Here is a 210,608-nt window from a genome sequence, read left to right on the forward strand (position 1 = left end):
TGTGAATTATACGAACAACGTGGGCAGGCAAGCGGTTGTTTGATGTAATCATGATGAGTCACAAGCTCGGTTACAAGAGCGGATGAGACCAGCCCGTCGTGAGTCTTCAGGCTTGGATGGACCGATTTTTTTTTTTCTTTTGACCCCCCACCCATCATCCCGATTGTATTACCCTAGAGGGCGCTCTGCCCCCACCCAGGCCTTGAGTCTCGGTGAAGCGGGTCTCGTGTGTGACCCTCGCAGGCTGCTTGAGTGCACGCCGTCACGCTTAAGTAAAGCGACATGTTTAGCACTTAGGCTGCAGGAGGTCGCAGGCGTGTGTAGCGCTGGCATTGTGTGTAATCTTTTCACTTAGCATGTGTGTATGTGGGTGTGAAGTGAGTCAGTGTTTTGCCACTGAAGATGACCTTGCTCGCCCCCCCCCCTCCCCTCGTGGGGGAGGCCAAGGCAGGATTTTGACTGAGGTGCTCTTCATCCTTTTTCACTTGATTTGTTTATGCCTCCTCTTCCTCCACTCTTCAAGAAAGTCATGAATATAAAATCTCAAGTTGTCTGTTCACTCGGCATAGTTACCCCCCCCCCCCCTTAAAAAAAATATAAAAAAGAGCCTCTGGGGCAGTGAATATTTGTCACTTTTATTCAGCACGCTTGCACAAGCTGTCATATTTCCTAGCAGCTTTTTAAAAAAAAAAATCTTTTATGGAAGCAGCGACTGTCCTCAAGTCCCGTCACATTCGTATTCGCTTCAAACTCTACACCTGCACAAAAGTGATAAGCGCTCACATTCCCACAGACAGTGGCCTCGGCTTGAAGGGACTTTATTTTTTCTATTCTTCTAGCCTTCTTTAATATCCCAAAAAGGCATCCCCTGATTTGTCCTTGAGTAAATAAACGTCCCTGATCACTCATTACTGGAAGCCTCTCCTTTAATATACAGCTAACAGATGCCCGCTACCCTCTGCAGTTAAGTAAAGAAGCTATTTTGTCTTCTTTTACGATACAAAAATAGTGTCTGTAGGCCAGAACAGATCGGAGCCACGGGAACAGTTTAGGGCTCTAAGATGGGAAGGAATGCCAGAAGTAGTCGAGCGGGACATAGATCTCGTCTGCAGCCGGCAGACTGTCGGAGGCAGGCCTCTGCTGCCAGACCGCTAACCTTTCACCCTGTAGGGCCAAAAGGTCTTGTTTGTGTTAATACTGTAAAAAAAGCTTTCCGCTAACATACTGGAGAATGTGCATTATTCTCGAGTTCCAGACTGTGACGTATTAGCTCCCATTTATCGCAGTTTTATTTCTTCATATTAGTTATTGTGCACTAGAACGGATTCTTTCCACAGATCTCAAGGACAAGGGGGGAAGAAAATACATTTAAGAAGCAACATCAGTTACCAGGCAACGTGAACAAAAATGCCTTTGACATATAAGATTTTCATAAGGAAATTCGCTCCATACTATTTTTGATATACAAAATCACAAATGCAATAGCGGTGTGTGAATGACACGGTTGCCTTGTGCTAAATCAGCTCACTAGCTATTAATCAACATTTTGTAAATGGAGGTCTTTTATTTGGAACTTGTGCAGCAGGTGCATTTAAAACCATTTGCATCAATGCTACTTTAGTTTCTCACGCTGTCTGCTAGCTAGCTAGCTGCTAGATTTGTCACTCATAGTGCAGTAGCATTTTCCATCATGACTCAGTTCCTTGTCAACAATTTTGTCATAGTCCTGAGACTTCATTGTACCCTACACAAATTTAATAGACTCAGGTTAGACGTGTCATACCAAAATTTAAGATGCATTGAGAACACCAAAGACTGAGAAGTCGGTTGAATAGTCAGCAGGCGGCCATGAGTGGAATTGACGTCCTTTGGCACGCATAGCTGTCAGACTGTTTCCAAAGAGAACATCTAAAAAGAGAAACGCGCCAGAGCACAATAGCTGGAAAGCAGGGGAGTGCGGCGGCGCTTTCCTCTTGTCAGCGGGCCGCTCGGCCTCTTTTGTGTAAGCGCTTCCGTCCTGTGAAAGCCCCTGACGGACGCACGGACGGCCAGTGGATCCTCCACCTGCTAGAGCGTGTAGGGTCCGCGGAGTGGTGTGTCACTAAACCCCTCGACGCCCCCCTCCCCAACCCCACCTTCCCTAGTTCGACTGGCGCCAGTGCAGTCTTTGATTATTTGTCTTAACAGTTCATTTAGCGCCACCGCCAACACGTGCGCCAAAGCTGCCGTCACTTACTCACGCATCACCGACAAATGGGACTTTTATGAGTTCCTTTTCACAGGGTGCCCCCCCCCCCACCTCACACACTGTCGCCAAACTTCACTGCCTAGCTCCCCCCTGTGAGACACCATCCAGCGGTTCTCAAACTGTGGTTCCCGTACTGCCTCGAGTCTTAGTTTGGTGGTCCGATTTAAATAAAAATAAATGATGGGGCAGGACAAATGCAAAAAAGTCTTCTTAAAATTAGAGGTCCACATGGTAGTTATGTTTAGTAGCCATTTAGGTTATTTGGGGGTCCTTGTAAATATTTCTCCTTTGTAAAGGGTCCAACCTGGCATTTTCCCCCAAACCTCCTCTTGCTAATTTCTTGCTCTAATCTCTGCTAAAGCTAATGTTATGTGGGACATACTCACTGATTAGCCAATAGACACGTCTTACTGCTTTAAAGCTAACAAAAGGCAGCAAATGACACCCGCTAAAGCTAACGCTAGATGTTAAATTTAATGGCGGTTAGTTAAACATTGTTTTTGTGGGGCAGAAACATTCAAAGTACACCGAGCGCAAAGTCACGCCGGGCTTGACAAAGACGAGTCTGCGGTGTCGGGCTGCGGTCGCGGCTTCCTCCTGCTGAGCCGCCCGTTTTTTTTTAACGTGACCATTTGAAAACGTGTCCTGGCGACCGCGGGAGACGACGCGCCGGTTTATTCTGCAGACGAGCGAGAAGCCGCGTCCAAATATTTCCACGGCTCCTGCGGCCTCGCGCTGGCATAGCGGCGTGGTGAGCTCATGCGTACGTCGCCGCCGCTCTGTTTTGTGATGGCTCAGCACTCTCCCTCGTCTCTCCGCTCGCCACTGCCGCCAAGTATCAGTGTCGCAGTCCTCCTTTTGAGGTCTGAGGTTTTTAATAAAGGCCCATTATGTGTCATCCTGGCCAAGTGTTGAAAAAGCGCAGGTTGCATTTCGCAGTTTGACTTCATATCCGGAGCGTTTAATTCCCTCTCTTGGCCAGACGGCTTGACGATAGCGCCATCCATCAGCTGAGATATGCATTCTCCAAAGAGAGGCTTAAGCGTGCAAGACACTAATGGAAAAAAGTCGGCCTGTGCCGTAAACAAGACGTCTGGAAACACGTTTCCTTCCACCGACGGGTTTCATCTGTGGTACCCTTTGCAACGGTACATATTCATTGGGCTTGTGGCAAGCATAGGCGAGATACTGATAGCTGTTAGCCGCAAGATGACATTAAAATGATAATTTGTCGTCATGCAACAGCTATTTCATTCATGTTTTATCAAAAGCCATCTTAAGTAGTCCCAAATATCCGTGGAAGCCAGCAAAACATACAAATTATTAAACATAAATACGAGCGATACAAAAGCTAAGGCTATCTGGCAAAAACTTGAGAACTTGTCATCAGAAAAGTCAGTTGACTATTAAAGCTAACACTCGGTGGAAAATACTTCTCCTAAGTCACATGGCTGCTAAAGCTAGGTGGCAAATAAGCGCTAACCGGCCATTATCTACTACATAGCCCAATGCTAGCTCTAAAAAAAGCACAGTAACTAGCCATTAGACATATTCCTTTGGCTGCTAAAGCTTGCATGAGATGGAAAATACTTGCTAGTTAGCTTGCTAGTGGCCATCAGAATGTACCCGAAGGAAACCCTCGCAAGCATGGCAATGTCTAAAGTTAACCAAGGTGTGGAGATGACAAAGTCAGTGGTCAAGAGGGACGGAAGGAGATAGACTTCTCGGGGGAATGCTGTCTTCTTTGTGGATTCCCTCCTCTTCCTTCCTCACATTGTCCCACATCCTCCCCTCCTCCTCGGCTGCCACAATAGCGGGCAGCAGCCGTGGCGTCGGGCACCGAGGGGGCAATTGGGGCAGACACCGGCGCTCGAGCTGACGGGAAGTCACATACTTCTCGATGCAAATACGCAGAACAAAAGAAAAAAACAAGCTTTGGTGGCTTGACTCATCATCACAACTTGGTGGCTTTGTCACAAGTGTGATGAACAAACGTCGGCTAAAAATATACTAATATTTTACGCAAGTGCAGCACTGTGCTGACAGGCTATTGTTTCGAGAATGAGAACATTTGAATTCAAGGTTGCTGCTAAAGTTAATGCTAAGCGGGAAATACTTGATAACTAGTTAGTGGGGTGGCTATTGAACCGAATTCTAGGTGGTAAATTCTTGCTAACTATCTGTTCGGTGAGCTCCATGACTGCTAAAGCTAATGCTAGGCAGTGATTAAGTCATAACAAGACACTAGGTTTGTGGCTGCTAATGCGAGGTAGCCGATACTTAACTTGGTGTCAAGTTTATGCTAGGCAGTAACTATTCACTAATTAGCTGCTTGGTGAGCCATTTAAGGTAACACTAGGTGTCACTAAGAAAATATCGCTAACTAGCATTTATCGTAGGTTGGCCGCATTCAAATAATAATGATTCGTAATGTGAACATAATTATAAAAGACACACAAAAAAAAGGTACACATTGCAAAATCAAGACAGTTTATGGGCAAAGTAAGTCAATTTGTCATCAAGTTGAAATATCAGGGATTCAAAACCACGAAAGATTTTCGCAAAGGAGCTAATTCTCAGAATTTTTCCTCACTATTCTTGTTAAAAATAATATTAATAATAATAATAAAATACCCGATGGCACCGCTCAGTGAGTGGGATTAGGCTGCTTCATGCCATATGAGGAAATAAATGGCGGCCAGAACGAGCAATTAAGTGGATCCCAGGATGAGAGGCTCCAGCAGGACGCACCAATCGTTTTTTTTATGAGCCATTTCCTCTGCCTCACGCCAGCAGAAGGAATGCTCCCTTTTCTGACACACACACACACACACACACACACACACACACACACACACACACACACACACACACACACACACGTGCACGCGCACATGCGGCCTTTAGTTTCGTTTAGTGTTGCAACGTTTATGTGAAGTAATTAAAAACATCCACTGGTAATTTAATAGTTCTCACCAAGCAGAGACACAAAGTCTACACTATTACTACCCCCCCTCCACTCTCGTTCTCCCATTGCTATATAAATAACCTGGAATGTTGCAAGTACACAGATGATTTTGGCCAGAATGCAGCATTTTTGCAACAAGTCCTGTTCTGTGTCACTTTGACCCCTGCGTGAGCTTGCCAAGTCGCAAGCTGCACAATCGCTAATACAGTGCTCCCGCCAAGGTAACTTGAAACTAAATGTTATATTTAAGGAAAATAAAAGTAAGCCCGAAATGTCGTACAAAGGTCCTCACTCACTCAACCACAAAGAATTAATACAGTAACACTGATGCGTGGTATTTAAACTGTTTTTGTCTTTTTTTTTGTTAATAATTTGGAAATGACACTAAATGTATTGATTTTCTTCAAAGCTGTGATTTAGGCTGCATATTGGCTAGATTTTTGGAATCTTGTGTAGAAAGGGAACAGAAGCCTCACAGCGTTTTGTATAATCATTTTTATTCCCCTCCTGCCGCCGTCAGGAGGGGAAAATAAATAGAACGATTTGGACAGAGAAAAAAAAAATCATCGCAGTACATTGGTGACATCAGCACAAACTCAAGTACGCGGGCCCTTTAATGCTCTCCATTTCCCATGCAGCCCGCAAGTAGAGCGAGGTCGGCTGGCGCCACAGTCATCATGCGCGTCCATCACTCGCAGCGCTCGCTGTTTTCCTTTGCAGGATGAGCTCAGCTCCTCCTCTGGCGCTAAGCGTTTATTCTTCTACCGAGTTCCTAATGCTTTATCTTGGCCATGTTGTTTCAATAGCGGCTGACGGCGGAATGTCCCCAGAGACCCGCCTTGCCCTCCCAATAGGCCCATTCATTTGGAGGACAGCAGTTGAACATGTGCTTTGTGTTAGCACTCCCTACAAGACTCACCCAACCTTTACATTAGCAACTCGCGGCCATTTATTACGTTTTACCAAAAGAGCCCGTAGACTCCGAAAGTTCATATTGTTTAGTGGCAATTAGACGGTAATACTCAGCTGGGCCCCACGGCTGTTAGCCTATAGCGGGAAATGGCTAAGCGATGCTAACAAGCATAACGATTGAAATAAATAGCTCGCTAACGAGACTTAAAAGCTTAGGTTTATCACTTATCTGTTTGTAAGTTATAGAAAACACACAAAAAAATTACGTCAAGGTCAATGCATGTTGCTTTTACGACAGGAAAGTAGTTAAGATAAGACTATATAATGCAATATTCTTTATTAGGAAAAACCAATGTTTTCAGTTATGCTAAGCTAGGTATATGTTGACACGTTTGCTTACTACTTCACTGACGCAACTACATTTGTAGTCATAAAAATAGTGATGTTGGTCGTGGCTAAATGTTCTTTCAGTCAGATACTGAAACATACTAACTGAATTGTCTTATTTAGCTACATATCAAGCATAGTAAGTAAATGCTCCAATGGCATACCTTCCTTCCTTCTCCTTTATAAACCCAACCATTTATTAGGAATCTTTGTCTTTAACAAACTGTTTTTGACTTAATATCTGGCCGCAGCCGTCTCAGATAAGAATGGCGACCGTCTGGAATTTCCAGATCTCCAAACGCGCTGACCAGTACTGAGATATGCTTTAGCATGAATTATGATGCGAATCATGAAGCGGTGATGGCGCTGAGAATTCTGTGGCGCCAACGAAAAAAAAAAAACACTCAAATAGCCTTTTGTTTATATTTATTTCCCAATTAGCAACCATCCTGTGAATAGGTGGCAGAGGCGCTACAATTGGACACATTGTGTGGAATTAGCATTGTGGAGCCGGAGGTGCCCCCCCCCTGCCGTGTTTTTTATTTGTCACCTGGGAGCGCCGCTCCGAGGCGAGGTCACGGACCGGCTCAGCGGGGCACCAGCCCTCCGAAATGCCTGCCGCTGCCGCCGAGGCTGACCCTCAACAAGGCCGCCATTCAAAACCCCCGGCTCACCCCGTTTGTCAGGAATGTCTCCTGAACTGGCAGGGGGGCTTCAACGGAAGTCAGATGTGCTTTAAAGGGAACACACGGATGAAGCATGCACCTTTCAAAGAGCTCCTTTGAGTTTCCCTCTGTCATCTTTATCACTTCAACGCTAAACACCCTCATCGGCTGTCATCCGACATCATTGGAGGCACTACAAAGGAGTAGCACTCTTCAAACAAATCAAAAGTCAAAGTTGAAAAAAGTAGCGGCATCGTAAACAAAAGGAGAATGAAGTCGTAATTTCGAAAGCGAATGTCTGGCTGATTATCGGCGCAGTTATTTGCCATTTTGACGCATCGGCCTTTTAAAAAAAATCTGGCTGATAAGAGATCAGCCTAAAATTGGCCAAACTTCGTTTTAATTGAAATTTTCTAGTAAATTAATTGCCTTCACCTCTCTAGAATCTATCTCTTGGTAAATTGCTCATATCGCTGACTGACACACATTGGTGCAAAGTGATTTTACTTTGCTGTTGTACAACCCATAATAGCTTTTCGACTCCTGCCGGCTGCGCAAAGACTAATCATGACACATCTTTTCCGCCCGGTGGGATTATTGGACCACCACTGTTACATTACTTGAAGTGGAAGTCAAACCAAGAGGAAAAGGCGGCCATGATTAAAGGGGGGGGGGGTAGGGTCATGTCGATGGAAAGATGGCGCAAAGGCGGCCAAAAAATGTGCGGTGACGTGTGCGTCATCCAAATTGCAATGAATGTTGCTAGTCGGATTTGCGGAGGGAAATCGTGATGGCAAAATAATGCACACGTTGTTCTAATGGCTTTGGTTTATGTTGTAGATTTACATCGTATTTGTATTGCAATATTTATAACAATCATTACAAAAAGTCTATTCCAGTCTGTGTTGTATTCGTATAAAATGTTTTGCATCAAAAAAATGGTTATTATATAAATCACAGGCCAACTCGTTTAGGCAGCAGACTGAAATGATTGTGGTCTGGCGTCTATTGGAAAATCACCAGATTAAAATGTAGCCTTGTTCATTTGATGGCTAAAAGGATAAAAATTCCACATGACCGACTTGCATGTTCAATTTTCACGTGTGCCCATTTCTCTGCATGCTTTTTGTTTTCGCCATCCCGGGAGCACATTTTCACCTGTTTTTCACTTCCGAGCAGTGCAAAAGCGCATCAAATATTCCCGTCTATTATTTAGAGTGGGCTGGCGGCAGCTGTCACCACCTACAGGAAGACAAAATATTAAATGTGTTCTTTGCTTTGCTTACATAATCAACAGTCAAGTGTCACGTATGTCAAAATGTGTGGCCGCCCTGCGGTCGGGCCTACGAGCGCGTGTCGCCGGGTTGTATGAGTCCAATCAGGCTGTGGAAGGATAGACCTCCAGTGTTTGGGGATGCAGAGAAGGAAGCCAGCTTGAGTTCTTGAGAACCGCAGGGTTTGCTGCCTGGCTGGAAGTGGAAGGGTTGAAGAAGGGGGTGGGAGTGGGCCGTTCAACGTGGAGACTGTAAGTCATTGTAGCTCCACTCGACTGGCTTGGGTGGCAAAGATCATCAAGTCCTGGACATTCATCAACCTGCCGAGGAGGGCCGACTGACTGGAGCCGGGGGCTGCACCGAGCCCGGTACACCCCCACCCCCTTCTCCTATCACTGCTGGTCCCTCTCCTGCTTCACTCCGAGTAAATAGGATCCAGTTCGACTGTGCCCGGGACGCCAGACACGGGTCAGTGCAAATAATCAGGCCTCTGACGCCTTGCCTCGTTACTGGGTGAGGGTGGGGAAGCCTGGGGGATGAATGTTGGGGGATCCCAAAGGAAACTGGGGGTCATGCACCGCTTCTGTCTTTGCAGGAGGGGAAGGTCACGACGTGGCCGAGGGGGACAACAGTATGTTTACAAAGCGACATTTTCTTTCTTTAAAGTGCAAAATTCTTAAAACTAGTCAAGGAGTGCCTGACTATGACTTACACTTAATTTTAAATAGCATTTCATTTATATAATTCACAAAGTTTGTCCTGTTATTCCATAGCCAAAAAGTAAGAGCTGCAATGACTTTTCATGGTGTTTTTTAGGACATTTGAATGGACATTCATACTCACCCGCCATGTTTTTTTTTTAAATTACTTTGTGAATATGTTTCTGAACACGTTATATGCCGTTATATGCAAATAGGACTGAATGGTATCGGTGGCGAATATGTAGTGATTTCAATAAGGCACCTGGGACAACTACGGGGGGTCCTCAGTACCCGGAAGTAGTTGACAGCGGGAGTTTCGCCGGGACTGCGACTTCCGCTGTTTCAGGTGAGTAAACCTGTTGAAAAGTTTATGATCAGAATTTGTAATACCGCTGGTAGTCTGAGCTAATTATTGATTGAGAATATGATACATACGGTTACGGTTGTACAATGTATGATTTTGCGTATAACATGGCCAGTGTGTAATGTTTCTAACGTATTCTCAGTACCCAGAAGTAATTGACAGAAAGCGGGAGTTTCAAATGGCGGAGTCGCCATTGACCGAGTTAGTAATTATTTTCCTGTTTTTACATGTTAGCATATGGTGCGGTTTATTAATTTTTGACACTTTTATGACCTTTAGACAAAAAGTATGACGTTGACAAGCCTCACCATCCGATCTGCCATCAAAGGGTGAGTACTTTTACTTTGGTTTATAATGGTGTTGTTTTACAGGTTCTTGACGTTTTTACGCTTCTATGACATGACCGGGACAAAGTTGCTTTTTCAAAAGTGGAAAAAAAAAACACAAAAGCAAAAAGGTTCAGTCCATATTGGTACAGTGCACAATTTTGGAACGTTGACAGTGTCACAAAAAGTGAATGGTACTAAAAAAACAAAACACAAAACATATCCAGATCATATTTGGCTCTGTTTTTTTTTTTTTTTTTATGTTAGCACAGTGGTAGCGCTTAAGTAAAAAGCTTTTAAGGTCACCTGAATGCAACTGAAATGTCATTGCCTGGAAGTAGGGATCGATCAGGCACGCAGGAAGTCATCCATTCATGCTGCAATGTTTTACCAAGAAAGAGCACCACTCTTAAAAACTCTTAAAAACTCTTTTCAAACGTACAAGGAGCAGCATTCTTAAAAAATATTTTCAAATGTCTATTGTCAGTGGAAAAAGACGACAATAAAAAGCACTTCCTTCCTCATAATGCGTCTATCACTTGAGAATCCCAGCCATTACAAGCCACTATTGCTGAGTCATATGACCTGAGATTAAATGACAACTTTTCCACTGAAGGCAAAAAACAAGACTAAAAAAACCCAGATGTTAATGCATTTTAGGGTTCTGGTCATTTTTTTTTTCTCCACTGCTCACGCTGCCCCGTAATTGTTGATTCAGCACATCTATTTCTGTGCGCTGTCCATCAAAGCAAGAAGCTTGCCCGGAGGCTGCAGCCAGCAGTACTTCTCTTTTTTTTTTTTTTTTTCCTGTGCGTCAGAAGGAGTACGATGTTGTACAACTGAACCTTCAATGTTAGACGTCATCTCTTGCTTTGTGCTGACATAAAAGTCCAGCATGCATCATCATCTAATCAAAATGTTCTACATATTGGTGAACAAATTGATCTGGACTGCAATCCACCAATTGAGTCCACTGCTCCGTTTTTCCATTTGTAAGCGTTCTCATGTTTCTAACTCTCCAGTGTCACAGAAACACAAGTGACCTTTAATATCTAATGGGAGGAAAGGCTCCGAAGGACCGTGATAAAACATGAGCGTGCACATGAGGACTTTGCTCTGCAAGTCATCAGCGGCTCTCCTATGCAGCAGTCACGGCCCCCAGCCTGCAGCATCCCTGAGCCTGGGAAAACATAAAGAGATGGAATGTGTGTGCGTTCAGTGTGTGGTGAACTCACTGTCTGCCCTGATGACACTCCAGAGTCTGCGTCCTCCAGCTTCACTCTGACTCACACCACTTGTATTTACATTACGGGCATATTATTAATACTGAGGGCGTTTTGCGTTAGGTGCACGTCGGCCGCCAGGGTGCCGTAAAGTCTACCGTGTTGGTTCAACAACTGTCTCATTTATGTGTGTTCGAAGGAGGTGATTCCGTTTACGGCACGCTGGAGAGCTGCGCCTGCCGGACCAATTTTCTGCAAGATTCGTCCGTTATAACCTGTGCAGCATTGTTTAGTTCACCATTTGTTGGGTATAGTTTCCTTAAGATTCCAGATTGCGAGTTTTATTTGCTACTTATTGAGTCACGTTTGAATCATTCCCAGCTGCACTGTGGATTAATAGTTAGCACGTCTGCCTCACGCGTCGACTCTGGGGTGTAGCCCGCCACTAACCTAAAGTCCAAAATGGCATGATGCAAATGGTACATTCCCATCTGGCTATGGCTAACGGCTTAACCGGGAAGTCACCAGGTTACCAACAAACAAATAAAACATGCTATGTTTTTTTGTTTTGGTTACCAATTTAGGAGAGAAATGTATATTTCTATTTTTGCAGTTTGTCATTGTCACCTTCCTGCGCTGAAATGTAAATAGTCCCATTTGGCTAATGCTAATATTTTAAACAGGGAGTAGATTTTGTAATTAGCAAACTAACAGACTAAATAAGGACAATATGGTGCGCTCCTCTTTTGTTTTTACCGTATGAGTCACAATGGAACCGTACTTTGTGCCCCCAAGTAAGAAATAGTACACTCCAATTGTCTTATCCCACTAAAACAAGGAAGTGGTATGCTAGCATTAGCATATAAAAACACAAATATGGCACCTCATTTCTTTTTACTTGTTTTAATGGCATCACTGGCCTAAAATCAACAATGCTATTAATAGCGGTGTCATCCTAGATGTCAAATTTCCTCATTAGACATTTTTTTGCGCGTATTAACAACTTTGCTCCCCTCGTTGGTCATCAGTCTCACTCCCCCAAGTATCCTCCCCTTCCCTTCCCTCGGGGGCCTCATGGGATCTCTGCAGTACAAATTTCCGTTGATATTCTAATGGCTGAGGCTGACGACACCGCAGCGCTGCTACCCCACGGCTTGACGAGCCCTCCGATGGCGATTTACAGTACACGGCAGCCACTCTGGAGCCGCCGCACATCTGGTGCAGAGTACGCTGACTGAAAAACAGTGTAACGGAGCTAAGTCGATGAAAGGCGCCCCCCCCCCCCCCCCAACCCATTTTCCCCTTCCTCGTATCCTTAAAGCCCTCCCTCCTCCCTAAGCGCTTGGAAAGACTGGATAGTGTAAACAAAAACTCGAGAGAGGCATTAAGAGACATGCTGCACTTAATGATGTGATAGCGGTGGGAACTTTCTCTGTGAGCGAAAGTGTGTGTATGTGTCACAATTGATCGCCGGAACAATCTGAATGTTCAGCCCCAAGTCCAAAGCCAGTTCAAATTTGACAGATTGCTTTTGACACATTCATTTTTCTGTACATTTCCCGGGCATTCCATTTTATTGCCTCCCGGGCACAGCTGGAGTTCACGTTTAAGAATGTGAAAACAATGCTAATTAGAGCAGATTGAACACGATGGCGAATCGACGGCGCATCCAAGAGCAACACGGGCAAAGCGCTCGGCTTCTTGCCTATGAAATCCGCCTTGATTTTGTAATCGGCTTTTATTTTGCAACCGGCAGCTGACGTCGCTCGCCCTCCCCTCTCAACCCCTTCAAGCTAACCCACAGCGAAAAAAGAGGAAAAAAGTCTTGACAAGGCGACCAAGTGCAGGAAAAAGACGCTGTCAAATGTCGGACGTCAGCAGAAAAAGCAGAAGTCAACTGTAGCAACTCAGCCTGACGCTTAACAATAAAAGGCCTCCAGTGACGCTTTATTGATTAGTCATATAGAAAAAGACTCTTTAACAATAACTAGATGTTATTTAATAATGTAGGCTAGCAGTTAGCATGCTCCACTTTGTTATAACTGTTAGCATAATGAAATGCTAAAGCGCCCGTAAGATAACTATCAGCCTTCCATAAAGCATTTCCACAAGCGCGACACTAGATTTGTCCGCTTGAAACATAAACCAGACGCGAGCTCCAAGAATGCGCTCGACATCCTGCCGCACTTTCTCTCGCTCGGATCGGCTCTGCCGTCGAGCTCCAACCAGTGAGACGGCGTCAGAAGTCTCTCCTGCTGGCACCAAGTGTGTGTGTGTGTGTGCGCATGAGGGTATAAAAAAGTGTCAAGGAATTCATTGTCTGCTCTCCACCTGTTATTATTCTGGTCCCAATCAACCTGCTAGCCAGTCTGGAGCCAGTGGCCATCTGGAAACACTGCTCTGTTTATAAACTTGGCAAGGATCAGCACTGCGGGGCTCTGACCTCCCACACAAATGTGGAAACAATTAGAGCGCAAGACAGTCTGGCTGATTGCTGCAGTGAGCGCCGATCCCACCGACGTCTGCCCCCGACGCCAAACGCCTTGTTAGAGAAATCGCTAAGTCAGTAATAGCAAATAGATTTGGATCGTCGTTTTCAACGCAAACTTTAACGCTTGTTTGGGTTATTTTTTGTGTGTGCGTGTTAACGACCTTTACTTCAAACACACGCACAAGAACACAAATGTATTTATTGATCTTTGCGCATTGCGAAGCGGAGGCTGGCTCCCACGACCTCAAATGGGCTCCAAAGCCAAAATGCCAAATAGTTAAAAGCTACATGTAGAAGAAAAAAACAAAAAAGGAGATATTGAAAGGAAGACAAAAAGTCTCAAGTTAGCCGCTTTGTCATCTTTAACCTTTGGCTTCCATCGCGTTGCTTACAGATGACCTTTAGCGATTCTAGAGCAAGTCCATTTGGTCTTTTCTCATGTTTATCCAATCAGAGCAATTTCTTTGATGCTCTGTCATGGATTTAAAAACACAAATGCCACAAATTAAGACACACACACAAAAAAAGATCTAAAATAGAGTTGAATCTTCCACAGTTGCCATCTGGAATAATTGAGATCGGCATTCCGTAGCGGAAATAACAGGGACAGCAACGACATGGAACCAGAATGTGAACCAGGGCGGATTAAAGATGGACAAGCGAGATGTCCTCTATTCTTTTATTAGTTTGTTTTTGTTTGCTTCCAACACTTTGTCGTCTGGTTAGGATAGTGGATCTTTTACATACGAATTAAAAAATGAAATATATTAAGACTCAACATGTATTTGCAAGTTAGCATTTTGTCATACATCTTGCTAGCAAGTGCGCCATCTTATGTAGCAAGGGTAGTGCCGATGAAAATTTCTGGCCTCTTCATCATTTAAGTTGCCCGTTCGTGATTTGCTTTTAAACTGTCACATTCTAGCAATCAATTAAACCTGCGGGAGGTTATGTCACTGAAAACAGACCAATTGTACAGCTAACGTAGCCGCTAACATTTGTATGATAATGAACTTCTCGTGAGCATACCTTGCTTCAATAAACATATTAAATGGAGAATTGGATGTGAATTACGCCACGTTCAGCTGCAATACACAAAGTTTGAAAAGACGTGATTCACTTCTCAGACGGATTCCGCCCCGCTTGTGGCGCATTTCATCACAGCAGAATATCAAAGTCATCCATTACGTTCATGGTTCCCATTTGGCTTGTTGCTGTTTGTCCACCATCACTCATGACCGCCACTTTCCACATCGTTAAAATACGTCGCCGCCACGCCGGAGGACTCTCACATGTGGAATTGAGCATCTCGGGCGCCTTTTCATCTGCAGCTTTAGAAGCCAATAATGAGCAGCATAATGAATCAAGATGATCATAATGACGGGGGCGGGGGGCGAACAATCGGCTGGGCCTTTTTTTTTTTTTTTTTTTAGCTCTCCTCCCTCTTCTCACGTTCTCGTCTTTTACAAGGATCGCTGGTGTTCTGTGTCGCGGCGCGCGAATGAAAGCTCGGCGGTTCTGCTTTTAATAAGCGCCCATTATAGGAAATGAGCCCAAAGCTCAATAGAACATTTCCAGCTGGAAGTCCGGCCTGCGAGCTTTAACAAGGAGTCAGATTGAACGCAGATACGACATTACATGCAACTTTCCCCCCATTATGCTTTCATTACTCACGTTGGTGGCCGTGCTGCTTCCGTGCTCTCGTCTTTTTCCCACAATGGAGACGGGATCCAACGCGTACAAAATATTCCACATTGAACCAAACGTGCCAGCTAATGATGACATTACGTGCGTGCCAAGCTAGTTGATGACAATCTAGCTACTCATATTTATTGACAAGCATAATGTTCGACGATTCAAATTGCTATTGGGAGTTTGTTTTAAGTTTGAATTTATAATGTTAGCAACGACAAGCTAAGGTCAGGCTAGCAACATTGTTAGTTTCTGCGATTAAGTATCAATAAATTTGACTCGACTTTTTTGACTTGATAATTTAGGACCTTGTGAATCCCACGTAGAATTATTTTAATTTATGGTTGTTGAAATAGTTCCCGTTTCATGTTAAAATACTTAAAAATATTAAACTTTTAACTATGGTCTTGTACGTCCTTAAATTGTACCTCGGAAGTTCTTTTTTTATTTCTTTGACTTTTGCCTCACAGTGATTTCTGCTCACAGCACAGTAAGCTAAATAAGCTCGGGTTTATGGGAAGGAACATCATTGCAGACTTGTTGAAAAGGTCAGCGGCTTGAGTCCTCGTGACCCATTTTCATAATCTTAAGTGACTTACGATTATGAATCATTGCAGCAAAACCAAACCCTCCGAAGCCTTTCTTCACTATATTTTTCCTCTTCATTGTGCCTCTTTGTTATTCCCTCTTGGTGATATGAGAATCTAAAAATAGACACACACTACCTGCTTGGGGAATAATTGTCTTTGACAACCACAGCCTTCCATTTTTTTTTTTTTTTTTTTTTTTTTTGTCCTGAGAAAAAGAACATTACCCATGCAGGCTGAGCACATCCTAAGAAAATGGTGGTTGTGTCGCATCTGCGTGTTTACGTCTTCCTGTACACAATGACGCCGCAATTCACAGGCACTCGTTACGGTCCCCCGCCTCGCACGCTATCGATCTTTTCGAGAACATTGCGCCTCTTCTGACTAATCCATGTCTTTTTGTGTGACTTCCTGCTGTGTGTAGACAATATGCGTGGCAAGCCTGTCAAGCTCATTACTGACAAGATCTAAGCAGAAGTCGATGTCACTGGAGGAATGACAGCCGGACAGACAGACATCAGTCAAATTGAGTTTTCTTTCCCTGCGTTACGGCTCAGTGGGTAAAATATTGGGATTTCTGGTCAAAACGTGTCAAAAGATGAGAATGAGTCATGCGGAAAGATGTTTGCAATGCGTAAAAAAGAGGCCTTGAGGTTGCCAAAGTGAAAAGTGGACAAATGAAGCGGCAGTCGCGTGCAACCGGGCGTGACGGCGACGCTCCAAGGCGACGGGCCCGGAGCTTGTTATCCAGTCAAGTCCAAAGCAGGCGGAGCTAATCCACTCGAGCGGCACTCTCATTTACGCGGTGTCCATTGTTATCCTTCAGGTGGCGTGTTGCCTCATCATCTTCTTATTTAGCCGATTTCATTGCCTGGGAATGTGGCGGCGCACCGGCTCAATGGCTGATGAATGTTTCAATTAAAGAAAGCCAAAGGGCTAAAAGGTTAGTGAGTAACTGCTGCTCTGGCTATTATCTTTGGGAGCCTTTTCGATTTAATTAAGTTGGATAGGGGTGGAGAAAAGTTCTTAAGCATTTGGATGACCGCTGGGGGGAAAAAAAAAATACCGACATGATTTGGATGAGTAACACACACAAGAAATGGCCGCACTTATCACTCAGTAGTCCTTTGGCGGATTTATGATTTATTTTTCATTTAATGATGGCTATTTCTGGCTTTTTGCTGCAGCGAGCCAGCTGGCGACGGAGGTGCAGTGGAAGCAAGTGTTGCTGATTTGAGTGGCAGGTGCTGATCCATGCAGCCTTTGAGGAAAGCTTTTCCTTTTGGATGGAGCCTGCAACATCCACTACGCACTATCATGGAATTGTTTGGTGAGTACGTATCAAGAAAGAACCAAAGATGTATTTAAAAATGCCTTCAGGGTATAGAAGTCGATTTTTCAAAAAGAAAGGAATATTTGACATGTATCTGCCTTTGCCATTTTGCTGCTTTATAAAAGAGGGGTGGGGGTGCAGTGGATCCCCCCCGCCCCCTATTCAGGTGGAGGTCGCCCACCCCACCCCCCTCTTTTGCACGCCGCTAAATGGACGTGAATACAAATCAAACATAAGTTTGCATCATTTAGAAACAATACAGAGATATTCTGACAACCTTTTTTCTCGATGTTGGTCATGATGATGGTACTCGAGGCGCTAAGAATCTTTCGAGGTGGCGCTAAAAAGTAATAAGTGTCGTTCCACGTTGACGAGTGGACAAGCACCATCACTCCCGGCCTAATTCCCAAAGCAGGAGCTGCCGAGGTATTTAGTCAAACACCGGTGGCGTGTTTCAACCTGCAAGCCACACTGGCATTCAGGAATGTCTGTCGGGCTTTTCTGCTTTGCCGCTGCTCCCCACCCGCGTATCGGCGGTCTATCATTACGGCGAAATACATGCAAACGCACGCGCCGAAACAAGTATACAGAAACGCCGCCTCTGAATATTCCACGCTAACTTTAAAACGGCGTGGATAGATTGAAAAAAAAGCAAAGTGTCGGACGGCGTATGAATAATGGATGAGATCGGATTGCTGTGTCAACACTCGTCGGTTATATTCCAGAGCGCATCATGGAAATGATGTTTCTCGGCACAACGCCGCTCCATGACTGCGGCAGAGGCAATTGGAATGGCGATCACACCTGCAAGCCTGTAGCGGCTCCAGCGCCGCTGATCAATGAGACTCGGAGATGAAAAAGGGAGACACGCCTCGTTGCATCTCAGCAAAGCGATTGGGGATCAATGCGAGGAGAGATATGCGGCTCAAAATGAACACTGTTAAAGCTTTGCCCCGAACGACGGCTTCTCTTTTGAAAAGTTGAAGCAAAGTTTTTTTCCCTCTGTGCCCCCGAAACGTTCCAACTCTGTTGCGTGGAAAAAGAAGAATACATTTCCGAAACACTGTAAAGGTCTGCAGTTCAGTTTAATGGCAGCGGAATGTGGAATCAAACGCTACTTGCTGAATTCAAAGTCGAAAAAAGCAGAATGAAATGTTTTGATCTCAAAATTGACCGTAAAATAAAACCAAAAATTGTAGAGGTCCTTTCTGATAATGATTTAGTTCTGTAAAAATGACCATCACGTTAACCAGCATTTTTAGCAGCATTGACAAAAAAAGCTTTGTTTATGAGATCATATAAAACTTTAAAAAAAAAAACTTGAACTTTTGTGCTAACTAAAACAGCAGTAGCAACTCGAGCATGTAAACATGTATTAGCCGTGTTGTGAGGGTGTATTATTTTTCATGTATTTAAAATTTCACCATCCGTAATCAAATCAAATCGTCATGGCAACGGGCTCTCAAGTATCAGCCACTTCATTCTACGTCGTCACGAGTGAATTTTTTTCGGGCGCAGGCTTTAAGTGGCTTTGCGAGGGCAAACACTTTTGCCTTTGGGCTCTTTGCTGAGGAACTTCCTGTTGTTTTCAGAGACTCAACGGGTCTGGAAAAACCTACAGCCGTGATTATGTGGAATAACATCTCACTGAAGCTACTTGAATCGGTCTTAAAGACGTCCTTGGAGTCTTGCCCAAAGACTCGCACATGGAAGCGGAGTGTCCACCTTGATGTGTGATGCGATCCACTTGTGCAAATAGCTCCTTGTCACTCTATTTGTGCAGGCGCACCCCCACCCTCGTCGCCGCTCTGGAGATTGAGTGACATGCGGCGCTTTTAAGAGGATTTTCTTGTGTGAAGCCGGGGAGGAGATGGACCGTGGCGCTAATCTATTCCGACCCCGCCATGCCGGTGGAACCGCGAGTCGTTCAAGCAAAGCAAACAGCACCGACTTGGCAGATCATTAGGGTTTTTTTTTTTTTGCTTACTGTTACATTGTGGGGAAGCTCCATGCCCTCAGGTATGATCTAAAACACCAAAGGCCTGAAGGAAAAAAAAAAAAAGTACAGGCGTAATTGCACCCTCAGGGGATACGGACAACGCAATTTAGGAATCGCTGTTCTAGACGATTCGACTCCCACCTGAATCTGAATCACCTTACCAAGACATTTTAGACAGTTTCACATGTTCAACTCTGTGAGAACACTGCAGCAGAAAAAGACCTTATCCTCTGCTGACTCAGCACTAGGGGCAAAGTATGTATTGCCCCACCGGATCCAGCAGGGGGAGCTATTTTAGAAAAGAGACTTTCTATTGGCCTCCTGGGCACTTTTAATTAAGCCTGATTAATTCTGCTCAGCATTGAAGTTTTCCAGCCCTCACAACTAACAAAGAAACCTTGAAAAGAAAAACTTTAGCGGAGGCATTAAAGTCATTATTCTCCGGGGATGCGCCGCACTTAAAAAAAAAAAAAAAAAAAAGCTCAAATTAATTTTCCACTTGAGTTTCTCAGGAATGTTGTCGTATTTCTTCCCCCTTTTAAGCCTTCAGCGTTGTCTCGAAACGTTAAACTGAAACAGATGAGACGCTATTCCTGCGAGGCACCTGTAGCTCCAGTCAACCCACGCACACTCACAAGCGCATAGGCAGCAAGTCCAGCCATGTCAGCTGTGAGATTCTTGTCATCTCGAGGCAACAATAATCACCTGCACTGAGGAGAGTGTGTGCGCGGTGGTAAATGTTTAGCTGGAGTGTATTTTTCTCCAAGATGTTTTAGTTCGGTACCTCATGTACAGGTGCAATTGCAGTAGTGCTTAGTGAATGCCCAGGGCAAATGTCTTCTAGCCTCAAACTGGGCTTAGTGCAACCTGACAGAGCAAAGGAACGTTCTGCTTGGGGCAAAAGTAATGGAACACTTTTGCCACAATCTGCCATGTACCTGATTGTGTAATTTCACACTCGATGGGTGGCCAGGCTCTCCGGAAATGCAATAAGCAACACAAAAAGGCCATATTATCCTTAATTTGGCTGTGAGCAAATGAGTTTTGATGACAAAATGTGGGCATGCATTGAAGGTTTGAATTAAGACAATGGCTTGGATTGTAATTATGAGGCATTAACGTGCGCTGCCGGGAAGCACCATAACAGTCCCGTCATTTGATATCGAGTCTCTGGGAATTTCCAGCAGGCGTTGTCGAGTCGCCCCCTCTGACCATCCAATCAGATCTGAGTCGGGTGGCGCTCGAGCCGAGCGACCTGTTGTGACAGCTCGCTGGGTCGAGCTCCAAGGCGGAGCGGGTCGCCGCGTCACGTCCGCCACGATTGCACCTGCCACAGGCAAGTGCCTCGGCCTCTCAAAGGCAAAATTGAATGCCGCAGCAGGTCCTGGCCTGCTCCCCCGCCCCCTCCAACCAAACACCTTCTTCCATCACATCCTTTTTTCTTACTGCTTTGTTGTGCCGATTGTGAAGGAAAGACTAAAATACAAATGTTTGCTTGACCTTCTTTGGAACGTCTTCTTCCCGTCGATGCTTTCCAGCTGATAATACCTCCCGCCTTTTGTATTACCACGTTGAATTTCTATTTATATGCTGCGTTAATATTTCATTAATATTAAAGAGCTTCCTTTGGAAGGATTCCGCTTTGTGTATTCTAGTTCCAAAACATTATCAGCACCTGAAATGTCATATTTCCATAGCAACGAAAATGAAGGCTTTGGAGCGACGGTGAGTCAGCGGGCGTAAAGTCACAACACGATCCCGCTGCATGCGCGATAACCCTCTGCATGCCCAAACTGATATTATTTGGAATTCCTTCGCCTTTATCTCTATCCTCCTCCGCATCTGCTGGCGATGACATCATCGCAGTGCTTCACTTTTTGTCTTTTCTACAACCCCCAGCAACCTCACCAGCCATGCAGTCAACAGAGAAGGCATTGTGTCATTTCAAATATGTGTTTGATATCATTTTTGTGACTTGTCGTATTTAAAAAAAAAAAAAAACCTTCACACGGGTATTTGTTGCAATTTTTTTTGCATTGTAGTGATTCAATTTGATTGGTATTTTTTTGTTTAGTTGAATATCTACAATATTTTTGTCATAGCAATAATATAGGAATATATTTATCTGTAGTTATTGAAATAACAGGAAATTATTTAACGATTATGCGATGCGCGACTGATATTACTGAGGGCTGATTCTGTAACGTAGCGAATAATCTCTCTTTTGTACTTTATGCTACCAGTCAAGGCAAGGCAAGGGAGTTTTATTGATGTAGGACATTTCATAAACAAGGCAACTCAAGGTGGTCCGCGCAACCAAAAGCACAACAACTAAAAGTATTTACAAAATAACGTAAAAAGACAGGCATGGATTTCACAATATCTAAATCATTTTTCACCGTTTTTTGGTGAGTTTTATCACATTTGCCCTATCTATCGCTCTAATGTATTCAATATCCTGTCTCTGAATGATGGACATGAATTCAGGTCATCCTCAAGCTCATATGTCTTCTGTAGCTCCTCTGCTCAATAAAAGTCTTGTTACCCCCCCCCACCCCCCATCGATTTGTGTTGAGTGCAGGGTGTACACCTGCGTCTGCAGAACAAGTGTATCACAGTCTGCACGCTGTGCCCGGGCTTGTCGGGCCCTCTGGCCCTGGAATGTGCCGATGAGACAATCAGGTGCAGCAGGCGCGTGGCGGCTTGCCGCAGGCGCAGATAACCTGCTACGGAAGACGTGCCGCTCCGTCCTTCCAGCTTGACACCCCTCTAAAATCACCCCCCCCCCCCCCCCCCCTTGCTCACATAACTTGACCTTGTCCTAGAAGAAAAAACTTGTTAGTTTTAAGAGCAGAATGTTGGCTGGTTTGTAAACAGGCCCGATGTCAAAGTGCAGCCTTGACGGCGTGACTCAGTGGCAAGGGTGGAGCACGCTGTGATTTTTTTTTTTTTTTTTTCTTCCTCGATTTGTTTAGCCTCAGGCGGTGAAAAATTCATTTCTGTCAAGAGGAAGGTCACAAGCAATGTTCCAGCGTGGCAGTAAATGCATCGACGCACATAATTGGCTCATCTATCAGATTTTGGGGTCACTCTGATTGAAGGGTTACTGTTTGGCGCCCATGTTTGGTTGGCTGTGTTACAAGGGAGAAAAGCAAAATGTCAAGAAAATGGCTGTGTCTGCGTGATAGCATTTTGTTGTGTTAGCACGTAGCCACCCAGTTTACAGCTTGAACAGGTTGTTCATAGGTGACGCAATCTAAAGGTGCAGCACACGTTTCAGGTCAGGCGTTTGAATGTTCAAAAATATTTTTGTCCCGGCCCACATCATAGTTCGAGTTTTCCTCGGAGGGCCGTTATCACTTTGAACAAATATAATCCGTGTTCCCTCATATTTATCACATACGGTACCAAAAAATGAGCACAAACTAAATGTTAGTTGCGTTTTTAGTTCCATGTAATTTATTTTCTAATAAAAAACCCAAAACGTGACCAACGAGCTACTTCCTGTGTGTAAATAACAGTCCCGCGTTATTTTTATTGGCCGGTTCACAGTAAGTGATCCCAAAACTCATGAAATGATTCATATCTGCAAACAGTTGGCCCCCTAAAGTTAAACATCATAAATATTGGGTCGCGTTGTATTTATACGACTTTCTCGCATGGTAGCCCCTCGCAAGTTGTAAATTCAAACAAACGATTGGATGACAACAGATCTATTTTATTTTTGTTGCGTGATTTCCCGCCTTGAGGGGGCTATTATTTACCGCCCAAAGCCCGAGCAAAGGCAGAATGTGTGTGTTTTTGTTGTCTAGGCTTTCCTTGGTGGCGCTGAACAAAGTGTTCCAGTGTGCAGTGGGAGCAGCGAATGCAGACATGGTGTCTGTACAGGGAGTTCCTGTCCCTGGCCCAAACCCACAGACCCTCAGCAGAGAAGGACAAGGTCAAACACGGCCTCCACTTTCACTTCACAACTTGTCATCCTTAAGGTTTGACTTCTCCCCCTTTTTTTTTTTTTTTTTCAATTGCGCTGCATTCCAACCTGCATCTTGTCAAGTGCGATAACTGCTTGCTAATTATGAGCAAACAAACGCAAGCAGGAGTTGTAGAAGTTGCATAAAAGGAGCAGATTGTGCCATTGCTTTTGAAAATACACAGCGTGGGAGATCATTATTTGACTCCCTGATGATTTTGTAAGTTGGCTAAAACAGCCCCTAATGTGTTCTTTGGGTTGTACTCACTTTTTTTTTTTTCCACGCGCTAATGCCAAATAACTCAACTTGGGATTTATCTGACCGCATTATTTTCACATTTCAATGCTCACTGCAAACTACTACTGGTTTTGTAACCCATTCTTATTTAACGTGGGAGTAAATTAGTCCAACTAACCAAAATGAAGACAATGAACTTGTTTTATAATTAAGCAAACGAACAACTTGAGCTTGAACTCCTGCTAGATTAATGCTAAAACAATGAGCCGGGCTAACGAATATAATCAATGTCGCGGAACTCAAATCTAAATTAAAGCGTACCAAAGTAACACCTTACAATTTTTTGGAAAACATCAGATGCTCACTCTTGCTCAAGAATCAATTGCATAAAATCAAGCATAATTTACACCAATCCGGAAACATTCAAAGAAATCATCTCAAGGTAGTTAAAATGTCTGACAAGAGCGGCCCATTTGATAACAATGCAACTTTCCCACTCCTTTTTGTCCAGAATCCTACTAAATCTTGACGGGAATTGCCTTGTTTCAGGGTTTTGGACCATAAACGTCCTGGCAAACTTTATTACAATTACAGTTTAATGTTGCGTGGAAACGTCCATTGTGTCTCCATCCATTTAAGCGCAGTTAAGCAGTGATGTGTTACTGGCTGCATTTCCTTCATTTACAGCAGAGAAATAAAAATGGCCTTTAGCAAGCAAACAAAAACACAGCTCACGCACTTTTACAACTTCGGAAAGAGCAATTGCACTGATTTTAAAAAAAAAATGCTCAGCCTTTACCAGTTTACGAACGTTAGTCGAGTTAATCGTGCGCTCGGCTAACCGGCGATAACGAGACAATCATCAGAGAAGAGAGAGAGAGAGAGAGGAGCAGACGCTGCTGCTCGCACGATAAGACAAGCAGAGCGGTTGTCGCAGATAAAAAGCACATGAAAACAGTCTTATCAGATTGCCGTGGACTTTGTAGATCCTCCCTAATCTTTGTCTGTCCATGCGTGTGCGTTTGTCTCCAATTTTGCGTGTTCGCTTTGAGCAAGCTTTCACTTAATTCCGAACCATCACCTTGAGTCATGGGGGGAATTTGCCTTTGTTCGTTAATGAGACTCAAAAGCAAAACGCTTTCATCAGCGAAAATACGATTCAATCATGGTGAATCGCACTATTTGGCGAGAACTCAATGAAAACATCAAAACAATGTCTCAGAGGTTGGTATGAGTGATTTGGTGGAGGCGTTGACCCGCCTCCCCGCGACAAGTGCATCACGTTGACGTGGAGACGGTCGGCCGGCGTGGCCTTTGCGAAGCGTCGCTTTAGCTCCGACTGAGCGCGTCCGTCCGTGCCGCCGCATCTGCGAGGCGGGTGGCGAATCAGGCGGAATGTGATCTTTGACTCTGACATCAGCGGCATGTTTGAGGACCCCGGGAAACGAGACGGTGATCTTTGACAGAGGCGCTGTTCTGACATTTTCGACGGGACAGCCTTTAAATATGTATATTTGGCCCTCAAATAGTCAGACGGCAGCCTTTAATTTGTATTCCGAGCGAGGCGGGAGCAATGTCGCGGGCAGACGGGAGGAAAAATCTCATTATGAGACTCTCACCGATGAGCTGGCTCGTGCGTCACATGATGTTTTTGGAACCACGCTGAGAGATATTTACTCTTGAAGTCATCCCCTATTATGCCAGATGGAGGACATTTTGAAGGACACATACAAACTTGGACGTCATGGCTTTTTAAATGTTATTTTTCTTTGCCTTTGACCCGTTTGACCCCTTGGTCATGCCGTATTGTACAGCCGTACGTGTTTTTATGCCGTATCGGCGCTTTCCTTCTCTGGTGGAGAAGTGCAGTCTGATGGATGTTCTTAAGCGATATTTGCCATCTAGTGGTAAACAATGTTATTACAACTTAAAACTGCTAGGCTGTTTTCAAAATGAGGGCCACCTTTAGGCAAGCCTCATATCAATATTGGTTCCAGTTTTAGAAAGACTTGAGAAGCATATTTTACGTGGTCCAAATAGAGAAGTTCCACTGTAGATTATTTTTGTGAGCCCGTAGTTGGATTTTAGCAATTGGCATTTGCTGCCTTGCAAAGACTCAGAAGGGAACGTAAGGCTTGTCAAACACAAGCACCATTAAATAACCACAACTTCTTGTTGTTGTTTTTTTCTTTCAGTCTAATTAGGGAGCTTTGGAGTTACTGCTGGTGCTCGGGGGGATTATTCAGGTTTGGACGGAGTGAGTCTAGCAGCTTCCTCTTACTGCCAGTTCTTTTTTCTCCTTTTTTTTTTCTGCTGATCTAAGCAAAGTGGTGTCTAGATATGAGAGTGCTAGTGATCCACATTTTAAGTCGCGGCCACAGAGCGAGGAAGCGTACTTTCCCCTTCGCAAAAGTGGATAAACACGGCTCCGGGTCGCTGTGACTTCACCCGGCTCAACGAGCAAAATGCACAATAAAGACGCAGTTTGTGGGCCTCTGACTCATAAACCACCTTGGTTAAAAAAAAAAAAGAATAAACGCTTGGCTGGATTTTAGATGGCATAAACTTTGGCTTGAGCCATAAAAACTTTGCAAGTTGTTAAAATGGTGGCAGTTTAATGATAAATAATAATGCTCGGATTAGATTCCTTGAAAATGATGGACTCCGTTTCACAGTCTGCATATTTTTTGCCATTTTGGGGTAAATGTTGCGCCCACATGAGCATCCTCGTGAGTAAGAGGCTCTCCAGACACTGATGCACTCTTCTGCTACCAAGTTGTGTCAGGCAAAAAAAGTCACCTCACGCCCACTCGCTCGACAAGTAAACATAGTCCAGATTGCGGTTTACTTCAAAGCGGAGGCATGCTGATAGCAAAACAGCCCCCTCGGGGGAGTCCCCCCCCCCCGCAGGCCAGCGTGGCCGATAGCGGCGCTGTGGTGTGAGGGAGCCGAGGTGCGAAGTGGCTTTTGACAGCGTGGCACCTGTTGGGGCTTCACTTTTGGCGGCACCTCGCCATTTGCTGCCTCTCGGTCATTGTCGTGCGATGGGACGCACCTTCTGTCACCCCGGTGGAACATTCCGGCTCAGTGTGGCAACTGACGTTTCTTCTGCCGTCGGAGGAACTCGCATCATTCTTGGACTTGGTGGCATGCCTCATATGAGCGCTGACTCAAGAGGAAGGAGGGGCGAGGTGATGCGCCCCATTTCGGCACGGTTTTTCCATAGCACGCAATCTGTTTTGAAGCCGTTTGTTTTGTTATTTTTTTAAAATTGCGATTCTGCAGGACAAATAAGTGCTTCTCCCAATGGACTCGTACTGGTACTGTTAGTTTGCGCTTCATTTGTGCTGTAAAAACGTTCATTTCCGCTGCTGCGATTTTATAGACTTACTATATTTCTGATGACAGCCGGCCCATCTGAAAATATTCCACTTAAAAGATGCAAAAGCTTACCCAAATTACTCCAATAATTTAGAAAGCAAAAAAAAAGATTTGTGATTTTAAAAATGCTCAATCATAAAAAAAAAATCACTTTTAACCTGAACTTAAAAGCATTCACATTGGACTTTTGGCAGCTCATTCAATTTGCATGCAGGATCACTGCTAAATGCTGCTTCACCATGTGTTGAAGCGAGAGTGTGAATTATATTCTCCTTCCATCATCCCACCATGTTGCCGCCCCAGTATACGACCACCATTTGTTTTCCCTCATATAAAAACGTCAGTGCCTCATACCGACATTATCACCGCTCATCTCGGGCCAGACCTTTTTTTTTTTTTTACACTAAATGAGTGCTAATCTCAGCATCATTAGCGTTATCTCCCACCGCCTTTAAAGCCCCCCCCCATCATCAGTCAGCATCCCGTTATCAGCCTCCATTGCTTCTCTTGCGAGGCGCTAAGCAGCTGGATGTGCCCCAACCGCTGCCCTGTGATCATGAAAGCACGAATGCGCGCCGGCCAGAGCAACGCTCAAAGGTGAAGGCGGAGGAATGCGCCGCCCGGGATATTTATGGCAACCGAGACGACTCGCTCGGAAAAGCAAACAATCTGCTTGTCACGGTGGGAGTGGGTTCGGGCGGCAGGCGTGGGGGCGTTTATGACATGCTTAATTGCAAAATGTCAATCCATGCAAATCTGCAGCCGCCCGGCGAGGGTGGATTTCCAAAAATAGAAAGCTCATCTCAATGCAAACGTGAAGCGGAGCGATTGGACTACTTTGCATTGATATACTGTGCCATGTCATATTGTCTGTGACTGGCCAATTCCCAACCTCAAGATTTACGACCAAACATTTACTGAGGTGCAAATAATTGCAATGTAAAGTTGTCATTTGTCCAGATTAGAATCACGATCCAAAAACATCTCCTTTTTTTTTTTTTCTTTTTCTTCCCCCCCTAGAGGAGCGAAATGCCGTCGGCGGGGAAGCTTCTCCTGTTCAGGCTTGTCGGGCAAGCACAATAGCCTTGCTCTGAATAACGTGGCCGCGAGCTAGTTTATTCAAGCGCCTTTTGTTTGTGCTCCGTGCTCACCTTTTCCCTTCATTGATGATCAGATAAGCAGCAGACAAGAGGGCAGAGAAAGCCAAACTATCTGCTGAGATGGCCTTTCCGTCATTTCACGGAGATCTCGCAACGTGGGGCTTGCGCATCCTTCGAAGGCATACAAGAAAATTCCTCGGAGGTGAAAATATGGTTGGGATGGCACACTAAAGTAGTCGCCGGGCTTTTTTTTTTTCAAGCTACTCCAGTATTCAGTTTCTCTATTTACCCATTAAGCTAAGCGGGGGGTCACGCAGAGTTGCGCAACAGCTGCACTTTTGATGCCACTACCTTCCACCCAACGTGGGTGCAAAAGTCATCCTAAAATGAAAAATCGCACAAGCGTTAAATGTCGACGCGGAGGAATAAAGAGTCGTCGCCAGCGGCTCGGACTCCGTCCGCCATGCAGTTCTCCAAACAAATAAAACCTCACAGGTGCATTTAACACACCAATACTCTTAATGGATCAAGCTGCTTCTTTGCATGGCCCTATTGAGACCTATAGATAAACTCAAAATGGCCTGTTATAAAATTAAAACCAGGGCTGCTTTCAACACTTAGAAATAATAAGCAATCAAAACATAACAGCTCGGCTGCTTCAGTTTTAGTAAGTGCGGACGTGTGGCGTGAAATAAAGTCAAGATTTGCTTTTGGCGTCATTCTCAAAGCACACCGTCATTTTTTTTTCCTGTGCAAACACATTAAGATGCAGGCAGGTAAACACAAGCGAGGCGACTATTAATTCAACTAAACGACCTGGGAGAAGCTGCGCTGCAATTACTACAAAGCAAATCTCATCTCAATGATGGGGACGTTTAAAGTCCTCTACGAGTTTGCTTTGAAAATCTTCCGCTGTTAATTTGCCCCCACAGTGAGGAATCAATCAGTGAGTGAAATCAGAGTAGCTGTGCCTCATCCTCATCCCAGAGGCCTCAAGCTGGGACGGAGATCCCCGTGAACAAACAAAACCCCTCCGTGCCGTAATTTAAAATCAACGTTTGACCAGCTTATTATTCAAAGGCTTCTTAATCTCGTTGATATTCCCAACGCACCCCCCCCCCCATCGCAGCCTCTTAATGCATCGTCTCCTTAGGAAACAATAACAGTGCTGCCTAAAATTCATCATGATTAGCAACTGGCAGCCTGATGGCGCGGCGATGCTCCAGAGGGCCCCATTTACGCGCGACTCGCAGCGTCTGTCAAAACTTCAAGAGACAAGTAGGAAAAGCAGCTTTTCATATCGCGTTCCCCCTTCTCTGTCGCTGAAAATAACACGTCATGAAAGAATCATTTGTTTTTGTCACCGCGCGACTGGTGCACCTCGTTTTGTTTACAAACGCACACATAATAATAATAATAAAGCGGCAGTTTGTTCACAGGTGACAAAACCAGGCTTTATTTATTTATTTTTATTTCAAATAATTTTTTTATTTATCTGTATTATCATGAAGTATTTATTTATTTATTTTTATTTATTGACAGTATTTGATCCACATTTGACTCCTTTTCTAAATTAAAGCCATGGATTTCAAGTAGCTCACTAAAAATTCACACGTGTAGAATTGTATTTACTCATGATTGGGGATGTGCACAAATTGCTTTTTGCAGTTTCCGCAGGGGAGGGACACACAATCACAAGGTGCCACCAAAGCCAGAAGCGTAAACGTTCTGACAATTATTCATTCATGAAAAATTTGACTTGCACTGCAATTTGCCTTGCACTGTCTGAGTGTCAGAAATGTTTTTTCACTCAACTGCCAGCTTGCATTTTAATCATCTGTCTCTGTGCATCCGCCATCTCAAGAGGTCAAGACTTGGCCTGAGGCTGTGAATGATTTTATTTTTATTTCTACGGATCCACCCGATTGAAGTAAATGAAATAATCCGATATTTCTAAATGGCCTGAGGTCGAAAACAAAAAGAACTTACAACTGTGCCCTGAGGAACTCCTCACCTTGCGTTAAAATGGGTGTGTCGAGTCAGACATTTTGTAATGCGTGCTGACGCCGTTTCACTCTAAGCTGTTCACTGCTATGCGATCAATAACGCAACACTTTGATCGGTGACCTCTGCTCAGTGAGACAGCAACTGGAGCTGAGCTGTTATTGATTAGGTCAACACACTCTTCTGTCTCATCTGATCCACTCAACCTAATCATCGGTGACCAGTGCGTGCTGTTATCTTGTCTTTTCAAACGATACCTTTCACCACCTCATTTCCAAGACTCAGAGAAGTTCATATGGATTTTTCAGCAGAGCTTTCAGGCAGCGTATTGATTTGACTTGAACAAATTAATAAGGAAAACTGACATCAAATTTTTATTTTATGAAGGCGATTAGGTTTGAGCCCCCAATCAAAGGAATGAAAATAGAAATTCTTGCTGAGAGACAAAAGGCATAGTTAGAAAGAATTCAAACATGAAAAAAAAAAAAGTAACGCTTGTATGACAATGAGTGTTTAAATGCTGGCCGTCGAGTTAGCTCTTGGGGAATTGGCAGTTTAACCCCGCAACCAACTCGTTCACCTGACGTTATTTCCTATGGGGAAAAAGAGTTTGCATTTGGGCCGGCTGCAGTCAGGTGGAAGGAAACAGTGCACACAGTCAGACTGGAGGAGGCCTCAAAGGTTCTCGCGAGTCCCTGCCGATCAATATCGCTCGTACGTGTGACATTTCAACACGGTTTGATGTGTGCTGGGCCCCGGGAAACGAGTTTAGGTTTGATTTTGGGACCTGACTCACATCCCCCGTCTTCCTTTCGAAACACGCTCGGACTAAATATCCCCCCCAAAAAACATGTGAGATTGCGGCCAGTTTCTACAAATTAAAAAAAAATAAAAAATATGCCATGAGTTTTATTTCCCAAAGTGTCACGAAAGTATGAAAACAAACCTGCATTGCAGTTTTAATATACAATCATCGCAGTCACGCTTACATTCAATGGAGTATAAAAAAATATAAAAAGAGCAAAAAGACATATTGCGGAGTAAAAACTGAGGCACTTTAACAAGCAGGGACAAAAGATCCACCACGTGAGTTCTGTAATGTAATGTTTGTGCAAAAATTCACGTTCCCTAAGTCGCGATGGCTTCGGTATTTCCGTGGTGTCCTTTAGACTTGAAATGTTCGAGCAAAGCGAAGGCACAGGAGATGTTGTGGACATGCAAAAAGTGCACAGGTAGGAAGCGATGGCAAAGATGTTGAAGTGGACCCACTTGTCCGGGTTAAAAAAAATAATAAAATAATAAAAATAATCCCTGACAACTCTCCCGGGCTTGTTTGGAAATTTGGTTTCAAAACAAACAAAAGTTGTTGCTTTAAAAAAAAAAAAAAAAAAGTCTTGCGCTAGTGGGAGAGAGGATCCCGTGTGTTCAGTGTGCTACGCAGCAAGAGGATTCCTCGTGCTTGTGCAGCAGCGACATCCGTGAGAAGGTTTTGGAGCAGTTCTTGCATTGGTACTTTTTCACATCCGAGTGTGTCTGCAGGTGAGCCCTGAGGTTGGAGCGGTCGGCGAAGGCCCTCTTGCAGTGGGGACACGAGAAGGGCTTCTCGCCTGCCAGGAAGTGACGCAACAGGAAGCAAAGTTAAGACACGCGCAAACATACACACGTGCAAATGACAAGCTTTTTGAGAGCGGCTCGGTCGGTGGGCAACATGAGGCTCGTGGGCTATTTGCAGGCCATGGTAGCATTTCATGTTGTCCATCGTGTAAGATATTTATGTCAACAATGTTGGTTAGTGCAACAAGTGGTTTATAATTTGAGTTGAGGTTCAATAACAGGGACAACCGTTCTGTTAACTCAGATTTCTTTGTTGCAACATGCACAAAATCAAAACTATCACAGAAGAACAGAATCGGGTTTTTAATATTTTTTTCCTTGCATAAATTATACATCCTTAAACTGCTGGGTCTAAAAACAACAGCAGAGCAATTTGGTCAAAAATGACCCAAGTTGTGGGTCGGTCCAATTTTTCACCCAAATTGGAATGGTAGTTTGACCTGGCAGTTTTGAGAATTTATTATAAATGAAAAATTGCCTGACTGTGTAAATGTTTTGAGGGGTGTGGGGGGTTAAAAATGCAATTTTGAATGTAAACTAAATGTTTCCTTTAAAAATAAAAAAACGGAAGTTTAAAAACAGTTGGTTCAAAAATAACACAATGTGAATCAAAAAGGGATGATCCAAATTTGTGGGGTATCTAACCCAAAAGGTTTGATCAAATAAATAACCTACACTCTAAAAATTGCTATGTCAAAAAAAGCCCAATTTAAATGGCTGGCTGGATGTTTTTATTCACCCCAAAAGTTCTGTTAGTCCCCTTTTGACCCTATTTGTGCTATTTTGGTCCCAACTTGTACTGTGTCTGGCTGCAATCATGTATGCTGAGCAGAGAGCACTTTATGACTCCAGATCAGACCCCCCCCCCCCCCTCTCTCTCTCTCGCCCTCTCTCGCCCGCGGGAGGCCCGAGGCCAACTCACTCACCGGTATGTGTCCTGATGTGTCCCTGCAACAGCCAAGGCCTGGAAAAGGCTTTGCCGCAAATTTTGCACACGCACGGCAACGTGTGAGTCCTGATGTGCATCTTGAGCGCTCCCAAGCTCACATACTCCTTCTCGCAGTATTTACACGTGAAGCACTTGCGGGCCTGCAGCGCGTCGCAGTGCAGCTGCTTGTGCTTGACCAGTCCCGAGTAGGTGGAATAGGACTTGGCGCACTGGACGCACTGGAACTTGTCGGCGTCTGCCTGCGGCGGGCCGGGCTCCTCGTCGTCGCTGCGGGGACTTTCGGAGCCGCTGTGGTCTTTGGAGGAAGACGACGAGGAGAGCGAGGAAGGGTATCCGGACAGCGGAGAGAGCGGAAGGCTGCTGGTGGTCCACACCGTGATGGGGCTGTACGCGGCCGGGCTCAGGAACTCCGGCTGGGGGATGACGGGCAGCGGATGGCCCTTGTACAAGTGCGGCATGATGAGCACTGAAACACGGAACAAGTCAAGTCAGCAAAAACTTTCCACCACTTTGAAAAAGTTCCCCACCAAAACTTTTCCCCACCTGTTGGACTCTCCAGCTCGCTGTAGTTGGGCTTCTTGACGGAGTTGATGTGCTTCTTGACCAGAAAGGAGCGCGGCATTTTCAACAACTTTTTTTTTTTCTTCCTCCCACTCGTGTAAAAAAAAAAAAAAAAAAGTGGGAACCAGACGTTAGAAAGGGCGTTTTTGCTATTTGCAAAGACGGAAATCCTGATTGCTCAAGTCGTCCAGCGGAGGAGAGTCATGTTGAAGGCAAGCAGTGCAGTGCAGAGAGTTGCGCTAAAGTCCTTAGATCAGGTGCGAGGGCGGGGCCTCCAGCGCTTATTTACATACGTCGCTCGCGTCGCACCAATTAAAAGGCGAGCACGTGCAAGGGGGCTTGGCGCTCCATGTAAGGCAGTGGGCGGGGCTAACGAAGCGCAGCAGGTGCAACTTTTTCTTGGCCCGCGACCTGCCTGTCAATAAAAGTACTTGAGTGTACGAGCGAAATACAATCTGGAAATGTACAGCACGGTCAAATGTACAGTACTGTACTTTAGATTTATGTCCAGGTTTCTAAAAACTTTTACTGTCAACATATGGGAGCGTAAGTGTTTGCTGTTGACTGCACAGTGCCACATTGCATGTGTGCATCATCCACATTGTCACACGGCAACGTGGCTAATGCAGCACTTTCCCCATCCACTAATGCAATAAGGCGTTTGCTACTTGAAATGCAAATGTAAAGAAAAAAAAAAAAAAAGTGCACCCATCTCCCTCCCTTTCAAGGTCGCCCACGATAATAACATTAGTCCCCCCCCCCTCCCACCACCGCCACCGCCTCCCTTCTGCTTGCTCCAAGTGAACATTAAAGTAGAGCAAAGTTGACAAAGTTGGCAGTCGACGCCCCCTTGTGTTCATCTTCTGGGGGGGCGTTTGAAGAACGTCTCAGCCGGCGGGGGGCTGAGCTATACTGATGTGGATCAAGAAGCTCGATGCACAGCAGATATGCACCCCCCCCCCGCCACCCCTATCCAGGACCAGGTTAAGTTGATTGTGAGCTTTATCGCCTTCCGACGTAATTGCACATCACAAATAGTTTTTGCCTTGCATGGATGACTAAGGCGAGGGAAGGTTATCTGAGAGTAATGACGCCGGGCTTCCATTGAGAGTAAAAGGGAGAAATCAATATGGTCTATCCGAGCAAGCGAGCGTTTTTGCCACAGTAAAAACGTTGCCAGTGGTGATGAAGACGACCAGGCACGGAACGCTCCAAATGTGTTGACACGTCACAACAGAGGAGGCCTCGTCCGTCCGTCCTTGCCGTCCTTCACTGCATTCCCAACAGGGACTTGCGAGACTTCCCCAAACTGGAATCTTATTCTTCATCACTGTCACCATGCACACAAAAAATGATTCGAACGACTAGAAATAGGCTACTGTAATTCATAAATCTATTTCTTTGTGCCCTCTAACACACCAAAAATGATGCAAACTTTGTTCCCTTTCTCTCTTGATTGATTGTCGCTTCCCACAATTTAGCACGCTCAGCCAGCTCTCACATCAATCATGAAATGAAGAGTCCAACTCTGCAAACAAGCTAAAGTGCCCCCTATGAGTTTGATGATAAAAGTGGAATAGAATGACATTTTAGTGAACTTGCTCCATCAAACTTTGATTAGAAGTTTATTTTAGGTTCACGTTTAGTGTGAATGAAGAGAAATACATTAAACGTCATGCAAGAAATTTATATTCACCACTGTGGATTCGTTCTATTCTTTGTTTATTTTGCAGGGGCAGTTATTTGTGAGAAGAGCGATGGCATCAATTATATGATGTATGCACTGCTGCTCTTGTTGTAAACTTCATTTCGCGTTACTTCTATTATACACATTAAAACTCTGTAATTAAAATGGGATATTAATTGAAACTTTTTTTTTTATCATGGTGCCATGTTTTAGTTCAGCTCAGTTCTGGTGAGCAAATTAGTTTTTTTGACTTGGGAGAAATTAGTTGGAGCAAACATTGCTTGTTTGTTGTGCTAACTAACATTGTTGTATAATTTGTTTTTAAGTTGCCTGTTTGTCTGTCTCGCTCTGTCTCTCTCTCTGCATTGAGATTTCTTCCAATGTTGGCAGATGAGAAGATGAGAAGATGCTCATCATACAGCCTCTGCCAAAAAAAATTACTGTAGCTTTGCAGCAATCAGCAAAGCATTCTTCTCCAGACCAAATCTGGACTCATGGCCAAGTTCCTTCACGTTGAGGTACCAATGATCACGTGTTCTGACTATTTTGATGTTTCCCTATCCAGATCATTCGAAAGTGATCCAGTACTGACCAGTATGATCACATTTTGTGGGTACCAGAAGCTCTACAAGAATCAGTAGCAACATCCAAATGGCATTATCACAGAAGATTGGGTGGATTTTTCATTGTAGATAGATAGATAGATAGATAGATAGATAGAGAGATAGATAGATAGATAGAGCGCTGTGCAATTTTTTTTGCATGCGCACTCATGCACACACTCTTCCACACACACAGCGCTGCAGCGTGTGCGCGTGTGTGCGTGCGCTGAGATCCTTGCGCGCTTTCAGTGCACCTGTGATGCGGGACGAGCGCCAAACGTCTCCAAACAGTGGACCCGCGCGTGTCACGCTGTCCCGATTAAGCGTGCGGAGTGGACGGACGGTGAGGCGGCTAGAGTCCGCCTGCTGGCGGCGCGAGTGACGCGAGGGTGGCGGCAAGCGGAGATGTCGACGCGGTGCGAGCCTCCGCGGAGCACTTCTAAGCCGGCGGAGATGTACTAAAATCGGATGCGGAGCGCAGCGACTGCTCTCCCCTGCCTTCCCTTTCTCCACCTCTTCCATCCTTCCATCTGTCCTCCCGCGTTCGGAGGCTGAGGCGAGTGGAGCGGGATGTGGGCGATGCTGCCATGCACAAGGGATGCATTGTGGCTGGGTTGAGCTGCTCCGTAACACCCGTTGCATGCGTTGATTTCAAGAGGAAAAGCAGCCGAATAGGACGTCAGCACCTGTTCCATCAGGTAAGCCTTTTGTCATTATTATTACTATTATTATTATTATTATTATATCAAACATTCATCAGTTATCACACACGTGCCTTGCTTGAACGGATTAAATGCTTCCTTGTAGTAGATGGATGATAAAGCACATAGGTGTGACATGGATTCACATTTTTTTTTTTTTTTTTTTTGCTTTGGGTTGGGCATATGTGGGCTGTATGCGTTTGAAATCCCTGCAAAGCAATGTTTCAGCACTCCTGCATGAAAAGGGAGGTGGGGGGGTCAAAGCTGCTGAAATCTGTGGTCTACGTGTCACGTGATATATGGGATGAAGGCTCACTTTCCCCCTTTGCTCGAGCTTGGCCGGATTTGCGCCTTAAAACGAGAGTTGCAAATCCGCAATTCTCCTCCTTTGCGTTATCCCCCCCCCCCCTTTCCCTCTGCTTGTGCTCGCTGGTGGTCACAGGTCAGCGGTCATCACTGTGATGCCAAGACATGCCATCTTGAGCTCCTATTTGTCACCATGTCCTAAATTTAAAAACAACACTTTGGATAAGTAGAAAATTAGACAAAGTGTCAGAGTGAGAATTTGACGCTAATTGGCCCAAAGAGAACGTCACAAAAGTTTCCCCTCCGACCGCCGAGCAAGAAACCGACTCGACAAAAGACCTCCTCTGTACTTTATCTTTTCCTGCTCGCCTAATCGATAATCTCTTGTTGCCTCCGTCGCTTCCCCTGCACCCCCGCTGGCTCATTAAAATTCAGACTACGTTAATCGCCTTAAAGACACAAGTGGGATAAGTTGTCTGGTGGCATCACGAGAAGCAGCAAGGATAGGCTCCAACACATCAATTATGGATGGGAGCCTTTTCCTAGTGTTTCCCACCCGAGGTGACACCACGAGGTGGGCGCAAGGCAGGATGCGCTGGAAACTTCTCTTGAAAATCAAAAGACATATTCCCTCAAAATAGAGCAAATGGGCAAAACTGTGGCATGTTTTTTCCCCAAAAAAATGCAAAATAGTCAGTTGATCAAAATGGGACAAAAAAGTCCAAATGTTTCTAACCTGGAAACCTCCTCTGGTTGTAAACAAAAGACCTGCATGGGGTTGTTGCCCCCCTCAGGAGTTTTAACAGCTTCCTGACCATGTCACATTATTCCACTTGTTGTTTGATGGTCTGCTTCCACATCAGACCATATGTGGCGAAGCCAATTTTATGGCAAGCAACAATGGCCACATCCAATGTGGCGGCCGTGGTGCCATTTTGGTCAAAATGGGCCAAACAGACCAAAAACATGGCGTGACAAGCCAAACGAGAGTAGCTTGCTGCATAAAAGACGGACTCCTTCAGTCTGATCCAAAGCAAGATGAGAGCCCCCATGCACTGCAGAGTGAGCTCGAGAGCACTCGGGGACTGGTTGCGCCGCTGGATATCTTCAGCGCTCCCCCGGCGAGAGAAAAATTGAGCGGTGGACTTCATAGCAAGTCGTCACGTGTCCGTGTTCCACATGTCCAAGCGACGACGTATGCGCCTGTCGGCGGGCCGTGGCCGCAAAAGTCACATGATGGAGCAGCCATTAGCTCGTCTTCGCAGGGAAGCTACAGCTAATGAAACGAAAGCGACGACCCCGGCCGGTCAAGACACCGGCCTCATTGGCATGCGCCTGGTGTGCAGCCGCTGATTTGGAGCTGCGTGACAGTAATGCGGGAAGCAATTAAGAGATGGATTATACACATTTTCTAAAGTGGGGCGCACGTACCGATCTTTACGTGGGAAAATATGAGAAAAGAAAAATCATACATAAGGAATTGCCATCATAAATACGGAACAGGTTTACTACCGTAATTTTCGGACTATAAGTCGCACCGGAGTATAAGTCGCACCAGCCATAAAATGCCCAAAAAAGTGAAAAAATATATAAGTTGCTCCTGAGTATAAGTCGCCCCCCCACCCAAACTATGAAAAAAAACGCGATTTATAGTCCGAAAATTACGGTATTTTTGATTGTCAGCACCAGTGGTGTGGAAAGGGGTGGGGGCGACGGGGCGGGAGCCCCCAGCCACCAACCTGGGGGTTGCGTCCAAAGCCGATTCAGCCTAATTGTCGGCATGTGTGTTTCTGGCATCATCTTAGATCAGCCGTGCCCCGCCGCCTTTCCAATAAATCACGACTGCACCATTTCTATGAAAACAAGCATGTTAGCTGACATCTGACGAAGGCCATGAGGCGAGAGCACAGCGGATCAAGTAGCGCCGTCCGCCAGCAGCTTAATTGAAGGCAAACATTGTGCACTGTAAATTGTGCTACTCGCTCGCTCGCCATAGAACTTCGTCAATTCACTCAACCTGTGAGTAGTCAAATAGCCCTGAGCGGCAATTAACCCAGATTGCAATTGTGCTTATGATTGCACAACACAGCGTGTGTGTGTGTGTCTGTGTGTGGCCTGTTGAGTGAAAGCTTTGTTTAATGAAAGGCTCGTTTATGTTGAATACGCATACTAGAGTGGCGGGGAGGTTGGCGGTGGTGGCTCAGATATGCTTCGATGCATCATCATAATTATACGACTCAGTTTGGGAAAAACTGCCACGTGTCTCATTTGCGATCCATTCAGAATGCGTCGCTTCAAACGTCATTACAAATGTTTAAAGCGCAGTGAGTTTGACTACGTTTGGGAGTCATGAGATTGTGTCAGATCCTCGTTGGAGTGAATCGTTTTGTATTTCAATTTGAGTCAATCCTATTTACTGTAGATCTCAATCGGTGTGAATCGTATTGCATTGTAGTTGGAGTGAATTGTTTTACATGGCGTATTTTGAATGATGGTTTTGCACAGGCGTTCGTTATAACTGGTCAACTATGACACAATATCTGTGTGGAGGGAGGGGAAGGTACAAAGTCTTTATGTTTCCGCACCACTGCTCAGTGAAATGGCCTTTTATTGATTGTCTGCGCATTGATTCGGCTTATAAAGCTTCAAATTAATTGAAGAGTGAAGTACTTTCACTTAGATTGTAAAATACATTATCTGTGCTCCTTTATTCCTTTTTTTTTTCTTTCTTTCCAATTTTGTAATGTGTGTGTGTTTTTTTTATAGGCATCAACATTACTTCAATGTGGCTCCTTCTGCAACTTGGCCACAGGAGGGCAGTATATTCAGTCATGCAGACACAAAGAAGAGTTTCACAACTTCGGTGAGCAAGTAAGCTGCACTTGTGTTGTTTTTATATTGCAGAGGATAAAGAATATATGACTTTGAGTATTATTACACAATTTGTGCTATCCAAAATTTCACGCTCCTTGTTGAGGTCGCTCCTTCTTTTGGAATAAATGTTGCGACAAAGTCATCGAACTAGAACTTTAGAGACGTTTATTTCCTTATAAAAATAAATTCAGACTGAGGTCTGAAGCTTTCATTTTTAACAATTTTGCTCCACTATATCTAATTTCCAAATGAGGATAAAGTATTCATGCTGTATGTTAAAATATAGATGAATTCAAATGGCCCTGGTGGGAGTGAAAAGTTCCAGCTATTCATTGCTACACATTTTAGCGCTTTAGCTCTTTGAGCAGGTGATAGAAGTTCAACTTGCCGTTTGCTGCTTTCATCTTCAATAGAATGCACATTTTGCGTCACGTACGGTGTGACTCGGCTATCTCGTCGCACACTTTGACTTCATACATAATTGTCGGGTCCGATGAGGGATGGATGAAGGCTTGTACAAAAGTGAGTGGAGCAGATGTGTCACTCCGCTTTTTAGTAGTGTGGCCTTCTGCCTTTTCAAATTTTCTCAAGCATTTCAAACCACTTCATTGAAAAAAGCCATAATGTGTTAAAGGTCAAAATTCCCACGTCCTTAAACGCAGTAGTCTGAGAAGAACTGCACACGGAACATTATGAAATGTTTCCTGAGCTTGCTTGGTCAGTTCGTCAAATAAACTTGACATGGGTGCTTGTTTCAAAATCTGCTTTTGTAAAAGATTAGGAAATAACTATTTTGTCAAGTTACGGCTACTACTTGGTAATAGCTGCAATTTAATATAATTAAACTATCACTCTGGTTCCCACCACCAAGTCTGCAATGGTGACGCTTCCACTCGCAGTTGTACAGATGCTGACTAATCTTGAGTGGGCGGGGCTTAAAGATGAACAGAGAGGCTGGACATAAAAAGGCCACAGGAAGATGAATGAGGCCATTTCCAACCACGCAAAGCCGCTCGACTTGCGTCCCGGAATAAAACCCAGGCGAAAGAAAAGCTTGCGTCTTCTGGGAAAAGCGCTGACTCGGCGTGTCCTCACTTTGTGTGTCGAGCGTGCGACAAGTTGATATCTTCTGGCGGAGGACATGCATCACAGTCAGAAAGGCCAAGAACTCAGCCTATAAATGAGTGCACTAATTTACTGCTCTGCCCATCACTCATGGAGTACGAGCGGCCTGGAGGGCGACGCGGAGCTTCATGACACGCTCCTATTTTGACAAATGTTCTCAGAGGATTGAAAACGCCATGAGACGCTTTTCTATATATATATATATATAATATATACATATATATATATATATAATATATATATATATATATATATTATATATATATATATATATATATATATATATATATATATATATATATATATATATATATATATATATATATATATATATATATATATATATATATATATATATATATATATATATATATAATAAATATGTAAATAAGCGTGTCATCCTTCCATAATAACGGAACAAGCAACAGTAAGTGCTCTCTCCGGGAGCATGCACAGTTTGTTCTAGGAAGTAGAATACACTGGAAGTGCGGCGGCATCCATTTTCCGGTAAAACTCGATTTGCAGGAACACATGGCGCCCGCCGACAGCTGCCTCATCTCCCACGCGCGGCGACCATTCATCATTAAGTCTCGGAGATGGAGATGTCCCGTGTAGCATCTCTCTCCCTCATTCAGCCAATCTACTCTCCATTGTGTGGGAGGCGAATCTCGCTCCGGCAAAGTTGGTAGCACTGCAAATATCTGATGTAGTGCTTGAAAAAAGAAAAAAAAAAAGCACTTACGCTGACTCAACTTAAAAGGCAACACAAGGTCTATTTAACCTTTGCATTCGGAAGCATGAGAGACATTTTTCAAGCAGGACATTTATTTTGATATGAGCTTCCGTTCACATCTATCACACGAGCTGCTGCTTCTACGCAACACACTTCAAACCCTAAAAGACATCACTGGCTTTCCCCATCACCGTTGGCCCTTCTGCTCTGTATACATTATAGCACACTCCGGTATTGATCGAGCTGCCAGGTATGCCCATACCAATTCAATAATTAATACTTGGATCAATAAACCATTATAAACTTCAGCGTTATGTGAATTTAGAGCTGGTTGTTGTTGCATCGAATGCAATCCAATTATTGAGCGGAGGAGTTCATGTCACGCTAGTGCAGGTGGAAAGCTTGGTTTTGGCAGGATTAAAACAAATGACTTTTTTATCTTTAATAGGGCAACGGAAGACATGGTGACTCAGTAATGTAATTATTTCAATAATTTAAAATGCAACATTACACTGGCGCTCAATCATTGTCAACAAAAACTTCCTGTTTCGTTCTTCGTCTTTTAAATTGACGTCAAACTGTGCTGCTATCTAGTGGTCCGCAGTGGAATTACATATTAAAGAATACATATTTAAAAGCAGTGACATGATCTTGTTGCCGTATTGTTTAGTCCTAATTAAGCTTTGAGTAAAACAGCAAGTGATACTTTTACAGTAGGCGAGCAAAGATGTAACCTCCTTGCAAGAAAGCTTTCGAGTAGGACTTCAACACGCGATTAATATTTGAGAACATCCCTGGGCCATTTCATGAAGGTCATTGCTTTACATTTCAGCTTTTATTCTCCTCAGATCCTACTCCAGATGCGACTCAGACACAGTATATATTTGCAAATCCTATTAAAGCTTCTCTTGCTGTATAATATTAATCAGAGGTGGATGATTTATGCATGGAAAGTAGCTTGGAACCATGTTTGAGCTTATTTTAATTTTCTCATGCTGTAGAGCACTTACTGTATTGTATGATGGTGGTGTCTCATCAGAGAGGTGGCCTGCAGCCAGCAATGCGTCCTGACAAGTGTTGTTGCAGCAAAATGTAAGAATAAGAGCTAATTGCATTTTGACGGGGTATTACAAGCCAGTCATTCTTTTCCAAAGAGAAGCTTGTTCTAAACGTTCCTGTTTATGCGCAGAATAGAAGCCGCCGATTGCATCTGGTTCCACATCCCTTCCCCTCTCGAGTGTTTAATCAGGAACATTCAGTCTGCTTTCCTCACAGGAGAATTTAAACCTCTTCCCATTTTGCTTCTTATCGCAGCTCCGCGAGTGGCCCTGGGCTAGTGCCCTGAGGAACACCCCGCCCTCTCCCCGCCGCTCGTGATTGCCGGGTCCGTCAGGGGATGCGGACGGGCCAGATTGCAGCAGCGTCACTCTGATCCGGGATCAGCTGGGTGTTGGATGGCCTGTTCTCCACATCAAAACAGTCGGGGGCCTTTGGAGTGAAGTGAGTGTCCTTCCAGCGCGTCCCGCGGGAGCCACATTTTAGCTTGCGCGTCTGGTTGTCGAGTCAAGTGGCAGTCGCGTCTGATTAAAAATGAGCCGGCTGCTTTGTGCAAATGAGGAGCTGCTTCGATATGGCGTCGCCGGAGTACAAAAGAACCGAACCCGCTCTTCTAGATTATATGGGGAGAAATGGATTGAAACATTTATTAAGGCTCCTTATCCTCACCTTTCGCTGTCATGAATTATTCCTCGCTACTTGACACGTTCTGCTTTTCTCCAGAGGTTACCTCCTGCTCATTCTGGAGAGTAAAGTTTTAAAAGAAGGATAAACTATAGACGGAAAGGCAGACGTGCTACTTTTTTACCTTTTAAAGAGTTCATTCATAAACATGTATGTGAATGGTCATGGGAACAAATGCAGCAATATAATGTGGCTGCATGGGAAATTCAGCACGGCAGGCTTGATGAAATCATTTCTTGATGAAACAATTTGTGGCTCATTGGCCAAGCGCCGTTCTTTGGTAAACTGTAACCGATTTTCTGACCAGAGGGCGGCTTAAATTTCATGTGCTGCCATGCAAATCAGTCCGGAGGTACGGTGGCCATAAAGGAGCAAAAATCTTTGTGCCCTACTACATACTTCAGGCTTACATGATTGTTAGTGATTTGTTACTTTCTTTTCATAAAAAAAAGTCATGTCATTTCTCGAGATGGTGAATTATGCTTCGCTAAATACTGAAACACGTCACCCCGTGTGTATTAAACCTCCATGATATATTTGACTTTACACTACTAAAATGATCTTTTTCAAGGGTTAGCGTTGTTCAAATCTATCCAGATATATTGATTTCCATCCTTGGATGTAGATCACGCGCTTCATGAAAGTCTTTTTAAAATCCTTTACTTCACTGCTCCACGAATAAGACATCTCCTGAGATTTTATGTAGCATTTCAATGAAGGTCTATCTCCTTTTGTAAGCGCTGCTGCTGCTAACAAAGCCAGTTTAAATTGGCTTTTTTCTGCAGCCGCTCTATAACTCTGTTGTGTTTCTCTCCTCTGCAGCATCCCTCACTGCGCGGTAGCACATGGATTTCAAGACCTCAAATGAAGAGGTTGGTAGCATTTAATCAATCTCTCGGAATGGAGAGCCTCTATTATTCTCCTTTCTGCTTTTACAAGTGGCTAATGCAGAGAGAAGTATATATACATTTTATTCCCGCAAATCATGGTCATGGGCTTTTATTGACTCAACTGTGGCATGGGCATCTATCTGGCAGCATGTATATGCGGAACAATAAAGGGCCTAGTATGGATCCCTGCGGGACCCCGCAAGTCACGTTGTAAGATTCAGAGGTGATATTACAGATTACATTCAAACCAGGTTTGTGCTAAGCATTTTATGCCAATGTAATCTAACAGAATATTATGATTGACAGTAACAAAAGCAGGGCAAAGGTCAAGTAATCATAAGATATTCATGAGCTGTCAGAATCCAGATTTTATTACCTCCAGTAGCCCTGAATCCGCACTGAAATAGTTCCACCAGATCACGAGAAGCCACGTGATCATGAATCTTTTATGCCTCGATGTTTTCAACGATTTCAAAGACAAACAGGTGCTACTGGTCTGGAGTTGCAAAGAATCCCAGGGTCAGGCTTAGATCTTTTAAGGCTCCCGCAATGGCTGTCTTAAAAGCTGCTGGACACGAAACGTCAACAATGTTAAGAATCAAAAAACCTTGAATTTGAAAGAGCGCTTTAACAAGCTTCCCATTGAGAGGTTCGCCTCGGTATGTTGTTTGTTTTGCTGCACTAACGAGTTGTGCGTGTCCTTCAAGGGATACTTGCACATGGTGTGAGAGTATAACCCAACAATGTACCTTACTACTTGTATTAGATCCACTAAGCGAAGGGTTTGACCCGGTTTGCGGAAGGGAGCCTTAAATCACTTCCCGAATGAGTTCCATTTTGGGGAGGAGTCATAACTGCCAGGCTAGCTGTTGGGTTAGCATGGCTACTGTATCAAATTGGTGAAATAACTTGATGAAAGCTGGCAAACATATGCAGTAGCGTATATGTACGCCTGATTACGCACGATGATGTGGCTAATGATGGTACAGAGGAGAGATGAGGCCAATTAGGGACAATGCCATGGACAACGCAGGTCACCGGCGCTAATCCGCGTGCGCGATGCCCTCCCCCTTTTTCTCCCACACACACACACACCCATTCGTCGGAGATGGGCGAAGGAACGCACACTCTCTCTTTCTCTGATCCCATCCGTCACCCCGCAGCTGCAGCGGAGGCCTCGTTGCTCGCCGCTGCTCATTAGCGGTGAGAGATAACTGACCCGCCGTGGCGCTAACACATTGCGCGCACGCGGCACGGCCTTGTTAACTGATGACGGGCGACGAGCACATTGACACGAGTGGCTCCGTTTTCTCTTGGCGGTCCTGTCGGGTGAAGGTGCTTTCTTTATTTAGACCCTTTCAAGTCAAGGGCAGACAGGCATCGTAATTAGCCCGGGAAGGGGAAGCGGTGGCGGAATGCAAATGGATGCAAATGAGCATGTTTAAATGCGTGATTGGAAACACAGTCCCGCCGCTTGTGTAATGCCAGGAAGTGACAACAGCGTCTGCTCAATTTCACCGCTTCTTTATGTGTGTTAAAAAAAAAAAAAAAAAGTTTCTCTTTTAAGGATTGTGTTGATGTGCGCCAACAAGCGAAGCAAAGGCCATTTCCATTTCCAATGTTCATTTCGCCACCAGCGGCCTTTCATTTCATGGCCACTTAATTTAGCCCTGATGAACGATGTTATCTCTCCCGATGTTCGCAGACAAAGACTGGCATTTATTTGATGCAAGAAGGTAATGAGGAGCCCTTTAATATCCGACTGCACTTGGCTAAAGATATTCTGACCATTCAGGAGCAAGATGTCATCTGCGTGTCTGGAGAGCCTTTCTATTCCAGCGTAAGTAACCGCTGACCTCGCTCACACGTTGACACTCAAACAAACAACAGCTGATTTGCCGCCCGCCCCGAGTGTGTGTTGCTGAGGGGCACACGATCGTTTGCTAAAACAATGACTCCCTTGACACATTTTAAAGAGTCAGCTCACCCGTAATTGTGATGAAGACACGCTCTAAAGAAAATAGATGGATGGGATGAATGGTTGCCCCTGGCAACAGTATGATCCGATATCATTGCCACAAATAAGCCTTTTCAGTACAATACGAGAAATGCGGCCCTGTGCCAGAAAGGCGTTTGTCTCATTGTGGTATATTTTTGCATTTTGCTCCATTTAGGCAATAATATTTTGACGCTCACTCAACTCTCTGACTTTGTACGACTTTTGAAATCTCCACTCAAAATTGGAGTTGTATTCTCTCAGCGGCGTTCTTCTTTGATCAGTGCGACGCTTTGCGAAACGGGATTTGTCGATTTCAAAGGAGCTGGAGAGGGAGCCGGCTTGGAAAGTTAAGATTCAGCGTGCCCAGAGACAACAGCTCATCTAGCGCCAATAAAGTGTGCGGCTGAAAAAGAGACACAGCAGTCGAAAGATGGATTCACGGAAATCATCAACATATGACATAATATGTCATTTGTTTGCATAATCTTGGCGGATTTTATTTGTTTATTTATGCGTGGCGTTATCGCTCTGACCGAAACGGCAGATTTCTATTTTCAGCTACTTTTGAACAGTCGTAAAAAAAATTCAGGATTTAAGACTGAAGAAACGAACTGAGATGTTCAAAGAAGAGTTCTAATGAAACGTGAAACACAACTAAACGAGTATGCCTCGCCTCCTTGCCTTCCAGGAAAGGACTGTAACGATACGGCGACAGACCATCGGAGGGTTCGGCCTCAGCATCAAGGTAATTTCCATTCTCTTGTCTTTTCAAAATGCTCACCGTGACTCTGAGGCTGGATTTAAACTTCATGCTTCAAGTGACCCAATTCCAATTTCTTTTTGCTCTCAAGTGGCACTATTGGGATATGAATGGTGGAAGCCTCAGACAAAAATGCATTGAATGGTTACGTTAAGATCGGGATTGGGCCTCTCGAAAAGTGGATAAGAATCCCATACGTATCGAACATCTTCTGATTCAAGTGCTATGATATAATGTTTAATATTAACGTGTGTCTCTTGAAATGTATATGAAAACAAACGTACAATTTTAAAATTGGACAGTTTGACTTTTGTCAACTCTTGTTGCATGTATATCAGGGTGGTGCTGAGCATAAAATCCCTGTGGTGATATCCAAAATATCCAAAGAACAAAAAAGTAAGTAGATGTCTTCAAGGCAACGTTGTTGTTTTTTCACACTTTGAGCCCTTTTACTCCTAAAGTGCTGTTTTTTTGATTGGGTTTTTGTTTTCCTGTTTTCCAGCTGAACTCTCTGGGCTGCTTTTCATTGGCGATAGTATCCTCCAGGTACACATCTCATTTAACTAACTTAATGGCACGTGGTAATGTGATTGTATCCAACTAACAACAACTAAAAGTGGGTCGCGCCACATTGAAGAAGATAGCTAGGAAAGTTGCAAATCCTTTTTTTCCTCATTTTGACAAAGCACAATTCGAGTCCAGTCATGGGTGATAGAGGTAGGAGGACTGAGGACCGGGCCAAAAGGCTCGCTACCTCATTTGCTATCTTACCGCACGACAAGATAGCAACCTGACTAAAAAAAGGCTCTAAAGCAGATTGATAAGGCTTTTACATGGTGCCTTGTATTTGGGTCCTATTTCAAATTGATCGAACGCTATCATGCTAACTCTTAGTTATAGCAAGACAGCAAGGCGAGTACTAGTTCAAATGCAGTCGGCCAGTCCAGAACAATAAAAATCCCAAGAGGACTAATGCTGATGTAACATCCCATTACCATTTGTCCAAATAGAAAAGCTCTCCATACTGGCGATACATCATTTAGCCGCTATAAAAACGTCTCATATCGAAGGATGTATGTTTCCTCCTCGTAATTTGCAGTGCAGGTATTCCATGAGAGACATTTTGGCGGTTTCATTCATCATTTTCGCCATGGTAGATAGTGTATAATGCCAGCAAGAGTACAATTCCGATTGTGTTCATTTACACGCCGCTGCTACTTGCAGATAAACGGAATCAACGTGAGAAGCTATCGCCACGAGGAAGTGGTAAGCTGTCAGCTCCAACCTGCATCTACCCCTAAAAAAATACTTTAGCTTGAATTGGAAACGGCTTTGTCAGCATGACCCCAAGTACTTTGTGTGTGTTGCAGGTTCAGGTGTTGAGGAATGCTGGTGAAGAAGTGACCCTGACAGTTTCGTTCCTCAAGAAGACCCCAGCTTTCCTCAAATTGCCTCTGAGCGAGGACTGTACGTGTAAGTCATGGAATAATCAGAATTCGAGTCACGGTTGGGAATCGATAAGAAGTCACAGATTCCAGAAAACGAAAGATTTGAAGTCGACATCATTTGGTCGGGCCACTGAGTAATATAGATTTTGTCAAAAAGACACATTTGTCACCAAGCGAGTGACTCAACGATAAATGATGAGCAGTGTCATTGTGGCGCACTTGAGTTTGCTCTTGCGTCAGAAAGTCTCGGCCTGTCATCAGACATAAGAGCCTTTCATAAGCGTACATGGAGTCCAGGTTGACTGGCCGCTTGACTGCATACAAATCTAAGCAGAGGCAGATTTGCCTTTTTAAAAAAAAAAACATCTCCATTCATGGCATTGTGTATCGATTGACTTTTGTCTTTTTTAACTCGCAGGCATCCCCAGCGACCAGAGCAGCGGGACCTCATCTCCTTTGTGCGATAGCGGCCTACACTTGAACTACCATCCAAATAACACGGTACTTGTCTGTCTTCATTTGCAGGAATCAATGCGGCCCACCAGCAGGGATACTTAGGCAGGCAAAAGAAGTTGACCTACAAATAAAACCCGTTTGGTACAGAAAAGAAAAAAAATGCAACAAATACAGCTTGTCCTGTGTTTTGTTCCAGGACACGCTGTCCTGCTCATCGTGGCCCACTTCCCCTGGTCTCCGCTGGGAGAAGAGATGGGTGGACCTGCGCCTTCTACCGTTGCTGCATTCTCGCCTCTCGCAGCACATGCCGGGCTCTGACGTGTGCAGGTGGGCCGCGGGACGTTCCCTCCCGTCTGCTCGGTCCGTTTTTTTAACCAAACGCGCCTCGAAACAGTGAGCTAATGTCACATCGGTTGTGACCATCTGCTGTTGGACGGACGTATAAAACAGACCGCTTGATTTATGGAGCCATTAAGCCGTCCTTGGATACACTTCCATCAGCGCTACACTGCGGCAGGATTGTGCGTTGACTCTTAATGGAGCCCACTTGTTTGTTTTTTTATGATATATAAATATATATTAAGCACTAACATCAGCCATTCTGCAGGCACGGGTTGGATTTTAATTAACGTGAAAAACGAGACACACGGAAGTGCTGGCGACGATAGCAAGGCCTTGTTTTCGTTATCAAACTGCGCAGGCACTTTTTGTCCACGATAAAGTAAACGGCGCGCCAACATCTGACATTTTAAATAAGATTTGATTTGTTGTGCTAAAAGTTAGAGGCCCAATGATCGTCACACACAACCTTCCAGTCTCAGGGCGGACACTAGGCCACTGAGCTGGTGTGGGACTCGTGTGGGTTGCCGAGTTTCAGAGAGCAAGCAAAAGTTAGCGCCAGGGCGAATCGGGATGGAAGCATCCGCATGAATTTCTATGCCTGTCTTTTTATCCCGTGTCATCTCCCTCTTTTTTTCTTTCCCAAGGAAAAATGCGTTCCAGGTCGTGGCGGTGGACGGAGTTTGCAGTGGCGTGCTCCAGTTCCCTTCCGACGAGGACTGCTTGGATTGGCTTCAGGCTGTCGGCGGCAACATCTCGGCGCTCACAAAGCACAATGTGAGTTTCCTGGTATTTTTTTTTTTCGTGTGTGTTTATGCCAACGTCCCACGATTGCAGCACTATAGAGAGGGAACGGTCATGCTTCACATCTCAGCATGTCCTTTGCGTCTGGGTGAAGGCGAAGTCGTTAAGCTGCAGCGCTGGCAACAACAACAGACGTGTGATTATGGTGTGTCTGAGTCTGTTGGGTCCGGTGGGTAAATAATTGAGCCTTGCTTAATTGAAGTGGACGCGGCACCACCAGGGATGACTCACCAACCTTGTTTCATTCAAGAGCTAAGGGCTACATTATCATATGGCCAGGGCGTCGCCATGGCAACATGAGACTTGTCCTCATGCTGTCATTGATTTGTGTACCTGAGCCATGATGATTTCCAATCGTGTCTGACTACTTGAGTAGTTTTGTTTTCGATCAAAGGGAGGGTGGGCAGTTATTTGGATGGATATCATCTATTCGGACTACCAAGCGAGTTTTTGTTCAAGATCAAAGGAAGGACCTTATTGAATTTTAGTGACATCACTGTTTCCGACCGATATCGGACCGCGGAAGTAGATTCGATGTATACCATTTGTGTGCTATCCGACCACCCTAGTAGTTTTGTTCCCCGTCAAAAGAAGAGCACGATTCACTTTGAAACAACACCAAGGTTGTTTTCTGTTTGATCAAAGGAAAAAAATTAAATTGTTGATTTTGGAGTAATAACTGAGGGCCAAAGTACTAGTTTGGTTTTGGATGAAAGGAAGAGTCCTATTGAACTGCAGTGATGATTTGACTGTTGAGGTCGTTTTCATGCAAGGAGATTCCCTGCTGATTTTAATTGGTACTTTTATTCCTTAAACGTTTACTGATTTCGAGTGAGGGCTTTTTAAAATGTTCCATTCACAACATATAATGATCTCAGATAATACGGAGGTGGGGTGTCAAATGCACCTTTATGAAAATGAATACACCACGCAAGAAGAGACCTTTTCACGGGTGGATCGGCAACAGCATGGCGTGAATTACAGGGCAGAGATAAGAGCCCTGGAGAGCCTTGTGGGTGTTCCCGTGCCACAATGACAGGCATTTGTATGAGAGTGAGCGTTAAATAAGTGTAGGAGGAGATGATAGCGGTGGATGGAGGCCATTGAAAAAAAAAAAAAGATGTGGATAACTGCTGCTCTTATGCGAGTACTTCATTGTGAAGTCAAAGTGATGTGAATTAACACTAGGAAATTGTGTTAGCACCTTAAATGTGAGAGGTAATTAGTGTCTGCTGTTGAAAAATGTGATAAGTAGATTAAATAACATTTTTACTTCAAATTCTACCTCAATGGAAGTGTGATTTAAAAAAAAAAATAAAAATTATAGAAGTTGTGAGCATTACACGTTAGCTTACTTGATCTGAGCCGCTGCTAGCTTAATTGTTACTTTCCTTAAGAGTGCGCTGGTGAACCACTTTAATAATTTAATGTTTCTCAACAGGTGAAGAAGATCAACCGGAATTTTCCAGTCAACCAGCAGGTAAAATGTCAAAAATTCTGAATGCATTTGGTATTGAAAAGTGGAAGCAGGTCATCCAGTCAGCGAAAGGACACGTTTCATTAGCGCCAAACGATTGCAGCGCCAGCTAAATGTTTGCATCATGATCCAAGGGAGAGGGAAAAACAATTTAATTGCTTTGAGCGTCTTTGCTTTCACTAACATGGTCCTACACGACACAAATAAAACTGCCATCTATCAAAGAGACGAGAGCAGCAAACATGTTAGCTTGACGGTCACACAGAACCTCTTGATGTCATCAAATCATCCTTTTTCTAACAGCACCCCCGAGGCCCCCATTGGTGACTGCCATGGCCCTCATTAGCATTTTTTGATAGGGTGTTTTGAGAATTGCTGCAAAAAAAGATTAAAAGAGTGAGGGAGAAAAAGAGAATCTCGGCGACAAGTGTTTGTGACTGTCATAATGTTGGAGGCAATTCGTGATTGCAAAATGGTGGACCATCTTAAAATGGTGGCAGACAACGCACAACGATAAAAAAAGACTTAGAGACCGCGATTTGAGAAAGGTTGACCTGGGTTGGGTTTAGTTTTTCTGCGTTATGTGTCACATTTTCTTCCACGCGATGAACGCCGCAGATCATCTACATGGGCTGGGCCGACGAGAAGGAGCAGGACTCCGTCCAGGACCGAATGTACTCGCCAAAGTTCCTTGCTTTAAGGGGTTCCTCTCTCTTCAAGTTCTCTGCTCCTCCAGTAGGATTTTTTATTTAAATTATTTTGTTGCTGTTATTAGTGTGTGCATCCATGAAGAGGAAGCTAGTCATCATTTTATGTAAAGCGATAATGACAAGCACTGTAATGCGGGAAAGTCTGATGTAATTGGAATATGCTAATGTAAGTGGACGGCGGAATATAAGAGGAGGCCTTGAGATGAGCTACTTTATTGTTTAAGATTTTTCATGATGTAGCAACCTTTTAGAGGCAACGTCCTTCAACAGTCCTTTATGTCTCCTCTGATTTCATCTTCTATTTGCAGGTGACAACATGGGATTGGACGAGAGCAGAGAAAAGTTTTACTGTCTATGAAATTATGTGCAAGATCTTAAAGGTAGTGCAAGCCATTTTTCCAATTGAATGTATTCAACGCTTTATTCATTTTTTAAACACTTTTTTTAAAAAGAACACACACAATATGGAGGTGTTAAGGTTATGCTCGCTAACAACATGGCGCTCTTGTGATCAGGACAACGAGCTGGTGGACAAGAGGAGGCACTGCTTCAGCGTGCAGACGGAAACGGGCGAGGACATGTTCTTCAGCGTGGAGCTGGAGTCTGAGCTGCTCGTTTGGGAAAAGGCCTTTCAGATGGCCACTTACCTGGAAGTGGAGCGGATACAGGTGGGCAAGATTTACACGGCGAGAAAGAATGATCACATGAGCTGCCAAGCTCACAGTTTGTTCTTCTTCTTCAGTGTAAAACGTATGCCTGCATCACAGAGAGCCACCTGATGGGACTAACAGTGGACTTCAGCATGGGCTTTGTGTGCTTTGACGCCGCTTCCAAAGTAAGCAACTTCATAATTTGAGGTTTGAATGCTAGCATTAGCATTATACATTCATGGGCTTAACATACATTTCCTGAAATATGAGCTGACTGAGCTACTATGTTTGCTAGCATTAGCATTAATTATGTACAGTGTTTCCCAATCTTTACTGAGCCAGAGCACATTGGACGGGAATATTATTTACAGACCACACGCCGTCTAATATAAGGGCTGGGAATTCCGCATTTACCTCTAAGGATACTTCAATTTAATGGTTTTGGTTGCGCATGATCGTTCCAGTTTAATTCCCTGTAGCCCGAAGGACTCAACCTTTACACCGGAGGTGACAACCCACACAGGTGAATTCACCTAAACGCACGATTTATCACGATCGGCGGCAGCGTCTTGATAACAGCATAAAACAAAAAGCAATAAAGCAGATCATTTAATTCACGGTAATTTATGATAAATAAAAGCAAAAGACAATCCAAGTTTTTTTTTTTTCTTGGCTGAGCTGGATGCCAATAGTGTACTCTTCCTAATGGACCAAGAGCACTTAGTGTTGATGTGTTCAATAAATTAAGACATAAAAGATGTGCTTCGACGTGAATCAGCAGATGTATGGGAAGGACCAGGAAGGTGTGTCCTTTGCTAAGCAACGGAGAGTCACGCTTGCGTTAACACAAGGGTCAGGGTTTCTCACGATTGCTTCATATACAAATGATTGCCATTTGCCTTCTAGGCTGTCCTTTGGAGATACAAGTTCTCTCAGCTGAAAGGCTCATCAGACGACGGCAAAAGCAAAATCAAGTTTTTATTCCAAAATCAAGACTCCAAATCTATTGAAGCAAAGGCAAGTCAACCCGAAAAGAAATGTTATGCCATTTGGGGTTCCGTTTCAATTCAGGACACTGATTTATTCATTTTGTCTCCCGCAGGAGCTGGAGTTCTCCAACCTGTTTGCGGTCCTTCATTGCATTCACGCTTTCTTCGCCGCCAAAGTGGCATGCTTGGACCCCATGTTTGCGGAGAGCCAGGCCACGGCGACCAACGTTGGCATTCCTTCGCTGGCCAGCATCTCATGCAATTCGCACACTCCCAAGCTAAAATACAAGAACACTTGACGCAGTCTTTGCGCTTCAGTCCTGACGGGAGGGAGAAAAAGACTCCGGCTGAGGTCTTCAAGAGGACACTTGAGACACGGACCTCCTTGGGGAAAATGCCTGAAACGAGAAGCTCCACACAAGAGGACTCCATGGACACCAAGTGTGCATTTATTTCAGCATCTTTCTAAGTCGACCCACTCTATTCCTGTTCCTAGGATATCGTTATCAATATCCAAATTATAATTGACACGTAAATATACTTTTATATGGGTTTGGGTTATTGCCAACTTTTCCTGTATTCGAGCAATTAGATGGACTAAAGTCGTGGGACAAATGATACTTTTGTCCACATTCTTAGTAGCGGAATGTGATCTATAGTAGTCTATATTCAATTTTAGGGCAGAATTAAATTGATTAGAGGAGTTTTGAGTCCCCCTAAAATTTGTGATAGTGTAAATAGGCATTGACTTTGAAATGACAGATATGATTTGGGGGTTTGTTTGAGGGTAAATTATCTCATAGCGTCCTCCCCGCATTGGTAATTCACTCTTTGGACCAATTTAGATGATCCTATGATATGATGTTTTGGTTTATTTTCATAAGCTTGGAGTCGGGTTTGTAAATATGAAAAATTATATGAATGGCAGTGAATAAAACACGGTGGGAGCTGAGAAGAACAATTTATGGCAGCAAAGTCAGATGAATGTGTATTACAAAGAGGATGTTGGCAGTAATACCCTTCAGACAAAACAAGATTAATGAGAAAGGAAGAGAGAGAGAAGGTGATTTTATTTTTTGCAGATGTTTTATTAACAAATTTACCGTGTCATGAATTAAATAAAGGAGATCTTTTATAACGGTTCGCTGGCGATTGCTTTTCATTTTTGTACAAGTCAGATACAATCAATTAAGTTGTATACTGTACATTAAAACCATAATCCAAACTGTGAACCTTAACCCAAACCCATTAACCTTAACACTGTCAGAGAACAAACCCAAGACAGCATGGGGTCAAAGGTCAGGGCCAGGGTCAAAGGGGGTCACATGGTCATATAAAGAAAAACAAATCCTACTAAACATGAAAGTTTCCTTTATAAAAATAAGCCTTACTATATATGGTCATTTTCAAACATTCAAACTAGGGTTTAAAGCTAGTGTTAGGGTTTCAAAGTAGGGTTTCATACCAGAGTTAGGGTTTCAAAGTAGGGTTTAAAGCTAGGGTTAGGGTATCAAAGTAGGGTTTCATACTAGAGTTAGGGTTTCAAAGTAGGGTTTAAAGCTACGGTATCACTGTAAGAGTCCTACAGCAGTGACGTACACTCCAGTTCTTTTAAGTGAACTGAATCTTTAGAATCAGTTTGGGTTAGGGTTAAAAGAACGATTTTTTTTTTCCAGTGAACGCGAGTGAACGAATCACTTTCTTTTTTCAGTTCATGACTTCAACCAGTAGGTGTCGGTAATGCGCATTGAAGCTGGTGCCACCTCGCCGCTTTGTGTGGCGGGCTCCATCTAGTGTGGAAACTGAGAAGTGCTCAAGCCGTAGTTTGGACACCCCTATTCTACACCATTAACTTTCTCATAATTATTTTATTTTATTACTCGCACACATTTGTCCTGCTACTACTTCTATATTTTTCGAAATTGCATTTTCTAATTTCATTATAAAACTAGTACCGAATCTGTTTATAATTATTCATGTGACGTCAATGCAGGCCACTTTAACCACACCGCTCCTCGTGTTACAGCAAAGCACGTATCTGATAAAGAAAAAAAAATCGGATGTTTTGTCTATTGGACATTGTTTATATACATTAATTTATAAAGAATTAATAGTATCTCTACAAAAACAAACACCTTTTGCTCTTTGGTGAAATAGAAAATTGAATCAAATCTAGACGACATTTGATCACCAGTTCAACGGATTTTATTTTTACTTTTCTTGAACATTATTTGATTGTACATAAATATTCACCTTTTATTCTCACTCATTTATGAAAGCTTATCAAAGTGATGTGCAATCCTCCCGAATAAGCAAAGAGCCAATCGTTTACGAACCGCCCACAGGAGATGACAACAACAAAACAGAGCGAGCGAGGCTGTTAGCCTAGTTAGCTCTTCGGTATAAACAACGGTTAAACCCAGTGGCTGATTGTTACATCACCCAGGGTTGGATATTAGAACCATTAAACCTCTTTTTAAAACGACAATGCTGCTCACGATCACTAGTCCTCGCTCACAATGACTGTCATCAACAGCCGCGCCTTCAAGCTAGTGGTGCTAAGTTAGCTCTATGTTTGCCAAAGTAACGCGACTGAGCTCGCTTGCTAGCTTGTTAGCTAGCCCACTCGCCTTAGCTAAGGTGGAGACCAACAGCGGGAGATGCGGATAAAGTGAGGTAAGACATTCCGTTTTGGGTCATTAATTCTATCGTGGAATGTCACATACATACAAATACACACATATAACTGGTAATGTCCTCTTGTTTTATTGTTTAACATCAGTTTTAATTTGGCTAATGGCTACTTAGCGCCGTTAGCAGGGGTATAATTACATTCTGGCTATCCAATGGCACTCTTCAGTTGTGGAAAAGAACAGGAGTTAACTGAAGGAGAATTGACATATCCACAAAGGCAGGCTTTTTACGCACACGGACAAAAAGGGGGAAATACATGACAATCCGTTGTCCCTTATCTGACCCCCTTCAACTGAAGGGCCTCGAGATTAATGACTGGTGATTTGTCTTCTTTTTAGTATTCTTAACCCACAAATGTGACCGAAAGTTGAAGGTGAGTCGTGCGTAATTGTGCCCGTCATCAGCGAATTATTGGGTAAATGAATTTCTTCAGTTTACAATGGTACTCGCCTTTAATCTGGGGGAAAAATGCCCCAGAAACATTATTACCTGTTGTGTAAACACAACCTTTTGTGGCGTTTAAATAATATTTCGCATAAAAAATGCAATTGGTGTTTTTGTAGCATAATGATCCCGACTTCTATCCCAGTTGCTTTTATCACTCCCAAAAATAATAGATGAGTCCCAAGATTTTTAACATGCAGTTGTTTCTTAATATGAAGGGATTGCCAATAAAGCTGACTTTGACTTTTAATGAAGTGAGCTTAAAAGCACTTCAAACATGTAAGAGCGTGTAGTTCATAGACATAAAGGCATTTCAAAGGCCAATCCTCTTTATGGATCTCAACGTTGAGGAAAGCGGGTTGCATGCAGCTGAGAATTGATGTTGTGGCTAAATGATTCCCTTTCTTTATGACATAGAGAACTGTCAACTAAGAGGATGTGTTTCATTTGTGTGCTTTTGTTCTTTGCAGGGTGGCTTTGAAAGACTAAATGAACAAGTGCAGAGACCAGCGGCCGATTCAACATGAAGTTGTATGTGTTCCAGGTTAACAATGGCAGCACGCTGACATTTGACACCGATCTCGCTGTCCAAACGTGAGCAAAACGGCCACTGAGCAGCCGAAAGCGCTAGTCTTCCAGCCATTTTTGACAATGTTTTCTTTCCCAGTGTACTGGAGCTTAAACATGCCATCCAGGCGAAATATAAGATTTCAATTCAACATCAAGTCCTTGTTGTCAATGGAGGGGAATGTATGGCTGCGGAGCGACGTGTCTGCAGCTACAGTGCTGGCACTGTAAGTCGATTTTCATTTTATTTTTCGCACCAGCTGTTGAGACAAGACTGCTTTGATCCAACCTGCAGTAAAATTCTAAAATCCTCAATCTTTGTCCTAATGTGTTCAAATTACGTTGCAATAAAAGGCTGCACTTCCCGAGTACCGGTACAGTAATAACATTGTTTTGACTCCCAATTTGTTGCCGTTTGCCTCCAGGAAACCAATCCCATATTCCTGTTCAACAAGGAGATGATCTTGTCCGACCGGGATCCAACCATTCCCAAAACCGCCTTCTCCATTGAGAGTGAGATTCAGGTGAAGGTGGAAGAGTCGCTGCTGATGCCAGCTGTCTTTCACACCGTTGCCTCTCGAACACAACTCGCTCTGGTAATTGACCGTGGAGTACATCCGGAACTACCGTTTTTTTCCATGTATAATGCGCCCCCATGTATAATACGCACCCTAAAAATGGCATGTCAATGCTGGAAAAAAGCCTGTACCCATGTATAATACAACGGGATTCTAGACATCACTTTTTTTTTTTTTAATGGAAACGGTGCTGTATCTTTGACATGCCATTTGTGAGTGACGTGATGTGTTCTGCTTCCCGCGCAGGAAATGTTTGAAGTTGCCAACAAGCTTAGCTCGTTCTGTGAACGTTTGGTTCATGACGAACACCTCCAGCACCAAGGCTGGGCCGCCATCATGGCCAACCTGGACGATTGCACGCTGTCCTACCAGAAGCTACTCGTGAAATTTGACACGGCCTACTCCACCTACCAACACAATCTGGAAGAAATTAAGTTTAAACTGACAAAGTAAGTGTCACCACTGGGGAAGTAGTACGCACAATCAAGCACCGAATTTCTGTACTGTATATTTATATCTGTAGTACTGTATATTTAATTAACTGTGTTGGGTTTCCTGTCATACAAGTGTAAAAAGAAGTTAACTGCTGGATCTTAAAACAACTTGACAGGCTGGGAACAGCGGTCTCCGTGATGGCCAGGATACCTCTGCTGGAATGTTTGACGAGACACAGTCATCGAGAGCACACAAAGAAGTCCGCCTCCACCCCGGAGAAAGATTCCGACGAGACGGAAGGAGAAAAATCCACCGAGTCGGTACTATGTGCCCAAGATGCACAGCGGGGCCTCAAGCTACGAGGTTCAACCGAGACGTCCAAAAGCGAAGGTGCTGCTGAGAGAGACCCACGTCAAATGAGGGACAGCGGAATGCTTCGAGCCGCGCTGCCGGACGAAGACATCCCCATGTCTGACGACATGCCCCAAATCAATGTCACACTGCTGGACTGGATCAACGTGCAGGATCGACCTAACGACGTCGAGACTGTCGTTAGGAAATGCTTCGAATCCATTAACAGGGTGAGCCGGTGTTTTTTATTGAGGGGGAGGGGGGCATCACAAATGTGCGGTGGCTTGAAAAAAGAAACACTTGGCATTCTTCTTCCCGACAGCTTGACCCGCGGCTCCTTCAACCTTTCCTAGCAGACTGTCGCGACACCATCACCAAATTGGATAATCAAAACATGAAAGCGATCAAGGGGCTGGAGGACCGCTTATACGCGCTCGACCAGATGATTGCGAGCTGCAAGAAGCTGGTCAATGAACAAAAGGAACTTGCTCAGGTGTGTCGAGTGGATTAATGACAATAAGCGTCAACTTCGAAATAGCACAATGGTTGATGTTGTTTTTTTTTTTTTTAATAATCAGCTGGCCAGTCAGATATGTATAAATGCTCCTCTGGATCTCTTACAGGGATTTTTAGCCAATCAGAAGCGGGCTGAAAACCTGAAGGACACATCGGTTCTGCCCGACTTGTGTCTGAGTCACACCAACCAGCTGATGATCATGTTGAACAACCACAGGAAGCTGCTGGACATCAAAAAGAAGTGCACCACTGCCAAACAGGAGCTCGCAAACAACCTTCAAGTCCGACTCAAGTAAATGCCCCTCGTGCTTTCCGTTCGCTCCGTGCTTGTTTTTTTTACGACCCGTCGTCTTAACCTTTGCAACAGATGGTGCTGCTACGTGATGCTCCACGCGGACCAGGATGGCGAGAAGCTTCAAGCTCTGCTGCGACTCCTCACTGAGCTCCTAGAACGGGTGCGCGTGGTCGAGGCCCTCAGCACGGTGCCGCAGATGTACTGCTTGGCGGTGGTGGAAGTCGTCCGGAGGAAAATGTTTATGCGACACTACAGAGAGGTCCCTAATAATGTTCACCGCATTCTTTTGCTGCCTTGGCTGTGATTAGAAAAATTGCCAATGCCCTTTTTTTTTTTTTTCTTCCCCAGTGGGCCTATGCACTTGTGAAAGACGGCAAACAACTGTATGAGGCAGAGAAGTTCAAAAGGGAGAACTTTGGGAAACTCTTCAGTAAGGGTCATCTGTTACTCGTTGACCTCACAATCCATCGACATCATTACCTTGCTTTTGTTTTTTTCAGGAAAGTCTTTCCTGAGAAACCGCTTGTTCCGAGGGTTCGACGCGTGGCCTCCGACATCGTTTTGCGTAAGGCTTTATGTTTCTTGAACGAGAGCATTTCAAGCTGGAAATCTGAATGGGTTTTGCTCACTCTGCTCTCGATTTCTTCACAGACACGAAAACCGCGACGATTCGATGACGAACTCCCCGACGTCTCCCTCGATGACTTGCAGTACTTGAAATTGTGCTGTCCTGTGGAGGTGCAGCCTTTCCTCATGTAAGCATTTATTTACCAGTTCACCTTGTTGTGAAAATACCATCGTATAGGTTCAATTCATTTCAATCGGTTGTCTCGGTAGGGTCCCGACAATGTGCGACTTTGATCCCTTGAAAGAGCACACGGAGAAGCTCCATAAGCTGGTCCAAGCGACGCAGAGTTTGGACGACATGTCTGAAACCATCACGAACATGCTGAGCGAACAAAGGGTAACTTGTTCAGATTTCAAAGTGGCATTATTCAGCGTGGGGATTTGTAAAACCTTCACATATCATCAAAAGATCCCAAATGTTATTTTTGAAGTGCCGCAACTAATCGCTTTGATCAGATTTGTCGTCACTGTGTTTTGCCGTTGAAGGGGTCATGTAGCCAGAGCACACACAGCGGGTCAACCGCTTTAACGCCTCAGTCGGCAGCGAGCCCGCGTGGCCAGGCCACAACCTTCAACGCTCCCGCCTCTCTCAGCCTGCAAGGAGCCAGCTCGCATCCGCTCCACGTTACCGCCCCTTCCGAGGACCTTTCTCCGGACAGCATCGACGCGCAGACCTTTGACTTTGAGACCATCGGCCATCCCAACATGGATGCCGTCATGCAGCCCGGGTCCCTCGACCTGGATTCCCTGGCAGAGAGCCCCGAGTCGGACTTTATGTCCGCCGTCAATGAATTTGTGATCGAGGGCAACCTAACCTCCCCGAACCCCATCAGTGACCCGACCAGCCCCGAAATGATGGTGGAGTCTTTGTATTCATCCGTCATCAACGCCATTGACAACAAGCGCATCCAGGACACCACAACCCTGGAGAGGGAGAACTCGAGAATCGCCGAGCTCCATCGAGCCATCAACAGCTACCGATCGGCCGCCGAGGAGTCCCACTCCAACCTGAGGTGCGTGAAGGACGACCTGTGTCGGCTGCGAAGTCAGATCTCGAAAGAGCAAAACGACTTTGGCTTCGCCCTGAGGAGTGTGAGCTCAGAGGTCCGCGACACGGTGGACAACATCTGCCAGGCGCTTGAGCTGGAGCTGAAAGAGCAGCATCGGAGCGAGATGATGGCCGTTCGGCAGGGGTATGAGAAGCAGGTCCGCTCGCTAACTGAGGACAACCGAGTCAACCAGAATATCGTGCGAGATGTCCAGCGAGCCATGCTGGACCTCGAGAGGCTGATGGAGCGCAAGGAAACAGAACTCACCCAGCTGGAGGGCGACAAGGCGCTTTGGCTCCAAACAGAGAGCGACCTGAGAGAGAAGATCAACACGTCGGAGCAGCTGCTGAGCGACCGAGAAGGCGAGTTACAGAAACTCTTGGCTTGTAGGGACTCTCTGCAAAGTCAGCTGGAGAATTTGCATTTCCAGATCGAACTTGGCCAGCAGAAGATTAGGCAGGAACTGGAGGCTGAGGCACAGGCGCACTTGACGGAGCTTGAGGACAGATTGAAGGCGGAACACACGGCAGAGCTGGGTGACCTCACCAAGGAGCATCAGGAGGCTTTGGATCAGGTTGCTGCTGACACCATGGCCAAGCTAAAGGAAGCAACAGAACAGCATGACAGTGCCCTCAAAGAGAAGGACCTTCAAATAAAAGATCTCGAGGCTCGCAATGCTGAGCTTGCAGAGCTGCGTTGCAAAGTGGAGATGGAGTTGGCCCTCAAAGAGACAGAAATCCAGGAGGCGAGGCTCCTACTAGAGCAGACCAAGATGCAGCAGGCTGAGGCGGTGAGTTCCCAGGTAGCGGCCCAGACGCAAGTACTCAACGACGAGCTCGCAAAGATTAAACAAGAACTCCAGGTGAAAAATGAGGAGTACAAGTTGGACCGAGCCCAGGTGAAGAGCCTCTTGAAGATTGAGAAGGACCACTGCATCTCGGAGCTGGTGGAGAGACACGAGAAGGAGATGGCTCTGTTGCGAAGCGAATTCTCGGCCCTGCAGCAGCAGGCTCAGGATGCTGACAGGAGCCACACAGACCGAGTGAAGAACCTCAAGCAAGAGTTGGACCAGCAGGTGTCTGCTGCCAATGAAGAAAAGGAACTGCAGTTTAGGAATTTCCAAGAACTGGAGCGAGACTTGAGAACCGCGAGCAGTAATTTGCAGGCTGAAAACCAGCTTTTACGTAAAAGGCTCGAGGATGAAGCCTCCGACGAAGCGTTGAAAGTGTTGCAGCTTCAAAATGAGGAGATGCAAAAGAGGCTGACCGACCGGATTCGACAGCTTGAGGATGAGCTTCACAACAGGCCGTCGTTAGCAAGGTTAATCAACGTTTTGACACATTCACCACAATGGCATTTTCTACTTCGCCAACTTTGTCGCCGATCGCAAGTGCGTTGGCAATCTAAAAATTGCGCCTTCCGCTTTTCAGCGACGCCGGGCTACCCTTGTGCGCCGAGAGCCGCGCAGACGCTCCTCTCTCCCTGGACTCGGCTCTGCAGCAGGAGAGGACCTCCCTGCACACCCAGCTGGAGCTCCTGGAGAGAAGGAAAAACGAGGAGATCCAGAACCTCAAGACCTCCCTGATAGCCGAACAACAGGTTTGTACTTGCGCTATTCTTACCATGACTTGGGTTGCTCTGCTTATATGACAAAGAACATTTACTGTATGACATTGTGTCATTCATAAGACAAACTTCAACACTGTTCTGACTCGCGAGAGGCTGAAGAAGGAGCAAATCATCAACGAGCTCACCGAAAAGCTGCAGAGCGTCACCCAGCAGCAGGAGAAGGACAAAGGTGAGCGCTTCCCGCGTTCTCCCGTGAAAAGCAACGGACGACCAACTTGGTTGTTTGCGCTCGTAGCTCTGATAGAAACGCTCTCTGAGGACCGAGCCAGCGTGATGCAGGAGAAGAAGCACCTGGAAGAGGAGCTGAACCGGTTGCGCGGCACCGCCCTGGCCTCCTCGGCCATCTTTGTCGCGCACGACGTCAGCGGGGCGTGCTCGTCCGTGGTCGTGGCCGACGGGGACAGACTAGCCTCGGTGGCCACCTTAAGGGACGACGGGGACGTCGACTCGGCTGTGGAGGCCAGCATGGTGACAGTCCAGTAAGCATCTCATCGAGACACAAATCAAAAGAAATCGGAAAGAATCCCGTCACGGATGCCTGCATACCTTGCTTCGACTTGTTTTTGTGTTTAGTGACAACATCTTGATGTCTGAGGAAAAGCAGAGGATACTTCTGCTTGAGAGGGTATTTATTTACACGCACCTAATTAGCGTAGCATTAGCGTCACTTCCACCAAATGGTTCATTTCAGTTAAGTTTGAAAAATAGAAAGAAAATCACTCAAAAGTTGCTCTTCTTTCAACGTGCAATGACAGATTATTTATTTGTGTGGTCTAAGCAATGTCATCAATGATCTCTTTCAGACTTTACACATGAAGGAGGAAGAGAACAAGCGGCTCAGCCAAAGACTGGTCAGTCTGCCTTTGCTGCTATGCTCAAGCTTTTCCGTTAGGTGGCAGTAGCATCAAAGACTCTAAATCCTTTTTGCCTTTAGTTGAACTGAAGCGTTTAAAACACAGCAGATGTACAAAATATAGATAAATATGGATTTGAAATAGCTTTTTCTTCTTTTTAGATGTCTCAAAGCATGTCTTCTGTGTCCTCGCGGCATTCTGAAAAAATTGCCATCAGAGAGTAAGTGAACAAAATAAAAATGTCCCCAAAAGTCGACGCTTTCAACGAAGATGCCGGAATGATGCACTTGATGCCATAATTGTCTTCATGCCGTCTTGTGTTTAGTTTCCAGGTAGGCGATTTGGTTCTCATCATCCTGGATGAAAGACACGACAACTACGTGCTTTTCACTGTCGGCCCGACGCTCTACTTCCTGCACTCGGAGTCACTTACGGCGCTGGACCTCAAACCAGGTTAGAGTCAGGGCTTTGGAAACAGGCCTTACTTTTTTTTCCTTTTTTTAAATAAATGCATGTGTCTAACAAGTGTGCATGTCGTGCTTGTGTAGCCTCGGGGACATCAAGGCGACCGTGGGTGCTCGGAAAGGTGATGGAGAAGGAGTATTGCCAGGCTAAGAAGGTATTTAGCCCTCTTTAAGGTGGAAATTCTATTTTGTTGGCTTTGTTCGGAATCACTCCCTAGCTACTATATCCTGACTTTGCAATTTCCGAGCGCCTATATATTCCACAATGTGGCTTGGAAAGTAGTCTGGAAAATCAAAATCACATGCCGCTTTGTGCCGAGACAGAAAAAAGATTTTCCATTTCCAGGGCATTGTTTAATCAGCCGGGGTGCGAAAAAACCCTTAAATGAAGTCGAGCGACATATCATAAGTGCTCGGTTTGATTTATTTCCATAAAATATACTCATCTTATAATGATACAATGTTTGTTTTATTATTTGTGCAGTATTCATGGCAAAAGGTAGTTCGATACATAAGATAGGCAATAAATAAAATGATGTAATGATTTCAAACACAACCGTGTTTTTTGGCGGAGTGTCAGGCCTCACAAAAATTCTTCCTGTCTTCTCTTACCAGGCCCAGAACAGGTTCAAGGTTCCTCTTGGAACCAAATTCTACAGAGTCAAAGCTGTTCCGTGGAACAGAAGAGTATAGTAACCGTGTCAGAAAATGTAGCCATCAGACCGCACCCTGAAGACATAACATTTCACTTGAAAGTAAAAAAATGTCAGCATCATGCAATTTTTAAGTCCGAAAGCTCCATCTGCTCCAAGTTCTGTTTTGTTTGTATTCATTTCAAGTTAAATTTGGGTTTGTGGACCAAATGCTATTAACATAATAATTAGGGCGTGGCCCTAGACACTGTGGCATCAAGCCACATGACCTGCGTGTAAAAACAGAACAAAATGTAAGCGGCATTAGTTCTCAGCATTATCAGCATTTGTGGAAAATACTGTCATGACTAAAATAATTAAAGAAAGAAATATATACATTACATTTATTATGATTCTAAATGTGTATGGAGGAATGTTCATGGCATGCATATTGATATGTTTTCTTTGATTTGAGTGTCGTAGTGGCAAAATGTAGTTGTTCCTCACAGCAAAGCAGTCAGGTCCTCTTGTGAATACTGACGTGTATATTATTAACGCTGAGCTGAGTGGGGGGGGGGGGGGGGCAAACAAGTCACCTTTGCAATCCTGAAAATGCACTTTGAGAAAAAAAAATGAAACAGTCAACCAAAAAAAAAAAAAACGGAGCTGCCGTGATTATTATTATTACGTCGATGATCATGCACAAACCTTCTGGTAGAAAATGTAGAAAGGAACCGTGTGTGACCGTGTTTCATGAGGAGACGTCATTGTACATCGGCCATCAGATCTCACGTGTAATAAGAAAAAAGAGTGTATTGCAAAAGAAGAGTTTTGAAACAATAAAGGATGGATCCCAAAGACGCTTTTGCGTGTTTCATGCAGAGAAATCCCAATTTATTGCGTTTTAGATGGAATGCTTGCACTACCTTTAACTTAATTCAGGTTGACTTAATTCAGGAGAAGGAACAAGAACAAAAACATTCTTAAAAATGCTTCTTAAGCTGCTGCACTTGTTTTTCCTTTTACCCAACTGCAGTTCCACATCGTAATATAATAATAGAACATTTACTTAGCGTCATAAAGTGCCTTCAAACTAATTCTTAGTGACTTTGGGGGGGGCATCTATAATAACAAATTGCTTTAATCACACCTTTCCAACACTCGGGGGAATTGGGCGCACGATATAGCCCATCCATTTCATTTGCCTTTTGAGGAAGCGTTGCAGTTGGCACACGGCTGCAGGCAACAGACTTCAATAAGGCTTCAAACAGGGGGGGCCCGGGAACGCCGCGGCCCTCACGGAGACGCGAGCCCACCAACATCACTTTCCCAGTTCACAGCGGGGTGCATCGCAGCTCGCCGCCGAGCGCTCCCTTACCATGTGGGTCTCGGGGTGTTTGAACAATGTTTAGCTCTATTTCCTCCGCTCAGCATAAGCCTCTTGTCACGTTTTGGATGGCTCCTTCCTAAATTGATGGTGTGATTCCTACCATTTTCGGGACAGGCCTGAATGACAAAATATGCAACACAACATTCGATACCGAGGTGGCTGGCAAGCGCCGAGCATGTGCACTGGACAGGCTCTTAGTGTAAATGTTTACAACCCCCTGCTGAGCTCGGTGCCGCCTGGAGTCGCTCTCGTCAGGCTGAATTGGATGCCGTGTTGCCATGTGCGCCCGTTTCCACTGAAACCTTCTCCCCGAAAACACTTGACGACCCCTCCTCGGCGCAGGCCAGCTTTTAATTGGCTAGAGAGGAGAATGGACTGGACACCATAGCGGGCGCCTTTGAGCTTCTGTATTGTTTGTAACCGATTTAAATCGCTTAAAAAAATATCGACAGTAGATAAATAGATACTTTCTTCATGCCGTTAGGGAAAACAAATGGAAATGTAGCACAATGGAAATTGTTAGGAAGATGTGCTTATAATTCAGAACAAAAGTAAACTGTTAAATAGTGAGTGGTGAAAATGGAACATAAAATATGGGGAAAAAAAGAATGAACCAAAATCAAATTTAGAAATGCTCAATTTATTATTCTGTAAAGCATTTAGGGCTGCAAATGAAGATTTTAATCATCGATTCATCTGTCGAGTATTTTGTCACTTAATGAATTCAAAAATGTTCCATTCCTTTATTCAAACAGAACATTCTTAAAAAAAAAAAGTGAAAGTTGACTTATTTGATACAATCAGACAACTTTTACTTTATTGTAAGTTTACGATCTTTTTTCGTACGGTGTTCCGCAGGGTTCAATGCTATGGCCCCTGCTGCTTTCATTGTATTTCCATTTTAAGAAAACACAGTATTTCAAATTAAAGCCTCGATGCCATCATGGCACCAAATGAAGTAAAGCTTCTGCTTTCACAACAAAACATCTAACCTGCCTGGGTTACCGTCATTCTCAGAATGTCTGATACAACTTCAGCCATCTCAATGTCATTTGATCAGATCAGGTCAGGTCTGTTGAATTCAGCTTTAAATGGGCCAATGCAAAGAAACACCACACTGCCTTTTGTCCCCATGTCAACATGCGGGCTGCTGACGCTAAATGAAGATTTAGACGAGCGCACGGCAAATATCAAGACGATGTCGGCGCTGATTCGCAAAGAATGTCAAATCTCGCCCTTTTGTCACGCGCATCATCCGCTGTTTGCAGATAATACACAAGTTTTATTTGATTCCCTGACACTCTGCGAGATAGATGCGGCTGTAAATAAACAAGCATTGTTTGGAAGAGGGGGGGGAAGGGGGGGTAAATACATGCGTGAACTTCAAATGACAGATGAATGAAAAGCCTTCACGTAACATTTTTATATTTTTGAAATCTAAATGAATGCCAGCGTTTGGAAGAAGAAGAGCCAAGGGGAATTAAGGCTGAAAGTGCAAAGCTAGGAGGAAATCGACTTAATGCCGTCACATTTCCGCCCTATTCATTGCCTGAGAGAGAGATTAGGTTACATATCTGCTGTCAAGTGGAGAAGTTCACCTAAACACAATGATGATCAAACAGACATGCTTTAACAGACATGCTTCATAATCTCATCCGCCATTGTGCCTCGACTACAGGTTGAGGAGGAAATCTTAGACAGGGCCAGATTAAATGTGTGATGAAATGTCGACGAAATATGACTGGAAGCCTGCTTGAGTTTTTTTTTTTTTTCCTTTTCCCTTTCTTTCTTTTTCTCCTCAACCCACATAATCGCTATTAGTAACACACGCATCCGCATGCATTTGAAATTTCAACACATTTATCGGTTCGGGATTGGAAATTGTCACCAAGTGATGGCGGCGTTTTATGGCTAATTAGCTGCGTGAAAGGGGAGCTTTTGAGACTCCCTCGCAAAGGAGAAAAGTGCGTAGGTTTGTGTCGTACCCAAAAGGCACATTTGCAGAAAAGTTTGGCGGCGAACGTCGAGTGTGGCTAACGAGATGAAAAGTGGATCCGTCTTTGCGTTTTAAGTCAAGTTTAGATGATGTTTGAGAACTACAGAGAAAAAAATCTCAGAAAAAAAAGTAGCATGAGTAGAAAATTGTCCCCCTAAAAATCTTTTTTTGTATTAGGAAGGCTTTTAATGTTGGGCAAATGTCTTGTTAATATAGCTTTTATGTCTATGATTTGAATCAAAATGAGCAAATCCATAAAAAGAATTAAAAAAAGAAATCTCATATAAATAGCTAAGTGATTGGAATTTTGGCCTTCTTTTAATTTGGTGCTGTATCTGGTAAAACATTCAAGTTACCCCCGCCCCCCCCCCCCCCCCTCTGTTTCAACTTGCCAAATTCTTTCCACATGAAGTTGAATCGCACACGGTTAATCCTTCCAAATATAGACGCAAGTGTGGAAAATAATTATTCAAATAGCTTGTTGCACAAATCACGTTAATGTAGCGCGTGACACCCTTTTTGATTCCCCGCTGCGAAACAAAAGCAAACATTAAAAACGGCCTTGTCTTATATTTGTAATCTGCCGGCTTACGTTGACGAGTATATACGCAAACCGATACAAATAGTTTTGAAGTGTCTGGAAATAGGCGGGTGATTTCCACTGGAGTTTTTTTTTTTTTTTTTTGCAGCTGCAGCGTGGTGTCGAGCAAATGACACAAGCTTTGATGGCTTGTATAGCTTTTTGAGATGAGCCTCTTTATGCCCGCTTGCCGCGCCATTATGGCTTTGTTGGAAAGCTTGTTTACCTGCTGATAACATACACTGGTGGATTCGGGAGCAGCCATCCAAAAATCTGCTGCCAAAGTCACTCAAGTCTCATTGTGCCGCAGCAAGGGGGAAGAATGAAATGTTTACGCGGAGGGGAATGCAAATGCTAAATGTGAAATCAAACTATGGGACCAATAAGGGATCAGAATAACTTTGCCAGGTTTTATTTTTAGCCCCGTCGCAATGCTAGATTTGTGCAACTCTCTCTATCGTTTAGCTTCTGTGCAATTGGCTTTGCCCAGTGGCTGAAAAGACTCTAAAACTGCAAGGTTCTTTGTCTGCCCCAGTAAAACAAAATATCTCCTGGGCCTGCTACAATCTAGGAGGCGTTTTATACCCAATTCGAATTTGATATCTCTTTTCTATCTATTTACATCACTGCTTGCATTTATTAAACTTCTGGAAAAAAAACAAAACAACAATTTGGTGTGTGTGAATCGTGGTAATGTTGAAAATCATTCCCAAGGTGACTGGACATTTTGAATCGAAGGAATTATTTGAATCTGCTGGGTGTGTCATCAGGAAATTTGAGGTGAAAACAAATTGTGGAATAACTTTGAATTGTTGGAATGAGAAAAATAATAGCCCTCGATGCTTACATTTTTGGAATATTTTGAAATCGGAGTGGTGAGACTCGGTTGAAAAATGCGGAGGAAGAAGCATTCTAAAAGTGAGAATAAAATATTTAGTCAAATGATACTGAAACGATTCATCGAGTTTCAAAGTAATGATCTGAATTTGAAAATGGATTAGTTGTTGATTACTTGTTGCACCTCTAATCTCAAATAGCAAATTGATAGATTAACAAATTGTTCTAAGACATCATTTTACGACCAGCGATAGTTCTTTGAAATGACATCAGACCATTGGAAAATAGCCCGCAAATAAAATACTTACATTTTTGCTTTCCATCGGTAAATTCCGGAGCCATCGCGCGGATCATTTAAAAATGCAGTGCGGCGTCGGCCTTCATTTGAAGTGTGAAAATCAAGCAGTTCAAACCAATCGAGAGCCGCCCCGCTTTACCTTCATCTTAAAATTCAGATTGTCACGCACAAGACACGCTACTAGCTACAATCAATCGTATGCTTCCAATTGAGATACAGAGAACGGGATGCGGCTCCATCTGGCGCCAACCTGACGATAAAACGCCATCAAAAAACGGATCAAAAAGCGCCCCGGCTCATTTGTGATACCTCACTCTAATACGCGGGAAAAAAAACCAAAGGGGTCAAGGGATACCCCCTTTGCTTGGCGTCATAAAGGAGCTTGGCCAGACCTTTGTTAGCCGAGCAGGCAGGTCTCCAGGGGGCCAGCAGGACCCCACAGACGGGCGTCGAAGGGGGCCAGGTGACCCTGTCTCCGAGGTTAGCAGGAAACACTAAAGAGGGATGGGCCGCGAGCTGAGGAGCCACCGAGTGCGAGTGTGCAAGGCTGGTGATGGCAGCTGTCAATGGTTTGGAAGGAGAAGCAGACAGATTGTGCGTTCCGTTGGTGCAGCCAGTTCGCCACCTGGCAGGCTTTTCCTTGTTAGAACTTCTTGCTGTTTCTCTGCTCATCACACAAATGTCGTTCCTCTCATCCGAGAAGTTGGATTTGTCGGAGTGTTTAACGCCGATTGCTCACTTGGGCAATTCTTGAGAGCCGGCCGGGTAATGAGAAGAATCGCCGTCGGTTGAGAGCTGTCTGTGACCAAAAAAAAAAAAAGTTTTTTCGGGAGGTTCAGATCAACTAGATTCAGAGATACTGAACATGGTGTGCTTGAATTTGAATGTAGTTTTTTTTTATCTGAAGATTTCTTGACAGTTGCTCAATAAAATAGGCTACTGTATGTTACACTTGCATTTCAATAATTAGATTTTTGTGGAAAATTGAATTCATCTCAGTCGTTAAATTCAAAATGTGAACCTCCCCAATCTTATCGTTTTCTTTGTACATTGTTTACTTCTAAATTAAAGAAAAACATCAGTGGGGAAAAAAAGTTACTTGCAATGTTACGAGGTCAAAAGGATTCAGTATTTTTTGTGTAATCTTTTGAAAAACTGAAAGGGGGACCATCATCCCAAATTTGCAGTTTGAAAATCATCGGGTGATCCATCATTCAGCGTCGGTGGAAAAAAAAAATCCCAAAACACAATTTTGTCATTTGTAGCCATGTATAATTAATTCCTCGATCCATAGCAACTGCTTTCTGAACGTTGTCGTTCTCATTTTTGCTTTCCAAGTGATACGAATATTAACATTGTGCTACTAGTTGAACTGTGACTTGTTTTTAATTTACTTAAGAGAATTTAATCTGTTACTTTCAAATCCTAAACACCGCTCCATGTTTCAGTTGAGTGGCGAAACAGGAAGAGCTTAAAAAGTACATTTAAAAATCAAATTTGGCAGTCAGTTCTTGTTCCAACAGGATTAGAAAAAATAAAAAAATAAATAAAAGTCTTTCATTGGATATAAATATATGCAAAGCGAGTGGTGTGGTGATCTGGGTGCCAGAGGTGGCGCTTTACTCGGGATATTCTGGCTTGGGCCTGTAAGGGACATAAATTAACATGAATTAACACATGCATGCAAAGAAAATAATTAATTCAAGTTATCAGTCACCTCTTCGCTTCCAGGAATCTGATTGACAAGATAAAGTAACGTGCAAACTGCTTTTTCAAAAGCTTAACAGCCTGGAGCGCCCCTCCTATTTGGTTAGTCATTCCCTCAGTATCACACCCGGAATCTGTCATTTCACAATTTTCTCCCCGAATGCATATGTGCCGCTCGCACCGCTCCGCTGCAGCGACTGCCATGTAAACGCGTTGACACGGCGGATGACACCGTTCACGTCCAGCATTCACTTCCATATACGGCACGCATCTGAGGCAGACGGGTCAAGAATATGGTACATTCTGTTCCCTCACAATTTCTCCTGCTCTCGCGCAATGACGGCAAATTGTTTCGAAACTGTTTTCAAAAATGAATTGAACGCTTTGATTCATTTGATGCTTTTTTTTGGCAAACCTGAATTTCGACTGTTGTGCAGCGTAATTACGAGCAAGAGGCAGAGAAGGTCTCCAACTACAGTAAGCTCCAGTTAGAAGAGGATGGATGCTGGTGAGGCTGTGCTACAAGAATTCCTGTTTCTTCATCTTTCAAACGTACACCATCTCAAAGTAAAACAACACGCTGTCATCTAGTGATCAACAGTGGAATTACACTTGAAGGAGAATTAGATCAAAGTCGAGTTAGAAAATGTACCCAAACATTGAAATGGCGGGATTGCAACTGCCCACCATTACATTTTTAACCACATGCATTTTAGTTTAGGAATCAGAACAAAAACGCATTACTCGGTCCACTACCAATTTAAGGAGGTCCTCATTGCAGCACCCGCTTAAAAGTTATTTCAACTCGAAATAATCACCTACAATATTCATACAAACCCCCCAAAACACACACACGCAAAACTAAAACTGTCAAATGTGTAAACCACAGGTGTCAAACTCCAGGCCCGGGGGGCCAGAGACGGCCCGCCACATCAATTTATGTGGCCCGCAAAGACAAATCAAATTCGTACGTCATTACTAGAATTGCAAATTGTCTTCACTTTTAACCTTTTTTTTTTTTTTTTAATATTTGACTAGTTTTTATTCATCTGATTTGAAAATGAGTTCTTTGTCAGTTTGTTTTGTAGCTTCTACTCTATATAATATGAGGTGCTCATACATTTATTTGGGTTGACAGTCATCACGGCCCTCCGAAAGAAGCTATGACTACAATGCGGCCCGCGAAAAAAATTTGTTTGACACCCCTGTTCTAAGGAATATCGCTCTTGAATCATCTCAAGGTAAGTAAAATGATTGATTGATTTTTGTCATAAAATGGAGCAAGTACAAAGTGTTACGTATGTATTTGAATTTGCTTGAAAGGAACTCAACAACAAAATAGTGTCCCGAGGAGTTTAGCACAAAAGTTGTTCTGTTAGTTGCCGACACGGTGTCAGTCGGTCCCGGCCCCGGCCCCATGCGGCTCTCACCGTTTCGGGCCTGCTTGCAAAGTGACTGCAGCCGGGGCCACATGGCACATTGTTCGCAGCTCTCCCGCCCCCCCATCTCTGTGAAAAGAGTTATGCTGTCTGTTTTGAATGGACAGCGTTTTGCTTTGTGTGCGCCACCAAAACAGAGGGCAAAGTTAGTCAGCAACTTCTGATTCTTCAAGCCCTCTTTTTTTTGTGTGCGCAAGTGTGGCACAATACTATCCACTGTGTTCCAGCCCAATGGCGCGCTGAAGGTAGGAACGCTCCTCTTCCACTGGCTGCAAAGTGTACAAGGGACTGCCGTGTGTGTGTGTGTGTGTGTGTGTAAATATATTTATTTATAAATATAAATATATATGCGTGTGATCAAATTGTTGTCATTGGTTTGCTTCCAAACGAGTACAATGATCACACGGGGTTAGAAAGTGCGCAACAAAATGCCAGAGTGCGGCAGCGTTGAAATATTCATCCGCTTTTTTATCTGATGTGGTTTTTGCCCGCCAATCCCTGGCACTTTTCACATTACCTGGAGGCAAACGGTATATAGATTTATACAAGTTATTTACAACAAGAGCCAAGCCATTCCTCTGGAAACTAGGCTGCAGATCAAAGGATTGTTTTGATCTCGACTTAGCATATTTGTTTAACCTAGCCAGTGATTCTGAAAAGTGCACCAGCTTTTCCGTGATACGCAGAGCACCCTTTATCCGTCTTTTTCTTCTGTTCGCTCTGGATTTAAGTACTTTCTGTATTTAGGAGACAACTGGATTTGCCAGCTTTTGAAATGTAGTTGCCCACTGCTAGCAGTCTTGGCACTCGGAAATAGATAACTAGGTATGTTCCGCCGCTAATCCTGATCGGCCTTGTAATAGTATTTGTGGACTGTACCGCGCTCAATTAGGGCATAATGTGCTATTTTTATTTTTTATTTACGTTGGATTAAATGTGAAATGTTTGTTTTTCCTCCACGTTTTCAGCTTCTGTTTATTTTTTTTTGGGTATTGTTTTAGGACTGCACTCCAAAACATTGTTGAAAATGCTCTCTAAAAACAGATGCCGTGCTAATCAGAACAGTTTCTGGAATGCTTATACACACAATGCCTTCATTCTTTCTTAAACTAAGTTAAATTCCGACTCGCGCTCTATAAGATAATCGTTAATGCTAGCTATATATTTCCCCCCTCATGTTTTCTGTAAATACAGTATTCACACGTGACTTTGTTAGCCATGCTATCTGGTTAGCACTGTGAGCTAATAATGGAACATGCTACAGTCCAAACTAAACAAACAATTTATTTTTTATTTTTATTGTGCGTATTTTAGCTGCAACAGACAGTTACCGTAAATTTGAATTGCTCGTTACGTGTTTTTTTGTTTTCAGAAAATTCCACCAAAATGGCGGCCTCTTGTCACGTTGCTAAGTAACGATTTTCCGAATTTGTGACACTCGGGCAGTCGTTTGAAAAAGTAAGACCCAGGTGAGAAACTGGCTTAATTTGCAAAGTGCCTGCCCAGCTTTACTTTGGGTTTTGGGAAAAGATGAGCGCAGGTTTTTAGTGAGAGCCAAAAAAGGGGGGCAGATGGCTCACAAGGGGGATAAACCTGGGAAGTCATGCTGTAAATGTGTTCTACAGAAAACAATGAAAGGAGCGGACAAAGCGATTGTGGCAAAGTCCTTTGGAAAATGGCAAAGCGGCTCTCTGAGGTCCAGGACCGTGGAGAAGCCGGATGAGCTGTCCGAGGAGTGCGAGGACGAGAAGCCGTCCAGGTGTACCTGTGCGGACCCTCAAGTCGGCGAGAAAGCAGCAGATAAAAGTAGCGTATCTCTTCCACGCCCCCCGTTCACGCCGCCGTGTCCCCGAGCTTATTTTGTCTTGAGGCAATTTTAATTATTACTGCTGCCACTTGTTTTGTTTTTTGCTGTTTTGACTCTCTGGCCCGCCACATCCGGCGAACAAACAGACCTCATTGTTGGGCAGGGAGAATTCCTTTTGGAGGCAAAGTGTGTCTCAGATGATACCGCGCTGCCAGGAAAAGACAAAGCAAAAAATAGCAAGCACAAAAACAGTCACAGGTGCATGGGAAAAAGAGGCAAGCGAGTGAATGGTCACCGCGGTCCCCGGGAGGTCTTTCAGTGTTAGCCAGTACGGTGGGTGGACTTCTGACAAGGATGCTGGTGCGCAGCCAGGTGGAGTGTGTAACTGAGAATGCGCCTGTTTATTCTTTTCACATGCTAATGCGGCTCCTGCGCGACTCGGAAAAAGCGGCAAAAGTTTTCCTCCGAGTTAACATTTGTTGTTGTCGCAATAGCTGCTCTTGTATCACAGCGGTGGGTTGATTCAAAGGCTCCCCCGCTCGCTCGCCTTTATGGCAGTTCTTGGGAGGGTTCCAAGGGACGGGGGATGAATAAATTCTACTGTCCGTCATGAAAACATACACTTGCGCGGAAAAAGCGGTTCATATATTTGGCTTCTACACCCGTGAATACAAATTTAATGATTGCATTCTGGTTCGCACAGAATTGTCAGAGGGGATAGTTTTGGCCTAATTTTAGGATACCTACATTTTTCCCCCTCATACAATCCTGGTATTTGATTTAAAAAAAATATCCTTGAACGTACAAATGTTGGCCATTTTTTCTATACACTATAGGTGATCCGGGAGTTATGATGGCGTACGATATTTCGTGGTTACAGACTGAGCTAGTTTCCAGTGTACCAGCCGACCACGGGACTCAAGGTAAGCCATTTTTCTCTTTTATTATTTGATTTCTTAATATTCATGGCCTAGAATTTTTCATACAAGTGTCATGCAGTTAGTGAATAGAGGGCGCTTGGGCACCGCCCCACCATAGTCACCCCATTATTTTCGGAGGGGGAGTTTGTACTTTTCAAACGGCTAGCAAGATTTGAATGTTGCCTCTTGACTTTCCTCCCTACCAACATAAAACAACATAGTCTCTGACCAAAGTGCTACGTTGCTAGCATGACTACCTATTTTCATCTATCTATCCATCTATCTGTATTAAATGTAATATATCTTGAAAGGTGAAAGGAACATTTATCAATCCATTAAAGCCTAGCATTGACACGACAAATGTAGCGCCTTACGACAATATGGCCGGCCTCCCACCAGGAGCCTTTCTATACCTTCTAGTACAAACCGGCTAAAAAAGCCAGCCATCTGCACTTCGAGGAACTCTTCTGCATAGCCATTAAAAACAGAAAAAAAGAAACGCGCCGTCTCGAAGGACAGCGTTCCGATTTCAGCCTCTCTCGCCTGCATTACTGGGTGCTCATTGTAATTATAAGGGAGGAGTGTTGCCAAGCTAGCGCGCGGGATGCCAGGTGCACGCTAACCATCGCCGAGCGCTTTTTAAACAACTCCTGTCTGTATGCGCCATTAGTTCACTGCAGCTTTTCAGTCTTTTTTTTTTTTTTTTGGAAGATAGTGGACGACTTTAGCGTGTTCCATTTTTTCTTCTTAAGCCTTCTTATAGGTTATGTGACTGCTGTGTGAAATTGTATCCCAATACTGGCACTGCATCCATGTGAGGGAGTCTTGTAAAATAGCTTTACTTAGCGCCTTTTTTTTTTTCTCCTTTTGCTGGCATTTTCCGAACATAACGAAAGCACAAACGCCATCCGTGATCGGATTAGCCCTTCCACGAAATGATGTAACTCTTTGTGTGTCTTGTGCGACACGTAGGTTTCCGTCGACGCTTTAAGTTCAGTGGTCATCGTGTCGATATACGTATAATCCAAGCAGTACAATAGCTGACAGCTCGAGTTAATCGCACGGGCGTAGATCCTGCCTCGGATTCTTGAAGGTAGACGAGGCGTTTGATTTTTCAACTTTGCTTGTGTTCCTCCGCAGCGAGATAGAAATTGCATGTGATGAGTGTGAAGCGTTTCCACGTCGAGTGTGAGCTACCCGACGCCAAGCGCGGCTCCAGCTTTTGCACCCGAGGCCATTTTCGCTCTACGGCGTCGCAAAGGTGTGTCGAGACAAAAGCGCTAATTACGCAATTTAGGACGGGGAATCTGCGAAGCCATCTCCGCATATCACGCCTATTTACATTTTAATTATGACTATTACTTGTTTTTTTTTTAGGGGGGAGGGGGAGTTGTGGCTACCACCAGCCCAATCCCTCCCCGGCACAAAAAAAAAATGTTTTCCACCGGCGCTTTAGATGCTTGTTTATCACTTTTAAATACCGTCATCTTTGCTGAAATCCCCTCTCAAAAGAACCTTTCACTTGCTGGAATAAATTCAAATTAAAATTTAAATCCCTCTTTGCATTTCTTCAGCCTTTTTTTTTTTTTTTAAATAGCTGCCTCCTTTTTAGAAAGCTGTTTATGTAGTGATCTGCTCATAATCCAGTTTGTTTCTCAACAGCGGAAAACACACACACACGCACACACAAATCGTATTATCACTATCTTGGAGAGATGATGCGAGAAATCAGGGAGTATAAATGTCTGAGGATCTGCGCAAGTTTTCAAAAGTTGCCAAGCTTAAGGACGCAAACCAAAGAATATTTTGAGTTGACTTGATAAAGACGGTGAAATACAAGGCCCTTTATTTGCACACTTTCAGTAAACGCTGCTGTTGTTTTCATCCGCACGTAAATGATATGTCGTGTATAATGTCGACGGATAGCCCCGGTGCCACGCGATTAGAAGATTAAAACCGCCGTCATCTTTCTAATCTGACGAGGTGGTCACCTTCCGACAGCCGGCAATAGAAGGGAAAAAAAAGCCCAACAATATCCAATCAGAAATGTAACAGGCGGCAGACGTTTCCACGCGGTGCCATTTTGATGAGGGTCCATTTCAGACGGCGAGTGAAGGAGGCCAACGGGGGGAATATTTGATTTGCGGGAGCCCGATTGCAAGTATTGTTTGAAAACAAATGACAATTGTGTCTCGGGAAAGTTGAGCAAGATGAAAACAAAAGCAAAATCAATGAGCGCCCCAAGATAATCACTCGGAAAAGCCAAGGAACTTAGTTCCTAATCAGTTGCTTTGTTTGCTTCAAAGGTCATTTGTTTGTAATCACAAAATTGCAAATCATCAGCAGCATTGCGCGTCGTGTGATTTATGCTTAAGACACTCGTCGCATTTCTCATGTTACAGTTAAAGCCATCGTTATTCATTATTTTTCCAAATGGGTATATTTTACACAAAAATCATATACCAAAAAAAAAGCCCCGCCCCCTCGCATGAACAAAACGTGGCAGTCAGTAAAGTTACATTACCGTAAATTCCGGACTATAAGACGCGCCTTTTTTCCAAAATTTTGAACCCTGCGGCTTATAGTCAGGTGCGGCTTTTTTTCGTGATTTTTGGGATGACTTGATCACTTTTATACACTGCGGTATCTTGAAGAAAAAAACAACAACAAAAATACTATTTTGAAACACTACTATGGCTGCTGCTTATTCTGGCTGTGTTGCTTGTGACTATTATGAGCTTTAGCAGGAATGCACGCTAGGTGACCTGCGTCAAAGGGCTCTAAACCCTTCGTCACAGGCAATGTTTAGAAAGACATGTTAAAGTATGTTATTAAAACTTTAAAAAGGCTTTCTGTGAACGGTCTGTCTTTGTAAAAAAAAACGCGTGTGCACGTGCGGCTTATAGTCCGGTGCGGCTTATATATGAAAAAACTAGAATATCCCCAATTTTAGCTGGTGCGGCTTATAGTCCGGTGCGGCTTATAGTCCGGAATTTACGGTATATAGAAGATTTGTTGCTATTGCAATTAAAATATTGCGTAGCCACACTGCCTTTGAAATTATCCTTTCGAATAGTGCAAAATGTTGTTCTTCCTGTTTAACCTCAACCCTATCCATGAAAATACTTCAACTTCTGAATTTCTATCTAGCATTCAACAAAATGTGTCCTGGGTCTACTACTTGGGTTTAACCATATTTATGACAGTTGGTTTTATTCGTATCACAATTGCAATTTTCGAGCACTCGCGGGACACGCGAGAGGCGACGGCAAAGCCTCGCCATCACTTTTGTGTCTAGACACACGATTACGGCCAGCAAGGTCATTACCCGCGTGCACATTAATACACACCTGTTACCATTGTCTCCCCCGCTCGCGTTTTTTTGGCCCAACATCTAAGCTGCTATCTGGCCTTTAAGAGGCGTGTCTGCTTTCATTGTGCTCCCGCCTGAGTAGAAAGAGATGGGCCGAGACCCCCAGAGACGCCGGCCGGCCGATGCGCACGTCGTCGCCCAGTGACAATGAGTCGCTGGCCTGTGAACCGCAAAGCGCCAGGCGTTGCCACGACTGACCGCTCAGGCGCTGATTTGTCTCGTGTGAGCGTTTGAGGGCAGCGCAGACCGATTGGTGAAAGATGTTTTGGATTAGCATCAGCAAATTAGCATCCCTGATGACTATTGTTTTTTTTTAATTATTATTAAAATGCAGCTTTTTAAAGCAATAACCCAAAATGCACATAAGACGTCCCACAAAAATGTCATCACGCCACCTGTTGCTAGGCAGAATTTAAATCGTGCACTGACATCAGGAGCCTAAAAGCCTAAGAGAAATATAGATTTACACGAGAGAGTTGGATTTACAAAACAGTGCCATCTACTGAAGCTGATGGGGCACTGCCTCAATTTGCACTCTGATCATTCTTTTTTTAGGACAAACTTTGTAAATGTTTTTAGAGGAAAGTTTGGGCGATCTTATTATGTTCCAATTGCACAATAAAAAAAAGCAAACGTGTCTTTTAACTCCTTCACTGCCAACCCAGTTAATATCTTCGTCTATAACCGTCAATGGCACTAAATGAGTTGTGGAAGTGTGTTCAAACGACACAGGATCAACATACCGCAAGGTTGCTGCCGGTCACACATGAACGGGCCCGAAGGGGACTGCTGGGACGTAATCTCATCGTTAGCTTTTAAGTGAGACACGCAGTGTGGTGATCCCCGTGGAAGAAAAAAAAAAGAACTACTGAAGAATATCTCTTTTTCCAACTGACATTAACATAAAGATATAGTTGTGTGCGTGTATGTGTGTGTCCTGCAGCCATATCAACATGTATTTATGTTGGCGTCCTTCTATTTGCATATGCAAATACATGTTGTGTTTTTTTTTAAAGAATTAATTCAGTCCTTTTATGTCACTTTCCGTGGCGAACAGGCGGCATGAAGAGTGGCAACAATGAGGCTTGAAGACCACCGAGAAAGATGCGTTTGTGTCACATTAGCGCCAGCATTGACGTCTGAGATTAAGCACAGTTTAATATAGATTTTGTACTCATTGTCACCATTCAACGCAGCCGTGGAAATGCGCTTTGTTCGAGTGTACGGGCTGCCACACGAAATTAGTTTTGCCGTAGACTTTTGCGAAGTCGCTGAAGAAGTGAGCCGACATCCGTTTTGCAAATGACCACTTCTCTGAATATCGAATATAAAAAGCACTTTGAAACATTGATACAATCTTCTTTAAATAGAAAAACATCGCCAGTTGCTGTCGCCGGAACGGATTAATGCCATTTGCATTCATTTCAACAGGGAAAGATGATTTGAGATATGAAAGCGCTCTGCCGTTTTATCTGCTGTTGTTGCAAGTTTATTTCCATACATTCTTCAGCATTGAAGGCTCATTGGAATATAGATTTTGGACACGTCTGCGCAATTCAATGGCCCTAAGTACTCTTTGTTTGGGCTGCCACATGACATTAGCCGCATTGTTTTGTGGAAATTGCCGGGTGCGATGTGCTGTGCCGCCGAGCGAGCGAGCGAGCGAGCGAAGTTCCAGCGCTGACACGGTGACCCGGCAGTGCATTAGAAGAAGTGAGGCTGACATGTTTGTGTAGGTTTTGTTTTGCGCCAGGAAGGTACGGTGCTCCAAAACAACGGGGTGTTGCGACACTTCACTCGGCTTGCATCATTTGCAGCAGAATGCAAAAAGCTTTTAGACACACATGTGACCCATTGTAATACCTTTCTAAATGCAATCAAACACTTTCTACAAATACGAGGCAGCACTTTCAAAAACGCGAACCCTTGTTTGACATGTAATTTTGTCCAACCCACTCCTCCATCAGCCGACTTTTTTTTAAACAGCTCAACAAAACAGTAGTTTAGGTTTTGCAAAGAGATTTTATTTTCTGATCGTGCTGATAGAAATCGACAACTCTGATTGAAGCGACTAAATTAATTCATTTGGCTTTAATTCTGTATGATAAATCTGATATAGTTTATTGCGATATTGATTAATTTATTGTGTTTGTTACGATGCATGAGAACATTGGGGGGGAAAAACAAAATCACATATTAAATCACAATTCTTTTATTTTTCAAAACAGTTCAGCCCAACCCCAAACATGAGAACAGATGTTTGGAGCAAAAAGGAGAATATTACATTTTGCGTTAACACAAGTAGATATAATCCCAATTTGTTGTCATTGTCGTTTGATAAGACGCTTTGGATAGATGTCGCTTTTCCTCCGACGCCGGTTCCTCTTTCTTCTTTTTCCTCTTTTTGCCCTTTTGTGCATCTCCCCTGGCTGAGTGGCTCCGGAGGACAGTTGGGCATTAGACTTTCAAATGAGCCATTAACCAAGATGCCGATCAACCGCCAGGCCTTTAAGTAACAATCGTATTGCCGCGTGGAGAAAACAAGTGGAAATATATTATGACTCCATATTGTCTTCTCACGTTGGTTCCCTTGAGATTCAAGCATGCAATGAGCGTGGGGGGGTGCTAAGCATGTTTGGGTGGCCTCTTCCATCAGCTGGGTGAAAGGAAAAGAGGGGTGGGGGGCGCTTTTTTTTTTTTTTCCAGGCACAGTCACCCTCCCCCACTGCCCTCAGGCTCCACCCAGAAGTGTGGTTGCCTTTTGTCATTGTAATCTGGCCGTGTTTGCTAAACGCTGCCACTGTTTACTCTCCGCCACGGGGGCTTGTATGAACAGGAGTCAGCAGGACGACAGGGGTGACATCACTTTAGCTGGGTGTGCAGGATGTGAGGTGGGAGGGGTGATTTCTCAGGACTCTCTTTTATTAATCGTAAGGAAAGGCGAGCATGGCCTGCAGGGAGGAATTACACCCAGTCACTTGAATATCGGGGGGCTAGGCGGCAGTCAATGGTAATCACCCCGAATCATTTCCAGGTTGCCTTTTCTGATAGGCCGGCCTTTTACATTTAAATGACGTGGAAGAAATGAAACAGACTGACAGGTAGAGACATTTAAAAAGAAGGAGAACAGGAGGTGGGGAGTGGGGGGGGGGGGTGAAATCAAATTAACGGACAAGGATTTCATATCGTCTATTTTTGTTGTTGCCGTAGCGATAAAGTCGCAGACATTGAAACTGGTCCGTTGAGCCATTGTTATCATCCCTGGCCATCTGCTGCTGAGGAGTGACATTCCCTCTCATTTGCATGATGAGTGATGTATGAGGAGGTTGGGAGGGCATATGCCTTGGTCTTATGACAAAGCCGGGGAAAGTTTTTTTTCCCTCTCGTTAAATATCACGGCAAATGAGCCCAGGCAAACAAACTAGCAAAAACAAATTTTAAATGCTAGCTTGTCGCGTGGTGTGTTGGGTTTTGTTTTGGAGAGCTACATGGTAAATAAAATAAAAAGGCTTCTCTGAGCAGCTCCAGTTGTGGCTGTTGTGATTGGTGATTGATCTGTGAAATAAATGACTGGCTGTAATGTGCTCACGAACCTCTAGGGGTACACGTTTATTGCTTAAAAAGATGCAATTGAGGAATAAATATTGCAATTAGATTATTTTCAAAATTGTTCTGCTCTAGTCTTGAGTGATAGCTTTTTTTTTTTTGCACAAATGTGATATTCAGGTGCACTTTTGCGTGAGCGAGTTGGAAAAAGTTTTTTTTCGCCTTTAAATGTAGATAAATTAGTAAAATAAATATTACATAAATTTTTCACAAATCGTGATTAAATTAAATATTCCTTTGTTCCCATATATGAGAAATACAAACAGATATAAATTAGTCAAATTAAATTAGTAAATTAGTAAAAAAAAGTCTTAAGTGAAACCTTTTTTCCGTACAAATCGGCTGCTGGAGAGCGCTCGTGCATCTGCCTTCTTGTGCGCCTGTGTGTGTGTTTTGTGTGTGAATGTGTGTGGCTGTGGGAGTCGAACGAGGAGGAGGAGGATGGAGGGGGGGTGCTCCGAGGCGGGGGGAAAGCTGGGTCGGAGGAAGGGGGGGGGGGGGGGGACGGCTGTTGATGTGCAAATGTGCATCATGTTGAAGGGCTGTGAATGGGGAGGTGTGACGTAAAAAGAGACCCGAGCGCAGGTGCTTATCTCGAGGCTGTCAAAGGCGCAGTATGTCATATTCCCGGGGACTACCTTTCAAAGCCACAGCACCAGCGCCAGCCGCCACCACCAACACCATCCACACCACCGGCACCAGCATCACTGCGAGGAAATCAAACTTTTGGGGATCGCAGCGTTTAGGTTGGTTTCAAAATTCTTCTCGCCTCCCTTACCTTGTAGTTTTGCCGAGAACGTTGGGCGTCGCAACGCTGAAGCCTTTTCAGATTGCCAAACTTGTTGAGATTGTGTGTGCGATTGTGTGCCATGATGTTGGAGTTTTTTTTTTTTTGCTGGAAAGACAGCGCAGGTTTTAGACAGTTTGAGGGGAGATTAAACAGCTCAAAGTGTTTTGTGACCCATATTTTTTTGGGGGGGGTAGTCCGGATAGCATGAGATGGTGTAGATTAAAATTTGCCGATTTGTTACTGAGTAAGCTTGTCTTAGAGGAACACATGTCGGTATTGTGCGCACAGACAAAAGCATTGTCGCGGCTCGCCTGTGGCTTTGACAGTGACAGCTGTACATACAAGACCACTGAGCCCCGCTGCCGCACTTCAACATTGACTCTGTATTCTATTTCAACTACGCCATTTTCTCCCTTTTTTTTTTTTTTTTTGGATCGCATCATCCCCGTCCAAGACTTCCAAACTTGTGTTTTCATGTTGTCTCCACAATTCATCAGGATCATAGCCTTCTAGTCGGGACTTGTGGTGAAGGTTTGCCAAAAGTAACACTATGGCGTCGCACGTGGGCGTACTTCGAAAGCCAGCAAAGCACTTGAGAGTCTCTGGAGCAACTATTGGTTTAGCAGGACGGATCCCGTTTGAAAAAAGTTCATCATTTACCAGATAAGAGACGTGAGGCGCATTCAGGACGCCAGATATCCGCATGGGTGATTACAAAATGTGATGCCAGCTATTTATTTTGAAAGGAAACAGTACTTTACGATATTTGAATCAGGGATAAATTCATTCTAAAGTATTCTTTTCAATTTTATAAAGTAATAATGTTTTAATGTGTAGCTTGATTTCTGTGACACAGAACTCTATAAATCCCAATTGGATTTTCATTTATGATTGACTGCATAGAGATGTATTACTTTTGTGTTGCGGAATACAAATACAAAAAAAAAAGTACATCGGGCGAGTCGACATGGTGTTCCTCAATGTTGACGTGTACTGGAGATTCCGAGAAAAGTTCCTAGTCTTTTATGAAAATGTGTTGTTTACGTGTGTGTGTGTAGTAGTAGTCGTAGTAATAAAAGAGTGATTATTCCTCCCTGGACCCCTTCCCATCCCCCCGCCTGCTCTTTAAAGTGCAGGCGGGTCGGTTGCTAACCAACGCATCCATGTGACCTGCGCTCGCCTGCAGGAGCTGTCCATGGTACCCTGCTGCCATCCAGTCAAAATAACAAGGCCGCGAATAAACCCAATCCGACACTTTTACGGCCTCCTAAAAATATCGCCGTGAAGATTTCCCCCTTTTATTGGACTCTATGCAAACCTAATGAAATGATCAAAGGACATTGTGTTTTGTTACCTGTCCCAACAAAGCGTTGTCAAGCAGCCATCGCCACCACTCCAACTTCACTCAGTTAATCCAGGAAAATGAATTATGTGGATTTAATTCAACGAGGTCTCAGAAATGATCCATCTGCTGTTGAGCAGCTGGCCAAAGGATAAATGTAATTAATGACTTAACTTTTGATCAGTATTCCACAGAAAGAGTTGTTTGCATGGTGGCACCCGTGGGGGAGGGGGAGGGGAGAGATGAGCAAACAAAACAAGCCGATAGTGTTATCCTAGTGTATTTCTTTTCTTTAATTAATGTCAGGACCAGGTTTTTAGGCCTGTGCTATTTTCTGTGATATCGTGTTCACTGCTGTATATTACTGATGTATCTGGAATTTCATTGTCGAGACAGTGGGCAGCAGTGCAATCATCTGTTGTTAATTAATTAAAATAAATTTGAAGGTAACATCTCATTCATATATATATATATATATATATATATATATGATTATGCAAAATTACTTGCAAGAAAATTTACTTTTCGAGTGACATGGCGTATACAAAATAACGAGAAAAAAAAATGATCCTCCCACACTATACCATGATGCAAAATGACATGCAAGGAAATGAGCTTTTTGAGTGACATGGAAAAACAAAAAAAAATGAAATCCATATTTGCCATTGCTGCACGGCCTTACTTTTTTCCGGGCCTAAATATACATCCCAATGTACCTTGACGGTGGCGTACCTCATTGGCTGCGCTCCGGCTCACTTGGCCTAACTATAAAGCATCTGCTTATACCCTTGTGGGCTGGGAAGAATTAGGATTTATGAATTTATTTCCTCTGTTGTATTGTTTAAACAGCTTTGGTTTAGTTTTGATCCCTTCCTCTCGCCTTTGAGGCCGTTCCACGGTGTCAGCTGTTGACTGATAGTAAGAGAACTGCCTCACAGTGTGAATGAAAGAAAACTAGCGGTTGGTAAACACTGATAAGGGATAAATAGAAAGCGGTCAGGCAGAGATAGTTCTGTGGGAGCCCAGATTGTGTGCGGTCTGTTAAAATGAGATTCGGAGCCTGTCCTTTTTTATTCCCCCCCTCCCCCTCTCGCCCCTTTCCCCGGTGCACCGTTTGTCTGGAAAATCTCCAGTGACCAGGCTCGCCAATCCCAGGCTGCGCCATTCTCTTCGTCTATTTGTTTTCGCTCCCAACAAGGGTCAAGTTGGCCAATAGACACGTCTCCGATGTTTATGGACAGCTGTCATGACTTCAAGTGCTTACACTCGTTACATTTTTTTTTTTCTTTAAATGTAAGCGTTTTCAGGCAGAACGATCCGAGATGACTTATAAAGTCATGTGACCACCGGGCATGAGTAGGCTATATGGACTAAATACCATATTATGTCATACATTGTGCTATATTTTTTTTCCATGTCTTGTATGACTTATTTCCTCATAACCAAGTGGGTTTAAAGAAGCAAAATGGGGGGTTTTTTTTATATTAAGTCCAATTCATACCTCGCTTTTGTTAAATGTGACCACTGCAACTGACCATAAAATGTTACCGTTAAAAGTTAGTTCAGTATTATATAATAATATTTTGCATATGCTGTTCAATTTTTTTTAAAGGAAACAAAATTCAAGACTTTTTAAAAAAATAAATAAATAAAAATGAACACCTCTCCTTTACCAAACATTGGCCACAAGAAGTCGACTCGACATTTTAGTATATAATTTCAAAAACATTTATTCAAGTCATTTGACCTTATACTGTATGATATTTTTTTTTTACAGAATGCATGTTTGAGGATGCCGCATTTAAAACATTTGGGATCAATCTGAGACTTCGTCCTGACCGCAAACCATAACCGACTCAATGTCATATCACAATAACTTGTGATAACATTTGTCGGACATATCGAATTGCGGCCATCATTTTCTAAACTCAAAAGTGAAGTGAAGCACAAATACAATATTCTCCCTCCCTCCCTCTCTCTCTCTCTCTCTTTTTTTTTTTTTTTTAATGATTACCAAAAGTTCTGAGCTGAGTCTCTGCCCATCCAATCTCTTATCATTCGCAAGTGCTTTGTTAATGACACACCCCAAAGTAATTGTTCTTTTCAGGAACAGTCTGTTGTCATTTTGGGCTGAAATTGTGGCTGTGTGATCAAAAGGACCTTTCCTTGAGGAGCACCATGTGGTGTATTTACACAGAACATAATTCAGCCCATTGTAGCACAGCGACTAATGAGATTGGTTGTTAAGTGAATGACACAAAGGCTAAAAAAAAAAGAAAAAAAAAAGCTTGGCGTTTCGGGTGACACGCTCGCCGACACACACGCAGGCGAGATGCACACGCTCGCCTAGCAGTGTGGTGGACCAGTCCACCTCGTTGCTCTCTCCTCGTGCTATGTCTCCTCAACCGATGCAAAAAAAGACGGGTAAGTTGAGCTTGGGGATGTTCGGGCTCCCGGGCACTGAAGTCGATTGGTGGGAGGGTCCGTTTGAGAGATGCTCAGAATAGAAACGTTGCTTTCACTTGAAGGGGATTTGATGGAAGTGTTTAGTGGAAGTGTGCTTTGCTTATTTCTAGCAAATTTGTTTGTCAATTGAATTGCTGCATGCTGCTGCTGGTTGTTGTTGTCTTGAATTTGAGTTGAACTTTTGAGTTTAGTAGCGGATCACGCTGCAAGTAGAGTTTATGTCAAGCAGGATTGTAATCATTTTGGTCTTTATAGGTGTTTGGATATGTTTTTTTGTTTTTTAAATCAGTTTTCTTATATTTGTCCCCTTAGAAGCTCATTTTTATTTGATTTGGTTACCAAATATACCATTTTTATATTACTTTTAGTTGATTTATTATCAAAAGAGCCTTGATGCTAAGTGTACAGGACTGGTATCGATACCGATGCGTTTTAGTAAGGAAGATGGTGATGTCATCAAATCTGTCTTTCATGACCTTTTTTTCCTCTTTGGATTATTCATTCGTTTAAACCAAAATAGATTTTGGCCAAATTTTAACTGGATTAAATAGAAAATAGATCATTATATTTTTTTTCCATATATACTAAACATTATTGTAATAGTTGGGTTATTTTTCCCCATAACCATAGTGTGTAAAGTTTTCCCTCGGAAACAATCTAAAATTTCACATCTTTTCTGGATTCTCCAATTAAACCAATTAAAAATCACCTCCTTCATTGGATTTATGGATTTTTGTAATTGATAGGACTACAAATCACAAAACGGCGATCAGTCCAGTCCCACCTCTCAAAGTCACAGATTCAACGAAAACGGATTCAAGACCTGGCCTATATCCGACAAATCAAAAGTATCCATCTCATAGTATCGGCACTCGAATCGATCCAGCGGCCACTGCCATGTAGTTGCTTTTTGGCGCCAGCGACGGCTGCATTAGCTTATCACCACCGGGAAGTGGGTTCAAGTCCATTGTGTATCGTAAAGCCTGGACTTAAGTCAAATTTACATTTTGTTCAAGATTACTCCTTTTATTGATGCCCATAATCATATTCATGGACCATCTGCTGATTTTGGCAAGCACGGATCAAACTCGCCCAAAAAGCGTCCCCGCTAACCTTTTAAGTAGAAAATAGTCTGGCTTAACCGTGCAGGCCCACAAGTGTGTACGTGAGAGAGATGGTTCGGATATTGGCTGCTCTTGCCATATTTGTTTTTATCGTGATCTTCTTATCAAGATCTCCTATGCTCTGTGTTTCTTGGCGACCGACAGGGAAAAAATGTCGGAGGAAAGAATCAGTTCGTAGCCGTCGCCGAGGTGACGTTGCCATGTCATCGAGACTCCAAAACTGACAAGTGCCATGAGTGAAGTCGAACTTTTTTTTTTTTTTTGTCCTTTCTTTTGTTTTCCAACATTTGAGCTACATCTCGACATGCATGCCACACACAAAATAGCAAATTCACCATTGGGCATCCTTTGCCGCGTGAAATACTTATGTTCGACTCATTCCAAACAAAGCTTACGCAGATTGCAAATTCATATGCCAGAGGTAAATCCGAGTTAACACGGATTTACACTGGCATGAGTTAAAGGACTAGAGTTTGTAATCCAGGTGGCCAAGGGATTTTAGCGTAGTGGCAAAATTCACTTCAACCCCCCCCTAAATGTTCTGAGCCACTCGGCTCAATGAGCAGACGGATCGTTCCCAATTGATGACAGAACAACAATGTCACTGGTGGACACTGTCTGCGACATTCATTGCACTTGGATGGATGCATGCATGCCAATGTGCTTGGAACTTATATATTTACTACGTTGAATAGAAAAAAAAAGACCCTGTCGTCAAGGCCTTGGTTCGGAGAACACTCTCATACTTGCTTTGGAAATACGTAGAAATAATGTGTTTCTTGTTTTTCCTGCAATTTTAGGACCAACGTGTTGTATGTCAAGTGTCGGACCAAAAAAAAAAAAAAACAAAGACATAAACCGGTGGGTTGTATTAAACTTTGAAGCGCTATATAACTTTTAACTGCGTCATAGTCAAATCCTAAAGTGTGTGTGTGTTTTCCGTTTTTGCTCTAACAAGGGGTCCACCTAATTTTTATGTACTTTTGCCGACATAAATCAAAAGGCCTAAAGTGCTATTTGAGGATTAAGTGCGTTTGTAAAGTGGGTCAATGGTTCCAATCTTAATCGAGTAAAAGGTCAGTGGGCGGGGTTGTGATTGGGGGTATTGTCAGTTTTCAGGGCGTAAACATACATCAACCGTAGCGCTGTGAGAGAGCAAAAAAGAGGGTGAGAGAGGGAGAGTTTAATGACAGGAACAGCTGACTCATTTAGAGAGCGCAGTGAAAGGTAATTAACCCTGGGAAAACTACAGCTGCCATGCGAGCTGTTCACTTCAGTGCAATCTGATTAGAAATCACTGACTCCTCTCGCAGGCAGCGTGTCCAACGTCAACTTTTCTTCTTTTTGCACAGGAGACCTGCCTTTTGTGTGGGGGGAAGGATTAAGCGGAACAGCTCCCAATTGGGGACCACCTGGTGGCATTCATGCTTAAAAAAAAAAAAAAATGAAGCTTTCTTGGGCAGGATTACTCAGCTCATTGTTACACCGGAGGCCTGGAACTTCTTTTTCCCCGAGCACCTGTCCCCAAATTAGGCGAAGCATGTTCACAACACCATTCAAAGATTGCAGCTAGCCTGAGAGTGCCTTGGCAGAAGGTGCCACTATCCACTCTGCTATTGATGCACTGAGAAGAAACTAATTTTATTAATTGGATTGAAATGAGCAAATAAAATAGCAGATCTTCATATGATAGGAGAACTAAAAGCAGCGTAAATGTGGTCAACACATTGTCTCTCTGATGTCAGAAGAAAGGTTCTGGACTCGGCGCCGCCCGTGTGGTCCGGCTCCAGATGAACTCAATTTAGAGGGACTGACTTTGGAACGCCATGACAAGATTGCCCAAAATCACCACGGCAAAGGTGTCACCATCTGACTCTTTCATTGGGCCGCTTGCTAACTGGTTTCCCCTGTAGTTATGCCATCGTAACAATTCATTGAAGTCAGCCGGCCTCCTGATTGTCTGCTAAGAATTCTGGGAGCGCCGGCCTCTTATTGAAGTTGGTCTGCCTCGGAGTGGGGATAAGATAGCAAAAAAAAAATGATATGAAAGTCCTCTTTGGCAGAAAGCACAAACACTTGGGTGAGAGCTAAGAGGCTACTCTGTTGGACCAGTCTGCTGATTTACGCAAATTAGATTGAAACAAAAATGACAGCTAATCCTTCAAGTCGAAGATTCGAAAGATCAATTGGTTGGTTGTGGTCCAAAACAGTTTTTTTTATTTAAAAAAAAAAATGATTGTAAAATATTGTGATATAATATTCAGTTAAGGGTTTCGTAACAAGACGCATCGTTGAGATAGATGTCAATGAGGACAGAGTAGATCTCTCGCTCGAAAAAAAAAAAAACACAACTTGTTTATACCCTGTGAACAAAAGTTGATTTAAATCTCGCTTCATTAGCTCTCCACCGAACCATTTGCATGTCAATGAAAAATGGCGAAAGCAATCACTTGTTCATTCAATCCAATTTGGCCGCCGGTTAGAAAAAAAAAAAGAAAGTGCGTGAGATCACTTTGCAGCCCGTTGACCTTTTTTGCTTCCGTCACGCAAACTTTAGATTTGGCTTTCATATATCATCATATCGTGCGGAAAGTGCTAAATATAGAAAGCCGTGTTGTTTTAGAGTTACGGAACAAAACATAGCCCATCAATGCGTCAATGTAATTACTACCGATGCAACGGCTTGAGAATTGTAACGAATCGCATTAAATGTCATCATTTTAGATTAGAAAACGATTTCCTTTAATGTCTAATTGATATCAAAGACCATCTGTCTTTGAAATCGTATACGGCGCTTAACCAATATATGCGACCATCTGTCATTACTTGAGAACCGGCGCTTCAATGTAGACTCTTTCGATTTTAGTGTCTTCTTGAACGACTGAATTCACCTTTTTGTAAAATATATTTGCTGGGAAAAAAAAAAGTACAACTATAATTTGACATCATGTGTCATGCTTTACTATTTTCTTTAGCGTGTAGATTAATACATGGCTAACAATAATAATGAGTCGCACCACAGCATCATTGATCCAGATATTTATTTAGACACATCCAGTTGAATAAAAGGAGGCCAAATTATAATTCAATTTGAGCTGATTATCAGTTTGCGTGTACCCGATTTATGTACCCGATTGTTGCGATTGTCAGCACTGTTTTCCGTGCAGGTCAGTTAGGACAATCACCGTCAGCACTGGGCAAACACTAAGCAAAATATTTCTTTGATTTTGTCGAGAGTGTAAAGAAAAAAAGCTGGAATCGTCCAAAAAGACGATAATGCGACATATCCAAATTGAAACTCCTGCGACGTTGGGGCCAAATGAGATCAAGGCCACCCGTGTCGGCAAATATTCATTACAAGGAAATATGAAAGTAAAAGCAACTATCTCTCGCCCTTTATTACACATAAACAGAAACACTTAGCATGTAAAATTAATGTGAAAATTATTCCCGGGGTAAACTATAAACACACACAAGTTACCCTCTACACATTTGCGCCCTTCTTCTTTTTTCCCCTCCCTCTGCTCCTTCCTCCCCTAGATCAGAGTGTAATTGCCAGTAATCAGGTCTGTTTGCCGCTGATAAAACCACTCTGAATGCGAGGAAGCCTCTTTGTGTGATGACTCAATTATGCCAGAAGTGGCTCATCAAACCTGGCCCATCAGCTGCTTTAATAAATAAGGAGGAAAACTTGCTGCGGGCGCATTATAATTCCATTCATTCCATAATTAAATCCATTCCCCCCGTTTTTTAACCCCTCACGCTCGCTACGTTTCTCCAAGGGGAAACAAAAACAAGTTGGGGGGGGGGGGGGTTTGGTTGAGGGGCCGTATAGCAGACAGTGACCTTGCACAGAGCACCCATCCGCCGCCTGCCTATAATTCACCATGATACCGCTGAAGAGAGGTTAAGAGAAGGAGGCTCCTGAGCACTGTTTCCACACGGCAATTGTATTAAAATCTCATCACGGACAGTCGCCGCGCTGACATTTGGAAATCTTACTCTCGTCTAATCGCATTTGAATGCAAACAACCCATGGCGCTGTCGCTGCTCTCTTTGCCTGAAAGAAAAAAGAAAAAAAAAAACATTTCGGAGTCGCGGCTGTACTCCATCACAATAGCGAGCGCGTTAATTACGCCGCGAGAGCTCGGATACGCGGGCCGCCGAACTCAAGGTCAACGGTGGATATCGGCGCCAGCTGCACACTCCAGTGATAATAATAGTAATAATAATAATGATAATAATAGCAAACAGCGGCATCAAACAGCACAATCGCCGCTCGTCGCTGTTTCACTTTTTCTCCCAGCATCTCCGATGTGGCGATAATGGTGCGAGGTCATGGTTATTCATGGCCGCTGGACTCCCCGCCCACCCCGCCCCACCTCCCCAGGCGCGGCCCGGTCGCCCCTCTGTGCTGGGAATGCTAGCAGATGGGGTTAAGGCAGGGGAGGGGGTGGGCTTGCGCTGGGGGTCCCACAAGGACAGCGAGGAGCCAGATTAACACGGAGAAGATCGGTCGGCGAGACCCCCTCGCCGAGGGAGGGGCCCCCAAAGTGTCCTCGGAGGAGCGTCATTTGTCTCCATACAGGAGGGGGGAGGGAGGGAGGCAGGGAGGGGTGCGCAAATATGATTCAGCAGATGATGAACCAACTCAAATAGTCATGAGTCTTTTTTCATATGCTAATGAAGCCACTGCAAATAATACCCCTCCCTCCCTCCCTCCCTCCTTCCCTGCATCCCTCCCTTTTTACCCCTCTAAATTTTTCCCCTCTGTGCACTATAATTAAGATGTTTTTCCCCCCCCGCCTCCACCCAAAGCTAACATAAATAAATAATTCCATAATAAGATCTGTGAAGTGAGCAGGACCGAATATACGCATTGTGCTCTCCGCATGTTTTCCCTCTTGGATGTTTTGTATTAATTAGAAGCGAGCAATTGGATCCCCTCTCGAGTAATCAATTTGCATCGTGTTCCTGTACACGTGCACGCCATTGACTCCTTCGCCCACCTTACTGTATACAACCAAAGTATAGATTCACATCTAAAATTAAGAATAATGTTATAAAATTGCACGGTTGGACTTGCATGTTTATGATGTTGACATGATTGTCGTGCAGGGAATGAAGCACACGCTGAGCTCCTGAGAGACGAGACCAGGGTCGTCGATAAGGCCGGACAGTGTGAAGCTGGCATCTTTGCAAACTCAGCGTCCGCCAAACAACAATCAAAGGTAAAAGAAGATACAAATGAGAAATGCTTTGTAGATTTTCTCAACGGTTGGTTTTATTGAGACTTTATCGAGTCACGTTGTTGTGTTGTCTTAATTTGACATTTGTTTTTAAACATCTTAAGGTGTATTATTATTTTGTGTATGTCTTCATTTTATAGTTTGTTCCAAAGGTGATTTGGAGGACAAAATTATTTTCATAAAACACACAGAAATGTCAACTTGTCATTTAACATTGTCACCATTATATTTGATATAAAACAAACAAGAAATAATTTGATCAGAATATTCCCAACTCATGGCAAATTTAGTCATCTAATATGGTGGCCATTTTAAACGTGAAAAGAGATGCTACCAAAACAGATTCTTGTAATTCATTCAGAAGAGCCTGTTATATATCTTTTATGTTATCGTTTTTATGGAGCATGTGTGATCGTTTCGATAATTTGATATTTATATAGTGTGCAATACTTTGAAAAAGAGTTTACAGATAAATTTGCAAGATAGTCAGAGGACAAATCCTTTTTTTATTATATAATGACAATTTAAAAATGTATTTCATGGCTGTAAATATGCATTGAAATAAAAAAATAATAATATATATATATATATCAATTTTAGCCTGACCAAAAAATCCCATAATACACACGAGTCATATCCATGAACACTTTTGTAAAAAAAAAAAAAAAAAGAAAAAGTATTTTCTAAAATACACAACAAAGCAAACACTGGCAACATCATCTTTGTCGTCGACGGACGCCTACATTCGAAGCCATTTTCACTTCATGACCAAATTTGTGTGTGCGCATGTGAAGTAAATATGTGTGAGTGCAAAAATTGTTCCAAACTAACGAGGTACATTCTCTTTTTTTTTTTTTTTTTCTTCTTCACAGCAGCTAATGTATAGTGTTTGGGAGTTGTTTGTCTCAATAGGCGGCGGTAATCAAAAGTAATGAAGCTATTACGAGCAGGACCTCCGAGGGCCCGGCGTGGCATTAAGAGTGCACCACATAAAAAGGTTTATTAAAGGAAATTAAGGTCCATCACTGCCACACCTGCTCCCCTATTATAAATGTATGACAGGTCAGTGCCTTCAATCACAACAGCAAACGAGAGAGAGGAGTCATGTTTGCCATTACCAGGGAAAAAAAAGTAACAGCGCATCCTGTGACTCACACTTTTCGCTGGCTGGTGACCACTATACGCCGCCATCAGCCCGCAATAATTATCTTTAATAGCTTTTATTTGGGAGCCACCAGCAACGCGGATGGGTTTTTGACACTATTTTGGTCCAAACGCACACGCACGGCCCAAGTGGAGGCGCTGTCTGCGTTTTGTCATTATTTTGGGTAATCCAATTTTCGCCACCTTTCATCAACTTTTACTTTTTTTTGGGGGGGGGTTGAATTACATTTTAGCTTCAGGCAACATTATTGGGTCAGCTTTCTGACATTCTGGCCCTCATGTGACACTCTACTTCGGTTTTATGATTCTTACCAGGTGCAAATATTGAGTGAAAGTGCATTTGTGGTTGTGTTGTTTGAAAATTTGCACCACGGTGTTAAAGTGGAATGAAGTTGTACGTTTTGGAGACAGGAGTTCAAGTTGGAGCCAAAAAGTCGGCAGCAATGAAATTCACTTATTTTTATTTTGAAAAAAGTGACTTTATTTTCTTAAACACATCAGTCCAAAAACTAAATTACTTTTTACCCAGCGAATGATCATTTTTCTAAAAAATATTATCAATTAAATGTTTATATATATATATATATTTTTTTTTATATATTCACTGTTCATGCGATTGCATCATGACTCTTACTAAGAGCGTCAGTTGGGGTCTGAATCCTTTTTGGACTTTTTCTTTTCCAGATGGATTCTGAAGGCGAGGAGCAGATCGTAAAAACATGCGGCACAGGTGAGCTGCACACACACAGTGCACTCGTCACAATAATTTGGGGCTATAGGTTCAACAGTCCAACTTTACTAAGAGTGGATTGTCTGTGCCATCTTGTTGGCTGCCGCTGCCGCTTGATTACTCAGGCGGGAATAACGTCAGTCAATTGGGAGCGCAACTCGAATTAGTTAAGGAGTGCGCATGTGTTGTATGTGAGACGTGTGATTGAAAACCTCGAAACTGGAAATGTCATGATGCAAGTGCTCAGGGCCATTGTGGAGGCCGACTGTAAGTTGGTGAAACGCGTGAAAGGGAAATTATTTGTATTATTATTATTATTCTCGTTGATGCTTGAAATCGATTGAACAATTTGAGCTGGTGTTTGTCGGCGCTGTCAGAAGAGAGAAGACGCGTGGGACTGAATGAAAAGCTTCTAATGTCCGCATCTTTCTTCCCATGCTGCCCCCAAGACAGCTTTTAAGCTTTTATTTTGAAGTAAGCACGCTGGCATGCCGGCTAGCTTGACTTATGATGATGTGATTGAAATCATTCCGATTCAATTTTTATTTTCCCCCAGATCTGACCAATGAAGATTTCATCGTTGAGACGAACAGGTAATGTTTTGACACCCTGCGCCAGCCTTGACAATCAATATTAACGGCTGGTTGCGTGCAGCCCGTACGGGTCATCGGTTCGTAAGCGGAGCGCCCAGGACGGGGTTCAGGGCGCGCCCGTCAACAAGAGGAAGTCCCTGCTGATGAAGCCGCGCCACTACAGCCCCAGGGAGGCCTGCGCCGACGAGAGCGAGGACAGGGCGCCGCAGCGGGACAAAGAAGCGGCGAGGAGCGCCGACACTCCAGCAGGTAAACAGATGTCCTGTTGTTTTGTCTGTTTTGATGAACAGTCCACGCTGAATTTTAAAATCCCATCTGTTGCATTCATATTTGCCTCCCCTCCCCTGCCCTCCCCTCGCGCCAGCCGAGCCAGCCAACCAGCAGCGGCATCAACAGCAGCCGCCGCGCCGCGCTCATTGTGCACAGCACACTGGCCACATTAGTTGCGTCTCGCCGAATAAATAAAAGTTTTTTGACAGCCGATCGGCCGCCATGCTTCCGACTTGGCGCCGCCCTCTTTGCTCGGGGCCAGCTCTTTTCCCCCACCCCCCCTCGTCTGTCCTTGAATGGGCCGGTCCAAAGCCATTGAATCCATAGAATGAGACGGTGAATGAGCGCCCGCGCCAGTTCACTCGGACTCAAATGAGAATCCCTCCGTCCTTTTTTTTCAATTCAATTTCAGTTCAAGTGGCGGAAAACAAATTAGCCGTCGCAGGACTGGCAGGAAAAACTCTTCACCAGCAACACTTTGTATGTTTTGATTTTGTCTTTCATCAGAATGTTCTTTTTTTTTTTTTTTTTTTCCTAATCTCCGCGTCCTCTTAATGACTTGAATTTTGTCCATTTTGGTGAACACGTGCATACTGGCCCACTATAATCTGCACTGATTTGTTATATTTTTAACGACGTAACCAAGCAACAAACATAATTGTCCCTTTTCAAAAGCTTTTGTTAAGCCCTCCAACACAGTCTAATACATAATTAGGCATAATGTCGACGACTCATTAAAGTACACATGCGCGCTCGTGTGCCGTTTAAATGGACCGCGAGAGGAGTTGACTGGAAATGGATTTGATTTGTTTCCATGCTGGGGTCACATTACATTAGAACAATTGGGGGATGAATCGTGTTTTTGTTGTTACATACTCAGAATTATTATTATTATTTTTTTTTAATCACACCCAACCCAACTGTCTAGTATTGAGCGGTTTGATACCGTTTTTTATTGCCGATTCTTCTGCATTTTCTCAATCGGCACGTTGGAAGGCGTCAAAATCGGGCTGTTGTTTTGGTGGAGTCGCGCTGTGTTTGGCTGCGGCCGAGTGCAGGCCTGCTGCAGAGAGCTGCTAATGGCTATTCTGGAGTGACAACTCTTCACCTGTTCCAACACACAAACCATCGCCAGGATCCCAGTTTTTTTTTTTCTCCCTCTCTCTGCTTTTTCATTTTGTGTGCGTGCGTGTGTCCAGCTGGATGCGAAACAAAATGCTGCTCGCCCGCTGCATGAATGTAAATACATGTTACTGGCTTTGTTTTTTTACACAGATGACAACGTCTTTACAACATTCAGTACTTATAAAATCATCCTCAGAATATAATTATCTTGAGTAAACTGTTTTCTCAGTCTTTTTAAAAGAATGCATAGGAAAAAAACATCACAATGTAGTAGATAAAAAAAGTTGCAATTGAAAAATTAAAAAACAAACAAACTTAAATTCATTTTGGTCACTTCAGTTGGTAGGCTTCATTTTTTAAACTATATTTTTTGGTTATTTTATTTGTATTTATTTTAGCGTAAGCTTAAGCCATCAAGCCATCAAACCAAAACGTTAAGCTTAAGCCTTCAGCCATCAAACCAAAGGGTTCAAGTACAATAAATTGTACTATTTTATGACTTGGTGACGCAATAGCGGCCAACCCCGTGCACATTGTCCGCTCAGTTCATTGGCACGGTGGTACCCGGTCGGCGCATGTTAAAGTCAGCCAAAGAGGGTTACCGTCATCCTCTCGAAGGCACGCAAAACAACCACTTATCAACACCGGCCGTGTCTCCCAAGCGGTGCTCAGTGATTAACAATGGAAGGCTATCAGCTGGATTGATTCCTTCAAATCTCTCTTGATCCTCTCAAACGCTTCAAACTTATGCTCTGTTAAGGCTCTTTGGGCTTTTTTTTTTTTTTTTTTAACTTTCTATCCTCTTAAGTGGCCAGACAGAACGAGAGCAATGCAAAAAGTAGGATTCGATGGATGAATCAGATCACAGGAATCATGGATGGATGATGACGATGATAATGAGGGTTGAAGATGATGATGGGAGACACAGGAATTAGCAAACTTGTTAAATGGGTCCAAATGTAAAATTAATCCAGGCCAAAAAAAAAAAAAGCTTTTAAAATCCGTCAAATAAAATATGGGTCTCTAATAAGTAGACAAAACAAATCCGCTGATGGCCATTTTATATATTGACCGTTTGTGATTCGGGTGAGCCTTGAACTCATGGAGTTTAAAATAAATAAATAAAAGAAGTATAACATGTATCAGTAAAGTCAACATTAAAGTCAAGTAAAAACAAAAACAATAATCCGATTCCATTTTTGTTTTCGGGAATCTTCACTTTCTTTCTTTTCATCCCCAGAAACCGGATTTTAGGTTTCGACATCGGTGTTTGAGCAGATGACAACATGTTGCTGCTTGGCATCAACTTAAAAACACACATAACTAATTATTATTATAAAAAAAAAAAATGTTCTGTAAATCCCCCATAATCTTCAATCTTCAGACAAAAAGAGGACGTAAGCAAAAACAAATTTAGTTCCTCAATTTGGCCTTACATGTTCAGCCCTCGAGGAAAAAAATATTTCAAACCTAAATCGAAAATATCCTTAGTGGTGAGTAATTACTTGAGAATCCCACAACCTTACGCTATTACATGTGTTCTTTGCAATAACATGTTTTTCTCACTGTATTATTTGTAGGAAAGTGACACAAGTTCTAAAACCTTAAAAGGATTTTGGAAGATTAAATCCAAATTATTATCCCACGGTTGAGCGTATTTGTTCCCTCATGACGCGGTTGTCTTAAGTGTGGCATAGCTCAAAATATTTTGTGTGTGTGTGTGTAGTATATATATATATATATATATATATATATATATATATATATATATATATATATATATATATATGTATATTAAATATATATATATTAAATATAAACAACATGACTTATAGAGTGAAAGTTTGTTCGTTATTTCAGATGGAAACTCGAGTCCAATTAATGGCGTGCCTGACAGAAATGGCCGCTCCAACGATTCGCTGTGCTGGTCGGAGGTGACGCCCGAGGGCTCGCCGCAGTACAAGGGCACCACGGCAGAAATGTATGACGACGAAGACGCACAGGATGACCAAAGTCAGGACCGGCTAAGCGGGTCGTCGTCCCCGCGTAGCCCGAGGGAACTCGGCTGGGCCTTCTCTGCCAAAGCAAACGGCTTGAGTCCCTCCAGAAGCTGTGACGACCCTTCACCCCTGAAGGAAGATGCTCACCTGGATCTGAGTAGAGGCCTTTTCCAGAGATACAGGGCGGAGGAGGTAGAGGAGGAGGGGGACAGTGACTCGGAGGTAGAGAGGCCTCCCAGGTTGGAGGGCTGGGCGCTGGACCACCTCCACCAGCGAGGCCTGGAAGTGAGCCGCAGCAGAGTCAATTTCAGTCTGTTGGAGCAGGCCATCGCCCTGCAGACGGAGCAGAGGCAAGTCCTGCATCACGCATACCGCGAGATGGATCGCTTCCTCATGGAGCAGATGACCAGTGAGCGGCGACATCATCGCATGATGGAAATGGACAACAGGCTCAGCTACCATTCAGGCAAAGGTAAAACTGATGTTCCTATTTCTAGGCAAATCTCAGCTCTGTCTGTCAAAGCCACCAAAATCACAATCAACCCCTTGCGCCACAACTTAGACCTGCTTTTAGCTGGTCTAAAATCAGGTCTGATTTCTCTCACCAATTTGACAAGTGGGACAGTACTCTTGACTATTTGATTTGACTTTGATTTGTTGCCAGAAATTGCTCAATGTTTTATATTTTTATATCAAAAAGCAGGTTGTCCAGCCCCACAGAAAAGAAATGGTCATCCATTGTGTGCTCATAAAGCAGCAAAGAGAATTATAAAAAGAAATGGAGAGGAAGCCGAGCTTGAAATCCTCTTAAATACTTTGGCAACAAGTCAAGTCATACATAAAACAGACTTATGATAATAATACAACTGAATAGCGACTACTCCCAATATTGGATTTTGATAGGAATCAAGTGGATATTTAACCATGACCATAAGTCTTAAATCCTGCTAAAGTACCTCTCATGTTTCCCCGGGATTCTTCAAATGACCGTGGCTAAATGTGTAATCCTCCATGTAATCTTTCTATGGTCGGGCATTAAGAAGTGTGTTCAACTACAGCCTTAACTAAAATGACAGCTTAATAGATGCTTTTTATATAAAAAAAATGAAAAAGTGTCCAGCTTTGCATGATATTTCAATCTCTTGGCCCGCGAATAATACGAGTCCAATATGACCTTACTATCATTTTTGTATTGTACCTATCGTAAATTGGTGTAGCAGAATTTCTTTGTATTCAATCAACAAATGTTTCCCCAGACTCTCCGCGGACGGACAAGAGGGACATCAAGTGTCCCACGCCGGGCTGCAATGGCACGGGTCACGTGACCGGACTGTACCCTCATCACAGGAGTTTGTCCGGGTGTCCTCATAAAGTGCGAGTTCCTCCAGAGAGTGAGTATTGCAAACTTCATTAGGTCCACTTGTTTTTTTGATTGACACCGCCACAGATGCAGTAGAACACTTTGAAGCTTTTTTTGATTGAGTCCATGTAGTTTTCATTTCATTGATTTATTTTGATTGAGTCCATGTAGTTTTCATTTCATTTCGTTCATTATTTATTCACAAAGTGTTTATTTTATTTTTATGGAGCGAAAAAAAATGGAATTAAGTTCAAACGTGTGACTTTAACGAATAACTTTAAGGATTTGTCTGTCTCCTCTGTCATGTGCATTGAAGTCTCGTTACATTTTGTATTTCTCCCCCAACACACACACACACTGGCGATTGTTAAGACATTCCGACAAAACTCCACAAACATTGGACATTAAAGCGTCATGTTACAAAAGCAACAGGAAAAGTAATTAACTTTTCTTGCTTTCTCGTGTAGGCAGTGTTTGCAAATCAAAGGCTCTAGCTAGTATGCTATTGAACAAAATAAATAAGGCAAGTCCAGGCAACTAATTGGAGGACGAGGCGGGCGAGAGAAAAGAAGTTTCTAAGGATTGTACGGCAGCCCGAAACAACGCTTTTCTTTTGAAGAATATAATCAGCCGTCGTCTTTTCTTTGCACTAAGCTATTTACGTTGCGGCCACTTTGTCGCTCTCTCTCGTACGCTGCCGAGCGCTTCCATAAATCAACAGTGAATGTTCACTGCTGTTTATATTCATCTTATAAACATTTAGTGTGACGCTTGCAAATTCAACATTGTCGACCTTGGAATTGTTTTATTTCCATTTGGCAATCTTATTTAATTATATCACTGTTTAATTAGTTTTTGGAAAAAAAAAAAGCGCACAAAACAGACTTCTAACCGACTAAGGATGATTATGTTGTAAGAATTTACATATTAATCGTCATTTTTTTATTCATTAATTAACTGGAAGAAACTCTCGAAACTCGTTTTTAACTTGCCAAATATGGTTCTTGAGGTTCTTTTCATAATTCTGAAGGGTTTTTCTGGTTCAACTTTATTTAGAAAAGTCATGCTGGTTAGCTTCTAGCAACATCCAGAGCAATCTATTTCATTTACATTAGCTAGATGACCTCAATTGAGATGATGTCATCATTATTCCAATTTTTTTTTTTTATGCTGTGGGATTGTTCAAAGGTAAAATGGGTGCCTCGGCCCAATCGAGAACAATGAGCTCCGTGAGGTCATCACAATGACCTCACAGGCTCCATTTTTGATCTCCACTTTACGTTAACAAGTACGGTTTCCGAAAAAGAGATAACGTTGACGTTCCTCTCTCTGGTTCTCATGTAGTCTTGGCCATGCACGAGAACGTCCTCAAGTGTCCCACTCCTGGTTGCACGGGGAGAGGCCATGTCAACAGCAACCGTAGCACCCACCGGAGGTAAATAAGAATGATCAAGAATAATCATCTTCCATTTCGGAGAGTCGTTAGATTGTCGGCCATTGGCTCACACTATTTGATTGTCTTCCCAGTCTGTCGGGCTGCCCCATCGCCGCTGCGGTGAAAATCTCCAAACCTCAGGACGAAAGCCTGAAAAGCAGACAAACGCCCGATCGCTCGCCGAGGTACGCGCCGTGCCAGCCGACATTAAGGGAGGGGGAGAAGATACGTAGTGGGGGTTGGGGGTTCTCGTGCAAGTTAAGCTGTGCAAAAAAAGTGATAAACACTCTTGTTGTGTTTTATTGAGCGATCCCTACAGAACATGCAGTCTGTCGCAAGCTCCATCCACTCGATTAGGAATGATAAAAGAGCAGAACTCTTTGTTCCCGCTGGATTTATCACGGGCAGGATGCCCACTCCCGCTATATTAATTAGTCTGGCAACCTGGCCGCCGCATCCACGCCATCAAATCCCAGACTATGTGTACAACACCAACAGACAAAAAAAAAAAATAGCTTGCTTTTACCCCAGCCCCAGCCGTTTGGAATTTTCTTGTCGCACCTGGGGTCGTGAGTCTGCTCCAGAAACTTTCAACTGAGCTAGTTCAACTTTCAAGGATGCGATAGTGCAAGAATAAAGTTGCGATATTCAGAGGAACAATGTCAGCATTTTAGGAGGATATATTGCAATAAGCCTTTATTCAGTTCAAGAGAACAAAGTCACAATGTTTGCAGGAAATAGTCAGATTTTTACAGATTTTCACAATTTTTAGAGGGAAAATATCAAAATATCACAAAGATGCATTTGTAGTATAGATAACTGAGACTGAAGATAAAAATGTTAATGTAATTTTATAATGTCACTTCTGCTGTATAATTTTCTGCTGTGAAAATAGTTGCATTATAATGAGAGGAAGCTTAAAATATTAACAATTGAATTAAAATTATTATTAAAATATTCTGAGGAAAATGTGGCCTATTTACGACATTTTAATTTTATTTCATAACTGTTGCGTCAACATCTCGACTGTTTAAAAAAAAAAAAAAAAGTTTCCCAAAACAACGCTAAACGTTACGTGAGCCTCATCTGCCCTTTGTTCCGTCTCCGCTCGCAGGGTGGTGGGCCTGGTCAAGAAATTTGACCTGAGCCAGCTCAACTACCGCCTGGCTCACCCGATGGCCGCCCTGCAGAGCAGCCTGGCCAAGGACATGGACAAGTACAGTCGGATCCGCTTCGACTACGCCAGCTTCGACGCACAGGTCTTCGGAAAGCAGCCGCTCAACGGCGCCGGCAACGATGTCGAAGTCTCGCACCATCCCGACTGTACGTTGACTCACAAGAGCAAAAACATATTTTGTTTGATTTAACCATATTCAGAACTTCGGTGACTGAAAAGCAAAGCGTTGAGAGTCCCCGTTATCAAATTACGCCAATGCAGTCAATGAATGGGTGAACGACAAATATAATTTCTTGGGTTACCCGGAGACCGATGCACCACTTTAATGAAGATATTGCTCAACCAATATCTTAATTGAACATCACGCTATGTGCTTAATGCTCGTTAATAGCGCCACATGCGCCCCTTTTGATGGTTTGTCGTCCAGCATCTTATCACTACATTTGCTTGGAACACCTGCTGTCTCTGCAACTGAATTATTCACCATCCATTTTTGTCATCTATTTCTCGATTAAAAAAAAAAAAAAAAAAAAAAAAATAGCACCCCAGCAGTATCATCCTGGCTTCCTGGCGGCTCCAGGTGCCCGCTTGCCTACCTCCGATCAGCACAGCCCACCGGCGAGTCACTTGAAGCAAGAAGACGGCGGCCCCCAAAGCGCCGCCACGGCCGCCATCCTCAACCTCTCCACTCGCTACCGACACGGCGGCGAGACGGCGGCCGCTCGGCCCCTGGCAACCTCTACAAAGGTAATCAAATCAGACCACTCGGGGGGGGGGGGAAAAAGAGGTGTTTAATGTGCTCATTCGAAAGCAACTCTGATTTGTGTATAAAAAGGGAAGACATCAAAAGAGAGATGTTGGCAAAGACTGAGAGCTCAGGTAGCAAAAAATGACAAATAAATTAAAAAAACAAAAAGGAGGGCGCCTCATGCTTAAATGTACACAAAAGCGATTTGGACATCTGGTGTTGAAGATGAATATCCGAATATTAAGACATTAAAGTGAGACTGAAATGCAACTTTTGAAACAATTTTTTAGCTCCACCATGTGTTTGAGCCGCACACGCTCGCCCCTCCCCAAATTCGTCGTCCAGACATTTCATACTTGGAAAAGTATGCGAGGCGGTTGCGTAACATCACCAATGGCATCACCTTCCATACTGTACGATGATGATTCAAAGCTGCCATTGCACACCTACACCGTCTTCAGCTCCCTGGCCCGCGACTGAGCTGACGAGGTGCCTCACCCCCTCCCCTCCCCTCCCACCACCGCCACTCAATGTCAATGAATTAAACAGTGTTAGCAAGTTGATCATCTGCTCCCGTTTTGCAGCTTAGTTGTCTTCTCTGCGGGCGCAGAAAATAAAGAACAGCTTTCCTGTCTGGAAGCTTTGGCCGAGAAGCGCTGCCGTATTTAGAGGGCTATATGCAACAACATATCTGCATATGTACGGTACACTCTCCAATATGGCGCCCCACGCTTTCTGTACTTAAAGAAAATGATATGTCTAATTTTCATGTCGTACCATCCAGGACACGCTGGGATTATTCTATTCGACCCGTCCAAAGAAATGATTCAAAATGATTCAAAAATAAAAACACAAACAGTACTTGGTTGAGTTTTTTAATTTTATGAAGAAATAAATAGGAAGATGACATAGAAGTCACACCTTAAATTGCATTTTTGCAATTTTATTCTTTTATGATGATGACTTTTTTCAATGACAAAATGTCGTGATTCGACATTAGTTGCACACAAAAAACAACAACACATCTGTCAACTGGGGCAAACTTTTTTTTACTGTAAAGCTTTTGAATTTTTGCTTTAATAATGATGACCTAGAATCTGACACGATACACACACATTCATACAACCTCCCTCTTCTGGTGCCATCTTGATTGTGTGTCCTAGAAAACACATTGACACAGCTGTCAATGTAAAAACTACATGTAACACACACGCAGATGAGTCATTCTTATTATTGTTGTGTACCTCACACTTGACCTGATGTTTTGATTTTTTTCACTCTTCCTGCAGGGCATGCACATAGAGGTCGATGAAAACGGAACCTTAGACCTGAGCATGAAGAAAAGTAAGGAGAGCGTCCATCCCAAAGCGCCTTCGGACGAGCAAGCGCACGCGGAGGCGCTGGGGGCAGGGGCCAAAGGCTGCGGCGGCGTGCTGATAAGCCCCGCCTTCTACCATCAGCTGTGCGATAGGGACGCCTGGGACGGCCCCGTCCCTCTCAACTTTAGCCAAGCGCACGTTTTACATGACAACGAGGTAACGTCCTGTCAACAAAAGGTGGAATGACTTGTTTGTTAAAAAGAAAAATAATAATTCATAATATTAGGTATTTTCTTAAATGTACAAATTTACTGTCACGGAATTACAACTTCATGATCGTTACAATTATGCATTTTTTTCATGTATATTACAACTTGAGTTTGTAGTTATAATTTCATCCTTATTTTTTTTATTTAAAAAATTATTTAATTATTGAAAAAAAACAAAAAATGATTTGCTCAATCATCCATAATGATGTTTTTCAATTTTTCTACATGAATTCTTAAAATATTTAACAGGTTAGCAAGTCGCTCAGCAATAATATAAATCTTATTTTGTCTTCTAAATCCATTAACAGACCTATAATATCAAAAAAGAAAAATAATCCTGCCATTAAAATATATCACATGTACTTATCAGTTCCCTTTTTTAAACAAAGGCATCATTCACAAGAATTTGCATGCTCATTGGCCTCAATGTTTTCTAATCTGGGCTTTAAGGCTTTTGTTTTCTTTTAATTTCTCTCATTTGTTGATGATATCCAGCACATGTGACCTGCTTTCTTTCTATACAACATCTGGTGACTCCTGTCTGGAGTGAAGGGGGGGGGGATCCATACCTCATGATAAATATCATCTGGATTAAGTGTAACTCTAAATGGATGTATGGTTTGCTAGAGTATAAATATCGTAAAGCATAATCTCTTTGCCTCGCACTCTAACCTCGAGGTTTGTCTTTTAAGAGTATTATTATGCCAGGGATTGATTAATTAGTAACTTTCAGCGATATCATGTTGTCTTTTTTGGGGGGAAAGCAGGAAGAATTGGATCAAGTCAGCATGGAGGAGCAACACTACCAAGGCGAGGCGGGCATGCTGAAGGCCAAGATGCTCCTACGAGAGTCTAAGAAAGAGCTTCTGAGGTACGTCGGGGTGTCAGAAAACAACTTTGCTCAACAGAACCGCCGTGCCTAACGTGAGCTTATCTGACAGATGGTGGCTCGGAATAAATAGGTGACTTCCCAAGGCTTTAAGCGCGCAAGACAGACAGACGGACGCATATGAAATGGTGCAAAAGTTTTAGGCCACCGTGAGCTTTTAGTCTCAATGACCTTTTTTTTTTTCCCAGCACACACGCAGTTAGCAGGTGACCCAAAAAACTAGATCAGCACAAAACTTTGGAGCAGCAAATAAATGTGTGTGCGTCACGTTGTAACTGGTATGTCCGCAGGTTCATGTGGCCTGAAAGGGAATGTGTCACTTTGAAAAGTGAGTTGTTGTTTTTTTTGGTGCCTCTACTAGATGGAGTGCATGCTCTGCAGAGCCGCGTTAGTAGGACCCTTTAGTTTGGACCCTCACTGACACTAGCGGACGTCATTAAAAAAAAAAACATGCGGCTTTTCTTACTAAATGTACTAACCCCACTCCACCAGCCTGCCTCCTCTTCCTCCTCCTCTTCCTCCAAAGGGAGGCTTCTCCGGGTGGTCGGCAGGTTGTCCTCCTAATGCGTGTACGAAATGTTGTGTGCCCTCCCGCAGCTGTCCGACCCCGGGCTGTGACGGCAGCGGCCACGTGACGGGGAATTATGCATCGCATCGGAGGTAATTAATCACTCTCGTTAGCATTGGCCGACACCTAGCATGAGACATCACACATGCTTTCCTTCTAGAAGACGTGACCCCACCCCAAAAAAAACTACTTTTTTCTTATTACACAACAATTCGAACTCACTCAATTCTCTCCAAAATGATGACTATGTCTTGCAACTTCAATATCTTTCACTTTTTTTTTCTTTCTTGCCATAAATCAACTTTTAGTAATTGACAACAAACCTGAAAGGAACTTTGCCCAAGGGATTGAAAATAAAACCCCAGATTACAAGCACTTGACGGATATTTGCAAACAAATAAAAGCACGTATGTGCGTTTAAGATGCTTGAATGCAACAGTGTGATCAAAGAGTGCACCGAGATGACTGTTAGCTCTTTATCCTCACCGCAGCGTTTCTGGATGTCCCCTGGCTGACAAGACACTCAAGTCGCTGATGGCAGCCAACTCTCAGGAACTCAAGTACGTATTTAAAACACGGCCATTGTTGTTATTGTTATTGTGGTGGTTGTTGTTATTGGAGGACTTGACACCTCAGAACAAGCTGGTTCTGCTCCGCCCTTGCCTCTCTTTAGGATGCATATTTTTTTTTTTTTGCCATGTTACTTAGCAGCAAGTTTTTGGCATTTGCAGCGGCGGTTATTTGCATGATGAGAATGTTGTGCGTGTGTGTGTGCGTGTGTGTGTCGGCTGCGCAGGTGCCCAACACCTGGTTGTGATGGATCCGGACACGTGACGGGGAACTATGCGTCGCACAGAAGGTAGCCATGGCCGAGGGGCTGCGGAAACACGCACGGCAAGCGCGAAACACATTTGTCGGATGCGTGACATGGGAGCAGATGGTGAAAGTCTCACTCTGTGTCGCAAACACGCTGTACTTTTTACATCTCACTTCTTCTGCTGTTTTTTGAATTGATTTATTCGGGGGAGACCAAACGGTCAGAATGTTACGAGAAGTCGACAGTGTTTTCATTTGTTTGGATTTTGGACTAATAATGACAATTTCTGGATCATATTACCAATAAAATGACCAATTTCATCTCAAATTCCGAATATAAATTGTTTTCTCATAGATTTGACTTTTGTCATGTTATGTTACATTTTGCTTCTAAAAATCTTTGTAAAATGAAGTGGTGTACAACTGAGCAGTTAGCATAAGCTAGCTCTGTTAGCCAACACTTGTTTATCCGACAAAACTCGGTGCAGCTCTGCTTACCTTTGACCTTTGCCATGGGGTGGAGTGATAGGGGGCGTCGCACTTATGAGGGATGCAGGCATTGCTCCATGGCAATGTTGTCCGGCTCTGGATCTTCACTCAGCCTAATTAATCATGTTATGAGCCAAGACATTAGTTTAATAATCTTGTAAAATAGGCAGATTAAAAAAAATCGGAGAGGCAATCCTCAGACCCAACTGTTTGTGTACGAGTCATTGAAAAGTAGCCAACATTTTATTGGGGTAATATGTCCCCTTTAAATGTGCTGTTGTTCTTTTGCAGCCTGTCAGGATGTCCACGTGCCAGAAAAGGAGGTTTAAAGCTCACCCCCAGCAAGGAGGACAAAGATGAGCAAGAGCTTAAGTAAGACATTTCTCGCTTTAGTCGCTCTTGTTTTCCTGGCTGTCACCAAGAAAAAAAAAAAAAGTGTCACGCTTCTACAGCCTTTGCATACCTGCGGGCCATCAAGTTGCACAAAGAAAATCAGCAGCTTTTGTGCTCACATTAGTGAATTACTTTCCCAGGATTAGTGCGCTGTGATGTGTTTTGTGGGATTTGAAAGAGAATATCAGGCTTATCATTCGCTCGCCCGCTCGCTCGCTCACCCGCTTTGAGTGCTTTCTTTGTAATTATGTGAAGAAAACGTCGCCGGCGGCCTCATCGTCCAAAACAATCATGTAATTGACACGTGAGCCTTTGTGGACCTGTACATCTGGACGCAGATTTTTAATTACTAATGCATCAGCTTATAGGCATTAAACGGGTATGGATCTCGTACACATTAGGGGGGGCCCCCATATGGCGCCACCCTTTTGGGTCTACCTGTGTGTAGTTGTTTGGTTCATCGCACAATGTTGCAAAGTGGTACACCCGCTTCAAAATGGATATTTTGTGCAACCACTTGATCAAATAAAATGGAGAAAATTCAACATATTGTTGTCAGTCTAGCCAGATCAAAGCAACAACTTACTGTACAGTGTCTTTATTCTCAGAAATAATAGTTTCTATTTGTAAATGTGTGGTTTTATACATGTGTATAATATTTCAAATATTGCTTTTCTTAACTGACTTTTTATTCTCTTGCAATTGGGCAGCTTTTTTCATTCGCCTTAATATTTCAGCTATTGCTTCTAATGCTTGTAACATTACAACTTTTTCCTTCTTAAATCAGATTTGCGTTGTCAACATTGTCAATTTATATTCTTAAAAGTTCAGCTTTTTCCTTGGATTTCTTTTCATAAATTACCCAAGTTTTCATGAAAAAAGTGTCTTAAAAAAATAGATTTTTTTTATTCTTGTAATTTTGCTAGTTTAGTATTTTAGTTTTTTTTTTTAATATATATTACTAAAATGATTACTTATTTCACTTTTACAAAGTCAAATTGTGTAATTGGTGTCACCCCATTCCTGAACGACATGTGACAAAACAACAACAACAAAAACCAACCCTGTAAAAGCAACTCTTGATGAAATTCCCGTCGGCGTGCTCCCATTAAAGTTCAGCGTGGATTAGTTTCTTGCACTTAATGCGATTATTTGAGTCCATTTCCAGTTTTGGCCACTTCTTTTTTTTAATCAGCATTTGGCTGGATTAATCAACTTAATGGTCAACGGATCTTCCGGTCCAGTTATTGAAAGAGATTGTTTTAATGATCTCAGACTGCATTTCACTGCAATATATATTTAAATACACTTTAGATTTTTGTTACTGTGGTTGGACCACACACTGGGCAGCATTGGGTACACCCCCCGCATAAATCCATTTTACAATAGAAATAATGTTCCCTTTACAATGTTTATTATTCACTTTCATTATTTATAAAGTGCAAAAGATTTCTTTAAAATATTATTAATTTATCCTCATAAAATAATTAATCCTCCAATTTTACTCTCCTTTATTGGCTTATTTTTTTCTCATGATAATACGGTATGATTATTATGAACTTTATTCTTGTATATGTTGTTGAAATATTGTGATTATATATTTTTTTATCTTACACTAAAGCTAAAATGAGTGCAAAATTGGAGAATACCCTAAAATAAATTATCTGGTCTGGCAACAGGGACGGTGGGGTCCACGTAAATTTTTAGATGGGCTAGTGCCCCTACCGGCCCCCTTCTAGGTCCGCCAGTGTATGTCGATTTGTCTAACTCGAATGTCGGTTTCTCAATCAGGTGTCCGGTGGTTGGCTGCGAGGGACAGGGCCACGTATCGGGCAAATACACGTCTCACCGCAGCGCCAGCAGTTGTCCGCTGGCCGCCAGGAGACAGAAGGAGGCGTCCCTCAACGGGCTCCCCTTCGCCTGGAAGAGCAACAAGCAGGAGTTGCCTCACTGCCCTCTGCCCGGCTGCAACGGCCTCGGCCACGCCAACAACGTCTTTGCCACGCACAGAAGGTAAAGCTCACGTTCATGGAACAACATGATGACGACGGAACGGCTGGCTTTGTGCTAAATCGCCCCATTTTGAATCAAAAAGTTTGTCAGGATGCCCGCTGAATGCTCAGAGTATCAAGAAGAAGCACTCTGAAGAAGAGATGATGACCATCAAACTGAAGGCCAGCAGTGGTAAGTTTACACACACACATATGGTATTATTAAATACAACAAATGAAGATTTTATTATGTACTTCCAATAATCCTGGCATAAAAATCTACATTTTTTTTTCCTTAAAGGATTATTTACCAATGAAAATGTGCGACTTTTAGGCATTGAAAACAAAGATGACGCTCAACATTTGGAGCACGACATTGAGGAACTGAATGAATCCAACATGCAAATGGAGGCAGACATGAAGCAGCTGCAAACGCAGGTAAGCATCAACTCCTTTGCGCAGAAAGGAAAAGCGGATGACGTTAAGGCATTTTTTAATTTGACCTCTTTTTTGTACCCGAAAGCAGATCTCGTCGATGGAGTGCAACCTGAAGAGCATCGAGGAGGAAAACAAGATGATGGAGCAGCACAACGACGGCCTCCTCAAGGAGTTGGCTCGCCTCAGCCAAGCGCTCATCAGCAGCCTCACCGACATCCAACTGCCTCAAATGGTACGCGCGCGTATGCTAGCTAGCTAACGTGCCGCTGAAATAGTAACGCGTGTTTTGCTACGCAGGGGCCCATCAGCGAGCACAACTTTGAAGCCTACGTGAACACGCTGACGGACATGTACAACAAGTCGCAGCGCGAGTATTCGCCCGAGTGCAAGGCCCTGCTGGAGAACATCAAGAAGGCCATCAAAGGTATCCACGTTTGAGCTTTTCCATCCGGCCGGGCCGCCACGTGCGACACATCAAGGTCAAAGGCCGCTTTGAGAGACGGCCACGTTTGTACTGCTTTTCACTTTTCGTTCTTTGATCCTGCTGAGATTTCCACTCCTCTTGCACTTGCTTTTCTTTTTGATGACAGCTGTTTATTATTATTATTATCCACGATTATCGATATCCTATTTGTCCATTTATTTCATCATTTAATTCATGTGCATTTAGTTCTAGAGTTGTAAATGATTGAGAAATCCCCCACCCTCCAAAAAACCAACAACAACATTCCAATTTGGTGGCGCACGTGTTTTAGTTATCTCTCCGTTGAAAAGAAATTAAAATACTAGTAACACCAAAAGTGAAGCTATTTTTATGAAGTTTTCGTTTTCTTTATTGGAATGTGAATGTATGCTAGATGATGTGATAACACTGCAATGCCACTCACTGTACTGTACCTTTTTATTTATTTATTTAATTATTTATTGGAATTTAAGCAGCAAAAACATATAACAAAAATGTACTTTTTCCTCCATCGCTATCAAATATGATTATTATAAAACTGCCTTTTGTGCACGCACACACACACACGAGGTGTGCATGTCGGACGTGCCTAAATGTATATGGATCCGTTTCAAGCAGTTTAAGAATTAACGGTACTTTGTTTCTGTTTGTGCTAGGGCAGTATTACGTGGATGGTGTCTCATTTAGTCACACGGTACAATTATTTTCGTAACAGGAGGACAGACGTTCCCCGTGACTGTTTCTATATCTCAGTAGCCGACTGCGAGATGGAGACAAACAATTGTTTACGTTTTGATCTTTTTTTTTTTTGCAAGCATTGTGAGGTTAAAGCAAACACTCTTGTTTATCTTTACAAGTGCTTAAAAAAAGCCTTAACACTCCTTTACTTAACACACTTGGTATATTCTTGTATCGCGTGGGGCAGATTTGAATGGTAGCTACTAAAAAAAGGCAAGTTACATTTTTTGTTTCATTAAATTTCATCAAAAAAGGAAATTAAAAAAAAATCTTATTGTGTTGATAAATCGGTTGTTTGCACTTTTGTATTTCAAAATACTTTGAAGCAGGGGTGTGGGCTCTGCTGTTTTAAAATTAAATGCAAGCCCACAAATCTTTATAATCTTATTTATTACAATATCTATTCATTTTGCATTATTTTACACACATTTATTTTGGCCCTAAGAAGGTTTTCCAGCCCTGCTTTAAATCTTGATTTTTTTTTTTGCTCTGAATTCTGATTCCCCCACAAACAGCAATGCACAACGTTTAATTTCTGTCAACATGTAGCTTATCTATTGCCATGATAAAAATGAAAATAAAAAAAAGTGACAGCAGCAGTAGACAGAAGCCAAATTATCCCAGCGCCGCTCCTATTTTATCCAAATAATGTTTTTTAACATGATCCTAAAAATGTTCAATCCTCAAATGTAATCCTTTATTTATATTTTCTTATATTTAATTCCTACCACACGCATTGTTTGCTCAGGAAGCTCTGTGAATAATATTTATTTATCCCCCTACAATCTTCCTGTTAGTATTTGATGTTTTGTAATGTGAAACGCTTCTTTTTCGTGGAACGATTATTATTAGTATGATATGAGATTGTATTGTTTTGTTTTTTTTCTTATCGGATGATGGCATAATACTTTTCATTTTCTGTTGAAGTAGTTTGTACATTCAAACTTACTTTTACGATTTCATAATTTACACAAAACAAAAAAGATATGCGCTGTGTTGTACAGTTTGTGTATGGTAGAAATAAACTTTTCAAACTGTTTTTTGGGGGGGGGCTAGTGTGTTTCTTCCACGTGTGATTTCAATTTATCCAGGCATTAATTGCCAGAGATAAAAAAAAAAAAAAGCCTTTTGGGTTAAAGGTGAAACGTTTCCAGGGAACATGCGTCCAGTTGCCTCATTCAACCTTTGCGTGTTACCTTGTGTGTTAGCACCTCCTGGTGGTTAAAAAGAAGCATTACAACCAGATAAATTAAAGTCCCAATGATCGTCACACACATCTGGGTGTGGTGAAATTTGTCCTCTACATTTAACCCACTGTGATTTTTATCCATCCCCTGGGGGAGACGGGAGCCCCCATTTCAACCCCTTACACTGCTCTACAAAATATAATATAGATTATGACGTCACGCAAGACTTTTTAACACGTCCTCTACCTGATGAAGTTCTTCTGTGATGTCACAGAGGCTTGAATTGAATCGATCTGTTTGATTCTGTATCGTATTGCCCTTTTAAAAACTCACACATTCAAGTCACCAAATGAGGGGAAACAAACAAATGAATCACCTTTAATAGGACAACCTAGAGTAGAAGTCGTTCCTTCACCGCATGCCGCATAAACACATTAAATGATGACATTTTGCCTTCACACAAAAAACGATGATAATGACCATAATGGGCTCGAAAATCAATTTCGAGCTGACTCTTGAAAAATTCTTAAAGTGCAATAAAACGAGATAGTTAGAAATTATAGAATAGCTTTGAATACCCCCACCCCCATAAATACAACCATCATTTAGAAACTGCATTTTACATTAGATAGATAGATAGATAGATAGATAGATAGATAGATAGATAGATAGATAGATAGATAGATAGATAGATAGATAGATAGATAGATAGATAGATAGATAGATAGATAGAATTAGGTCAGATTAAATATCTTTTGCACACACATTCACGAAGCACCACTGGATGCACGCACCTTTATCGGGCATGCGTTTCCACTTGGCTCCCTGTGGACGCGTCCGCGCACCACGTGACGTGCTGTGTTTACATCCTCTCTTCTCAGCTGTTCCTTCCACCACCCCGACAAAAGCAGTCGCTCCTTTCCACTTTCCCCGCCTGCTTTCATCACAGACAAAATAACAACTCTAAAGCCGAGCTGTAAATGTTTCCTGGAGTCTCCATGAACCGCCGCATTGCACCCATTAGACGGCAGTGACTAAATGCGACACGGCATTGTTGTGAGTATTGTTCCGTTTGTTTACACGGTAACTGTTTTTTTTTTCTGGGTTTAAAGTACAACGTTTGGCGATTTTAGTTTGGTGTTATGTGACTGTTGCATTTCTTATTTCTAGATGTGAAGTGGGGTGGGGGGCATCCTCTAAAGCTGCTTTGTGTGTTTTTGGCGATGGCGCACTCAGGCCCTCTGCGCTAACTGTAGCTAGCTTTATCTTTCTGCTATACTTCAAGTTAGCCGTCACTTAAGCCAATTTTAAATGTCACTTCCTTCTTTTGTCGCTGATTTTTTTTTTAAAAAAAAACACGAGCTTGAGTAGATCACTCGGTTTGTTGTCATGGTAAATAATACGAGTTTAAATGCTTTGTGGTTGTTATGGAAAGCTCCTTTTTTCGCGATCCGGTTGACCTAGTCTATCGCCTCTTAAAAAAGATTTGGGTTAATCGCACTGCAGAGAACTGGCCGTTTTTGCTGCGTTTGTGCTTGAACCAAAAGCTGCATGCAAAAATGCAGGACACACAACGCTTTTTGTGTTGTTTGTATAACCAAACGACTGCTTCGCCATTCACTTCACACAGATGTACTGAGAGAAACGTAATAGCCGTGATTAAAAGGCGCTCTGTAGTCGACATGGTGGTATGAACGCTGTTGTTGTTTTGGCTTCGTCGTCGCACGGTGTGGAACAAAGCATCGCGCGATTCGATTGGCCAAGAGGTAGTTGTCTCCGTGGCAACTGTGCCACGTGATTAGCCGACGCACTGATTGGCTAATAAGGTTGTCACTCAAATGGAACCCGGAACAACACCCAACTCTAAATTTGACGTGACAACTTTTACATAAATGAAAACATTTTACCAGCACTATTTATAATGTCTTTATAGCTGCCACACCACTTTCAAACAAATCAAATTAGTATTTTATTGATCGAAAAGCAGTTGGAAGCGCACACGTGATCAGCTGTTACGTTGTTGATGGCGTTGTTTAACGAGACCAACAACAAAAAAATTCGTACATAAAGGGATTAGACTGAAAAAACAGTTTCAACACTCCTTTAATCTTAACAACGTATAAATTGTAGTGTTTGTGTCATTTGATCAACCTGCACACTGATTGGCTGCGTCATTTGATCAACCTGCACACTGATTGCCTGATGACTAGAAACTCGTAACCATAGAAACCTAGACTTATTGACAAAACAAAGCGAGACTAAATCCTCCCCAGGCTTTTCTGATCAAAATCGATCACATATATATCTATATTGTATTGTATTTCTGTTGATGTGCAACGGCAGTTGTAGTGGAAATCAATTTAAAAGTCCCACACTTGAGCACTCTCATGCTTTATTAGTTAAATTAAAGAGATGTGAGAAGGGCTCTCGTGGTAATTAAAAATATACAAACTGGTTGTACTGCTCTGAGGTTAATACACGCCTCTAATGCAATCTCGCAAAGTGTCTTCACAGGGGAAGTCCCCAATACAGACAGTACCTGTTGGCATGTTACGTATGGTTGAAGTGATGTTTTGCTCAGGTTCACAATTGGGATAGGTGAGTTTTTCAACAGATAATTCAAGAGGTCCCTCCTAAAAAACAGCAAATAGATGACAAATCCAAAATAATATGCAAGGTCATTGTACGTGAAAATACAAAATCAGGCCCTCCAACCTTCAATTTGCAGGTGTATGAAGACCCTTGTGGATTTTTTTCTGTAAGACCGCAGTGGGCCAAAGGCACTTTCTTTCCACACGATTGTGCGTGACCTACTTTCCGTTCTTTGCACCGCAAGTAACTGAAAATGACCAACCAGAGCAGGCAGAAGGAAGGGAAAGTTGACAACACGCAGCCGCTGATGGTGAGCAAAATGGATGATGATGCGCCGACATAGAAAATGACCTCAGCGCAGGCCGAGGCCTCCCGAAAGTAAATTTCAGGGCTGAGTCAGACGCAGATGCTGAGGAGGCATAGAGGAAATTGGAGAGGAGTCTTCCCTCGGGTGCCCTCACCAATGACGCGCATTCGCTGTGGGGAAGAGTGGGGCGCTATCAAAGCCCTGTAACATCATCACACCTTCACGCTGATGTTGACTCCAGACGGTGGTGTCGTATGACTGTGATTGTAAAGAATCAAGTGTTTGCCATGGACTCATAGGAGTAAACAAATAGGAAGTTTACAAATTGTAATTTTGTTGAGTTTTGGGAGTGGGGGGAATCTATCATCTGTTATTCTGTAAAAAACCCGACTATCCTGTGTTGAAGGTTAAAACGGTAACAGTGTGATTTGGTGCCCTCTAGTGGCGGCATCTTAGTTTCAAAGAAATACAGTCGTCAGTCTTGGGACCTGGCTGGTCGCTGAATAGTGAAAATCCACAAATAATAGATTTTTTGAGGGGGGGTGGTTGTCTTTTGTAAATTCCTGGAATCGTTTGGGGGGGAAAAAGAAAAAAGCAGAAACAAAACCGTTTTTTTTTTTTTCATCCCATTTGCCTCAGGTCACTGGCCGCCCGGAGATGACTATTGCGTGAGGAGCGACATCAGCGGGATCTTTTCGGGCCCATAACAGTTTTTGTCGGCATGGGGGGAGCCGTGAGTGCCGGCGAGGACAATGACGACCTCATCGACAACCTGAAGGAGGCGCAGTACATCCGCACGGAGAGAGTGGAGGAAGCTTTCCGCGCCATCGACCGCGGCGACTACTACCTGGACGGCTACCGGGATAGCGCCTACAAAGACTTGGCGTGGAAACACGGCAACATCCACCTGTCGGCGCCGTGCATTTACTCTGAGGTGATGGAGGCGCTCAAGCTGCAGCCGGGACTTTCCTTCCTCAACCTGGGCAGCGGGACAGGCTACCTGAGCACCATGGTGGGCCTCATCATCGGTAAGCTTGGAACAAAATCAGCAACAAATGACGATAAACATTCAAATTATCGTGGCAATTTTTTTTCCCCTGCAGGTCCATTTGGTGTGAATCACGGTGTGGAGATCCACAAGGACGTGGTCGAATACGCCAGGGACAAACTGGACAGTTTCATAAAGACCAGCGACAGCTTCGATAAGTAAGAGTTGAATTTTGGAAAACTCGAAAACCTGATGCGCTTGGAAAAAAAAATGTAGGGACACATGAAGCCATCTCTGAAGCAAAGCTTGCTCACATAAAACATCAAACTTTTGTAACTTCTGATTGCACCCCTCCTCCACTTGCAGGTTTGAGTTCTGCGAGCCTGTGTTTGTGGTAGGAGATTGCCTGGAAATCTCCACAGAGAGCCACCAGTATGATCGCATTTACTGCGGGGCCGGCGTGGAGAAGATTTACGAATATTACATGAAAGTCCTGCTCAAAGTCGGCGGCATCCTGGTGCTGCCTATCGAGGATCAGGTGAGACTGGAAGAGCAGCGCACAGATCAACGATTCGTGACCGCTCCTATTGGGTCCCACTACAATAGCTAAAGAGGACATCTGGCGTAAAGCTTTAATGGGGCCCGTTGCGGCAAATTTGGCACCGCTAATTATTACAGCCCCTCGACTCGATATGACATTACCATCTTTGCGTGATGAGGGCGTGTGCTTTAATTGTATCTCGATAGCGTTCATGTACAACGCTCGCATTAGCAAGCATTTATGCAATCATAATGCACTTCAGAAAAAACAAGTCCATTGAGCTCAAGAGCTAGCATACCCGCGCTACATTAGAAAGACAAAAAAATGATCGAAAATGTTGTCATTTCAATTTGATTTTTATGAATTGAAAATAAATGCATCTATTTTTTTCTTCCACAGCTGACCCAGATCACCAGGACGGGCCAGTGCACGTGGGACAGCAAAAACATCTTGGCTGTGTCTTTCGCGCCGCTGGTCCAGCAGAGCAGAGCTGACGGCGACAAACCGGAAAGTGTCCAGTTGCGTGAGTTCCTCCCAGTCTCTTCGCATCTTTTCAAGGTTGGAATTTTATAGAGCAGATGTGCGCAAGGTGACTTCAATGAGCTGATGAATTTATTTGAGGGAGATGTTTATTTGTGGCGTAATTGAGGCCACAGCCGTCACACAAACAGGTACAGCGGACAAGAATAAGCTTGAACCACATGCTGCTTCACCAACTCTCAACCATCCTCGTAGCAGCGGCCGAAACGTGCTTTTGTGTTTGCGTCCCTGTTTGTCCTCAGCCCCCGTGGCGGTGCGCAGCCTCCAGGACCTGTGCCGCATCTACATCCGCCGCACCCTCCGCGAGCTGGCGAGCGTCGGCGATGAGGACGGCCAGGCCCGGCGCGCCGGGGCTCAGCGGGTTCCCCAGAAGCGCAAGCGGCGGCACTGCCGGCGGCGCCGCATCAACACGTACGTCTTTGTGGGCAACCAGCTCATTCCGCAGATGGTGGAGAGCGAGGAGGAGCACGGCGACGACGAGCACAAGGATGAGGAGGCCAACGTCCAGGAGGAGGAGGAGGACAAGGAGGAGAGGGACCTGGGCGAGGTGGAGATCCTCAAGCAGACCAACGTCTTTAGAGACCACATCTTGGCTCTCCCCTTGCCCGAGTCCCTCAAGGAATATTTGCTCTACTACAGGAAGAAGTGACGGTGGCAAGCAAAGGTGCGCACGTCGCATTATTCCCACGGTTTCTTGAAGGCGAAAGTCCACGCCACACTGGATGATTACGTTGACGTTCTCGTTTGTATATGTTGATTTTCCTTTTGACTTGTTTTGTATATAAAACGCGCATACTATGAAAATGAATTCAGATGAGGTCAATTCAGTGGAACCTCCAAAGTGGAGCACAATGCCCTTTGAGAGTCAGGCATATAGTTTATTCATCTCTTCCCAGGTCGTGAAAATCTGTAACTTTACACCGTAACGTTGAAAAGTGAAAACATCATCTGACTTCCTCCCACATTCCAAAATCAGACTGAAAATTAGCTTACCTGGAAGCATTCCGGATTTCAGAGGGTTGGAGATCATGGTTGCAATCGTTTTCCGTGTCGCATGACAACGACAAAAAAGCCAAAGAAAACGCATCCTACAATTTTTTTTTCCAACTTTAAATTGTACCGCTTTGGAGGTTCTAGTGTGTGTGAATGATTGCTAGAAGTAAAGCATTTTTTTTTTTAATTTCTCAATCAAAGAAGACTGATGGGTTTTTCTACCTAAGAAGTGTCATAACCGATTTGTTTTTTTTCTACGGGGGACACATTTTAACGCAACCTTTTCTAAAACAGGGCCGCCGACTTGACGTGAGGCGGTTCGGGTCGCAGCGGGCGGAGCGAGAGCCTTCCGTGAAGTGTTATTAATGCATGAACACACTTTTACACGAGGATCGATTCATTCACGCCAATCAATTGCGACGAATCTGAAGTGATTTTAGCTTTTCTATTGAAAGCGATACAAATTTCAAAGCCTTTTTGTATGTATAACAAAGCACCTTATTGTGGTTTGGGCTGGGATGTGTGTGTGTGAGTGTGTGTGTCGGGGGGTGGGGGTGATTTTTACAGCAGACTTCTAAAATATGAAATGTACTGATAAAATGATGATTCGTCTGCACGACTTGTATAGCGATGGCGTTTTTTTTTAAGTGCCAACGTTACATTTAGGAAACAACATTCCACGTTTTTTTTTTTCAGTCACACGTAATCTGACTTTTATTTTTCTTTTACTTTGTGACATTTAGTGTATAAAAATGCTGAAATGAAAACTATACAACTGTACATATATGGATAGTCTCTACAGTCTCTTTTTGAGTTTGTCGTAGCACCTTCTTGCTGTACTGTATTGACACTGGCAACTCTGTACCACCAAAACGTCACTGCTGTCTGTTCAAATAGATGAATATATACAATAGCCTTCATTGATGACAAATATTCTTAGAGAGGTGAGAAAAAATGCTGATTATTATTATTCGTTTTTCTGTGTTACGATAAGTTGACTCCCCCCACACCCCCTTCCTTTGTTTTACTTTCATTGGAAAGTTTTTAAAGTGAGCAATAAATTGTTCATGCCACCTTTGATTTGCATTGCGGCCATTAAAACTCTCATGAAAGGATTTAGGACGACACCGGAACACAATCCATATTGTGATGCTGGTTGACTTCAAACACTGTATGAGAAAACTAGAATAACATACAGGTTAGGAGATTTTGCATCTTTGACTTGAAGGTTCCACTGAAACGAAGCAATCGAGCCAATTTTGGGATTTGGACGCAGAGCCAAACAGGCTGCATGAATTTCTTGGAGCGTGGATGCGTGTGCAGTTCATTTCTAAAATGTGTTGTTTCTCTGTGGATGTTTGGCACCAGAATAAAAGTCACAACCACAAACTCCTGCCTCTTTTCATTTAAACAGCAGCGTCTCTGTTGGCATCTTGAATCGAGAAGAGCGTCAAACCCTACTTTGAAACCTTAACTCTAGTATTAAACCCTACTTTGAAACCCTAATCCTAGCTTTAAACCCTACTTTGAAAATTAAAGGACAGATAAATAAAAGATAAAGATAGATGGGGTTGATAGTTCATTTAGCCAACATGGTCATATGTCACATTAAGCCACTGGATTCTTGATTGCATTATTTATTTACACCACCAGACATAAATTCTGATTAGTCTACACAACACATTGATCCGTGCATCCATCTCTGACAGCACCTCCAATATAGTTCTGAAATGACATTTGCATACCCAGTGCGTTTCGCCACATTTGGCCAGCAGAGAGCAGCAAAGAGCTAAAAACAATCAAAAGCTAACTATTCACGCTCTACAAGTAGTTCATTGTGTAGAAAAGAGGTGCGTTTGTCTCAGATAGTATTGGTGTTTTATGTAACAGAAATACTCCATCACTCCATTTCACAGTCTAGAGTCAATATTTTTGCGTATATGTATATATTTTTAGAGTGCAACTGTCATCTATTTCTATTTGGGTAATTCAATTATAGTTGTCTCGGGCTCATGTTTGACGCACCAGCAAGAGTCAGCTGTTTTTGCAGCGTATGTTGTTTACACTGAGCCGATGTATATCATTTCTCCGCATAGACAACACGCATCTAACATTACTCATGACTCCAAAATGCTAACAGTTCAATGAAGATGGTGTCTAAAAGTTTTTCAATTCGGGGGAAATATTGAATGTAATATTAGCTATTTCTGTATATTTTATGAACAGTCATAAGAGTAAAGATATAAGAATGAAAAAAGAAATAAATAATGAGACAACGCGTGGTTGCACTATGTGAATTAATTCACATTTTGCAGTAGTTCTGCAATTGCATAACAGCCAGGTAGGTTATCATGGTTGGTGTAGCGATTTCACCACCGCCCCCTTACTCCCAGCCCCCCTCCTAGACTCCCACCCACCCGAATCCAATCACACCCTCCCCCATCTCAAGTACAATTACGTTATGGCTGACGTTTGAGCATGCGGAGGAGGGAGCAGCAGCACTAGTTTGGCTTAGAGGAGGAGGAAGAGGACTCCACATTAGCTTCCCAATTGAAGGCAGCGGACCGGGGCGCTGCCGTCCGTGTACAAGCCGAGCTCATTGTCTCCTGAGTCGGCCCGAAGCAGTCAGCCAGCCCGGTGTAGCTCCACAGATGTTGGCGGTACTGTTGGGGTAAGAAAACACCGCGGCCGAAGAAGGGCATATGCAAGACGGCCAAGTTTGAATATGAGCAAGAAGAGCGGCGTTTTGTTGCAATCTGCGAGCAACTATTGATGCTTGTGACGCGACCGTTGCCAACAGCAGCAGCGGCGGCGGCAGCAGCAGCAGCACCACAATTGGCGCGGACTCCTTTTGTTCGGCAAATTCGGGTGGGCACGTTTGGCTTGCTACCTTGCTAACAACAACAACAACAACATCCAACAAAGTCTCAGTCCGACACGCTCAAAAAGATGAATTTCCAATCCAGCGTCCCCGGCTCCGGTATCTCGCCGCAGTCCCAGCCGGCCATGTCCACCCCTGGCACCGTCCCGGCTCCGGTGCCCCAGTCCATCCCGTCGCAGTTCGGATCCGGCTCGTCCGCGAGTTCCGGTGCCGGCCAGTTCGGCTCGGGCACGGTATCCGGCCAAGCGGCGCAGTCCGGCTCGTCCGGCTCGCAGTTCGTGCTGTCCAACTCGGCCGCCATCCGGGCGGAAATCCACCGGTTCGAATCCGTCCACCCGAACATCTACGCCATCTACGACCTCGTCGAGCGAATCGACGACTTGGCCCTGCAGAACCAGATCCGGGAGCATGTGATCTCCATTGAAGGTGAGTGTGCTGCTTTCACTTCACTTACAGCTTCATTCATTCTTGTGAGGGCAACAAACATTGGGCCCGGCGTTTTATTGAGCCATATTTTACATTGAAAAATAAATAAATAAATAAATAAATAAATAAATAAATAAATAAATAAATAAATAAATAAATAAATAAATAAATAAATAAATAATGTCATTGGGGTGATGTAGATACCTTCATCTTGCTGTCTTGCACACAACAATCACAAATCGTGTGCCTGGCTGGTAATCAATAAAATAGCTTCAAGCATTTTGGGTAAGTTTCGGTAACTGTGGGAAAATCTGAAAGTACAGCGACACATCCCACCGTGCAATTGTGAACAAAGTTTCCCTACGCTTGCGCTGAATTACGACCGTGAGCTCCTAACAAGACAGCATGCCGATAGCAAAGACTCGTGGGATATGTTGAACGCCCGCAACAATTATTTCACGAGTCTTTAAGGAAAATGCCGACGTGGCGTTTATTTTACCTAGTTAGTGCGCTCGCCTTGTGATTGACAGGCGATCATTCCACAGAGTACTCCAGTTTATCCCTGTTTGACCTTTATTATCATTATTATTAGACGCTGTAACTTTTGTTCATCCACGATTAGACTGAGTCAACTCTGTTGCTAACCAAAACAGCAGCAACTCAGCAGCCTCTCAGTTCAATTCAATGTGTGCATGATATTCACAAGTATGGACTTTAAGTTCTAACAGAATATAATCATAAAAATGGTGTTACATGAAGGCACTGTGTTTTCTAGCCATCAGTATTCCAGACTGATTCTGCAATGGTGTGTGTGTTCATGCATAGTTTTGTCTAGTCTGCCCGGTGTGCTAAATTTCTCCATTAAAGTCCTTTTAATTAACGCTCTGAACTTCAATTGTACAAAGATAATATTCAACTACCGTATTTTCCGGACTATAAGGCGCACCGGACTATAAGGCGCACCTTCAATGAATGGCCCATTTTGAAACTTAATCCTTATATAAGGCGCACCGGACTATAAGGCGCACCATTAATGCATCATGTCAGATTTTTAATCCAAATCAAATCATTCTCCATTTTATCTTTTTTATTTCAACTTCAGATGCAACAAATGACTTTATAATCACAAAACAATGATCCATAGTCTTTTTGATTCATGATTCATAGTCTTCAGCAGGCCACTTATGCTTGATTTCATGACACAATGCTTCGGGCCAGTTTGAATTTAGGAATTTAGTCCATATATAAGGCGCACTGGACTATAAGGCGCACTGTCGGCTTTTGAGAAGATTTGAGGTGCGCCTTATAGTCCGGAAAATACGGTAATTGTGGGAATGCAGTCATGTCACTGTTGTAATGTCTTTAAACAATTCTTAGTAAAATATTCTTTCATAGACCGACAGTTAGCCCTGGATTCATTTGTGTGTGGACTGCTGCTGCCTTTTGACGCAATCTCGATGACTCAAAATGAGAATGAAAAACTCTGCAGTCAGTAACGTTGCTGAATTGCGTCACTGTCAAGATGTCAGTTGGGAGTCACGTTCGTAGCAACGACAGGAAAATGTCGAAATCTATCTTTTAAACAGCAATTGCAGGTCATATTTAATTCCAGCACGTTTGTAATGGCCCAAGAGTGACTCGAAACATTTCTCCGTCGCCTATCTGCAGAAAATAGTTAATTGATATTCCTCACCATTCATTCAGGTGCACCCCAACGGAATTTACAGGTACTTTTGTAGAACCTGCATTAGCTTTGCACAATGGCTTCTTCTTTTTTTTTTTTTTTAATCTCGGAATGTGACGGGCACCGTAACCCTGAGAGCCTTTGACGAGCAGGAAAAAGCGTCTGACTTGCCTTCACCTGCACAAGAAGAACTGCATCGCATCTCTTTTCTCCTTCATTCTCGCATCATTTCCGAGTCTGTTGCTAAGGAACCCGCCAGCGGATCATGTATTGAGTTGCAAAGTGAATCGAAATTGCAGCCTTTACAAAATGAATTCCTGTCTTCCTAAGGTCTCCCTGTGGTTTTGTTGATCAATAAGACCTTAATTTTCATTCAGCGACGCAGTTGGCTTATTTCCCCTTCATTGTCGTTATTAGTATTCTGCATGCCATTTCCAAATGGCGGTCCCGGCCGGCGATGTACTGTTCTCGCTCTCTCCTTTTTCCTTGCGTGTGTGACAAAGCTCTTGCAAATAACACAAGATCATATGATAATTATTAATTCAGCATTAATATAACCAGGTCGGGAAGTGGGCAAAATGGCAGCGCTAAACTAGTGTGGGAGTACTAAGTGGTCCAAGATGATTCAGTGCTTTCACAGCTAATCAAAGTTGCTTGCGTAAGTGACCAAAAAAATGAAATTTGCATTGCTGGGAGTAAGAGTTTGAAAGCAACCTTGTCATGAATATGCCTTGGCTAATGCACTTGGCAGAAAACCTACTCACCTGTAAATCAATAGTGCAATGAACAAAAAATGGTTTCATTTTCTTTCAATGTGTCAAATGTTTCACTTTGGCCACATTTTGTCACAAGCATTTGCCAAGTGTGTTTTGCGCTTTACAGGTATTAAGTCGAAAAGGTTTTTGGACAAACTAGGTTTACCGTAATTTTCGGACTATAAGTCGCACCGGAGTATAAGTCGCACCAGCCATAAAATGCCCAAGAAAGTGAAAAAAAACCCCATATATATGTATACAAGTCGCTCCTGAGTATAAGTCGCCCCCCCCCACCCAAACTTTGAAAGAAAACGCGACTTATAGTCCGAAAATTACGGTACTTGGATTTTGAGATTAGCGGGTAAGCTAATACATATCATGTATGTCCATGGCTTATGATGTGCGTCTTGACGATAAAACTTTAAGGCACATTGACAAGATGCTTTTCATCTCTTACTTATACAACACCTTTCTTTCTCCATATATTTAACTCGAAGTAGATGTTGACTTTAGAGCTCAGTTAATAGAGAAAATGGCAGTCTTTTGTGACTTCTTAATAGAGGGCGCAGATCGTTATAAGATTGTGAATGTGGTCAAACGTCCCTCGGCCCCTGCGCCTAATTGCTTGCTACTGATTGAAATAAATGTAACGTGGAGACGGTGATATTACTCCGAAAACAATAGGCAGCAGTTGTAGGGATGAGGAAAAACTGCAGGGTACACCTTGGAGTCTGTCAAAATACATTTGAAGAGAATACATACAAATTCAACTCTGAAAAATAACCTCAATAAATACAAATGACACCATAAATTGGAATGGACTGCTTGTATCAGAGTGCTAATATCGGAGATGCAGTCGTATATAATCCGATAGCATGATTAAAACCAGGTCTGACTTTTCGCTATACTCCTCATTGAAACTTTAATTTGAACATGTTTTCTCCATAACATTCATTTTTATTTTATTTTAAATTGCAAATTTGATTTCTTTTGTAACCCCTATGAACGGTTTTGAGGAATGGAATGTTGCGCATGGTGTGGTAGCAATGTAGCACTTTTCCTGCAATTCCCCCCCCTCCAAAGTTCAACTTGGAGAGAAGAGTACTTGTTTGGACCTCAGCCAGGATCAGTCGTAGGTTCCCTTGACGTTCTTCTGCTGTCTAACGTTGGTTAAAATCAGAAGCGACACTCCCAAAACAGACATTCCGCTGCTCGGTATTTGACAAGACATTGATCCAGTGACTAAAAAACAGCAAGAGCTTCATAATGAATGTATCTCATGTGACTCAGAGGTCTGCGGCGCCACCGTCACGCTTTCATTCGATGTGAAGAAAGGCAGACAAATCCCAACACCCGATGACGAGCCCGCGTTGGCTCTTCCAAATGGGGATTGATAAATGGTGAGCATCTTTCTCGTATCCACCTGGAGACATTTTCAAACGGGCATCTGAAAACCCAATTTGTTTAATCCTCCAATAAATACCCCCGGCATTGCACGTTTGGTTTATTTTCACGAGTCAAGCAGATTCCCCGTCATGACAGATACTAGATACTTGACGTATTCCACATTCTTAACAAGACGGAAAGTCAGCGGCGTGATTAGCTCGGACAGTTTCACTCATTATCTGACTGGGCTGACTCCTGAGGGGACAGGTCAATGGTGGGGTGTTGTAAACAGAGGCTCGGACCCAAGGCCTGGAGGTCTCCGCTCGACCCTGAAGTGCTTCTTCCGCACGCTGCAGCTTTGCCACATTCAATGTGTGACCCTGTCCTTTGCAGCAGAATGACCTCCATTGTGCCGTGGAACAAAGACGCTCTCTCCCGTGGTGACGGACAGCTTTTTTTTTTTTTGTGCGTGCGTTTTGAATGGCGAGGGGTCAGGATTGAGCTGTTTACGTTATTCCTCGAGGAAGATTCCGAGTACAGTTGATATTCATAGATGAATCAATGACTCACAAAATGTTGAGCCAGCTAACATACGTCTGTTTCTTCACTCCATTCCTGTCAAATATCAGAAATAGACTCAAATGTATAACGCGAGATCAGACCTTTGCTAGCTAGCGCGCTAACGACCAACTTTTTACGAGCTGGCTAGCTAACATCAAGTTTGCACGTTTTAGTCACACATTATCCCAAAAGGAACATCTCGACTGAGTTTGTCAAAGGTCACGACCAGATGAATTCAAATCTCACAACAATCACCGTTTTGTTGACAAAAAGGCAGCGACAGCATAAAAGCAAGGTAAAAATTGCACGCCGCTGAGGAGCAAAAAAAGTACAGGCTTGTCTGATGGTGCTAATTAACATATAATTGGGCTTTTTTAAGGTTTGAATTCCAGTCTGTGCTCTTTTCATGACTTGTTCCGACTGTGCGGGAGGGCTCCTTCAGCGCTTTGATCCATGAAAAGATTCTATGGCAATTTTCTCAAATAAAGCCCACAAAGGAGCATGTGAAGTAGTATAATGATTTAGCACACCTCTCGCGTTGAAGTGATCTTCGAGAGAGAATGAAAAATCGAATCATAAATTGTATGTGTGCTGGAGAGCGCTTTTGGGTCCAAATGGTAAATACTAATGAGGCTTTTGCGTTTCCACTGGCAAGTGTCCAGTTGGCATTGATCAAAATTTAAAGTTATAGTTCCGCTGATCCACAGTTTGCATTGTGGTTACGATTAAAACGGCCGTACATCCAGCAACCCCCGAGATGCTCAATCCCATTTCGACCCTACGCTTTTTTTTTTTTTCTTTTCTTCAAAGTGTGCATCATCATCCTATCCTATGTCTGTTGGAAGTACTCATGTTTCCTGCCAGTGGGGTAGGGCTGCAAACAGATGGCCGAGCGACTAGCGGGGAAGGGGTTTTTGGATCGCAGTGAGCGAGCAACAGATGGAAAGTCACATATGCCTCCAAGTCCCTTCATCCTGCCAGCAGTCCCGTGACAAGCTGTGGCAAGACTCTGCCCAGGTTGCTTAGGGAGAATAGGACGGAGAATGAAGTCTCCGTAGAATAGTTGTCTTAGGCCATTTTGTCTGCTGAGATTTGACACGGGATGAAGGGGGCAAAACCAGTCCTCCGGTAATTGGGAAGACAAATCAAGCAGTTGTTCATATTACGGCAGCCTTCAAAACAAAAGCCGGACAAATGATACACGGACATAGGTGCCTTGTTAGGTCTATATTTCGAAATATATTTGGACTACCGTATTTCCCGGACTATAAGGCGCACCTTCAATGAATGGCCCGTTTTAAAACTTTGTCCTTATATAAGGCGCACCGGACTATAAGGTGCACCGTTAATGCATCATGTCATATTTTTAATACAAATCAAATCATTCTCCCATTTTATCTTTTTTATTTCAACTTCAGACGCAACAAATTACTTTATAATCACAAAATAATGATCCATAGTCTTTTTGATTCATGATTGATAGTCTTCAGCGGGCCACTTATGATTGATTTCATGACACATTGCTTTGGGCCAGTTTAAATTTAGGAATTTGGTCTATATATACTAAGGCGCACCGGACTATAAGGCGCACTGTCGGGTTTTGAGAAAATTTTAGGTGCGCCTTATAGTCCGGAAAATACGGTATTTAGGATACGTGATGACACTTACAGAACGGGAAATGACTATCACATCCAAAAAAAAGTCTGGCTACTCACTGTACGATGAGCAGTGCAATCATATCAAAATAAAATACCGTCAAAGGCTGAGTAGAATTATTATTTGTTTTTATACAACCACGCTTGTCTCCGTGGCAAATAATCAACATAATACTTATGTAACAGTGCTTGGAGAAGCAGTGATCTGGTTTTGGCTGTCTTCTTTTCCACGACAATGTGTGGACTTTTTCTCCACTGGAAAGAAAAACAAAAACGGCTGATGGAGAAAGTGTGACCTGTTTATGCGCACGCTGGCTATAAGAGAGAAAGAAGTGTGTCACTGAGAGCACGCGGACTATTTAAAGGATGCCGGGCTGTGGAAATTCAATGTAATTCCTTAATAGCTTAGGGACAAGTCACATTTTTTCCCCCTTTCTCTCGCTTCAAGGGCGTTTGTGAGCTTTAGCCTCTTCTTTCAACTTGTTGTTCTGCCGTTTTTTTTTTGTCAGGGTTCGTGTTAAACAGAAGTCTTATCACCAAGGTCCTACATTCCTTTTGGCAGTGTCATTATTTGGATGGTGTCCTGACATGCTTTTGTGGCCTTCTGCTTGTTCCCTCAAACAACAAGCCAGCTGCTTTAACCATTGCTTTTTTTTTTTTAAAGCTATTTTTTCCCCAGTCTCCATTAGCGACAATGTTCCAACTGGTCACATTTCTTTTTGTTTACTCCAAAGAGGGTTCGTTTGATTCTCTGGGAACCAGTGCAACGGGACCCCTGTTGCTGTTTACAGTATACCCCCAGTTTCCTGCACGGATGAAGCAAAAGTTGTTCCACAGCTGAATCCCACCGGCCTTGACCCAGTGGTCGTATCATGCGGTGGGGCTGTGTGAACTGTATGTTCTCCAGCCCCCTCAAGGACTGCCGTCGTCGCTCTTCCGCTTTGGTCGGAACATCTAAAACGGAGCCGGCCGGGAGATTTACATTCTCTGGCGCGCACTGCCTGAATGTTTAGCCGTATGTGGCTTCTACACCAATAAACCATATTAGGCAGGGTACACACTGATTTTAAACACAGGGGTTTTTTTTTTGTAAGTGTAAGATGCCACAAACTGGAAGAATAAAAAGTATTCTCAAGTATCCAAACGTGGCGTCCTTGATTTAAGCTAGCGGACAAGGACGACATCCGAGTATTCTGTTTATTTATCCGTATTTTCAATTGGAATACTATTTGCGCCGATGACTTTTCACGAGATTACAAAGATTTAAGTACAGACGAGAACGACAATTGAGCAACGGCTAGAAGAAAGCGAAATAAGAAAGTTGGCTAACGTTTTTTTTTTCCCCAATCAATGATCAATGAGGAGAAAGCACTTTTAACAAATTCTAAATAATGAACGACCCCGCGGCAACGTCGCATGGCTTATTTACAGAGCAACATTTGTTCATGATGCGACTGACTGTTCCGGTCCTCCAGGCGACGTCTTTTATGGCAGCGCGTTTGGATCTACTTCTTCTCACAGTGGAGAAATGTGGCGGCAAAAAAAGAGCCTCGTCTTGGAACTGGAGTAAATACTCCACTGGAAGAATGATGACACCGTAGGACAGTGTGCCCATTCTGTCACCTAATCTCTTGCTGTAATATCCTGACATACGTGCTTTTGAGGTGACGACGTGCAAGTGCTGGAATTCATCAGATCGGGAAAAAAGGTTCAAACCAAACATTCTACTTTGTTAACTAATTTCTGTGAAGATACTCGCACTACTAAATTGCGGCTTTTCACACATTTGGCTTGAAGAAACCCCCGTCCGTCCTCACAAAAAAATGCCTCTCCGGATCTGGCATTCAGTCAGGCTTTGGCCAAATCCAAATTGGCCGCTAACGTAGGCCCGAGCTCGTTGAAAGCCACATTGTGTCTCTTTACTCAACGCAACTCATCTTCCTGTGGTCTCTCCTCGTGCCAGTAAATAGAAGCCTACTTTCCAGTGCGCGGGCACCACTACTTTGAAAAGAAAATCCTTTTGGCTGTCACGCCGAAGCCTGAAATCTCGCTTTTTTTCCCCCCCCTCTCCCCGTATCAGGAGAGACGTAGGGTCATTGAGCAAAAAAGCCCTCGCGTGGGAAGCCCGCGGGACCTGTCCTTGTATCTGAAACGAGGATTCCATGTGGAGAGGCGTGGAAAAGGATTGTTAGGGGGTTTGAAGCTTCGCTGATGCAGATCTGCTTGGTGGACGGGTAGGCAGGGTGTTATGTAACACAAGTAGGTGGCGAGAGTAAGCTCTGTGTGGTGATTGTGTGTGTGCGTGTGTGTGTGTGCATGCAACGAGAGCTCCGTTTAAGGGTGGAGGGATGCTACGTTGGTCTTGTGGTGAAAGAATATAATAATTTAGTCTTTTCTTGATGCCTCCACAGAAATTTGGATCTGAATCTGATCTCATTTTTGTCTGCATTCTGATTTCAGTGCCCTCGGGATGTTTAGGCCCAAGCTGGGTTTTGGTTTTGTTCGAGAGAAAAATCCAAACAAGTGTTTTCATTCTTTTAAAAGTTTCTAAGACTAAAAATCATGTGGAGTCGGATTAATTGGTTTTATTCTGAGTTCGCAGTTTATGTTCCTTAAACAAACCACAGTTTTGAAAGCAGCTCCAGACCAACAACCAAAATTGGAAAACTCAGTCGCCCCATAAATCTCACATTGGCTTTTTTACAAAGACCACATTTGTTTCGGTGTTCAACAACAACAGCGACATTCAACTTTTTGTGTTCGCTAGCAGCTAGCTTTAGCAGCAATGTTGGAAGACACATTACTAGGTCGATTACATTAGACTTGATGATTCTAATCAAAATCCATTTCTTTTGCTAGATTTATTGAGTGCGAAAGACTACACGTGAGGGGAAAAAAATGATGTATTTTTGTGGCATTTCTGGGCAAGCCATAACATCCATTTGCTACAGCGCTGATAGCGTTCAGGGTCACGGGTGACTGGAGCCCATCCCAGCTGACGGGTCAATAGCAAAGCACTTATAGAGGCGCGCAACCTTTCACGCTTGCATTCATCGCAAGTTGGTCTTCCCCGAGTCCAGAATGTCATCGTTTCTCCACGAAGGAAAAATAAATCATCACTTCAACAATGACTGCTGCAGATGAAAGTGAAACTATAGGCGGGAAAAATAATAGCAGCCGAGATTCCTTCTATTCATCACATCATTTTTTGACAGGATGAGAAGCTCCTCGCCATATGGAGGTGGTCTTCTCCCCGATGGCATTTTCGTGATGACTTCATGAATAATTCATAACATTTTATGAATATTATTCCCTCTCAGTTACCTTCATAAGTAGTCTGTTAAATGTCAACAAAGAAAACCATTGGGAGACCAACTGGAGTTTTTGACTAATTAAAAAAAAAAAGTGGATATCAAACTTGGGAATAAAAATAAATCATTGTTGTCCATTAGCAGCTGTGTTGGAATGCATATTGGGATATTTGGGTACGTTTTATATTTTAACGTTTGACCAATACTAACTTTTTTTTTTTCTTTTCTCTCTCCCCCTCTCTCTCTGCTGCCTGTGCCCATCCTGATGAATTGCCATCATCACCTCGCGGCCGCAGGTAAGCTCGACAAACACGCGCCTTTATGAACCCGCAGGCAGCCGCCGCATTTTTCTGTCTGAGAGCCGTGTCGGTTTTAACTTACGTGGCTCGACGGCCCCACTGATCCACCGCGTCTTTTTGCTCTCTGCTTCTAATCGCCCGCTGTTACGTACATTACGAGCGACCACCATTGTCCATATTTCCTCTTTGCGCCGAGGCTAATTTTTATCCAATCGAAGCACTTTATACTTTCAGTGTACCCACTCAATTCGACAACTTTAGCGATTTTTCAAACATCAAAGTGGCCGACTGTAGAAGCAAAGCTTTTCTTTCCTCTTGCGGATTATAATAACAAGGAGTAATAATGTCCTACATTACAAAGTGCTCCGGAGCGTGGGCACATTTTACAGCTTCCGGAGAGCATCCCAAATTACGGATGTCACCCCCCCCCCCCCAACTACCCAATTTGCCCCAATCGGGCTGCTCGGGCTTCTCGCGCTAAGTCAGCCATGTGATAAATGAATTTGTAATTGGAACCCGCTGCATTGGCGGATTCCTGTACGGGATACACTCCCGTCGAGAAATCCGTCGAAATGTTTTCAGACCTGAATGGTGAGTAATGAAAGCATCTGTCGTAAGCCATGACTGGCCACTGTTATTCATAGTCACTCCTCAGCCACGTCAATAAAAACGTCGGAAAAAAAACGGGTTCACTACAGGCCACGCTTGCCAATAGTCAGTCACATCATGTCCAATTTTGTTTGTAGTTTTTCCAGCAGCGGCGTTTAGGGGGAAAATTGGCTCATTTACTTGAAGGCGAATGGTGACGCGGCTGGTCTGATCAAAGCAAAACACGGCTCAGATGGTCTTTTAGGTGATTTTCAACGTTTTTTGGAAGATCAGGTGCTGTTATGGTGTGTAATAGGGCTAAGAAATGAAGGCGCAGAAATGGGAGACTTTTGTAATCCTCAGCTTTATTCCTTTTTTTCAGTAATGACTGTTGAAGGCCATTAAAAAAAAAAACATGGCACTCTGCCATGTTGTCTTGGATCTATAGCTTTATATTTGCAGTAGGTAAGACTGAAGTCAATGATAGTGGACAGTTTTGTTTGATCTTTTCTTCCTTCTCCCACTGCATTAAAACTGAGAAGTCTCCCAAAGTCAATCATGGAAGTGGAGCAAATCATAAGCTCCAAAAAAATGGCGTCAACGAATCCACGCAAGGTCTCCGATTGCATTCCTCCTGTGCCACACGGCAGAGCTTTGGCTGGAGCATCCTCTTGAAAGGCTTCCAAAGCCTTGAGAAAATACTGCAACTCTTTCCATGCTAGGCTTTTAGCTTCCAAAGCATCACTGTGAAATTCGCTGTCATCTGCTTTCTTTCGTTGGCTTTATTCTGCAACCTTTTCTGAATACGTAGCAAAAATTAACGGACAGGCGAGGATCCTGTCTTTCCTTCGGCTGTAACGTCCTAGTAGAACTGGGGGGGGGGTTGACTAAGCCACCGGATGTGTTGTCAGGAAGCAGTCATCACTCTCCTCCTAATCTATCTGCTCATCCCGCCGTTTTCTACCATCTGGAGAGGATGCCAGGGTCTGGCCCGGCGGCAGAATCAAACTGGTGCGGCGCCAGGCTCGGGCAAAGGGAAGGAAAATCCTGGAGGACGGGGGCGGCGGGGAAGGGCCTTTTTGCAGTTCACGCTTGTCCGTCCTATGACCCGGCACACAGCAGGGTTGGACGAAGGCCGGCAGTGCTGACGTAGGTCACCCCTGCCTCTCAACAAGACCACATCCAGCTCATTTGGCAGCCGCAACATGGCCGTGAGAACAAATCTCCTGAGCTTGGATTAGTCGCAGGAAGCATCAGTTAAGATGCCTCGGAAACAACCAAAGTCATTTCTCTTGTTTGGGGATAATACCCGAACGCCCCTTTTGGAACGTTAGTCGATCATTTGCAGCGTCATAAACCCGATCGACTCGATTTAAAGCGCTTACGGTACGGTTTCCATGCAAGATTTCCGTTTGATTGGACTCCGGCTCACCTTGAGAGAGTACTAAACTAGACGTTGCCCTCTTTTTCTCCAAGCAAATGAGCGCGCATCTTGTTTTAATACCTGACTGTGAAAATAATGAGCCCAAAGACATACCGAGGCGGACGTCCGCGTGCTCGCTCTGCACTTTACTTTGTGTAGCCTGACACCGGCACCCTCTTTATCAACCCGGCTATTCTCGGCGCTCATAATGGCCGCCGCTGCAGATGCTGTTTAGCGTCGACCCTCTTGTCGTGGTGATTCAAGACCGTTTTGTTAATTGGCGCCATGAGTGAGAAGGTAGTGAAACCTCGCTCCGTGACTAGCTTAGTTTTTTTGACGATATTAGCCCTTTGACCACCCCAAAAAAAAATATGTTAGTGTGCCTCTGGTAAGTCAGATGGAATGGAGACAAATCATTTTGGATCACTTTCTCCTGCCAATACATGTCATTATCTTCTTGCTCGTGGCTTTGCTTCCACCTCAGATGACCGCATACCGTGGCTGCAGAGACCTTTAGGAAGGATTGCCAAATGATTTTTTTTCCCCCTCTCTAAATTACTTCACGATGAGAAGCTCATCCCGGCTTGGATGTATTTTCCGCCGCAGTAATGTGGGTCAACTCCAGCAGCTCGTCCAGACTATCCGGCCCCCCCCCCCCCCCCTGACTTTTTATTTCATCCGCACCACGTCACACGACCGACGTGAGCGGCAAGAACACATGTCTGAGTGACACTGCAAATACAAAGTCAGCAAAGATCAGCCCAGAGCTTCTGAGTAAGACGACATTGGGGGACGTCGAGCGAACCCGCATCAGATCAAGTGTCGGCGGGATTAGCCCACAAAAATGAGATTTTCACGGTGCCAAGCAAGACTCTTTGTGGCTCTCTGATTTATGTGCACACATTCGCAGGGGGAAAACAGCAGTACGGGTTGTCAGTCTCTCGCCGCAAAAAGCGAGGTTTTATCTTCTTCCGACCCCCCCCCCCCCTCCATTTCTCCATCCTTCCATCCCTTCCCGGCTCTCCTTTCACTGGCGCTTGGCGCGGGTGAACGTGGGCGGCTGCGCCGAGCATGACAGCAGCGCTCTGTTGCGTTAACAGACGAGGAATAAAGCAACAGCCATGGAAACACGGGCCGACTCCAATGAGATGGTCCTTTGTTGTTCCCGAGCATGCGTGGAGCTTGAGTTTGGTGATCCATTTGAAAGTTTTGTGGTTCACGTCCAGCAAAGTCTTTGTTTCTGCGTTTCCGTCCGACTCCCTGCCCTCCTGCTGCGATTCGTGCGGCGAGGGGCTCGGCGGCGGTGACACTGATGAGCCCGCTGTCGGCATCCAGCCGCGCCGCGCGCGTTCGCATTTGTGCGCCGTTGTGGTTGGCGGCACGCGGCTCGCCCCCTTCCTTTGACAGACGGCCGGGCGCTGGTGGATGCGACGGCAGCTGCGCTCAACTAAATGGCGCTTTCCTTTCTTGACAGCCAAAACAAACGACTTCTTCTCCAGAATCTCCCACCTTGCCCTATTTTTCACTTTATTGTTCTACTCGGTGCTTCACTGCCATGGAAGTAGGAGTTTGGAATACATTCTTAGAGGGGGGGGGGGGGGGGATAGTTGAGAATTTGGTAAATTGAGTGGAATTGATCAGAAATAGTCAAGACAAATGGAGCACATAACTTGGTTAGGGTAGTCGAGTTCACATTATCCCGAGAGATGAATCGATTGAGTTGTTATTTTAGTTCATCGTGGAATTTTGTTTCTGCCAGAGGACAACAAATAAGCCAGGAAAAGGTTCCCAGAACATCAACTTTAATTTGGTTTTGTAAATAGATTTTAAATGCTCGCAGTTAAAAAAAAAAATCATTCAGATCACAGCCACATCTCAGTTACCAGGGTGTGCACACTTCTGTAGCCACGTTATTTCAGCTGTTATTTTTTTCCCCCAATTTCCCCTCTCCCAAAAAAATATCATTGGAGTTGCACAGCTCTCCATAGTAATAGCGGAAAACGTTTTGAAGTGATATTGCTCTCATTTTTTTCTTATCTCACAAAAGCCCTGCATTTGAGCAGGGGTGTGTAGACTTTTGATATCCACTTTAGATCGATTGCAATATGGCTGATGAGTGCTGTTACGCATAAGAGCTTCAGGACACCGAGACGCTCGCGCTTAATGGAAAAATAACAGTAAATGATTGTTTGAGTGCTCCTCTCGTGCCCGACACGTTTTGTTTCCCCAACAAATGTGCGACTGACACAGCGTGGCAGTGCTCGGAAAGATCTCCCTGAAGTCAAAGTGAAGATACTCGCCTCGTGTGATGGTTCCTCTCGCTTCTTGACGCCTCGCTGTAATTGGTTCCTCTTGTCAGAGCTCGCGACTTGCGCACTTTTATTTCCCCCCGTCAAGCGAGGCACTTTCGAACGCTCCCCTAAAATCAGACCGGGAAAACATTTGTCTTGACGCATCAAACAGCCACGCGAGGATTTCGCTGCGGGTTGCCTCGGCAACCGCTCTGCCTGGTGGAATGGACCGGGCGAGTGGGTGTGGAGCCGACGGGGGAGCGGAGGCAGCGGATCCTGACCCGCCGACCTGCCTCCATCTGTTGGGAAAGGAGCACCGGAGCGGTCGCAACAACGTGCGACAGCGGGAGAGCACAGCAGCTTGTGAAAAGATTATAGTCAGGGAGGAAGACACAATAAAACCAAATGCTAAAATGCCATTACTCCTGCCCATCTTAGATTTGAGCCATTTCAAAGCTCTGACATGACAAATCTCATTATGCTTGCTGGTATTTATGCTAATAGCGTATACTGCTAGCGGCAGTGTCGAGGTTTTATTCCAAAAAAGCGTAATAAATATGATTAAAAGCCACTGTAGCCTTACATATGGTTGAAACTCTTTCAATTAATCGAAAATGTTGAAATTTATTGAAACAAAAATGACTAGGTGCTAAAATCCTAATCTTTGCAGCTCTGCTTACCGTCGTGTTTCACCCCTCCACGCCCAGATTGCTTGCTCAAAGCTAACACGGAATAACTTAACCATATCTAAAACAAAATCTGAGCCTGTTGGATATCTATATCTTGTAATTTCTCAGGCCTGAGCGATATCTCGGCGGTTACGATATGATGCGCCGCCCTAACCAGTTTCATAGTCTTATCTTCCAAGTATTCTGCATTTTTTACTCGGACGTCGAGCCTTTCAAGTTTTTCCGCCGCGATTTGTGTCCATCAAGCATATGAGATAATCATAATGATTATGTTAAGCTGCGATATTAGCCTGCATCCTAAATTTCTTTCATCTTTGGCATTTCGACTCTTTCAGCCTCTCATTTTTTTGTCAGATGCCCATTCACTACATTCATTTGTCATGTTTGGACATCCCGCACCAATCATCTGGAATAACGCCGCTTCCACTTTGTGGCTCAAGGACACTTCGACGCAGTCAGTGAAGGGAGCCAGAGGTCAAACTGCTTTTTAGCTGACCGCCACTCTGACTCCTGGGCCACATTTTGTCCCGATGCGACGGCTGGCTTTGGCTAGCCGGTAATCCTCGCAATTCGTCATTTGAAATCCCAGAAAATAGCCCGAGGGCCTGGGCTCGGTGAAAATAGAATCACCTTTTAAACTGTTGATACCAATGCTAGTTTGCAGGGCAACAGGACTCCTAGTTGCAAAATTCTCTGTTTGCGTGTGGATCTAAAGTGTATTTAACACCTGCAGGCCCGTGTTAAAGGTCAACTACCTTGTGGTTTTTACATGACTGCACATGTCAGACACGAAAATAAATCACGGTTGGATTGAGTTGCACAGAGTCGCAACTTTCTAACGGGCAAACCACTCATAAATTTACTGCTTCCCTTTGGCGACGAGTCGATTCGGCCATTTTGTTCTTTACACCCAGCGAAAAAAGGCCGACGAGCAGAGAGAGAGAGAGAGAGAGAGAGAGAGAGAGAGAGAGAGAGAGAGAGAGAGAGAGAGAGAGAGAGAGAGAGAGAGAGAGAGAGAGAGAGAGAGAGAGAGAGAGATCCCACCGAGGATGCGGAGTGCGTGGGCCACTACCCCACTGATGAGCTTCTTATGTAATATCCGTCTTGCAGCCTCCTCTCCTCACGCACACGCGGGTTCCAGAAAGTCCTTAGCGAATGCAGACAATTTGTTGCTTTCTTGTAAATAAGCACCTAGATTAAGATTAAAAACTATGGATTGTTTTTCCACGTCGTTTCACGAAGAAAATTTGCCCTACTTTAAGGATCTCCTGTATTAACAGCCCTACTTAGAGTACCTGGAATGCACACAGACGTGGCCCCATGATTGCAATGTAATTCTCCTGCACTAACGGCGACCCCTTCTGGCGGTATTCCGATACTACAGGCTTAAACTTTACATTCATTTTGTTTCACTTCCCAGAAGTTTTACTTTCCTGTTGTGACATGTTGTCAAAATTGCAAGAAGTAATTCAAGAATTACAGCATACCATACACACTATATTTTTGTGTGGCTGAAATTTGTTATTTACAAATGATTGTACAGCAATGTTAAAACGTGTATCGCATAATCCAGAATTTTCTCCGAGCGCGATACAGTAGATGGAGTATCGGTTGTGTTGACCTTGTCTTTATGTGGGTACACACACACGGGGCTTATGTCTGAATTTGCTCAAATCCACTTTTAGTTTATCGTAGCGAGACGGCGCTCGCCGGTCGGCTAAAGTCAGATTAGCGCTTTGTTTACGTTCTGCAGCTGCGGGCGCGTGCCATCGTGATTTCCTTATGTGTCAAGTTAGGAGGGCATCCTTATCAGGGGACATTTTAGTCCACCAAAAGACTCTAATGCATAAAACCGAATAATTTCTGCCTAATTTTAAGTGTTTCTAATATTTTGGATTACCGTGACTAAAATCATGCCGCCATTGCAACCACAATAATCAAGTTGTGTACCACTGTGACAACTTCTCTTTTACATTGGACATTATTAGCTTTAGCTGTGTCCATTGACTTTTAAGGCAGCAGAGGAATTTGTATGCGGTATCCGTGTGTGTGTGAGCTTTGTGCACATCTCCAGGCTTCAGCTCCATAGCAGCGTGACTCATTGTTGACCCGTCAGGGTCGGTGGATGGCCGAGTGCCGGCCGCCCATTTACATGTGAAGAGCGTAATTAACAATCCCTCTCCCTTTTTTCGTCACACGGAGGGAGAGTTTACTAGCGGTCATCTCCCCCGCAGCTCCTCCGCAATCCCAAAATCCGCGCTTGTCAAGGAAGCGGGAAGCCGGGGCCAAATCCCGAGAGCAGCCGCTTATCTGTCGAGTGACTCGCGAGCAAACATGTATTTATCTCTTTTACGCCACACTACACGAGAAGTTAATGTGCCGTTGGAACAGCAGGAAATTACCATCCTGATATACAGTCCAGAGTCTCCCGACCGGCCTGACACATTACCAGACGCCCAAAGACCCCAGGCCCCAAACATCATTGTCGACTTGATTATATCTTTTCAATATTGCTGCTTTATCACACCGCAATATTCATGTCGTAAACATTTCATTTTCTATAACAGTCAGGCTTTTTGTTCGTTTTCAATCGAGCTTGCCCAACCTGAAAATGAAGACCCCAAACATCAGAATTGTGAGTCACACATGCTAATGGCTAATACACCGTGTGGTACATAATAAATGCTGACTCGCTATACCACTGGTGTCAAACTCAAGGCCCAGGGGCCAGATACGGACGGCCAGGTCATTTTATGTGGCCCGCGAAGACAAATTGTGCATCATTACTAGAATTGCAAGTTGTCTTCACTTTTATTTGTTTAAAAATATTTGACCAGTTTTTACTCGTCTGATTTGAAAAGGAGTTATTTGTCAGTTTGTTTTGTCGCTTTTACTCGATATAATATGAGCTGTTCATACATTTATTTAGGTTGACAGTCATCATGGCCCTCCGAAAGAAGCTATGACGACAATGCGGCCCGCGAAAAAAATGAGTTTGACACCCCTGCGCTATACAAACTGAAATAGGAAAAAGAAACACGTCAAACCTGTCGTTTGTTTTATGCCTTGCTGCGTTTGCATTGATTCGCTTGGACGTGTTTCACACTTTCACAAAGCGAGTCTTTGCCAGGCTCCGTCCGTCCCTGTTCCTGATGCCGTTTGATCATAAAAGGAAAAAATCACATCGGATCACGTCAGAAGCCAAGTGGCTTGCTTCTCGAGCGCAATTTTAAGGGGCTTTTTCCATTTTCCAATGCTAATGTTTGTTCATTCTTATTCAAAAACACCCCGGCCTGAAATTATCAAAAAAAGTAACCGTCGTAATCAAAAACTCTTTGTGTTGTATCTCACTGGTGTTGCTAATGAAATGGCCTCCAGTGGCTATTTTCATTTTTGGGATTTCAAGTCCTACTTGTCATTCAAACGCTGTTCACTTTTTAAAATGTCTTTACGCACGACCACCATCTGTCCTTATTGTCATTGGGGCAATCTTTATCCGCCCCGTCTGAGCCACTCTCGCCACGCACGCGAGTACACAAAGGAGGCTTCAGTGGCCAGAAAAAAAAAAAGTGTGACGGACGTCTGCTGTCCCACAGCTGTCACTGTAGTGTCATCGGCCAGCCTGGACAAACACATCCACACACACACACACACACACACACCAGACTGAGCGTAAAACAGCGTTCAATTTGCAGTTTTACCTTTTTTGACCCCCTCCGCCCCGCCCCGCCCCTCCCAACGCTGACCTTGCCTAAGCAGGAAACACATTCTGATTGTGTTTGTGTCAGGTCTCAGGTGGCGGCGCACCGGACTGTAGCACCTTTCAGCGAGTGCCGCCGAGCTCACGCACCTGCTGCAACTTCCTGACAGTCCACTACAAATAATGCGTGACGGCATCCGAGTGGTTCGTGGCCACCTGACCCCAAAGCCGAACCTCCAAAGGCGAATGCGTTCTCCAAAATGGTTATTGAAGTCTAATTCCACTCTCCTCCAAATGATCAGGCTGTGTGTGGTTGCGGGTTTTTTTGGGGGGGGTGGGTCTTCCCCTGCATTTCATCAATCTTGCCTTGTGTGCACGCAGTTATTCATCATGCAGGATTACGCAATAGAGGCTCACATAATAGAATCTTCTTCACAGCTAGAAGGTTGTGGGTGCAGATGAGTGTGCGGCGCATCAGAGCAACTTTTGAAGTGCCATTTATCTGAAATGGTGTCGTTTTTAAAGAGTCAGTCCTTCCTCCGGGCGAGAAATGATGTGGTGTTCGGCAAGAGCGAGATGTGGAACGGAGGTTTGTCTAGGTCAGGGGTGCGCCATTAAAAGTCAAAGAGGTTCACTATGCCCCCCCCCCAACACTCTCCATTAGTTAAATTGAAGGTCAAAATCCCCCAAACTGGCACACGTTAAAAAAATAAATAAAATCCAATTCCCCAAAAGGTTTCCAGAATACAATGCTCCAACATTTCTCACCACCTTCATCTCTCCAAAATAACCGCACCAATTAACACAATCCAACAATAGCGATGCTAATATCTTTTTTTTTTTTATGCTGCTTTCCAGTCGCTCCGGGATTCTTTTCTCGGCTCATTATGCCGCCTGTGGCATGTGGAGGCTCAAGAGAGTACGGACCATCCTCTGCTCGCTGTTTGTTAGTGTTTGGCAGTGTAGCCGGGTGGATCAATGGCTGCAAACTTTGCATGCGGAGATTGTGCCACTTAAAATCTCAATAGGGCTTCTAATGTTGAATAATAAAATTCAACATAGTCCGCATACTTACGCGTAAGTGAATTCTCTAATAAGTTATAGACTGCACTTGCTGCTTTTTGCTTTTACTCATTAAATGGCCATTGAGTTCAATTCAATGATATTTTTTTTCCCTCTTCCAACGGGAGAGATACATCGCCCATGGCGCAGGCAGTGATATGACATGACATCACTGAAATTGATCATTGTCAAATCCAGGTAGAGAAAGACGAAAAAAAAAAAAAAAAGACCCACCACAGCTTTAGCCGAGCAGGCAGCTAAGCAAAATCCCGGAACCATCTCCATCCAACATCAGGCTTGGATACATTCATATTCATGTGATGCGGTCGCCGTAGTAACCCAAACCGAGGCAACCTTGCTCATTTAATTTGCAATTTCATGGTTTCTAATGAGGCTTTTGCTTTCTGAATGCTCGTCTCGCTCGTCTTTTCTGTCCGAGACGCTGTCATTCCCAGCAAGTGCTTTAAAAGTCCACACGGAAGCTGATAAATGAAGCTGTCACGAAGGAGGATACAGATGCATGCTGCCCCCTCCCCCTCCCCCACACGTTCATCGACTTAGCCGCAAATAAGCTCCTCCGATCGACTCGCTCTGATCGAGCGTACCGATGCTGCGGCGTGACCTTTTGTGCTGGGAACCAAGCATGATTATCATTTTCTTTTTTAAAATATATACTTATTTTAAGCCTGTGCCGTCTGCGGCGTGTTTACCCGTCTGCTGCCGCTCTTTATTTTTGCGGCATGCCAAATCACTCCCGCTTAATTTAGCCGATGCCATTTAGCGTGAAGCGAAGCTAAATGTCAGTCACCTGCGGAACTAATGCTCCAGCGAAGCTATTTCACACAGGAGCAACATTTGTCTCAAACAGGCCGGTGGGTGGGGGGGACACATGATGTGCCCCCTATTGAATTGTTGCTGCGTCGCTATTATGCGCTGATTGCGTAACCCGACAAGCATTGGTGGATTTGTCCAAATTCGCAGGCCGCGTCCTGAGAAGGCCGTTTTTCGGCCGTGTGACGTCACTTCCGGCGTGACTCGATCGCAATTGCTGTCGAAATACACATTAAGCCTGTCCAAATTGCTTTATGCAGTCCATTGAGGCTACCTGAGGAGGAACGTCCAAAGAGCCAGTCTGCCACCGTATTTTCCGCACTATAAGGCGCACCTAGAAACCTCCAATTTTCTCAAAAGTGCGCCTTATAATCAGGTGCGCCTTATATATGGACCAATATTGAGCCACTACAGCAGGCGGGCCAAATGTATATATCTTATATATGGACAAAGTTTTAAAATGGGCCATTCATTGAAGGTGCGCCATATAATCCGGTGTGCCCTATAGTGCGGAAAATACGGTAATTGTCTTTTTAGAATTAGAAAACCACGTCCAGGCAGGTCGCGTTGGGTCGGATGTCTTGCAGCCAAAAAATTCTTTGAATTTGTTTTTTTTGCGGACTTTTTTCCATGGAGGAGATGGGGGGGGGGGTTCTGCTGGCTTGGTTGTTGTCTCAGCATGAGCACAGGAGGAAATTACACTTGTGCCATAATGCCAAGCTATTCTGGGCCCTTGGAAGAAACACAGACTGTTTACCAACAGCTTTGGTTGTCAGTCAATTTATAGCTTGTACGTCTACGTAATACATCAGCATGTACATCTATGTTTAAGTGAACAAAAATGTGTAGTGAAATATTTGTTTGGTACCAGGAGAAGATTCACATCATATTAGAACATAAAAAAAAAACTGACATACAAAATACATAACAGAAATATACATATAATAATATACATTATCCCCACCTCCTCATCTACAGCCGTTCATTTCTAATTCCATCCATATCTTGTTGATCTGATTGGCTCATAATGGATTTGATGGCTAATCAACTTTTTCCAAACCATTCCTTTTGACTGATTTCTATACATCCATAAAATATGTTCACTTATTACAGGTGCGAAATGTAAAAATGGACAATGTTGCTCTAATGTTGTCATTAGGCAGAAGAATGAAGGTTGATTAAGATGCAGGTAGCCTGATTGCTTCGTGATGACGATAGCAAGATAAAATATGCAAGCTAGCGTCCCTCCAAAGGCACATTGAGTTGCCTCGTGTATAAAATGTGCTAAAGCTGCCGTTCCTTTGCTGAAAACGACTCAAAGTTTATAACTAAGGGGAAATAAACTTTCACGCACATCAGCAGGCAGAGCCAGCATATTTGTTCATTAGCCGGTTAGCCATACGTTGCCGCTAGCGGCTAGCCGCCTACCTGTGCGACTTCGAGAGTGTTTTTTGGTGGCTGCGTTTGTTTTAACTCTCCACGTCTGTTTACAGCTGGACAGCGACGGAAAATAATAATGCTCCGCGCATCCAGATGGTGCGCGACATATTGCAGGTTGTTGTTGTTAGGGAATATAAAAATGGAGGTTGGCCAGTTGAATTTGGCTTGCCACATGAGCGGGAACATTAAGAAAAAAAACCGCACATATGTTTAGCGGCAAGTCCATCAAGCTTCAAGCGGGTATGATTGATGAAAGCAATTAGCGGCATTTGAGGAGGGACATGTCGGAGAGTTGTGATGAGCGTTGAAGGTCGTTTTCATCTTAACGGCTGCTTTGAACCACCTTATGACCTGATTGTGAACCCGGGACAATGCATTTTTATAGTATAGTATATAGCTACTATCTAAAATGATTCCCCACCCTTGTCTGATACCAAGCGCTCGACAACACAGCTATTACGGGTGTAAGCGATGCGCTCGGAATCAAAGCAGGCCCGGGTTCTGCTTCCTCACGCTTTCTCTGTGTGGCGCCGCCAAAAATATCTTCGCTCTCGCTGCTTGCTTTGACGATCACGACGATTAAACAAAGCAATCGCGCTTGCAGAAGGCGAGCGTAAATGAAAGTGGGGTACACGCAGACGATTTTTTTAAAACGAGGGCCCCCTCACACGACGAGAAAAAAAAGATGATAAAAGGAAGCGCACCACAACTATACCAGACGTTAAGTTTCACAGCTCTCTTTTTCGAAGTTTTGAGTTGCAGTACCAGGAATGACCTGTAAGAGGCAGTGTGGTACCACCTGGCACTAATGAAACAGAAAAATACAAATTCAATTGTGTAAATAGCTTCCTGGAGAACCAATCCAGCCTCCTCCACTTTTTTTCAGCTTTTCTGTCGGCGACTCCCCGGCGCTTTGCCACTTATCGAAATGTACGCCGGCCTTCCGTTTGGTTGCACGCAGGAAAATTGCCCCCCCCCCATCCAGTTGCAATCATCGCGCTTGGCCGGCTGCAGGTTCAAATCCGTAATGTGCCGGCGCATTTAGGCTGTGTTCTCTCAGAGGAGTTGCCTTTTGCCTTCTGTCAAACATGCTAATCAACTCCCTCGCCGTCCAAACACTCCATCACTGCCTCCAGCTCGCATTCATTTTAATGCATTGTCTCGCACGTACGCGCTATACAAACCGAATCGTAGAATCATTTGGATTGGCCTCTCCAATCACCCCCCCCCCCCAACCCACTCCCAGGCCTACCACAGATGTCCTGCAACCTATCATTTTCTCCGCAGTGGAATAACGGTGACGTATTCCCGTCGCTGGCGCAGCTGAATTTTAAAAAGCTCTCCTCGCCGACCGCCCACGCGCCAACGGCACTAGTGCGAGCGTCATTAACATAAACTTTGCCGGCTGTCTGCGGCCTTCTCCCGACTGCTGACTTATTCATTTGCAGACGTGAAATTACTGTTGTTGCAGACAAAGGGCGAGGTGGAAATGGGCCTGGCTAGATTGATATCTTCTGGCAAATTGGCTGGTTATATGTAATTGGCTGGCGTGGGCGGGGGCAAATGTAATTCGCTTTTGTACATTTTCCTTTATTTGTGCTTGTGCAGATGGACTTGCAAATAAGTCCACATTAGTTCTCGCTGTGGAGAGAAAGAATTATAATAATCATAGCCTTTCACTTAAATCTTGTTCTGATTCAGTTTAGCCGTGGAAAACAATGGCAATAATAATATTCCCGCACATGTATAAAAAAATATATAAAACAACAGCCCTATTGTACTACTTTTGATTTCGGAGGTTCCACTTGATAAACTTATTTATGCTACAGAGATTCGAGCGGGGGCAAATAAAATGTGAAAAGTCCCACACGGCTGCCTCCACTTCTAATTACGTGTCATAAATGATCCCTACGCTTTAAATATTTAAAGCATATTTTGACATGTCCCTCATTTACGTTTCCCCCCAGCGAGCGCCTCGGTTGTGTCGCCATCACTCAGCAGGTATACGGGCAACGCTGTCAAAAGCGTAAATGAAAGTAAATGAGTCATGTTTATGGGTTCAAACGAAAATGTTCAATTACTTCCGTTGGCAAAAAGTCTGATTACGCAACAGCGCGCATAATTGCTTTTTTGATAGACGCGATATTGATCCCGCGTAGGCGTTGCGTGCGTGTTTCTGCCGCTAGCGTGTCACCCTTGACGTGTTTTAATGAGGGGGTTTCACGGGAAATTAGGGTTGCGGAGTTATTATGCAGTCTCCAGCCGTATTATTAGGTACACTTTTCAGATTCACTGCGGTGTGCTGACATTTGTTTGATTGGTCACAAAATTATGTTTTTACTGCAAATTATAGTTCAACTATTTATGCCAGTGACTTATAGAGACAATAAGACTGATTCGATTCCCTACCACTAGATGGCGTATCCACTTTTTTGGTTGGTCTTGCGCCATGACATTTTTTTATGTACATGTGCCTTGGCTTGGTAAAGTCTGGCAATCATTAGGCACAGGAACATTAGGTTCCTTTGTCGCCTTTTTCTACGCGGAATTTGTCAAACGAAAAACACAAATCATGGACTACAAAGCCTTATAAAATAATTGCGGAATGAACGATTTCGCAATTAGATTAATTTGCCACTGAATCATTGCTCTGTCATAAATAGAAAAGACATTTTAAGAGTCTCTCGAAGGATAATTAATAAGATCAAAGTTCTTGCTGTTCTTGTTGATCTGTTACTTAAAAAAAACAAAAAAACATTGAGCTCATTAATTTGGAGCAAAACATTTTAGGGTGAAGTCTCCACTAACAAAAACAACAATAAACAGACATAAGCAACTGAAAATTACAACCACATTGATTGCGCCAATCGACATTTTGTTTACGAGGGTGAATTTACTATTATTTTCGTACGCTCCAGCTCCTATATTGGAACTCATTAGATTGCCTATAACAATTCGAGCCAGGCCATTGGGAGTTGTCCGTTGTGATTGGAGGCCGCCGGCTGCCTGTGACGGCCGTGCTGATGTCACACTCCGACTCTCGACGGCCCTCCCCGAACCGTTTTCCTTTGGTTTGTGGACCTGCAGACACATTGATTTCCTCTCTTGTGTTCGCGCGAGGCTAAATTGGAAGCGTGACAACAATAACAACGGAATGAGAGTGTTTTGTTGGTCCGACATCGCACCTAGCAAATATCATTTGTCGCGCCTATATAATGCAGGTGACGGATTTATTTGCTGGTTTTCTATTGACGCAATAGATAACATTTTCGTATATTTATTATTCATTAGACGGCGTGTTCGTAGACTCACTGTATCACGTAACGGCGAGTATAGAATATCAACAATGGGAGCAACAACATACAGCCTTGAGATACGTCTGACCCCACTTTTCCAAATACTAGTCGTAATTCAGCCTATTTTTGTTTCCCTTCGACATGCAAACTAAAATTGAGCTAGGAACGATGTAGGCTGTATTCGTGGACTCAAGTAAATTCACAATAAGCAACCGTTTGGCACATAGTGAACAAAGACAAAATGGCCGCCCTCTAAAAAGAGCTGGATTTTGCCTCCGAACTCATATGACACAATATTACCGTATTTTCCGCCCTATAAGGCGCACCTAAAAACCTAAATTTTTCTCAAAAACCAACAGTGCGCCTTATAGCCCGGTGCGCCTTATATATGGACCAAATTCCTAGATTTAAACTGGCCCAAAGCATTGTGTCATGAAATCAATCATAAGTGGCCCGCTGAAGACTATGAATCATGACTCAAAAAGACTATGGATCATTATTTTATGATTATAAAGTAATTTGTTTCCGTCTGAAGTTGAAATAAAAAAGATAAAATGGAGAATGATTTGATTTGGATTAAAAATCTGACATGATGCATTAATGGTGCGCCTTATAGTCCGGTGCGCCTTATATAAGGATAAAGTTTTAAAATGGGCCATTCATTGAAGGTGCGCCTTATAGGCCGGTGCGCTTATAGGCCGGAAAATACGGTAATTAGAATGGCATATTTCGACGAGTGGGGGCGCATAGAAAATATCGTAAAGACATGTTTTGACTTGACGTCCCCTTTTACGTCCACTAGCATAATGCTAATGTGAAACGCCACACATGGGCTAACAAATAGCATCAATGTGTTTTTTATAATACTTTAAACAATTAATATTTGAATGCAGCTAGCAAGGCGCAAAGCCAATTTTTTTTTTTCCACGATATTACAGAGTGCTATTGAGTACACAGCCACAATCTGAGAGCATATGGTAGCGTGCATATTGGTCAAGGAGGAGAAGCGACACCTTGTGCTGGATGTGGTGGCTGTCAAACACAGGAAGCCCATGCGTGATCACATTCAGCTCCGTGACTCATGTTCTCCTAGTGCTCTCGATTACGTGGCTCGGGCACGTCACAAAAACAATCTGCCAGCCGTTTGTGGCACGTGGCGTCTGTCTATTTGTATCGACCGGGGCACGCCGCTATCTGTCATGTGTGCAATTTGCTACAGCTCTTTATCGTGGATTGTATTGGATTGCGCAGCCGCACGTAATGGACCGCATCGTAGAAGTCCATCGATTATTTGGAATTGATGGCTGGTTGTGGAGGAATGCAGGGAAATGCAGTTTGGCTTTTTTCCAAACGGTTTGCCAACATGACGTCAGCCAGAGGAAGATAAGCTACTAGAAATAAAAGTATTGACCTTTGCTGTCCCAAAGGTCACATTAAACTTCATTCTTTTCTGTTTTGTCTCATAGAGACAGATGTGAGAGCCTCAGTATTTGACAGCTTAGGCTTTGCACTTTTTGTCAGCATTCCCTTTAGCCAAGGCTCGCTGGAGCAGTGTTGCGTAATTGCCGACTGGCAAGAAGTTTTTCTGTCCCTGACTGCAGTTTGAGGAGCTTTAGATTATGATGCTCAACGACCTAAAGTCACGATGGCTAAAGCTTCATCACTCTCTGAGGTATCGGCTGAATTTGCAAATCCCCCCCCCCCCCAGTATAAACTTTCCCTGGTTTTGTGCGAACACCTAATTTAGCGAAGCAACAACTTGCTACGGATAAATTGTAATTGTTGGAGCAGTGTGACGGACCGTAAAACCTTTCAGACTTACGCAAAATTGCCGTCGGGGACAGAAAATTGCCAGGCGGCAATTTCGCAATACTTCTCCGCACGACAGCGTAGATAATATGTAACATTTGGTGTTGTGAAGGCACCTCAGGGTCATTGTTGGCGAAACGGAAACAAAGGAGTGCATGAATGCACAATCACACGTCAAATGAAAAAAACACGCTTGTCCAGTTTTTGTGAAAACCCGCCCAGCCGTTGTAAAGGTGCTCCCTGCTTACAAGGAGGGGGAGGGGGGGTGGCATGTTGGCCTGCAGGACAGAAGAGGTGGACAAGAGAATCTCTGTTACCTGCTCTTTGTTTTGGAGTGGGAGCTAGCTAGCAAGTAGCGCTACTCTCATTTTCTTCCTGGACCGGACCCAAACCAAGACGAGAAGAAGAGTGGATTAGCTTTAATCCTATCAGGCTTTCTCATGACGTGGGGCCCTTCTGAGTACACCTGCAGCGCCAAGGACAAAACGCTCCATCCAACGTGGGCACCAGGATTTAAGGAGTACCATGCCGAAGCCAACGGATGACCCGGTTTTGTGGCTATGTTGATTTATAGGTCAATTTAGATGTAGATTACGATGCTCTGCTTTGGGAGCCGAAGGCGAAATCGACACCAATGGAGTGAAAAGGACCCTTTGCTTGACGACGTGCCGTTCAACATTCCCAATCCCTACTACCTTGACTCAGGTAAATAAAAAAATAAATATATATATATGTCTGTCCACCCACCTTTGGCCGCATACATCTGCGCTATTTGCACCGAAACCCTAGATGACTTCCTGAACCCTCTCGGGAATGTTTTCGTCCGCTGATAACACACAAAAGCATTTACCGTAGTAAAATTCATTCCTCACCAATCAAATGATGACGTTGAAACGTCAATAACAAAAATCTGCGGAATGTTGTTTTGATGTTCGCACATGGTTCAACTGGATTTCCATTTAATAGCGGATGAGTCCCACAAAAAACATCAGCCGCATGTTGCGCTCATGCAATTTGCGTCGGATTTACTACGAGGATTTCCTCCAAAAACTTATCTGTGTGGGCAGTAACTGATTTTTCTTTTTTTTTCAATGTGTTGACCTCGACCCATATGGGGGTTCCTCGGTTTACAACATTGTTCCGTCTTATAATGGCTCGTTCTGTGTAAAATGCTGAGTTTTAGAGGCGGCTGATTCAGATTTATTTTTCTTTTACCATCTGCATTTGGTCATCGTTTGGAAAAAAAAAGCTAACATTTCAGTTGACTCGCCAGTGATCCCATTAGCTTGTCTCTTTCAGGTCACAAGGGGGCAATGTTGTGCTCTAACCTGAATGCTGGCTTGACGCAAATGTTGCCTCTCTTACTACTATGTAGATTTTTTTTTCCCTTCCCTTCCATATTTATTGAATGTAATATTTCCTGATCTGGAAACAAGCAGTGAAGAAAAGATGCGATTTCCTCCCCACCAAAAATAGCCACTTTGCTTCCCACGCAGTGTGTGGGCCATGTAGTGGCACCAACTATGTGTGCATACATGTGCAGTTGTCAGCAAAAAAAAAAAAAATCCTGCAGCTATATGAAAGCTTGAGAACATTCCTGTGACTATATCGCCCTCTTCGCGTTGTGTGTTTTTTGCATATAAGCAAAACATGGCGTCTATTCATGGCTGCCGCAGATTGGTGGGTTCCTGCACTGTGTGTGCAATCAGTTCCCATGTTTATCTTTTCATGTTTCCAAGAGTTGCTGGAGAAGAAGCAGTAGAGCAGCTCTGAGGAAAGAGTCACGGGGCCTTGTGAGGTCCACTCCTTGTTTTCCATGTGTTCCCGGGGGTTGCATGGCTCTGCTCGAAAGTTCAGAGACACACACACTCCCTCGGCTCAGAGATTAAAGGGGCTTGTCTGCAGCACTTGCAACGAGAGCTGCTCACAGTTCGCAACTTGCCCAAGAGGCGGGATGAGTTGCTTTTTGCAAGTCATGACTTTGGCAAACTGTGTGGAGGTTGTGTGATTTTTATAATTTTTTTTCCTTTCCTTGAGTCAGCTTGTTTGTACTCTCACCAAGTCGAACAAAGTCTCTTTCGGACACTTAGTGCTTACGCAAGGATGCAAGTGGAGGCTTTGCTCTGCTCCGACTTGTTTGAAGTTTGCTCTCGCGTCAAAGGTGAAGGATTATGCCTGCAACTGGAATTTGCTCTTCAAATCGAGGAATGCCAAAACTTCCTCGGAGCATGTGAGTCCCTTTGTCCGTAGCGTGTGAAAGCGTTGGGGTACAGTGCCATGCTCTTCCTCAGCAGCGGGACGGCAGATGCTACCACCTACCACATTTCTGTCACACGAAAGGAGACGCCGGGAGATGACCCGGTGTCCGAGCTAGGAATGGGCTGGGTGACAGCCTGCGCCCTGGCGGACGGTTGCAAGCGAGGAGACCAGATCATGGAAAACGGTGCCATCCTCGACAAGTGGCCGCCCCCGAGAGCGGGAAGTCTACGCCGAGAGGTGGTGGTGGAGGAGAACGAGGAGGAAGAAGAGGAGGAGGCAAAAATGAGGAGTGACGGCTTTATGACACATCCCTCTAAGAGCTCAGGTAACTCCTCAGACAAGACCGACCCAGACTCGCACAAGTACCACGTCAATGTCCATGCCAGAGGACTGTCATTCGGGGGACATGGCGCCGTCACAGGGCACACGGTGCCTCGGGCCGTCCTCCGCAGGTATCGTCAGGATGAGGCCCCGACAAGCAGGAGGACCATGAGCATGTATGGGGAACCGGCGGAGCAGCAAAGTGAGCCTGAACCGGAGCGACTCAGGAGGCCGAGGAGTGTGTGCATGCTTTCGGGCCCCAACGCGGTCCTGGTGGAACAGTGCAAGCATAACTCCCTGAAGAGGACAGGCGCGGTGGAGGGCAGCCAGCTCTACAGGAGCAGGAAGGCCGAGCTGAGAGTTGTGGACGGCCTCAATCCGGTCGTGGTACACCGAGCCCCGGTTCCTGCCCAAGTGATCCCCGGGGTGCGCCACCGAAGCGGGAAGACCAGGCCTCTTAGCATGACCGTTCTGGAGCTAAGGAAAAGGGCCTCCGACGACGACGACATAAGCAGGCAGCAAAGCCACGATGGAGGAAGCTTCCTAAAAGGAGCCTTTCGTTGGAGGTTATTTGGTAGAAGCTCTCCGGATAAGAACAAGGAGAACGACGGGGACAAATGCGCAAAATCCTCTTCCAAATCTGTCAAAGCGGATGCTCCCAAGAGCACACTGAGCTCATTGAGACGCAGCCTGAGTATGCGCATCCGCCGGGCTCGCCCCCGGGACAAAGCCACTTCGGGGTGCGAAGGGGCCAAAGCCGCCGCCGTCGCCGACCCCATGCCTCCTCAGCCGTTCTCGTACCTCACGGGGAGAACGCTGTCGTCTTCCGGCGAGCGGGTTGTCGACGGGGGTGTCCAATACATCCACTATCGCAGCAGGGGCAAGGTCAAGGTGATGGAGGTGCCCCTGTGCCCGAGCAAATTGTCCAAACCGGCTCAGGAGGAGCCCAGCATTTGGCAGCTCATAACCAACCGCTTCAGGAGGAAAGAGCAGCCGGATAAATGCGAATGGAAAGACGCAGGCCGGCATCATAAGTCACTGCCTGTCGCCATAGAGACCCTGGCAGACACGGAGGCTCAGAAAGGTCAAGGTAAGACCTGCAAGACCTTTTTCCCTACACTCAGTGTTCTCTTCACATTGCCGCCCCCCCTTCCATCTCACGTCCCCCCCGGTTGCTGTAAAGAAAGTCTCAAGTGCATTTTTTTTTTTTTGTCGAATGAAAAACACATGGGGAATTTGGGGTTTGGGTGGCATTCCAAAACATGTGGAGTGCTTTAGGAATTTCTATTTTCGGGACCATTTCCGTCCGTCCGTTCGTTCTCTGCAACTTTGAACCGCCTGACGGCAAAATGAATGGACTCGGCGCGCTCACCCATTTGTTTGACTCTGAAACGCTCTCGGATGAAGGTTATTTCTATGTCCCAGTCTTCTGTTGGCCTTCAAAGATCTATTAAAAGAGTCAGCGGCTGTATTAGGGATGCTTTTTTGCAAGCTAGCGCAGCTAAATTGAGATAGCTCGAGCTGAGGTGAAGAAACTTCTATTCATGGTTACCTCAGAAATGAAAGAGAAAATGTCCTAGCTGGGCTTCTGCATGTTTTTTTATTGACTGTCACCATTACGCACAGCCGACCTTTAACCTGGCAAATGATATGTTATCCAGTCCAATTGCGTCCTAAGGTCGAGCGTGCTCGTCCTCCGCCGCTTTTTGTGTTGCCGCCGGTTACCTGGGCGACGTCTCAGCCAACGCGGCCGTGTCCTGCCGCGTTTGTCCGTTCTAATCCCGAGTGCGAGGCAGTCAGGCGTCAGGAATGTAGGTGCGCCGAACCAGTGCCTGTCGCTACCTGCCTAAAGTGCTCGTTGGCTAATTAGATCCAGAAAGCTTCAACAACCCCCCACCCCGAACGTAAACCATGACAACAAAACACACCTGAATGCTTCCTGATGACCACCTGATGACAAACCTCTGCAAGATATTTGAGGTGCCCACCCCCCCACCTGTGGAGGAACAAAGCTCCTCTTTTGTGTGGATGGATGCATGAGTGAATGGCACGCATGGGTTTCCGTTATCGTTATTTTTTTTTAAAAATTCGGCCGGGATGTGTCTTTTAGAAGTTATCGCTGTCTGAGACGCTCGCTTTAAGATGCGGCTATGGAGATGTTTGCCTCGGTCTCGGCCCGGACTGATTGTGTTTATCGCGGAGCGCCGCAGATAACGGTTTGGTGTTTGGGCACTCAGCAGAACGCAGATAACGGCTAAGACTAGTCGCTTTGTAAATTGCTTCGAAGAGAAGAACGGGAAAGTACTCTGAGGCTAGTCTTGTTATAATCATGAAAAAAAAAAAAGTATGTTTAAGGACACACAGGATGTTTTTCTAGTAGTTTGAACCACTCTTGTCCTAAAGTAAATCATTTTGCCCTTCCTTACTGATTTTATTTTCTGATGGTCCACCAGTGAACATCATTTGAGGGAAGCCGAAGTACTAATTGCTAGCTAAAAATCACCCTCTATAATTTCAAGTGGGAACACGGTTTGGAAAAATCTTTGAGGGGGGAAAAATATAAATTTCAAGGTCCCCCCGCTAAAATAAACCACCGCACATCCATTTATTTTTTTTGCTGCCTTTGCATTTTTTCCCTTAAGCGTAATCCGCCAGGAAACCGACCGGTCGTTTTCGATACAAGTCGACATGAGCGGCAAAGTGAAAAGCAGGCAAACAAGCTGAAGCTTTCCGTTCGACAAAGACGGCGGTGTCCTGTCAAGGCATCACAAACGCGGGGGGGCTCGTCACCCCCCTGTTTGGCATTCTGGGGCAGTCTTTCGGAGATGCTCATTCTTTACGGGTGACGTAAGTGGAGCACATGGATTCAATTAGGCCATTTTTTTTTTTTAATGCATGGCCGTGCTGTAATTTGCCAGGGCGCCAAGCATCTCTTCCTAGTGATAAAACTCAAAATACAAATCAACAGTCGTCCAGAAAACTAACGCTTTAAAACGAGGAGGCGTTCACTGAAACCCAACCGGTCGGGTTTCTTCTTCTTGTGCATGTCGTGACATGTTCAAGCCATAAAGGGGGATGTTAAAGTGCTGCGTAAAACTACACCACTAAACGAGAAAAGTATACACCAAGGCGGGGGGCACGTGAAGGAGGCCGCTTCAAGACGCGCTCGTCGTGGGAAGTCTAGATACGTAAACATCGCCCACTTAATTGCAGGCCTTGTGATACTTGAGTGTACTACATACATGAAGAGAAAATTGTATACATGTTTAGGATTGTGGTGTGTGTGTGGGCGGGGTCGTGTGTTTACTTCAGTTTTTAAACATTTATTTTGGCCATAAGTTTGTGTTTTTTCTAAGGATGCCAAGAATTTTCTTATTTACTCACACTTTTTTTTTTTTACACAGGAAATTTAACTTTTGTTGCTATACCAACTAATCACGATTAAAAACTAGTTTTTCTTGGTTACATTTATCCCCATTTAAAATTCAAAATTTTTGGTGAGACATTTTTGGTCCCCAAACAAAAAATATCAGCTCAAGTCGTTTTGGTAATATTGTCACATTATTGTCGCTCAACTCGTGACAAGGCAGCCGCATCAGCTGACGAACAACCAGCACATGGAAACATTTTACGATATGATGTGAGATTAGCAGATCAAAGTCCGATTATGAATAGAATGTCTTCATGAATGCACTGTGAGGAGTCTTGTATTGCTATTGACTGGTTTTATTTTTATCCTTCTCCTTTTAGACTCTTTTGTCAACAGCCAGGAATGGACACTGAGCCGGTCTGTGCCCGAGCTGAAAGTGGTGAGTTATGGCAGCCTTCTCCCCGAGAGCCTTAATAAAAACCAATCAAGTATCGTTAAAATAAAATAAAAATAAAAAAGTACAGCCATTATTAAAATAGCTTCCAAATTCAACTAAATTGGATTCTGTAGGTTTTTTATTTGCTGTATTCCGACTGGAAGCGTCTCCTATTGCTGAGGCGGCGTTTCTCTTGGTATCCTTTCGGAGTTGACTCATTGTTTTCACAGCACACAGCCTCCATGTTTTGCTAACTCGCTCACACACTCGTATGGAGAACTCTTGAAGTTGTGCCGGGGAATATCAGATGCAGATTGCCCGTCATGTGGCCTTTATAATTCGAACCATACCTGACTTTAGCGCCCACTAATGATCCGAGGAGGGAGGAGAATGAGGTATGTCGTAGCCCCGTTTTCTTCTTGCCAGATTGGCTAACTTCCTCCCCCCACCCCAGAACGTTTTTTTTTTTTTAACTCCTTCATACCGGTGGGAGGAAACGCCGCAAAGCCCGCAACCAATCATAAGTGACTCTCCCAAGTAGCCCTTAAACAAACATGTTTAGTCTCCTTTACATCCCACTGTGATCAGAGGTTGATGATCTCTGCAGGCTGCAGCTGCTTTTTATTTTGCAGCAGTTAACAAAGGTGGACTTTCGTTCTATGCAATTAATTGCAGCATTTTTTCGGTCACGGTAATTATGTCGCCCTGGTTCCGCTAATGATTAAGAGGTGAATAATAACACGCGAAAATATAAAGAGAAGATGTAATTACAACACAGCACACTTTCATTTACAAAATTATAATGTAATGTGCACAAAACGATACAAATAAATATAACCATCGTGGTTCGGTTTTCTTTTGTAATCTTTCAAAGTATTACTTTGGTGCCATCATCTGGGGCCTTGGTGCCAGGGAACTATGTAAAGGTCAGTTTGGGAGTTTCCTTTGGACAAAGGTAGTGCTCTGCCACCATCTTTTGAGAGTTAGACCGGTTAACATGTTGCTCGTGAGCTACTAATGGTTGGTGGGCGCCCTCTAGTGGTTTGCGAAGGAATCACTAAATGAAACGCTGCAGTGGCTTAAACCTTTTTTCCTCCGATTCGGTGTGATTCATTGGCCGCCACGATTTGAAATGTCACGGAGGAGCTCATGTCTCTCTCGCCTTTCTTTTGTTTTGCAGGGAATTGTGGGGAATCTGTCCAGCGGCAAGTCGGCCTTAGTCCACCGCTACTTGACGGGGACCTATGTGCAGGAAGAGTCTCCTGAAGGTAATTATTTTTATTTTTTCTGATTTAAAAAAAATATATGATTCAAAAGTAATCTGTTCTTGCATTAAATCCAATCATAATACATAACTTTCAATTTCATTTCCCTTTCTATTCAATAAATATAGAACTAAACTTGTGGATCATGATCTATTTAGAGGAAAATATAATTAGAATGTATTTCATTTTGTATTCGAGACAAATACAATTGATATTGAATGTATTATTTAGTCTGAGCTTCTTCCGAGTAGCTCTGCCTATCCCCTGACACATTTTCAAAAATAGCCAGATAAAAGATTGACTTGATAGTCCAATTTCAAACCTGATGGCAGACCAAGTTTTTATATACATTTACAAAGTTCATTTTCCATAATGTGTGCCCTCACAATTTTCCATAATACAAATGTTGCTCTCCTGAGCCATTTATCCGCGATGCCTCCGTAATCAATTGCGGAGACTGGAAGATGACAACCCAAGCGTATCAGCGCCATCGTAATGAGAACGGCGCCCTCTGGCCCCACTTTGCCATCCTCAAAGATAGACTGGAATGCTTGCCGGGTGAATTTGTATCGCGTAGTTTCCGTCATCTCGATGCAGCAAAAAGAGAGCCAGACACTTCTCGACAATTCTGATTGGCAGCCATCTCGCTCACATTTCCAATCACCCCGATAAAAAGAGCCGCACGGCGGCTCTTCTTTAATATACAGCGCGTGGGAAAAGAAAGAAACAAGCTCCGGGGTGTGTTGCCATGGCAACAGCAGATGGAGCGCCGTCGCATGTCAAGGTCTGAGCCTCTCTGAGTGCCGCCCACCTCGGCAGCCCTCTTTTTTTTTTAAGTTAGACCTGACCCGCTCACGTAACGCATCATCCTCCTCATCATCGTCATAGAAGGAGCTAGAAGACACCTTTGGGTGGTTATGTAACAAAATCCATCGTCTGGCAGTGTATATGCTTCCATTGCAGAGTGTCTCCATAAATCATTCATTGTGCGCCGTGTTCCGATCCCCGTTACAAGAGCTGGCAGGCGCCCTTGCTCCATGCTTTGTCTGACTCGTCAAAAGCTTGGCTTTGAGAAGAAAGCCCCTGCGTGGATGGCTCGCAACACGTTACACAAGCGTCATTCAGCCAGCCAGCAAGCAGCCCGTGAGTGTCCGGCTTTCGCTAAGCTGGACGGACGGGGTGACTGACTCAAGTGGCTTTAGTTGCTGGGATGAGATGAACCGAGTCAACCTTTTGAAAGAACCGACACTCGGTTATGCAATCTAATGAGGGCCGGCCAACTCGGCGGAACTTCTGATTTCCATAAGCAGTCTGTTCAAATAAAGAAAGCAGCTAGAAAATCAAAGTCGTGAAAGAGATATCCATCCATCCATCTTCTGTACCGCTTTGTCCCCATATATGTGTAATAATCTTTCCACAGGCAAACATTGGCTCTCTTTTTTTTTTTTATTCATCTCCTAATCAAAACCGACTATATTATTCAGTTTTGTCAAATGGCGCTCGGAATATATTCACAAGGCGAGAACATTTCTGACTTCCCTAGTACATTAGCAAGCTTTATGGCCCAACTTTCTGTCAACGAACTATTTGGATTCAAGTCCTGTGTGATTTTTCCGTGCATGTAACAGGAGTAATTTTCAACACAGCCTATTATATACAGGGTGTGCTCACTTTTGAAACGATAGTATCTCAGTTGTCAGCTCCTCCACTATATATATATATTTTTTCTCAATTGAGTACCAAGCACAATTGTCGGCAAAAAATAATGGAAGCACCCTCAGAGGAATCCAACAAGAATTGAAAGTCCTACAAAGCAACAAATTAACCCCCTGGAGATGAAAAGATCATGAAGGTGACACTCCCCACCGCTTGGAGTTGATAATAGAAAATTCTTGGAATAGCCTTTCGAAGCCACTCCAGAGCAAAGTGCGATTTGTTTTATTGTCTGCCTTTGTGAGGAACGCAACGCAACAACACGGCGTGACCTCATAAAAAGTTTGGGCGACAAGTCGAAGTGAAGCTCCTCCAGAGTGCTTTGACAGGAAGCCGGCCGGGGGTCTCTCAGGAGCCAATTACGTGGGCGAGGAATCGCAATTTAGCATGTCTAATGCACAGCTGCTCGGGCGACAAAGTCACCGTCAACGCGTACGCTCATCCGACTCCGAGCGACACAGCCTAGCAACGGCGACGCTCTTCAAGACAAAACGTCACACCCGTTAGAATTTTTTTTTTAATCATTGTGACAATTATATGGCAGCTAACGCGAGAAGCCTCACTCAGCATCACCAAATGAGCCCATGCTAGTAGTTTCGACTAACTCACTTCTGGTCGTTGAATAAAATGCAATATGGGTCGAATGGTGATTCCAATAATAATAATAATTATTTTTGGCTGAAACCGCCCAGTCCCAATTCTCAAGAGATTATATAACCATCTAAATAACTATACTAGATTCAAAACAAAAACAACAGTGCGTGTCATTTGTCCTCCAGGTGGACGCTTCAAGAAGGAAATTGTGGTGGACGGGCAAAGCTACCTCCTCCTGATCAGAGATGAAGGAGGACCTCCAGAATTACAGGTGAGCATGGACGCCAAAAACCAGAAGAGTCAACCGCAGTCATGTAGAAAGAGAGCATTAGCCCACACATCATTACCTGCCTGCTGCTCCCCCTTTTCACCTCGCATGCATTTAAAGGTCGCGGCGGATTAACGAGAAACTTGTAGCCAAACACCCTAGAGACAGCTAATTGTTGTCAGTAAAAAAAAGAATAACGAAAGAAGCCTCATGCTAGGTGAGATAGCAGCCCGCAAACTCATGGTTTCACTTTTCACATTGAATCTTTTCATTGCTCCCTGCCTAGCCAAAGTCAGCCGGGATAAGCTCCAGCTCACCTCAGGACTGGCGCGATAATAAAAAGATGAATGGCGATTCCCACTCGACTCTGCACTTTTTTTTTTAACCGAGTCTCCCGCAACAATTTCGGTTTCAGCAACCTTTTCAGTTGAAGGTGGTGCGACCTACTTTATTACGCTAGTAGGGTGGTAAAATGCAGTTTTATTCCATGTATGATTTATTACTTCTGGTGAGGTCATAACGAGGACAGGAAGTACCCGGCACAAAAGAAATAGTTTGTCTGCTGTGAATAGTTTTTCAATGAGCATCCAGTGTAGAAAATTGTATAAAGATTTTTATACCCCCCCTCACCCTTGAGAATGCACTAATTTATTCAATTTATTATTTTTATATTTACTATATTGCAGCAGCTTGCCTCTGCCTATTTTAATCTTTGATTTGTGCAAGTGCCCTGTATTGGGTCACAAACGATGCTACACCGCCATCATGTGGTGAAGAGTGAGAAGTTTTTAAAGATGGATTGGGATCTCTGCAAACTAGTCCCGGTTTGCTATTTTGTTCTGTTGTCTGGACCTCAACTGGTCCGAGACAGTAAATCAAGAGGAAAAATGTGAACGTGGTTGCATTTCAACATCCATCCGTTCTTCTTCTGTGCCCTCAGTTTGCCGCCTGGGTGGACGCGGTGGTGTTTGTCTTCAGCCTGGAGGACGAGATCAGCTTCCAGACGGTCTACAACTACTTCCTGCGTCTGTCCAGCTACAGGAACGCCGCCGAGGTGCCCATGGTCCTCGTGGGGACACAAGGTGTTTACGTCGCTCGCCGCGGCCGCTCGGTCTCTCTTTGCAGCGTTTCTTGAAACACCGTTTCGGTCCTAGATGCCATCAGCGCCGCCAACCCCAGAGTGATCGACGACTCGCGGGCCAGAAAGTTATCCAATGACCTGAAGCGCTGCACGTACTACGAGACCTGCTCCACTTATGGCCTCAATGTGGAAAGAGTCTTTCAAGATGGTGAGCGGACACGTTAGCATACAATCTGGTAGCGTGTTAGCATTATATTCATTCTTAATCCAGATATCATCTGGCTCTTAAAAGCCTTAACAACAAGCATCAACTATGTCCTCTCCCCTTGAATTCATAATGAAGTCATCATTTATTCTCCCCATAGCGCTTTTCGAAGCTTGCCACAATATCAAACAAAATGCTGACTTTACGTTCGCCGGTTCCGGCTCCTTAATTGCTTCCCGAAGCCCGATCGGAGCTGTTTAAAAAGACACGAAGGTGCTGTCAGGCAAGATCATCCCTGGTCTCGTTTGTCCCGACTGTCGGCACCGCTTCCTGATGCTAATTTGAGTTCCGCCGCGTTAATTAAAGGCGGAGTTGCGCGGGGCCGCTCAAACGTTGGTCACACTTTGGGCGTCGCTGCCGATGACAACCGGGACTTTTCAACTCGAGTCACCAGATTCCCAATTAATAAAATTGCGCTTTTATATTATGCCTTGGAGTTCTTTGAATATTTTCGTGATGATACTCATAATCCTTTTGGTCATGATAATCACAAGGCAAGATTTTCATTTCTGTTTTTCCCCATCCCCAATATCTATTTGTTGTGCCCTCCAGTGGCCCAGAAGGTGGTGGCCATGAGGAAAAAGCAGCAGCTCTCCATCGGCCCGTGCAAGTCTCTGCCCAACTCGCCCAGCCACTCGTCAGTCCCCGCGGCGTCCATCCCCTCCGTTCACATTAATCAGGTAGGACCGCGAGGTCGGTTCGCGAGTCACATGATCAAGCAACATAACTTGATTATTTTATTTTATTTTATTTTGATAGCGTCCTCCAATTTACTTGTAACAAATCGGTTTCACTGTTAGCACCTGAGCTGAATCAACAGTACCCTCTGCTGGTCGCAACCAAGTACTGCACTCCATTTTCCTTGTTGCTTCAGGACTCAATTAATCAGCAATTCCACACAAATTCACAGCCCTCCCCTCCACCGTGTGAATATAAATTAGCTCCAGCGCGGTCGTCTTATGTAATCGAACTCAAATTGACCCGCTGTTCTCACTTCCTGTCCTCCTCCTTCATCCGATGGTGTCCTCTTTACCTCCCCCCCCCTCTTCCTCCCCTCCTCCGCCAGGCGGCCAACGGCGGCTGCGCGTTCAGCGACTACTCCTCCTCGGTCCCCTCCACCCCCAGCATAAGCCAGCGAGAGATGCGCATCGAGACCATCGCTGCCTCCAACACGCCCACGCCTATTCGCAAGCAGTCCAAGCGCCGCTCCAACATTTTCACAGTAAGTATGCGACAGCTGATGCAAAGTAACACCCACTCGCACTACTAGAGAAGGGGAGTGGCGGACTTTGTCCGCCGGAGCCAGGAGGGGTGGGGCGTGGGGGATTCAAAAACAAAAAGTGCCCGAGCCAGCTTTCCTTTCTCCTCCTATGCAGGCTCGCACGGCACAATGGACACTGGAAAATAAATAAAACAATATATATATATATTAGAGCCCTCAAACAGCAAATAACGAAGATTAACACTGTGGAAATTTTTCTTGTCCTTTTTTTTTTTTCTCTAATTGGGTGTAGTGAGTGGATTAGGTTTCTCGCGGAACCTGTGACGACGAAGGCCCCCCCCCCCCCTGCGGTGTCCGATCCAAATCTTTCACCCCCCCCACCCTTGCCCTCTCATTCTGACTGACTGGATCCTTCTCTTTTTATTTACATCACTAAAATGAGTTGGAACCTCATCTTAATACCCCTCCCCACTTGCCAATGTCAAATCTGATTTAAAAACAAGAAAAAAACAAAAACCTGCCCACCCCAACCCCTCACCTCTGACCCCCCCCCACTCCCCCTCCCTCCCCCGTCCGTGTCCTGTCGCTTTAACCGGCAGCCTGTGGTGTGCACTAACCACTCTAAACTTCCTTAGCGTGTCTTTTTTTATGATTGTCTTCTTCCCCTTCTGCCTGCGCTCCTCCCGCCTCTTTCTCATGATCTCACGAGCCACAAATTTGTCTCAGAAATTCCAGGCAACTTTCAAATCGTAGTAAAGATTGTCCTTTTGAATTCTTTGAGACAGATTTCACACTCTCAGAAAAGTAAATAAATAAAAAAATAGCCTTATTGTCCTGATTGGTGTGTCACTGCTGTGTAGATTCGAGTTTCACATCATGGGTTCCATTTTGAAATTCCAAACGGGTTTTCCCCCGAGCCCCTTTTTCTGACAGTCCAGGCGAGGTGAGATTGCGTCTTTTCTTGCCTCTTCTCCTTTCTGTCCCTCTTTGTCCTGTCCTCTACCTGCTCTTCTTTCTCCTCCTCTACCGCCTTGGCCATGCGGCCCACGGCTGCTGTGGGAGCCGCACGTGGGCAGGCGGGCGGGCGGCCGGCCGGCCCTCCGAGCAGTCCAGGCCTTGTGCTATACCTCCCTTTTTGTTGTCTCCCCCCCCCCCTACTCTCCTCCCCCACCCCACCCTCCTCCCTTGCTAGGTAGTGACTAACCATGTCCACCAGAGAAACGATCCGCTCCTCCCCGTCCGCGTCATGGAGATGCCGAAGCACGCCACCTACCCGGTGTGGGTGCCCGAGTGGCAGGCCGAGCGGGAGTTTCAGCTCATGACCTTCTGAGGAGCAGCCGGGAGGAGAAGGAGGAGGGTGGGAGGAGGTCCGGAGGAAGAGGAGGGAGTGTACAGTTAAGAGCATTGGAAGAGTTTTTTGGGGGGGATTCCCAATCGTCATCCCTTTTGCTCATCTTGTCCCAAACTAAAAAAAAAAAAAAAAAAAAAGCTTGTGTAAGTCAGTCGAGCCGTGTTGTTGTTTTTAATCGATCAATCGGAGGGACGGGAATATGCCTTAACGTCCCACAGTTCCTGACGCCGCCATTGGGACTTTCAAATTTAAAATGATAAAAAAAAAAAAAAAGCTGGTCCCAGTGTTCCCACACCTTCCCTTGCCGCCATCTTGGATCATACCATTCTTCTTCCTAGTGCTTCCATTGCAAAGAACTCTTAATGTCCGTCTTGTCCTTCGTTTCCCCGTGCTGACAAGCACATGACGCTCGGAGTTTGCAACAAATAATCCTTTTCATGTATCGCTTAGCGCCCCCCAGTGTCCCACCTGCAGCTTCTATTTCCTTTCACCTTGGTCAACAAAAAGGGCTTTCCAATTCCTCCCCGATTAGAAGAGCTTTGGAATAGAGAAAGATTGGGGAATTAGACAGACCACAGGGACTGTACAGGAAACGCCCCCCTACACACACACACACCATTCAAAAGCACCCCCCCCCCCCAAATTGGAGCCGTCTGTCATCCTAAGGACACGCGTCTCCCTTACATCATCACTCTGCCTTTTCGCCGTAAAGCAGGACTGAAGGACTCAAGTTGCCACGTTCTTCTTTTCTTCTTCTTCTTCTTCTTCTTTGCTCTTCGTTGCTTCCTTGTCATTTGCAAGTTAGACTAGAGCGGGGTTATTTTTATGAAGGCCTTCATAAAGTCAGTTAGCGTAGAGGCAAAGCCGGGGTTGCACCGACCTGTATGAATGTAGTTCCACTTGTTTTGTATTTTCACACTTTATTTATGGATTGATTTAATATTACTCTTCTGTTCTTTCTTTCTTTGCTTTTTCCCCGGAGATGATGACTCTCTCTCGCATAATCGCTTTTTTCTATCACGAGCCGACTTGCCCTCAAACCCGACAGACCGCTGTATATACCTTGTATTGTATTTGACTCTATACACACACACGCAAAAAAAAAAAAAAGGAACATATATGAAATACTGCCTTTTATCGTCCATCCTATACTTTGTGGGGAACTGCAAAAATGTTTGCCTCTCAATCTGTTGAATATTTTGAAGTGAACTTTGTGACTTGCTTTGTATGGTGTCTGTATAGAAGCTCCAACAAGTCATCTTAAGGGTCAACACAAATAAAAATGTTAGCCATATGATTGCAAGTCTCCCTCTCTTCATGGGTGACAACATTTTGTCTTCATGTTATGAGTGAGACCATACACGTCTGTCCCCTTTTACTCATCCTTTTTTTTTTTTTTTTTTGGTGTGTGTCGGGGTGGGAAGCTCAAATGACACTGCAAATGTACTTTTTCCCATGTTTTACAGGAAATATGACTTATTTGACATGCAAAAGCCGTTTATGCCCCCTTTAGCACTTTGCAGGTGGCTGCTGACGCTGACCTAAACTAACCCTTCTTTCCTTATGCGAAACCTTGAATCTATTGATTGTGCGTTTTGCTCTAGCGGCGACCGCTCTCGTGCCGGGAGTCAAACCGGCAGCAAAACGGATCACCGGAAAGGGTTTCAGGGCTGAGTCATGACTCAAAAAATGAAAATGCCTAATATAATTAATATGTGGTCGTCCTGAGTGTTGAGATGTGTGTCAATTGTGGTCTTGCTTTTGCACGTTGGTGTTGACCGCTCTTTGTCGCGCTGCTCTGCTTTTTTGTCTTTGAGCTGTTTTGGACTTTTATGTTGCAACATGCACGCACGCATTCACACACACACACACGCGCAAGCACGACATCGGCGGCTGATTGTGTGTGTTGTTCTCCTTGCAGTCTCGGAAAGCCAGCGAGCAGTCAAAGAGCGTTGAGAGTAAGACAGACAGCATAGGCAGTGGAAGGGCCATTCCGATCAAACAGGTGAGCATGCATCACAGCCTCCCCGCAATGCGCCGGGTGAGTATGTGACACTTGGCCTGCACGACCTTTGTTATGTTTAAATGATGAGTTTCCGTTTACTGCTGACAAAAAAAAATAATATTGTCACCCCATTGGGCTAAAATGTATTTATTTACACCAAAAATTACAATTTGCCGCGTGGTTATTTGAATGTACATTGTATGGCACGGTCAATAAAGGTTAGAAAACTTTGATTTGATTTAGTTAACCAATTAAAGCGCTGGATATGTCATCAGGCGTGTGTTGAAATGGCCACAAGAGGGCGGCACACTCCACGTAAAGTGGCATCTGACAACAGCGCACAATTTCCAAAGTGCCGCTGTGGTTTTGCCAGTATTTAAATACTAGGAAGATACAGTATGTAACAACACCATTGCCAAAAGATCGCAAAAATGTAAATATATAATGTCAAATAAATGTGTTAAAACGTTAGGTGTATGATTACAATTATGTTGGCCGTTCACGTGACATTCTATCATATATTCTGCTATTTTTTATTGGCAATAAAGCAAATAGATATGATTTTTGTATTATAATAAATGGTGCTATTATTAATGACTGTCGCCATTATGAATGGTGTACAATGGAGCAGTAAAATGCATACCTCTCAAATGCATAATGTAGCGCATAACAAACAACAATAATAAATACATAAATTATTGCCTTGAGCATTTGTGCTACCAGGTGCACATCGTTTTGGAACTATTCATATATATAATTGTGGTGATTTAATTTCTTCTAACGTCTCATCTTTCATATTTATTAACGGTCACATGGCTGGTTTCACTTTGTCCTGCTTGAAGTATTTATAACACGTACACAGAAGTTGGCCTTTTATACTAACTCATGTCCATTACACAATTTTCTTTTTTTTTTTTTTTTTGCTTTATTTTGTTGAAATCCTAAACATTCTATTGGATAAAAAAAATTAAATAAATCCTGTCATACAATTCTGCAAATGGCTAAATAAATATAGTGGAATAAATGATACATTATTAAACTTTTTTATTATTATTTTTAAAGATCTACTGCATCATCCACATTAAGGAATTAACTACACATTTGAGTGCGAATCTCCAAAGTTTGGATTTTTCAAAGTTGTGATTGCTCACGATTATTCACTAAGCCTCACATTAATGAGTGGTGATGGATTTTATTTTTTAATATGCCAATCAAAGACTTTTGTTTGATAAAAAAAAAGAAAGTAAAATTGTGTTGAATACATTTTATCCTGACAGTCCTTCGATCCATTTGATTAAATTTAAGAGTGGTAAAGACCCATTTGCATTCTTTTACATTTCAACCAATGACACATTTTACTGCCCGAAATATTTGTGGAGTCCTCGCAGAAATTAGATGTCCGGGTTAAGTTAAACACACAGGCACCTCGGAGCCATCTTGAAAGTACACCCCACTTATGTGGTGCTACCTTCTTCAAATATCTTGGCAACCTTTGACAAGATACCCAACCCCCTTCCTACTCCCCTACTTTTTTTCTTCATCTACAAAGGAGTTAGTTTTTTTCGGGGAAGTTGTGTGACTAACAAATCCGCAGTCAAATGGACAATCAAGGGGGATCAAAGTGTCAATGTGATATTAATGACCACTCCCCCTCATTGCCCCCCCCCCCCTCACCCCCTCACCTTCAAGCAGAGCCAAATTGCGCACGGCAGGCCTCAAACACCCCCTTTCTTCCCCCCTTCCCATCTATAAAAATAGTTAGGGAGGATAACAATGGACTTACTGCTGAGGGGCTGTCGACAGCTAACACACACACGCGCACGTACATTGTGGGCCCATCAATGAGGAACAGACCTGATTCCATTTTGGTTATGATATATTGTTTTATTGTGTTTTTGATTTGTCTGAACTGATTTTTAATCGACTACACATTTATTTCATTTAGTTTTAGCACTTAGTTTGCAGCTGTCGAGGGGTTTTAAAGTGCTCTATAAATAAAGTTGAAGTGAGTTGTTGATAGTGGGGGGGGGTGCCAAATCTGTCGAGATATTTATTGAAGGTGGGGAGTAGCTCAAAAGGTTTGATTGGGACTGTAATCAATGTTGTGTGCGCACCACTAGCTAGCTCTATCAAATGTCATTTTGATGTAAATCATTAAAGCATCATTATTAAACATGATGCTGCTATTAGCTGAAAAAAATAATTGTAGGTGAACTTTTTATTTAATTTATTACGAAGCTCAAAATTAATGCTTTATCGCAGATATATATATTTTTTATTCCTCTTTGATGGATTATTACGCAATCGGTTTATCATCAAACTTATGCGTATCATCCATTTTTGCAATTCAGGAGGCTCCCGCAAATAAAAAATATATTCTCCTCAGTTTCCACCCTCACAACCATCTCGCCCGCTTGTCATTTGTTCGCCAACCGGATGTGACAAAAATGAAAAATTATTCCGTACGCTGTTAAAGATTTTCACATTATCGCGGCTGTGTTTTCTATCGATCCGCTCGACGGCGCTGATGAATATGAAGAAGCGGCGCGTTGTGATTGCACATATAGATTAGTGCACGCCCCAGCAAGATCATGAGATGAACAGCATATTTTCTTGTACAACACGCCACGTGACGGCGGCCGGCTTCCCCCGAGGCGGCGTCATTTTGCTCTCTATGATTAGAAGAGCCTTGTTCAAACTTGTTTACATTTATTTTATTGATGGCGATTAGGAGTGGGTTGGGGGGGGGGGGGTTGCAGTGATTAGCTGAAGGACATCATCAAGTTAACCATAAAAGCATCATTAAAAAAAAAAAGGTAATTAGGTTAAAAGCACTTTTTGAAATTGTTCCCAAAAACTTTAACAGGAGTTAGTTAAGAAAAGAAAGTTCATTGTGTGTTATTTTAAAGTCATATTGTTTCATCTTTTTTTTTTCTCCCCAAATTAAAGAACTAGATGGAAAATACGAATAAAATACTAGACATACTAATAATACTAATAAAAGAAAATACTAATAATAAATCAAGGCAACATTTTTAGATTCACGCCTTTACGTAAAGTTAGTCTGGCCTGCGGTATTTCATTTTGTAGTTAATACACAAAATATATTGCAAGAACTTAATAATTAAAATAAAAAAAATCTGCATGAATCAATATTGATTTTAATGTATATACATTAAATAATGTCAAGTAATTACAATTAACTTCAATTAAATGTGATTAAAATCTCTAAGTAATTATCACTGGCATTAATTACAGCAAATAGGTCAACAAAGTCACAAATTTGATTTGGAGAAACCAATAAATATATACCAAAAAAAAAAAAAACATCCACCACCCACACAAAGTGAGGGTCGGGATTAGGATGATTGTCGGCAAACAGCCTGGTGCCCAGGTCACCGCCGGTCAATTTCCTGATGTGTTAATCAGGATTAAAGCCTGCAGTTTGGGCCTTGCAAGCAAACACACCCCCTCCTCCACCACATTCCGTATTCCATCTCTCTCACACACACACACACACACGCGCACACACACTCAATGGCTGTAAAAGCGCAAACATGGCCCATGTTTAATCCCCTAATTAAGCGCGCCCCTCCTCACCATTTAACCCCAGAGAACCTGCTGGCCCTTGCACTCCAGAGGCGTTTGGTCACCTCCAGCCGAGGAACTTGCTTTGTTTACCGGCGGATTCCCTCAGTAGATAAGGAAACCTTAAAAGCCACCCCCACGCCCTCCACCCCTACCCTGGATGATAAAGTCCCATAGAAAAGAAAAAAAAAAAAAGGCCTCGCGTGGGCTTTGAAGGGGGCGATCACACTCCCTAATCCTCCGGATTAGTGGGGTCTTTCAGAGTTCGGCGTGTCATATGTATGAATGCAGGGGAGGAGGTCTGAATGTGCCCCAAAGGAACTTGAAGGTTCAGATGGTCACCACACTCAATCACTTGCATCACCAAAGATGACAGCCACCTTGCTTCTCATTTGAATATTAGAAAGATCCGATTTGAAACGAAATAAAAATGTACTTTTTAATTCAAAACTATTATTGATTCATTGATTAGCAAAAGAAAATCAACACATCTGCAAAGCAACTTGACTGTTTTCCGTGCACCATGTCAGCCATTTTATGGAATGTTTGCCTCAATGTTGGCTTTTTGTCAAAACATCCACTCCAGCCAAACTAGCGCTTAAAATTCCCGGTGAGCCATCGTTGCTCCGAGCGTTCTGCGTAATAGCGTCGCTAGCTGTTCTGATGGTGTTTAACGTCCGTTGATGGCTGCCGCTCACGGCGCGCGATGTGGTCTCTTCCAGGGAATCCTCCTGAAGCGAAGTGGCAAATCCCTCAACAAGGAGTGGAAGAAGAAGTACGTCACGCTGTGCGATAACGGCCTCCTCACTTATCACCCTAGCTTACACGTGAGTACCGGGCCACCAGCCCCTCCTCCTTGTATTCTATTTCCTTTTCCATCGAGTTTATGTGTTTGGTCCGCTCCCTTCGTCCCGACTGCTGAGCTTCACTCTTTCTCTCGATGCGATAGCCGCATCAAAGTCGATTACAAACACGTAGCTAATGATTCGCTTGAGCTTGATTGCTATATAATGGCTGTTTAAGCCACTCTGGTGTCTCGGGCATTAGTGTTAAGCAAGAGGGCGTCCCGGTGGTCATCTCCCCTCCCCCCCCCCGCGGTGCTCATTCCCGCCGACGGCTAATGGAGACACGGCCGGGTCTCGGCTCCACGCTGCCTTGTGCTCGTAATGGCTCTCCCCGCGTGGCAGCCGAGCCTGACCGGCCCTCGGCATCCATCTTTGTCACAGTCCCGCCGGGCCGCTAATACGGCTTAAACACTCGACTGGCTGTCGGTGGCACGCCGAAGAGCGTCCGTCTTTATCTACCATTCTTCCATTGCCAGTCGGTATGTTTGCAGGCAGGCTTTAAGTGACATCGACAGATACCATTTTTTTTTTCAAATGTGAGCAAACTTACAAAAAACAGATGGCTCTTGTAGTACCAAGTCTGACCCCGGAGAGGCAGTGTGGTGCCACAGAGCATCCTGAACATCTCGAAATCACCGAAAAAGAAAAGTAGCTCAGTTGGCGTCCCATTTTATGTCGCAATCACAAAGTCTGTCGCTCAGCCCAACTTGATGTTGACCACACACACACACACACACTTGCAAATGGTCAGGAACGATAATTCCCGGTCACACGGAACCGTGTTTGGGTACCGCCACATTCAAGCATCTGTTCAGACAAGATAAAAAAATGAAAGCTTTTAACGTCTTCTGTCTAACAAGACGGGTCAGCCTAGTCGCAAATGGAGTCTGGCGCCGTCGCCAGCGTCTTCATTTACAAGCCGAGCTGCGGCGCTACACTGATGTGCGTAATTGACTCAACTTGCTATCGTTACAGCCATCCCAGGTCAGCGGGCCGCTCTATGAACGCGTAGGAAACGCGGAATGAGGGTTGCGTGACTTCCGTAACAGCTTGTTCGGAGCCGCCGAGCGAGGGGGACGGAGCGGGACGAGAGAGGCTGGGAAAAGGAGAGAGAGACGAACGAGGGAGCGAGCGGGATCCTTTAATTTCACAGCCAGCCAAGCCATCCACACAATCACCTTCTGTTAATTCTATCTGCTACATCAATTAAATTGTTTGTAGAAACTAATTGAATGTGGCTTAATCACACATCTTAATAGCTTTGCACGCTTCGATCTGGCTGTTAATTCCCGCAATAAAACGAAATGAGAGCGCTCACTGGGTAATTAGCAAGGAGGCTCGGGAAAAGAAATGAGTGCTTTACGACTTGGCAATAAAAGCCAGGAGCCGGTGGGGGGATGGAAAAGACGGTCGCTGCCGCCGTTGTTTTTGTTTTTTTCCCCCCCCTCCTTTCTGCTGAGCATGATCGTTTTCACCCCTGCTTCCCACATTTGGGCTTTAAAGCAAATTGGAAGAGAATGAGTGTTTGCTTTCATTATGAGCCTGTTCCAAGAGGAGGCGTGGGGGCACAGGTGATGATGTTCTGGGTGTCCCAAGACATTTGACATCATTTCATGGACTAATAACAATTTTCACGAAATGTATAGAATAGTATTCCATTTCGGTTCGTTTTCCAATTATTTGGATCTAGCAGCCCAACCGTCTTGTTAGCCATTAGCATGAGAGGCTAACTAGCCGAGTCGACTTGATGACATCGTGACGCGCTATGACGTCATTCAGTGGCAAATGCAACATAAAGCCAATTGCAGTTGCCCGAGTTTCCATTTGGGACGATATCCATTTTCCTCCCTTTCCATCGTTCCTCCATTAAAACTGCCTTTGCTCCTATAGGACTACATGCAGAATGTGCACGGAAAGGAGATCGACCTGCTGCGGACGACGGTCAAGGTGCCCGGCAAGCGACCGCCGAGGGCGGTGGCCACCACTGTCGCCCCCACCGCTAGCCCCAAAACCAACGGGATGACCAAGGACCGCAGCGCCCTGCAACTGGGCATCGGGAACACAGGTAGCCTTTCCTTGCTCAGACTGTCGAAAAACTGCCCGATTATTCTTTGTTCAAAAGTCTTGCTCCTCCCTATATAATGACTCTGTCATTACTGTACCGATGTGCCGGGTTTGTGATTCATTGTAAAATCCACGCCGTCCCGGCAGGTTAATTACGTGCTCTCCGCATGCTCCGCACATGCAAATTAACTGCCTGGTACATAGTTAGCGCGGCACAATGAGACCTTAACGAGCGGCCGCAAGAAGCATCTTAATACTCCTCCATTTCAGCATGATGGCGGCGTAGCAAAGAAAGGAAAGGTTGCGAGGTGGCCTCCATCTTTATTTCTCTGCAGGGGTGAGGAGTTTGCTGTAGCGGCTCAAGTTTTAAAAATAAAACTCCCAGCGAGCTGGCATGCTAAAATTGGGCGCGTGTTTAAGGGTAATTAATAATAATTAGCCGGTCCCCCTGTTGAGGGAGACGCGTGCCAAGTAGCCGGGAAGCGGGGTTCCGACCGCGGGACTCTCGACGCTGGCCTGTCAGGTCGCTGGCACCGCCGAACGGCTCAATTAGTCAAAATGCAGAGAAGATGAAGGAGTTTGCCGAGCGGGGGGCGGGCGTCAGGTGACAGGGTCATTCCCGCTTTGGATCACGACAGGCGAGAGAGATTTCGGAGGGCTGAAACAAGCCCGACTGGTTCTTCTAGGTTTCCTCAAAGACGTTATCAGTCGCCATGCGCATCTGGGAACAAAGCGAGAGAGATTGGCCTTAATCTGCCAGAGAAAGGTTACAAATCACGTCAGGTCTCTCTCCGGGTGGAGGACCCTCTTCTGATTATGCGATCAGGGTTTTGATTTCATTAGACATGCAATTGATGAGGGGAACAAAGGGGTAATTTCTCATTCAGGGCGGCGAAATCACAAGCCTTGTCTTTGCCTTTGGTAATTCATGCATCCCTCGCTTCTAAAGACCTTTATAATCACCACCAGGAGAGGGATAGCGGCGGCGAGGCAAAGGAGGGGGCGGGGCCAGATGAGCCAGCGAGACACCGAGATGAAGAGCAAAGAGTGAAGACCACGTTGCCAGGCGTCCGCGTTTAATTCCTCCGCCGGCTGCTGAGCGGAACCTTTTAAATACGTTGCCGCTGACAGATACGCGGCTTCCCGTATTAATAGAACTCGTCACTTTTAGTCAAGACTCTAGCGGAGAGAGGCGCAACATCAAACACGTTGCCCGATCACATGATTTAGTCAAAACCTTGGAGCGTTTGACCAGAATTTAAGTAACTTGTCATTAACGGTAATCTTGTCTTTGTAAACCTGATGTCCAAAATATTTTAATTGTGGTGTAGCACGTGTGAAAATAGATTACACATTAATATGCCGAGGTCGGCGTGGGAGGACGTAGCGGGACGTCAGCATGTTAGCGGCTATGATGATGATGGCGGTGTATTACGCGGAGGCAGATGATGTGCTGCCCGGCCCGGCATTAGCGCCAGCGCGTCATTATGCCAATACTCGTACATAATGGCAACAACTCCACCGAGGGGTCGGGCCTCGTCACGGCTCATCAGCTCGCTGACGGCCTCGGCCTAAAGAGAGGCGAGGCGCTTCTCGCTTAATCCATCGCTTGTACTTATCACCGCCGCCTCCCTCCCTTCCTCAAACTGCGGTAGAGAATATCTCGAGTTTTATCTTCATACAGAACCATTTTCTTGTCGTCTCGGAGCCCATTTGGCTCATTTCACATATGTGCATTGAAATTGGAGTTAATAGCGAGAAGCAATTGGGTATTTTTTTGTTGTGCAATGTCAACCTGTTTTTGTCATTGTGTTTACATTTAACCCTTCCGATGCCTTCACCGGCCCTCCGAAAGTCGAGCAACAGTCACAGTATTGGCTGCGTGAGGCGCTAAGGCTGTTAGCTCTTTTGAATGCCACAAGCTGATTATTATTTCTCCACTGTAATTACATTATCGTCCCCTTTATGCAGGAGTGGTCTGTGGGGACTAATGAGTGCAGCCATGTATAATTCATTTAGCATTAGCATCCAATTTGACAATTAGATGTGATTGTTGAATTTTAAACAGCAGGCAAAGCTCTTTTGTCGTTATCTGTTTTTCAGACGCAAGAGTCAAACTTTCTTGAGAGCAACAATATGTTGTCATTTTACCTAAAAAAAGATTTTCAAATAATGGATGCTACACTAGCTTGTGTTAAGTGCAATGCTATCGACTGTATGTTGTCGCCATGGTAACTCAAGACTACTATGGTAATAGTTGTTGGAGAAACCAGGGCAACTTTTGTCTTAATTCTGATGATATTTGATTCACGCGGGCTAATTGTGTTAGCATTGAGATTTCTTCGCCATTGTAACTTAAAAGAACACAGTTTCGACGTTTCGTTTCTGCACTTGGACCGAATTAGCATTGTTGTTCCCTATAGGCTTCATCTATGGATCAAATGTATCCATTTTCTGTTTTAAAGTCTGAGTTATTTGGTGTGAAACTTCCTCTGCTACATTTGAACGACATTTAGATTGACATAATGTTTGTTAACAGATCATATATATGCTGCCTATATGTATGCAATAAGATTCTTATTATTTATTATTATTTATAGGATTTATTATTATATCCTCACACTTATTCCTTGCATCTGTTCAAATGCTGCATTTCCATCGAAACAAAGTTTGCCCCCTTTTTTTTTGCCACTCTTCCTCCTCCTCCTCCTCCTCCTCCTCTTCTGCTCTGATTTCCGCATGCTAATTTTCCCCTTCGCTCCTCAGCATGATTCTCCCGCTCTCGCTTTCGCTCCCACTCGTGCTGTGATGGTGCTCCCTCCCCCTCTGGGACCCCAAGATTAATATTCTTGGGCCCAACAAGATAATTACCGATACTAATTAGACATGATTATGTGAATTTGATACACTTATTACTCTGGATAATGAGTAGGACATATTATCCTAACAAGCGCCCGTGCCGCTTAGTTTACCGTGCGACCCACACACACACACTTACATACATACACTATAGTTCTGCTGTTGTAATCATGTGTAATCATAAAATAAAAGGCTATATATATGTGTGTGTGCGCGTGTACGTGTATATATACGTATAGTATATATACGTATAGTATATATATATATATATATATATATATATATATATATATATATATATATATATATATATATATATATATATATATATATATATATATATATATATATATATATATATATATATATATATATATATATATATATACACACACACACACACATATATGCATAACAATTAAATGTGCTTCCAATAGATTTCAATAGTTAAAATAAACCCGTGTGTATTCATCATTGCTCGCAGCTTTAATTATTTTTACAACTATTAATAAATGGCGAAGAGGTGTGAGTTTATGATGATTCTGGTTGTGCCCGCGAGCTAGACGAAGCACCCCACAATGCGCCGCCGTGCCCATGAATTAGTGAAGAGGCATCGGCGGCTTGCCTGATTGGAGGTTGGCAGGAGTGCGCCTGCTGACGCCAGCGCGGAGAGATGGATGTGCCAGTCAGAGGGATGAGGCGAGATAATTAGCCTTCAGAGTGTATCTTGTTAATTAAGGCCTAATTAGAGGAGGTTGGTGTGTGTGCGCGCGCGTGTGCGTGCTCCTGCGGGGGGGGAAAAGAGAAAAATAACTTTTGACTGGTTTCTCTGATCCACAAGTGCACTAACTTGCTTCTGGTCTTTGTTTTGTTGACAGGCGCTCCGCACTCCAACAGCAGCTCGTCCCTGCAGACGGGCGCCTCCTTGTTTGGCGGCAGCAAGGACGGAATGCACCAGCGTTCCTTCTCCGTTTCCAGCGCCGACCAGTGGAATGACGCCATCAACACCAGTACGAGCAGCGCGGCCCGTAAGCAATGCTAATATCTCATTAACAGAAGCATGGTTAGCTTACCGGTTAGCACGCCTTCCTCACACTTCTGCTCTTTGGGTCCAAATCTAGTCTTTGGCTCGGCTCATTTAAAACTGCAGTTGACATCAATTAAAATGATTCAGTTAGCCAGTGACCAGCCGTAAACAATTTAATGTCAAGTCGAGTTGTAGGAATTAAGAATTTTCATAGTTCCAATTATATGCATGACTATGTTCACGTAGCAATACACAAATATGACAAAAAAGGCGACTGGCGGGAGCAAAGTCGATAATCGTTGTCTTCATTCACAGGGTGGTATATTAATGAGAACATAGGCCAATTAGGGCGCGTTACGAGGCTCATTTGGCTGATGAGCTGATCAGGCCTGCGCTCATCGGCGTGACCTTTTGAGTCGAGTCACGCTGAAGGTTAACTTCCCGCCACCCTCGCCGTAGCGCCGGTGTCAACGACTCAAGTCAAATAATTTATTCCGAGTGCGCGTCTTTGCCTTCCATCATAGCCCCCCTCCCATCATCATCCCCCCCCCCCCCCCCCCCTTGCTGCTCTCTTCTCTTGCGGGGAGGAAAATGAATGTTTTTCGCGGGTACCATTCATCACCAGTTATTTCCCTCTCTTTGTGCTTGGCAGTAAAAAAGCACTTAAATGCACATCAACAGAATAACAGTCATTTCCATGCATGTTTGCACTCTGGTAGTTCTCATTAGATTGGCGGCGGCGGCGACTCCCCCCCACACTCCACTCTAGTGCCCCCCCACCCCTTCCTCACACCCTCTCCCAGGGGCCGTGGCAGTTTAAAGAGCGCACTTTACGAGCGCCGCAGGAGGTCGACCGCGCGCCCCTAGTCGTGGCGACGCACGAGCCCCGGCGCGATCACGTCCGCCTCGGCCGTGAAGCACGATGAAGTAACGCAAAAGTGTGCGTTGAGTGCAAGGTTATTTGAGAATAACTACAAAAAAAGTACATTTTACGTTCATAAAACGAACGAAAAGTTTCTATAATGATAGCAAATGTCCTTTGTTTTTATTTTTGGCAGTTCATTTAATACCTGAGGATCGGCCTTGATTTTAAATGTATTCGTTTCGGTATTACAGTACAGCAGTTAGCTGGAAAGGTCAAATAGTCTGTTTACTCTGCGTCATTTCTTTCCTTTTGTTACAAAATGCAACACTTTCGGCTTTCTTTTTTTTTTGTTCATATATGGTACAAAAAAAAAGTTTATTTTTACGTATAGAAAGCAATACTTATAGCCAGCTCTCATTAGATGCACCAAATATTGTGGCCAGCCATCATAGACTCGTTCAGAAAATATGATTGAGATGCATCGGCAGTCTTCCATCACGCCTGTTCACCAATCAATGGAGGGTGTTTGGCAGTGATGCCTGCTCCTTTTGTGGACCTAAATGAAGCCCCGTCACTCCATTATCCTTGGCGAAGGTTGCAGGTTAACGCCAAACGGGACGGCGGAGACGGCGGGATGCAAAAAAGCTTCAGATTGATGACACGGCCCAGAATGAATACGTCTTAGCCCGCGTAACCATTTCCATATCATTTAGAGAATGTGCTCATTTGTAAAGCTATTGTGCCAAGGCGCACGCACACATCGCAACAGCTCTTGAATATTGAGCGACGATTTTTTGATTAAATCCAGGCCCAATTTTTTTTTTTTTTTTTAAAGGCGGCCATTCTTGCTTGTTTAGACGCCGCTGTCCTTGTTACGCTTCAATCTTTGGTGATGAATAAAAACCAAGGGGGCTCAAAGACATGTCCTAAGTGTTCCGACACTTTTTACAACTGAGGCTGGTCAGTGCCCACTTTGGGCGACCTGTTCAGAACATATTCGAATGCTATGCGTTCAGAATATTATGATTTTTTTAACAAAATATAAAAATAGAAATATTCACTCTGGCGTTGTTTTAATTTGCTTTTAATTGACAAGGATGCTTATCTAATCTTGTTTGGAAATATAAATAATGGACTTGACCCCAAATACGAGTGAATGCCCTTAATATACTCGTTTCCTATAGCATACTGAAGTATTAAGTTAGGAAATTGATGCAGAGTCTTTTTTTTTTTTCCTCTCCTGTTTTCCGCGCCGGGCCTCCCGATGTGAAGGTGATGGCATGTTCGAGGGGTTTGATTTCGACGGCGGGCCATAATGAAGTTTGACATTTAGTTTGGAGAGAGCAACGGAGCGCGATCAGGCCTTGATTAGCACACTCTAATTGAGGATAATAAGGGGGAGGCGGTGATTGTTTCTAATTTTTGCCATTAATTGCAGCCGTTTGATTGAGGACAGGCAGGGCTGCCGTGTCAAGGGGCCCGACGGAATCACAGCGTTCGGCGCACGCGGCCTCTTGAATAACAATCAAATTACTTCTCGTATTTGCGATATGATCCCGCGCTTGTTGAGAAGACAGAAATGGAGACGTTTTCGAAAACGTGGATGGCTGTTGCTTACCAGTGCTCCTTAAATTTGAAAAGTAAAGAAATATAGGGGGAATTTTGGCTAATACGCTAACAACAGCATATTTCTTTGTCTGGAGCTACACAGTGCCGTAGTTTGATTGGATTTTTTTTTGTATTCATTACCCAAAAACTAACACATCTTTTATTTTTCGTTGTCTTTGCAAAGTGTCTTCTGTTCTGCGCTGTGATTGGTCAGTAAGCGTTTACAAGGGGCGTGGCTTAAGCAAAAACACAATCGCTTGCTCCCACTGGGCCGTTTATGGCCCGGGGTGATGGGTTGGCCAACCTTGAGTTGGATGCTCAATCACACGAGGAGGCAGATCTCCATCTTTGTTTCAGGTAGAGGATGAGCAGACCCGGGGGTCATTTTCCACAACATTAGGGGCAGAAATTGATAATTAGAGGTGTTCATGAGCACCCCCCCAGAGGCGTAGCCCTCGCCTTTAACCTCAAGCGACATTAAACAAATGCTGGCTGTCACGTCGGAGGCGGCTCGCAGCTCCCGTCTCGCAGCCCCGCCATACGGCGTGGAGCTGGCAGGACAGACGTTAGCATCGAGAGGGAGGAGGAAGCTGAGGGTGGGAGGTTGTTGGTGGTGGTAGGGGGAGGCGGCGGCATACGGAGGACCCCCGTGCCCCCAGCTGTCTGAGCCAGCTAATGACTCATCTCAGGGGGGCTGTTGTAGGCGAGCAGGGAAATTGAAACAGACGCCCGGACCGGGATGTGCTACATGTGTGGCGGCTGCGTGCTGCCATTCAAGACAACACCAGCAGCGCGGCTATGTTTATTAATGTGATGCAACGTCCTCTTCTCTATTCGTTCCTCGGCCTGAAACGTTTCGATAACCTTTAGAGATTGGAGTTTTTATTTTTAAGTCTGAATGAGTGTTGGAGACAACCAAAGGATACATAAACTGGAGCCTCCACTCTTTAGCTTAAGAAGAAAAAGAGTTTGTCTAATTCTGATCACGCTGTCATTTTTTTTTAAATTACTATATCTTTAATCATCAAATAATTCTGCAAACAAGCTAACCTTAAATCAGGTCTCCAGCACTTTTGCCCACTTCCAAACAAAGCATCCTTGGGCCTTCTCAGCTCAAGTTTCCCCCCAGCGCCAGCATCACGCTCCCATTCCTTGACGTTCACATCTTCAATCCCCCGCTGAGCCCATCCCACTCCTCCAATAGAGCCCCATCTCCCTAAAGGTAATGACTGAATTAGGCCTAATGTTGTACACTGGCTAATGGCGCCGCGCCGCACATTACGGCATGTGCAACTGGCAACGACAACAGCAATAATCCCCGAGTCTTCTTGTCCTCCTGCACTCGGCCCCCGGGGGCTGGGACGGCGCTCAGGGAAATGAATGGAGTTTGCCACACTACAATGAGCTTTTGATGGGAGACAATAGAGGAGGCTGCCAGCACCACACAGAGGAGAGCAATATGGGGCCCATCTACCGACCGGCCCTACCTCCCTCCCTTTTTTCCTGCTTCCCTCAGGTCCCTGTAACCCCCCCTCCGCTCCCCGAACCCACCGCACCCCTCTCCCAGATTCATAATGGCATCCGGAGGGGGAAGAAGAAGGGAAAGTGATGTCAAATGTCAGGAAATCAGACGGATGGCGAGCTGACAACCCCCTCCCATTGTCCCATCCCTCTCTCCCTTTGCCCAACGGTAGCACGGGATAATATCACATTTATAAAATCACTTACAAGAAACAAAGCTGCCTTTTTGAGACCCCTAACCCCCCACCCACCCGCACTCTCAAGACAGTCATATAGTTTAGCCGCAGGCTAACTTAGCTGTCCATTTGTCCACTGATGCCCCCCCCCGTACCTGTCTTTCACTCTGCGGAAAGCAACAACACACTTAGTGAAGTAACCGTTTCCTGTCTGCTTTGACACACATTTCATGCTTTTGTCAGCCATTCAGATAATTGAGCAATTTCGGAAGCAAACAAGTGACTCAATATGTTGTCTGAGCTTTATTGACTCTTAGAAGTGCTGATTGGTTTCCTTGGCAACAGATGGGGGGGGAACGCAGTCCACGTTGTTAGGTCGTATTTCTGAACCTTGACAATAGAGTGATACTTTACTTGGGTTTACTAGTCCTGGAAAAGCTACAAAGTGTTACAATGAAGTCTGACAATCACTCCGAGAGTGAACTTGATGCTATCACTGGAATCAACACTGCGAAAAATACGCTGGAAAAAGTCGAACTGATGAAAATGTTTCAGCACTATGTGAAAAGTAACACCATCCATTCCCCCCCCCCACTAGCTAACGGAACGAGTGACCCGGCCAGTTGCAGCGCGGGCAGCGCCACGAGTCCCAAGCTTGACCCGCCTCCCTCGCCCCACGCCAACCGCAAGAAACACAGGCGGAAAAAGAGCACGGGCATCACCAAGCCTGACGGTCTATCGGCGGGAAATGAAGGTAGGAAAAACGGCAAAGTTTTTCATCGGTCGTGTCGGAATGATGTCAAAACTCCGAGCTGGTGTCGTTGAATGGTTGCCCGTAAAAGGGCATGGAGGCACGCCGCCATTACACCCTCAAAATGTGTTACCATGGTGCGACCTGCCTCAGCCCATCTCGGCAGGGGATTGTCAGCCCGACCCTTCGCCCAATTAATAATGATCCCGCCGCACAAATGATGAATGGAGCGCTCTAATTGGATGGCATTGTGGAAACACTCAGACGCATCTCGGAGGCCATAAAAGTGATGTCAGACGAGCGGCGTGATCAATCAACAAGATGGATACGCTGGAAAAACGACAACAATGCCGTCGACGCCTCCTAAATGACGCTTAGCATTTATAATCATTAAACATGAGGAGGAAAAAAAAAAAAAATCCTGCTCTCTTGACAGCTGCTCTTTAAGGTTTGAATGACTCTGTTGACCACAGAGTTCAGAGTGATCATCATCACTAAAGTCATCCGGCGCTTTTATATTCAATGTGGTGAGGTCACCGTTAACAATAGTCTTTTTTTTTTTTACAAAATAACAAAAATAAAAAATCTGCAAAGGTGTCAACTTGCCGTAACTGTCCCCTTACACATTTCGTAAAGACTCTCTCTCATTATTTCGCAACTTTGCTGTAGCATCTATTTTTCCCCAAAAAAAGTGATGAGCGAAAACTTCAGGCGTAACTCAGAGACTCGCTCGCTCGCTCCGGTGTCGACGTTTACGCCTCCGCTTCGAGACTGCAGATAAACCGCGCCGAAATCAGATTTGTTCCGTGGCTTCAAAACTACAAAAGTAGTTAGCAAGTTGACAACACTAAGTTCCAAAGTCAGCCTGCACTTGGCCCAACTGGTGTAAAGTTTTGGGGAAGCGACTTAATCAAGTGTGCAAATGTCCTGCACCTCAGCATAGCGAGGGTTAACATCCTCTGGAGTCCAGCTGAGGATTAGGAGATGGAGCTTTAACTGCCTGCGCTAATGGCGGGTGTTTATCTCAATACTTTGTTTTTTTGTCGCTCCCCGACTCGCTCTCATTTCCCAAAGCTGTCCCCGGAGCCCGCGCTCCCGTAATGACTTCCTGCGCACCACGCACCCGACGGAGGGAAGGAAATAACGAGATTGTCATTTGGGGCTGCCCACAGACGCGCGTTTAATTGGCCGCCGCTCTCATCGGGCTCTGTTGTTAAACGCGCTAGCTATTAGCGGTAGCGCCGCTGATTTCATGTGTTTGTTTATTGTACTATTGGCTGGTTGTGGTGTGCAGAGGTGTGTGGCGGATAGATAGATAGCGAGCGCTCTCCGGTCTCTCTCTCTCTCGCTGTCTGAGTTGGGTCGCGGTTTCCCCCCCGGGGGGCCTCTGTCGCAGTAATGGCCTGCTCCTGATTGCTCTGATACAGGTTAGGAATATTGGCTTTAATGATGTGTAAAATGAGCAAGCAGTGCCGCTGACATTTACAGATGGGCGCCGCCTTGGCCTGTTCTTCCCAACTGCTCATTAATTCACGGGGAATGGCGAGCACTTCTTTAAGTGACTGCCTGACGCGTGCGGCGGCGTGCGACACGAGGCGACGCCACGCGCCAAACAATAGCTCACCTTTCGCCCCCTCTGAGCGCCGTCGAGTGTTCACGCAAATGGATTGGAAAGGAAAAGAAAAAAGAAGAAGAGGACGTCCTCAAGGCTAAAGACTCTTGCTAAGTCCTTTGTAAGGTTTTGTCACAGCGGTCTCTGGAGAGGCTTGCGTGCAATAGAAAACTCAGCTGGGCTCGCATCGGCGCCCTGAGGTGCTAATCTGGTCCACAGGTGCTGTCACTGTCCTCAACGGGACAAAGGAGCCTGCATTCGAAATACTCTCAGAGCAATTCTCTCTTATTTTTGTTCCCCTTTCATAGATTACGCTGGTTCACATCTAATAACAACTTTGGCCAATTTAACATGCATATATGTAAACATATACCGGATAACATAAACTCCCTTCCTTCCCAAAGCAACTTGTGCAAGTTCCCAAGCAGATTTTGGACGATGTTTATCTGCTCCCTTTTTGTCGCCGCGCAGCCATTACGCTCTTCACTTCCCATTTTATTACGCCGTGTTAATTAAGGCGGATCATATTTAGCGCAACGTTCACCGGCTGTCTTCGGGCGGCACGCTCTCTCATGGCGTTAATTCATTTGTAATCGTCAGAAACTTGTTGATGGAGAGCTGGCAGATAAACACGGTCAACAGGTTAATGCTCAGCATAATGTGACGAGGTGATTGTTCCAGGATGCCACCTGCAACTGCACGGTAATAACAGAAGCTCTAATGGCCTCTTCACAGGCTCCTCATTGCTGCTTGCCTGTAAAGCTCGCAGCGATACAAGCTTTGGGCGCATTGTTCATGCCAAGATTTAGTGTGCCTGAGATGAAGAAAGGGGAAGAAAAAAAACAGTTACATGCAGGCGGGATTGCTTTGTAGTGCAATTGCAACACTGCGAGGGAATATTATGCATTATATGGATTATTAACATCTTCAATTCGTCACCATTTTTTAAATCGTGAGAGACCAAGAGGAAAAAAAAATCTAAGTGTGTTCTTACTGCTTTTATATCATAATAAAAAGGCAATTTGTGGAAAAGTAGCTAACTGTTAGCTTGTGCGGTAACTTTTTTGGAATTGTAATCTTCTCCGTGTTATTTTTATCGCTGTGGTATTGTGGTGTTTTTGATCGGATGGAGGGGGCAGGGGGGGGAAGACTCAAAATTGGCTCCATTGTTGCTCTGCGTGCTCCCCGCTTTAAATATGAGCTTCTTTGTGTCGACACTTAGAAGAGCACATTCGTGCACGTGGTGAATTAGATTTGTTTTCCCTTCTCTGCTCATCAGTTTAGGAAGTCAGCCATCCTTTGCATTTTTAATCTCCATAATGAAAGTCTTTTAATGCCTCCAATTTATTGCCTGGGCAGCCAACAGAATAATTAGCTTTGTACTATTTCTTTTTTTTTTTTTTTGTCTTTAAAAAGCAGTAAAACGGCGTCCAGGAATAACAAATTACATCGGAACTTCTAAATTTGAATTTTCACTCAAGCCACTTGGTTTCTGCGACCCTCGTGAGGATAAGCGCTTCAGATAATGGATGGCTCTTGGTTTCTTTTCGCGATGCCGAATATTTGTTGTCCCTGTTTCTCAATTTGTTGTTTATACAGATCTGAAAAGGTGCCTTTTTTTTTTTTTTTTTTTTTTTTATACAGGCAGCGCAAAAGGAGTTTCCTTGTATGGCTATATTTATCCCCTTATTCCCTACTTGTGCTTTCTAGGGACAACCCCCCATTAATACCTCCCTTCTCGTAAATAAAGAGCCTCTGCAAAGCTCCGATCAATTCCTGCGACCAGTAGTCGATAGCGCAAACGGAATCAGATAATTGAAGTCGGTGCGGAGCTAATTGGATTATTGCTTCTGCCACGTCGCTACATTACGAGCATCCGTCACACGTCTGTCATTTAACAGCCCGGGAGCCGCCATTGATTACGAACCGCGGCGATTGCTGTCAATTAGCAAGTCGTACAGAGTTAATTTCAAGTGAATGGATTACGCTACGTGTCGAATAAATATGCCTATCAAATTTGTCATGAAAACGGGAATGGAATTCCTGAAATGGGGAAATAATCACTCGGGGAAATGTTTTGTCAGGGCGATGTGTACTTTAAATTGAGCTGTGCCCTAATCACATGATCATGTCATTAAAACAAAGCTGTGCCGGCGTAGCAAACAGACAACGTGTGTGGACATGTGTTTCTAGAAGCTGGAAAAACAAACTCTTGTTTGCCGCACCTTGCGGCTCATTTCCCCGAACGTCGACTGGCTTTATGCAAACGAGGCCACTCTTTACATTGACGTAATTAGGTAATTACAAATCATTTGGCGACGAGCTGACTCGGGTGTGTGCGTACAGCTGCGCCGCACAATATACAGTATGGTGTCAAGGAGCATGTGTCGCAACATATGTTGTGTCCAGAAATCTTGTTTCGGCGACACAAGGGCATTTGTCTTCATCTGGGCGTAAATTACCATATTGTAAAGAAAAAAAATTCTCTTTAATTCCTATCTCTGAGCGCACACTAAGGTGAAATTTAAATTTAAATGGAACTATAAAGTGTTTAAAAAAGTTACGAATAGCTGGGCTGAAACATTTCCTGTCTTCTTCTTCTTTCATGTTTAAACAGAATTAAATGAATAGTGCATCGCCACCTTGTGGTTGACAGCCAACCAATGGTGCTCCTCCATATAGCTCTTCCTTGTTAAATTAACTTAGAATACAAATATGTGTGTTTTTATCAGAACAAGAGGATTCCTTTGAGTTCGTCATCGTGTCGCTGACGGGTCAAACGTGGAACTTTGAGGCATCCACGTACGAGGAGCGCGAGCTCTGGGTGCAGGCCATCGAGAGTCAGATTTTTGCCAGCCTGCAGTCGTGCGAGAGCATCAAAAATAAGGTACTTGACGCCGTCTGCCACTCGATTTCCTTTTTTTTTCTTCCCCCTCCCCATGCGAGTCTGTCAGACAGGTGCGCTGTTGTCTTATTGCAAGTGACAGGCATCACAGACAGAAGCCGGCTGGTGTCAGCATGCCTCATTTTCATGTTTTATTTTCTCCGGTGCTCCATTTATAAGCTCATATCTCTCTCTCTCTCTCTCTCTCTCTCTCTCTCTCTCTTTCTCTCTCTCTCACCGCCGCAGTCGCGATTAGGCAGCCAGAGCGACGCCATGGCCATCCAGTCCATACGCAACGTGAGGGGCAACAGCTTCTGCGTGGACTGCGATGCACCCAGTGAGTACTTTTAGTTCACATCAACACTTTGGTACAATTCCTCGAGACATTTCCAATGCTACATTTTCAAAGGAGGTCACAAAAAGCATCATGTTACCAATGCTAACGCTCAAGTCTGACGTCCCACCATCCAGATCCAGACTGGGCCAGTCTTAACCTGGGCGCCCTGATGTGCATCGAGTGCTCGGGCATCCACAGGAACCTGGGCACCCACCTGTCGCGCGTGCGCTCCCTGGACCTGGACGACTGGCCCGTGGAGCTCAGCATGGTGATGACGGCCATCGGCAACTCCATGGCCAACAGCGTGTGGGAGGGCGCCCTGGAGGGCTACAGCAGGCCGGCCAGCGACAGCAGCAGGTGAGAACCGCAATGGCACGGGGTTGTTTTGCTTAATGGATTGAGATCATGTTGGGTTCATTGAAAGATTTTTTTACAGTGTATAAAATAATATTGGCAAAATTATTTCCTAAAACAGATCGGTCTGTTATTGTAAAAATGTTCTAACGAAAGAAAAAGATACATTTATTGTATGTTATGATGTTACACTATGTGATAATATGATCAGCCATCGTCGTTCCTTTTCCTTCCTAATTTCCCGCTGAGCATAGCGAGCGTGACATCATTTAGCGGCTCACCGCTAAATGTGTTGACTAGCTCCAAATCCATTAAGATCCTCACTTGACATGTAAGTGTTAATCGGGGGGGGGGGGGGGGGGGGGGGTTGGGGGGGGGTCGGATTGCAAAAATCCCGGCCCACCATCCTCTGTGAAGACGCGCTAGGTGGAGGATTGTTTATCTCGCCGTGACAGGTAAGGCCTGGCGTCCCAGCCTGACTAATGGCCTGCTGTGTGGCTGTGCAGGTAATTAAGCACACCATTATGGTTAAAGCCAAAGCCCGAGAGTCGGTCGGACCCTGGGGCTCCCGAGAGGCCCCGTCACATATCCATCACCGGGGCCCGGGTCATCGCTCTGTCTGTCACGCCCGCCGCTGTCTGAACGTTCTCCCTGCTGGCGCTTTGGACTTACTGGAGAAAAGTGCTCCTTCCATTTCACAAGGCGTTTTGTGTTTTAGGGAAACTAAACTAATGGACGTCGATGCAGACATTTTTTCTAAATCATTTGTCTCTACCCAGACTGCAGAGTTAGCACAACAGCTGAATGCTGCTTCACCATGTTTGCTTTGAACTCTGGGCTCCACTGATTGACCCGAGTGTGCAGACCTCACAGCCGTCCTGGCTTTTTATTCGATTAGCATTCCAAATATTCAGTGATTTAAAAAGCAGGAGCGGAAATTTCAAATCAATTTTTTTGCATAGAGAAAGGGTTTGTGATGCTTTCAGGTGCGCCTCTTTCCACTTCGGCACTGAATGATGGCCTACAGTTATTTATCGAATGCTTTCTGCTCCAAATTGCTCGCACCAGTCGTCCCGATGAAAGATTATTGATGTTGATTTCTCTCGCTACCACTGTCACTCGTCCCGCCTGTCGCTTGGGGAAGGAAGGTCCTTCATTGTCTTTAAAAAAAAAAAAAACGATCTTATCCCGGAGCAGCATCTCCATTATTTTCTACTGTCAAACAATAAATCTCATTTGCGGCATAAGTAATCTTCAGAGCAGTTGTAAAATATCACACGGTTAGCGCCGAGCTCTTGTGTCTGCTGTGCTTGTTGCTTTATCATAAATGATGAATTATCAGTAACTTAATGGGATTCTTTCTCTTTTTCCACGCCATAAATCCTCACCTGACATCTTTTTTTTCTTCTTTCTGCCGCGCGTCATTTTGATGATTTTTAATTGTGTCCCGCCTGTGACGAGCGGCGGCGCTCTCGCTCCCGCTAAGCGTCGGTGACACCTCATCGAAACGATTCAGTAACCGACTGTCTGATTGAATGTCTCCTGGAACACTAGGTTTACCCCCTACTGCTTTCTTCTTCTTTTTTTCTCATATATTTGATATACTTTGACGATTTAACGTGAATGCGTTCATCCACAAGGCGGTTTCAGTTTATGGAGAATGCCAGTCATAGCCAGACAGACGGAGAGATTACTATCTGAATGCAGATGGAATAATAAAATGATACAAAATCTGAATAATAATCATTAAAATAATTGTTGTAATTCTTGAAAACAAAACAAAACAATAGAAGTCGACAGCAGGGGGCGGTGCTGGGTAAAATGCCAACCGGAAATGATAGCATCATCTGCTTAATTCTTATTTAACCTACGCAATATTGATTAGAATACCATCGTTAAACTAGCAGGGACACATCAAACCAATTTTGACCAAAAACGTTTTTGACTCGAGTTCCTCTTTAAGTAACGCTTTAGCGCTAATAAAAAAAATGCATCATTTCTCTTAATGCTCCCAAAAATGGTTTAAATCCAACTGCCGGTTCTCGTTCATCTGTTTGCGGGGTTGAGGTCAAGGCTCTACATTTTCCAAGGTCTTCCCACAACGTTGCAAGCGTGCAGTCGTCCCGAAATACTTTGGCAAGATGACAAATGAAGTGTCAGCTCCGCTCGCCCGACTGCTAATTGATCAAATAATTGATTCTTTTCATACATTTGCGGGCGTCTCGTGCACTGACTGCATTCAGCAAATATTGGAAGGGAGTTGTTCTTTTCATTAGCACCCGCCAGTGGTCGTGTCTTGCACCTCGTCTCTAATTGCTTGGCGACTTTGTGATAGAAAACAGCACACACAGAAAAAGAGACGGCAGTTCTCATTTGGGAGAGGGGATGTCCCGGAGCGCGGGCCAACACGGACGGCTATCCCTCACCGGCGCGGGCCCCTCGCCGTCCGTCACCCTCTGTGGGCCGCGCGCCGCCCTCGGCCACGGCTAGGTAATAGCTCTGATGAGAGCCCTCCACTTTGTTTCAGAAATAATTTGCCACTCCTGCCGCCTGCAGGGGCTGCGCGGTAATAAAAATGAATCACACCGCTAACCTCTCCAAACTTCTCCCCCCCCTCCCCCTTCCACAACAACTCTTTAACCCCTTCTCCGCCGACCCCCCTTTTGCACGTAAAAGAAGAACTCACAGGTTCCAACTACGAGAACCCCCAGAAGAGCTTTGGAATAGCCCCGAGCTCTCGTGGAGGAAACGTCGTTAATTAAGATGACCGAATGAGTGGCTCTCGCTCGCTCTCTCTGTCTAAATCAAAACCACAGGTCGGTCATTAGGCCTGTGTGGGCCTGATTGTCCCCCATGCCAACGGGTTGACTGGCACACCAAACTTCAGTTCGACCTTAAACCAATCGCAGTCGGCTCTTTTTGATCTGAAAATGATTAATTGATAATCAGAACAATGATCAATTAATCGGATGGTTTCCGGTTCAATCGAGAGCTAGCCAGTTTGACGGGGAGCGTACATATGTTCATCCGTGACGCTTGACCTGCTTTGGAACAGTAACTAATGTGATGCAAAGGAGGATTTGGACATGTCGAGCGCACGTCGGCGTCCCCTATCAGCTTTGTGCGCGAGTCAAGGGTTGAGCCAGGGGTTAACAGCATGAGCGCCGTTAACAAAAACACAGCCACTCCATCATGGCGGAGGGTGACAAGCTCATTAATGTCACGACATATTCAAGTTCGCCCGTCGCCATTCATCTCGGAAAGACCTTTCGGATGGCGTCCGCGCGGACACCCTAAATCTGTTCACGAGGGAAGCAGGAAAAGTGGCGACTGCTCCACCTGTAAACGCCATTTACAAGACAAGCGCCTTGTAAAACGCACACTTTTAAATTCGTACATTTTGCAATCCGATTGGTTGAAGAAACGGGCTCATCGCTAATGTATTTAGTGAACCGAGTTAACTGTAACATCTGGTAACGGCCATGACAAGACAAAATGAAGGTGGAGAAAAGGGGAGGAGGCTTTCTTTGGCACTTTTGGCTGCTGCCTCGACTGGATTGCTGGCCCTTAGCAACCTTTGATAGTTTGGGGCCCAGCTTTCATTGGCTTTCTTTTCTTCCTGTGCCTTCCCTCTTGGCCCCCCAACTCTCTCTTGTCCCTCTTCTTCTGCCGTCTCTTCCCTCCCCTCTGTTGGGTCGCATGGGAACGCGAGCCTTAGCGGTCGCCCGACTGCCAGCTCCGTTCGGGCCGGTCGCTTTCTCCTCTTCGCCGCGTCTATTTGATACACCAGCGGATCGGAGGAGGAGCTTTGATTGTTGACATCCTCCTCTGATGCACCGTCTCGGTTTCCCCTTCCTATAAATCCCCGATTGTCTTTTCAGGCTTGACTAATTGTCCTGGTTTGTTGCTCTTTATTTGAATCCAGTCATGTGTTCTTGACTCCGTGGGCCCGCGCTGAGGAGAATCATTCCGCCGTTTGCCACTTAATTAAGTCAGGGTCAGGAGCCATGGCTCAACACAGAGCTCTAATAGAATTATAAAAGAGGCCTTTCTACTGTTAAGGCCGCCGTGATGTATGTCGGTGCTTCAAACGAAAGACGACACCGTTTCTTCACAGGAAGGTATGGGGGACTTTTTGTGGAGTTAAACGACAATTACCAAGGAAGCCTGGCGTAAACAGAACTTGTTCTTAAGCTGGACGCAACACTGGCATTTTTATTGGGAACTCGCCGCTCCCTCCCGGTCCCCCGAGCAACAGCCAAACGGTGAACAAGTATGCGCGCGAGGCCGGAGAAATCGCCGTATAAAAGTCCAATTTCCTAAATCTCCACCCATAGGGAGAAAATTCAACCCCCTTTTCTCCTGTGCCGTCCTGCCACTTTGACATGCTAAATCTGCTGATTTTATTTTTTGGGCCTCCTGCGGTGAGGAAGTGTCCTTTTCAAAGCGCTTCGCTTCCCCTCCCGAGCGTCTCAAGCCGACCGCTGTTTGGATTGCTCTTCTATTCCAAACAAAAGACAGAAACGGGGATTACCATTTTCCTTCCTTTCACATTCTAGCTTTCTACTAAGACTTTTTTTTTTTTTTTTCTTGCGGTGAGCTGGGTTAACATGGTTAGCGCTCGTAGGGCATGGCAGGTACTTTTTAGCGGCGGGTTTCGGAATGTCCTATTTAAACTGTCGCTAAGCAACTCATCAAAACATCTTTTATAATGCCACGTATCTTTTAAAAGATGACTTTTGTTGTTTTTTTTTGGCCTCAAACCTCATCCTTTTCCCTCACCCTTCAGTTTATTTCGTAACAAAACTTTCTCTCTTTGTTTCACATCTGAGCATCAACTTTCCGCCTCATTTAACTGGTGCCAATTCACCGGGCCCGACCCATTCAGAGCCTCATTCAAAGCCACTGATTTACATTTGGAGCCCCCATCTAAAGGGCTGTAAATCATACCGCGTTTTTTCGACTTAATTTGTCGGCCAAAGAATGACGTTCTCTCTCTCACCGGAAATAAGAGAGGAGGGCGCCACGGCCTCTTCCTGCTTGAAGGCCAATTGATTTGCTAACGGGCTTGTCCAGCTCACGACGTGACTGACGAGGGATTGATGGTCTGACACCATAAAACTCGCCAATTGCCTGCCATTAGGGCGCCTTTGTCGGCCGCACAATAAGCCCATTGCTAAGAAAAGGGCTCCTTATGGTTTAGCGAGGACGCCGGCATTCTCTTGCGCGTTTTCCCCGCGGCCGTGACAAAAATGAACCGTGTGCTTATCGACGCCGTCTTAAGGTGTTTGGCTTTACAAGGTTGCTTTGTTTTCTTTTGGTAGTTCATCAATCCGCCCTTCGTCTTCCACTTCCGAGTCGTCAATTTGAGATACAGCCTTAAGTTAAAAAGGAGTTTTTACATGATTAGGCTAATGATATTGGGGAAGAAAAAAAAAAAAAAAGAATTCTTTGGCCATGTCAATCAAAGGGCTGTATTATTATCACGCAAGCGTGTCTTTCATTTCATTAGCGCCGCGGCTAAATGTCCCCGAGTGTGAAAGGAAATGGAAACCAGCGAATGTCAACTCCCATGAGAATCTTGTCGCTCCAAAGCGTTAACTTCTGTCACTCATCCGACACATCCAAACAACGGCCTTCTCCCGGCACGGCCTTATCAGACGAGGTCACGGGGTCAGTGGCACACTGGGCATGCTCAGTCATTCACGTATTGATATTGATTTTTTTTTTTTTTTATCTGTGCCGGGTTTGTATACGTGACCAGAGAACGAGCATGGGGGCGGTCAAGATGGAGAGCAAAAGATGGCGATAGAGGACGGAGTCTTCTCTGGAGTTCTATTCTCTCTCTTAAGGATGGAGTTAAAGGAGGAACCCACCCCCACCTCCTTTCCGTCGCTTTGCGGCCATTCAGCGCAAATCGATCAGACTGTAGGACTGCGTCTCCCCCGGGGTGATGCCGAGACACACCGCTTCTTTTGTGGGAGGGAGGGAGCGAGCGAGGGAAGGCGCTTCAGACTGACAGCAGACAGCGCAGATGAAAAAAAAAAAAATAGAAATCGGGTATTGTGCGCAGCAGACGAAAGCGATGAAGACGTGTAACCTTTAAAAAGCTGCCCCCTCCCGTACACTTCCTTCACGTCACTCTCCGGCGTAATCGACGAAAAAGGAACCAGCACGTTTGATCTCCCGCTGAGATTTCTCCCCATTCTTTGTTCTTCAGCTATGACTGGAGTCACCAGTGACATAATTCCGTTTTGGGTGTTTCAGTGTCAGGATTATTATGCAATAAATGAATAACAAAAACAGTAAACACACCAAAAAAAAAAAACACTAAGCCAATTCTTAATAACGATGGAACCCAGGGGAAGCAAATACAATGAAAACAGCAGAGGCCCCAAAAACGAACCCTGTGGAACACCTTATAACAGTAAGATCTGGTTTAGGGCCTGACCAATATGGGATTCTGATATTTGACAAAAAAAAATTTCGCTGAATAATTCAAACAAATGTCCAAAATGATTAAACACCACCCGCCATGGTGTGCCTTTCAGGGAGGAGAAGGAGCGCTGGATCCGAGCCAAGTACGAGCAGAAAATGTTCCTCGTAGGGCTGCCCCAGTCGGACGTACCCCTGGGCCAGCAGCTGCTGCGGGCGGTGGTGGAGGACGACCTAAGGCTGGTGGTGGTGCTGCTGGCCCACGGCACCAAGGAGGAGGTCAACGAGACGTACGGGGACGGCGACGGGCGCACGGCGCTGCACCTCTCGTGCGCCATGGCCAACGTGGTGATCACGCAGCTGCTCATCTGGGTGAGTGGCAGAGAATCAACCAACGTTTGATTTTACACTTGAAAAAGGATTTGCGGAAAGAGAAGGAAGGAAATCAGCTGCATTTTATTCATCTCATAAAACTATGATGTTCCTCAAAGATAATGGAATTATACTGAGAGGAAATACTTCAAACAATAAGCGCCGTTATTAATTCGAGTTTTATCACTGACCGTCACATACTTCATGGAACAAAGTTTAATTTCTTATTATTGAGCATCGTCAACCACATTGTGGACAAATCTGACTTTGATAGAGATTGAAGGGGTGTGCCTGTCATGTGCGCTCTTTTCTTAAACGGATGAAATGAATGGAAATCAAATCACAAAATGCTCATTGAAAGTAGATCAATAAAGTTATTGGTTTTCGGGAATGTACTAGTTCTTATCATTCAACATTTATATAGAAATTGGTTTATGAGTAATAATAATCATTTTTAACCTTTGATTTTGTTCATATATTCAAAACAGAGAATTTAAAAACCTAACTTAGTTGAGAAGTTGACGTAGTTAGAAGTTGTTTTGGAAAAAAAAGAATCGTCATAAACGTTATCATTAGTGACCACTGTTAGAGATTGATTTAAAAAATTGGAGCCCCATCAATGCTCTTTCCAATTGCGCTCAATCTAAGCTGAATGTAATTCCCTGTGACAGTACGGCGTGGACGTGAACTGTCGCGACGCCCGCGGCCAGACGCCGCTTTCGTACGGCCGGCGAGCCGGCAGTCAGGAGTGCGCCGACATCTTGCTCCAGCACGGCTGCCCCAACGACGCCGGCGGCCCCACGCCGTCCAACATAAGCAACCGCAACGCCAACCCCAACATTAACAACAACGCCCAGTGTGAGCTCAACCGCAGCATCAGCATCATGTAGGACCCCCCCACCCCTCCCACTGCCTATCCAAGATGGCTCCATGTCAGGATGGGATAGAAAATTGTTTTTTTTAATTGTTGGTCTGAGATAATTATGATAAGCTTTAAATTTCTTTTTTCCATATCAGTGAATTACTGCCCCCACCCCCTCGAAAAGTGACGATGGGAAAACAATTTAGAAATTTTCCATCGTTTTTTTTTTTCCCCCCAGTCCGTTTTTCAAATTGCCCGACTCAAACACCCTTATGTTGCTCCCACTTTCAATTAAAGTTTGCAGCACGAATGAAAAGGTTTCACTTCCAAGCCATATATATATAAAAAAAAATAAAAAAAAAGCGGGACAAATCGCACTGCAAAACGTGTTACGCCGATTGTCTTTGATCCGCTATTCACGGACGCCGACAAAGCAATTCGGAGTCAAAGCGAGCAAGTGATGGCGACATAAAGGAGGTGATTGCAGGTGCTCCTCCAGCAGTGTTGTGTGACTGTGGAGCCTCTTCAATCACAATTCATTCACCTCCGTTCAAAGCGTGACAATTGCACCATTACCACGTCTTTGTGGGAATAAGATCTCGCTTGCGTCGACCGTCGGTTGACATCAAATTTCAAATAATCCTCATCCATCCATCGTTACTGATCTGCTGTGCTTGGCGTGATCGCCAAACGTTCACGCCGGCTGCTGTAAAAAGTCGTCCTCATCATCTTTGCGTCCTGATCACCCGTCAGTCCGAACGTGATGCGTTCAAGGGACCGATGAGATTATCAGATCAAATGTGTCGATTGAATCGCTACTGTGACCGCATTTGCCCTTTTGTTCACTTCATGAAATTTTGAAACCATTGAAAGGTTTTATAGCATGATAATTATGTTTGTTGACAAACTTTTTCACATTTTTCAGCCTCATTTGCAGTATTCTCAATTATGTTTTTTTGCTCATTCAGGCAAATTATTTATTCACTGAGAATGGAAAAAAGTGAGTAAATCATATTTCTAAAAGCTTCCATCCTGTATACATCTGATCAATATTGCGTTTGTGGAATATGAATTAAGCGGCTAAATTCACCCGATTTTAATCCATCTCAGGGGGCGGCCATTTTGCCACTTGACTGAATATGACATCACGGCTTTTCGGGAATGGCAATATGGCCGCCCCCTGAGAAGAATCAAAACCAGTAGATTTAGCTGGGTAATTCATGTTCCACCAACGCAATATTAATCAGAATGCCGTGTTTGGACTAGCCGGCCTATTGCAAGGAAAATGTTTGACTTGACTTTCCCAATTCATTTTTTGTATAATTTACTACTAAATTATTTTTGGGAAAGTAATCCCTGTCTGATGAAAAACACGCATCTCCAAAATGTTTATTTATATATATTTTTTTGTTTTCGTCCCAAAACTTACTCATCCTAATTTATTGGCTCTCTGTTTCCCCTCACGTTCTTATCGTGAATATTTTATTCCAATTTATTTTGTTTGTTTTTCCCCTAACAATCTTTACGAATGGACACCTTGACTTTTTTTTATTCTTTTTTTCTCTTCTTACAAAAACAATTTCAGAACTGAACTTTTTTTTCTTCATAAATGGAGATACTTGCTTTTTGTTAGACAGCGGTGATGAACGTGGCTCCTTGCGCTCTTCTGTATCTAACATGCCGAGCAGGAGAGACTCGCTCTAAATTTGCCTTTCCTGTTCACCCGGCACGCCTTGTCCAAAAAAATCAAGCTGACCAACCACTGCATTGTAGATGTACCGTAACCATGTACTGTAATCCTGGCCGCCTTATTGACTCGATGGAGCCGCCTTGACGTGTTTGAAACGGTATCGATGCCGACAGAAGAGTAGAGAAGCCCTCAGCGCAACATGAAGTCTTGTACATAGTCGCAATATTCGAGAAATGACGACGAGAACCGCTTTTGGGTCAAAAAGCCTCTTGAACCACAAGCCATATTTTTTTGATACGTTGCTATTTTTCTTGTTGTTTCCCCATTATTATTATTATTATTATTATTATGGTACTCGCATTTGGTCACAGCATGACCATCTTTGGTACTTGTGTATAAATGATGTACATTTGACATATTTATAATGCAGTATGTAAATATTTTTATTTGGGGTTGATTTCTCGTATCCGTATTTTCCTTTTTACGTTGAGGAGGTGCGGCGAAGAAGCTGAAGAGTAACTTGTTTGTGTGCTTGGCTGGCTGTTGACCCATTAATAAACATTCAATAAAACCATGTAGCCTTCCCCTCTTGCGGGGAAAACCGAAATCGAGTGTTTTGCCATTCTTTTATCAATTTTGCTGACTTTGAGGCTGTTTTTGTCATTCGTTCATTTCACTTCTTTCATCCCCCCTTCTTTATCATATCAGACTAACAGAGCCTCGGCCGTTATCAAGGCAAGTCCAACGTGAGCATCCTGAGGTAAGCCGAGCAACGTATCAACTTCCTGCTTTCTTTGCGGCCTCCAGCGGTGTTAAAAAGGGGATTAAGATAAAGAGGAAGGGCTTAGTGTCAGGCCGCACCGCACCGTGAGCGGAGTGAAAGGTCGCCGCGTGTCCAGCCCCCGCTAATCCGCTTCTTATTTGCCGCTAAACTCGTCTCGCCATATCTTCATCCCCTTCCTCTCTCGTGGCGGCCGCCTTTGTTTTGCGCCTCATCACCTGCTTTGCGCTTCCTCCCTCGGCACTGTCGTGACACCGAGCCACAAAAGAACTAAGTCATGCTCCAAGGAGCCTTGTAAGTGAATTACAGGGGGGGGGGGGGGGCACTGCTGGATTATTTTACACACCAGATTTGGGTTTGTTGCAACTTTCCGTTTGTCCTGTCAAGGGTCACTGAACCTGTTTGTGGAGGCTTTTTTTTTTCCTTTTAATTATTATTATTATTATTTCCCACACTGCATGGCATTGGGCGTCAATTATATGTGAATTTTATTTTTGTTTGTTTTAATCATTTTTTTTATTTTTTTTCAGGTTGTTTCAGTTATTTGCCAGAATAAAATTTTGATAACCGATTAATCAGGATATGAATTAAATTGTAGATATATTGACTATATAGTTGAGTGTTTTACAATAAATAAATAATATAATACAATAAAGTATTTCTTTAACGTAACAAGAGACATATAAATAGGCAGATTTTTGCAGATTTAAAAAGAGGTATTGACCAATTCATGGGTAGGGCCTCGTTTTCATCACCCAGGACTTTAACCTTCAGGTTTTTGGCTCATGCTGTTGAGCTGTGTTGTTCTTATTTAGCTTCCAGCTTCACCAAAGTGACTCAATTAATATGGTTTTAATCAGTACAAAGACTTGTAGGTGCAAGTTTTGAAATGATTGCAAAGTGCTGTAGCAAAGAGTCGTGTTTGTGTCGTTAGCTGGGCAGGCTGTTTGTTTTGCTCTTTGCAGACGGATGCTAAGCAGCGAGGAGGGCTTTCCTGCCGCCCGACTCCTCTCAGACAAATTACCTCCACAATTGCGGAGGTGGCGCAGAGGCTGACGGATGCACGAGCGACTGAAGCATATTTGCAAAACATTCCATCCATATTTCGTCCCCTTTTGAAGACCCGCGGGCGCGCTAGCGTCAATGTTGTATCAAGGAGGCACCGAGCGGAGCTTTGGCTAATGAGCTGTCTTCATTTGCATATGCTACATTACATAGACATTTGCTTCCTGTTACATCCTTTTAACCTCTTTAACTCGTAATTATGTTCTCCCTGCTTCACCCCCTCCCCTCCCTCTCCCCCCCTAAGACCTCAACATCCATTCATCAATTTCAGCTTCATCTTGTCTGATCACTACGTCCTCTTTGCACTGCCTAATCCACACATCCCACCTTCCTTGCCTCCTCCTCCTCTCTGAGCTGTGTTGTACATAAATGCTCCATTCCCATCACCCCGGCGCCATTTCTACCTCGCCCCCTCCTCTCCCTATCGGCTTTTGCCGGCGTTTCTCTGTTAATTTGCCTGAGAATGCATTAGCTGTAATGAAGGCTGAGGGCCGAGGGAATCCTCCAGGGTTCCATTAATCATCGACCCCCCCCACACCTCAGACAGGCAACCTTGATTACAAGTGGCAAGAAATTCATTAGAGCCGAGCCTCTGACAACTCTTATCTCCGCCGCTGGATCTGACTCATTAGGCAGCCAAATTAAAGCCATGATGGCCCTGATGAAACTCATCGCTTGTTTATCTTGTGCGATTTGATGCATCTGCCCATACATCACTGTACGGAGGCGGCGCGGCCCACCAACGCGCTCACCCCCAACGATATCCTTCCCGTCTCTTTTAGCGGGTGCAACATTTTTACCAAACCTCCAAAAGTGTGACAATCAAGCAAAATCAGGAAGCGGCTGACCTCAAAAGTCAAATGTCGCCATCACAGCATTTAGAAGGTTTAAGTCCACAATGGCGTAAAGTGTAGCTATAACCCTCGAACAGGAAATTGCATTTGTCTGCTCGTGATTGGAACGCGATCATTACAATTAGATATCAATTACCTGCGCTAATTAGCATCATTAGCACGATAACACGGTGACTGCATCCCTCAGCAAACGCAACCTGCTCCCTGTGTCAGGTGTGTCGTGTGATTTTTATCTTAGTTGTATTCTACCCATATTTAATGTTGCCTGTACATTTATTTATTTATTTATTTATTTATTTATTTATTTATTTATTTATTTATTTATTTATTTATTTATTTATTTATTTATTTATTTATTTATTTATTTATTTATTTATTTATTTAATGAAGATTTTTATTGAGGAAATCGACAAATTCCCAGATTTAACACCATTTGTAAATCAACCAGCCTAGCACCGAGCGGCTTGTGTTCCCTTTTGGAGAATTTGTGATCTTTCTATTTCTAAATTGAGTGTCTGCATTCACGAAAGACTTGAATGGAGGTGAGCTTGTCACCAGAATGGATTTATGCGCCCTCCACACATAATAGTGAACTTGAGATCAGCACAGTGACAACAATAATGGGATTATAGCGGCAACGTTGCCTGTCACCCCAAATAGCCGTGGCACAGTGTCGTGGAATTGAGCAGCCCAATTAATCATCTCCCAGGATGGAATCTTCAAAAGTTGCCTTTCCCCATCCCGGTGTTACAGCTCACATGCAGGGTCACGCAGTTGAAATCCCGAATTCCAGACAAATATTGACGCGGTACTGCTGGCGATCGGCAATGTGAAATATTAAGCACATTGCATATTTGAGGATTCCTCAACAGGTGCTGCGGCAGGGCTGGAGGCCAAAGAAAAACGTTTTGTGATTCCAGCTTGTCCTGGAGAGCCTTCAGAGAAAGCATACGGATGTGAGCTTGGCATAAAACACCAAAGGCCCTCCTCCGCTTCCCTTTCCTGTCACTGGATGTGGTTAGATATTATTTAGGATATGCACGCTTTTCATTCTTGCTTTGGAAATCGCGTGAAGCTTTCTTCATTCGGTGGGGTAGAAGTATTTGGTTGAAACTTAACGTGAGCTGTCTCTGTTCAGTCCTAAAAAAATATCATGCAAATTTTAGTCCATTTTTAAGAAGAAAGGTGGAAGTCAGGTCAGCAAAATGAATGTAATCCTTCACCCCCTCTAACAAGGCTTTTCTACATTTTTAAAGTCAAAGCTTGGGTTGATCAGGTCGCCTTATTTAGCTTTGTGTCGTGTGTACAATTTTTTTTTTCCTTGTGTTTAATAGTTTTAGATTAGCATGGCGTTTTTTTGACAGAGGTGAATGAAGGAGAAGTTAATGTCAGTGCTCCATCAGTCCACATGACTTCTTGAAAACAAATCCATCACTACATCTGCAATCAGTGAATCCATCAACTAATTCTTTTAAAAGCTTTTCAGACTCCCTGGGCAAAGAAACAAAAATTTACCTAGATGCAATGAGTTTTCAAAAATGCATTCTTTTTTTAAAAGGTCTTTTCAACTTTTTTTTTTAAACACTAGGGCCCAATTTGTGTATTTTGATACACACAAAATGTTAATTATCGGCTGTGTGTTTTAACATAGTGGAAGATTCAAAGTGGAATGAGTCAGTAGACTTTGATATAGAAATGAATTTATTAGATCACTAGACTTTACACTTGTCCCTTGTTTGGTCATTTTCATTTCATAATCTTTCCAACGTGGTTCTTCCCAAACAAAACGGTCTTACATGCATACTGTACAAAACAAAAGTTGAACAGAACTCGCCACTAAATGGAAATGACATGCAACCAACAGAAAGATTTGGCCTGACATATAAATACTTAAAAAAAATCTTTACACATTATTTTCATAGTGCCCATTTTGAGTGTTTTGTTAAATCTATACATATTCACAAATCAATAAATAAAAGTGACAGCATATTTCCAGTCCTCACTCCAGTTGCTTTTTTGTATGACGTCATCGCGTTCACGGCCGCGTCCCTTGTTCTATCTGCTGGTGCTGGCTCCGTACGGCGAACCTGTTGACGTGCACTGGGATGGGCACCACAATTTTGGGGTTCCTCACGGGCTCCCCCGAGCGGTTGTTAACGTTGCCGGCCTTGATGCGTTTCCACTTAGCGCGGCGGTTCTGGAACCAGATCTTGACCTGGACTTCGCTCAGCTTGAGCGCATGCGCGATTTGTGAGCGCTCGGTGAGCGAAAGGTACTTTTTGCAGTGGAACTCCTTTTCCAGTTCGAGCAGCTGCTCGCTGGTGAACGCGGTTCGTCTCCGGCGGCTCTTCCCTGCAGAGGAGGCGCCGGGTGGCAGCGCGTCGTGGGGCCCGAGTTTCAGCTTGGCCTTCTGCGACAGGGGGCCGCAGGTGTTGCCGTCCGAGAAGCTTTCGTTCTCGCTGTCCGCCGAGCTGTCATCTCGGTCGCTGCACGCGGCCTCGGCGGACTTCAGGTCCGCTTTCTCGTCGTCTGAACTGTATAGCTTAGTCTCGCCTAGAGAGAAAAAAGAAAAAGTTAGAACGAGGCTTGCGGAGGGGGGGGGGGGGGGGGGAGTTGACTTTTTCTCCCCCTTTATATGAGTAATAGAAAAATACACCCGCTGGGTCAAAAAGAACCCAAAAATTGGACCCACTCACTGCTTGGATCAGTTTGACCCAACTTTGGGAGCTTTTGTATTAAGACATGCCGTTTTGAGTTTTTTTTTTTTAATGCAAAAAAATATAAAGAAAGCCAAAGTTAGATCAAATTGACCCAATTTGCGGATCGGGTTCGTTTTTGACCCAGCAATTATAAGAGTGTATTTACGTATTGAGAAAAAAATAGACAACATAAAAAGTATTTAGCACGCAAGCTAAAATCATTGTGAGTCTTTTTAACTGTATTTAAGAAATCCGTCGTCAAATATAAAACAATAAAACGACTCGACATTACAATGACTTTTACGCACAAGTATTACGTTTTTACGCACAGCTTTTGAAATCATCAAAAGTGTTCGTTCAAGTTATGCTTTGAAATTTAAACCATGGCAGAAGTAGAGTGATATTTTTAATGTTACTTTAATTAATCGGATTAAGAATAGTATGACAAATCAGCAATAAAAAAAATACAAAATGCATATTTGCCTTAAAAACATTTCACTAATTCTGCCAAGCGCATGTCAACTTGTGATGACAGCAACACTCGAGAAGGAGACAAACGTTTACCTGATATCTGAAAACTTTCCGAGAAGTTAAGCAACTCGGAGCTTTTCTCCCGACCGTGCAGCTCATCCGAGTGCGGGCTTTCCTGCCTTCTCGCGCCGGGCTCGGCCGCGCTTAGACGCGGGCCCGGCAGCTCCTGGGGCGGGTAAAAGGTGTCCGGCGGGTCGGAGAAGTTGGGCATGGTGGTAGTGAGCGCCACCATGGATGGCACGCCTTGGCCCAAGCTTGCGCAGAAGGTGTTGGTGAGGCGCCCCGCGAAAGAAGCCAACGGGGCCAGCGGAGGAATCCCGGAGGAGAGAGGCGAGTGGGACAAGGCCTGCGGGATGACCAGGGGTCTGTAGGGCATGAACATGGGGTAGCCCGTGTAGAGCAGGTGTCCCGGTCTGGGCTGGGGGGTCCCTATGAGGGAATCGATGGAAAAAGCAGTGCCTTGCCCTCCTGGTCGCTGCATCTTTGCATGCAAACACCCCCTTTTCCCCCCAGCAAAATGTCAAACTTTTCCCAAGTAGATCCTGAGCCGCATCCCCGGAAATGGCACCGTAACGACGTTGGCGCAGTCCGCTTGTGTTTCCCCCTTTGCGCCGCTCTTATTTGTCACATCAACACACGCTGCCCGAGCTCTAGAACTCTTTGGCAACTCCTCCCTCTGTGATGTGAGCGCAAAGAGAGCGAGGGAGCGAGCGCATTGGTTATCATGTGAAAGGGGGTGAGTGGGGGGCGGGGGGTACTGCTGGTCCCTGGGGGCTCATCCATCTTCCTCAAATTACGCTTCATTTCCTTATTCAGCCTCTGACTTTTTGGCCGTCCTGAGAGGCGGTCGTTTCCCAGTAGGGACTCCCTCCCACCCCCCTACGCCTCTCTGGAGAGACCCCCCCTCCCTTTTTTTTTTTCAAAACCAAGTCCTTCCCCTTCTATCACCGTCGACCACACCAAGCCAATCAGCTATTATTAATTTTGATTGATGATTAGCAATTACTGTGGATTCAAAACAACCAAGCCTTTTGTGCGCCCCCCTCCCTCTCGGAAAGAGTCTGGAGGGGAGGAGAGGCAGATGTCCCCCCCCCCCATTCCCCACCTCCCATCTCCCTCCTCTGCTCTCTTGGCCTATTCTCCGGGGCCTCTCCAAACAATGTGTTTGGCCCCGGATAAAGAAGTGCTGCAACAATTGTTCCCTGGAGAGAGATACTTTGGGAAAATTAGTTTCAGATAAAAGGCGTGTACGTGCGAGGTCAACTGCAGCGTGGGTTTGCAACATGGCCAAAGTCACATTAGTTTGAAGGCAGGCGTGAGTGAGGGGGGGGGGGGGTCGCTTGGTTTCCAAATTGACCAAATAAGCGACATTTTTATTTGCTGTAGCTACAGGGGCAAACTCAAAGTATCTTTGGTCTTGAGGCAATAATGTCAGATCATGTCACCTTGTAAAATGGCCGTGCATGGGAGCTGATCATGATGATGAGGATGATGATTAGCCCCATTGAGTCCCGGGTGGCCGAGCTCTCCAAGCGCTCGTCTTGATTGCACGCACGACACCAACATCATATTATAGGCCAGCCTGATTAGCAGCGGAGGGCCCCGGCCAGCCTCTTGCTCGTAATTGCACATGTAGAGAACATCACTGAGCCCTCATTTGAGCTTTGATTTTATTAAAATGGGACCGGTATAGTTATTGGGCCCAAAACTCATTTACATCGTTTATGTCTCGTGAAATGCCTATAGGAATAAATGTCAGACCCCCCCCCCCCCAAAAAAAAGAAATATAATAATTATAATTTTTCTTAAAATGTTCATGATTAATGCGTGGTCACCTTAAATATATACAATTAATATTTCAAATTGTTTATTGAATGATTCAGGAAGTTTCAGATTGTTTAAAAACATGAGCCAGAACTCACTCAATTAGAATCTCATGGGCAATTGAATTCATTTGTTCTAGTCAAAAAAGCAAACCACACGGCGTCAATGAACCCAATTAATGCATGGAATTAATTATGTCTATAGTTTACAAATAATGATCGCCAATAACTCACTCTCAAAACATTACCATTGTGCGAGTTATTATTGAATCAAAGTAGTCAAAGTATGAGCTGTAATGAGCTCTTTCATGAGATTCATTCATTCGTTTTCAAGGAAACCGCTATAACTATAGATAACCGTACTATCACTCAAAGCGATACTGTAACTAATCTCGGGGTAATATTTGACCAAACTCTCTCCTTTCAAAAGCACATTAAGAATATAACCAGAATTGCGTTTTTTCACCTTCGTAATATTGCAAAGATTCGTCCGATCCTCTCGACCGGTGATGCGGAAACTATTATACATGCGTTCGTCACGTCGCGCCTGGACTACTGTAATGTACTATTTTCGGGTCTTCCTAAGTCCCGCATCAAAAGTCTACAGTTAGTACAAAATGCCGCTGCAAGGCTGCTCTCTCGGACAAGAAAATTTGATCACATTACCCCAATACTAGCCAACTTACATTGGCTTCCGGTCCATTTAAGATGTGACTTCAAGGTTCTTCTATTAACCTATAAATCGCTGCATGGCTTAGCGCCTTCATATCTCGTCGACCTAGTTGTTCCTTATGTTCCGTCTCGTAACCTTCGTTCGCAAAACGCTACCCTTTTAGCGACACCGAGGGCTAAGAAAATGTCTGCAGGCTCTAGAGCATTTTCTATTCGGGCTCCAGAGCTTTGGAATGCCCTACCAATGGATATTAGGACTGCTACCTCAGTAGAAACATTTAAGACACGTTTAAAGACACATTTCTATGACATGGCCTTTAACTAACCTGTAGTGGCCGATTCGGCTGGAGTTTGTTTTCTCTCCCTCTCCACCCCCTCCCTCCCCCCTCCCCGGCCGGGGAGGTGGTTAGGTGGCACCCATGCTGACAGCGGCTATCTGGATTCTCGTGGCCAATTCAGGATAGGGGAACTGCAGCTCAACCTCCTCGAAGAGCACTGCCAGGACAATTGAGGGCTCCTTTCGGCAGCCCTCTGCTGTGACATGGACATCCACTTTTTATTTAATTGATTTTCATGTTGTATCATTTGTGCCCTCTCTGCATCCATTTCAACCTGGTGATCCTGAAAGGGGGATCCTTCCATCTGTGGTCCCTTCTCAAGGTTTCTCATTTTCCCCCTGCTAGGGGTTTTTAAGTTTTTCCTTGCCCTTTTGGGAGCTTAAGATCAGGGGATGCTTTGAGAATAATTGTCAATTTCTGTCTATGTGAAGCCCTTTGAGACTGCTTGTGATTTAGGGCTATACAAATAAACTTGACTTGATTCGTGAAAATACAAGAAATAGCAAAAAAAAAATTCAAGACAAAATATGAAGAGAAAAATGACAACCAAATGGATTGCCAAATATACAATGGGATTATAATCCTTTATTTTCCGTTTATGCTAGATAAAAAAAAAAATACGGTTAAATTCTCAGAAAACACACAGAGGACATTAAAATCAGAACATTTGCACGTTGAACAAAAACTCGAGAGAAACTCGTCAAGCACGAAGGTAAAACACGATTAATATAGAAACGAAGATAAGGAGCGCAGATAAGGATAAACAGAAGCGCACCGGTACTAGTTCATCACATCAAGTCTCTAGCGCCCTCCTGTGGTGCAGGATATATCGCCCATAAAGGTTGAACACCAATCAAACTCCTGCAATATTAATCCTTAGCAGCAGTAGCAAACCCTTTCATCAGCTTTTTTTTTAAAGTACCCAATTAGTGGATATAACCTTTGTAATCCAAAAGCAAATAGTTATTGATAATAGTGGGCAGGTCTAGTCTAGGTACCACTTTGTCAAGTCTCCCCTCAAGGAAGACTCTCAGTTTGCAGCGTGATAAGTGCTGCAGGGAACGAGGAGTCCGTGCTAGGGAGAAGACTGACTCGTAGAACTCCCGATGCTCCTAAAAAAAAAAGAATGTGGGAATTCATTTGGATTGTCAAATGCACGTTTCCACCCGGGTGGTAAACTTGCCTCAAAGACTTCAGGGGGTACAGACTCCACCCAGGTGTCGGTGACTTTAAGTTGACTGTAGGCGTTGAGCAGCACTTCGATGGTGCGCGGAGATTGAGAGCAGTGCTTCAGAACCTGAAAATCAGCATCGTTCACCATCATCTGGAGTTTGCCAGCGAGGGCCATAGATTCAAAAGAAATAAAGTAATTAAACACTTGTGAAATGAACAGATTGGCGCTCCCTCCGGGGGTCTAACTGGAAATTATGCAATTAGTGCTAATTAATCTCCTATTAACACTTGCCTAATTAGGGAAGCAGGTGTTTTGTCTGGTGCACGTGGGTGCGCTTGTAGTTGTGAGTCTGCTTCCCGCGGCGAGAGCCACGCTGCGTGTTGTGTCGGCAAATGGGAAGGATTGGCAAGTTGAGAACGAGGCAAGGTGGCAAAAGTGCAATGATGCAAAATTAGACACCTTAATGGCTCATCGTTGACTCCAAATGATTGTCAAAACTAAAACGGGAGTGACGGCGTCGCCTCGGTAGGAGAGGATCTTGGTAAAACCGCCAACCGCCAATACTGACAAGTGGGACGGTTCTCCCCGCAGACCAAATTTGTACAAAATGGAAGCAGAAAAGCGTTGAAAGCAGCTCAGCTACCTTGGGAAGCGCTCCCGGCCACACTCGGATGGAGCCGTGGTTGAGCAGAGCGCGGACAACCCTCTCGGGACTATGGGCAAGTTTGTAGCAAACCACCTTGAGGATGTTGTGCATGGGGGCTTCCCCGCCGTAGTCCATTTCGTTAACGCTGGCCCCGTTAGCCAACAGCAGCTCCACCAAGTCCGCGTTGGCGTTCTTGCACGCCATGTGCAGGGGCGTGCGTCTGTCCTGGTCCATCGTGCGGATGTCGGCCCCCGCCTTCATCAGAATCCGGCACAAGCCCAAGTAGCGCTGGAGGTCCTGCAGCTCCTGCGGTTGGGAGCAGGCGGCGTTCAGCGGCGTGAGGCCTTCGTGGTTCTTTTTGTCCGCGGCGGCGCCGTAGCGCAGGTAGAGCTCCACGTGATCCGTCAGCCCGTTCCTGGCTGCCACGTGCAAGGGAGTGTCGTCTTCGTCCGCAGTGCGTGCGTTAATGGCAGCGCCGTGTTGAAGGAGGTGCTTGGCACATCTGCAGATAAAATGGGGATGAACTGGTTCACCGACTTTTCCAACCTCTACGTGCATTTTTCAAGACTCACTCAAAGGACTCGGGGTTGGAGCACAAGTGCAGAGGCATATGGCCGTCATCCGAGACAGCGTTGGCGTCGGCGCCGTGGACCAGCAGCAATCTGGTACACTCTGGTTCACAGCGGACGCAGGACTCGTGCAAGGCGGTGATGCCGCCCGGCGCCAGGTCCACACTGGCTCCCCGTTGCAGAAGCAGTTTCAGGCACTCGGTGAAGCCTCGCCCGGCCGTAATGTGAAGCGGCGTCGTCAGCTCCTGCTCGTAGGTCAGCGACCAAAGCCCTGAGATGCAAAAATCGGATTCGTGGACAACCAATCAGTCGAGACAGGACTCGTAACTCAAAACCTACTCAAGCTCCTGTAGTTATATCTGAAGTTGGTCCACTCATCTACATCGCTGGTGTCATAAGTGGCGTCAATCAAGTAGGCGTACTCGTCATCGTCCGCTATGCTAGCCAGCGTCAGCTCGTCGCCCACCAGCAGCGAGTTCCAAAAGCGCTGGACGCAACCTTCGGCCTTGGCCGTGGCGATCACGTCGTTGCGGAACGTCTTTGGCTTGCGCCACTTCACCTTTGGTGCCGCGTAAGCCATTGCCTTCTGCCTAACTAGTTCAGGATTAGTACTAAACGTGTGTTGTTTGCGCATACGAGGCTATTTCGGGACGTCATGTGATAAGACTCAGGAAATCATGCCAGGGCAGATTTAAGCATGTAAGCAACAACCAATCAAAGGACTCTAATCCTTCACGTGGAAACTAATTGAGTTGCAACATTGGTTTGTTTCAGGCACCAGAATCTTCTGGCAGGTTCTAAAAAGAATGCGTTTCTGCCTTCACATCCCGTCGTGTTGCCATGGCGGGATGCCGCTCACGATTTGCATACCATCACAGTATTTCGTATCGACCGAGTCCAACGCCTTGAATGCAGGTCGCTGGAAAACAATCCTCATAAATGAGACTCCACGTGGCCAATTCCTAAATGAAATCCTAATGATGACAGATGTTGTGTCTTACCCTCCCCCCGGGCCACCCAGCGCATCTCGCCGCCCTGCGGCTCGATGATGAGGCCGGCGGAGGATCCTCGAGGAAAGAGGCGCTGCATAGCCTCCAGGTTGCCCGTGTACAGAGCGTTTTGGAGAACCACGTCTCGGCACACGTACGGCCTCGGCGCGACCTTGGCCCGCAAAGGCGTCCTTTCCCGGGACTCCTTCTTCAGAGCGTAACTCAGCAGATGGTGGGAGGCCATGCGCCGCTTGTAGTCGTGCCTCTCCAGCTTGTCCTCGTCCAGTTGGAGCGAGCGTAAAGCCTTAGAGGAGAAGACGAAGCTGCCTGGCGACATGCTGAACAGCTCGCTCATGCTGGATCGTGTCAACAGTGTGCTGGCTGTTGCTTGTTTTGAGATTTGCCATGAAGAGCGACAGACACGCTATTTTTGTCTCACGTGTTTTTGCCTTTGCTCTCTGGCTGCCTTCCTGGCTACTAAGAATAAAAATAACTCTCTTCGGTCATGTGCTACTCAATTCTCATTTTAGAAACTAAATGAGAGCGGGTATAGAATGTGATACAGTTGGTAAGTAAACAAGAGAAGGGCAGTTGGGAAAGTAGCATTAAAGGGGAAGTCATGTTGAAAAAAATATATCATATTTTCTCTCCCACTAGTGTAAACACGGTATTCTGATTAATATTGCTTTCGTGGAATATGAATCAAGTGGAAAAAAACCCACTGGGGTTTATCCATTTCCAGGGGCGGCCATTTTGCTTCTGGCAACAACACTCAGGTCGCGACCTTTTGGGCCATTGCCCCATTTCACGTCACAATAAGAGCCCGAAGCTTAACCAAACTACGCTCAGCACAAAGATAACATTTTGTAAATATTCAACAGTTTCTATCATGCGCTTTACTCCCGTTTGTGCGCTGTTTGTAAAAGATCGTTCCGTTATTTTTCCTTCTCGTGAGTCTTAATGGCTTTTGTGTATCCACGCGACTCCCTGCACGGGCGCATTAGGCTGAATGACGAGCCACCGCTGTGCGTCTGCCCCACGTGAAGTGTTCTGATGGAGGAGGGACAACGCATAATTAAGACTTTTAGAGCCTCCTCACCGGGCAATCTTTTTGAATGATTGCCACATTCTTGCCGGGAGCTAAGAGGATCAAACTGGCCTAAAAAAATATTCAGCAAATTTTTGTTATTGATTTGAAATTCTTCCACAGATGCAGCCAAGTTTAATTGACACTAAAGGAAAATTTTGTTCCGAAATTCCACTTGGATTGCGGACATGCCATCTAACGACACTTCCTCCTTTTGAAATCGAGGTCATTTATTTGATGTTACAGTTGGGTAATGAATGGCACATTAAACTGAAGGCGAGCACCAGTCTCAAGTTTGAGAATACACATTACCCGAGACTAGGAATATTGTTTTCCGTGGCTGGAGTACATCCTTTTTAAATGATACACATAATGAGTTTATAATATGCATGGAGGCTACCTCCTCTCTACTTTGATGTCTTCCAAATGGCCCGGGTGTCATCAGCAAAACATGTAGGCACTTTCCCGCCTCATTGGCTCCCAAATGTATTTTAAATATCATTCCTTGTAACACAATTATTTAAAACGCTGAACTAAACACTTACTAATGGGGGGAAAAAAGACGGAGACTTCCATAGATTCATTTCTCAAATGGTTGGCCTTGGTGTTTTTTTTTTTTTTTTTTTTTGTCTGTGAAGTAGAAGCAAGTGTGATGATGAGAAAAAAAAAAAACATCAATACCATACCGCCGTCCCCCTCTGTGGACATCTTCCTTTTCTTTACATTAGCCGCCACGAGCAGTACGGCTTTATGAGTTTTCTGCTTTCTGGTCAAGCGCTTTTCTTTCTCTCTCTCTCTCGCTCTCCCAAGGCGCTGAACATCAGTTGTGATGAAAGCGAGCCACTTCATTTATGCAATCATTGGCAATTAGTTCCCTCTGATTATGTGCCTCATAATGCTGTTTGGAGTACTGTGGCACACATGCGAGAAGGAGATTTAACTGCAGCCCTCCTGCCACATTGTGGAGTCATTTCATGTACTTTGAGCGTGATGAAATGTAATTAGACTAATATCAAATGCTAATGGATTTTGCAGTGTGAGTCGTTGCTAGTTTAAAGCAGAAAGATTGTCGGCTTATGTGCGTACAGTCGTATCGCAAAGTTTGTATGGCGTTTGTTGATAACTGGATTAGTTAACTGAATGATCTAACTGTTAGATTATCCAGTTAACTAATCCAGTTGATATTCCCTGACGTGTTAGAATCTAACACGTCAGGGAATATCAAAGTACCGTATTTTCCGCCCTATAAGGCGCACCTAAAAACCTAAAATTTTCTCAAAAACCAACAGTGCGCCTTATAGTCCGGTGCGCCTTATATATGGACCAAATTCCTAAATTCAAACTGGCCCGAAGTATTGTGTCATGAAATCAATCATAAGTGGCCTGCTGAAGACTATGAATCATGACTCAAAAAGACTATGGATCATTATTTTGTGATTATAAAGTAATTTGTTCCGTCTGAAGTTGAAATAAAAAAGATAAAATGGAGAATGATTTGATTTGGATTAAAAATCTGACATGATGCATTAATGGTGCGCCTTATAGTCCGGTGCGCCTTATATAAGGATAAAGTTTTAAAATTGGCCATTCATTGAAGGTCCGCCTTATAGTCCGGTGCGCCTTATAGGCCGGAAAATACGGTACACAACAGTGAAAAGAAGCTAGGATGATAACCCGTAATGCTACTTGAAGATTGTTCTTCAGCTCACCAAGCAAAATTGAGATTCAAACAAATCCGAATTTGACCAGCTTCCAGGAATACATCACGTCCGAGAGGTTTTATTTATTTCGTGTCATTAAAAAAGTATTTTGATAGCCGATCAATAATGGACAC

General features: G+C 44.3%; 8 protein-coding genes and 1 long non-coding RNA gene across 21 annotated transcripts; 6 read left to right on the forward strand and 3 right to left on the reverse strand.

Annotated features, from left to right (window-relative positions):
- The first annotated feature begins 7,854 nt into the window (after positions 1–7,854).
- LOC133165822 (uncharacterized) lies at positions 7,855–31,849 on the forward strand. 3 transcript variants are annotated; one of them, XR_009717666.1, is made up of 6 exons: positions 7,855–9,501; positions 9,662–9,720; positions 9,799–9,848; positions 17,026–17,168; positions 22,983–23,156; positions 31,403–31,849. It is a non-coding gene; the product is annotated as an uncharacterized LOC133165822 (long non-coding RNA). The 3 variants fall into 3 exon arrangements; XR_009717665.1 differs by having other exon boundaries at positions 7,857–9,848; XR_009717667.1 differs by lacking the exons at positions 7,855–9,501; positions 9,662–9,720; positions 9,799–9,848 and adding an exon at positions 16,649–16,781.
- Positions 30,225–33,106, reverse strand: snai2 (snail family zinc finger 2). The gene is made up of 3 exons (XM_061295718.1): positions 32,970–33,106; positions 32,404–32,892; positions 30,225–31,470 (listed from the first exon to the last, which is right to left on the reverse strand). Exons 1-3 carry the CDS (start codon positions 33,046–33,048, stop codon positions 31,289–31,291), a joined length of 750 nt encoding a protein of 249 aa, XP_061151702.1. The 5' UTR covers positions 33,049–33,106; the 3' UTR covers positions 30,225–31,288.
- A 654-nt stretch (positions 33,107–33,760) lies between these two features.
- Positions 33,761–54,420, forward strand: sntg1 (syntrophin, gamma 1). 5 transcript variants are annotated; one of them, XM_061295715.1, is made up of 21 exons: positions 33,761–35,192; positions 35,526–35,974; positions 39,050–39,146; positions 42,330–42,515; positions 43,578–43,627; positions 45,351–45,485; positions 46,333–46,389; positions 46,743–46,800; positions 46,907–46,950; positions 47,629–47,670; positions 47,775–47,877; positions 48,271–48,353; positions 48,505–48,635; positions 49,295–49,424; positions 50,893–50,931; positions 51,547–51,663; positions 51,947–52,018; positions 52,154–52,306; positions 52,381–52,473; positions 53,195–53,305; positions 53,391–54,420. In XM_061295715.1, exons 5-21 carry the CDS (start codon positions 43,601–43,603, stop codon positions 53,574–53,576), a joined length of 1,581 nt encoding a protein of 526 aa, XP_061151699.1. In that variant the 5' UTR covers positions 33,761–35,192; positions 35,526–35,974; positions 39,050–39,146; positions 42,330–42,515; positions 43,578–43,600; the 3' UTR covers positions 53,577–54,420. The 5 variants fall into 5 exon arrangements, with proteins under 5 accessions (XP_061151699.1, XP_061151698.1, XP_061151697.1 ...); XM_061295714.1 differs by having other exon boundaries at positions 33,761–35,974; positions 39,050–39,154; XM_061295713.1 differs by having other exon boundaries at positions 33,761–35,974.
- A 1,194-nt stretch (positions 54,421–55,614) lies between these two features.
- rb1cc1 (RB1-inducible coiled-coil 1) lies at positions 55,615–65,270 on the forward strand. Its single transcript, XM_061295375.1, has 23 exons — positions 55,615–55,953; positions 56,886–57,009; positions 57,083–57,209; positions 57,408–57,578; positions 57,807–58,009; positions 58,171–58,576; positions 58,669–58,839; positions 58,970–59,154; positions 59,230–59,416; positions 59,506–59,587; positions 59,658–59,722; positions 59,809–59,912; positions 59,995–60,121; positions 60,271–62,153; positions 62,264–62,432; positions 62,523–62,631; positions 62,698–62,941; positions 63,036–63,087; positions 63,266–63,313; positions 63,478–63,536; positions 63,642–63,769; positions 63,865–63,935; positions 64,396–65,270. The coding sequence occupies exons 2-23, from the start codon at positions 56,939–56,941 to the stop codon at positions 64,471–64,473; spliced, it is 4,740 nt and encodes a 1,579-aa protein (XP_061151359.1). The 5' UTR covers positions 55,615–55,953; positions 56,886–56,938; the 3' UTR covers positions 64,474–65,270.
- A 17,708-nt stretch (positions 65,271–82,978) lies between these two features.
- Positions 82,979–113,315, forward strand: st18 (ST18 C2H2C-type zinc finger transcription factor). The gene is made up of 22 exons (XM_061295556.1): positions 82,979–83,111; positions 93,206–93,318; positions 95,185–95,230; positions 95,787–95,823; positions 95,885–96,072; positions 99,079–99,690; positions 100,475–100,609; positions 101,923–102,013; positions 102,106–102,207; positions 103,128–103,336; positions 103,732–103,937; positions 105,228–105,473; positions 106,291–106,397; positions 107,013–107,075; positions 107,475–107,543; positions 107,780–107,842; positions 108,580–108,660; positions 110,473–110,694; positions 110,777–110,865; positions 111,007–111,110; positions 111,196–111,342; positions 111,408–113,315. The coding sequence occupies exons 1-22, from the start codon at positions 82,982–82,984 to the stop codon at positions 111,546–111,548; spliced, it is 3,201 nt and encodes a 1,066-aa protein (XP_061151540.1). The 5' UTR covers positions 82,979–82,981; the 3' UTR covers positions 111,549–113,315.
- A 1,003-nt stretch (positions 113,316–114,318) lies between these two features.
- On the forward strand, positions 114,319–120,848 carry pcmtd1 (protein-L-isoaspartate (D-aspartate) O-methyltransferase domain containing 1). Of its 3 annotated transcripts, none has more exons than XM_061295457.1 (6): positions 114,319–114,554; positions 117,037–117,603; positions 117,752–117,923; positions 118,326–118,449; positions 118,709–119,130; positions 119,754–120,848. In XM_061295457.1, the coding sequence occupies exons 2-5, from the start codon at positions 117,119–117,121 to the stop codon at positions 119,113–119,115; spliced, it is 1,188 nt and encodes a 395-aa protein (XP_061151441.1). In that variant the 5' UTR covers positions 114,319–114,554; positions 117,037–117,118; the 3' UTR covers positions 119,116–119,130; positions 119,754–120,848. The 3 variants fall into 3 exon arrangements, with proteins under 3 accessions (XP_061151441.1, XP_061151440.1, XP_061151442.1); XM_061295458.1 differs by having other exon boundaries at positions 114,320–114,554; positions 117,037–117,425; positions 117,501–117,603; positions 118,709–120,848; XM_061295456.1 differs by having other exon boundaries at positions 118,709–120,848.
- Positions 120,849–121,941: 1,093 nt separating this feature from the next.
- agap3 (ArfGAP with GTPase domain, ankyrin repeat and PH domain 3) lies at positions 121,942–196,153 on the forward strand. Of its 3 annotated transcripts, none has more exons than XM_061295191.1 (18): positions 121,942–122,766; positions 155,877–155,935; positions 157,113–157,200; positions 159,690–159,775; positions 160,713–160,854; positions 160,927–161,061; positions 161,671–161,798; positions 162,185–162,340; positions 165,613–165,696; positions 170,007–170,111; positions 172,020–172,194; positions 175,931–176,080; positions 180,848–181,003; positions 185,345–185,499; positions 185,743–185,833; positions 185,968–186,190; positions 192,739–192,994; positions 193,666–196,153. In XM_061295191.1, exons 1-18 carry the CDS (start codon positions 122,409–122,411, stop codon positions 193,882–193,884), a joined length of 2,766 nt encoding a protein of 921 aa, XP_061151175.1. In that variant the 5' UTR covers positions 121,942–122,408; the 3' UTR covers positions 193,885–196,153. The 3 variants fall into 3 exon arrangements, with proteins under 3 accessions (XP_061151175.1, XP_061151176.1, XP_061151174.1); XM_061295192.1 differs by lacking the exon at positions 121,942–122,766 and adding an exon at positions 149,782–150,251; XM_061295190.1 differs by lacking the exon at positions 121,942–122,766 and adding an exon at positions 151,283–153,216.
- Positions 196,154–199,958: 3,805 nt separating this feature from the next.
- gbx1 (gastrulation brain homeobox 1) lies at positions 199,959–202,272 on the reverse strand. Its single transcript, XM_061295683.1, has 2 exons — positions 201,510–202,272; positions 199,959–200,799 (listed from the first exon to the last, which is right to left on the reverse strand). Exons 1-2 carry the CDS (start codon positions 201,955–201,957, stop codon positions 200,282–200,284), a joined length of 966 nt encoding a protein of 321 aa, XP_061151667.1. The 5' UTR covers positions 201,958–202,272; the 3' UTR covers positions 199,959–200,281.
- A 2,565-nt stretch (positions 202,273–204,837) lies between these two features.
- Positions 204,838–208,108, reverse strand: asb10 (ankyrin repeat and SOCS box containing 10). 3 transcript variants are annotated; one of them, XM_061295796.1, is made up of 5 exons: positions 207,700–208,108; positions 206,702–206,969; positions 206,223–206,631; positions 205,493–205,606; positions 204,838–205,421 (listed from the first exon to the last, which is right to left on the reverse strand). In XM_061295796.1, exons 1-5 carry the CDS (start codon positions 208,040–208,042, stop codon positions 205,236–205,238), a joined length of 1,320 nt encoding a protein of 439 aa, XP_061151780.1. In that variant the 5' UTR covers positions 208,043–208,108; the 3' UTR covers positions 204,838–205,235. The 3 variants fall into 3 exon arrangements, with proteins under 3 accessions (XP_061151780.1, XP_061151778.1, XP_061151779.1); XM_061295794.1 differs by having other exon boundaries at positions 206,127–206,631; positions 207,700–208,105; XM_061295795.1 differs by lacking the exon at positions 207,700–208,108 and adding an exon at positions 207,038–207,332 and having other exon boundaries at positions 206,127–206,631.
- Between the last annotated feature and the right edge of the window lie 2,500 nt (positions 208,109–210,608).

This window comes from Syngnathus typhle, linkage group LG13 (genome assembly GCF_033458585.1).
Source record: "Syngnathus typhle isolate RoL2023-S1 ecotype Sweden linkage group LG13, RoL_Styp_1.0, whole genome shotgun sequence".
NCBI lineage: Eukaryota > Metazoa > Chordata > Actinopteri > Syngnathiformes > Syngnathidae > Syngnathus > Syngnathus typhle.

Bases quoted from the DNA above. Each gene is read 5' to 3' on its own strand.
- snai2 (XM_061295718.1), bottom strand. From the start codon at position 33,048: ATGCCGCGCTCCTTTCTGGTCAAGAAGCACATCAACTCCGTCAAGAAG. The intron at 32,893-32,969 runs GTGGGGAAAAGT...TCCGTGTTTCAG, and splicing joins CGAGCTGGAGAGTCCAACAG to TGCTCATCATGCCGCACTTG. The intron at 31,471-32,403 runs GTGAGTGAGTTG...ACTTCCTGGCAG, and splicing joins ACACATCAGGACACATACCG to GCGAGAAGCCCTTCTCGTGT.
- sntg1 (XM_061295714.1), top strand. From the start codon at position 43,601: ATGGATTTCAAGACCTCAAATGAAGAG. The intron at 48,354-48,504 runs GTACTTGTCTGT...GTTTTGTTCCAG, and splicing joins ACTACCATCCAAATAACACG to GACACGCTGTCCTGCTCATC. The intron at 52,307-52,380 runs GTGGGCAAGATT...CTTCTTCTTCAG, and splicing joins TGGAAGTGGAGCGGATACAG to TGTAAAACGTATGCCTGCAT.
- rb1cc1 (XM_061295375.1), top strand. From the start codon at position 56,939: ATGAAGTTGTATGTGTTCCAGGTTAACAATGGCAGCACGCTGACATTT. The intron at 58,010-58,170 runs GTAAGTGTCACC...ACAACTTGACAG, and splicing joins ATTAAGTTTAAACTGACAAA to GCTGGGAACAGCGGTCTCCG. The intron at 62,942-63,035 runs GTAAGCATCTCA...TTTTGTGTTTAG, and splicing joins GCCAGCATGGTGACAGTCCA to TGACAACATCTTGATGTCTG.
- st18 (XM_061295556.1), top strand. From the start codon at position 82,982: ATGTCATATTCCCGGGGACTACCTTTCAAAGCCACAGCACCAGCGCCA. The intron at 110,866-111,006 runs GTAAGTTTACAC...TGCGACTTTTAG, and splicing joins CAAACTGAAGGCCAGCAGTG to GCATTGAAAACAAAGATGAC. The intron at 111,111-111,195 runs GTAAGCATCAAC...TGTACCCGAAAG, and splicing joins TGAAGCAGCTGCAAACGCAG to CAGATCTCGTCGATGGAGTG.
- pcmtd1 (XM_061295456.1), top strand. From the start codon at position 117,119: ATGGGGGGAGCCGTGAGTGCCGGCGAGGACAATGACGACCTCATCGAC. The intron at 117,604-117,751 runs GTAAGAGTTGAA...CTCCACTTGCAG, and splicing joins ACCAGCGACAGCTTCGATAA to GTTTGAGTTCTGCGAGCCTG. The intron at 118,450-118,708 runs GTGAGTTCCTCC...GTTTGTCCTCAG, and splicing joins ACCGGAAAGTGTCCAGTTGC to CCCCCGTGGCGGTGCGCAGC.
- agap3 (XM_061295190.1), top strand. From the start codon at position 151,824: ATGCTCTTCCTCAGCAGCGGGACGGCAGATGCTACCACCTACCACATT. The intron at 160,855-160,926 runs GTGTTTACGTCG...TTTCGGTCCTAG, and splicing joins GGTCCTCGTGGGGACACAAG to ATGCCATCAGCGCCGCCAAC. The intron at 161,062-161,670 runs GTGAGCGGACAC...TGTGCCCTCCAG, and splicing joins GGAAAGAGTCTTTCAAGATG to TGGCCCAGAAGGTGGTGGCC.
- gbx1 (XM_061295683.1), bottom strand. From the start codon at position 201,957: ATGCAGCGACCAGGAGGGCAAGGCACTGCTTTTTCCATCGATTCCCTC. The intron at 200,800-201,509 runs GTAAACGTTTGT...TTTTCTCTCTAG, and splicing joins GGAAAGTTTTCAGATATCAG to GCGAGACTAAGCTATACAGT.
- asb10 (XM_061295794.1), bottom strand. From the start codon at position 208,042: ATGAGCGAGCTGTTCAGCATGTCGCCAGGCAGCTTCGTCTTCTCCTCT. The intron at 206,970-207,699 runs GTAAGACACAAC...TTTGCATCTCAG, and splicing joins CTGGGTGGCCCGGGGGGAGG to GGCTTTGGTCGCTGACCTAC. The intron at 206,632-206,701 runs GTGAGTCTTGAA...TTTTATCTGCAG, and splicing joins TCCAACCCCGAGTCCTTTGA to ATGTGCCAAGCACCTCCTTC.